Source organism: Pongo abelii, chromosome 21 (genome assembly GCF_028885655.2).
Source record: "Pongo abelii isolate AG06213 chromosome 21, NHGRI_mPonAbe1-v2.0_pri, whole genome shotgun sequence".
Classification (NCBI taxonomy): Eukaryota; Metazoa; Chordata; class Mammalia; order Primates; family Hominidae; genus Pongo; species Pongo abelii.
The window spans coordinates 41,165,421-41,413,684 of record NC_072006.2 but is presented as its reverse complement, the minus strand read 5'-3'; the positions used below and the strand labels follow the sequence as shown (position 1 = coordinate 41,413,684).

Sequence of the window (248,264 nt, the reverse complement as noted above, 5' to 3'; positions counted from 1 at the left end):
GAATATGTCAGATGTTGGCAAGTGCAAAGGATAAAGCTTTAAAGGGCTGGGGACTGCTGGGGGTATAATTTGATCTACGCTGTGTATATGTGAAGGCCTCACTGATGATGTGACATTTGAGTAAAGACCTGAGGAAGAGAGGGAGTTGGCTTTGTAAATATCACAGTAAAGAACATCCCAGGCAGAGTGAAAACTCAACAAAGGCTTAGAGGCAGGAGTGTGGAAGGAGGACTAGCAAGCATCAATGTGGCTACCTGGGCCAGAGCAAGGATGTCAGTGGAAAGAAAAGAGTCTTGGAGGAGCAGGAGGCCGGCTCGTGGGGACACTTGGAGGTGTTAAAAAAAAAAAAAAAAGTGACAAATTTACCTTATGTTTTTGTTTTTTTTTTGTTTTGTTTTGTTTTTTTGAGACGGAGTCTCACTCTCTTGCCCAGGCTGGAGTGCACTGGCATGATCTCGGCTCACTGCAACCTCCACCACCAGGGTTCAAGTGATTCTCCTGCCTCACCCTCCCGAGTAGCTGGGATTACAGGCATGTGCCACCATACCCAGCTAATTTTTGTATTTTTTTTAGTAGAGACAGGGTTACGCCAGGTTGGCCAGGCTGGTCTTGAACTCCTGACCTCAGGTGATCCACCCGCCTCAGACTCCCAAAGTGCTGGGATTACAGGCGTGAGCCACCACCCCCAACCCAAATAGAGTTTTAAAGATTGAATTGGCTTTTGTTAGCAGTTCATGAACTGGGCAGCATCCTGAGGGGGACTATGATAAGCTGAGTGGGAGTGGGCCTTACAGGCAAAAAGGGGCTGAAGAAGCAGAAACATGGCATGAAAAGCAGAATGGTCATTTCAAAGTTACCTTCCTTCTGGGGTTAAAGCAGAGGGGACTTCCTGATTATGCAAGCTAAGGTAGACTGGACCCCTTCCTTTTTTTTTTTTTTTTTTTGAGACGGAGTCTCGCTTTGTTGCCCAAGCTGGAGTGTGGTGGCATGATCTCAGCTCACTGCAAACTCTGCCTCCCGGGTTCAAGCGATTCTCCTGCCTCAGCCTCCCGAGTAGCTGGGATTACAGACACCTGCCACTATGCCAGGCTAATTTTTGTATTTTTAGTCGAGACAGGGTTTCACCATGTTGGCCAGCCTGGTCTCGTTCTCCTGACCTCAGGTGATCCACCCGCCTCAGCCTCCCAAAGTGCTGGGATTACAGGCATGAGCCACTGTGCCTGTCCCAACTGGACCCCTTCTGATTGGCTGCTGTGAATCTCATATTTTAGAGAGCTGGACCATTTTAAAGTTCTGTTTGATGATATGGCACTTAGTATGTCATGCGTGACTCTATTCTGGTTGGTTCTGGTTTGTTGGAGCCCACCTAGTGCAAGAGCTCAGTTCAAAACAGCGGCCTCCCATAAATGTTCTTTAACAAGGTCACAGTAAGGATTTGGATCCCACACTTGGTGAGATGAAAGCCATGGTGGAGTTTAAGCAGAAGAATGACATGCTGTGACCTGTGCTGAAAATCACTCTGAGAAATGGTCAAACTCTAGATACATTCTTAGGGCAGAAGCCACTTGCTGATAGACAGGGTGTAGGGATTGGAGAGAAGTCAAGACTGACTCCTGAGTTTTTGGCCTGAGGATGGAGGATGGGAGGATGGAGTTGCCACTTAGCAGCTTTGGGGGTTGGGGGAATATTAAGAGTTTAGGTTTGAATGTTGAGTGTGAGGTGCCTATGAAAGGTCCAAGTGAGGAAGTTGAGTAGGCACATGGCTGTACAGGTCCTAGTTCAGGAGAGAGTCCCCTGAGTTCAAGGGAGAGGTCTGGACAGCTGGTTTGGTTTGGTAGTTGTCACCATTTAGACGGTTGGTCTTTAAAGTCTAAAGACTAGTTAGATTTCTAAGGAAGAATATAGAAAGAGTAAAATCCAAGGACTGATCCCCCGGAAACCCTACATTTAAAGTTTAGAAGAGGGCTGGGTGCGGTGGCTCATGCCTGTAATCCCAGCACTTTGGGAGGCCAAGGCAAGTGGATCACTTGAGGCCAGGAGTTCAAGACCAGCCTGGCCAACATGGCGAAACCCTATCTCTACTAAAAATACAAAAATTAGCCGGGCATGGTGGCGCGTGCTTGTAATCCCAGCTAATCAGGAGGCTGAGGCAGGAGAATCACTTGAACCTGGGAGGCGGAGCTTGCAGTGAACCAAAATCGCACCACTGCACTCCAGCCTGGGCGACAGAGCAAGACTGTCTCAAAAAAAAAAAAAAAAAAAAAGTTTTGAGGAAAGATGAGGAACCAGCAAAGGAAGCTGAGAAGTAGCAGGCAGTGAAGTAACAGGAAAACCACTTCACAGAAGAATCCCAGAAGCCAAATGAAGAGTGTTTCTAGAAGAAAGGGGTGATCCGCTCTGCTAAATGCTGCTGATGGGACAAGTCAGTTGAGAACTGACCATGGAAGTGACCGTGGAAGCCACTGATGACCTTGGCAAAGAGAAATCGGGTGAAGAAGTGAAGGCCAAAGTCTGATTTGAGTGGGAGAAATGGAAGAAGAGGAATCAGAGCTGGTGAGTATAGACTTGGCTGTGCAATAGGGTGGCCCCTAGACATATGTGGCTAATGCCAACACTTGAAATGTAGCTGGTACAAACTGAGATGCACTTTAAGTATAAAATAAACACTGGATTTAGGCTGGGGCATGGTGGCTCATGCCTGCAATCCCAGCATTTTTGGGAAGCCAAGGAGGGAGGATCACTTTAGGATAAGAGTTCAAGACTAGCCTGGGCAACATAGCCAGACTCTGCCTCAACAATAAAAATTCAAAAAAAAAATTAGCCAGGCAGGGTGACACACACCTGCAGTCCCAGCTACCTGGGATGCTGAGGTGGGAGAATCGTTGAGCCCAGGAGTTTGAGGCTGCAGTGAACTATTATTGTAACACTGCACTCCAGCCTGGGCAACAGAGTGAGACTCTGTCTCTAAAAAAATAAATAAATAAAACAAAACACCCCACAGATTAAAGGTCCAAGTAAGGAATCACTCAGATTTAATACCAAAAAAAACAAAATGCCTCAGTATTTTTATACTGATCACGTATTAAACTGATATTTTAGATATACTGGGTTAAATAAAATATATTAAAATTAATTTCACTTGTTTCTTTTTAACTTTTTTATCTTGGGTTTCCAGAAAATGTAAAATCACCTATGTAGCTTGCTTTGTATTTCTATAGGACAGCACTGGTAGAGATGGTTTTTTTGAGAAATTTTGCTATAAAGGGAAGCAGAGAACTGCAGCCACTGACCCAAGGCCCCACATCAGTGATTACCCAACTTTTGCTATTCATGAGCCATTTTATCTGGGCCAAATATCCCCACACATCACCTACCCTCTACGTGCCTCTGATCAGAATCTGTGAACTTTCTGGGGTGACTGAAATGTTCTATATTTCGATTTGGGTGGTGGTTATACCAGTGTTGTTACATATAAAAATTCATTGAGTTGTTCACTTAGGATCTGTATATTTTGCTGTACGTAAATTAAACCTAAAAAAAACCTGACAACTGTGAAAAGTCTAGATGATGGGATGTCTGTTTTGATTTAAAAAGTGCAAAAAGAGGGGCCAGGTGCAGTGGCTCAAGTCTGTAATCCCAGCACTTTGGGAGGCCGAGGCGGGCGGATCATTTGAGGTCAGGAGTTCGAGAGAAGCCTGGGTAACATGGTGAAACCCCACCTCTACTAAAAATACAAACATTGGCTGGGTGTGGTGGCATGGGCCTGTAATCCCAGCTACTAGGGAGTCTGAGGCAAGAGAATCAACGTGAACCCAGGAGGTGGAGGTTGCAGTGAACCGAGATCACGCCACTGTACTCCAGCCTGGGTGACTGAGCAAGACTCTGTCTCAAAAAAAAAAAAAAAAAAAAAAAAAAAAAAGTGCAAAAATAATCACAGCATCTTAACATTGATGGGTGAACAATCCCACCTCTCCATTTTGTAGCCTAAGACAGTGTCGCCAGGGAAGGAATGACCCAAGCTCGAAGGGCCTAGCAGCCAGGTCTCCAGTCTCCCAGCACCAGAATTATACAACCAACGCGGTTCCTCCCAGGGTAAAGACCACCTGCTCTCCCTGGGCGCCCGAGAAAAAAAATGTGAAGCCTGGGAAACCGTCTGCAGGGGGCCACTGAGGCGGCTCCACTGAGAAGACAATCAGAACAATGGGAGACAAAAGCCCCCTCGGAGGAAAAGGCTGGCCTTTGAGGGCAGGCGGCCCACTTCAACCAAGAGAGGCAGGCACAAAGGAGGGGGCTGTGAATGGGAGGCGCGCCCGGCCTGCCCCAAGACCCCCTCCTTCCTCCCGGACCCACCTGCTCATCTCTTTCCTTGGCCTGTCCCGACAAAAGCAAAAGCCGAGGGCTCTTTCAACTTCCAATTAGTTTTTCAAATAAAATAATGACTGCTGGGACCTGCTGCTACTTGTGGTTTGGGAGGTGAATGCGATTATAGGGGAAAACCCACCACGGCAACATCTCCAGTGCTCCACCCCATTAACCACGGCACAAATGGCATCGGAGAGACTCCACTTGCCCCGCAGAGGAGCTGGGAGCTTCCCACTCCCGGGAGGGTCCTACTTAAGACAGAGTGCAATTTTTCTCCCTAAAGAAATGCTCTAATCAATGGGGGGACTTGTCGCTTTTAATGATAATCTCTTCTGTTTGTATTAACTTAAAAGTTCACAAAGAGGCTTCCCATCCATTACTTCATTTGTTCTCTACAACAGGCCCCTGAGGAAGGCAGGGCAGGGCACACTGGCCCAGCTGGATTCAACTAGAGGTCAGATTCAACTAGAGGTCAGATTCAACTAGAGTCGTTCCAGGTCGGCAGGACGGGACTGATGGGGCGGGGAGGGAAGGCAGCACTCTCTCGGAAAGGCTGCTTTAAGACTCCAGGCCCTCAGGAAATGCTGGGGAGGAAATGAGGGAGCTGGGGAGTCGAGTAACTTGAACTAACAGGTGAATGTACACCTGGTACAAACTGTTGACTGGGCTCCTGTTAACACCACCTGGGAAATGATAATGATGACAATATCTGCACTATTGAGAGCAAACACTGACTCAATGCTAAGTGTCAGGCACTGTGGTATGTGTTGTGGCTGTGGCCTCCTCTAATCCCTATAAAACCCTCAGAGGTATGATCCCCATTTTTACTGATGGGAAACCAAGGCCCAGAGAGGTAAAGGAAGGTACAAAAGGACACACAGCTAATGGGGGAACTCAAAGCAGCTCTGACTCTAAAGCTGACGTGTCTTGTACTCCTCAGAGAAGGCCAGGCCCAGGCACTACTGCAGTGAATCATTTCAGTGATGAATCCAGTGGATTTCATGAATTATAGGAGAGAGGCCTGCTGTCAGCTCTGGACTCCCAGACTGTCTTGGCTATAGCAACCAGGTTCTTCCCCTACAGCACTGCTCCAGCACTGACAGCCGAGTCCCTTTAAGAGGCTTCGAGGCCAGGTGCAGTGGCTCCTGCCTGTAATCCTAGCACCTTGGGAGGTCGGGCAGATTGCTTGTGCTCAGGAGTATGAGACCAGCCTGGGCAACATCGCAAAATCCCATCTCTACTAAAAATACAAAAATTAGCCCAGTGTGGTGGCACGTGCCTGTAGTCCCAGCTACTCCAGAGGCTGAGGTGGGGGGATCACCTGAGCCTGGGAGGTTGAGGCTGCAGTGAGTCGTGATTGCACCACTGCATTCTGGCCTGAGCGACAGAGCAAGACCCTGTCTCAAAAAAAAAAAAAAAAAGGCTTTGCCCAGTGGGTAGGGCCAGACAGACAACATCCGCCTCTGCTATACCCCAATATAAAACTCAGGCTGGCCAGGCGTGATGGTGCATGCTTGTAGTCCCAGCTACTCAGCAGGCCGAGGCAAGAGGATCCCTTGAGTTCAAGGTCAGCCTGGGCAACATAGCAAGACCCCATCTCTTGTTTTGTTTTGTTTTAAAAAAAGGTCCTAAGAGAAAAATCAATCCCCTTTACCACAGCCCCTAAAAGCCAAGTTTGTTCTGGCTTCTATCCCAGCGAGGATGCTATTCCTGCCAGTGACACCCTGGCTGCTTGGCCTGCTTCCAGTCAGAATGTGCCGTGCTCTTGTCCCAGAGCCTCCACGCTGGCTGATTCTCTGGCCGGAGTGCTCTTCCCCAGCTTGGCGTAGGCGCCTTCTCATTCTTCAGGTCTCAGCTGAGCCCTCCCAAGCCATCAAGGTAAGAACTGCTTCCTCTGAGGCCCTTCTCACATGTGTGATCACTGCTTCCTTTCTCCCTCAGCCGGCCTGCCCGTGGGCTGTACCTCGACCAAGGGCAGGGACTGGATCTGTCTTGCTCACTGTGGTAGCTCTGAACACAGAACACAGCCTGGCACATGGCAATGTTTACTGGGCTCTGTTATCCAGCTACCGTCTGAGTCTGCAGGTCAGCCCCAAACCAGCCCGGGAACCCCCTACTTAGCTGTGCCAGCCCTTTCTCCAAAAAGCTGTTTCCTGACTTCCTTCCCTCCAGCCACTGGCTGTCCTTTGTTCCCAGTGACCAGAACACCCGGCACCCTTTATACTTCCACCCTCAGGCCCTACTACCCCTGCTCCACACCACTGTCCACCAGCCCCGCACCCAGTCTGTCTTCCAGGCACGCACAGGTCTGGTGATAGGTGGGAAGTGACCCTGCTCTCATCCCACACGCTGCTGGGGCGCTCTTTCCTCTCCAGTCTGAGCGGCTGAGGTCCCAGCACACCTAAGTAGGAACACTAGGAGCCGCCCAAGAGCAACAGGAAGCCACCATCACCCCTTCCCCTCCGAGTGGGATAAGAAACTAAAAAGCGGAGGGTCCCAAAGGTATATGCCTATGGGAGCCAGGCAGGTATCAGAGAAGCGCAGTTGCCAGGTGGACTGGCACAAGTGTCCTGTATGTGGACACCTGTGCGGGGAGGGGCTGACAAGCTGGAGCTTGCAGGCTCCATCCAAAGGGAGGAGCTGCTATTCAGTGTCAGCTGACTGCCACCATTCAGGAATCAGGCCCGCCGTGGACAGCTCTAATCTTCTCTTTCAGGAGAATCCAGAATCCAAAACCAAGATTTTTATATAAAATCTGTCTTCAAATGTTGGCAACTTACTCAATTTAAAAAAAAAACACTACAGATCACAAGTTTGCAACCTCTGGGAAGGAGAAGCCTCCTCCCCATCTTAGAGGCATCCCTAATAACTGCCCACATCATCCTCTCACCTATAGGATCCCATTCAGAACCAGCATAGAGTTCTAGAATCTTCTTTCCCTTTTTCCCAATCAAAATCCCAATTTCTTCACTGTAGTAAGGTCCAGCTAGTTGGGAAGCAATCTGATTAAAATAAAACAACTTCCAGACCCCCAATTCAATAAATACTATGAGGATTACCATATTTCACAAGTTAACTAAACTTATTATGTTTCAATCAATATTAGGTTGGTGCAAAAGTAATTGCAGTTTTTGCCATTCTAGAACTAGAGGCAATGGGCCAAGGCACACAACTCTAGGTCAATCAGGAAAGATGCCAAGTGCTAAGCTGCATCAGCATTCAACTCCTTTAATCCTATGAGGTAGGTAGTTATCATCTCTCTTTTACAGAAACACAAAAGGAGCTTTACGGAGGTTAAACTACTTGCCCAAGGTCCCTCACCCTAGTAAGTGGCAACACTAGGTTTGCCTGGCACCAAAGTCTATGCAGTCAACCATGCTATGCAGTATTACTTTTCTCTGTGCTATTATATAACCTCATGTAATGGTGGCCCTAGGGCACAACTTCAGAGGGGGCATTCTTGAGATGTGGCCTTCTAGACTAAAGTCACTCAAGTGGTCAGTGCTGTGGTTTGAATTTGTGTCCCTTGAAAATTCACGTTGCAACAAATCCCCATGCAACAGTCTTTTTTTTTTGAGATGGAGTCTGGCTCTGTGGCCCAGGCTGGATTGCAATGGCTCATTGCAACCTCCGCTTCCCAGGTTCAAGCTAGTCTCCTGCCTCAGCCTCCCAAGTAGCTGGGATTACAGGCACGCACCACCATGGCCTGGCTAATTTTGGTTTTTTAGTAGAGACAGGGTTTCACCATGTTGGCCAGGCTGGTCTCAAAACTCCTGACCTCAAGTGATCTGCCCGCCTTGGCCTCCCAAAGTGCTGGGATTACAGACGTAAGCCACCGTGCCTGGCCCCAAGACAAGAGCCTTGAGCAGAGGTCCTAGCTGCGGTCCACCTGCACATTCCTGTTGTGTAGCTGTGTTCTTGCCAAGTCACACTCAGTATCTAACCTAACACAGAAAGACTCTCAAAAATGGAACTCAGCTCACAGAAAATGTTAAAAGGGATAAAAACCTATCCCCTTGGACCCCTAGAGGTCCAAATGGGGCCTTCAGATACCAACAAGGCTCCTATGCAGACAGCTGGTGCTCACTGCTGGAGAAGAAGAAAGGAAGCTGGCCTTTCCAGACAGTTCTCAGTTCTGTTAGGAGCAAGGGGCAAGAAGGACCAATGTATAAAGGCCTGGAGAAATATGCTGGCATCAACAGCATTTCCAATTAAGTCCTCATGTCATATACCCAAGGACCCCACCACCCAAAAGTACGAGAATAAGCTCTCAATCAGGACTTTGTTCCTATTACCCTCTTTATTCCAAAACAATTACACATTTCAACTTTTCAAATGCAACATCTGGATAAGTTAGGAATATTCACAGCATCTTGCACAGTGCCAGAGAAAGAGACTATCTGAGTTCACCAGGTATCTGCTGTGTGTTGGGGAAACTGAAAAACAACAAGCAAAAGTATAACTACAATCTGGACTTTTTTCTTTTTTAAATAAAGTTTTTTTTTTCCATTTTTCTTTTCACACTGTGAATTGTTCTTAACTCCTTTTCTTGACATTCAGTTTTCAGAATTTCCATCCTCTGGAACTAATGTGCTGTTCTGAAAGAAAATGGAGACAAACACAGAATTACTGAAGGTTTCAGTTCACGGTTACAGTTCCTAACTGGTGACAACAGAGAGACCAAGGTACTCTCCCGCTCTAAGATCCCATTTATAAGGGAATAATCATTTATCTACCAAGTCTATTTATGTATGCCCTATCTCATTTTACAAAAGAATGTGAGACAGCTAGTTCATAATTAAGCTGATGACAACTTAAATACAAACAACAAAACAAACTCAATAATAACTAAGAAAGTGGTATGTGACAACATAAGGAGATGAGGTAATTCCAGGCACACCTCTCACAGTGCAAGGCCAAAAACACAGTGTAAATTTCAATTAGATGAACAAAGAGGAAAGTTTAAATAATGCTCATCATCAATCTCCCAGACTCCAGCTCGGCCAACCAACACTTGGCCCTTCTGTAGCTTAGAAGATGACATCCTGACCATTCATTACAGAAACCTGCACATTCCTGCCACGTGGCCGTGTTCTTGCCAAGTCACACTCAGCATCTAACCTAACACAGAAAGATTCTCAAAAATGGTACTCAGCTCACAGAAAGTGTTAAAGGGAATAAAAACCTATCTCCTGTACTCTGTTTCCCCTCCGCTGCCTTTCCCTAGACTCTAAGGAGGGATAGGGAAGCACAATGAATGAAAATGACAATCTAGACAGACTGTGAAGCTGAGGAGGTGACCGCAGTGAGTAACTGATCCCAGCAGGCTCCAGCAAGCAGAGGCAGGGTTGCTGACACACACACACACACCATCCTTCAGTGGCAGCTCTTCCCAGGGGTGAGGACTCAGGTGATAATGATCCAGTCTTGCAGAATGGCAGGCTCCAAACCCATTAATAAAGCAGTTCCAAAAGACATGCACAGGCATGGAATTAATCTTGAGGGCTGGGGTGTGCACCCCTAATTCCTTGCCAGTATTCAGAGGTTCCTAGGTACACTAAAATGTGTGCATTCAGAAATCTTCATGCAGAAAGGATGGCATGAGTATGAAATAAGAACAGCTGAAGGGTAGTGGCCCACAACCCTCGACTGCAGCTAGAACTTACGTCCCACATTGTCTGCTCAAATCAATGTCTGCCCTCAAATCAAGAACACTTTGCTACCAGGGGGTTTCCTTTCAAATGCTAGGAAATGCCAAATGTCCAAATGATCAAGTGACTTTCCTCTTCCTCAAGCAATGATTTGGAGATAGCAGGGTGGGAACGGACTTTAAAAATCAAGAGACTGAGTAAGGTGGCTCATGCTTATAATCTCAGCACTTTTAGGGGCCAAAGCAGGAGGATTGCTTGAGCCCAGGAGCCTGAGACCAGCTTGGGCAATATAATGAGACCCCATCTCTATAAAAAAAGTTCTTTTTAATCAAGAAAAGAAATCGACTTATTTAAAGAATTAAAGAACTCAACATGTAGCAGAAAGGACAATTTCTGAAAGCAAATCTCAGAGTGATTATAATGTACGATAAAACCAAATGGGCATAGCCAGGGAATGGGGGTGGGAGAAGGGTCTGACTCTAAAAGGGGCACCGGGGAACTCTTTGGAGAGTGGCAATATCTATATCTTGACTGAGGTGGTGGTTACATGACTACATAGGTTTTTCAGGATTCACAGAATTGTACACTAAAAAGGGTACATTTTTCTGCAGATAAATTACAACTCCATTAAACCTGGAAAAAACAAACAAACAAACAAAAAAATGCAGTTCCCTTCTGTGTTGAGGACTAGGTGACCCAGCTTATGCTCACACATCCATGGAAAGGCTCCAAATACTATGCTTTTGTTGATCTCTCCTATTTTCAGAGGATTAGAAATTAGATGGTTTTGTGGCTTTGGCAGGGAAAGCCATTTCCAAGGCAAAGGATAAAAGAGAACATGACTTGAAAATTCAAATAACTCCCTCCCTTTGTTGGTCTAGGGCAGGGGTCAGCAAACTGTGCCACTCAGGCCAAATCCAGCCCACCACCTGTCTTGGTGAATAAAGTTTTGTTGGAACACAGCCACACCCATTTGTTTATACAGTCTATGGCTCCTTTCACATGACAGTGATAGAGTTGAGTAGTTGGTGCCAAGAGACCATATGGCCAGTTAAGCCTAAAATACTATCTGGCTCTTTACAGAAAACTTTTGCCAGCCCCTGGTCTAGCAGAGCAGATCAATGAAGCATCAGACTCTCCCTCTCCTTCCCTCCACTTCCCTCCCATCCTAGGACGGATATGCAGAAGGAGAATGAGTGGAATCTCACTTCACATTTTAGTCACATGGGGAGAAGCCCTTTTAACATACCCTGAGTGCTAGGAACCTGGATTCTGATGCTGGCTTTGATCTGTGGCCATCAGTCCTTCATAAATTACAGTCTCCCCAAACCACACTGTTTAGCCCAACTAGAGATTGGTGTTACAGAAAGTCTAGAAACAGTGACAAGGTGTGCCAGGATTTGCCATGGGACCATCATTTAATGAATTTTGGATTTGTCTTATCCTCATCTCAGCTGTCCCGGAAACAGAGAGGCTTGTCTATAAATAAGTAAGTACCCCACGGGATATAAGGGAGAATGAAGTCTTACACAGTCAAAGCCAGGCCAAAGCTGCTCACTGCAGTTATCCCATCAGCTGGGCTAACTCAGGAAGCTTTTGCCCTGGTCCAGTCACAACTTCATCTAGCAAGTTGAAAAGCAGCCTCAGAATTCAGCTGTGGCTTAGGGAGGGGTGGGAGGAGCAAGTGGGCTGAAAACTAGAGAGATAACTGACATGCATGAGGTGGGCAAGACGGGGAAGGGACCCTGCTTCTGGGATGAGTCCGCCCTTCATCTTTACCGTAGTGTCCTATATTTTGCCAATCTACTGCTCTGCTCTGCAGCGATCCTGCCAAAGGAAAGAGGGTTTGAGAATCAAGAAAGGACAGTGAGGGGAGAAATCAGCTGAGGAAAGAAATGACAAACACCCAACCAGAGCTTCCATTAGGGTCACGGATTTTTCCAGGGTACAGTTCATTCTAGGACTCAGAAGGAGGGCCACAGGAGACTGGGCTTGAAGCTTTCGAACGGAATACATGAGTAGGCGAGAGGGAGGAGTTACTGATCCTTCTGGGATTCTGATAAAAACCATAGTTTTATCTCTCCCCATAAAATGCATACAACTTTAGGATTCCAGATTAGGAACTCCTGCTAAGCAGAACATAAACCAAATGGTTTCTACTCAATTCTTGTCTTGATTTTGTTCTTAATCTTTATTAATTTTTTTAGAGACGAGGTCTCACTATGTTGCCCAGGCTGGTCTCGAACTCCTGAGCTCAAGCGATCCTCCTGCCTTAGCCTCCCAAAGTGCTGGGATTACAGGCATAAGCCACCATGGCCGGCAGATTTCATTCTTCTTGAGTGAGCGACTTCCAGAAAAGAGAGAACTTAGCAGAGCACAGTCTTTTGGCTCCCTGGGGGCCCAGGCAGGTGCTGCAAGGGAACACGGTTCTGCTTTGCAAAAAAGCAACTGAGTCCTGGCTCTTTCTCAGGTACAATGCAGAGCCACCAGGAAAAGGCTACTGGAGGGTGGCAAAATGAACCAGCTGCCACTGCTGGTGCTAAGGGAAGCTCTGGTGGGCCCTGGATTCCTACAGGAAAGCCAAGGAACACGTCTGTGCCGAGTCTCCACAGTGAAATGCTCAGAAAGCTCACAATGGAGACTCAGACGGAGATGAGACATCTTCTCCCACCCACTGATGGTCTCCCTGAAAAAGCCTCTCTCTGATCCCAGCACCCTAACTGGCAGCCACGTTGAGGGTACACTATTGAGTTACATTCTTCCAGCAAACGACCTGGAGAGAAGAAAGCGGCACATCTGAAAACGATTTCCAGAGGTGAAAGCAATTCTGATCTTTTCTTACTGGCCTTTGCGTGGCTGAAATCACTCAGGTTCTAATAAAGTCAAATCAATGAGAAACACCTTTGTGACATTTAAATTTGCCTCCAATTCTGTTTGGAAAGTCAAGCTGCCAGCAAGCTGCCCTCATGTCAAGGTCTGTCTGACCATCCGTGTGACTCTAAGGTTGTCCCGGGGAGATGGTGTAGGCTACTGAGGAGATACTCCTTGCTGGGAGCCTCTGCAAAACCGGCCGCAGCTTCTGTGGGAAATAACACAGACCTCGTGCTTCTGGGACAAGCTCCTGGAGCTGTGAGGGTTACAGAGGAGCAACTCTCGGGGACCTGTTGAGGGTGGGGAGGGCCAGGCAGGATTCTCTGTAGCAGCAGAGAATTTTTACACAGCTAACAAATTAATCTTCTGCCACATCTATGAATGCATTTTCATCTTCATAAAGCAATAATTTTCCTTTCTCATTCTACTGTATTGGGGCATAAATTACTATGGTTGTAATACATTCAAAGCTGACCACTAAGGCTCTTTTCTGACTTCAAAGTGCTTATGGCTTCTGTATTGGGCTAGGTTAAGGTGTCAGACTTGCCCCTAAGAACACAAATCATTTTGCCACCTACCCTTCAAAGAGCTAGGCTGGCAGAGTTGAGTATTTCTAACCCTACTCTAGATCCCTGGCCCATGTCCGGCCTTACCTCTTGACTGCCTGCTGGGCCAGCATCCGATTGCCAGCCAGAAACGTCACACTGCCCAAGATGGCCAGGTACTTCAAGGTCTGGAACATGTTGAGCTGAGTCCAGTAGACATACATGAGCCCCAGCATAGCTGCAAGAAGAGGTGTCATGACATCCAATTAAATGAAACATAATGATGCCCTGGGGTTGAGGAAAGTTAGGGGCAGCAACTGCTGGATCATGAAAAGGTCTGTAGTCCTATACCAGCTTGTTTCATTCCTTTACTCTGATGCCAAAAGTAGCTAACTCAATATATTCGCCTCTCAGCTGTGGCCAAGTGTGTGGCCAGGCACAGTGGCTCACATCTGTAATCCCAACGTTTTGGGAGGCTGAGGCAGGAGACTGCTCAGGAGTTCGAGACCACCCTGGGCAACACAGTGAGACCTCGTATCTATTAAAATTCAAAAAATTAGTCAGGTGTAATGGTCCATGTCTGTAGTCCTAGCTACTTAGGAGGCTGAGGTAGGAAGATCGCTTGAGCCTGGGAGGTCAAGGATGCAGTGAGCTTGATCACACCACTGTACTTCAGCCTGGGTGACAGTGATACCTCGTCTCAAAACACACACCCACACACACCCACAAACAGGGGTAACAATTGGACTTCAGCAACCTGTGCCATGTTCCTGCTTACACCTATTTCTCTGCTTTTGTTTAAAACTCCTCTGTCATGTTATATTTAGGATTCATTTCATTTTTCAAATTTTTAACAAAAATACACAGGATATAAATAGGCCGGGTGCGGGAGCTCATACCTGTAATCCCAGCACTTTGGGAGGCCGAGGCGGGAGGATCTCCTGAGGTCAGGAGTTCGAGACCACCCTGGCCAACATGGTGAAACCCTGTCTCTACTAAAAATACAAAATTAGCCGGGTGTGGTGGCGCAGGCCTATAATCCCAGCTACTTGGGAGGCTGAGGTGGGAGAATCGCCTGAACCCGGGAGGCGGAGGCGGAGGCTGCAGTGAGCTAAGATCGCACCGTTGCACTCCAGCCTGGGTGAGACAGAGCAAGACTCCATCTCAAAAAAATAAAAAATAAAAATAAAAAATAAACAGGATATAAATAAATGAATAATTCCCTTTTTTATGGGGGAGAAAGCAGTGGCATAATTTGCCACTGTGACCAGGAAGGGAGCCAGGAGGACTCAGGAAGAAGGCTGAGTGAAAAGGGCTCAGAGCTGGGAACGGAGAGCCCTGAGGTCTGGTCCAGGCCCTGCCCTTACGAGCCACTTAACTTCTCTGAGCCCAGATTCTCCCACCTTGTCAAAAGGGATCATAATTCCTGCCCCAGTCACCCTCATCAGGGCTATGATGAGAATCAAATGAGAAAACATGCACAAAAAGCACACTGGCAGGAAAAGCCACGGCTCTCAACAGATTTATATTCAGGTTTTCTTCTCGGTCTGACCCCAGAGGGCTATCATTCATATCCAGGAACTGAGCCAGAGACAAAGGTCATCCTGTCAGTTTTGCCCAGACAGATGACGGATGAACTACAGCGGGGCTCTTAACCACTTTTGAGCTCATGGACCACTGCACCATAATAATCTGATCAAAGTCACAACTCTCTCTTTCCCCAGAAAAATACAGACATTTGCCTAGAATTTCAAGGGACTTAACTATGCACCCCTACAGAATCTGTTTACTATGGGCGCACAGATAGTGACTCCTGAAAGAGGCAAAGAATTTTAAAAATATTAAGGTCAGGCCAGGCGTGGTGGCTCACGCCTATAATCCTAGCACTCTGAGAGGCCAAAGGCAGGAAGACTGCTTGAGCCTAGGAGTTCAAGAACAGCTCTGAACACAGCAAGACCCCGTCTCTACAAAAAATACAAATATTAGCCAAATGTGGTGACACAAGCCTGGAGTCCCAGCTACTCTGGAGGCTGAGGTGGGAGGATCACCTGAGTCTGGGAGGTCGAGGCTGCAGTGAGCCATGAGTGCACCACTGCACTCCAGCCTGGGTGACAGTGTAAGACCCTGTCTCAAAAAAAAAAAGAACAAAAAATACTAAAGTCACAGTGAAATGCAAGGCACCCCTGATCCAATAGCGTCAAAAGTCTCAGAAATGCTTAAGTGATTTGTGAATTTACAGTCTCATTATGTTTAGGCTGTTGAAGTCCTAAGGTCTCCAGAAAACGATGCAGAATAGCATGTCTGACTGTGGAAAGGACTGTTTTCTATTACTACACAGACAGAGCTGCCAGCAAATGTGAAGATCGATAGGGTGGGGAAAGATAACCTTTGGAAACTGCATTAATGCTCTTCATCCAGGAAGATTGCTCAATGTAAAGATACGATAAGTGAGTAATCTCTGGAAATAAACAGGGTTATTAACTGAGGGTAAATGGTCTGCCAACAGTGTCACAGTACAACGAAGCCCAATATAATGACAGCTGTTCTAAGTGATGGACCAAACAGGTTTATCATCATATTAACTGTCCTAAAAGGCCAGGAGGAAGAGGGAAATGTTATGCTATTAAGTCATTATAGTTAATAGGTTGTGGGTCTACTTAACAGGGCTTTTGCGTGGGCAGGCTAAATGTCAGAGGAGGTTAAATGGAATTAGCAGCCTGGGGCACTTACCAGCATGTCCCAGGTGAAATATAATCGTGCTAGGAGTGAAAGTGAAGTTGGAGACATTGGCACCAATCCGGATCCACTGAATGATGGGGAGAAATAAATTAAAAAGGCATTAGAACTTAAAAGGGAGGCAACACAAGCCATGCCAATGCTAATCCCATCAACAGCCCTAAGGCTTCAAAGTTCATGCATCCTAGAAGGACAGGGAATTCTTCCAAGTGACAACCACCCTATTATAAGCCCTCAGGAAAACTTGTTCCCTTTTTTCTTTAGAAAGGCATTCAGCACCTGCTCTCAAATGGGCTTGTGTAACTCAAACCTGAACATCATTTTTAATGATGGCAAACCCTACTATTTTAAAACAGGTGAGACCATGAAGCTGAAAGGTCAGAAACTGTATTTACAAGGTAACTGACACCCCCACTAAGTTCTCTAAGAATTGGTAAGATAAACCCACTGGCAGCTGGTGGCATTCACGCTCTTGCCGTGGGTTCCATGTCTTTTGAAATTCTCATCACTCAAATGTAAGAACAGGTGCCCATACTCTAGGTCTGGTTTCTGAAAACCTGTAGCAAGGCTTCTAGATTTATCTAGATTTAAACAGTAATTCTTTTATTAAAAGCAACAATTAGGAACACAGGCAACTTTCCAAAAGTAAGAGCTAATGAGTGTTTTCTCAAAATTCTCTGAGCTTTGTGGATATGCATTCATGTTTGTTTATAATTTGAAAAAAGAGAAAAACACAATTGGCTAAAAAAAAAAAAAAAAAAAAATCAAATGGTACTGAAAAGGAGAAAAGGTAAAAGTTACTTCCTCTACATTCTCCAGAATGTCCTCTCTTCACAGATGACCAACACTAACACATATCGCCTTTTAAAACTTATTTTTATTTTTTTTATTATTTTTTCTGTCACCCAGGTTAGAATGCAGGGCTCACTGCAGCCTTGACTTCCCGGGCTCTTGTGATCTTCCCACCTCAGCCCCTCAAGTAGCCAGGACTACAGGCATACATCACCATTAATTTTTTTTTTTCTAATTTTCTATTTTTAGTAGAGATGGGGTCTTGCTATGTTGCCCAGGCTGATCTCAAACACCTGAGCTCAAGCAATTCTCCCACCTCGGCCTCCCAAAGTGCTGGGATTACAGGCATGAGCCACCACACCCAGCCACCTTTTAAAACTTTACAGAGGATCATACTAAACACACTACCCTACCCCTTGCCTTTTTCACTCAGTAACACATCTTGGCAATCTTGTCCTATCAGCATATAAATCTATCCATTCTTTGAAAAGCTGCATATTATTCCATTGAATGGACTTTAGGTTGTTTCTGGTTTTCTGCCCCAAGCAGTGCTGAAATCCACAGCCTTTGTGCTGTTTTTTATAGCTACCAGCATCGGATCTCGCTCTGTTCACACTAGATCTCATCTGAACCCTCCTACGGCATCACAGTCCATCCACTTTTGTCATTCTTAGTGGCTGTTAGGTACTTTCTCATGCCCACTTGTTAATGGAGCAGTTTATTTGGCCACTCCTCCACAGTGGGAACTTTTGGTCATTCTAAAATGTCTTGAGCATCAATTCAGGTCACAGCTGCTGGACCCCTCTGGAGCTTTGCTGAGGCCAGACAACACAGCCTCCTTTGGAAGGAATGCATCTGCCGGGTCTGGCGCCAGACGCATGCTGCCCACGCTAATTACGGCCACTCACCAGAGCGAAGAGCAGAAGCAACGGCGAGAGGATCAGGGCAGTGAATGTATTGGACACCACGGTGGGGGGCCTCTTCTCAGGCTCGCGGAACAGGTGCTGCCGAAAGACACACCGAGAAGACTTAAGAACGTGCCCTTCCCAGCTGGGGCAGCCATGTATACCGGGGACCAAAGCATCAATGTCAGTCATGAAGAGGATATGCCGCCCAGAGGCTAAAACCTCTTGGCAACAAGTGGCCGTGGGGCCTTTTGCCCCTTCTCAATGCTGGCTTTTGATCCCAGAGGTCTCCCTTCCACAGAGACTATACCAACCCCAGCTCACTGCTTGGCCAACCCTTTATTCCCCTCAAAGACTCACTGCCATTTAGAGGCCAGAGAATGCAATCCATCAAGTGGCATTTGGCTAGTGCCCGAGAGGGTGCCCAGGTATATGGATGGCTTCAGTGACAGGACTGAGGCAGGACGCTGGACTCGCAATGTTTCTGGGTTCCTAGGGTGGCCCTGGCATATGCACTGCCCCACTTAATTGGCTAATGGTGGTAACACCATCCCTTTTTAAAAGGTAACAGAGCCTCACTACAGATCTTTCCAACCATAGTTCATCCCTCTCTCCCTGAGCCATGGCTCTAAGGAAGCCCTAAACGAACTTCCCGCTCTCATTTTTTTTTTTTTTTTTTAAAGAGACAGGACCTGTGTCACCCAGGCTGAAGTGCAGTAGCACCATCATAGCTTGCTGTAACCTCATACACCTGGGCTCAAAAGATCCTCCCGCCTTAGCCTCCTGAGTAGTTGGGACTACAGGTATGCGCCACCACACCCAGCTTAATTTTTAAATTCTTTGTAGAGACAGAGTCTCGCTAGATCTCGAGCTCCTGACCTCAAGTGATCCTCCCTCCTTGGCCCTGCAAAGTGGAATTGGCGTGAGCCACCATGCCTGGCCCAACTTTGATTTCCAGAGTTAAACCAGAAGGCTGGACAAGCATTCTGATTTTTTTTTGTTTGTTTTGTTTTGTTTTTCCTGAGCAATTCTACATGAATTCTCTTTACGAAGCTCACCTAGATAGTGTGACCTAGCAGAAGCAGCAATGGTGTGGGGACTCTGGAGACCTCCGTTTAGGCCCAAACTGAAACGTATGGCTGTGTGACCAGAAGGGAAGTCGCTTTCCCACTCTTCACCTCAGTTTCCAGCTGGAAAATTGGGGGTGGGGAGGGCCATGACCACCCTGCTAGGCTTGTAAAGATACTCTAAAGACCAAATGAAATAGTGTATTTGATTATGCTTTGTAAGCTGTAACTCATTATGCAAATAGAACTTTTTAAAAAAGATTTTTCCTCCCATGTATCAACTTGTGCCTGCCTTTTCTGCTTGCCAATGCCCAGCCAAACCAGCTCCATGAGACAGCCCCACTTGAGCCTCCTGTTCCTAAATTTTCACCTCTGCTCTTCTTTGCTGCCGCTGCCATTAAAGGATTTCTAACACTATAGCAGCTGCTGCCACCTACTTCAGCCAGCACCCTTCATCATCACAATTACACCTACCAGTTAGCTGCATTTTACATTCTTAAATAATGCTGTATCAATATGAAGAGGAGTTTTAAAAACAATTCTACTACTCTACTCTTCGGGCATTTGTTTTTTTTTAAAGTGGAATGACAGCAGGTAGTCTCTTTTTGACACTTCAACATTAATTCGTATGCAAGTTTCCAAGTACGATCATTTCTCAAGATTGCAAAATAGTCCACTGAGTGGATCCACCTCAGTTTCCTTAACCAGTACCCAAAACGTTTAACAATTATTGTGTTTATTTTGTAAAGGGCTTTAGAAACATTTCAAAGCCTTTCTTTACTCATCTGTTATCAACTTTGATTCTCCCAACAGTCCTGTGTGCAGGACAGGACCAGGCTTGCTTATCCAAGGACTTGCCTAAGGAGGTAGAGCTCTGTTCTCCCAGGTGAGTTTTCCCACCTGTCACCCCATCAGCCCTGATTTACGCAGGAGCAGGGAGGATAAACGCTAGAACCATCTGCGCTCATAGCTAACAAGCTGTGGTCTGAGGGTTGAACCTGCTGGATGTCAGGAAAACCAGACTCAGGTTCTGATTTCATCTTCAACTATCTGCTTTCTAGGGGTTAGTCACCGGACTCTTTAAACCTGTTTTCTCAGTTCAAGGATGGGGCTGCCATTTACCCTGCCTAATCCATAGGGTGTGAGGATCAAACTATAAAATATCACAAAACAAGTTAAAGGGAGCAGAGCCACAGTCCAGGGCTTTGCTGCCCTCTCTTCTCCCCCATGTTTAGTGGATAGGCCCTTTGGGATATACCTGAATTTCCTGTTTTGGAGTGAAAAGGTTCTGGGACAAGACAGTCGAGGGAGCTTCTTCCTCAGGGAACTTGATGACCACATCAGCCTAGAAAAATAAGGACAGTCTTTAAAAGCACAGGAGCAGAGAAGTGGGTGAAACTCAATAGATAATATTGTCTGACTCACGTCTAAGACCATAACTGAAAAAAGCTCCAGGCAGTCCCAATCACTTCTGATCCATTAGCTGACAAATTGAGGCAGTAAAAACTTCAAGAACAAAACAAGTATTTGTTGAAAATGCTTTTTAGAGCAAGACTTCTAATTTTCTGCTGGTATAGTAGCCCCATAGAGCTGCTTAATACAAAAATCCCAGCTGGTACACAGGCTGTTACAGTTGCAATCAGAAACTGCTTGGTGTCCCTGGGAAGTGTGATTCAGTCACATTTGAAAAAGAGAGAAAGAAATGCGTATGCGCTCTTGTACAAAAACAGCCTGAAGTCCAGGAGAAGTAAAGAAGTCTTGAATACCACACGAGAAAACGCAGCTGCCCCTTTGTCTTGCAAAGTGAGTCAACCACCATTCAAAGCCTGCAATTTGGCCTCTGCTACCTTTCCAAGCTCATCACCTCCTGCTTTTGACAGGATTCAGGTGCTCTGGCAAAACAGAACCGCTCCCATTGTGCTGAAAGCACCTTGAGCTTTTCTGCAGGCCCTTCCCCAACAATCACCCCACAGCCCCAGATCTGATAAATCCCTGACATTCTTCAACCCCTTGCTCAAATGCCCTGTCTTGCAAGACGTTTACTCTCATCACACCAATCCAAAGTGAGGCATGAAGGGAGGCACTATGTAAACGACAACATGCTACACAAATGTTGGTTATTAGTTAATTAGCATTTTGCACATTGTACAATTCACTTTTCTACATCATCCTGAACTGTTATCAGAATTCAGATCTCATCCCTTCCATGAGTTATGCCATATCTCAAAGGCCAGGGCCTTAACTTTCACATCTATGTAACCCTGATAGTGCCTTGCTATAATATGAAAACGGCCTTCCTGTATAACGTTTATAGAAATTCACAGCTACTAGCACTCACAAGGGTAAGTTTATACTTCCTTCACTCACTTAATATTTATTAAGCACGTACCATGTTGCCAAGCCCTGTGCATGACCCCAGGACTATTTATGGAGACTGCACACAGTGCCTCACCTCCCAAGCTTATTTATAGGAGGCACAGGCAAGGCGAAGGTGAAGAGCCCCATGCCCCTGAAAAGGAGCCACCACTGCCTGGGGCACAGCCACTCTTCACCTGGGTCGGGGTACATTCAGGCACATACCACATTCCAGAGGATTGGGTTCTTCAAAGTGGCATCTCCAATGATTAAGTAGAGAGTGTAGGTGCCAGAGGCAGAGTCAAATTCAATCTTTCTTTCAGAGGTATCCAGTTCAAACTTGTACACGTTCTTGCTGTCTGGCTCGGCAACAAACACCACCTCCTGGCCAGTCTTCTGGTTATGGAGTCGGACGAATGTCTAGATGGAAGAATAATACAACCTTTCATCTGATAATTTCAAAATTCTCCCTGGGCCTAATATTGAATCCACCGGGCAGCAGACGGTTATTAGCTTTTTGTCACAGTGAGAGCTCTGGGATCTGCCAGACCTGCCCCAGAGAGTAGAAGGAGTGGCCATGCCACACTAATTCGCAGCTCAGAGATAACTTTTTGCTGGTACAAGGAAGGAAATTTAACTTACTGGTCCAGCCAATTCTCAACTAGTTGGAGGCTGACTGCCCAGTTTGCAGATGATTTAAGCCCTTTGCTATTGCTGCAATTTCTTTTTCCCACCAGCCTTTTGGTCACTTTGCTGCCCAATTAACTGCTTCACCAGAGGGTGAAAAGAAAGGAAATGAGGTGGAACTGTAAGAGGCCCATTTTCAATTTCCTTGTGCCTCCAGCTAAAGATTTAGTAGAGGAGGCTTGGGTATTGATAGTAAGGCAGAGTTCTAATCAAGCACAGCAGCCCAGTGTCATGGAGAGAGCCTCGGCTTGGAAGACAGACAGATTTGCTTCTACTACTTATTAGCTGAGCAAGTTACTTAACTTCCTTGTGCTTTGATTTCTTCAACTTTGAGGCAGAAAAATTAACTTCCAGATGTGGCATATCTGTGTGAAGATTTGTAATACCATATGCTAAGCATGAGTGCAGGGAATGGTATATGCTAGCTAGTCAACAAATAGTAGTTAATAGCAATACGATGGTATTGAGTCTAATCACTTTATCTCCCCTAATGGCATAAGAAACCAAGGTGTCTGCACATTAGAACTGGACCAAAACTTGATAACTACCCAGAGCTTTTCTTTCAGGTGTTTCAAAATAAAGAATTCAACAAGGCAGGCAGGTTTACAGATCCAATTTACAGATCACAAGGCACAAGCATTAAATGAGTTGGCACGGTGACAGAGCCAGCACTGCATCTACAGAAAATCTACATCTCATTTGTTAATCTATACCTGAACAACAAAGAACCACCACCAAAGCACTCAGGGAAAGAGGCCCAGAGATATGAAGCATCCCAACTACAGCAATTAGTCTTGGCCAGGAATGGAATGGGGAGACCGGATGCCAGATCTCCTTCCTATCACAGTCAAGTGCAGGCAGCTGCCAAGTTCATCCGCAAAATGCCACCTCCACCTGGAAGGTCTCTAAGCCATGATTCTACAACAGAATTCTGGATGAGACAAGTATTCAGTGAAAGTTACACTTCCTCACTAACTCTCCTTGCTCTAATCCTAATCCTACTAGTTTAGTCTTCTAATTTCTTCTCTTTGTACTCTTCCTTCCCTTGTGCTATTTGGTTGGCAAATGTCATTCTCGGAAGAAGCTGGGAAATGCTAAGAGGCTGAAGTACTCAAAGGTCAGTTAGGCTTGGCTAAGGGCCCTAACCAAGCTGTCTGGAGTTTGGGAGTAGGGAGGAGAGAGGAGCAGAGGACTCCCAGGACTGTGGCCATAGAGGAATGTGCTCCTGGGGCACAAGTGCAACAGCTGCAGCTGCAAGAAACAGAAAGCAAGAAGGTTCTCAAGCAAATCCAGTTGCCTCTGAGTCTGCCCTGAAGCTGCCTCAAGGCAACAAGTCTGCTGGTCCTTGCTAAAGCATCGGTACAGGGTACCCCATACCAAACTAGGTCCCGCATTCTTGTCTTTCAGCATTCAAAGTATTTATCTGAATCTTCCTTCACGTAACACTAAAGGCAGGTTATTCTCCATCAAGGGGGATGACAGGCAGTGTGGGAGTGGGGGTATCTGAGTGGACATGGGGCCATATTAGGTTCTCAGGGGAAAGAGTATATGGTTTGAAAATCTTCTAAATAATAATTTTCATTACTCAATAAAAAAAAAAAAGCCTATTGCTTTCATAATACAAAGTAAGCACAAGTTAAAAGGGCTATTCTTCAGAGTCCCACAAATACAAAATCTGCTTTGGCTAGAATAAAAAAATGCTTTGGGTCTTCTTTCGAAATTATTTCAGTATATTCCTTTATTTATTTATTTATACATACATACATACACACAAATGAGGTGTCACCATATTGCCCAAGCTGGTCTCCAACTCCTGGGCTCAAGTGATCCTCCCACCTCAGCCTCCAAAGTGTTGGGATTACAGGTGTGAGCCACCATGCCTGGCCAGCACATTCCCTTTTTTAAATCAGAAAGAAAAAGCCTCGAGTCGAGTGCTCATGCTTATAATCCCACCACTTTGGGAGGCTGAGGCAGGCAGATCACCTGAGGTCAGGAGATGGAGAACAGCCTGGCCAACATGGTAAAACCCTGTCTCTGCTAAAAATATAAAAATTAGCTGGGCATGGTAATGCACGCCTGTATCCCAGCTACTTGGGAGGTTGAGGTAGGAGAATCGCTTGAACCTAGGAGGCAGAAGTTGCAGTGAGCTGAGATCACACCACTGCATTCCATCCTGGGTGACAGAGCAAGAGTTCATCTGAGGGAGGGAGGGAGGAAGGAATGACCTTAATTAAGTGCAAATCTGCCTTAAGTACCTCTCCTCAATACCAGCTAATTTTTTAGAAAGAAGCGTGTATCCCAGGTAAAGGATTACAACCAGTAGAAGGGTGACAGTGTCATGTGGGAGAACCTGATGGACTGTTAGGGTTCGGTCAAAACCTGAAAGCAGGAACGTGGAATTCTCTCTAGTCCATGTTATAGACCAGATTGTAAACTCTAGTATCCATTCACATTTCAGCTTAAGAGAACTGTCTAGGTGTCTTCCTGACCTGGTGAGGAGTGAGTTCAGCACCAGTGTTCACATCTACCAGCTGGAAGAACAAGGCGAAGTTCTGGTGGCTGTCTGCGATGAATGTGCCCTTGGCTTTGGCTGGGTATGTCACCCTGAAAGAAGCATATAGAGTCAGTCTTCAGAAAGGATCAGTATATCTCTGAGAACAGGCAGAAAATATACACTTCACTTCATTGCCTCATCCACCCTCTCCCATAGTAACACTTCTGTTGTGGACAGACAGATGTGGAGAACTGTCTGCAGCCTGGGGGCAAATTGGACTGATAAAGCCTGGACTGAGAAAAGTGCAGAATAAACTTCCAGCAGGATCTGGGGAAATGCTGTGTACAGATGCTTGTACCTCTGGGCTTTCACTTCAAGGACCTAAGGCTCTCAACTCCAACAAAGTCAGGCACCAGAGGAGCTCACGTGTGGCCTCTGCAGGCACACAGGAGAGCCGGACTGGCAGAACCGCAAGGAGAAATAATTACAGGATTGATGCCAGCAGCACACGTGAGCAAGATCGAGACAAGGCAGGTAGGAGACACAAAGGAAAGAAGGGTACTTTCAGCTTTGTCTTTTTTTAATGCTATATTTTTTTCCTGGACACTGTTTCAATTTAGTTTTCTGCCCTGAAACTGGGTTTTAAAAAGTCATTTTCCCAAAAGGCAGACTTGATGAGGAAAACTTCTGTTCACAGCTATCTCCTGGGATTTAGGGTAAGATGGCCAGGGGATAAACCAGCCAAATGGTTACAGAGCTCAGACCTGGCTTTATTTTATACTCACATTTTATATTTACTCGTAAGTAAGACCAACTCTTCATCTAGGCAGAGAATTAAACAGCAAAGCACTCGCACAGACATTACTTCAGTGGATTCTCAAACAGTGCTCTTATGTCCAATATCACTACAAAAATAGCCAAGCCAGAGACACAAAGGCCAACTCTATGTGATTTAAAAGGAGCAGCTGCTTGGCTTCCAGCCTCTGGCTAACATCCCATCTTCAAAGAGCCTTGAGGGTTCACCCTACTGTCTTCTGGCCTCTGTAGCTACCCTAGTTGAGTAAAGTTGGGGTCTGGACTATACCCCAGAGATCTAGATCCCCGCTGCACCAATAAGGATCTGGGGGAGGGCTGACGAGCAGGCTTCTTACAGCATTCTGGCCCAACTCTGATCAATTGTTAGTGTCTACTTAGAAGATTATGTTTAAAAAAAAGATTCTGAGGCTGTGTCTGAGTTCAGTGGGAGCAAATGCTCTATGACTTCTTAGTACTGCCTCCATGGACTTGGGAGGGGGAAATGGCAGCCCTAGTGCTGGGTATCTGCCATCTCAATTTTAAGCACCTATGAGGCTTCCAACTAATTTCAGACCCATCATAGGCCAGACAGACTTGCCATTAGGTCACTAAAAGCAAATTCAGGACTGTGATGATAAGGAGATCGCACCAGAATGTAAATTAGTACCTTGCTTCCTTCATTGAGAAGGTCTTATTATTTTAAAAATTATCATCTGAACTAAATAATATGCTTAGTGACATAGCTGACTGACTCAGACTAACATCCTGCAGTAAGCGCTTTACCTCGTTGAGGACTGGTAATAAACAGTTTGTGCATGGACTAAACACTGGTATATACAATCTCCAAATCCACTTAGATAATTCACAGAATCCCTGGTGCAGGACCAGTGGAACTACAGACTCTTTAATTTAGGGTGCAAGCTGGATGGCTGCTGATACAGAACTGATGCCTGAAGGGCTCAGTGCCTAGGCATACTCCTCTCAGCTATTGAGCCTCAGCTCCCTGAGGGATCAGGTGGCATCCCACCTACCGAGTAGTTTTGGGTGCAATGCTCTGATCCTTATCCACGGTGGAAAGATCAACATTTGTGATGCCAACTTCAGTGGAGATCTTGACTCTGAGCTAGAGGAAAATAGAGAAGACAGTTGCCAGGTCAATTGGTGGGTGTTCAGGAATTCACATGCAGATATAAAGTTTTCTATTCTTTAAGGTGAGTAAAGGCATGAAAAAAATCCTAGAACAAGAGTCTTCAAGGATGACAGTAACACTGACCCAGCCCAGTGCCTCCCATTCCGAGGCCTAAAATGTCTTTTTCTGGCTTTGCATGGATGGTATATATCAAAAAAAAAAAAAGAAGAAGAAGAAAAAGGAAAGGAAAAAAAGTAAATCTTTCATGTATCCTTTAAAATAAATAAGGGGAAAAATCCTTAAGCAGTACCTTTCATTCGAATCAGTAAGAATTCGGTTCTAATGATAGCTAGGATTTATTGAGTGCTTACCACGTGAAAGGCACTGGCTTTGTAAAGACTATCTCGCTTAATCCTCACAATTCTGTAAGGTACTGCTTTTCAGGTAAGGAATTAGAAGATGAGAGAGATGAAGCTGCTTTGCTCAAAATCAGACCGTGAGGAAGTGATCAGGCCAGTGTCAAGCTCAGGCACTCTGACTCAGAATCCATGCACTTCAGCTCCTTGTTAGACAGTCCTGGTAGTTATCTGTACTGTTCCCCAAGTACTTCTCATTCTCCTTCTGAGCATGTGGTAGAATTCTACTTCCCTGCTCCCATGGAGTCAAGTGTGGCCACATGATTTGCTTTGGCCAATGAAATGTGGGCAGAAGTGAAAGCTTTAAGAATCAATGTGTGATTCTCTCTTTTCCTCTGACATGGACACAATGAACAGATGCTTGCTCCTTCAGCCAGGATCCTGGAGCAAAGATATCATGAAGCAGAGCCTCCAGTTGACCACCTAAAGAATCTAGCATGGGCAAAAAATAAACCCTCATTGTTTTAAGCCACTGAAATTGGGAGTTTGTTATAAGCACAAACCAATCCATGTTGACTCTTAAAGTGTCTGAATTCTGTATGTCCCTTATAAACATCTTCACAAAGACAGGCTAATGCCAATAAATGAGAAATTTTAAAATTAGATTAAAATCAATGTAAATATCCAAAAGAGACAGAAAACATGTTAAATTTCTGAATTAAACCCCAAGTTTGAATGTGCACATTATGCAAACCCAAGGCGCTTTTATGTGCAAACAGATCTGTAAGCCTTCCAAATATTTGATAGGTTTGAATGTAACACTTAAGGAAATCTTTGCCAAATCCACTGGTTTACAGTCTAAGTCAGGATCAAGGAATAGAGATAAAGGGCTGGGCAAATAATTGAAGGATAGCTTTGGCGGTTTTCTGAAATACCATATCGAGGTGTGACAACCTCAAATCAAGGGCAAAGAAGAAAAATTAAAAAGAGATAAAGATACCTATCAAGTAATTCCTTCTAACGGCCTTCTTTCCTGCCTCTATAATAACTATTTTATGACAACAGCCTCAATTATCATGTTGAATAGGGGTGTTCTGTTTTGCTTTAAAAAAAAAAAAACTGTAAAGGTTTATTACCAGAAGCTGTAAGGATATTACCATCTACTTTTGAATTCACAGCCACCTATGAATTCATGGCTGAACTATATTTAGGATCATTGCCTGTCATTGAATCTAGGCAACTGGGTGAAATTATGGCAGTGGAGGAGGAGGGACAATGGCCCATCAGGTTGAATAGACACCCCCAAGAAGGGAGCTAGGAGCCTCTACTTTGGCTCTTTGGGCTCTCTGCTGAGTTAACAGCATTACAACTCACACAAGGCTCAGAACCAGAGCAAGCTTTCTTGCATAAAGCACAACCTGACAAGTACTGACATCATTTCCATTGGAAAACAAACTGGAATGGAAGGCTCAGGCAAAGAAGTAGCCAGAGAGCTTTGATTTGACACCTGCTGAGAGCACTTTCCCCATTCAGGGAATATACAGAGATGGCAAGAAATCCTTCCTGTCCCACACACAAACCATAATTATAATAAACCACGTTGCTGCTTTAATGGATGTACAAAGTGTTATGAAAGCACAGAAGGAACTGTGACCCAAGTCTGCCCATGGGTGGCCCTGACTGGTGAGTAGGAAACATTCCATAGCAAGAAGACTAAGGAGGAGGCTTGATGGGCTTAGCAGCCCTCCAATTTTGGGAGAGGTAGCAGGATCAGCAATAATACTCCATGCTATAAAAATGATCTGTCTTCACAGTTAACTACTCTGCAATCTTCATCAACATTAACTAGATAATTCCCTCATTATTTCTCTAACTCATTCTCTTAAGAACTCATTCATTTGATTTGTAAATGTGATCTTGAAATCATCATCCTACTGAAATGTCCATAAACAGGAAACTAGCTAAATAAAGAATGATACATGCATATTATTAATTACTATGGAATAATTAAAAAGAACAGACTAGGCCGGGCGTGGTGGCTCACGCCTGTAATCCCAACACTTTGGGAGGCCGAGGCAGGAGGATCATTTGAGGTCAGGAGTTTGAGACCAGCATGACCAACATGGCAAAACCCTGTCTCTACTAAAAATACAAAAAAATTAGCCAGACGTGGTGATGCACGCCTGTAGTCCCAGCTACTCAGGAGGCTGAGACAGGAAAATGGCTTGAACCCGGGAGACAGAGGTTGCAGTGAGCCAAGATCATGCCACTGCACTCCAGCCTGGGCGAGAGGGCAAGGCTCCCCCTTAAAAAAAAAAAAAGAAAAAAAAGAATTGTGTAAAGTCTTCAGTGTCTCCTAATGATAGTGATAAGGAAGCTATCAGCTTTTAGGTTTTCACTTAGAATCCTGGCTGTAAACTCTCAGCACTAACTGGCCACCAAGGCCTGCTAATCAGGATCCAGCTTCGTGTGTGTTCTAAAGACATCCTGAGCATCCCCAGACAATGCAGATACATGGAGTGAGCAAAGGGCAAACTGCAGTGAACTTGCATCATTCTTGGTTTGCTCTCAGCCCTAATTTTAAAAGGTTTCCTAAGTTACAGCTTTCACTGTTGCACATAAACACCCGTAGGGCTGTTCTTAAATAGGGAACAGTTTAAAACAAATCCTTCTGCTCCTAAAATCTCACTATAAATAGGTCTCTGGAAACACTCAAAAGAAAAGCATTTTTATGCTACTCTTTTAAAGCAAATTTAGAAATAAAAATCGTAACTTTTTCCAAAGCCCTCTTTTAAAGAGTTCATTGTAGGATCGCTGTTGATTAGCTGCTTCTTCCTTCCAACTAACACCGCAGGATTCGTTTTTATAATAGGAAAGGGACTTATTTCTCCACTTTAAATGCAGCTAAGCCTGCTTTACACTGGATCATGCTATTCCTTTCTTTGCCTGCACCACATGCCATATACATCTCAAAAAATGTTTTAACGCCAGGAAATGCAGTCTTTCTGCTGGGAGTAATAACACCCCTGTTTAGCTTATTACTGTCAAAAATGATGGTGTATTAGGGGCAATTAATGCTAATGAAAGCTTCCAAAACCGATGCTTCCCCTGAGAGCCAGTCCAATGTCAATGACGGCTATTACAGGACTTCCACACCAAACCACCGTTAATGCACTCTGACCAATGTCAAGCATCTCTTGGGAGGACAAACAGGACCCAATGACCTGCTCTGAGGCTCTAAGTGTGACTATTACTGAAATTACAAAGAAAAGTTGCATATACAGCAAAGGTCAAAGCCCGACACTCTCTCTCTCTCTCACTCTCACACACACACACACACACACACACACGCGCACACCTCTAATGTAATAAGGAGGAAGAGAGAAGATTTTGTAATGCTTACTCCATCACTAGGGAGGAAAAGGACAGCAAATGGCCTCAATGGGTGCTTATTATCATTGCATGAACAAGAGCTATTAGCCATTTCTGCTATTTTGTACTTAGATAATTTTTCCAACAATCACAGAAACACTTGGACAAACACCAGATTTGATGTTACAAAATGCCAAGCTGTTACAGTAATCAAGACAGCGTGGCACTGGCATAAGGACAATACAGATTAATGAAATAGAATTATGAGTCCAGAAATCAACCCTTACATTTACGGTCAAGTGATTCCTACAAGGATGTATGTGCCAAGGCAATTCGTTAGGGAAAGAACAGCCTTTTCAACAAATGGTTCTAAGACAACTGCAAAAGAAGACTGGACCCCTTACATCACACCATACACAAAAATTAACTCACAATGAATCAGAAACCTAAGGGTAAGAGCCAAAAGTATAAAATTCTTTTAAGAAAACATAGTAGTAAATCTTCTTAACTTTGGATTAGATAATGGTATCTTAGACATGACACCTAAAGCACAAACAACAACAAAACATTTTAAAACTGGACTTCATCAAGATTAAGATTTTTTATGCCTCAAAAAATAACATCATGAAAGTGAAAATACAACCTTCAGACTGTGAGAAAATATTTGCAAATCACGTATTTAATAAGGAACCTCTAACCAGAGAAACCCTTACAACTCAATAATATAAAAAGATAAATAAAAGGAAATAAGAGATATATAGATTGTAGAAGGAAGAAAAAAAAGACCAAAAACATTTTTTTCAATGGACAACGGATTTGAATAGACATTCTTCTAAAGAAGATATACAAGGGACCAATAAGCACATAAAGAGATACTCAACATTATTACCCATCGGAGAAATGGAAATCAAAACCATAATGAGACACCACTTTATACCCACTACGAAGGCAAAAATCAAAAAGTCAGATAATAACAAGTGTTGGGGAGGATGTAGTAAAATTGGAACCCTCATACATTGCTGGTAGAAATGTAAAATGGTGCATCTGCTTTGAAACCTTGTGAGTTTCTTGAAAAGTGAAACACCGAGTTACCATGACACAGGAATTCTATTCCTAAGCATACACCTGAAAGAACCAAAAACAAGTGTTCAAACAAAAAGTTACATACAAATGTTCACAGCAGCATTACTCATAAGATCCAAAAAAGAGAAATACCTCAAATGTCATTAACTGATAAGTAGGTAAACAAAATGTGATATATCCATACAATGGAATATTATTTTGCCATAAAAAGAAATAAAGTACTAACACATGCTACAACATGGATGAACCTTAAAAGTATTATGTTAAGTGAAAAAACAAAAAAGCCAGACACAAAAGGTAACACATTGTATGATTTCATTTACACAAAATGTCCCAAATAGGCAACCACAGAGACAGAAAGCAGAAAGGAGGAAGAGAGAATGAGGAGTGACCGCTAAAAGATATAGCGTTGCTCTCCAGGGTGATAAAAAATATTCTGGAATGGTATTGCGGCAAGGGTTGTACAAGTATGTGAAAATACTAAAAACACTGGATTGCATAGTTTTTTTTTTGTTTTTTGTTTTTTTTTTTAGCAGAGACGGGGTTTCACCATGCTAACCAGGCTGGTCTCGAACTCCTCATCTCAGGCGATCCACCTACCTCGGCCTCCCAAAGTGCTGGGATTATAGGTGTGAGCCACTGTGCCCAGCCTTTTCGTTTTTTTGAGACAAGGTCTCACTCTGTTGCCCAGGCTAGAGTGCAGTAGTGTGATCATAGTTCACTGCAGCCTCAAACTCCCAGGCTCAAGGGATCCGCTTGCCTCAGCCTCTCAAGTAGCTGGGACAGGTACATGCCACCATACCTGGCTAATTTATTTTTAAATTTTTGGTAGAGATGGGATCTCCCTGTGTTGCCCAAGCTTGTCTCCAACTCCTGGGCTCAAGCGATCCTCCCACCTCAGCCTCCCAAAGTGCTGGGATTACAAGCGTGGTGGCTCATGCCCAGCCTGAATTACATACTTTTAATTGGTAAATTTTATGGTATGAGAATTATACCTCAATAAAGCTGTTATTAAATCAATAAATAAAAGCTAAGTCTTGGCCGGGCCTAGTGGTTCACATCTGTAATCCCAGCACTTTGGGAGGCTAAGGCGAGGCAGATCACCTGAGGGTCAGGAGTTTGAGACCAGCCTGGCCAACATGGCAAAACCCCGTCTCTACTAAAAATACAAAAAAATTAGCCGGGCATGGTGGTGTGTAACTGTAATCCCAGCTACTCGGAAGGCTGAGACAGGAGAATCACTTGAACCCGGGAGGCGGAGGCGGAGGTTGCAGTGAGCCAAGATCGTGCCACTGCACTCCAGCCTGGGCGACAGCGAGATTCCATCTCAAAAAAAGAAAAAAGAAAAAAAAAAAGCTAAGTCTGGAAGATGAATTGCCAGAGTTCTGAAGGGCCTGCAATGTGGAAAAACATCTTTAGACCACTCCATCCTTTTCTTCCTCTAAGTGATGTTAAATGGAAACCAAGCACCGAAAAAATAAGATTTAGGCCGGGCATGGTGGCTCACGCCTGTAATCCCAGCATTTTGGGAGGCCGAGGCAGGCGGATCACAAGGTCAAGAGATCAAGACCATCCTGGCCAACATAATGAAACCCCGTCTCTACTAAACATACAAAAATTAGCCAGGCATGGTGGCACGTGCCTGTAGCCCCAGCTACTCGGGAGGCTAAGGCAGGAAAATCGCTTGAACCCGGGAGGCGGAGGTTCCAGTGAGCCGGGATTGCACCACTGCATTCCAGCCTGGTGACAGAGCGAGACTCTGTCTCAAAAAAAAAAAAAATAATGATAATAATAATAATAATAATAATAATATTTAGTTTTCACCCATAGGACTTCACAGCCCAGTGAAAAAGCAATGCAGGTGGTGGTTCACGCCTATAATCCCACTACTTTGGGAGGCAAAGGTAGGCAGATTGCTTGAGCCCAGGAGTTCGAGAGCAGCCTGGGCAACATGGCAAAACCCAGTCTCTAGAAAAAAATACAAAAATTAGCTGGGCATGGTGGTACATGCCTATAGTCCCAGCTACCTGGGAGGTTGAGGTGGGAGGATCACCTGAGCCTGGAAGGTCAAGGCTGTAGTGAGCCATGATCACGCCACTGCACTCCAGCCTGGGTGGTAGAATGAGACCTTGTCTCAAAAAAAAAAAAAAAAAAAGAAAGAAAAAGAAAAAGCAATGCATATAAACAAACAATGGTAATATAATGCAATAAGTACAATTATAGACAGGGTGTAAAATACTACAGCAACAAAAATGAACTTCAGATAGACCAAAGCCTTAAATATAAGGGGGGAAAACAACTTTAAAAATGTTCAAAAGACACTGGAGGGCCAGGTGCAGTGGCTCACGCCTGTAATCCCAACATTTCGGTGGGCCAAGGCAGGCGGATCATTTGAGGCCAAGAGTTGGAGACCAGCCTGGCTAATACGGTAAAACCCTGTATCTACTAAAAATGCAAAAATTAGCCAGGTATGGTGGCACGCACCTGTAGTCCCAGCTACTCAGGAGGCTGAGGAAGGAGAACTGCTTGAACCCTGGAGGCAGAGGTTGCAGTGAGCCAAGATGGCACCACTATACTCCAGCCTGAGTGACAGAGCGAGATTCTGTCTCAAAAACAAATAAAAATAAAAAAAGAAAACATTGGAGAATATCTTTTTGACTTTGGGGTAGCACAGGATTGTTTTAAAGAAGATACAAAAAATACAGTCTAGCAAAAAAACTTATATTTATTTATTTTTTTTTTTGAGACAGAGTCTCGCTGCATTGCCCAGGCTGGAGTGCAGTGGTGCAATCTCGGCTCACTGCAACCTCCACCTCCCAGGTTCAAGTGATTCTCCTGCTTCAGCCTCCCAAGTAGCTGGGATTACAGGCGTGTGCCACCACGCCTGGCTAATTTTTGTATTTTTAGTAGAGACAGGATTTTGCCATATTGGCCAGGCTGCTCTTGAACTCCTGGCCTCAAGTGATCCGCCTGCCTCGGCCTCCCAAAGTGCTGGGATTACAGGTGTGAGCCACCTCACCTGGCCCTAGGAAAAGACATTTAAATTAGGCTTCATTAAAATTAAATTTTGTGCTTCAAGAGACGCCATAAAGCAATCCTAGGGGAAGATATCTGATGCTCACAACTAAACATATATCACTCCTAAAAATCAGTAATAAGACTAACAAACCAAAAGAAAACCAGGCAAAGATATAAAACAATTCACTAGAAAGGAAACCTAATTGGCTAATAAATACAAAAAAAGATGTTTAACTTTACCAGTAACCAAGGAAAGACATTAAAACAAGATACCTTTTCATATGCATCAGATTACTAAAACCTAAAAATACCAAATATTGGTACAAATATGGAGAATAGAGCAATTTGGTGACTGTAACAGCAAAAGACTCATGGAAAAGACAATCAGAGGTGGAATCAATAGGACTTGGTAACTGACTAGAAGGTAGAAGTGAAAAGAAAGGAAGGGGTTAAGAACTGTGAGGTATAAGCCTGGCATTTAAGATGGACTGGAAGTACAGGGAAGAAGAGGTTTCAAGAAGAAAAAAAAAGAAAAAAAGAACTTTCCTTTTAATATGTTCAGTTGCAAATAAGTCCTCTTAACGTAGGAAACTAACATTAAAAGAATGTGGATTTGAAAGGATCAAGGCACACGCTACAATAGCTTCTATCCATAGTGAACGGACTAAGATCGGATGTCTCATGCTAAAAAGGTCAACACATGAGGTGGAGAGATTCAAGTGCCAGAAAACATCTTCCTTTCTGCCAAATTTTAAATGCAAGTGTTGAATCTACCTATGGGAAGTAATGCCCCATTTTTGAAAAGGTCAAACTTTCTAGCTGTTAATTCTGTCATTAAAAGAAAGCAAGTGTCACAGGAGCCAATTTGAGGAGCTCTCCAAAGGCCAAACCTAGGATAAAATGAGCAACAAGATAAATGAGTCATGGATCACAATGTATATAGTAAAATAAATGTCCATGATGCAATTATTGTAAACATATGAATTATAGAAAATAGATTACATTATAAACATGTTATGATAAAGAATTATGATAGTTATAAATAATTAAATAAATGGGATAAAAGACAGTTATTTTCTTACAGTAGAATTCCAATTTTAAAAATGTAGAAGGAATGAAAGAGAAAATCACCCTTTGGCAAACACCACAGTAATAACTATTACAGACAAGATCATTAGGATACTTACAGAGTCTCAAAGTATCACCCCACAAGACACTTAAATATAAGCAGAAAAACAGCAACTTTAGGGCAGAGAAACCTAGCATACAATCACCTTACTCAAGTGATCAAGGTAACATGACCTGTAATGAGACATATCAACATCATATACTTCTTGTTCTGAGTAGGGCAGAGCATTACTTTTGGGACAGAACTGCGGAAAATGCATGACCTGAATCTGATCATGAAGAAACATCAGACAAACACAAACTGAGAGACATTCTACAAATTGAGAGCCCGTCCTCTTCAAGTGTCAAGGTCGTGAAAGACAAAGAAACCATCTTAAATTGGAAGTAAGAAAGTAGGAAAATGTGTCACTCATCTTAAATAAACTTCTATCTAAAAAGATTACAATGAAAGCCACCGTGCCAGACGGGGTAAATTTCAATTAGCTGGGAAAAATACTAATGTGAACTACCTCATTCCCACAAAGCATCAGGTAAATAAGGCTTTCTATCCTTAAAGCACTTCGATCTTCAACCTAGCTAGAGTTAGCTAAACATCAACACAGTTCATTATGAAAGATTACTGATTTTCTTTTATCCTTGACCCAAATAGCTTCATTATAGTGTTACGTATGTGTCACTTGGTGCTTTTTGTCACCTATTTGGCATCAAGCACTTTTCTAAACCCACCAAAGCCTATCACACAAAACACTTTAAGAGTTTAAGCCTCAGTGGAATTATGGGTGATTTTTATTTTTTCTACTAATTAAATTTCATGTAAGACAGTAATGCTAAATTATAATGGAAAATGAAAAACTTACAAATAAAAGAAAATTCACTATGACCAAGTTCTTGATTTACTGCCTTAGCTACTAAGTCTGTCAAACAACAAAGACTGAATGCAGCCCTCGCTCCACATAAACGCTTTAGCTTGGTTGTAGAGAAAAGTCAGTGCACCAGACGATTAATACTGTGTCCATTTGGCCATATCCTTGGATATACTAACATGGCAATGGGAAGGAAAGAAAAACACCTACCTCCACGGTATTTGCAATATACCGGTTGTCACCTTCAACTTTGACAAGGAAGTCATAATAACCACTGGAAAATTTGACGTTCATGAAATTTAGTTCAAAAACATCCCTGTTAAGAATGACAACGGGCTTAGCAAGAACTCAGGTAGGAAAGTCATGGATATAACAAACAGGAGCTACAAAATGTCTCCTGGAGACTGTACAAGGCTAGCCAACTCCTTACCTTTTTGACTTCCCACCCCACTTGGGCAATCTCGTGCTTTTTATTTTTTTTTTATTTTGAGACAGGTTCTCACTGTCACCCAGGCTGGAGTACAGTGGCGCGATCACAGCTCACCACAGTCTCAAACTCGTAGGCTCAACTGATCCTCCCACCTCAGCCTCCCTGGTAGTTGGGACAGCAGGCATGCACCATCATGTCCAGATAATTTTGCAGTTTTTTGTAGAGACAGGGTCCTGAGATCAAGTGATCCACCCGCCTCAGCCTCCCAAAGTGCAGTCTGGGGCGTGAGTCACCATGCCCGACCCTCATGCTTAATCACAGATTGACATGTGGAGAAAAGTATCTAAAATGAACACCCCTAGGTTTCCAGCGTTTTCTTTTCCTCTGTTACTCCCACCACTCCTAAAATTCAAACTCCTGGTAGCCCACAGTGTAATGTAAAACTGAGAAGTTTACAATATGATCCCAGTTATGTTTCACAATGACAACAACATAAATGTAGACGAAAATACTCCAAAATGTACAAAGAGGTTGGTGTACGATAGTATAATTGTGGCTAATTTTTTGGTATGATTTCTACCTTTCTGTGTTTTGTGAATTTCTCAAAAAGGACATATCTTACTTTTATTAAAAAATATTTATTTTTATTTTAAAGGGAAAAAAAGGTAGAGAATTCCTAACTCTAACTAGATAGTAAAATCTCAATGTCTTTTACCACTCCACTGACACTCCTAAAAATCATTTTGCTTTTTAATTTCACGTATTGCCTATGTATCCTTATGATTAAGAAATGCATTTTCTCTCTAAAATTGAAAACTCCTGATCTCAATAACTTACTACCTAATTTAACACTTCAAAAAGTTCCATTTAAGGCCCGTGGCTCACACCTGTAATCCTGGCACTTTTGGAGGCCGAGGCAGGCGGGTCACTTTAGGTCAGGAGTTTGAAACCAGCCTGGCCAACATGGTGAAACCCCATCCCTACTAAAAATACAAAAAAAATTAGCTGGGCGTGGTGGCGGGTGCCTGTAATCCCAGCTACTTAGGAGGCTGACGCAGAATTCCCTGTACCCGGGAAGCAGAAGTTGCAGTGAACCAAGATCACGCCACTGCACTCCAGCCCAGGCAACAGAGCGAAACTGTCAAAAAAAAAAAAAGTTCTATACAATTAGCTGGGAAAAACACTAATTCATATAAAAATTGACCCTTAATTTTTTTCTTTTAGAAACAGGTCTTACTATGTTGCCCAGACTGGTCTTAAGCTCCTCGGTTCAAATGATCTTCCTGCCTCAACCTCCAAGTAGCTGGACTACAGGTACCTGCTATTGTGCCCAGCTTGACCCTTAATTTTTTGTTTTTGTTTTTGTTTTTGAGACAGAGTCTCCCTCTGTCACCCAGGCTGGAGTGATATGGTGTGATCACGGCTCACTACAGCCTAGACCTCCCAGCCTCAAGCGATCCTCCACCTCAGCCTCCCAAGTAGCTGGAACTATAGGCAAGCCACCATACCCAGTAAATTGGGCCTTAGTTTTTAAAAAATTACATAGCAATAATATGCAGCCGTTAAAAATCATTGTAAAGGCCGGCATGGCGACTCACGCCTGTAATCCCAGCACTTTGGAGGCTGAGGTGGGAGGATCACCTGACGTCACATGCCTGTAATCCCAGCCACTCGGGAGGTTGAGGCAGTTCGAGACCAGCCTGGCCAACATGGTAAAACCCCATCTCTACCGAAAATACAAAAATTAGCCGGGCATGGTGGCAGGGGCCTGTAATCCCAGCTACTTAGGAGGCTGAGGCAGGAGAATCATTTGAAGCTGGGAGGTGGAGACTGCAATGAGCCGAGATCACGCCACTGCACTGCACTCCAGCCTGGGCAACAAGAGTAAAACTCTGTCTCCAAAAAAAAAAAAAAAAAATTGTAAAAGAATATTTAATTCTATAAAAAAAAGTTTGTGGCACATTGTTACATATAAAGCATATCCTGATTTTTTTCTTTTAATAGAGATGGAGCCCCACTCTGTCACCCAGGCTGGAGTGCAATGGCGCGTTCTCAGCTCACTGCCAACCTCCGCCGCCCGGGTTCAAGTGATTCTCTTGCCTCAGCCTCCAGAGTAGCTGGGAATACAGGCGTGCGCCACCACGTCTGGCTAATTTTTTTGTATTTTTAGTAGAGATGGGGTTTCGCCATGTTGGCCAGGCTGTTCTCGAACTCCTGACCTCAAGTGATCCGTCCACCTCGGCCTCCCAAAGTGCTGGGATTACAGGCATGAGCCACCACACCTGGCCCCCATCTCTAATTTAAAAAAAGGCTGGGCACAGTGGCTCACGCCTGTAATCCCAGCACTTTGGGAGGCCGAGGTGGGTGGATCACTTGAGGTCAGGAGTTCAAGACCAGCCTGGCCAACATGGTGAAACCCTGCCTCTACCAAAAATACAAAAATTAGCCAGGCGTAGTGGCACGCATCTGTAAACCCAGCTACTTGGGAAGCTGAGGCAGGAGAATCGCTTGAAGCCGAGAGGTGGAGGTTGCAGTGAACCGAGATCACACCACTGCACTCCAGCCTGGGTGACAGAGGAAGACTCCATCTCAAAAAATAAATAGATAAATAAATAAAAATTACAGATTATAAATAAATAAAAATTGCTATGTTGCCCAGGCTGGTCTCAAACTCCTGGGCTCAAGCAATCCACCTGCCTCAGTCTCCTAAAGTGCTGGGGTTACAGGCGTGAGCCCCATGCCTGGCCCTTAATTGAATTTTTAAAATTTATTTACATACATAGAAAAAAGGCTGTCAAAAAAAAATTATAAAATGTTAGCAAGGCCAGGCACAGTGGCTCATGCCTGTAATCTCAGCACTTTAGGGAAGCCGAGGCAGGTGGATCACCTGAGGTCAGGAGTTCGAAACCAGCCTGGCCAACATGGGGAAACCCTGTCTCTACTAAAAATACAAAAAATTAGCCGGGTGTGGTAGCAGGCACCTGTAATCCCAGCTACTTGGGAGGTTGAGGCAGGAGAATCACTAGAATCCAGGAGGCAGAGGTTGCGGTGAGCTGAGATTGCACCATTGCACTCCAGCCTGGGCAACAAGAACAAAACTCCGCCTCAAAAAAAAAAAAAAGTTAGCATAAGTTATCTCTGAATGGTAGCATTATGGGTGAGTTATATTTTCTTTTTTTGTGCTTTTCTGTATTTTTCCTATAATAAACATTATTATTTATCAGAAAAAAAATCAATAAATATTAAATTTTAAAATAGCTACTTAGGTCACAATGATAAGACAGAGCCAACTAGAAATAGAGAATGAAACAGTAAAACCAAATAATCTTCATTTTAAAAATCATTTTCTTATATTTGACTACAGGCTTTTGATACCAGTAGATCAAATTTACCTAACTGGAACGTATTAATCTGTTACACTGGCTGCAGGCTAACTTTCCAAAACAAAGAGGTCAGCGCCCCGCCAAAATATGATCAGGACTTACCCTACAGGGGTGAAGGATGTCTTCTGGAGGACAGTGGCTCTGGAAGCAACGGATTTAGCATGTTCTAGTTTAACAGTGGCCTGAGTCAGAGGCTGAGACAGAACATTGGTGACTTGCAACTGGAAATAAATAAAAAATTATTTGTTACAACAAAAGGCTACAGGAGCAGAGAATTTTGTTTCTGGGGTGCTTTATCTATAGGTTGTAAGCTCTGCAGGAGAGCAAATCCCCTGCTTCGGGAAATCTTCGCTGACCTTGGGTCTGCTGCCTAATCCTAAAATGGATTATTACAGGTGTGAGTCACCACACCTGGCCAATATATTTCCTTCTTTCTGATTCCTTATTCTATCCACTCTACTATAGAATCTTTAAAAGAATTTATCAGACTGGGTATGATGGCTCATGCCTATAATTGCAGTGCTTTGGGAGGCTAAGTCAGGAGGATCACTTGATGCCAAAGAGTTCAAGAACAGCGTGGGCAACATGGCAAGACCCCATTTCTACCAAAAAAAAAAAAAAGTTTTTTAAATTAAAAAATTAGCTGGGCATGGTGGCATGTGCTTGTAGTCCCAGATACTCAGGAAGTTGAGGCAGGAGGATTGCTTGAGCCCAAGAGTTAGCATGAGCTATGACTGCGCCACTATACTCCAGCCTAGAAAACAGAGGGAAACCCTGTCTCTGAAAAAGAAAAAAAAAAAATGTCTCAGCTAGACTGGGTGCAGTGGCTCATGCCTGTAATTGCAGTACTTTGGGAGGCCGGGATGGGAGGATCACTTAAGGCCAGGAGTTTGGGACCAGCCTGGGCAATACAGTGAAACCCCGTCTCTACTAAAAAATTAATAAATAAATCAGCAGAAAAATACTTTAGGATGGTATCAGCAATGGGAAAATTAAAGAAATATGGACAAAATAACTATCATTTGTTGAAAGTCAACTATATGCATATACCAGGCTAGGCCCTTTACATATATTCTCCTATCAATTGTACGACACAGATAGAATAATCCTTATTGCACAGGTGAAGAAACAAGCCACAAGAGGTTAAGGGACTGCCAAAGGTCACATGGTCAGTTAAGCAGTTGAGCCAGGACTCAAACCATCTATTTAGCTTCAGAGTCAATTCTTTTTCCACTTTGTTCTCTTAGCCCCTCTTGACTCACAGGAAACTAGGCTACTCAGGTTACTTTCTACCCAAGTCTTTGTTGAGGGTGTATGAGTTGTATGTAGGGAGAAAATGGGCAATTTTGAAGAACAGGGTACTCGCTCAGGAGGATATCTGCAGTGGCCACCAAAGTAGAACTAACGAGACAGACAGCACTGTCCTAAGTGGAAACCCAACACTTAGACATAAATAAAATGCTAATTTCTCATGAAGATCTTAGCTTATCACTGGTTCCCAAACAACAGCAACAAAATGCCTCATTTGAGATAAAAGTTCTAAGCATATTCAAGATCTGTGCATGTGCTCTGTTCAAAGAGTTAACACAAAGGAGAAGTCTATGCCCACTGCTGAGTGAAAGGGAGGACTGTGCTATAAAGAGGCAAAAAGATACCCCATCAGGACCAGGGAAAAAGAGAACTGATCAACCATAAACACCAGAATTAACTGAGAACTAAAACAGCTGTCGTAAAATAACATATTTAGAAAATTTGGATACTGGAGGAAGTCTACGCTGCAGTGGGCCATGATCGCGCCACGGCACTCCAGCCTGCGCGACATAGCGAGACCCCATCTCAAAAAAAAAACAAAACAAAGCCAGAAAAATATGAAAAAGAAAGTTTGGTATTGGGAAGCGCATTTTAGATGCAAGACTTCTCTATACATCTGGAGTTATAGACCCAGAAATGCAATATTCCTGCACTTACTGAAGGCCTGTATTTTTTTTTTTTTTGAGACAGGGTCTTACTCTGTCACCAGGCTGGAGTGCAGTGGTGCACTCATGGCTCACTGCAGCCTCGACCTCCCAGGTTCAAGCGATTCTCCTGCCTCAGCCTCCTGAGTAGCTGGGACTACAGGTGCGCGCCACCACGCCCTGCTAACTTTTGTATTCTTAGTAGAGATTGGGTTTCACCATGTTGGCCAGGATAGTCTCAATCTCTTGACCTCATGATCTGCCTGCCTCAGTCTCCCAAAGTGCTAGGATTACAGGCATGAGCCACAGTACCCGACCAAGCCTGTACTATTTAAAATCCTCTAGGGAGAGGCCAGGCACAGTGGCTAATATCTGTAATCTCAGCACTTTGGGAGGCTAGGAGTTCAAGGCCAGCCTGGCCAACATGGCAAAACCCCATCTCTACTAAAAATACAAAAATTAGCTGGGCACGGTGGTGTGTGCCTATGATCCCAGCTACTTGGGAGACTGAGGCACAAGAATCACTTGAACCCAGGAGGTGGATGCAGCAGTGAACCAAAATCATGCCACTGCTCTCCAGCCTGGGCGACAGAGCAAGACTCTGTCTCAAAAAAAGAAACAAAAATTAAAATTAAAAATCCTCGAGGGGAAAAAAACTTTTTTAATAGATTTGAAGGGTTCTGTGGCTAGTTCACCCAGTGGTCATGTCTTCATTTCAAGGCTCAGGGAAATGAGCCTTGCCCTCCATTTAATGGGTATGTCCTTGTAGGGGCTATAATTGGCTATGACCATAGTCCAGATTTCTGAAAGCCCTCCACTAGGAATGACAATCAGAGGGGCACACTTTGGGCATGGATGTCTTACCCGCAAGATAGCCTGTTCATGAGTGTCAGAAGCAGAGCCCTCAGGCACAACCACAACTGGCACGTGGTAGCGATTATGGGAGAGCACAGCAGCCACAGAGGCCACGCTGAAGGCTTCGGAGAGGGACTCGAAGTTCTTCTTGCTGAAGATTGCGTTCATCAGCTGGATGACCTGATCCTGAAAGAAATGCGAAATGCAGCTGTTTCTCTTCCTCTGCTGGGAAGGCGGGAGGGCCACTGCTGTGGAGGAAAGTCACCCTTATCTGTTTCAGGTGTTCACATGGGAGGTCTTTTGGTCATTGATCCAAATTCGTAGATGGAGAAAACGCAAATATTCTGCATTTAAACTTAGAACTTGGATGTGGTTGTTTTTTTTCCATCTTCCTTTATAAACTGAAATTCATGATTTGTCAGTTATTTAATAAGTGCTTACTATACAGGCCAGGGGCGGTGGCTCACGCCTGTAATCCCAGCACTTTTGGAGACCAAGGCGGGTGGATCCCTTGAGGTCAGGAGTTTGAGACCAGCCTGACCAACACAGTGAAAAACCCCAACTCTACTAAAAATACAAAAATTAGCCAGGCATGGTGGCATGCGCCTGTAATCCCATCTACTCAGGAGGCTGAGGCACGAGAATTGCTTGAACTCAGGAGGTGGGGGTTGTAGTGAGCCAAGATCGCGCCACTGCACTCCAACCTGGGCCACAGAGAAAGACTCTGTCTGAAAAAAAAATCATAATAATGCTTACTACACAAATGCAGGGTACTTCCAGATAACTACTGAGATATGAAACTATATTATGAAATATATATAATAGTAATTATTTGTTAAATGTCTATATATGCCAGGCATCATGATAGGTGCTTTACATGCATTAACTCAAATTTTGACAAAAACTATAAAAGATTGCTATTATCAATGTTTCCCAAAAAATGAAACTGAGGCTAAAGGAGGCTAAATAACTTCTGCAAGTTACCACAACAACATTAGCAAGACCAACATTCAAATGTAGGACTGTTTGTCTCCAAAGTCCTTCTACAAGAAAATCTGTTCTTTCCTGATTCTCATTATCCTCTCAGCTAAGCTACCTTTCCTCCCAACCTACTTGTAAGTAGTACATTGAGGCAAAGTTTTTATTTATAAGACCAAACTTTATAGCTAAAATGTACATTAAAAAGAAACTAAAATAACTCTCCATTAAGAACTAATGGGCTGCTTAGAGGAGAAAACTAAAAGCAATTTTTTAAAAAAGTGGAACCTAAAAGGCATTATTAAAATTCTGGAGGTTATTTGCTTAGGAGGAAACATTTTCCCCTTCAATCAGTTTTGTTTTTTAAAATCTACCACCCAACAAAAGGGCTCTCTTGTTCCTGACAGTGTTATTCACAGTCAACATGAAAGAATTTTCTTTAATTGGACCAATTACAATTTTCCTTCACTACTCTGTTGACACGTTAAAATGGGTGACTGTTCACCAGAATTGTTGTGTCAAAAGCAGTGACAGCGAAATTACTCCAGCCAAGTACCTGGTTAGCAGCAGCTTGGAAATAAAGGAAGAAAATGTTTAAGTTGTATAAGTACAATATCATTAATTCATCTACTTTACTGTGTATAGGACAATCAGCAAACAATCTGTACCCTAAGACCCCACACTCTTGCACTTTCACCCATAACAGAAATTAAAAGGGAGTATATTTCTAGACCTCCTACACTTAGGACAAAGGAAGAGACACAAAAAGAATGCAAACACATGAATAACTTATTTGACCATATGGAGAAAATATGAAATTAATTCCAATTATCCAAGACAGATAACTATTTACTTAAAGAAACTTGGCACAAAACTCGTAATGCATAAAGAAATGAAAATTCTCACTTAAAACCCAAATCTCTCCTCCTAAAATTTAAATAAAAGCAGCTTGTATTTTAAGTACTTTAGATTAAGGGCTGGTAACTTCTCACAAACAAGGGGTACAAAGACGGTCCTACTCAAAAAGGCTTCCCACATGCATTCCAACTAAAGGTTCTTTCAGGTTAACAACCTCCTCTTGAGAAAAAGAATGAACTCTTGGAGGATGTGTGATAGACACACACGCCTCTCAGTGAACTATGTCCATCAGCAAAGATTAGCTAAGATTTAGCCGTTGCTGAGGATAAGGGGGAAGGGAGGAGAAGCAATTGTGAGCCCAGAGAAGGATTTGAATGGGCCACCAGAGTGGAAAGCATTCAGGCAACAAGCAGAAAGGGGTACTGGGAAGAAAGGGAGATGAAACAGGAGTAATACACTTGGCTTCCTTGAAACTATCTCGTGACATGTACATACCCCATTTAAAGCAAGTGTGGTTTACACGTCTACCTCACTAGCAACCCACTTCTTGAAGATAGGCATTACATCTTTCTATTTCTCGTTCTGAATCCCTAACCCAGGACACTGAGTGACAGCATCTCAAGGTACTGTCTGAACATTCCTCTCTGATAAAAGCCATCCTTAGCAGATACAGCTGATGATCCCTTTGGGTTTCATGCCTGAAAATTGTTAGATGGGTACCTCCTTAATGGATGGCTCAGTCCCCACATGATCCATGAGCTTGTAGGTGGCAGCCACAAATAACGCTGTTGTTTCCAGTCCTTCTTCAAACTGGAGATACACGCCCCCGAGTTCATCCAGGCGAGCAACAAGGTCCTGCCATAACAAAACAGAAACACGCTGGATGTCAAGTAACAGCAGAAATGAGATGCGCAAACCACTGTCAACCCCACTGCAGACAGCTTCGTGACATCTCTCACTCTAAATCTGAAGACCATCTCAGTCACTTAATACTTTCTCAAAAATGGTGCTTAGGCAGAGTAAAGTATATCAAACAGACATTTGAGGACAGCACTATCTTCTGCAGTTCTGGGAGGGCTCCTTCCTTGGCCCCTTGTATGCAGGCCCAAGCCCAGGAATCACGGCACAGAACGCGCCAGCTGCTTTGGGTGGAAAGCCGGTGGGCCAGGCTGCTGTGCACCCAGGAAGCATCATGACACAGATGGAGTCCGTGGCCATCCATTTGAATACAACCTACAAAGCACAGCATTTCCCAGAATTTCTTAATGCTCCAAAAGACAAAGAGAGACATACTGCTATCCTAGGCAACATGACTAGGCAACCAACGTGCCTGTGAAGCATCCAGTGAGAACACCATCAGGACTGCTTGTCACCCCTGCCAGGCAGTCCATGAAAGAGGTCCCAGAGGAGCATGATATTCCGGGCAAAGGCAAGGATAGAGCAATAAAAAAAAAACCACAGTCACCACATCCTGAGGACCTATTATGTAATAGGCACAAATATTCCTCAGGACACAATACCTTAATACAAAGAACACAAGTGTGCCATGGATATAAGAAGCAATGTAACTGGTCGTAACAGATCACACATGGCTATCTGCAAGATTCTTCTGCAGAGTGTCAAAGATAGGAGCTGGGAGGTGCATTTGGCAAAAGATTCACACCTCAATCTCCTCCACGATGCTCCTCAGGTCAGCCTGCTGGGACAGGTGGGATGCTGTCTGCAGAGCCTGGACCGTTCTGGAAGGGAAAGAGTAGAACCCCAATGAATGGCAAGTCTTCTTTCATCCACTCACCCCTTCCCGTACTTGGACACTTTCACAAATATCCCACTCTTGTTCTTTAGAAGTACAAGTTGGTCTCAGCCTTTAAGGAGTTTACTTATAATCCAGTTAGGACAGGTGTGACAAAACCTGGAAAAGATCATCACAGCTGAGAAGGCAACCCAGGCAACAGAACTGGCAAGAAGAACCGTGGGCACTGGGCTGGACGCAGTGGCTCACGCCTGTAATCCCAGCATTTTGGGAGTCTGAAGCAGGCAAATTCCTTGACCCCAGGAGTTCAAGACCAGCCTGGGTAACATGGTGAAACCCCATCTCTAATAAAAATACTAAAAATGAGCCAGGTATGGTGGCATGTGCTTGTAGTCCCAACTACTTGGGAGGCTGAGGCCCAGGATGCAGAGGTTGCAGTGAGCCACTGCACTCCAGCCTGAGCAATAGAGTGAGACCCTGTCTCAGAAAAAAAAAAAAAAAAAAGATTGAAGCAAAATTCACATAAAATTAACCATTTTAAAAAGCAAACAATTCAGGGGTGCTTACTACATTCACAATGTTGTGCAACTACCACTTGTCTAGTTCCCAAATATTTCCATCAGTCTAAAATAAAACCCATTGGTTGAGCACGGTGGCTCACACCTGTACTCCCAATACTTTGGGAGGCCGAGGCAGGAGGATCACTTAAGCCTGGGGGTTCGAAACCAGCCTGGGCAATATAGTGAGACCGCATCTTTACAAAAAATTTAAATATTAGCTGGGAATGGTGGCACATGCCTATAGTCCCAGGTACTCAGGAGGCTGAGGGAGGAGGATCACTTGAGCTAGGGAGGTTGAGGCTTCAGTGAGCTGTGACTGCACCACTGCACTCAGCCTAGGTGACAGAGTGAGACCCTGTCTCCAAAAAAAATAGATAAAACCCACTGAGCATTCTCCCCATTGTGTCTCCCCCTTAGCCCCCAGCAACCAGCAATCTATGTTCTATCTCTACGGATTTGCCTATTCTGCTATTTCATAGAAATGGAATCATACAATCTGTGTCCTTTTATGTCTGGCTTCTTTCGCTCAACAGAATGTTTTCAAGGCTCATCCATGTTGTAGCATGTATCTGCACTTCATTCTTTTTTATGGCTTATTCATATATTTTTATCTATAATTCTGGAAGATAAGCTTTTTAAGATGGAACATGATAGACGTACACATGTAAGACTTATTAGATTCTATTATCTTAATGCAGATAATTTGGAAAATATAAATGGTGCTTTTCTGGGTGAAACTGGGAGAGGAGAGGCCCCCTGGTGGTTAAACAGACTGCTGCTTCCACCCCGAATGGTTTCCTAATTCCCAAGAGATGACTGGGCCCTTGTGTAAAACCACCACTTATCAAGTCAATGTGTCAGGGAATGTAGAACAAGAATCTGTCTGCTTATGTCAAGATCATAACAATTTAGATTTTCTCCATGGGAAACTAATTCCATTACAATGACAAGTTGGAAAACAGCAGAGTCGCAATTTACAGAGAGACAAGCCCCAGAGTATTCAACGACACCTATGGGATGCTTGTTGTTATCATACACTTGAGAAAATGAAACCTGAATTTCCAAATGAGACAAAAATCACACATCTGCCCGTGATAAATGCTGTGCTCAGAAAAGGCAGTTAAGATAGCCTAGAAAGAACTTCTCAATTAAGATATCATTTTTTTCTCTTTGGAATGAGAGAGTGCCATGCTGGTAACAACCTCAGAAGTTTTAGAATGAAATTAATCCACTGAGTTTTAGAAAGTTTTGTCACTGGCTTTAATTACTTATTCCCCAGCCAGCAATTTCTTTTTCTCTGGAGCATAGTACTGTATCCAAACACTAAGAAAGCAGATCTTATCTTGCTAATACATAGCAGATGATTCAGAGAAATTGATTTATGACAGACTGCAATGAGATCTTCTCAGGTGGTTCATTCAAACCTACAAGTATTTTCTTTTTTTCCATTCAAGACAAGTTTACAAACATACACTTCCTAGAAAAAGTCCATTTAAATATAGAAGGCCCACTCAGAAGAGTTCTAATTTATATCAGATTGCCTTTAATAGGGCAAATTAGTAGTAATATAAGGCATCCTACCAGTTGGATTTCACAATGACCCTACGAGACATTCTCCAGGTTTGCATATGAAAACACTGGGGTTTAGGGGGGCTAAACAACACACTCATGGTCACGGAGGTTGAGTAGAAGAGTGGATTCGAACACAGTTCTTTCTGCTCCAAAGCATATGTTCTTCCTACCCATAAGCTTTCTATAAGACAGCAGAAACACAAAAGTATAGTTTCATCCTTTATTAACTCCATTGGGTACAGACCATGTGCCAGGCTCTCTAAGCACTGCAAATAAAGCTTATGGCTGGGTGTGGTGGCGTGTGATTACAGTCCCAGCTACTCAGAAGGCTAAGGTGGGAGGATCGCTCAAGCCCAGGAGTTTGAGGTTGTAGTGAGCTTTAAATATGATTGCATTGCACTGCAGCCTAGATGACACAGTGAGACCCTGTCTCCAAAAAAAAAGCTTATGCTCTAACATACAAATAACAACAATGAAAGAAGTAACAAACTCTCTAAGAAGGGGGACCTGTTTGTTAGGGACCTAACAAACAAATGGTCCAGAAAAGGAACTCCGTTTCCTACATGCCCACCAAGAACCAGGCACTGCGCTAGGTCTTCACACCTATTATCTCACTTAATCCTGTCAGTTGCTCTGATATAAGAATTATGGGTTTCATTTTAAAGGTGAGGCTCAGAGAAGTTAGAAATTTGGCCAAAGTCAGACAGCAAGGAATGAAATAGCTGGTGTTCAAACCTAAGTCTGTCTGACTCCAAAGTGGACGTACTTCCCTTGTACTTCTTCCTGGGGCTCTGGGGTTTTGAGGAAGGGGATTTGCTTTTCTGCTTGGAGGGAAATGGGAAGTTTTTTTGTAGAAGGTAGCATCAAAGTAAGGCACAGGCACTAACAGTGGCATCATGGCATGAGATGATGGTGACTGGAGAAGCATTCCCCATGAGGGATTATAAGCAGATATCAAAACATGTCACCTGAAATCAAAGGCCCAAAAGGGCCAAGCACTGGACAAAGTGCATACAAAATGTCAGCCCCAGAGTCACTGATGATTGACCACGTGAATATAGGGAGAGTGTGAGGAGGACAGAGAGGGAATGTCAATTGCCTGTGAACCCTGTCCTTAACAAAGCTTTAAGTTTAGAGAAAATCTGGTTGTTAGCAAAAAAACAAAAAACAAAAATATCTGGGAAACAATCTCACTGTTTTGAAAGGGGGAATTGGTATCACCAACCTCTGGCTAAACAACGAACAGGATTCCAGAAAGGTACTCCACACCCTCCTTCAGGGTTTGCAATTAAATGGTGAACACAAATAAAATAACAAAAAAAATTATTGTTTTAAATGAAGAGTTTAAGTGTTAAAAAAAAAAAAAAAAAATTACAACTGGCCTGGACAACACAGACAGGCCCCATCTCCACTAAAAACTAAAAAAATTAGCCAGGCAGCCGGACGCGGTGGCTCACGCCTGTAATCCCAGCACTTTGGGAGGCCGAGGCAGGTGGATTGCTTGAGGTCAGGAGTTCAAGAGCAGCGTGGCCAACATGGTGAAACCCTGTCTCTACTAAAAATACAAAAATTAGCCAGGCGTGGTGGCGCACCTGTAATCCCACCCACTGAAGATGCTGAGGCAGGAGAACTGCTTGAACCCGCGAGGCGGAGGTTGCAGTGAGCTGAGATCGCGTCACTGCACTCTAGCCTGGGTAACAGAGTAAGACCATGTCTCAAAAAAAAAAAAATTAGCCAGGCGTAGTAGTTTGCACCTGTAGTCCAGCTACTCGGGAGGCTGAGGTAGGAGGATCACTTGAGCCCAGAGTTCAAGGCTGCAGTGAGTTGTGATCATACCATTGCACTTCAGCCTGGGTGACAGAGTGAGATCCTGTCTCTAAATAAATACTTAAAACTACATATGTTATCACTTAAGAGCTTAGCAAAAAACACCCTGAAGTTATAATATTTCCATTTATAACAAACAGGAAAGGTGCTTCTCCTTCACCTAAGCCTTTTGCAGAGTAGTAGAGTCTGATTCCTAGAATACTCCACCCTCTGAGCAACCACCTCACCCACCAGATGCTGTCTTTCACTACTTCCAGGGATCCTGAGAGCCCCCACTTTGCAGAGCCTCCACTGCCAACATGTCATCCTGCCCTGGCCAAGCCTCAACAAGACACGCACATGGCCCCTTCTCAGTTATCTGCCCTTGCTCTAGCCCTCCAGCCTCACAAGGCAGCTGGATGGTGGTGTGTGCTCTAGGTGGTGGTGTGCTCATGCTCTGGCTCAGCGCTTGCTTTCTGTCTGCGAGGCTTGCAGAAGACTGTGTCCATGCGAGCTCCATGAGGACACGGACTTTACCTGACTTCATGCAATCACGTCTGTGGTAGCTTGCACGGCACCTGGCACACGGAAGTATTTACTGGAAGTACTTGCCCAGAAAGTATTTGCTGAACCAATGAATGAGCCCTCTTAGGATAGGACCCGAGACAAATGAAGCCTGAGAAATGCTTGAGATGACAACTCACGCCAGCACAGTCTCCTCCTTGCTGAGACGAGCAGTAAGGGCACTGAGTGCTTCTTGGGATGCCAAGGGAAGGCCAAAGCCACTTAGAGCTGCAACTGCATGGTAGATCTGGGTAACAGATGAGTCCTCACTGACAGCTGCCAGCAGCAGATCTTTGGTCTCATTTGAAATAGAGATCTAAGAAAGAATCGGCAGACACAGATTTTAGAACAGGTCTTGGCAATCTGTGGCAGGCATGGCAAAGACAGGATGCAGAGCAGCTGCCAAAGTCACCTCTGCCTCGCACATGCTCATCCTTCTCTAATCCCCAGACACCAGGATGAAATGTTTGCAAAACTTCGGCACAATACTCCCATCTGAAAAGATGCGGACAAGTTACCTTTCTACTTACACGGTTCTCCTATGTTCAATAAAATGACTTCCAGAAACCTCGTGTGGGGGTACACTTTGAACATTTTTACATGTTAAAGGGAGATGGAAAGGAAAAAATCAAGACCTCCCAGAAGAAAAGCAAAAACTGTACAAAAAGGTTATTTAAAACCCTTGAAAAGTAAAAACTTAGGAGAAACATAAACTGTACTTTCTTAAGGAAAAAAAAAAAATCACAGGAATGGAATTCCCACCTGCAATAATGGACTCTCATAGTTAAAAAAAGGATGTTTGACATGACCCCTCCCCTTTAAAAATGCACTTTAAATAGTTGAAGTCATTGTCGGCGTAGGAACCCGGACTTACCTCACATCCTGAGAGGGCCTGGCTGGCCTGGGCGGCATAAAAGAGGGAATCCACATTGCTGGGATCAAGGTTAGATCTGATGTAGGTACATGCTTTCTACACAGGGGGGAAAAGTCAATGTTAAGTGGTGACACATGTAGTGAACCAGGAAAAGCAAAGGCATTTTCTCAGCCATTATAGATGGCTTAAAGAATGAGCTACATGAATTTAATTAAGTAGTTACTTTCCATAGGACACGGTATTACCCAAAATTGCTCACTTCGTACAAAGAGCAATAAGCCTGAAGGCACTTGAGTCCTTCCGAACTTTAGAAAGGAAAGAAGGAAACCACTTCCCGGATCACCTGTCTGGCCATGGCCTGTGCTGGGTATTTAGGAAGCTCTTCCTTTTAACAACATGATTCTTTGGTAGAGATTATGACTATCCCCATTTACCTGAAAAAGAAACTGGGGCTTGAAATTGGCAAGTAATCTGATGAAGGTGGCAAAGCTACCAAGTGGCAGTCTCTTCTGATTCCAACTGTACTGGCATCTCCACTTAGATGTCACCAAGGCCAAGTCAGGCTCAACAAATCTAAAATGAGCTTAACGCTGGGTGCAGTGGCTCACATCTGTAATCCCAGGCCTTTGGGAGGCTGAGGCAGGAGGACTGCTTGAGCTCAGGAGTTGAGACCAGCCTGGGTAACATGGTAAGACCCCATCTTCACAAAAAATTCAAAAATTAGCAGAGCAGATGGCGCATGCCTGTGGTCCCAGCTACCTGGGAGGCTGAGGTAGGAGGACTGCTTGAAGTTGAGGCTGCAGTGAGCCATGTTCATGCCACTACACTCCAGCCTGGGAGACAGAGCGAGACCCAGTCCCCCCAAAAAATAAAAATAAAAAATAAAATGAGCTTAAAACCTTCTATTTCTTCACCAGGACTTCCCAGCTCATGCACAGGTAACACCATGCATCCAGCAACCCAAACCAGAAACGTTGGAACCATCCTTGACTTTTCCCTACCCCTCCAAGCCTATCAAGTCTACCTCTTTTTCATTTCTCAGGCCCAGTCCCGCCTCTGGTTTCTGTCACTGCCTTACAGCAGGCCCTTGCCATTTCTCACCTAGATTGTCCCAGTCATCTCCTAAGCGGTCTAAAGCCATGCAATCCATTCTGCACACTGCTTCAAGACTGATCTTCACAAAATACAAGTGTAACCGTGTTGCTTTACCTTTAAAACCCTTCAGTGGTCCCCTATTTTTCTCAGACAAGATCCAACTTCTGACACAGCATGAAATGCCCTGAAGACTGACCCTCCCTCTCTATGCTGCCTTCATCACCATAGCCCTAACTCAAACTCCAAAATCTTACCCTCTAGCCTCCTGCAGCTATACCATGCTCTCGCCATTTGACATGTTTGACCCCGCTACCCACCCTGCCCGGAGCACCTTTTCCTTGTCCTTCCTGCCTGCCAAACCAGGTCCTATCTTCAACTCTGCTCAGATGTTCACCTCTTCCTGACAGTCCTTCCAGGAGAGGCCAGGTATCCACCCTCTCAAGTGCTCCCCCAAAGCACGTACCACACCGCACTTACTAGTTCCCCCAGTGACTAGTGGCCCAAGATCAGGGACTTTGCCGAATGCCCATCACAGTGACTGGCACAGAGGAAGCACATCACAAAATCCCCAAGCCCCCGCTACTGCGACTCTCCTCAACTCCAAGAAACAGTATCAAATCAATAGACTGCCAATATTTTGGCTGAAGTAATATAAAATTCAGCTATTCAAAAAGATGTGGTAATAATAACAATTAAAAGTGGGTGCTGGCTGGGCACAGTGGCTCACGCCTGTAATCCTAACACTTTATGAAGGTGAGGCTGGAGAATCGTTTGAGGCCGCAGTGAGCTGTGATTACACCACTGCAGTCTGGCATGGGTGGCAGGGCAACATCCTGTCTCAAAAAAAAGAAAAAGGCTGGGCGCGGTGGCTCACGCCTGTAATCCCAGCACTTTGGGAGGCCGAGGCGAGCAGATCACGAGGTCAGGAGATCGAGACTATCCTGGCTAACACGGTGAAACCCCATCTCTACTAAAAACACAAAAACAAAATTAGCTGGGCATGGTGGTGGGCACCTGTAGTCCCAGCTACTCGGGAGGCTTGAGGTGGGAGACTGGCGTGAACCTAGGAGGCGGAGCTTGCAGTGAGGCAAGATCACGCCACTGCACTCCAGCCTGGGCGACAGAGCGAGACTCCGTCTCAAAAAAAAAAAGGTGGGGGGTACTGGGCGCGGTGGCGCTCACCTTTAGTTCCAGCTACTCAGGAGGCTGAGGCAGGAGAATCCCTTGAACCCGGGAGGCAGAGGTTGCAGTGAGCCGAGATCGTGCCACTGCACTCCAGCCTGGACAACAGAGTGAGACTCCTCTCCCGCCAAAAAAAAAAGTACGGGGTGCTCCTGGAGAGTAGGACAGGGAGGAGGGCAGGGGCAGCATGCCGCCCTTCACTAACAGCTATTTTGTATTGTCCAGTGTTTTACTGTATGTACATGCTACTCCAACCAAAGCATTTTTTTAAATGTTATGAATGAAATTTAAATAAGAGTCTCAAAACAAATGAGTTTCAACCAGAAGTTTTAAAGAAGCCAGAGGGAGAAAGGAAACAAACAAAATACTTCACTTTGCATCAATTAGGGATCTGAAGAGAATAAGTAAAGCTACTCAAGGAGTCCAAGCAGGGGAATGCAAGGAAGCTGAAAATGTGTGCTTTGTCGCCATCTGGTGCTTTAACAATGGAACGACAACACTGGAGACCCCAAAACAATGACTACCTCTACTTCTACCTCTATCATTACCTCTTTCTGAGCACTTAAAATGTGTCAAATGCTGTTCTAAGTGCTTTATGCGCATTTCTCATTTTATCCCCAATCTATCTCACGGATCAGGCACTCTTATTACCTTAAGTTTACAGGTAAGAAAACTGAGGCATTATAAAGGCAAAGTAACTTGTCCAAAGTCACTCAGCTTTTAACTAGGGGAACTAGAATTCCCTGGCTCTTCTCAAGAGCCCACTAAAAACAATCTATTCTGGAGTAAGACAAGCATCATTCCTACACTTTGCAAAGACAAATTAAGGTAAACCGGTCCAGCGTTCAGTGGCTTCAAAGCCCAAGATGTTGACAGCAGAGTTTACACAGCAGCAGAAGCAGGGACACCTCCCAGAACATGCTCAGCCTGCTCAGTGAGCCCACCCAGTGCTGAGGCTTCAGCCAGCTACTGTCGGGGGACTGAAAACTCTTGACACCAGCTGCCCTCCAATGTTCTAGACTCATCTTCCCAACTGAAGGCTGAAAACTGCCCCCTAAATGTCCACCCCCGATCTGCTTGCTTCCAACTTTCTGTGCTAATACCCCAATTAATCAAACACCCTCTTGAGCAAAGAACACCAGTGCTTTCTTCCATCATAGGCTTTTCCCTACAACTCCCTGAACCTAATCAAATACGGAGTCCTATAGAAAAGACAGCAAATCTCTCTCATCTGCCCTCCCCTCCCCTATTTCCTCCACAAACAGCTCCCCGCTACTCTGGTTGCCTCTCAGACTGTGCTTTGTCATCTCTTCAGACTTTGTTACTGTGATGTGCTGCCCAGGCACACACTGGCTGGGGCCCCATGCCAGACCCTTTCTAACCGAGCCCGCTTTTCCCCAGGTGCTTCTTACTGCACTTCCCCACCCACCTCTGCCCCAGTTGCACAAGCACCTCACTGCCCCAAAGCACAACAAGCACTTGGAAGCCTCCAGGCTTTGTACACCCTGTCTCTCTATCTGGAAGCCCATTACCTCGTCAATTCAACCTCTCCTATAATGTATTAACAAAACTCAAGACTTATTTTAAAATACAACTTCCTGGCCGGACGTGATGGCTCACGCCTGTGATCCCAGCACTTTGGGAGGCTGAGGTGGGTGGATCACCTGACGTCAGGAGTTCAAGACCAGCCTGACCAACATGGTGAAACTCCATCTCTACTAAAAATACAAAAATTAGCCAGGTGTGGGGGCGTGCACCTGTAGTCCCAGCTACTTGGGAGGCTGAGGCAGAAGAATCGCTTGAATCTGGGAGGCGGAGGTTGCAGTGAGCCGAGATCGAGCCACAGCACTCCAGCCTGGGCGACAAGAGCGAAACTTTCAAAAAACAACAACAATTTTCCTCAACCCTTCTCTCCCCTCCAGTGCCACCTTCTCTCTTCCCACACAGCCACACTGCTCCAGTCTTCATGTCCTCACCTCCACTCATTCCGATTTGGCTTCTGCCCCCAGCAGGCCAGTGGCAACCTCCAAATTGTCGAAGCAGAGGACATTTTCCAGTGCTCACTCCTCAACAATGGACAGACCGATCACGTCCTCACTGGGAAACATGCGCGCCCGTAGCCTTCTGGGATGCCACCGCACCCTCCTGGGTCTCCTACTTCTCTGGCAGCTCCTCCCTCAGTTTTGAGCTCTCCTGCTGTTTCTCAGCTCCTAGGCCCAGCTCTCATCCCACCACTCCCTGCCTCCCTAGGCCATCCCATCCATGCCCATAGCTTCATCCCAAAATTCTATGCAGATAATTCTCAGACCCGTACCTCCAGCCCAGACTTCTCTCAACAGCCACTTACATGACTCAAAGGTATTTCAAGCTCACCATGGTAAAGACCAAATTCGTGATCTTTCCCAGACAAACCTCATTGTCTTCCTGTGTTGCTATCTTATGGAATGCCCCGACTACCCATCCATGCAGCAGAAGCAGAAAGTCCAGGCATTATCTTTTGTACCCCTCCTGCATTCAATCTTGCCCTGTAGCCCCCTGCTATAGTCTGTCTTCCAAAAAGCAAGAGAGAAGTCTTTCCAAAATGCAAGTTGAATCACGATACTAGCTATTTAAAATCTATTGCTCATTGGAAACAGATCAGAACTCTTCCTATGTGGGCCAAGGCACTGTGGCTTGGCCCCAGCCTGCCTCGCTCCTCTCCCTCCCTCCCACTCTGTTGCACACACCTCCTCCTTTCAATCTCAAATGTAACCTGCTCTCTATCCTCCGCACAGGCTGTTCCCTCTGCCTGAAGTCCCTTCTCTCCTTCGTCTCACAGTTAACTCCTCCTCTCCCTTTAGAATTCAGATCAATCATATCTTCCTTCACTTCAGTGCCTACCACATGCCAGGTGCTGTTCTAGGAACTGGGGATACACAACAAATAAAATGGACAAAGTCCCTGCTCTTAAGGAGTAGAGTGAGATTAGGGTGATGCAGAGAGGTTTGAGTTTTGGGTTTGGGGTTTGTTTCGTTTTTGTTTGTTTTGAGACGGGGTCTTGCCCTCTCACACAGACTGGAGTGCAGTGGCATGATCATAGATCACTGCAGCCTCCAACTCCTGGGCTCCAGCGATCCTCCATCCTCAGCCTCCTGAGTAGTTGAGACTACAGGCACACACCACTACACCAGATAATTTTTTTTACTTTTTGTAGTGACAGGGTCTCATTTTGTTGCCCAGGCTAGTTTCAGACTCCTGGCTTCAGGCAATCCTCCCGCCTCAGCCTTCCAAAGTGCTAGGATTATAGGTGTGAGCCAACACACTCAGCCCACAATGAGATTTAAATTCGGAGATTTCCTCAGGAAAGCCTTTCCTGGCAAATCAAAGTCCCCTATTCTACCCCTATAAAATTCCCTATTTATAACAGCACATATCTCCCCTTCATAAAACTTACCATTGTTACAAATATTCGTGCATGTATTTGATTACATGATTAATGCCTGTCTCAGCTATTAGACAACATATTCTTAAGAGTGCAGGGGCCCTCTCCCTCTTTATGGCTCAAGAGTAAATCCCCAGTGCCTAGCACTATACCTAGTACATAGCAGAAACTCAGAAATATATTTGCTGAGTGACCAAATGAAGCCTGCAGCAGCCAGCGCAGATGGCAGCACCCCCGTGCAAGATTGTGGCTTTCTTGGCAGACAGGGTGAGTGCCAGCTCCCTCTGCTGGACTCCCATGGTACTTTCCACAAACAGCCTGTCTGCCTCTTGGCACTCAGCACTGTATTACAGTACTCTCAATGGATAATGAGCTCTCTTGTCTTCTCTGCACTTAGCACAATGTTTGGCACACAGCAGATGCTCCATAAATGATTACTGCGTGAAGGATTGCCTCATTCTCTGCTATCCCCAGGAATGAACTAGTGCCTGACCCACAAACAAATATACTTACTACTATATGCACTCCTCATGTGCCAGACACTACACTAAGCACTTTACACTTATTATCTCATTTAATGCTCACAACACTTTATAAGGGAGGCATTTTTTTAAGATAATTTGGTTTCTTTGAGACAGGGTCTTGCTTTGTTGCCCAGGCTGGACTGCAGTGGTGCCATCACAGCTAACTGCAGCCTTAAACTCCTGGGCTCAAGCGATATCCCTGCCTTTCTGCCTCAGCCAGCTAAATAGCTAGGACTAGAGGTGCATGCCACCATGCCCAGCTAATTTTATTTTTTGCAGAAATTGGGGGTGGGGGGCGGGTGTCTCACCATGTTGCCCAGGCTGGTCTCCAACTCCTGACCTTAAGTGATCCTCCCACACCTCCCAAAGTGCTGGAATTACAGGCATAAGCCACTGTGCCCAGCATGTTCTTAATCTTGTAAAAAGCTAAATAATGATATATCGGTAAAATCACCTTTCTGACATGCTTATGTTTTATATAAATATAACTCAAATGAAAAATGCTTACTCTGTCTTTTTTTTTGAGACAGAGTCTCAAAAAAAAAAAAAAAAGTAGCTGGGACTACAGGCACCCGCCACCACGCCCAGCTAATTTTTTTTGCATTTTTAGTAGAGACAGGGTTTCACTGTATTAACCAGGATGGTCTTGATTGCCTGACCTCGTGATCCGCCCGCCTCGGCATCCCCAAAGTACTGGGATTACACGTGTGAGCCACCTAGCCTGGCCTTTTTTTTTTTTGAGACAGGGTCTCGCTCTGTCACCCAGGCTGGAGTGTAGCAGCACAATCTCAGCTCACTGCAAAACCTCTGTCTCTGGGTTCAAGCAATTCTCCTGCCTCAGCCTCCCGAGTAGCTGGGATTACAGGCATGCCCACCACGCCCGGCTAACTTTTGTATTTTTAGCAAAGACAGGGTTTTGCCGTGTTGGCCAGGCTGGTCTCGAACTCCTGACCTCAAGGGATCCACTGACCTCAGCCTCCCAAAGTACTGAGATTACAGGCCTGAGACATTGCACCCAGCCGATGCTCACACTTTATAACACCTAAAATCAACTCTCATTCCACACTGCTGTCTCCATAGTTTCTATTCTCATTAAATCCCATTTCTCCCAGTTTTGCTGCTAAAACCTCTTACCAGATAATAACCAAAATCTCTCCAAATATATCGATCTGTGAAAATAGGCAACAGTGTATCTAGTGGAGCCCAGGGAGTTCTCTCTACTGAGCTGAAGGCAGCAACAGCTGAGCAGGACATGCACCACTACACGGAAGTGACAGTAATGACATAAATCTCTCAATGGATTTATGCAGTTTGCACATCTAATGAGGAAATTCAACAGCTCTGAAACATGCATACAACTCCCTTTCTTCCATTACTTATAATGCACACACCACCTAATCAACACAGCACATTTCATAAGTAATTAGAATGGAGTATGTGATTAACCTATTTATTTTCTGATTAGCAGGCACATTTAGAGAGCTCCCATTTTGATTGAGCTAAAGTTTAAAGTTCAAATATTTGTTAGACACCCATGTGTCGGATGTATGCTAAGCAGTGAGAATGACAGTCTGAAAAAAAAATGTCAATCAATGTGTACCAACTGCTACTACTATTTATATATAGTCATACTATTCATAAGGGTAATACTATGTATTACCACATGCCATCAACGTGCTAACTACCCTGCACACATTACCTGTGAGCTGAGTATTATTATCTCCATCTTACCAATGACAGAACAACAATTTTGAAAGGTTAAGTAAGCTGCACAGGTGACTCAGGTGTGAAGTTTTGAAGTTAACACCTTGAAGGCAGCCACTCTGACTTCAGTGTCTGTATTGTAAACATAAAGCCACAGCCAGCCCAATCATGTAATTATCCCAAGTCACACTGCATGGCAGCTGTCCGGGTGCCTCTCAATCTATATCTTCAGCCCCAACCAACATCCCGCAAACTTGTGATGATGGCAGAGAATAGCTTTGGGGGTATGTGCTCAACCTAAATCTCCTATAGAACTCCAAATCACGACACAGATCAAAAGACATGCTCTGGATGAAGTGGGAGCACCTCATTCCTCCGTGACCCCCTATATTGAATCCTGTGGTTCCACAAAAGTTTGAAACCCTTCAGGAGAAACTTTTCATCCTGCATTCAAATCCTGCCAGAGGTGAACATTACTATTCCAGTGCTATCTCCTACACCTCACAATACAAAACCTCTAGTCAATTTGCTCTTTCTCTCTCCCCAGGGCCTCTAAAGACGTCACCAAAAACCAGAGCAGAAGTATGAAGCATCACTAAAAAAGGCGCTGCGAATACAGTGTCTGTGCCAAGCATTGTCTGAACTCACCTAAACAAAGTATAAATAGAAGCAAACCTTTTCAATGTAAGAACGATAATAGCTACCATTTCCTTTGAGGGGCATACTGTAATTTCACTTTCTTCTTACAATGATTCAGTGAGGTAGGCTTCATAACTCCCTTTTCAGAGAGGTGGAGCCAGAATTAAAAGCTTGGGTTAACTGACTCTGATGGGTATACTCTTACTTTTGAGCAGAACTAATTTTATCGGAGGTACATTCACCTTTAGGGTTTACAAGAATGTAATCATGAGGAAACATCTTTTTTTTAATAGAGTCACACACAGGAAGAAAACATTGGGCAGAAACGGAGAGCTGGTTGTCAGGAAAAAATTTGAGTAAGCTGGATCTCATATAGCTGCGATTAGCAAACTTTTTCTGTAAAGGACCAGTTGGTAAATACTTTAGGCTTTCTGGCCAGTCTAGTAACTATTTAACTCTACAGTTAAACTGAAAACCAGTTGTACCCAACATGTAAATGAATGGATGTACACACACACACACACACACACACACACACAGTTTGGCCCATTGGCAAAATGGAACATTTTGAGCACCAAAAAGGATAACAATTGAAATGGATTGAAAGATATCAATTGCTGAGAGGGGTGGCTCATGCCTATAATTCCAGCACTTTGGGAGGCCAAGGCGGGTGGATCACCTGAGGTCAAGAGTTCGGGACCAGCCTGGCCAACATGGCAAAATCCTGTCACTACCAAAAAATACAAAAATTAGCCAGGCGTGGTAGAGAATGCCTGTAGTCCCAGCTACTTGGAAGGCTGAGGCTGGAGGATCACTTGAACCTAGGAGGCGGAGGTTGCAGTGAGCTAAGACTACAAAACTGCACTCCAGCCTGGATGACAGTAAGACTCCATGTCAAACAAACAACAAAAAAAGACATCAATTGGAGGCTGGGCACAGTGGTTCACGTCCATAATCCCAGCACTTTGGGAGGCAGAAGCGGGTGGATGGCTTGACCTGAGGAGTTTGAGACAAGCCTGGGCAACATGGCAATACCCTGACTCTACAAATATTAAAAAAAAAAAAAAAATTAGCTAGGCACGGTGACAGGTGACTGTAGTCCCAGCTACTCGAGGGGCAGAGGTGAAGGATCACCTGAGTCCAGAAGTTTGAGGCTGCAGTGAACCATGATTGCACCACTGCACTCCAGCCTGGGCAACAGAACGAGGCCTTGTCTCAGAAAAAAAAAAAAAAAAAAAAAAGACACCAACTGGGACTATCAATTCTGCCCTTGACAGAATTAAGCATATTGAATTTCCCTTCCTACCAAAAATAACTATAAAACTGCATGAAATATATGAAATTGAGACACTGACCAACACACAGCAAAGGCTGGGATCCTTGAAAGAAGGTTAAAAATTATGACAATGGGCCGGGCGCGGTGGCTTACACCTGTAATCCCAGCACTTTGGGAGGCCAAGACGGGCGGATCACAAGGTCAGGAGATCGAGACTATCCTGGCCAACATAGTGAAACCTCGTCTCTACTAAAACACAAAAAATTAGTTGGGTGTGGTGGCGTGCGCCTATAGGAGGCTGAGGCAGGGGAATCGCTTGAACCCAGCAGGCGGAGGTTGCAGTGGGCCAAGATCGCGCCACTGCACTCCAGCTTGGCGACAGAGTAAGCCTTCATCTCAAAAACAAAAACAAACAAACAAAAAGTATGACAATGATAGCAGAAATTATGTGAGTTTAAATGCAAATACAGTTATACAAATACAGGGTTCTTTTATTATTTGTGACATGGCAAAATAATAATTCAAGGTATACCGTGAGAAATTAAGGATGCATATTAAAATCTCTAAACAAAACTAGACAAACGCTAAAAAAAATTAGATCTAAACAGTCAATAGAAGATATAAAACAGAATATTTTAAAATAATCAAGGGGCTGGGCGCAGTGGCTCACGCCTGTAATCCCAGGATTTTGGGAGGCCGAGGAGGGCAGATCACTTGAGGTCAGGAGTTCAAGATCAGCCTGGCCAACATGGTGAAACCCCATCTCTACCAAAAAATACAAAAAATTAGCCAGGCATGGTGGTGTGCGCCTGTAGTCCCAGCTACTTAGGAGGCTGAGATGGGAGGATCACTTGAACCCGGGAGGAAGAGGTCGCAGTGAGCGGAGATCACACCACTGCACTCCAGCCTGGGCGACAAGAGTGAGACCCTGTCTCAAAAAAATAAAATAAAACAAAATAAAATATAAAAATAAAAGAAGACAGGAAAAGAGAAGGAAAAACAGATAAGCCAATAGGAAACAAATAACAAGATGATAGATGTAAACCCAACAATATAATTAAATATAAATGATTGATCTTAAACATAAAAAAAGAATTAAAATAAAATAAATAAATGGAATAAACTCCCCAATCAAAAGGTAGAAATTATCAGACTGGATGAAAAAACAAATCCCTATTATATACTGTTTGTAAGAGATAGATTAGTCTGACAACACCTTAATTTACAACTTCATCATCACTAAAAGTGAAATAACCAGATATTATGTATCTATTAATAGGAAGTCCACAGTACCACCTGTGAAATATTTTCACCAAGAAAACCAACCCTGAATATAATTTAGCCTTAAGAGCTAACTATCAGTTTACAGGGATACAAAGGATAGGGAAATATGTTCAAAAACATCATGAAGATACAATTAATCAAAGGCAGAATGTGGAAAATATTCCAGGACAAATGACCTGACTTATTCCACAAATAAATGGTATGGGGAGAAAAGAGCGAATGGGAACTATTATCGGTGAAAAGAGTCTTAAGAGATACCAGCAAAAAATGGAATGTGTAGACCTTCTTTAGATCCTGATTTAAGCCAACTAACTGTAAAAAACATTTTTGAGATAACTCAAGATAACTGAACATAGACTGAGAATTAAATGACATTAAAGAATTACTGTTGGTCAGGCACAATGGCTCATGCCTGTAATCCCAACACTTTGAGAGGCTGTGGCAGGAGGATTGCTTGAGGTCAGTTTGTGACACCAGCCTAGGCAACACAGCGAGACCTCATCTCTACAAAATAAATAAATAAATAGAATAAGAGATACAAGTACAACAATATGTCTGATATTTGCTTGAAGACACTCCATCCAGCAAGCCAGGTGCAGTAGTGTGTGCCTAAAGTCCCTACAGATTTGGAGTCATTTCCATGCTAATACAAGAAATGGTAGGCAGAATTCTAAAGACATTCATACTCCTCCCCCTGGATTTCCATCCACTGATTATTCATTTAAACACAAATTTAGGAACTGTTATAAAGTGATTTTGCAGGTATAATTAAAGCCCCAAGTCAGTTGACCTTACAATTCAGAGATTATCTAGGTGGGCTGACCCAGACAGGTGAACCCTTTAATAGCAGTTTCCTCTGGCTGGTGGCTGAAGAGGAAGTCAGAGAGAACTGAAGAGTAAGGACTCACCATGCCATTACTGGTTTAAAGGTGGAGGGGCCATGTGAGAAGAAATACCAATGGCCTTGAGGAACACAGAGCAACTCCTAGCAGACAGCTAGCAAGGAAATGGAGACCTCAGGCCCACAACCACAGGAACTGGATTTTGCTGACAACACGACAACATGAATGGGCCTGGAGGCAGATTCTTCTCCAGTGCTTCCAGGAGGAGCCCAGTTTGGCCAATGCCTTCACTTTGACCTCAGGAGACACTAAGCACAGGGCCCAGGCAAGCCTGTCTAGACTTCTGACCTGCAGGATTATCAGCTAACAGCTGGGTGTGGTGGGATGCACCCATAGTCCCAGGTACTCAGGAGGCTGAGACAGGAGGATCACTTGAGCCCAGGAGTTCGAGGTTATAGTGTGCTATAATCATGCCTGTGAATAGCCACTGCACTCCAGCCTGGGCAACATAGTGAGACCCTCTCTTAAATAAAATAAAATAAAGAACTATAAGCCATATAAGCCAATAAGTGGGTGGTATTTTAAGCCCCTACATTTATGGTAATTTGTTCTTCAGTCAAAGAAAACTAAGGCAGATATGAGAAACCTGGCAAAGGAAAATTGTTTAGTCTAGCTGTCCATACTACCATAATGAATAAAATGTAAATTCACTTTAAGACTGTTCCTGGTCAGGTGGTGGCTCACATCTGTAATCTCAACACTTTGGGAGGCTGAGGCAGATGGATCACTTGAGCCCAGGAGTTTAAGACCAGCATGGGCAACATGGCAAAACCCCATCTCTAACAAAAAAATACAAAAATTGCCAGGCATGGTGGTGTGCACCTGTAGTCCCAGCTACTAGGGAAGCTGAGGTGGATGGCTTGAGCCCGGGAGACAGAGATTGCAGTGAGCCATGATCATGCCACTGCACTCTAGCCTGGGTGAGCCAGACTCTGTCTCAAAACAAAACAAAACAAAAAGACTGTCGCAAATCCAGGAAAGGTTTTAATCATGATGCATTTTCCTCACCAGAAGTCCAAAAACATGTATCAAAATTGCCTGATGTAGTGACTACCATTATTTAATACATGTGAGTGCCTTCCACCTTGAATTCCCTTATTATTAGCCACACACATAGGGGGGCACTTAGTAAGTACATGTGGCATTGGACAGTCTCACTCCCAGAGCTGAAGTAAAAGTTTCTAGATGATCTATGCTTGCTCTTCTTGACATCCCACTAAAACTAACTGATCTGGTATGATCCTTAACATATATTAGGCAAAAAAACAAAAACAAAAACAGATCTGTCAAACTGAAATAAACTTTTTTTGAGACTGAGTCTCACACTGTTGCCTGGGCTGGAGCGCAACGGCACGATCTCAGCTCACTGCAACCTCTGCCTCCTGAGTAGCTGGGATTACAGGCGTGCACCACCACACCCAGCTAATTTTTTCTATTTTTAGTAGAGACAGGGTTTCACTGCATTGGCCAGGCTGGTCTGGAACTCTCGACCTCGTGATCCACCTGCCTAGACCTCCCAAAGTGCTGGCATTACAGGCGTGAGCCACCACACCCGGCCAAATATTTCTTATATTGGATTAACCTTGGTTATCCTCAAATGAGCAAGAGTTAGTTTTGAACTACCCCAAAGGAATATAGTTAGGGGACGAAGGTTCTCCTGAACCACTCTGACCACCAGGACAAAAGCAGCCTTACCTTTGCATCTGGCACCTGAGCACCAAGGCTGCTGAGTCCCATGATGGAGTAGAAGGCAGATTCCAAATTTGTGAAAGGGCGATCCAGCGAGGCTTTTAGTCTCTCCACGTCATGCTTGGTGAGGTAGTGAGTGGGCGTCAGAGCCCGGGTGCTGGCTATGATTGTCAGGGCCAACAGGAAGACAGTGCTTGAACCTTGGGGGGAAAGGACCATTCAGTACACTCTACACTCTTCCAAGGTGCTATACACAGTCCCGATGATGATAAGCACCAAGATCTGGGAACCAAATCACATGGGGAAGGGCGAGGGAATCCAGGGGTTTAACCTGAGGAGAAGCCTTGGGAAGGCAGGGAGCCTGCTCTTCAACTGGTGGAAGGACAGTCCTCCCAGCAGCCTCCAAGCATCTAAAGCACAGCCCTTATCCTACTATTCCCATCTGAAAGATGTCTGTTAAGTCCTCTGCCTCTAAGGACAAACCCAATCCTGAATCCTCACACCTTGCCAGCCTCTCAACCAGATCTCCTCCCTCGTGCTTCCCACTATCTGTTGCTCTCTGGCTTCTTCTCCGTCCTCTAAGAAGCCAGGTTCTTTCCTGCCCAGCATTTTTCCATGCTTTCCCCTACCTCAACTTTGCTTAATTTTTACTTTCAGAATTCAGCTCAAGCACCTCTTCCTTAAGAAGCTCTCCCTAGGATTAGTTCCCCAGTACAATAAAGTAAAGAAGAACCCAGACTCTGGGGCCAGGCTTAAATCACACCTCTGCCATTTACTAGCAATGTGCCCTTGACAGTTATTCAACCAGCTGGTGCCTCAGTTTCCTCAAGTGTAAAGTGGGATGATAATAGTATCTACCTCAGGAACGATTACACGAGTTAATACAGAAAGATCTGGCCAGGCCAGCACTTTGGGAGGCCGAGGCAGGTAGATCACCTGAGGTCAGGAATTTGAGGCCAGCCTGGCCAACACGGTGAAACCCCGTCTCTACTAAAAATACAAAAAAATTAGCTGGGCTTGGTGGCGGGTGCCTGTAATCCCAGCTACTCGGTAGGCTGAGGCAGGAGAATCGCTTGAACCTTGGAGACAAGAGGTTGCAGAGAGCTGAGAATGCGCCATTGTCGCCAACCTGGGCGACAAGAGCAAAACTCCGTCTCAAAAAAAAAAAAAAATCTTAGAATAATGACTGGCACATAACAAGTGCTAAATCAATGTTAGCTACTACTTCTACTACTATTATTATTGTTGTTCTTATATCCACTCATAGCAATCTGTACTTCTCTGTGGAATTTTCTACAATTTTAACAGTGTAATGTCTGATTTCTCTGCTAAACTGTAAGTTCCATGAGGATAAAGACTGCTTCTTTTGTTCATCCCAGTATTTCCAAGTCTTGCACACTGCCTGGCACATAGTTACTGAATAAATATTTGCTAAATAAATGGAAAGAAAAATTAATCCCCATCTATGATGCCCCAGGGGACAGGAAGCTGCAGGAGTGGTACATTTCTACTTCATTTATTTAAAAAACAAAACAAAAAACACTTTTGAATGGGCTGCGTCTTGATAAAGTGCATCGTCTGGCACCCAAGTAACAGCAGTAACAAATAATCACTAGGCTAACATGAGTGGCCCTAAATCCTTTGCCTTTAGTGTTAAATTAAGCTTGAACTAGAATCCTTGAAAAAAGGCACTATTGGCCAGCGGCACTGGCTCACTTCTGTAATCCTAACACTTCAGGAGGCTGAGGCGGGCGGATCACTTGAGCCCAGGAGTTCAAGACTAGACCAGGCAACATGGCGAAACCCTTTCTCTACAAAAAAGAAAATACAAAAATTAGCCAGGCATGGTGGCGTGTGCCTGTAGTCCCAGCTACTTGGGAGGCTGAGGCAGGCGGATCACTTGAGCCCAAGAGTTCAAGACTAGACCAGGCAACATGGCGAAACCCTTTCTCTACAAAAAAGAAAATACAAAAATTAGCCAGGCATGGTGGCATGTGCCTGTAGTCCCAGCTACTCGGGAGGCTGAGGTAGGAGGATCACCTGAGCCCAGGAGGTTGAGACTGCAGTGAGCTGTGATCGCACCGTGGCACTCCACCCCGGGTGAAAAAGAGAGACCCTGTCTCAAAAAAATAAAAGATGGCCGGGCGCAGTAGCTCACGCCTGTAATCCCAGCAGTTTGGGAGGCCGAGGTGGGCGGATCACTTGAGGTCAGGAGTTCAAGACCAGCCTGGCCAACATGGTGAAACCCTGTCTCTACTAAAAAGACAAAAATTAGCCAGGTGTGATGGTGGGTGCCTGTAATCCAAACTACTTGGGAGGCTGAGGCAGGAGAATCACTTAAACCCAGGAGGTGGAAGTTGCAGTGAGCCGAGATCGCACCACTGCACTCCAGCCTGGGCGACAGAGCGAGACTCCATGTCAAAAAAAATAAAAATAAATAAATAAATAAAAGAAAAGAAAAAAAAGAAAAAATCTATCACGTGGCATATTCATCAAATGTATACTGAGCTACTATGTGCCACACACTACTTTAGGTGTTAAGAATACAGCAGGAAACAAAAGAAACAAAACTCCCACCCTCAAAGAGCTTCTATTCTAGTGACAAAAGACATCACATGAAATAAGAACATTATTTATTCCATTAGAAAGTAAAAGTGCTATGGAAAAAAATAAAGTACAGAAGAGATATTTGGGAAGGGCTGCATTTTAAATACGGTAGTCTATGAAGCCCTAAGAAATAAACATATTGAGTATAGACCTGAAGGAGAAGCAAGTCATAAAGGTATCTGGTGGGAAACTATGCTAAGAAGAAAAATCCAATATGGCTGGGCACGGTGGCTCACACCTCTAACCCCAGCACTTTGGGAGGCCGAGACAGGAGGATCACCTGAGGTCAGGAGTTCAAGACCAACCTGGCCAAAATGGTGAAACCCCATGTCTACTAAAAATACAAAACATGAGCCAGACATGGTGACTTGGCCTGTAATCCCAGCTACTAGGGAGGCTGAGGCACGAGAATAACTTGATCCGGGAAGCAGAGTGGGCAGTGAGCTGAGATCACGCCACTGCACTCCAGCCTGGGGCTCTGTCTCAAAAAAAAAAGAGAAAAGAAAAACCAAAGGCAAAGATTCTGAATCAGGAGTGTGTACACATACAGTGTTTTTTAAGATCAGCAAGGACAGTACAGCTTGAGTGAAATAAGCAAAGAGTAAGAAGTAGATGAGGTAACAGAGGTAGCAGAGGACAAATCCAGAGGGCCTTGTATACCACTGTAGTGGAAGCCACTGGAAAGTTCTTTTTTTTTTTAGACAGAGTCTCACTCTGTTGCCAGGCTGGAGTGCAGTGGTGCGATCTCGGCTCACTGCAGCCTCCGCCTCCCGGGTTCAAGCGATTCTCCTGCCTCAGCCTCCCAAGTAGCTGGGACTACAGGCACGTGCCACCATGCCCAGCTAATTTTTGTCTTTTTAGTAGAGACGGGGTTTCACCATGTTGGCCAGGATGGTCTCGATCTCTTGACCTCGTGATCCGCCCACCTCAGCCTCCCTAAGTGCTGGGATTACAGGCGTGAGCTACGGCACCCGGCTGGAGGCCACTGGAAAGTTCTAAGCAGAGGAGTGATTTGACTTACACTCTAATGGTATTACTGGGTTGAGAATAAACACTACTGTGTGGTGAACAGACCATGCAGGTGCAAGGACAGAGCAGGGGACACCAGTTGGGAGACTACCGCCATAATCCAAGCCAGAAGATGATGGTGGCCCAAACCAGGGCAACAGCAGTGAACATGATAAGAAGTGATGAGAGTTAGTCTGGCTAGAATTCAAAGTCAAAGCCTATCAGAAACTGCTAATGGACAGAAAGACCTAAGAGAAAGCAGAGTCAAGACACTAATGCTGAATCCCCAATGCCTTGTGCACAGGCAGGTACCCAATATATGAAGATCTAGTGAATGGCTGTGACTAGCATTTTCCCACCTAGACCGTAAATTCCCCTAAAAGAGCACCTGTGTCAGAATCCTAATCTTCTCATCCATGTTAATGAGAGCAGTAACTTTTCTGACTAAAAGTTGAGCACCTAATATGTTAGGTATGCCCACGCTATGCTGTGCTTTGCACACACCAAATCATTAAATCCTCACAACATCTAAGTAAGGTGGCTATTTTCTGCATTTCACAGACCAGGAAAGTAAGCCTCAGAAGTAGTTACCTGCTCTAGGACACATCACTGAGAATCAAACTACAGGCAATTTGAATCCAAAGTCTGCTTTTAACCACTTTACTATCCTGAACTTCTCAAATAATGAAACGGTGAGCCACTGACTCATTCATGTGTCACCCTGGGCAAGTAAGTTCCCTTCCGTGGGATTCCAACTTCTCATCTGTCAAATGGTAGTAACAAGAGTACATGCTTCCAAAGTTACGATGAGGCTACATCAGATTCCACCCTGCACAGTGTCTACTCAGTAACTTCCAATGCAGTTAACTTAGTTCTTACCTAGGGCCATGCACTGTTCTAAACTAAGCACGAAGATTATTTCACTTAATAGAGCAACTCAACGAGGCAGATAACGTGACTAATTTGACTAACTTATTTTACAGATGAGAAACTGAGGTGCAGAAGGGTTAAGTAACCTGCTTTGGGTTACACAATGAACGCGTGGCCGACTGCAAGTTTGCACCCAGAGTGTCACTTGAGAACTTATGCTCCAGGCTCCCAGAGAGAAGTGAGGGGTTTTCTTTGCCCCTTTCACTGAAGGGGAAACTACAGCCCGAAGAAGGACAATCTGCCCAAAACCTCACACGGAGTAAGGGGCAGCGCCGGGACCAGAACCTTAGGCCGCCTGGCCCAGGATCCCGCGCGAGTGAAATGAATGAGTGAGGCCAGGCCTACGGCTAAGCGCGGCCGCGGTCCCCACGGCTGGGCCTCGGGGCGACCCGTAGCTCCGCGCTGCACCCCTCCCCCACGCACCAATCCCGCCAGGTCGCGGGCACTCCCACCAGCTCGCAGCCCTCCTTCGGACCCTCGACCCGAGAGTGCCCCAGCCAGAGCTTGTGCCCATGCCCCTGTCCCGCAGGGGAAGGGGATCCCGCCTGGCCGGCTCTCGAGCAGCGACTAGTAGCCTCCCGAGGGCGACAGCCCTCTCCCCAAAGAGTACCGGCCGCGGGGCCCTGTCGATAAGCCACGCGCAACTCCTCACCCAGCGGCGCCATTCCTCCGAGCAGGTCCCGCCGGCGTCCGAGCCGCAGGCTGACTTCCGCTCGGGAAAGTGGCTCCAAGAGCCCGCCACAGGGGACGCCAGGGACTCACGGCAGGCTCTGCGGGCCAGGATGAGTTCTAAGCACAGGTCAGTGTCCGCGGCCCCGCTGAGCTTCGACGCTTCCAGCAGCCAAGGCCGGGATCCCAGTCCTCCCGCGCACAGGGCCTTGCAGTTCCCGAGGACAGACCCGCCTCCCCCCCGCGCCCAGGCCCACTTGGAACCGACCGTCTCGCAACGCTTCTATTCCGGGAGCTACCGGGACGCGGTTGGGCCAGGCCTCGGGGTGGGCCCGAGACGGGGCCGCTTCTGATTGGCATGTCTGCTGTCACTCACTCGTCTTTCTGCTGCCCGGTCCATTTTAAAGGAACAGGAAGGGTCTCGTCGGGAGGGGATAGCTTAGAAGGGATTTTTTTTTTTCCTCTTTAGAAAATTGTAGTTTCTGGCCGGGCGCAGTGGCTCACGCCTGTAATCCCAGCACTTTGGGAGCCCAAGGCGGGCGGATTACTTGAGGTCAGGAGTTCGAAATCAGCCTGGGCAACACAGTGAAACCCCGTCTCTACTAAAAATACAAAATTAGCCGGGCGTGGTGACACATGCCTGTAGTCCCAGCTACTTGGGAGGCTGAGGCAGGAGAATCGCTTGAACCTGGGAGGCGGAGGATTCGGTGAGCCGAGATCGCGCCATTGCACTCCAGCCTGGGCAACAAGAGTAAATCTCCGTCTCACCAAAAAAAAAAAAAAGAAAAAAAAAAAACAAAGAAAATTATGTCAGTTTTTTCCAAAGATTATCACTGGGGTTGTTAATAACTGACCTACGAGTGACGTTTTATCTGATTTGCAGAGCAATGCAGTGACTCATAGAGAACATATTAGGCCAGTTTTACCGTCTCAACATGGAAGTAGCTCATCCAGGAACACTGCTCTAATAACTAGCGCCAATTACTGAATCTTTTCAGTATAACCCGACACTGCCGAACGCTCTACAGCATTATTTCTTTTCTTTCCTCTTTTATTGATACGGGATCTTGCTCTGTCGCCCAGGCTGGAGTGCAGTGGTACGATCACAGCTTACTGCAGCCTCGACATCCTGGGCTCAAGCAATCCTCCCTCCCGCCTCAGCCTCCCGAGTAGCTGGGACCGCTGCCACCAGCCACCACGCCCAGCTGATCTTTAAAATTATTTTTGGTAGACACCGCTTCTCGCTTTGTTGCCCAGGCTGGTCTGGAACTCGGGCTCAAACGATCCTCTGGCCTTAGCCTCCCAAAATGCTGAGATTACAGGCTAATCCCATTTTAAAGAGAAGGAAACAGATTTGAACCTAGGCAGTATGACTCCAGAATCGGTGCTTTTAACTACAGTTTTATGAACATATAGAGTATGCACAATATAACTCTTATTAACGTTATTATTGTCCCAAATGTTATCCCGCATGGGAGAGAGTCAGTTCTTTCTGTGTCTGTTATGATAGCCACTAGCCTTATGTGGATATTTAAATTTGAATTTAAATGGATTAAAATTAAGTAAAATTTAAAATTCAGTTTCTCATTTGTACTAGCCACATTTCAAGTGCTCAATAGCCACAGATAGCTAGTGGATATCAGATTGGACAGCTCAAAATTATAGGACATCTTCATTATCGCAGAAAGTTCCACTGGGCAGTGCTGATGTAGAATATATAAAGAATTCTCCCAAGTCAAGAATAAGACAACCAACCAGTAGTGTGCTGGAGCTGTCTCATACCATCTTGAGAGAGTCCATTGTTAAATTTTCAGTAATTTTGCAAATTGGTTAAATACAGCCATTTAGAAAATTATATCAACTTAGGATGAAATAAAGTATATTGAAAGCAAAACTCATTATTTCCTAATTATTTCACTACATTTTACGTTTTGTGTGCTTTTGTGGTTGCTTATATCTGTTGTAACTGTGTGGTGGAAATATATGACGGTATACCATTGCACATCTCTTCCCAGGGTAGTATTGGTAGCTTGATTTTGGCCACGATGGGAGTATTTACACCACAGACTCAGCATATGCAGCCAGGAACGGTGGCTCAGTCTGTGATCCCAGAGCTTTTGGGAGGCTGAGGTAGGAGGATCACTTGAGTCCAGGAGTTCGAGACCCACCTGGGCAACACAGCAAGACCTGCCTCTACAAAAAAAAAAAAATTAAATCAGCCAGGTGTGGTGGCTCGCATCTGTGGTCCTAGTGACTAGCTGTGGACCACAGATGGGAGCCACCACACCTGACTAATGAAAAAGAAAAAGACCAGCAATAGCAAATGTTCGCAAGCATGTGGAGCAACAGGATCTCTCATATCCTGCTGATGGAAATGTAAAGTGGTACGACCATTTTGGAAACAGATTGACAGCTTCTTCGTTGTTCGTTTGTTTTGTTTTGAGACAAAGTCTCCCTCTGTCACCCAGGCTGGAGTGCAATGGCACAATCTCAGTTCACTACAACTTCCATCTCCTGGGTTCAAGCGATTCTTGTGTCTCAGCCTCCTGAGTAGCTGGGATTACAGGCGCGCCACACTGCCCGGCTGAATTTTTTTGTATTTTTAGTAGAGACGGGGCTTCACCATGTTGGCCAGGCTGGTCTCAAACTCCTGACCTCAAGTGATGCACCCACCTCAGCCTCCCAAAGTGCTGGGATTACAGGCGTGAGCCACTGGTGGTGGTTGTTTTTTAAGAGGCAAGGTCTCCATCTGTCGCTCAGGCTGGAATACAGTGATGGAGTCATAGCTCACTGCCACCTTCAACTCCTGGACTCTAGGACCCTCTTGCCTTCGCTATCTGAGTAACTGGGACTACAGGCACATGCCACCACCCCCAGCTAATTTTTTGTAGAGATCGGATTTTGCTATGTTACCCAGGCTTGTCTCAAACTCCTGGTGTCAGGCAATCCTTTCGCCTTAGCCTCCCAAAGGCACTGGGAATACAGGCATGAGACACAGCACGTGGCCAGGCAGCATCTTAAGAAGTCAGTTACACAATCTACCACACAACCCAACCATTCTGCTCCTAGAGGGTTTCTTTGTTTTTAATGAACTCATTTTTTATTAAAGAAATATATGTATACAGGACAAAGTTCAAACTTTATTTGTTTGGGGTTTCCTTCCAAAATTGTTTTATTGGCTGGGCGCGGTGGCTCATGCCTGTAATCCCCACACTTCGGGAGGCCGAAGTGGGCAGATCACCTGAGGTCAGGAGTTTGAGACCAGCCTGGCCAACATGACGAAACCCTGTCTCTACTAAAAATATAAAAATTAGCGGGGCGTGGTGGCAGGCACCTGTAATCCCAGCTACTCAGAAGGCTGAGGCATGAGAATCACTTGAACCCAGGAGGCAGAGAGGTTGCAGTGAGCTGAGATTGCACCACTGCACTCCAGCCCGGGCGACAAAGTGAGACTCTGTGTCAAAAAAAAAAAAAAATTAAAAATAATAAATAATTTTAAAAAATGAATTCTGTAAGTTGTGTTTTTGTTTTTGTTTTTCTTCTAGAGACAGGTTCTCTCTGTCAGTCAAGCTGGAGTGCAGTGGTGCCATCATAGCTTAAACTCTGCAGTCTTAAACTCCTGGGCTCAAGGGATCATCTTGCCTCAGCCTCCTGAGTAGCTAGGACTACAGACACATGCCACCACACCTGGCTAATTTTTTACTTTTTTTTTTTCTTTTTTTTGAGATGGAGTCTCGCTCTGTTGCCCGGGATGGAGTACAGTGGTGCAACCTCGGCTCACCGCAAGCTCCACCTCTCGGGTTCACGCCGTTCTCCTGCCTCAGCCTCCCGAGTAGCTGGGACTACAGGCACCCACCACCGCGCCTGGCTAATTTTTTTGTATTTTTTTTTTAGTAGAGATGGGGTTTCACCCTGTTAGCCAGGATGGTCTCAATCTCCTGACCTCATGATCCGCCCACCTCAGCCTCCCAAAGTGCTGGCATTACAGGCATGAGCCACCGCGCCTGGCCAATTTTTTACTTTTTTGTAGAGATGAGGTCTCACTGTGTTGCCCAGGCTAGTCTCAAAGTCCTGAGCTCAAGCAGTCCTCCCACTTCAGCCTCCCAAAATGCTGAGATTACAGAGTGAGCCACCATGCCCAGCCTCCATAAGTTTTTTTTCATGTATGCCAACATTTGCGTGTGTGTGTGTTTCTGTGTGTATATACACATACTTATTACTTTTGTGAAAATATTGTTTTGTTTTAATGAAAAGTGTCATATCCATTGTTTGACAGCTTGCTTTTTCATTCATGAATCTATGCTAAACATTCAGTAAATAGAGACCTGCTCAATCATTCACTCTACCAACAATTGTTGAGCACTTCTGTATGTCACTGTTCTAGACTCCTGGGATATATTCATGAACAAAGCGGCCAAAGATTCTTGCCCTCATGAAGCTTACATTTTAGCAGGAGGAAATAAATAAATGACAAAAAATGAACATCATAAATAAGTGAAAGATATACTGGAAGGTGTTACGTGCTATGGTAAAAAGAAAAAGTAGGAAAGGGTAAGGAAGATAGAGGGAGTTTGGTGAGGTGTTCTACCTCAATCTGGTTTTTTTGGTGGGTTTGTTTGTTTTTGGAGATGGAATCTCACTATGTCACCCAGGCTGGAGTGCAATGGCGCAATCTCGGCTCACTACAACCTCCACCTCCCAGTTCAAGTGATTCTCCTGCCTCAGTCTTCCGAGTAGCTGGGATTACAGGCGTGTGCCACCACGCCCGGCTATTTTTTGTATTTTTAGTAGGAACCAGGTTTTGCCATGTTGGCCAGGCTGGGCTTGAACTCCTGATCTCAGGTGATCTGCCCGCCTCGGCCTCCCAAAGTGCTGGGGTTACAGGCATGAGCCACGTGCACCCAGCATTCTTTTTAACAGCAGCATAGTATTTCTTACCTATCCATTCACTCCTAATGAGACTGACAGCATGCTAGGTACTGGGGATACAACTGTGACCATGTAAACAAGGTTTCTCTCTAATGGAGTTTATAGTCTGATAGGAGACAGTCAAACAAGTAAACCAAATGAGCAAGGTAATTGTAGGTGGTGGTTAAGTACTGTGAAAAAAATAAGAAGGTAACTGTGGGGCCAGGATGGTGGGAGCTACTTAATCTAGATTGGTGATGAATAAATGCCTCTCTCAGATAGTGACATTTAGGCTTTCAAATAAATGATGAGACAGAAGCAGTCCTGGAAAACTAATTTTTCGCATCTCCTCTTTATTCCTAGGATCTGTAGTCAGGAAGAAGTGCAGGAAGAAGTAGTGATCCCCTGTGCCTATGACAGTGATTCACAAAGTGTGGATTTGGAGCTGAGCAACTTTGAGACTATTAAAAAAGGCTCAAGTAGCATTGAACTGACAGGTAAAAAGGAGAAAGGACTAGAAAGGGAAGGGGAGGGGAAAAGAGAATCTATTTTCAACTCAGGCCAAAAGGTATTGATTGAGTACTTGCTGGGTGACCAGCCCTTGAATAGACTTTGATGATGAATTTGGTCCCTGACTTTGAGATCTTGAAATACAGTTGGCAAAATAAGATGAGATACATGGTTCGTGATGTCCAGGAAACTAAGGTTGGTCCTGAGACAGTTCTGCAGAAGACTCTGAGTGCTTGAGGGATTCTGAGGAGGGAAAGGGCAGTGTGGGATGCCTTGGAGTGAGAGGACTTCATGCAGAAGGTAGGATCTGGATTGAGCTTCAGAATAACTTTCATTCTACAAAACATTTATTGAGTACCAGGAGCTGGGAATACAACAGTAGACATGACCAACATGGTCACTGCCCTTATAGAACTTACATTATCGTGCAGAAAAGAGACCAAAAAGAGTAAACAGACAGTCACTGAAGTAACTACAACTTGTAGTAAGCAGTATGGAAGAACAGGCTGAGACCAAAAATAAGGGCGATAGGAACCTACTTGAAACTCTGGTTGTCAGAGAACACCTGTATGAGACCGTGAGTGCTATTTACACCTAAAGGAGGCATGAAAGATATGAGAGTAACTCATGTGAGTATAGGGAGTACTACAGATAGATGGGGACAGCATGTGCATGACACAGGAAAGATCCTGGTGTGTTTGAAGCTACCTTCATTCATTCATACATTCATTCAGCAAATACTTAATGAAGCCCTCCTGTGCTCTAAGCTTAATTTAGCAGCTGGAGATATAGCATCGAACAGAACAGACACAGTATACCTATGGATGAACAGGCAAATGGAACTCAGTGCAATCAGTGTGATGGGGGTAGGAGAGCCAGAGTGGATACAGAGCGGTTTATTAGTGACTAGGGGATACTTAGCCAAAATAGGCAAAAAGGGCATACACGAAAGGCATCCTAGAGCTGAGACTTGAAGGATGAGTAGCAGTTAGCAAGGCAAAGATGGGTAAGGGAAGGTAGGGGAGAAGAAGGAGAAAAATGCAGGCAGAAGGAACAGCCTTTGCACAGATCAGAATGAGAACATGGCTTCAATTATTGCAATTAGTGGATGATAGGAATATGGCAGGAAGTGGGTAGAGTTTACAGAAGAGGCATTCAAGAAATCAAAAAGAATACAAAAGTAGAGTGGTGGCCGGGCGTGGTGGCTCACATCTGTAATCCCAGCACTTTGGGAGGCTGAGGCGGGTGGATCACCTGAGGTCAGGAGTTTGAGACCTTGCCTGGCCAACATAGCGAAACCCCGTCTCTACTAAAAATACGAAAATTACCGGGGGTGGTGGCGTGTGCCTGTAATCCCAGCTGCTTGGGAATCTGAGGCACAAGAATCGCTCTGCCAGGAGGCAGAGGTTGCAGTGAGCCAAGATTATGCCACTGTACTCCAGCCTGAGCGACAGAGTGAGACGCTGTCTCAAAAAAAAAAAAAAAAAAAAGAATGGTAAAAATCTTCAGATGAAAGATGTGTTAAGGGGGAAATACTTCTGGGATCAGTTCTTTGCATGTATTACCTCATTTAATTCTTATAATAACCCTGTTTTACAGATAAGGAAACTTAGGTTTCAGGAGGCAAACTAACTTGATAAAGGTCATACAAGTAGTAAGTGGTAGAGCCAAGATTGAAACTAGTCTCAAACTGAGATTTAAAGTCCATAGTCTTAACCATTCTGCTACAGTTCAGTCCCAAAGGTTTTTTGTTGCTTAGGAGGCCCTTAGAGAACATTGAATTTGTAATTGAGAAAACTGAGTCTAGGAGACAGGATGGGACTTGGTTAAGGTCATAGAGCAAGTAGTAAAGGTGAGAGCCAGAGGTACTCCCCACTAAACCTTATCACTTTACACAGTACGGAGGCATCATCCAGTGTCTTTCTTTCGATGTTAGACTTGGACATCGCTGACATCCCTGGACTCCATTGTGAGCCCCTGTCACATAGCCCCAGACACCTGACCCAACAGGACCCGCTCAGTGAGGCCATTGTTGAGAAACTGATCCAGTCCATCCAGAAGGTTTTCAATGGTGAGCTAAAGGTATGCACAAGCAATTTTTATGAGTTATCCAACCTATTCCTCCATTTTAGCAAATATTTTAAACATATTATTTCTTGATTATGCAAATAATTTTATAGGTTATAAAACATGTTTATGTTTTATATTTATAATACATATATTTACATATATTTATAAATTATACTTACATATATAATTAGGAAATTAATGTAAAAACAAAGAAAACCATAATAAAAATTAAAAGCTAATCTTCCCTAATTCCAATCTCAAATAACTACTGCTGACATTTTGGTTTATATTTTTTTAGACTTTTTTTTTTTTTTTTTCTGAGACAGTGTCTCACTTTGTCACCCAGGCTGGAGTGCAGTGGCATAATCTCAGCTCACTGCAACCTCTGCCTCCCGGGTTCAAGTGATTCTCCTGCCTCAGCCTCCTGAGTAGCTGGGATTATAGGCACGTGCCACCATTGCCCAGCTAATTTTTGTATTTTTAGTAGAGATGGGTTTTACCATGTTGACCAAGCAGGTCTTAAACTCTTGACCTCAAGCAATCCATATGGCTTGGCCTCCCAAAGTGCTGGGATTACAGGCATGAGCCACTGTGCCCAGTCCTCTATGGCTTTTAAATCCCATTCACCCAATCAACAAGTAGTGAATGAACAGCTACCATTTATAAGGCACTATGCTAGACGCAGGGAAGAAGTTGGAGTAGTAAGATTAAAGACTATTCACAGATAAACAAACTGGGCCGCAAACAGACCAAGACCCTGTCTCAAAAAATATACTATTCAGCAATTAAAGGAGGGAACTATTTGATACAACAGCAAAGATGAATCGCAGAGGCATTGTGTTGAGTGAAAGAAACCAATCAGAAAAGGTTACAGACTGCATGATTCCAGTTGTGTGACATTCTTGAAAAGACAAAACCATGGTGATGGAGAACAGATTAGTGATTCCTAGGAATTAGGGTGAGGAGAGGGTGTGACTAAGAAGGGATAGCAGGAGGGAAATTTAGGGGACAGTGGAACTGTTCATATCCTGATTGTGGTGATGGTTACACATGTGTATGTGTGTGTTATAACACATGGAACCACATGCTCCCTGCCAAAATCAGTTTTACTGTATGATACATTTTTAAAAATCATGTTATCACTTTGTACCGCATAAATATATACAACCATAATTTGTCAATTTACCAAAACACACACACACACACACACATACACACACACAAAACCACACAGAGCCTCCACTGGAAGGAGGATGAGGGAAACTTCAGGAATGCTGGTAATAATCTGTTGCTGGCTACAGGGTGTTTTTTGGTTTGTGAAAATCCACCAAGCTGTACGTTTTCTTTATGTAGAATACCAATGAAAAATAAAAATAAAACATTTAAAGCCAACATATTGGCCTTCACTTTTGACTTCAGCTAATCCTTATACTTCATATCAGCATGGTTTTCTTTCGATTTCTTTGTAGTTAATGAAGGGCTTGGATTGCTGCCGTGAATTGAAACAAAAAAGCCCATTCCCTGCCTTGAGCTGATTCCACAGTCAGTCAGGGAAATAGATTAATAAGAAGGTCATTATGCCAGAGTATTGCAAGTGCCATGATAGCAATTTATTCACGTGGTTTGTAGATACACTTAGAAAGGACACTGGACCAGCCAGGCACAGTGGCTCACACCTGTAATCCCAGCACTTTGGTAGGCCAAGGTGGGCGGATCACGAGGTCAGGAGTTCAACACCAGCCTGGCTAACATGGTGAAACCCCCATCTTTACTAAAGATACAAAAAATTAGCCGGGCATGGTGGCAGGTGCCTGTAATCCCAGCTACTTGGGAGACTGAGACAGGAGAATAGCTTGAACCTGGGAGGCGGAGATTGCAGTGAGCCAAGATCATGCCATTGCACTCCAGCCTGGGCAATGTCTCAAAAGAAAAAAAAAGAAAGGACACTGGACCCTGCTTCAGGAGCAAACGCTTTCTCCAAGTCTTAAGATATACAGAGATTTTTTTTTCTTTTTTGAGACAGGGTCTTGCTCTGTCACCCAAGCTATAGTGCAGTGGTGCGATTTTGGCTCATTGCAACCTCCGTCTTCCAGGTTCAAGCGCACCTATAGTCCCAACTACTCAGGAGGCTGAAGTACAAGGATCTCGTGAGCCCAGGAGATGTAGACTGCAGTGAGCAGTGATCACGTCACTGCACTGCAGCCTGGATGACAGAGTGAGACCCTGTCTTAAAAAAAAAAAAAAGTTCTATGATAAATAGGTATTTTATATATTATATATATATATATTTAGAAAAAGAGGCTGGGTGCAGTGGCTCACACCTGTAATCACAGCATTTTGGGAGGCCGAGGCAGGCAGATCATCTGAGGTCAGGAGTTCGAGACCAGCCTGGCCAAGATGATAAAACTCCATCTCTACTAAAAATACAAAAATTATCTTGGTGTGGTGGCGCATGCCTGTAATCCCAGCTACTTGGGAGGCTATGGCAGGAGAATCACTTGAACCCAGGCATACCACTGCACTCCAGCCTGGGTGACAAAGCAAGACTCCATCTCAAAAAGAAAAAGAAAAAGAGAGGCCAGGCGTGGTGGTTCGCACCTGTCATCCCAGCACTTTGGGAGGCCAAGGCAGGCGGATCACTTGAGCTCAGGAGTTTGAGACCAGCCTGGGCAACATAATACAAATAATTAGCTGGACGTGGTGGTGCATGCCTGTGGTCCCAGCTAGTTGGGAGGGTAAGGCGGGAGGATTGCTTGAGCCCAGGAGGTTGAGGTTGCAGTGAGCTGAGATCACACCACTGCACTCCAGCCTGGGTGACAGAGCGAGACTCCATGTCAAAAAAATAATAATAGTAATAATAATAATAATAAAATAAAAAATAAAAAGAGAATGTTAGTACTGAGAGATTTTATTCTTCCAATCAGAACTTGGATTTTAATAGGAAATTTTAAAGGCAAAATAATGAATTTTTAATGACATTGAAAGAACTAGAAGTAACAGAATCAGAGAGGTCACCTTTAAGAAGCTTTTTTTTTTTTTTTGAGATGGAGTCTCACTCTGTCACCCATGCTGGAGTGCAGTGGCGCCATCTCGGCTCACTGTAACCTCCGCTTCCTGGGTTCAAGTGATTCTTATGCCTCAGCCTCCCAAGTAGCTGGGACTACAGGCACAGGCACGCACCACCACGCCTGGCTACTTTTTTGTATTTTTAGTAGAGACGGGGTTTCACCATGTTGGCCATGCTGGTCTGGAACTCCTGACCTCAGGTGATCTGTCCACCTCGGCCTCCCAAAGTGTTGGGATTACAGGCATAAGCCACCACGCCCAGCCTAGGAAGCTTAATCAGGTAACACTACACAGGACAGGCAGGTAGAAAAGCAAAGACTAAGAGTGGGGAAAGCCAGGATAGAACATGGAGCTGAGAGGAGAGCCGAGGTCCCAAAGCAAGGCAGGGCCAGTGTACAAGGAATTTCACTGAAATCTTCCGTAATTTACTCATTCCTTGTAATAAAAGACTGATATTGGATTGAAAGAGATGTCAGATATTTAAAGCATTCCAAGAAACTTTTCAAAAACTCTCCACAGTTATTCAAATAAGATTATAACATATAATTGTATTTTTGTCATTTTCCCACAAATTCAGGGTGAACTTGAAAAGCTGAAATTCCTAGGAAATCTGTCTTCTCTTAGCCAAGCTTTACCTTATGATGAAACCGCGAAATCATTCATTCACAGCCACATAGCAGACATTGTGCATACCTTAAATGTAAGTATTATGACCTTATCACAAATGATTGGGATCACACAAATTTAGTGACTTGGCCAAAGCATTTTTTAGTGGCTTCACCTATGTTATCAATTCACTTGAACTCTTCTAGTATCAGTATCTCCACATGGAGGAGAAATACTCATGGCCACCCCACACATGTAATCACCCTTGAAAACCAATTAAAAGAAGAGTAGAAAGGACAGGAACAGCATTTGAATTTCTCAGCAAGGCCAGTGCTACAGTCTCATGAATCAAGCAGTAGTTCCCAGACAGTCCCCATAATCGAATGCCTAGGTTCAGGTGACAGCCCTGCCTTTTTATAGCTGTGAAACTGTAGGAAATTACTTCACTTCTCAATGCCTCAGTTTCCTCCCCTATAAAACAAGAATAGCTATATCTACTTCACAGAGCTATTGTGACCATTAAATTCAAAATAAATATAAGCCATGTACCGTGGTACCTAACACACATGATCCATTTTTGAGAAACATGACTGTATTATTGTTATCGTATTTTGTTCTATTTGTACTTACTCCAGCCACACTCTGCCACCAACTCATCCATTCGTTCCCTCATTAAGTGCCTGACAGTTCCAAGAACTGTCTTGGGAATTTGGGCTACAAAGACAAAGAAGACAAAATCTCTATTTATGCAGCCAAGCAAGGTATAATAAAATGTCACAGGAACGGTGACAAGTTTAAATAGGCATATATGGGGGGCAGAGAGGAGAGAGTGAGTGGTCAGTTCCATGTCAAAGGATCCAGCAGGGCTTTGCAAAGGAGCTGATGCGCTCATGCAAGTACTTCTTGGTGCTTTAGTTTTCTCATCTGTGAAATGTCTCCTTCAGTTTCTCTAAAGCTTTAAAATTCTGATGTTGAAATTTCTTACATACTGCAGGAATATGAGTAGTTCTTTCTCATATCACAGATCTATAAGGGTGATTAGACTTGATAGCTTTTATAATTCAAGGCTAACCAGCTAAGAGTTTTAAGTAATGGACAGTTACCAAGGATCTTCTATATGTAAACACACTGTGGTGCTTTGGTAAAGGTTATGCATTTCCTGGAAACCTCAATCCTTGCCCTTGAAGGGTTTAGGATCCATCTGTAAGTAGCCATACTTCGAAAAGTAAATAGGTTGAGAACTATTCCAAATAATACATTAAGAAGAACAGGATGATATAATACAGGTTTAACGACAAAACGTGTCGGCTCACGTGTGTAATTCCAGCACTCTGGGAGGCCGAGGTGGACGAATCACTTGCGGTCAGGAGATTGAGACCAGCCTGGCCAACATGGTGAAACCCCGTCTCTACTAAAAATACAAAAAATAGCCGGGCATGGTGGCAGGCGCCTGTAATCTCAGCTTCTCCTGAGGCAGGAGAATCTCTTGAACCCAGGAGGTAGAGGTTGCAGTGAGCTGAGAAGACACAACTGCACTCCAGCCTGGGCAACAGAGTGAGACTCTGTCTCAAAAAAGAAACAAACAAACAAACAAGCAAATAAAAAAACAGTTTGAGACCAGTTTGGGCAATGTGGTAAAACTCAAATCTCTTAAAAAAAAAAAAAAATTAGCCGGATGTGGTGGTGCATGTCTGTAGTCCCAGCTACTCGGGAGGCTAAGGTAGGAGGATCAGCTGAGTCCAGGAGACAGAGATTGCAGTGAGCCAAGATCATGCCACTCTACTCCAGCCTGGGTGACAGAGTGACACCCCATCTCAAAAAAAAAAGGAAACAGAAAACAAATGCAGCTTTCTACTTGGCTGTACTCCTTGGGAAAGGGATGAAGGCAACCGCAGGATCATAGGACCCAGCCAGAGTGGCATGTTTCTAGAGCTCTAGTTTCACCAAACTTGGCAACAATGGGTTGCCACATGGTTCAACCAGCCAGTCCATAAAATCCACAAATGCAGGTCTCAACAGCAACAATGTACTGAATTGCACACTGAATCTGCATTTGAATCTGTCCACCCAGTAATAAAATGCCCACATCAGATGTCAACCAAAGTATAGGCTGGCAAGGGATTCAGCCTAGAAGAGTTAAAGGTAGCTAGTATCCATGAGAAAATTGCATGGATCACCGCAGCATTGTGTAAGTCTACAAAGTCCCCGCAGGCCCACACATGGGGGCTGAAAAAGCACAGCTCCCAGCAACCAAAGGGAGACATGCCCAAGAGGAGAAGCAGTTCTGCTGAGGAACCGACAAGCAGGAAGAAGCCAGGGTCATTATAGAGAAAGGAAACTTTAAGGCATTTGCCAGTGCTTGTGACCCAAACCAGTGCATGGCTCCAAGTATCCAAATTAAAAAAGCCAAGGAAGCCAACAACAGAAAGTGGAAAGAAGGGGAAAAAAAAATGTTATGGCACTTCACCAAATATTTCTTTTTTTTTTTTTTTTTTCTGAGACGGAGTCTCATTCTGTCATGCAGGCTGGAGTGCAGTGGCGCAATCTCAGGTCACTGCAACCTCCGCATCCCGGGTTCAAGCGATTCTCCTGCCTCAGCCTCCCAAGTAGCTGGGATTACAGGCACTTGCTACTGTACCCAGCTAATTTTGTGCGGTTTTATTAGAGGCAGGATTTTACAGTAGAGACCAGCCCAGGCTGTTCTTGAACTCCTGCCCTCAGATGATCTGCCTCCCTCAGCCTATCAAAGTGCTGGGATGACGGGCATGAGTTCACCAAAAATTTCTCAATAAGCACATGAAAAGATGCTGATCATTGTGATTAGGGAAAAGCAAACTAAAACAACAGTAAGCTTCAACTATACACCTACTAAAATGGCTGAAATAAAAAAGAAAGGCAATACCAAACATTGGCAAGGATATGGAGCAACTAAAACTCTCATACAGTGCTGCCAGGAATGTGAAATGGCACAACCACTTTGGAAAACAATTTGGCAGTTTCTTAAAAAGTGAAACATACACTTACCATATGACCCAGCAGTTTCACTCCTAGGTAAAACGAAGCATATGTCCACACAAAGATGCATGCACAAATGTTCACAGCAGCTCTATATGTAAAAGCCAAACCCTAGAAGAAGCCCAAGTGTTCATTAGCAGGTGAATGGATAAACAACTTGTGGTATTGTATATCCATATGATGGAATACTACTTGAGAATGAAAAGGAACTATTGAAATATGCTACAACTTGGAACAATCAAAAATAGTTATGCTGAGTGAAAGAAGCCAGATAAAAAAGAGGATATCATGCATGATTCTATTTATATGAAATTTGAGAAAATGCCAACGAATCTATAGTGACAGCAGAGCAATGGTAACCTAGAGGTAGAGGTTGAGTGAGGAGGAGAAGGAGCGAGGAATCACAAAGTAGCGCAAAGAAACTTTTGGGAGTGATAGAAATGTTCATTCTCTTGAGGATGGTGATGGTTTCATGGCTATATACATGTATCAAAAATTTCAAACTGTATGCTTTAAATATGTACAGTTTATTGTATATTGTAAAAAATATACAATATATACAATAATATAAAAAATATACAATATATAATGTTGAGAACTTTAATGAAAAAGAAAAGAGGCTGGGTGTGGTAGCACCTGCCTGTAGTCCCAGCCACTCTGGAGGCTGGGGCAGGAGGAACACTTGAGCCCAGAAGTTGGAGGCTGTAGTGAGCTATGAATGTGCTTATGAATAGCTACTGCACTCCAGCCTCAGGAACATAGTGAGACCCCCATCTTTAAAGAAAGAGAGAGGGAGGGAGAGGGAGAGGGAGACAGAGAGAGGAAGAGAAGGAGGAGGGAGGGAGGGGAGGGAAGGGAAAGGGAGAAAGACGAGGGAGAGAGGGGAGGGAAGGGAAAGGGAGAAAGGAAGGAAGGGGAGAAGGAAGGAAGGAGAAAGGAAGGAAGGAGAGAAAGAAAGAAAAAGAAAGGAAAGAAAAAGAAAAAGGAAGGAAGGAGAGAAAGAAAAAGGAAAGGAAGGAGAGGAAAAGAAAGGAAAGACAAAGGAAAGAAGAAAAATGAAAGAAAAAGAAAGGAGAAGAGAAAAGAAAAGAAAGAAAAAGAAAGAGGAAGGAAGGAAGGAAAGGGAAGGGAGGCAGGCTGTGGCAACTGGGATATAGAATAAAGTGACAGCAGGATTAGGGTGAAATTAATCCAGGTGGATCTGACCTAATCTTTGAAAGATACGATGGATAGGGTTGAGAGAAGAGAGAAGGGACCACTGGGTAGGGACTTCAGATGGTAAGCTGAAGAATGCTACCTGGCTATGCCAAGGCTAGGGTTCTGCATCCTGCAATATGGCAGAGTAGCCAGGAGATGGTTTTTAGTGACCCAACAACAGACATGAGCACAAGACCTGCTGTAATAAAATTTTAATGTAACCAGATTTGTCTTTAATGCCTCTTAATTCTCCTCTGCCACCATGGGACTCCATCGGAATTCTATATCTGAGGTCCTCCACAAAACTCTCCCTACCTTGGACAAATCACTTAGCTTATCTAAACATCAGTAGCTCTACCAGTAAAATAAAGATATTCACATCTGCTCGGCTTTTGTTATGACCTTTGAGACAGGCCGGGCACAGTGGCTCATGCCTGTAATCCCAGCATTTTGGGAGGCTGAGGTGGGCAGATCACCTGATGTCAGGAGTTTGAGACCGGCCTTGCCAACATGATGAAACCCCGTCTCTACTAAAAATACAAAAATTAGCCAGGCATGGTGGTAGGCGCCTGTAGTCCCAGCTACTCCGGAGGCTGAGGCAGGAGAATCACTTGAACTTGGGAGGCAGAGGTTGCAGTGAGCCAAGATCACACCACTGCACTCCAGCCTGGGCGACAGAGCCAGACTCTGTCTCACAAAAAAAAAAGACCTTTGAGACAAAACGTCTAATTTTGTTTGGGTTAGTTAGGATTCTTCAGGCAAGAAACAAAAATCACCTCTGGCTCACGTAAGTTACCAAAAAAAAAAAAAAAAAAAAAGGATGCTGGGATATCTGTCTTAGACTCTAAGGATGAGGTTTAAACAAGCCTCCAGAAAAGTAAGTTTCAGAACAGCTCCAGAGGTCTCAGAGGCAGGGGCTTCGCTACTATCACCATGACTTAGCCCTCCAGCAACTCCCGCTTTGTGCCTGTCACTGTAAGATTCCCAGTTCTGCAAGAGAAAATCTGATGGCCCAAACTGGTCTGTTCCCCGCCCCTGCATCAATCAGGTTTGCCTGGGGGCAAGATCATATAGTAATGATATGACTTCTGGGTGTCCCACCCTGCATTTCGGAGGCGTTCCCAGGGAGAAAGGGTGATTGCTGTGATCTGGACAGTCACCCAGGAAGTTCCTGCTACACACATACTCTACTAACAAAAAATACCCTCTCACTTCTGAATTTCCTGTAGAGGCCAGCATAACTGTGAACAAATAATAAACCTTCAATACCCAACTGATGAAAAAAAGAAAAGATGATTCTGGCAGAAGTGGATCAAGTCAATTGAAGTCAGAGGGGATTGCAAGCCTGGGGCTTCAGCTAAGAGACGCTGCTTTCATCCATATGAAGGCGTATGGCTCCAGGAATGGAGAGTCACAGAAACCGTGCAGAGCAGGGGGTGGCTGATGCTATAACTGATGGGAGGTAGGGCTTGAACAAAAGAAAAAAATAATAAGTCACCTTTTTAGTGAGCCCTGGGAAAGGGAACAATTGACAGCTATTAAAGGTTAGAAAGCTGTGTTCTTCGCACGGGGACCACAGTGAACTGACTTTAATGCCAAAATTCTGGGGATGTTTGTGACTGTGCCCTGGAGATAACCGGATGCAGGCGAGTAGAGCCCTGGGAGAGCTGTCAGGGCTGAAGATAGAGTCTTAGGCTTTGTCCCTTCTGGACTATAAAGCCACAAGAATAAATGCGCTCCTTGAGGAAATAAGGAAGAAAGCAGCAGCCCACCAGCAAGATAGGAGTCAGACCAGAGCTGGAAAGTAAGAGGAGAAAAACTCAGAAAGGGGCAAGAAAGGGAGCCTTGTAGTGTTTATTGAGCACTTACTGCATCCTAAGTTTTTTTGTTGTTTTTGAGACGGAGTTTCGCTCTTGTTGGCTGGGCTGGAGTGCAATGGCATCATCTCAGCTCACTGCAACCTCCGCCTCCCGAGTTCAAGCGATTCTCCTGCCTCACCCTCCCAAGTAGCTGGGATTACAGGCGCCCACCACCATGCCTGGCTAATTTTTGTATTTTTAGTAGAGATGGGGTTTCACCATGTTGGCCAGGTTGGTCTCAAACTCCTGACCTCAGGTGATCTGCCCGCCTTAGCCTCCCAAAGTGCTGGGATTACAGGCATGAGCCACTGCGCCCAGCCTGCATCCTAAGTTCCTAGTGAGATATTTTTGGTTGCAGATAAGAGAAATCCTCTAGAAGCAGCTGAAACACAAAAGGTGAGATTTGTTCTAAGGATCACTAAGTGCTTCCCAGAACCCCTTGACAGGAGGAGCAGCCTGACCCAGGAAGGGAATGAATCTAGAAAATAAAAACCTTCCACATACTCAAGGAGAACTTTCCATCTCTTATTTTTGCTCCTTTGTATGAATTTCCATTTCTCCTCTCTGTCTCTTTCCCCCACCCCATCTCCCTCTCCCCCATCTTCTCTCCCCAAAATTGGCCCTCTCAGTTGCCTTATCCATAGGGACCAGTGCTTCCAAATTTTAAATTTTTTCCTTTAGAAGACCATCCAGACTGAGATTGAAGCTCTGTGTCCCAATTCCAGATTCCAGAGAAAATCTAAGAGACCTTGGTGTCTACTCTGGGACAGATGAGCTGTAGCCAGTGGGACAGAATGACCTAGCAGACACATAGCTTTGAGGTACCCATTTCTGTGGGTTGGGGACAGTTCCCAGAGGGGCCTGGTGGACAGTCCAGCAAGGCTTCTGCTACAGTCTTTTTTTTTTTTTTTTTTTTTTTTTTTTTGAGACAGTTTCACTCTTTCACCCAGGCTGGAGTGCAGTGGTGCAACCTTGGCTCACTGGAACCTCCACCTCCCGGGTTCCAGCGATTCTCCTATCTCAGCCTCCTGAGTAGCTGGGATTATAGGCACCCGCTTTCGAACTCCTGACCTCAGGTGATCCACCCGCCTTAGCCTCCCAAAGTGCTAGGATTACAGGCGTGAGCCACTGCGTCCGGCCAGCTACAGTCATTTACATCAGTTCATTTTCTCCGTACAGATAAGGCAACTCAGGCACAGGGAGTTAAATGACACATTCAGGCTCACACAGTGAGTGAGTGGCAGAGCCAGTGCGCAGCCCAGGGACTGTCCCACTCCAAAGCCCCTGCTTATCACTCCACAGGTTTTTCCAGCACAGCAAGGCAGCTTTCCCTCTGCAAGTTTGTAATTTGGAAAGTTATTCTTTTTCCGGGACAAGTAACTCAGAATAATATTAGACGTGATCGTAGAGAGATGGCTGGTTTAGTGGAGAGAGGAATTTGAATGCCTAAACTAGAAATAATCACTGGTGATAAAAAGAATGAATAACAGACACTAACAATTACACAGGGCTGCTGGGTGTCATGAATTTGCTCAGTGAGTACTCACAGCCACCCCATGAAGGTAAGTATTACTGTTTTCTGGTTTTACAGATGAGGAACTGAGGCACAAGGAGGTTAAATAATTTGTGTCAGCTCAAACAGCTGGTAAGAGGCAGAGCCAGGGTCTGGGGTCTGGCTCAAGAGAATAAACCCCTATCCCTGTCACTGTCCTGCTGCCAGGAGTCTGGGGCCTAAGAGCAGGGCTGGCTGAAGGACCTGTTTTGGTTCTTGCTGGCCACCCAGTCTCTGATCATCACTGGCCTAATGAATGGGTACTTTCTCAACTCTCAAGTTCTTTCCCTCTCATTGCAGGTACTGGTACAAGAGGAGCGCCCGCATTCTCTGTCCAGTCCCGTGCGCCAGGAGGTCTTTGTCACCATCGCTGATCTCAGGTGATGCCCACATGCCCCTTACACGGGCATCCTGGTTCCTCTCAGGGCCAATGCCAGGTCCAACTGACATGACTCTATTTTTTTTTTTTTTTTTTTTTTTTGAAATGGAGTCTCGCTCTGTCCCCCAGGCTGGAGTGCAGTGGCACCGTCTTGACTCACTGCAACCTCTGCCCCCTGGGTTCAAGCAATTCTCCTGCCTCACTCAGCCTCCTGAGTAGCTGGGATTACAGGCGTGCACTACCATGCCTGGCTAATTTTTGTGTTTTTAGTAGAGGCGGGTTTTGCCATGTTGGCCAGGCTTGTCTCAAATTCCTGACCTCAAGTGATCCGCCCACCTCAGCCTCCAAAAGTGCTAGGATTACAGGTGTGAGCCACTGCGCCATGATCCATATTTTTAACTTTTGAAAACTGTTTATACAGAAAAGAGGAAGCCAAATCCGTGTTTTTGAGTAAGCATTTTGATTTCATGTATGCTACTATCCAAATCTGAAAGACTTGGAATCTCTTTGGAGTTCAGTTTTGTCCAAAGTATATTTGGCAGGAAGTTACTCCCATATATGTCTCATGACATTAGAGTTCCAACTTCTAAGAAATTTGGAAGGGCTGCCTGTTGTTTACCTCTCAGAGATTTATATTGTAGTGATTAAGCTGATCAAAGGCCCTGAGAAGTCTTGTGGTTAAAAAGTTTTTTAACTAGATTCAACCCATGATTCCCCAAATGAACATTCAGCAGCATATGCTTTGGAAAATTGTGGCTTACCACATTAGACTGTAGCAGGCTTCCCTCTGTGGCTGAACTGAAGGGAAGCCTGGAAGGATATTACTCCCGTAGCTTCTTGGGGGAAAACTCTTCCTCTAACCTTTTGTGAGATTTATCTGAACAGACTGACAAGCTATGCCATTTATCTCTCACATCAGAACAGTACACTAGCCTGTCTACCCTTTCCTTTTTAGTTGATCTCTTCTTATCAATATCAAATCAAACCATATTCCCAGCTTGCTGTTCCCAAACTGTCTTTTCTTAGTTACCAAGATGTCCATTTGCTGTTTGGCTCTGAAGATCGAGCTGAGTTGTTCAGTCTTATCATCAAGAGTATAATCACTCTGCCCTCTGTAAGGACCCTTACCCAGATACAGGAAATCATGCCCAATGGGACCTGCAACACAGAGGTAACTCATGCTTTGCTTTAGTAACTTTCCATCCACAGGGTCAGCTGATCTTGGCCTTTGGAGAGTGCATTTGATTTTTTGAAACTAGCCAAAAACCATAAGCCAAGTCTGGTAAATAAAATAGGTGGTTAAATTAGAAGATAGCTTCTTTCAACCCTTCATTTTGTCTTCTTTCCTTTTCCCTTTATTCTTTCCTTCCTTTTGGCTTTAAAATAAGGTGGGAGCACTCGCTTTTATGCTTAACATTTATTTAAGCACACAATATGCCATATGTCATCATATGCCAAAAATGATGATAGGCAGTAGGAATACAGCAGTCCAGTCCCACTCACGGAGCTTACATTCTAGTGCAGACAGACAAACTGTTGATACATAAATATAATATGTCAGCTGATAATAAGTGTTATGAAAATGTAAAGCAGGGAAAGAGCAGGATAAAGAGCCCTGTGGTTGGGAGGCACATGGGTGGTCAGGCAGAGCCTTCATGATGGGATGATAATTGAAAGAAAAGAGGTGTGGGTATGTCTGGAGAGAAAGCTTTCAAGCAGAGGGAAGGGTACGTGCAGACCTTGATCTCTTCTTCAGTGGCGAATAAACTGGTTGGTAAAGCAGTTACCCAAGAGGACTTTATTCCCCTCTGTTTGAAGATATCAGAAAGAGTCACAAGCCAACTTAAAAGAATCTTGATGACCTTTAAGCAGTTCCCCAGATGTAGTAAGACTCAGTCAGCTGTGATCCCCCTAATGCCGAGGCATCTGTTTGAAATGAAGATGTATTCGTTTTTACCTCATGCCACAATCTACTAGTACCTTTACACTGATTCTGCAACTTTGAGTAAAGTCTTAGGGTCACATGAAGAGCCTCCAAAGTGTCCCATGCTAGGGGAACTTCACGTGGGGCCGGGGAGTGTCGCTGATCCTGCGCCTTTTCAGTGTCTTTACAGGCAGACGTTTCAGGCGTTCTCTGAGATGCTCCAGAGTTTGGTGGTAAAAGACCCACATTTGGAAAATCTTGACACCATTATTAAGGTAAACAAGATATCAAGGGAGAGTGGGAAATGATTCCTATTAACTGGTGAAAGTGGAAAATGAAAATGTGGAAGGATTCAGTGGTAAGAGGCGACATAGTAAAGAGTATCAGCTATCAACTTTGAGTCAGAGACTTGGGTTCAAATGCTGACTCTGCCATTCATTGGTTACACGTCCTCCCGCTAGAAATTCTGCAAGGAATTTGCTCTCTCAATGTTGCATTTCTTCACGTTTACATGGAGATAATAATTACTGTGAATATTGAATAAGTGGCCTTCAATAAATTATTTGTTTATTTATTTTCAGAGACAGGGTCTTGCTCTGTGGCCCAGGCCAGAGTGAAGTGGCACCATTATAGCTCCCTGCAGCCTCAAATTCTTGGCCTCAAGTTATCCTCTCACCTCAGCCTCCCAAAGTCCTGGGATTATAGGCATGAGCTACTGCACCCTGTCACAATAAATTGTTTAAATGGTTGCTATAATTATTCCTTAAATTATTCCTGGGGGCAGGGTGCAGTGTTTCACTCCTGTAATCCCAGCACTTTCGGAGGCCAAGGCAGGTGGATTATTTGAGGCCAGGAGTTCGAGACCAGCCTCACCAACATGGCGAAACCCTGACTCTACTAAAAAATAAATAAATAAATAAATACAAAAATTAGCCAGGCATGGTGGTGCACACCTGTAATCCCAGCTACTCAGGAAGCTGAGGCATGAGAATCACTTGAACCCAGGAGGAGGAGGTTGCAGTGAGCAGAGATCGTACCACTGCACTCCAACCTGTGTGACCGAGAGAGACTGTTTCAAAAAAAAAAAATTATTATTCCTCGCTAGTATAGAAGGGTTTTATTCAGTGATGAGGGAAGCGTCAGCCTCAAGAGTTAGTAAGGCCAGGCATGGTGGCTAATGCCTGTAATCCCAGCACTTTGGGAGGCCAAGGTGGGCAAATCAATCATTTGAGGTCAGGAGTTCGAGACCAGCCTGGCTAACATGGTGAAAACCTGTCCCTACTAAAAATGCAAAATTAGCCAGGTGTGGTGGCGCATGCCTATATATGAGTAGCCTCAGCCTACTCAGGAGGCTGAGGCGGGAGAATTGCTTGAACCCAGGGGCGGAGGTTGCAGTGAGCCAAGATTGCCCCACTGTACTCCAGCCTAGGCGATAGAGCGAGACTTCTTCTCAAAAACAAAACAAAACAAAAAAAGAGTTAGTAAATAAGCACCTTCCTACCAGATGGTACTCAAAGGTTGTAATAACCAACTGCTTTGACCCGCACCTGTTCCTGTATATGCTGTTCCATCACTAGAGATTGATTCATTGGAATTCATTCACTGCATTCAGGTATCTTGCTCTCCTACCCTTTTTCTATTGTTGTTATTTTATTTTTATTTTTCTTACCCTTTTTTTAAGATGCAACTATCCCAGAAAGGGATAACACTTTAAGCTATTATTAATCGTTTGCACCCAAATGATGCATTTATTGTTGTCCTAACTGACAAGCAAGGCACAAAAACCTAGGCAGTCAAGTGGTTTGGCTGCTACAGGAGCTTATTTTCTTAAATGCTCTGATGGGCATTTATTCTCATCCTAACTGACCTTAATACTATTTCTCATTCCTCTTCTATTTGTACATTGGCATACCAGCCAGATTGGGTTTCTTCTCTTTACCCAGTTGTACTTTGTACTTTCCTGCCTTGGCAGCTTAATTCAAGCCTTTCTTTTTTTCTTTTTTTGAGACAGGATCTCGCTCTGTCACTTAGGCTGGTGTACAGTGGCGCGATTTCAGCTCACTGCAGTCTCCACCTCCCGGGCTCAAGCAGTCGTCCCACCTCAGCCTCTCGAGCAGCTGGGACTACAGGCGCATGCCACCATGCCCAGCTAATTTTTGTATTTTTTTGTAAAGATGGGGTTTCACCATGTTGCCCAGGCTGGTCTCCAACTCCTGGGTTCAAGCAGTCTATATAATCCCTCCTGCAGTGCTAGGATTATAGGCATGAGCAACCACACCTGGCTGTCCTCAGAGTTAAACTTTAATATTAGTAGCATGTTGTTAACTTTATTTCTTTCCAAAGCAGATTTGAAAGGGCTAAAAGCATTCAGAAGTACAGAATAATTAATTGAAGAATTGGGCTGAAGAGAAAATAAGTCTAGAAAATAAGCTCTGACCAGGCACAGTGGCTCACACCTGTAATCCCAGCACTTTGGGAGGCCAAGGCGGGCAGATCACCCGAGGTCAGGAGTTTGAGATCAGCCCGGCCAACATGGTGAAACCCTGTCTCTATAAAAATACAGAAATTAGCCAGGCATGGTGGCGAGTGCCTGTAGTCCCAGCTACTTGAGAGGCTAAGGCAAGAGAATCACTTGAATTCGGGAGGCGGAGGTTGCAGTGAGCCAAGATCACACCATTGCACTCCAGCCTGGGCAACAGATCGAGACTCCATCTCAAAAAAAAAGAAAAAAAAGAAAAGAAGCTCCTAAGCTCCTATATAACAACCAAACCACCCACCACCCATATCTTTTATGCCTTGCTTGTCATTCCACCACTTTTATTTCCAACCCGAGCTATAATAGCATTTAGCAAAGTATTTTGAGATCTGGTAGCAACATGGAACTTGTTGCTCCACATTTCTTTCTAAACACAATAAGGATGGTATCCCAAATCTTCCTGATACACCATTTAGCCTCCCTTTATTTCTCACAGCACTTGGACCCCTGGTTACAGTCAGTCAAAGACCATGAGCGGGAACGGGTCACGGCCAGCATAGCCCAAGTTCTGAAGTGCCTATCCAGACATCTCATCTTGAAGGTGAGAAGCCCTTCAGTTGCAGAGGAGGAAAGATCCAAAGCCATTCCCTCACTGCCTATTTCCCCTCCTCTTTATAACTCCCCAGGCTGGTTCTGTGTCCCTTTCGTGCTCATGTACTATCATAGCACTTAGCATTGTCTTCATATCTGCTCTTCTCCTGAGCAGCTTGGGGCCAGTTGCTGTGTTGATAAATCTTTGCATCGCCATTGCTTAACACAACAGCTGGAACATAATGATATAGTAACTATAACCTGAAAATACCTGAGGCCCGCAGTGGCCTAGTCTCTGTATAGTATTATATTTGAGTGCAGCAGGCAAATTTAAATAAATCAACTTCAACATCTCCCAGCAACTCAAAGAGAGTGGTACTATGGCACCTCTTCAGATCCTCACATTTCTCTTTCTCTCTCTCACTTCTCAGTTCTGAATCATCTCCTCTATGGCATCTCATTATTATTTTGATCATTATTCAAGGCAGGGTCTTGATCCATCGCTCAGGCTGGAGTGCAGTGGGGCCATCATAGCTCACTGCAGCCTTGAACTCCTGACCTCAGACAATCTTCCTGCCTCAGCCTTCCAAGTAGCTGGGACTACAGTCACATGCCACCACGCCTGGCTAATTTTTAAAATTTTTTGTAGGCCAGGCACAGTGGCTCACGCCTGTAATCCCAGCACTTTGAGAGGCCAAGGCAGGCGGATCACGAGGTCAGGAGATCGAGATCCTCCTGGCTAACATGGTGAAACTCCGTCTCTACTAAAAATACAGAAACAATTAGCCGGGCATGGTGGCGGGCGCCTGTAGTCCCAGCTACTCGGGAGGCTGAGGCAGGAGAATGGTGTGAACCCGGGAGGCGGAACTTGCAGTGAGCCGAGATCGCGCTGCTGCATTCCAGCCTCCGTCTCAAAAAAATAAGACTCCGTCTCAAAAAAAAAAAATTTTTTTTTGTAGAGACAGGGGTCTCACTTTGTTGCCCAGGTTGGTCTTGAACTCCTGGCTTCAAGTAATCCTCCTGCCTCAGCCTCCCAAAGCACTGGGAATACAGGCATGAGCCACTGCACCCAGCCTTATCTCTTTTAAAAAAATCTTCTCCTTGAATTACTCGAACCCGGGAGGCAGAGGTTGCAGTGAGCCAAGATCATGCCACTGCACTCCCGCCTGGGCAACAAAGAGTGAAACTCCATCTAAAAAGAAAAAAATCTCCTTTATTTTTCACTCACTCTCTCACTTCTTGGTTGAGAATCTTCTCCATAACTTCTAACAAGAATTCCTCAAAACTTAGTTCCTCCTTCCTGGGTCTACTCCTTTTTCCACCTGATAATCTCTTTGCCCTTCCCTGAGCAGGTTTTCTAGCCATTGGAGCGTCTCCTGTCCCCATCCATCATTTCTCCAACCTGCATAATAAGGCCTGGGAATTGGAAGAGAGATTGGTAGGGTGGGAATGCTAGGTCCTTATACCAAAATTTTCCTCAGATAATTTGGTTTTTTTTTCTTTTCTTTCTTTTTTACTTTTCTTTTCCTGCCCAAAGCACAAGAGGGAAAATAATTTTTTTGTTCCTGATACAGATGTTCTAACAGTCACATTTAAAAGGACTGCATTCCGGTCAGTCCTTTATTTCTCACATTGAAACGATATCCAAACTTATTAAAGTAAGTGCAGCCCCTCCAAATATGCTACTTCCTTTTTTCTCTTTAGTGAATAAAAGCAAGTAACTTCTGGCCATCACTGACTACCCTGTTATTCTATACCAACAATGCATTGTTGTTTCTTCCACAACCCTCGACCTCTAATTTTGGCGACAGATTAAAGAAGAGAGTTTCAGATGATTCCCTCCTGTACGTTAATCTCTCTCCAGGTCCTGGAGATCTTTCTTAGCGTATTATTGTCCTACAGAGAGTTGCAAATATGGGGCCGGGAGCAGTGGCTCACGCCTGTAATCCCAGCACTTAAGAAGGCCGAGGCGGGTGGATCACTTGAGCTCAGGAGTTTGAGACCATCCTGGCCAACATGGTGAAACCCCGTCTCTATTAAAAATACAAAAATTAGCCAGGAGTGGTGGCGGGCACCTATAATCCCAGCTATCCAGGAGGCTGAGGCAGGAGAATCGCTTGAAGCTGGGAGACGGAGGCTGTGGGGAGCCAAGATCACACCACTGCACTCTCCAGCCTGGGCTACAGAACAAGACTCCATCTCAAAAAAAACAAAACAAACAAACAAAAAAAACAAAGAGAGAGAGTTGCAAAATATGAGAGTGGTTAACCTGGATGCCACTGGGGTCTATGAACATCCACAAGTTGTATGCAGAATGCGCAGTATGTGGTGTGGTGCAGTCTTCTGGATTTTCCTTTTTTTTTTTTTTTTTGAGCCAGGATCTCATTCTGTCACCCAGGCTGGAGTGCAGTGGCATGATCATGGCTCACTGCAGCCTTAACCTCCCAGGCCCGAGCAATCCTCCTGTCTCAGCCTCTCTAGTAGCTGGGACTACAGGCACACACCACCACGCCTGGCTAATTTTTATTTATTTATTGTTTTTTTGGTAGAGATGGGATTTCACCATGTTGCCCTGGCTGGTCTCAAATTCCCGGGCTCAAGTGGTCCTCCTTCCTTGGCTTTCCAAAGTGCTGGGATTACAGACATGAGCTACCACGCCTGTCCTCTTCTCGATTTTTCTGAGGAAGGTCCATAGTTTTTTTTAAAATCAGTTTTATTGAGGTATAATTTGTATACAATGAATTTATCCAATTTAAGTATACAGTTCAATGAGTTTTGACAGATATATATTATCTGGGTCTCTAACTTTTCTCATATTCTCAAAGAAATCTAAGAATAAAGAATAAAATTAAACAAGCATTTAGTAATCAAACTAGGAGCATAATTCTTCAGTGGCCTTTTTTGTCTTGATAAAGTTTGGGGGTTCTTAATATTATGATTATAAAACTTAGGGCTGGGTGCGGTGGCTCACGCCTGTAATCCCAGCACTTTGGGAGGCCGAGGCAGGTGGATCACGAGGTCAGGAGATGGAGACCATCCTGGCTAACACAATGAAACCCCGTCTCTAATAAAAATACAAAAAATTAGCCGGGCGTGGTGACAGGTGCCTGTAGTCCCAGCTACTCGGGACACTGAGGCAGGAGAATGGCGTGAACCCGGGAGGCAGAGCTTGCAGTGAGCCGAGATCACGCAACTGCACTCCAACCTGGGCGACAGAGCGAGACTCCATCTCAAAAAAAAAAAAAGTTATTAGCTGTTTGTCATTCAGCGACAGGTGCAGGCCACCACGCCTGGCTAATTTTTGTAGTTTTAGTAGAGACGAAGTTTCACCATGTTGGCCAGGCTGGTCTCAAATCCCTGGCCTCAAGTGATCTGCTTGCCTCGGCCTCCCAAAGTGCTGGGATTACAGGCAGAGCCACCACGCCTGGCACCTTCCAAGTTCTTTTTTGTGCGTGAGTGTGTAGGGGTGGGGGCTTCCACTTCCAATTTGTTCTCTACATATAGCCAGAGTCATCCTCTTCAGACCCATGTCATTCTTGCTTTTGATTTGTTTCTTTGTTTTCTGCCCTGTGTTTTATTTTTCTTCATTTTCTTTTTTTGCCCCATGTCACTTCTTTGATCCAGTGATTTCCAAACTGATCTTAGAATACGGGGTCGTGTCTGATGTAGGTCTGTCTGCCTCTCTACACCTAAGTCCCCTGACTTACCACACGGCAGCCACCTTTACATTCCTTCTTCCCACATAAGGCTCATCTTGCCTCATGGCCTTTGCACTTGCTCCCTTCTCTGCTTGGAATGACCTTCCCTAGCTCTGCACAGAGCCAGCCCCTCCTGGTTCTTCAGCACTGTGTTCAGATGTCTCGACCTCAAAAGGGCCTCTGCTCACCACAGACAGACCTACGCTTGCTCTCTGTCTCATCACTCTCTCCTTCCTAGGGCTGTCTAGAATCAGAGGTTATCTGGCTTGATTCTTTCTTTACTGCTGTGTTATCTGTTTCCCACTAATAGAATGTAAATTCTACCAGTGATTATGCTTTTTTTTTTTTTTTTTTTTTTATGTGAGACAGGGTCTTGCTCTGTCACCCAAGTTGGAGTACAGTAGCGCAATCACAGCTCACTGCAGCCTCAACCTCCTGGCCTTAAGCAATGCTCCTGCCTTAGCCTCCCGAGTAGCTGGGACTACAGGCATGTGCCACCATGCCTGGTTAATTGTTTTATGTTTTATACAGATGGGGGTTGCACTATATTGCCCAAGCTGGTCCAAACTCTTGAGCTCAAACAATCCTCCCACCTCTGCCTCCCAAAATGCTGGGATTACAAACATGAGCCACTGTGCCTTGCAATTATACTTGTCTTGTTCACCACAGTAGCCCCAGTGTCTGCCTAGCACAGAATCTGCCATGTGGTTGATGCTGAATTCAATATTGATTGAGTAAATGTAAGTCAACCCATGTCCCTTCTCTGCTCAAGACCCTCTGATGGCCAAAGTCCTCGCACTGTTCTACAGGTTGCGACACCTTCTGGCCCATTCTTCATCTACTTCCTATTTCTTTCCCTCTCGTTAACATCGCTGCAGCCAACCTAACCTACTTATGGTTCCTCAGAAACACCAAACACACCGTCTCAGTCCTTGGCGCTTGCCATTCTCTCTGCCCAGAATACTCTTCTCCCAGGTATCAATCTCTCATTTCAATATTAGTGAGGCCTTCCCTGACCATCCTAAAATAACAATTATTATCCCTTTCCCGTGAATTTTTGTTAATCATGACATTTATCATCATTTGATACATAATACATTTTACATATTTATTTTGTTTACTTTGTGTTTCCCCAACTAGATCATCACCTCCACAAGCAGGGATATTCTCTTTTGTTGACTGCTTATATCCCCAGTGCCAGTCATAGTTCCTGGCACATAACAGACACTGTATTTATTGGTTGATTGAATGAGTGAAGGTTATATCAGTGAATTAAAGATGTTACATAGCTTTGCGTGTTGCTGTGTTTACTGTAAATAGATTGTAAACGCTGTTCACAATATTTCTGTGTCTTATTTCTGTAGAGCCATGGAAGAAATTTCTTTCCATCTCAACCCTAGGAAAAGCTATGCTTCCTCTGTGTGGCTAGTTGCTTCTTATCTTAAGGACAGCGTGAATCATGTTATATGGATCATTGTGTGCACCTCTACATTAGCCATGAGGGAGTTCAGAGCCTTGCTCCGTGGCCTGCCTCAAGCAAATGATGATTATGCATTCTGCATGCCAACCAAATTCTTAACTTCATTTATCTTTTCTACTTTAATGTTTTATTTTTATTATTTTTAATTTTTATTTATTTATTTATTTTGAAATGGAGTCTCATTCTGTTGCCCCGGCTGGAGTACAGTGGTGCAATCTCGGCTGACTGCAACCGCCGCCTACCAGGTTCAAGCAATTCTCCTGCCTCAGCCTCCCGAGTAGCTGGGATTACAGGCATGCGCCACCACGCAGCTAATTTTTTTGTATTTTTAGTACAGACGGGGTTTCACCATGTTGGCCAGGCTGGTCTTGAACTCCTGACCTCAAATGATATGTCCGCCTTGGCCTCCCAAAGTGCTGGGGTTGTAGGCATGAACCACCGTGCCCAGCCAATATTTTAATTTATCCAGTTTTCTCCAGTATTTATTTAAAGTTATATTTCTTTTTCTGGTATGATTTTTCCAGCTACATTACATGGGTTTTTTTCCATAATCAAGCGGGATATTAAAAAATGAATTTTATAAATAGAATTAAGTGCTATATCTCAACTTTGCGTTCAGCTTTTTATTTTTATTTTTTATTTTATATATGTATGTATGTACGTATTTATGTATTTATTTATTTATTTTGAGATGGAGTCTCACTCTTGTCGCCCAGGCTGGAATGCAGTGGCGCGATCTCGGCTTACTACAACCTGCACCTCCCAGGTTCAAGCGATTCTCCTTCCTCAGCCTCCTGAGTAGCTGGGATTACAGGTGCCCGCCACCACACCTGGCTGATTTTCATACTTTTAGCAGAGATGGGGTTTCGCCATGTTGGCCAGGCAGGCTGGTCTCGAATCCCTGACCTCAGGTGATCCACACGCCTCGGCCTCCCAAATTGCTGGAATTACTGGCATGAGCTGCTGCTCCTGGCCGCATTCAGCTTTTTTACTTAGCAGAATAGCACATTATAAATTCCTTAGATACTCGATTTTTAATGGTTGTACTCGTAGACTGGCTGTAAGATAATTCCCTTTACTACTGTCATGCAATTATTTCCAAAGTGCGGTCTTTAGACCACCGCTGGGTCTATACCCCAAAGAAAGGAGATCAGTATATGGAAGCGATATCTGCACTCCCTTGTTTGTTGCGACACTCTTCACAATAGCCAAAGTTTGGAAGCAGCCTAAGTGTCCATCAACAGATGAATGGATAAAGAAAATGTGGTTCTTATACACAATGAAGTACTATTCAGCCATAAAAGGAATGAGATCCTGTCATTTGCAACAACATGGATGGTACTGGAGGTCATTATGCTAAGTGAAATATGCCAGGCATAGAAAGACAAACATCACATGTTCTCACATATTGTGGGACCTGAAAATGAAAACAGTTTAACTCATGGAGATAGAGAATGGAAGGATAGTTATCAGAGGCTGGGAAGGGTCGTGGCAGGATTGGGGAGAGGTGGGCATAGTTAATAGGTACCAAAAACATTGTTAGAATGAATAAGACCTAATATTTTATAGCACAACAGGGTGACTATTGTGCATTAGTAATTTTTTAATAATATTAAAAATTTAATACATTTTTATTTAGTAACATTAAATGTACGTTTATTGGCCAGCTGCAGTGGCTCAGGCCTGTAATTTGGGAAGCTGAGGTGGGTGGATCACTTGAGGTCAGGAGTTTGAGACCAGCCTGGCCAACACAACAAAACCCCATCTCTACTAAAAATACAAAAATCAGCTGGGTGCGGTGGCTCACACCTGTAATTCCAGCTACTCGGGAGGCTGAGGCAGGAGAATCGCTTGAACCGGGGAGGCGGAGGTTGCAGTGAGCTGAGATCGTGCCATTGCACTCCAGCCTGAGTGAAAAGGGCAAAACTCTGTTTCAAAAAAAAAAAATTTATTAAAATAACTAAAAGAATATAATTAGACTGTTTATAACACAAAGGATAAATGCTTGAGGGGGTGGATACTCCATTTTACATGATGTGATTACTATGCGTTGCATGCCTGTATCAAAACATCTGTATATCCCACAAATATATAGACCTACTATGTACTCCCAAAAATTAAAATTAAAAAATAAAAATAAAAACAGTTCTGGAATTAACATCTTTATGCACAAAGCTTTTTCATTTTTCAGATTGTTTACTTAGGTTAGAATTTCCCTATTTCTTAATAACACCATCTACTGGCTATACCGTGTCTACCTGTGTTAAATATGAACCCTGCAGAGATCTACAGGCTGATTGTGACCCTTACACTTCCCTTGAGTTGAGAGTAGAATTGGGATTACTTCTCAACAACTCAAATCGAAGGCACTAAATGCACGTGTATTCTGATGTCATTTTTCTTTTTCTTTCTCAAGCTTCCACTGCGATTCCAAAGACTTGGACACCTAGTGGCTCTGATGGCACTACTCTGTGGGGACCCACAGGAAAAGGTGGCCGAGGAGGCTGCAGAGGGCATTCACTCCCTGCTGCATATCACCCTGAGGCTGAAGTGTAAGGCACTGCTGAAGGCCGCGAGGTCCTGAGTGAAGTCTCCAGCACAACATAAGCACCAGCCCTCCTTACGCATTCAGTCCCCATGTTCTGGAAAGGCCTTTTACAGTAGTTCATAAAGAGAAAGATACATGGTCCGTAGGCAGAGATGAAGCAACACTAACTTAATAATTAGAATCCTAACACTAGATCAGACCCATCATTGTCATCCATCTGCATAGCCAGGGAGTGGCTAACATGTGGCCCTGTGGACAAACTAGAGTGATTAGTTTGGTCAGAAGTAGGAGTGAGGCTGGGCGCAGTGGCTCACTCCTATATTCATAGCATTTTGCCAAGCGAAGCCGGGAGGACTGCGTGGGCCCAGGAGTTCAAGACCAGCCTGGGCAACATGGAAAACCCCTTCTCTATAGAAGATTTTAAAAATTAGCTGGCATGGTGGAATATGCCTATAATCTCAACTACTCAGGAGGCGAAGGTGGGAGAATCGCTTGAGCCCAGGAGGTCAAGGCTGCAGGAAAATTAATGTCCTTATGTAGGGAAATTACAGGGGCCATGAGTAAGAATCAAATCTAGTTGCTGGGTTCAGGAAAAGTAATCCAGAGAATAAAGAGCAGTTTGCCACCTGAAGAGGTAAGAAGAGTGTATTAGGCAGAAGGAATGGCTAAGGAAAGGAACCTGGGTAGGCAGGAGCTTGAGGAGTTTGAAAAATAGAGAGAGGGCCAGTGTGGTCAAGGAATGAATCACTGACTTCCATGGTTAGAAGGGACTTTAGAGGATATCTAACCCAGCATTCCCCCAGTGTTTGAATCTCAGTCTACTCCATCCCTACCAAGTACAGTCATGCACCATATAATGACATTTCAGTCAACAACTGATCATGTATGGGTCACGGAAGATTAGAATGGAGCTGACATTTTTCTTTTTATTTGATTTGATTTTATTTTGAGATGGAGTCTCACTCTGTCGCCCAGGCTGGAGTGAAGTGGTGTGATGTCAGCTCACTGCAACCTCCACCTCCCAGGTTCAAGCAGTTCTCATGCCTCAGTCTCCCGAGTAGCTGGGATTACAGGCAGCCGCCACCACACCCAGCCAATTTTTGTATTTTTAGTAGAGACGGGGTTTCACCATCTCTACTAAATGTTACTTAATGTTGGCCAGGCTGGTCTCGAACTCCTGATCTCAAGTGATCTGCCCGCCTCAGCATCCCAAAATGCTAGGATTACAGGTGTGAACCACCACACCCAGCCTTATTATTATTATTTTGTGTGTGTGTGTGTGTGTTTTTTTTTTTAATTATTATACTTTAGGTTTTATGGTACATGTGCGCAATGTGCAGGTTAGTTACATGTGTATACATGTGCCATGCTGGTGCGCTGCACCCACTAACTCGTCATCTAGCATTAGGTATATCTCCCAATGCTATCCCTCCCCCCTCCCCCCACCCCACAAGGAAGTCTCGACTTGGCACGGTGGCTCACACCTGTAATCCCAGCACTTTGGGAGGCCGAGGCGGGTGGATCACGAGGTCAAGAGATCGAGACCATCCTGGCCAACCTGGTGAAACCCCGTCTCTACTAAAAATACAAAAATTAGCTGAGCGTGGCGACAAGCCTGTAGTCCCAGCTACTTGGGAGGCTGAGGCAGGAGAATCGCTTGAACCTGGGAGGTGGAGGTTGCAGTGAGCCGAGATCACACCACTGTACTCCAGCCTGGTGACAGAACAAGACTCCATCTCAAAAAGAAAAAAAAAAAGAAAGAAAAAAGAATAAAAAGAAACAAAGTCTCACTATGTTGCCCAGGCTGGTCTCCAACTCCTGAGCTCAAGCAGTCCTCCTACCTCAGCCTCCTAAAGTGCAGGGACTACAGGTGTCCACCACCGTACCCAGCTGAGCTGAAAGTTTTCTATCATCTAGTGACATTGTAGCCATCATAACATTACAGTACAATGCATTACTCAAGTTTGTGGTGATACTGGTGTAAACAAACCTACTGCACTGCCAGTCATATAAAAGTATAGCACCTACAATTAGGTACAGTATATATCCTTGGTAATGATAATAACTATGTTACTGGTTCATTTATTTACTATACAGTTTATCATTATTTTAGCATGACTCCTTCTACTTATTAAAAAAACAGTTAGCTGTGAAACATCCCCAGGCAGGCCCTTCAGAGGTATTCCTGAAGAAGGCATTGTTATCATAGGAGATGACAGTTCCATGCGTGTTATTGCCCTGAATACCTTCCAGTGGGGCAGGATGTGGAGATGGAAGACAGTGGTATTGATTATCCTGATCTTGTGTAGGCCTAGGCTAGCATGTGTTTTTGTCTTAGTTTTTAACAAAAACACTTTAGAATGTAAAAAAAAAAAAAAAAAAATTAGGCCAGGCGCAGTGGCTCATGCCTATAATCCCAGCACTTTGGGAGGCCGAGGAGGGTCCATCACCTGAGGTCAGGAATTCAAGACCAGCCTGGCCAACAGGGCAAAACCCCATCTCTACTAAAAATACAAAAATTAGCCTGGCGTGGTGGTGCGGGCTTATAGTCCCAGCTACTCAGGAGGCTGAGGCAGGAGAATCGCTTAACCGTGGGAGGTGGAGGTTGCAGTGAGCCGAGATCGCACCACTGCACTCCAGCCTGGGTGACAGAGTGAGAGACTCTGTCTTAAAAAAAAAAAGTATAGTCTGTGTGATGTTCATGCAGTGACGCAATAGCCTAACAGTGCATTTCTCAAAACGTATCCCTGTTGTTAAGCTACACACAACCGTAGTTCCTCTGCCTCGGTCTGCGCTTCACATGGATGAGGAAGCTCCATGCTTCCCAAAGCAACTGTCCTGTCGTTGGGCACCTCTGAGTATGAGCAATCTCTACCAGGTATACAGCCAAAGAAATACAGTTGATTATTGATTCAGCAAATAGTTATGAAGCATTTATTGTTCTAGTGATGCATCAGTAAACAAGACAAACAAGATACCTTCCCCCAGGGAACTTATTTTCTGGTTGGAGAGAAAGTATCCTCAGCCAAGGGCTCAAAGATAAATTTTCCATCTACGAATTTCCAGCAAATATTAGGTCACAATAAAACATGAGAAAAACAAGACACCACAAGGAGCATTGGCATACTTGACACATGATGAAGAGTTCTGATATCAGAATTATCATACACAGTATAAAGTTGGGCAATTTTTTCTGGGAACCTAAGCTTCGTAGGGAGACCCCTCACAATTCCTCACCAGTGGGGAAATAAGGTAGCATGCTTTGGTTGTACTCACAAATCACTCAAATGCTCTGGTCTTACAAAAAGCTCTTTGCTTTTGCTTTTTTTTTTTCTTCTTCTTTTTAAAGACAGGGTTGGCTGGGCATGGTGGCTCATGCCTGTAATCCCAGCACTTGGGGAGGCTGAGGTGGGTGGATCACCTGAGGTCAGGAGTTCGAGACCAGTCTGAACCAAAATGGAGAAATCCCGTCTCTACTAAAAATACAAAATTAGCTGGGTGTGGTGGCGCATGCCTGTAATCCCAGCTACTCAGGAGGCTGAGGCAGGAGAATCACCTCCAGGAGGCAGAGGTTGCAGTGAGCTGAGATCGCACCATTGCACTCCAGCCTGGGCGATAAGAGTGAAACTCTGCCTCAAAAAAAAAAAAAAAAAGACAGGGTCTTAACTCTGTTACCCAGGCTGGAGTGTAGTGGTGTGATCTCATTTCACTGCAAGCTCCACCTCTTGGGTTCAAGTGAACCTCCCACCTCAGCCTCCCATGTAGTTGGGACTACAGGAGAGCGCCACCATGCTTGGCTAATTTTTTTATTTTTTGGTAGAGTCAAGGTTTCACCATGTTGGCCAGGGTTGTCTCGAACTCTTGACTTAAAGTGATCCATCTGCCTCGACCTCCTCTTTGTTTTCTGTTTTGGCTCTTTTTATGTATTGTTCTAGAAGAAAAGAGAAATAAATCAGCCTTCAGATGAACACACACTCCCTCCCCCAGGCATTTTTGTTCAAGTGAAAAAGAAGAGTGAGCTCTTGGGATCCACTTTAAACTGAATATCAACCAGACCTGTAAAATCAAGAAAAAAAAAAGAAGCCAGAAAGTATTAATATTTTATATTTTCTTTTCAGATATCACTCATGACAAGAAAAATCAGCAAAGCTTGAAAAGAGCATTGACAAAATGTCGAGAATTCCTGGAGCTCTACAGCTCTGCCGCTAAATGCTTCTACAGCTGTCCCTTCAGAATTGCCCAGGTAATAAGAATGGCTAAAATTATAACCACAGCCAGAAGTGTTGGCAAGGGTGGGGAACAACCAGAAGTCTCCTGCATTTATTCATGGAAACGTAAAATAGTAAAAACCACTTTGGAAAAAGTTCTGGTCGTTTCTTATAAAACAAAACCATACACAATTGCCCAGGGAATGTGGTCTCTAAACGTTCCGTAGTTTGGAGACAAGGCACCATCTTCCTGGCCCATATACACCTTGCCTTCTTAGTTTGGGGGTTAAGGTCAACCTGCCGTTGAGGCCAGTATCCCTGGATTTCACTTCATACCAGCTCTGCTCCTACTATTAATAATTGCCAGTCTCTTGCAGACGTAAATGCTGGTCACAAAAAGGAGCTGCAAGAGAGTATGGTTGATCCAACAAGCCAGACATTTTTAAATTAATGTAGTTATTCATTATTCAATAAATACTTATACATCTGCCAGGTACCAGGTATGCTAGGGGATAGGGGAAAATAAAGAAAACCCACAGATCTTACTCATGTGGGGTGAAAGGTACCAAGTAATTTCATCTCTCTGCACATCAGTTTTCTCATCTGTGCGATGGAGATCTGTAAAAATTGGGACAGTTTTTATAATTTCTTTTTTACAATTTACACTGTTTACAATTCAGTCGTTGTTAAATGAGATATCGTATGGAAAATGCTTTGCTAAATGCTTGTCACATAGTAAGTGCCCAGTAGATTGTACCTATTATAATCATGTGAAGGACTTTATCTACTACCAAATGCAATGAGAAACAGAATGACACATTCTTTTAGTATGTTGTCTCCTAACAAGGCATTTTAATTATGCCTGGAAACCTGTTAGCTGTGTAACATTAGGGCCTTTTTTTTTAAGTCCTGTCCTATAAAAGTATGACTCTTTCTGAAGATCTCATAATAAAGTTTCTTTCTTTTTCTGTTCTTTTCTTTTTGTTTTGTTTTGTTTTGTTGGTGGGGGGCTGTTTCTTTGAGACAGAGTTTCGCTCTTGTTGCCCAGGCTGGAGTGCAATGGCGCAATCTTGGCTCACTGTAACCTCCGCCTCCTGGGTTCAAGCGATTCTCCTGCCTCAGCCTCTTGAGTAGCTGGGATTATAGGCATGTGCCATCACACCCGGCTAATTTTGTATCTTTAGTAGAGATGGGGTTTCTCCATGTTGGTCAGGCTGATTTTGAACTCTGACCTCAGGTGATCTGCCTGCCTTGGCCTCCCAAAGTGGTGGGATTACAGACGTGAGCCACCGTGCCAGGCTTTTTTTTTTTTTTTTTTTTTTTTTTTTTGAGACGGAGTCTTGCTCTGTCGCCCAGGCTGGAGTGCAGTGGCACGATCTCATCTCACGGCAACCTCCGCCTCCCAGATTCAAGTGATTCTCCTCCTTCAGCCTCCCAAGTAGCTGGGATTACAGGCATGCACCACCACGCCTGGCTAATTTTTGTATTTTTATTAGAGACAAGGTTTTTCCATGTTGGCCAAGTGGCTAGTCTCAAGTCATGGGCTCAAGTGTTTCTCCCGCTTTAGGGTCCCAAACAACTGGGATTACAGGCATGAGCCACTGCACCTGGTCAATAAAGCTTCTTTCTAAATGTCAGCAGCAGGCTGGATGCGGTGGCTCACCCTTGTCATTCCAGCACTTTGGGAGGCCAAGGCGGAAAGATCACTTGAGCCCAGGATTCGAGATCATCCTGGGCAACATAATGAGACCTCATCTCTACAAATAAAAAGATTAGCTGGGTGTGGTGGTGCACGCCTGTAGTCCTAGCTACTCAGGAAGCTGAAGTGGGAGGATGACTTCAGCCTGGGAGGTCCAGGCTGCAGTGAGCTGTGATTGCACCACTGCACTCCAGCCTCAGTGTCAGAGCAGCAAAAGGCCATGCACAGATGCTAGCAGTGGACATTTGGATTGCTTCTACCTTTTTACCATGGTAAACAAGACTGGGCTGGGTGCATGGCTCACACCTATAATCCCGACACTTTGGGAGGCTGAGGTGGGAGGATCGCTTGAGCCAAGAGTTCATGGCCAGCCTGGGCAACATAGTGAGACCCCTGTCTTTACAAAAAAATTTAAAAATTATCAGAGTGTGGTAGCAGGTGCCTGTAGCCTCAGCTACTCAGAAGGCTGAGGCAGGAGGATCACTTGAGCCCAAGAGGTTGAGGCTACAGTAAGCCATGATTGTGCCCTTGCCTGGGTGACAGAGTAAGATGCTATCTCCAAAAACGAAACAAAACCACAAGACTCAAATAAAACAGCCTTGTACATCTTTGTCCAATTCTCTGATTGTTAACTTAGACTCAAGTCCTTGTTCAGGGCACTTTCTATCATACCATATTTCCCTATTTCTTGGAAGTTCATTTTCCTACATCATTTCAGGTCTTTGAAGGTTTTCTCGATTCAGATGAGCTCTGCCAGTTTATAATGACTACATTTGATACCCTGAAAAACCTGAAACATCCCTGCATCCAGCGATCAGCAGGAGAATTACTGCTAACTTTGGCGAAAAATGCAGAGTCCCAATTTGAGAAGGTAAACTTTCACTGGCCGTTTCCTGGGTTCAAAAAGCCAGTAGAACCTCTTCATCCCTGCAGCTACTGAAGTCTCTGCTTGTCCTGTTCAGCTGAGGATGACTACTCATGAGTACAGGGTCAAAGCCTTAGTCTATTTAGTCACAAATATCCATTCTGTAAACATACACCAAACAACCACTGTGTATGTAACTAGGGAGGGAGATTTTTTTTTAATCTAAGATGTGGTCCATGGCCGGGCGCAGTGGCTCACGCCTGTAATCCCAGCACTTTGGCAGGCTGAGGTGGGTGGATCATGAGGTCAAGAAATCAAGACCATCCTAGCCAACATGATGAAACCCCGTTTCTACTAAAAATGCAAAAATTAGCTGGGCGTGGTGGCACGTGCCTGTAGTCCTAGCTACTCGGGAGGCTGAGGGAGGAGAATCGCTTGAACCCGGGAGGTGGAGGTTGCAGTGAGCCAAGATCGCACCACTGCACTCCAGCCTGGGCGACAGAGCGAGACCCCATCTCAAAAAAAAAAAAAAAAGATGCGGTCCATATTTTCTAGAAGAGTAGAGTTTTTTTGGGGAGATATAACTAACACATATGAGAATAACTTTAATTTAGATACTCATCCCGATGGGTTAAAGGTATCAAGATTTAAAAAGCTGTAAGTGGTCAGGCGTAGTGGCTCACGCCTGTAATCCCAACACTTTGGGAGGCCGAGGCAGGCAGATGGCTTGAGCTCAAGAGTTCGAGACCAGCCTCGGCAACATAGCAAAACCCTGTCTCTACTTAAAATACAAAAATTAGCCAGGCATGGTGGTGCACACCTGCATTGCCAGCTATTTGGATGGCTGAGGCAGGAGAATTGCGTGAACCCAGGAGGCGGAGGCTGCAGTGAGCTGAGATCGCACCACTGCCCTCCAGCTTGGGCGACAGAGTGAGACCCTGCCTCAAAATAAATAAATAAATAAAAGTAAATAAAAAGCCATAAGTGACCCTAGAAGGAGGCAGACTTAGAAATCAAAATTAAGAGAATTTATCTAAATGTATCTAAAATTAATACATCAAGAAATAACTATATAGTTATGTTATTTAGAAATAGAGAAGGACATGCTGGAGGAGACAAAAGGGATAAAAGTAGTTCTCTCTGGAGAACAGACCTGGGGAATAGGGAGGAAAGAAGCTTGAAATACCACTGGACATTTTAAATTATGTGCATATTGTACTTAGGTACAAATAAAAAATAATTTAAGAATGATGAGAACTGGCCGGGTATGGTGGCTCACACTTATAATCCCAGCACTTTGGGAGGTCGCGGCAGGCAAATTGCTTGGGCCCAGGAGTTCAAGACCAGCCTGGGCAACATAGTGAGACCCCATCTCTACAAAAAAATTTTTTTTAATTAGCCAGGCATAGTGGCACATATCTGTGTTCCCAGCTACTTGGGAAGCTAAGGCAGGAGAATTGCTTGAGCCCAGTAAGACAAGGCTGCAGGGAGCCATGATCATGCCTTTACATTCCAGCCTGGGCGACAGAGGGAGATCTTGTCTCAAAAAACAGCAACAAATAAAACAAATTAAAAAAAACAACAACAAATGAGCACCCTTTTTTTTAACCTATTAAAATAACAAAGATGCAAAAAGAATAACATGATAAGAGCATGGTGAGATGGGCATTTGTATCAGCTGGGTGCTTTTAGCAGCAAAAAAAGCCCAGCAGGTAGAAGTTTAACCAAAGGATTTATTCTCTCACATAATAACAAGTCTGGACATAGAGTATTTTCCAAGATCGATTCAGTGATTCAATGGTGTTACCAAAGACCCAGGGGTTTCTTCATCCTTCTGCCTTGTCTGTTCATGTGGTCATAAGGTAGTCAGAACAATTTTGGACTTTCTGAGCAGAGTAGACTATGTCCAAGAAGAAGAAAGATGTTGCCTTCCTTTGTATGTCTTTATTCAGGGAAGAAAATCTTTCCCCAAAACCCCAGTAAATTTACCCTTGTGTTTGTTAGCCAGAATTATTATTATTATTATTATTATTATTATTATTATTATTTATTTATTTATTTTTGGAGACAGCATTTTGCTCTGTTGCTCAGGCTTGAGTGCAGTAGTGGTGCAGTCTCGGCTCCCTGCAACCTCCGCTTCCCAGGTTGCTGTGATTCTTCCACCTCAGCCTCCCAAGTAGCTGGGATTAGAGGCACCTGCCATGACGCCCAGCTAATTTTTTGTATTTTTAGCAGAGATGGGGTTTCACCGTGTTGGCAAGGCCGGTCTTGAACTCCTGACCTCAAGTGATCCACCTGCCGCAGCCTCCCAAAGTGCTGGGATTACTGCCATGAGCCACCATGCCCAGCCTACTGGTGCTGATGATGACCATTTTATATTAAGTGGTTGAGGTGTGCCTCTCTGAGAAGTTGACATTTCCACAGAGACAGGAGCCCATGCGTCTGTGGGTGGGAAGAGTGGTCCAAGCAGAGAAATGGACCAAAGCCCAGTGGCTCCTGTTTCCCTTACCTGAGCCTGATGGACATCTCTGGGAAGAAGATAGGTAAGGACTCCACTGCCATTCTCGGAGTCACAGTGGAAAAAAGCCCAGCTTCCTTGCAACGCTTTTATTAGTTTGTCTTGTTATAAAATCAATACATCAATTATTGAGGAAAAATTAGAAAAAATATAGAAGCAAAAAAATCTAATATTCTATCCCTCAAAAACACAGTATTGACAGCTTTGATTATAGATCTTTCCAAATCCTTCATATGTGTATACACACATACAGATATATTTTAAGTAGTTTTAATCATAAACTTTAAAAAATAATAAACAGTTTGTTTAAAAGTCACCCCTAGGGGTCAGGCGCAGTGGCTCATACCTGTAATTCCAGCAGTTTGGGAGGCCAAGGCAGGAGGATCGCTTGAGCCCAGGAATTCAAGACCAGCCTGAGCAACATAGAGAGATCTTGTCTCTACAAAAAAATACAACAATGACCTGGGTGTGGTGGTGTGTGCCTGTAGTCCCAGCTACTCGGGAGGCTGAGGTGGGAGGATCACTTGAGGCCAGGGGTTCAAGGCTGCAGTGAGCTGTGTTTGCACCGCTGCATTCCAGCCTGGGCAACAGAGCAAGACCCTGTCTTTAAAAAAAAGTCACCCCCCCAGGACCTTTCAGAAATGGCCACAATATCCTCAGTAACCATCAGTGTCCTATAGGATTACAGTCTTAGTAATTTCTTTTTCCTCTTCAGGTGCCAGAAATTATGGGAGTTATCTGTGCCCAGTTATCCATAATCAGCCAGCCTAGAGTCCGCCAACAAATCATAAATACCGTGAGTTTATTTATATCGAGACCCAAGTACACAGATATAGTGCTCAGCTTCCTTCTGTGTCATCCAGTGCCATATAACAGGTAACAGAACCCCGTACAGCCTCTGGATTAAATTGGAATATGTGACACAGCTCTGGGTATTGTGAAACATGGTTGCCCTCAAAAATCTAATGATTGTCTTGTGGAGAAAACACGGTATACATAAAGCTGGTGATATAAATCAGAACATAATGCATAATCATCAGAAAAGAATCCCACAAACCCCAAATGAAAAACATTCTGTAAGATAATTGAACTGGACTCTTCAAAAAAGTTAACATCATGGAAGTAAAACTGGTGGTGAGGGAACTGTCCTAGATAAAAAGATATTCAAAAACATACCCAAATGCACTGCGTGACCTTGATTGGATCCTGGTTCAAAAACAAAAGCTATAAAAGAAAGCTTGGAGAAAATTTAAATATGGACTCTATACTAGAATATTAAATTGGTGTAATTTTCTGGCCAGGCACAGTGCCTGACGCCTGTAATCCCAGCACTTTGGGAGGCAGAAGTGGGCAGATCACTTAAGGCCAGGAGTTCAAAACCAGCCTGGCCAACATGGTGAAACCTCGTCTCTACTAAAAATACAAAATTTACCCAGGCATGGTGGCAGATACCTCTAATCCCAGCTACTTGGGAGGCTAAGGCAGGAGAATCTCTTGAACCCAGGAGGAGGAGGTTACAATGAGCCAAGATCACACCACTGCACTCCAGCCTGGGCGACAGAGTGAGACTTTGTCTCAGACAAACAAACAAAAAAAATTAGTGTAATTTTCTTAGGTGTGAAATACTGTGGTTGTGCAGAAGGATGTCCTTATTCTTAAGAGATAAGATACTAAAGTTATTTAGAGGTAAAGTGTCATAATGTCTGCAACTCACTTGAGAATGATTTTGCCTAAAAATAAGGCAATAAATATATACATTTAAAAAGTAAATACGCATACATGAAGAAGAATGGAATCAGAGAGAGGATCAAACAGGATGGGTTTTTTGTTTATTTTTGTGGGTACATAGTAGGTGTAAAGATGGTTTTTTCGATTAGTGTTTTTCACATTTGGAGGCACCCTGGAAAGTTCCACAAAGATGCCTATGGATGGGGCAGGAAGGCTTCAGAATAAAGTTCCATGCCCCCACCCCACTTTAACCAGAGCAGCGCTTCTTTTTATCTGCTTTCTCTATTGTGATTCTGGGCAACTATTTTATTTAAGAAGAGATTTCCCTGCTTTAAACTATTTGAAAATATTATTTTAAGTGAATGGCTCTCACATAATATCTTGGTGTAGTGCTTATTATGTTCTCTAAACTGAACTAAATCAAATAATGGAAGACTTTTACCCATTCAGAGAAAAAAAAGAATGCGGATTTTTTTTAAAGCTGGGTATGGTGGCACACGCCTGTAGTCCCAGCTACTCAGGAGGCTGAGGCAGGAGAATCACTCGAACCCAGGAGTTTGGGGCTATAGTATATGATGATTGGACTTGTGAATAGTCACTGCACTCCAGCCTGGAGTAACAGTCTTACTTTTTTTTTTTTTAAAGACAGTATCTCAATCATGGCTCACTGCAGCCTTGAACTCCTGGGCTCAAGTGATCTTCCCACCTCAGCTGCCTGAGTAGCTGAGACTACAGGTGTGTACCACCACACTCAAGCTTTTTAAATTTTAAAAAATTTTTTGAGCTTGCTTTTGCATATTTCTCTAACAAATTGTTCTTAAATGTTTGGTACTTGCTACAGCTTATCTGTACTCAACTCTTATATAAAAATAAATCTTTCAGAGGCCGAAGGGGGTGGATCACCCAAGGTCAGGAGTTCCAGACCAGCCTGGCCAACATGGTGAAACCCCATCTCTACTAAAAAAATACGAAAATTAGCCTGGCGTGGTGGTGCGCACCTGTAATCACAGCTACTTGGGAGGCTGAGGCAGGAGAATCTCTTGAACCCGGGAGGCAGAGGTTGCAGTGAGCCGAGATCACGCCACTGCACTCCAGCCTGGGAGACAAAGCAAGACTCTGTCTCAAAATAAATAAATCTAAGTACAAAATATTAAATATATTTAGTTTTATTTTTTGTGGGGTTTTTTAAGACAGGGTCTTTCTCTGTCACCCTGGCTGCAGTGTAGTGACACAGTCATAGTTCACTGCAGCCTGGACCTTCCAGGCTCAAGCAATCTTCCCACCTCAGCCACCGGAGCAACTGGGACTACAGGCCCACACCACCTGGCCCAGCTAAATTTTTTATTTTTTGTGGTTTCTCAGTGTTACCCAGGCTGGTCTCGAACTTCTGGGCTCAAGTGATCTACCTGCCTCAGCTTCCCAAAGTGCTAGGATGACAGACATGAGCCACCGTGTGCTGCCCTATTTAATTATTTTAAGTATGCTTTTAGCATTATTCTCTTGTTTGTATTTGTTCTACCTCTGGGAGGACTTTGAGAACTGCTGTAGATCATATGCAAACTATGGAATCTTTTAGAAATTTAACTGACTTATTCAGGAAATGTTATTATTATTATTATTATTTTTTTTTTTTTTTTGAGACAGAGTCTTGCTCTGTCACCCAGGCTGGAGTGCAGTGGCGCGAACTCGGCTCACTGCAAGCTCTGCCTCCCGGGTTCACGCCATTCTCCTGGCTTAGCCTCCCAAGTAGCTGGGACTACAGGCACCCGCCACCGCCTGGCTAATTTTTTGTATTTTTAGTAGAGATGGGGTTTCACCGTGGTCTCGATCTCCTGACCTCGTGATCCGCCCACTTCGGCCTCCCAGAGTGCTGAGATTACAGTATTTTTAGTAGAGACAGGGTTTCACCATGGTCTCGATCTCCTGACCTCGTGATCCGCCCACCTCGGCCTCCCAAAGTGCTGGGATTACAGGCATGAGCCACCGCACCCGGCCAGGAAATGTTATTCTGATTATATTTTTGTCATTTACCTGAAGTTCACTATGTCACAGGGGAGCAGTGACTGGGCCGGTGGTGCTGGGGTAAAAGAATTTACCAAGACAGTTATGGGTAGAGGAAGGCAGATTTATTAGAGAAAGTAGGAAAATAATGGTGCCAGAGAGACAACAGACAGCCTGCAAAAGAGAAGCCGACTGCCAGGAGACAAAGGCTTGCTGGAGATTTTACAGCATAGTGTTCGTGCTGCATGTTGAAGAGGGCCTTGTGCAGTATAGATAATGCCAAGTTGCAATGAGCTAATTTGCAGGTGTCTGGTGATAGTTGGGCGTAGGAAGATGGTGAGTTAATTGCACAGAAGGGCCGTGTCCTGGACCATGAAGAAAGGCGGACTTACAGCTTATCTGCTTTTTCTTTCTGCTTTCCCTTGCTCTCGCCAGCCTGGCTTCCTTTCCCTACTTAGGACTCCACACGTTAGTGGGTTTACATGTAGATTGGGGTAGTTGTTCTTAGGAGGCTGCCTAAAGCATCAACTATGTGCAAGGTGCTATTAGGCCCTATAAGTAATGGACAGGACATGCACCCCGCCCTTAAGCAGCACAGTCTGGTAGCCCCATAGATGCATAAGTATTCTAAAGCTAAGTAGGGAGTTCGTGGAAGGCCCCTACCTAGGTCGAGGCTTAATTAAATGAAGGGTCAGGAAGTGATTTCTGAAAGCAGAGCTGCCTCCAAGCTGATGAATGCTAAGAGCCAGATGCAGATCAAAGTGGCTGGAGAGGAAAGTAGATGGTAAGAAGGGCTCAGATACCAGGGATCTTTTTGCAGTAATGGAAATGTTCTAAAATTGGATCGTCGTCATGGTTGCACAACTTTGTAAATTTACTAAAAGTCAGTGAGTTGTATACTTAAGACAGTATTCACTAATTATTTTTTCATTTTCTATAGTAATAGAATCCCTGAACTTCAGTTGGTTATTTGAAATACTCATTTCCCAGACTTTTTGCATATAGGTGCGACTATTTGTCTAAATTCTGGATGCAAATTGAAGTAGTACATGCAACCTATGACAAATAATCTTAAAGGGAGAGAGTAGGCTCATCATCTTTCTTCTTCCTGCCACCTGGAAAGTGATCTGATGGCTAGAGCTGAAGCATGTTGGCCAGGATGGTCTCAATCTCCTGACCTCATGATCTGCCCGCTTTGGCCTCCCAAAGTGCTGGGATTTCAGGCATGAGCTACCATGCCTAGCCACTAAAGCTGCTTTTAAAAAGTGGTCAGAAGTTAGCGGCGATAGATTGGGACCAACTAAGAACTAGGATAGTGGACTTTATACTATGGGAGTTGGGAAGCCATCGAACAACCTTAGTTAAGGGACTTACATAATCAGATGCGGATTTTTAGTGTGACTCTGATGGAGATGGATTAGAGGCTGTTCTGCCAGACAGGAAGAAGGACAGGCAGTTAAGCAGTTGCACCTTTTCAGGCAAAAGATGATGATGCCCTGATTAGGGCAGTGGCTTCAGAGATGGAGAGGAGGAGGGAGTAAAGAAACAGGAGCCTTGGCCAGACACGGTGGCTCACGCCTGTAATCCTAGGACTTTGGGAGGCCAAGGCAGGTGGATCACCTGAGGTCAGGAGTTCAAGACCATTCTGGCTAACATGGCGAACCCCATCTCTACTAAAAATACAAAAATTAGCCGGGCTTGGTGGCATATGCCTATAATCCCAGCCACTCTGCAGGCTGAGGCAGGAGAATTGCTCGAACCTGGGAGGCAGGAGAATTGGCTTGAACAGTGAGCCAAGATTGCACCACTTCACTCCAGCCTGGGCAACAGAGTGAAACTCCATTTCAAAAAAAGAAAAAGAAAAAGAAAAAAAGAAATAGGAGCATCTGTAGCCAGACCTTGATTGAATTGGAAAAGAACGGCAGGGAGGAAGAAGGCATTCAGGCTAACTCCCCATTCCTCAGTTTTTGGCTTTGGAGGCCAAGTTAATGGTGATATCATTTACTGACACAGGAATTACACTACATTCTCACCACTGACTGTTTCTCTATGGGACATGAAATACTTTAAGAAACTCAGTTCACTAATGCAGGACCAAACAAAGAAGTCATAGAGTACATATGTGACATGTGTCCCTCATACTACCCTGGTGCGGTGCTCTGTCCCAGTCCTCCACCAGAAAAGACAAGAGGCTGTTTCCCTTTCTATTCTGTAAGGATGCTACAGCAAGATATTTGTTCTTAAAGATGTAGGCTTCTTCAGTCTCCTAGCGCAGTGTTTGTTAAAGTGTCTGAAACACAGAATCCCCTATGAAGCTTGTTTAAAAAAAAAAAATGCATCTTCTGGCGAGGTGTGGTGGCTCATACCTGTAATCCTAGCACTTTAGGAGGTTGAGATGGGTGGATGGCTTGAGCCCAATAGTTCAAGACCAGCCTGAGCAATATGGTGAAACTCTGTCTCTACAGAAAGTGCAAAATTTGCCAGTTGTGGTGGCACATGCCTATAGTTCCAAATACTCAGGAGGCTGAGGTGGGAGAATTACCTGAGCCCAGGAAATTGAGACTGCAGTGAGCTGTGATCACACCACTGCACTCCAGCCTGAGCATCAGACTAAAACCCTGTCTCAAAGAAAAAAAGCATTTTCCAAGACCCTACGTCACACCTACTATATTAGTCAGGACTCTTGGTTGGAAGTAGCAGAAACTGAGCTCACGCTACCTTAAGAAATTGTATAGGCTTATATTACAGCAAAGTCCAAGGGTCTGTCATCAGGATTGAATCCCGAGACTCAGTTTATTTCATCAGGGCTCCAGAGTTCATCTCTCAGATGGACTTGCACTAAAGGTGGCAAAGGTGGTTACCATCAGCTCAAAACAGCAGTGGAAAGGGTGTGTCATTTCCTTTTTAGCTTTTTAGTCCTGGGCAGGACTCTGATTAGCCTGGCTTGGAGTCAGCTCCCACCAAACTACACGAACCAAACAGGATTATTAAGGATCTTGAAAAGGTGGTTTCCCAAAGGGATGATGGGCAAACAAAACCCATGTCCAACTACAGAATCAGAATCACTGGAGGTGGGAAGATTTTTTCCATATTTTAAACAAACTCTCCAGATGTTTCTCACACTGAAATTCGTGAACCATTGGCTTAAAGGCTGTGCGCTTTCTAAATTCACATGCATTTTCAGCACACTTAAAATGTGCGGCAAACCAAAAGCATTTTGCAACACTTCTCTCACAATAAACAGCTTCTCAAAGTACTTCCTTTACTCCCTCAGGAACTCAAAGAAAATAACCAAGGGTAAGTAAATATGAGAATTTCTTTATGTCATCCCAGATGAATGTTTGTATTCTGCCGTCTCATCATTCTGCAGCTGTGAGTTTTTTCAGCATCCTATATTGCCTTTCTGGCCTTTTCTTTAGGAGTTCTTTAGGACCTTCTTACTTTGTTTTATTCACAAATTAGAATCACTGAGGTGAGGAGTGAAATGTTGGGATAGTCTTTAAGCCTCTCAAGTTTTAGGATGATTCTCACAGTTGAAAGACCGCACTTTTTTTCTTTCTTTTTCTTTTCTTTTTTCGTTTTTTCCCCCCCGAGACAGTCTCACCCTGCCACCCAGGCTGGAGTACAGTGGTATGATTTTGGCTCACCTCAGTCTCTGCCTTCTCGGTTCAAATGATCCTTCCACCTCAGCCTCCTGAGTAGCTGGGACTACAAGCACACACCACCACACCTGGCTAATTTTGCGTTTTTGTAGAGACAGGGTTTCGCCATGTTTCCCAGGCTGGTCTTGAACTCCTGGGCTCAAGCAGTCCTCCCATCTCAGCCTCCCAAAGTGCTGGGATTACAGGCGCTAGGATTACAAGCTACTGGGATTGCAGGTGCTGGAATTACAAAGTGTTAGGATTACAAAGTGCTGGGATTACAGGATTATAGGCCACCACATCTGGCCTGGAAGATCACACTTTAAAAACTTACTCTAGCATACCAAGATGCCTAAATAGATTCTGAAAATAAAAGAATGGATTAAAAGCACGAGTAACTCCCAATTTTCTTCCCACTGTAATGTTCTTCCACAATGTTTATGTAACTCTCAGGCCCTACATTTGAATCAATGACAGAGAAGTTATTACATATTATTTTTCTTTAGAAGGTATCTCTTCTAGGCAGGATCAAAGCTTTATTTCAAGGATTAACTTTAGCCAAAATTTGAGGACCACAGACCAGATCGAATACATGTGTCTATAATTTAGCCTTCTATGAACTTGGCATTGTGCAAGCCCCTGAGGAATTCCTAGAAGAAGAGCCAGAAAGAATCCTTTCCTTCAGAGGGAACAGATACACACATAAAGAACTGATGATAGCACATGTAAGATTGAAGCGACCTCTAAGAAGAAGAAATTTTTTAAGTGCTATGAGAACTCTTATGAAAGACATGGTGAAGAAGCAACCAAGGCTTCCTAGGAGACATGACACTGGAGCTGGACCTTGAAGGATTTTGATGGGCAGAGAAGAGTTTTGGAAAGGGCCTTCCAGTTTAAGAAAGTGACATAAGGGTCGGGTACAGTGGCTCATGCCTGTAATCCTAGCACTTTGGGAGGCCGAGGTGGGTGGATCGCTTGAGCCCAGGAGTTCAAGACCAGCCTGGGCAACATGGCGAGACCACATCTCTACAAAAACAAATTTAAAAATTAGCCAGATGTGGTGGCACATGCTTGTGGTCCCAGCTATTCGGGTGGCTGAGGCAGGAGGATTGCTTGAGCTCAGGAGTTCAAGGCTGCAGTGAGCTGTGTATGGCACCTCTGCACTCCAGCCTGGGTGACGGAGTGAGACCCTGTCTAAAAAAAAGGACAGTGACATAAGCAAAGGTATAGGGTTTTCAAAGTCTGTGTTTTATTGGGTAAAGGTGAATGGTCTGAATGGTCTGGATGGTTTGAGCACAGAGTGTGTGATGGGGAAGTGATGAGGCTGAAAAGTTAAGTCAGGACCAGGTTATGAATAGCCTTGAAGTCCATGCTGAGGCAATGGGAAGTTGATTCAATAAAACCTGGGGACTTCGGGGGTGGGGGACAAGGGGAAGGAGACCAACAGGACAAATACCTAATGTGTGTGGGCTTAAAACCTAGATGACGGGTTGAGAGGTGCAACAAACCACCATGGCACATGGATACCTATGTAACAAGCCTGCACATTCTGCACATGTATCCCGGAACTTAAAGTAAAATTTTAAAAATCGGCTGGGTGCAGTGGCTCACGCCTGTAATCCCAGCACTTTGTGAGGCCAGGGCGGGCAGATCACTTGAGGTCAGGAGTTTGAGACCAGCCTGGCCAACATGGTGACACCCCGGCTCTACTAAAAATACAAAAATTAGCCGGGCGTGATGGCGGGCACCTGTAATCCCAGCTACTCGGGAGACTGAAGCAAGGGAATTGATTGAACCCAGGAGACAGAGGTTGCAATGAGCCAAGATCGTGCCACTGACTCCAGCCTGAGTGACAGAGCAAGACACCATGTCAGAATAATAATAATAATAATAAAATTAAAAAAATAAATAAAAGAAAATATGGCGCAATAGGAATCCTACTCTGCTTGTTGACAAATAAATGGATACAACCACTTATTTATTTTATTTTTTTTTTGAGACGAGATCTCACAAGAAGGAAAAAAAAAACCCGGGGAGTTACTGTTATGAAATCAAAGTCAGTCTTTTGACACCCTGAAGAACTGAGTAGAGAGGAGAACCTCTTGTAGATTGCATTGGAATCAGCCATTCTCCTGAACCCTCTTGCTCTTTGGGATTTCCAGGCACCTGGCTGAGGTGTGGAGAATGCTGGCGGTGGAGCTTCCCAGCACAACCTGGATTCTGTGGAGGCTCCTGAGGAAGCTGCAGAAATGCCATAATGAGCCCGCACAGGAGAAGATGGCATATGTGGCTGTGGCTGTAAGCCCTTGAGCTCTGCCCCTCTAATGTCAGCCCCTCCCAGGATGACTGACCCCACACCCCATTGGAGAGTGTTCCTTTTGGTCCCTCTCAAAGCCTGCATCTGTCATCCATTTATAAGTCTACAGTGTTTCTGCCAAGGGATTGACGTGGAGGGAGCTGGGGAGAGTGAAGGAGTCAGAATGCTTTAATACAAACTCATCCAACCTGCCTTTTTTTGTTTTTGTTGTTCTGTTCTGTCTTGTTTTAGGCTTTTAGCAGCCTGAAGCCATGGTGTTTAGTTTCTGTCTCTAGTGATAAGCGGAAAAGAGGGATGAGGAAGGGGCTTTATTGGCCCAACCAGAAACAGAAATCAAGAACCCATGACTGTCTTCTGTCCCTTGGAAACATCCCTGGTTTAATATGTTTAAAACATTCCTTCCCTCATCCTCTAAAAAATATGTATCATCATAGTTAAAGAGAAATGCAAACTTGTGGGAAAAAAACCTCAAATATCGTAGAACTGTAGAAAACAAAGTGCAGACTAGATGCGGTGGCTCACGCCTGTAATCCCAGCACTTTGGGAGGCCAAGGCGGGTAGATCACCTGAAGTCAGGAGTTCAAGACCAGCCTGGCCAATATGGTGAAACCCCGTCTCTACTAAAATACAAAAATTAGCCAGGTGTAGTGGCGCCCACCTGTAATCCCAGCTACTCAAGAGGCTGAGGCAGGAGACTTGCTTGAACCCAGGAGGCAGGGGTTGCAGTGAGCCGAGATCACGCTGCTGCACTCCAGCCTGGGCAACAGAGTGAGACTCTATCTCAAAAAAAAAAAAAAAAAAAAAGGCCAAGCACGGTAGCTCTCACCTGTAATTCCAGCACTTTGGGAGGCCGAGGCAGGCCAATCACTTGAGGTCAGGAGTTCAAGACCAGCCTGGCCAATATGGTGAAACCCCATCTCTACTAAAATACAAAAATTAGCCAGGTGTAGTGGCGCCCACCTGTAATCCCAGCTACTCAAGAGGCTGAGGCAGGAGACTTGCTTGAACCCGGGAGGCAGAGGTTGCAGTGAGCCGAGATCATGCTACTGCACTCCAGCCTGGGCAACAGAGTGAGACTCCATCTCAGAAAAAAAAAAAAAAAAAAAAAGGCCAGGCACGGTGGCTCTCGCCTGTAATTCCAGCACTTTGGGAGGCCGAGGCAGGCCAATCACTTGAGGTCAGGAGTTTGAGACCAGCCTAGCCAACATGATGCAACCCCGTCTCTACTTAAAATACAAAAATTAGCCAGGCATGGTGGCGGCCGCCTGTAATCCCAGCTACTCAGGAGGCTAAGGCAGGAGAATTACTTAAACCAGGGAGGCAGAGGTTGCAGTGAGCCGAGATCACGCCACTGCACTCCAGCCTGGGTGACAGAGCAAGACTCTGTCTCAAAAAAAAAAAAGAAAGTGCAGATCTCCCTAAGCAGAGGTTGGCCAACTTTCTATAAAAGACCAGATGGTAAATATATAGTCTCTGTCACATATTCTTTGGATTTTTTTTAAACAATGTTTGGATTTTGGATTTTTTTTAAACAATCCTTTTATTTAAGAATGTAAAAACCATTCTTAGCTCATGTCTGTAACAATCTCCCTAAAAATGAATTTTCCAGAAGTCTTTATACATATATAAACTTTTGGTGTATCTATTTGGTGTACTTTTTTCATTTTTTCCTTTTAAATACTTTATTTTTTAGAGCAGTTTTAAGTTCACAGAAAAATTGAACAGAAAGTACAGCGTTCCCATAAACCTGCCTCCACACACACACAGCCTGCCCTACTATCAACATTTACTTTTTACTTTATTTTCTCCCCTGCCAGTTTATGGTTCAGCTTTCTGTGGTCTAAATTATTGTGATTTTTCTTTTTGAGACAGAGTCTCACTCTATTGCCCAGGCTGGACTGCAGTGGCATGATCTCAGCTCACTGCAACCTCTTCCTCCTGGGCTGAAGCGATCCTCCCACATCAGCCTCCTGAGTAGCTGGGAATACAGGAGAGTGCCACCATGCCTGGCTAATTTTTGTATTTTTTAGTAGAGACGGGGATTCCCCATGTTGCCCAGTCTGGTCTCGAACTCCTGGGCTCAAACAATCCTCCCGCCTTAGCCTCCCAAAATGCTGAGATTACAGACGTGAGCCACCACACCCAGCCTTGTATATGTTTTTAATTGGCCGTTTATATTTCTTTTATGACTTGTTTGTTCATGTCCTGTACACTAGTCCTTCTCAGATTTAATATGCACACAAACCACAATCACTTGGGGATATTATTAAAATGCAGGTTCTCGGCTGGGCGCAGTGGCTCACGCCTGTAATCCCAGCACTTTGGGAGGCCAAGGCGGGTGGATCACAAGGTCAGGAGATCGAGACCATCTTGGCTAACACGGTGAAACCCGATCTCTACTAAAAATACGAAAAATTAGCTGGGCGTGGTGGCGGGCACCTGTAGTCCCAGCTACTCAGAGGCTGAGGCGGTAGAATGGCGTGAACCCAGGAGGCGGAGCTTCCAGTGAGCAGAGATTTCGCCACTGCACTCCAGCCTGGGTGACAGGGCGAGACTCTGTCTCAAAAACAAAAAAATAAAAAATAATAATAAAATGCAGGTTCTGATATGGAAGGTCTGGGATGGGGCTTGAAATTCTCCCTGTTTAACCAGCTCCCAGGTGATGACAATGCCACTGGTGTGTGGCCTACCCTTCGAGTACTTTTTTTACTGCTACGTAAGAGCATTTTATATAGTAAGAACAATATATTGATACAAATACTTCTCCAGGTTGTTGTCATCTAACTCTTTTTTTTGAGATGGAGTCTCGCTCTGTCACTCAAGCTGGAGTGCAATGGCACGATCTTGGCTCACTGCAACCTCCACCTCTCAGGTTCAAGCGATTCTCCTGCCTCTGCCTTCCAAGTAGCTGGGATTACAGGCGTGAGCCACCACACCTGGCTAATTTTTTTGTATTTTTAGTAGGGATGGGGTTTCACTCTGTTGACCAAGCTGGTCTCAAACTCCTGACCTAAGGTGATCCACCCGCCTTGGCCTCCCAAAGTGCTGGGATTGCAGACATGAGCCACTGCACCTGGCCTGTTGTCATCTAACTTTATGATAAATGTTGCCCTGGCTTTATATTTGTATGTAGTCAAATATGTTAATAGTTTCCTTCATGACTTCCGTATTTCAAAATGGCAGGTGCTTAGTTCCTCTCTGTGTCTTTTCCACCACAGGCAACAGATGCCCTTTATGAGGTGTTTTTGGGAAACAGGCTTCGAGCAGCTACGTTCCGACTCTTTCCTCAGCTTCTCATGACACTGCTTATCCAGATTCATCACAGCATCGGCCTCACCATGTCTGATGTCGACATCCCAAGTGGCCTGTACACAGAACAGGAAGTGCCTTCAGAGGTCACCCCTTTGTGGTACTGCCCATCATTATTTCATTGACATTAAGTAACACGTACTAAGCACTGGGCACTGTGGTGAACACAGGGATAGCCAAGATGTAGTCCCAACTGGAGGGGAGCTTACAACCTTCAACCTTCATGAGCCATCAAGATGAAATGCCCAGGAATCATTCTGAGCTTTCATTGGTTATCTTTGGTTTTATTAGTAACAAGGTAAATTTGGCTATCTGGATTATATCTGGGTTAGCCAAATGTGATATCGTGTTAGCCCTTTCCTAATAAATCAAGTAGAGACGGAAACCAAACAGCCTAAACCTACCTCCAAAACTGTACTGATCCACCATGCAGTGATTTCTGCTTTCTGTTTTATTGCATGGAGGGATATTTTTAAGTCCCATTAGAGTCTCAGTAGAAATTTCTTAGTGTTGTTGGTCGGGCACGGTGGCTCATGCCTGTAGTCCCAGCACTTTGGGAGGCCGAGGCAGGTGGATCACCTAAGGTCAAGAGTTTGAGACCAGCCTAGCCAACATGGTGAAACCCTGTCTCTACTAAAAATACAAAAATTAGCTGGGCGTAGTGGCACTTGCCTATAATTCCAGCTACTCAGGAGGCTGAGTCACGAGAATCACTTGAACCCGGGAGGCAGAGATTGCAGTGAGCCGAGATCCTGCGGTTGCACTCCAGCCTGGGCAACAGAGCGAGACTCTGTCTCAAAAAGTAATAATAATAATAAAGACGTTTCTTAGTGTTGCTATGGTACATGGATTTCTTTCAGAGAAAGTACTATAATGTGACATATTTAAGAACACCAGACTAAGTCAGTAGACCTGAGTTCTAGTGCAGTTCTCATTCATCCATTCAACTAGTTCTATACCCTGGGCAAATCTATTGTTCTGTGCCTCAGTTTCCTTATCTATAAATGAAAAGGTCAGGCAAGGTGATCTCAAAGGACCGTTCCAGCTTTATTTATTATTTTGTTTTGTTTTTTGAGACAGGGTCTCCATCTGTCACCCAGGCTGGAGTGCAGTGGCATGATCATGGCTCACTGCAGCCTCAACATCCTGGGCTCACGTGATCCTCCCACCTCAGCCTCCTGCGTAGCTGAACCACAGTTGCCTGCCACCATGCCCAGCTAATTATTTTTATTTTTTGTAGAGAGGGGGTCTCACTGTGTTGCTCAGGCTCCTTCCAGCTTTAAGATTCTCTGATGCTAGGTCCAGGATAACAGTTCAGTAAGTAGCTTTTAAAGGCAGTGGAGGGCCAGGCACAATGGCTCATTCCTGTAATTCCAGCACTTTGGGAGGCCAAGGCAGGAGGATCATTTGAAGCTAGGAGTTGAAGAACAGCCTAGGCAACAGGGCAAGATCCTGTCTCTACAAAAAATTTTTAGGCTGGGTGCAGTGGCCCACATGTGTAATGCCAACACTTTCGGAGGCCGAGGCAGGAGGACTACTTGAGCTCAGGAGTTCAAGACCAGCCTGGGCAAAATGGTGAAACCCTGTCTCTGTAAAAATTAGCCAGGTGTGTTGGCACGCACTTGTGGTCCCAACTACTCAGGAGGCTGAGGTGGGAAGATTGCTTGAGCCTAGGAGATTGAGACTGCAGTGAGCAGAAATCGCGCCACCGCGCTCCAGCCTAGGAGACAGAGCCAGACCCTATCTCAAAAAAAAATTTTTTTTTCTTAAATTATCAGAGCCTGATGGCACATGCCTGTAATCCCAGCTGCTCTGGATGCTGAGGCAGGAGGATCACTTGAGCCCAGGAGCTCAAGGCTGCAGTAAGCCATGATGGCACCCTTGCCCTCCAGCTTGGGTGACAGAACAAGACCCTGTCTCAATAAATAAATAAATAATAAAAGCAGTGGAGATAAATCATGTGGGGTAAACTGTATCTCAGTAAGGCTTTAAAAAAAGCAGTGTGTGTCTGTTTAGCATCCCAGATCATTTCTTTTATCATAGATTTCCTTCTAAACTCCTGGGGAAATGAGACCTAGTTAGATTTCTTTATGCTGAGATCTTGTGTAAAGGGCCTTACAAGTTATTAGAGCATTAAGACTCTTCTGGTCTCACTACTGCACTTGACTAGTCTTGAAAGTAGGCCGGGCATGGTAGTTCACGCCTGTAATTCCAACACTTTGGGAGGCTGAGACAGGCATATCATCTGAGGTCAGGAGTTTGAGACCAGCCTGACCAACATGGTGAAACCCAGTCTCTACTAAAAATAGAAAAATTAGCCAGGTGTGGTGGCATGCCCCTGTAATCCCAGCTACTCAGGAAGCTGAGGCAGGAGAATCGCTTGAACCAGGGAGGCGGAGGTTGCAGCGAGCCAAGATCTCACCACTGCACTCTGGCCTGGGCGACAGAGCAAGCCTCCATCTCAAAAAAAAAAAAAAAAAAAAAAAAGGGAAGAAGAAAGTAAAAGAAAAAAGAGAAGAGTCTTTTGGGCAATCTGGAAAGGAGAGAATTACAGTCCAGCAGTTGTCAATGCATGACCCTCCTCAGTGAGAATAGGGTGATTGTGTGCTGGTAAGTTGGAGGGACCTGTTCAAATCACCCACACTGTTTTCGTTTGATTTAGCTTTGCCATGCAGGCTACAAAGACTCTCCTTCTCAGAACATGCTGCTTGCAGGAATTCAACATCATGGAAAAGAATAAAGGATGGGCTCTCCTGGGAGGGAAAGATCACCATCTTCAGGGAGTATTTCTCCTTGCCAAGTAAGGCTTCCTTGTCATGCATACACCCACTTGTTCTAAATCGGCATTGTTTTGGGTATTTATTTCCCTTCTAGTTATCACAGCAACTAAGGTTGAATAACCTCCTTATAAGAGAGTGGGCAAATATCCATAATGCTAGGCAAATTTTTCAGAGGTCCTGGCCCTACCATATACTATCCTGTAGCTGGGCAAGAACTTCTAGAGGGTCCCCAGCCCTGAGACAATGCCCCCTGGATGGGAGCATTCCTGAGAGTCATTCTGTTGGTGTTGTGTTTTACAGCGCATTGCTGGAAAGAAATCGGCTCCTTGCACAGAAGGTCATGTACTTATTAGTCCCTCTTCTTAACCGAGGGAATGATAAACATAAACTCACATCTGCAGGCTTTTTTGTGGAGGTAAGACTCATTCTTTAGAAGCTGGATTCAGGAAGCCTATGAAGCAGCAATCCCTGCCTTCCTAGGCTACATCAAGTTAGTGGCATGTTGGGATCTGTTTCAAGAGTGAGATAGAAATAATTTTCAGATTCAAGGCCGGGCGCAGTGGCTCACACCTGTAATCCCAGCACTTTGGGAGGTTGAAGCGGGCGGATCACCTGAGTTCAGGAGTTCAAAACTAGCCTGGCCAACATGGTGAAACCCCGTCTCTACTAAAAATACAAAATAATTAGCTGGGCATGGTGGCGGGCGCCTGTAATCTCAGCTACTCGAGATGAGGCATGATAATCGCTTGAACCCGGGAGGCAGAGGTTGCAGTGAGCCAAGATCGCACCACTGCACTCCAGCCTGGGCAACAGAGTGAGACTCCATCTCAAAAAAACAAAACAAAACAAAACAAACACACAAAAAAGAAAGAATTTTCAGATTCAAGCCTCTCGAAAATCTTCTTTCCACACATGCATAATTCAGTATTCCTTGTGTACCTATAGGGTAAATAAACATCATCCTGTATGTTCTGTATTACAGCGATTTAAAAGGAAAATATGTACTTTAGCATTGGTGGGAAGGTAGTTCCCCACATGAAAAAGGGCTTAAAGGTCATTTTTTTGGCTGATCTCTGGGTTCTTTCAGCTTCTCCGGAGTCCAGTGGCCAAGAGACTGCCCAGCATATACTCTGTTGCCCGCTTTAAAGACTGGCTACAAGATGGAAATCATCTCTTTAGAATTCTCGGCCTGAGGGGACTGTACAATCTTGTTGGACACCAGGAGATGGTAGGAGGGGCCCCCAGACCATGGATTCTTTTCTTTTCTTTTCTTTTCTTTTCTTTTCTTTCTCTTTCTTTCTTTCTTTCTCTTCCTTCCTTTCTTTCCCTTCTTTCTTTCCTTTTGCTTTCTTTCCTTCCTTTCTTCCTTTCCTTCTCTTTCTTTTCTTTCTTTTCTCTCCTTCCTTCCTTCTTTCTTTCTTTTCTTCTTTTTTTTTTCTTTTTAAGATAGGGTCTTGCTTTGTTACCCAGGCTGGAGTTCAGTGACACCATCACTGTGCGCTGCAGCTTCAACCTCCTGGGCTTGAGTGATCCCACCTCAGCCTCCTGAGTAGCAGGGACCACAGGCGCATGCCACTGTGCCCAGCTGATTTTTAAAATTTTTGTAGAGACAGAGTCTCACTGTGTTGCCAGGGCTGCTCTCGAACTCCTGGGCTCAGGTGATCTGTCCACCTCGGCCTCCCAAAATACTGGGATTACAGGTGTGAGCCACAGCGCCTGGCCCAGACCACTGATTCCTAAGACACAAATTAATCACCCCAAAACGATACCTAAGAAACTGAAAACAGCTGAGGACAATTGGGTAGCCTGGGGACAGGAGTAGGTGGGAGGGGGTCTTTTTTCCTGTACATCCTTTTGTATCATTTAAAGTTTTATGCCTAAGAAATAGGCAAGTACTGACTATTTAAAAATTAATGAAATTGGCCAGGCGTGATGGCTCACGCCTGTAATCACAGCACTTTGGGAGGCCGAGGCGAGTGGATCACGAGGTCAGGAGTTTGAGACCAGCTGGACCAACATGGTGAAACCCCGCCTCTACTAAAAATACAAAAATTAGCCGGGCATGATGGCACATGCCTGTAATCCCAGCTACTCAGTAGGCTGAGGCAGGAGAATTGCATGAACCCGGGAGGCAGAGGTTGCAGTGAGCCAAGATGGCACCACTGCACTCTAGCCTGGGCAACAGAGCAAGACTCCGTCTCGGGAAAATAAAAAATAAAAAAAAAAGTTAGGCTAGGCACGGTATCTCACGCTTATAATCCCAGCACTTTGGGAGCCGAGGCGGGTGAATCACCTGAGGTCGAGAGTTCGAGACCAGCCTAACCAACATGGAGAAACCCTGTCTCTACTAAAAATACAAAAAAAATAGCCAGGCGTGGTGGCACATGCCTGTAATCCCAGCTACTCAGGAGGCTGAGGCAGGAGAATCGTCTGAACCCGGGAAGCGGAGGTTGCAGTGAGCCAAGATCGCACTATTGCACTCCAACCTGGGCAACAAGAGCAAAACTCTGTCTCACAAAAAAAAAGAAAAAAAAGTTAATGGAATTAAATGAAATAAATAAAAAGTCCAAATTATATATATTCATAATAGTTGATAGCTGCAATTTGCAGGGGAGATATACTCATTATCACGACCTGGACAGCATTTAGGTATTGTTTTATGCCTTGTACCATATTGCCCCATGGAGTAGATTGAAAAGACCATTGATATGCTCCCAAGATGCTTGTCATCTAAAAAAAGATCACTGACATTCATGTTGGACGAAAGCTCATCTTCCATAGGCTTGGTGAGAAAACTAAGCCTAAGCCAGAAGACATGAGGAATTTCTGAAACTTCAGTTTTGTCACTGGAGTTCCATTCTTTTTTTTTTTTTTTTTTGAGACAGGGACTCTCTTTGTCACCCAGGCTAGAGTGCAGTGGCACAATCTCGGCTCACCGCAACCTCTGCCTCCTGACTTCAAGTGATTCTCCAAGTCTCCAAGTCCCAGCTTTCCAAATACCTGGGACTACAGGCATCTGCCACTACACCTGGCTAATTTTTGTATGTTTTAGTAGGGACAGTGTTTCACCACATTGGCCAGGCTGGTCTCAAACTCCTGACCTCAAGCGATCTGCCTGCCTCACCCTTCCAAAATGCTGGGATTGCAGGTGTGAGCCACCACAGGTGGCCTGGAGTTCTATTTTATTTATTTATTTATTTTTACTTTTTTTTTTTTTCTGAGACAGAGTCTTGCTCTGTCACCCAGGCTGAAGTGCAGTGGCACAATCTCAGCTCACTGCAAGCTCCGCCTCCCGGGTTCATGCCATTCCCCTGCCTAATTTTTTGTATTTTTAGTAGAGACGGGGTTTCATGTGTTAGCCAGGATGGTCTCGATCTCCTGACCTCATGATCCACCCGCCTCGGCCTCCCAAAGTGCTGGGATTACAGGTGTGAGCCACCACACCCAGCCTATTTTTACTTTTTAAATTGTTTTAGAGACAGGGTCTTGCTCTGTTGCCCAGGCTACAGAACAGTGGCATGATCATGGCTCACTGCAGCCTTGAACTCCTGGCCTTAAGCAGTCCTCTTACCTCAGCCTGCAGAGTAGCTGGGATTACAGGCGTGAGCCACTTCACCAAATATTTTATTTAAAAATATTTGGGGCCAGGCACAGTGGCTCGTGCCTGTAACCCCAGCACTTCAGGAGGCCAAGGCGAGCAGATCACATGAAGTCAGGAGTTTGAGACCAACCTGGCCAACGTAGTGAAACCCCATCTCTACTAAAAATGCAAAAATTAGCCATGGTGGCATGTGCTTGTAGTCCCAGCTACTTGGGAGGCTGAGGCAGGAGAATTGCTTAAACCCGTGAGGCAGAGGTTGTAGTGAGCTGAGATTGCGCCACTGCACTCCAGCCTGAATGACAGAGTGACATACTGTCTCAAAAAAAGAAAAAAAAGTGTTTCTGAAGCAAAAATGACAAATGTCAGTGTATGTTAATTCCGGTTGATTGGATACATTAATATTTATTGCTTTATTCTACTTACTTTTTCTTTTTTTTAAAACTGGCTTCCTAACTTGTGTTTATATTCTACTTACTTTTTCATGTGTATGTTTAAACTTTACAACCCTGAGACTGCTTCCTTTCAGCAGTTTCAGAAGAGCAGAATCCCCATTCAGAATGAGAACAACCCTTAAGTCCTCGGTCAAATTCTGCTTGAATTCCTGCCAGGGGATCCATTTTCACACTGCTATAAAGATACTCCCTGAGCCTGGGTAATTTATAAACAAAGGAGGTTTACTAGACTCACAATTCTGCATGGCTAGGGAGGCCTCAGGAAACTTACAATCATGGTGGAAGGCAAAGGGGAAGCAGGTACATCTTCACAATGGCAGAGCAGGAGAGAGACAGAAAGCAGGGGAAACTGCCACTTTTATTTTATTTTTTATTTTTTTTTTTTTTGAGATTGAGTCTCGCTGTGTCACCTAGGGTAGGGTGCAGTGGTGTGATCTCAGCTCACTGCAACCTCGGCCATCTGAGTTCAAGCTATAGCAATTCTCCTGCCTCAGCCTCCTGAGTAGCTGGGACTACAGGCAGGCACCATCACGCCAGGCTTTTTTTTTTTTTTTTTTCGAGACAGAGTTTTGCTCTTGTTACCCAGGCTGGAGTACAATGGTGCGATCTCGGCTCACTGCAACCTCCGCCTCCCTGGTTCAAGCGAGTCTCCTGCCTCAGCCTCCCAGGTAGCTGGGATTACAGGTATGTGCCACCATGCCTGGCTAATTTTTGTATTTTTAGTAGAGACAGGGTTTTGCCATGTTGGCCAGGGTGGGCTCGAACTCCTGACCGCAGGTGATCCGCCCACCTCGCCCTCCCAAAGTGCTGGAATTACAGGCGTGAGCCACTGTGCCCAGCCTAATTTTTGTATTTTTAGTAGAGGTGGGGTTTCGCCATATTGGCCAGGCTGATCTCGAACTCCTGACCTCGAGTGATTCACCTGCCTCAGCCTCCCAAAGTGCTGGGATTACAGGCATGAGCCACAACACCCAGCCAAAACTGCCATTTTGAAACCATCAGATCTCCTGAGAACTCCCTCACTATCATGAGAACAACATGGGGGAAACCACCCTCATGATCCAATCACTTCCCACCAAGTCTCTCCCTCTACAAGTGGGAATTACAGTTCGAGATGAGATTTAGGTGGGGACACAGAGCCAAACCATATCAGGATCTTTGAGCCTCTGTTTGGATATCTTGTGTGTTTGGGAGCTCACCATGACCTGAGCTACCTGTTCCACTTTCCCTTGTTAGCAGAGCTCTTCCTTACAGTGAGCCCAAGCCCATAGCCCTAGACCTTCCCTGCCTGGTCCCACTTTTGCCCTTGAGGCAACTCAAAGCAGCTCTGCCCCTCTTCTATGTATCAGACCTGCCAGTACTGAGAGAGGGCCATCATATCCCCTTCTTCTCCCTTCTGGATCTGCCAGCCCTATCAAAAATCAGTGAGCACTAGGTACTGAGTAAAGATGGGGAGCACTCCCTTTGGTACCAGGTGACATGCAATTTGGAGAAAAGGTGATGTGCTCCCTTTGGCCACGCAGAGAGAAGACATCAAGAGCCTGTTGCCAAACATTGTAGACAGCTTGCGTGAAACCGATGAGAAGATCGTTCTGTCAGCCATCCAGATACTCCTGCAACTTGTTAGAACAATGGATTTCACTACCCTGGCTGCCATGATGAGGACCCTGTTCTCCTTATTTGGTGATGTAAGACAATCAGAGAGGAAAGACTTTCCTAGGAGGAGGGTAATGGACACAACAGCAAACAGAAGTTGGTATAGTAATAAATACACTCTACTTGGTATAGGACTTTTACTTTCAGAGCATTTCAAACCTCGTCTCTTAAGACCCTTCTAGGTAACCTGTGATGTTGATAGGGCAGATGTTATTGTATTTCAGGTTTCACCAAAAAAAAAAAACAAAAAAACAAAAAAAAAACTGAACATAGAAACTTGCTAAGATACTACCCTGTTTTGTGATGGGGAAGGGGAAAACATTGTCTTTCCCTTCAAGAACTATCAGAACTGGGTCAAGATGGTGGATGCTACTTATGTCCCTGTCCCAAATCCCATATATTTCTCAAGAGGAAATGCATGGAGTACAATGACCAGCATCCTTGGAAGAGTAAAACATACCAAGGCTGGGATTTCGAATTTCAGCAAAGCAGCCTGTGTGAATGGTTCCTGCCTGTACCAGGCACGAGGTTTGCCGACTACAGGTGAGACTATGTGCATCTCTCACTTGTAGAGTAAGAAAACAAGTAGTGCCAAAGCAGCAAGTCTTACTGTGTCCATATATATAGAGAGAGGGGGAGGGAGACAGAGTCTTGCTCTGTCACCCAGGCTGGAGTGCAGTGGAGTGATCTTGGCCCACTGCAACCTCCACCTCCTGGGTTCAAGCGATTCTCCTGCCTCAGCCTCCTGAGTAGCTGGGACTACATGCATGCGCCACCACACCCGGCTAATTTTTGTATTTTTAGTGGAGATGGGGTTTCCCCATATTGGCCAGGCTGGTCTTGAACTCCTGACCTCAAGTGATCTGCCTGCCTCAGCCTCCCAAAGTGCTGAGATTACAGGCATGAGCCACTGCGCCTGGCCTGTGTCCACGTATATTTTATTTCTTACCCTCAGCTACATACAGCTAAATAGCCTCATTGTCAGGACTGGCTTTTCAACCCGTCCCAAGTTCTTACAAGCTAAGCATGCACACGTTCAGTGAATTGCTTCCCTTTGGCTACTCCCTTCCTAGGTGAGATCTGATGTTCATCGTTTCTCCGTGACTCTCTTTGGAGCCGCCATAAAGTCTGTAAAAAACCCAGATAAGAAGAGTATAGAGAACCAAGTCCTGGACAGCTTGGTCCCACTACTTCTGTATTCTCAGGATGAAAATGATGCAGTAGCTGAGGTAAGGCCTACTGTCGGCATCTCTCATCCCTCAAACTTCAAATCCAGAGCCAACTCTGCAAAGAAAAGAAGCATTCATATACTCATATAGATAGATAGATAGATAGATAGATAGATAGATAGATAGATAGATAGATAGAGAGACACACAGACAGACAGACACAGACAGACAGATAGATAGATATACATATATATTTTTGAGACAGGGTCTCTGTCGCCCAGGCTGGAGTGCAGTGATGCGATCTCAGCTCACTGCAACCTCCACCTCCTGGGTTCAAGCAGTTCTTCTGCCTCAGCCTCCCGAGTAGCTGGGATTACAGCTGCCCACTACCATGTCTGGCTAATTTTTGTGTTTTTAGTAGAGATGGGGTTTCGCCATGTTGGCCAGGCTGGTCTCGAACTCCTAACCTCAAGTGATCCACCTGCTCGGCCTCCCAAAGAGCTGGGATTACAGGCATGAGCCACCGTGCCTGGACTGACATTTCAATTTTTCATGATTACAGTGCTGCAATTATTTTACCTATTTCCTTGTGCACGCATATGAGAGTTTCTTGAGGGCATAAACCCTGAAGTGGAAATATCTAGGTATCTCTAACTTTTTATTAGATATTTATAAATCACTAAACATAGTGGCTGAAGTAATTTATATGCCCATCAGTAGCCAAAGGAATTCTTATGGCCCAAACATCTAGTGGAGCTGAGATAAAATACTGGCTTGGAGATTCATCAGAGGTGTTGCATGGTGTATGGGTGGCATTCTGAGAACAATGAACTAGAAAAGAGACTCACTTGCTAAATTTTGCTGAAGGATGTGGATCAGGAAGAGATCAGTCCTCTAGAGTTCCTTCTTTCCAACCCAGAGATGCCACAAGGACAGAAGTCAGGGGCTACACTTCCTTTGTAGAGGGACAGAAAAATGGCATAGGAACAGTAAGTGGAGGTGGGAGCGTCATCTCTAGGGCACAGGGTAATGGGAATTCCTGCCCAAACCTCTGGTCTAGGGATTACATCTGCAAGCTGTCACTTTTGCCCAACACCAGTGGTTTCTACATCCTCCCCAGAACCCTAGGGTTTTTGTGGATTCCACGTAAGGACTACTTGGAGAAGTTGGAGGAGGAGGGCAGGATTCTAGTTCCTTTCCGCTCTTCTGCTCTATCAGTTTTTCATATTGCACTTTAGTACTAGTTTTATTGAAGAAAGATTACCTCTGTTTAAAAATGAGGCTGGGCACGGTGGTTCACGCCTGCAATCCCAGCACTTTGGGAGGCCAGGGTGGGTGGATCACCCGAAGCCAGGAGTTCAAGACCAGCCCGGCCAACATGGCAAAACCCTGTCTCTACTAAAAATACAAAAATTAACTGGGCGTGGTGGTGGGCGCCTGTAATCCCAGCTACTCAGGAGGCTGAGGGAAGAGAATTGCTTGAACCCGGGAGGTGGAGGTCGCAGTGAGCCAAGATGGCACCGCTGTAGTCCAGCCTGAGCGACAGCGTGAGATTCCATCTCAAAAAAAATAAAAATGTTTGAAAATGCTGATCTATAATCATCTTTTTCACAGGAGAGCAGGCGAGTCCTAACTATATGTGCCCAGTTCCTGAAGTGGAAGCTGCCCCAAGAAGTGTACTCCAAAGATCCCTGGCACATCAAACCTACTGAAGCAGGAACAATCTGCAGATTCTTTGTATGTGAGCAATAATGGCTTTGTTAACTCTTTAACATACTGAGAGACCTATTTTCTTCTGACACACTATTTAATGACAGAACATGGCATACAAGAAACATTTCCCATTTCTTTTCACATCAGCAGTTGATATCTATGACCTGTTTTTTATTGTGGATTTATGTTTCTATAGTTCCCTCCCAGCTGAGTCACAAATTTAGTTTCGATTGCCACTCTTAGTCATGAAAAGACTGGTGGACTCTTAGGAGCCCTTCTAACATGGGTCAGAGGCTACAAGGTCAGGTTGATGCTGAAAAAGTCACTTATGGACTGAATTGAAATGGAGTTATATATTGCTTTTATAACTATCTTGAATCCTTTCCTTGACTAGAACGGATTGTTTTACTGTCCATCAGAGCATTTCCAGGGAGTCCCAAGCAAGGGCTGCCATGCTGTGTGGCCATGCAGCATGATGGCAGCATGCCACTGGTTCTGCCAGGACCCAGATGGTGTCATTTCTCTTCACAGACTCCACAGAGGCTACTGTGGTTGATCTCAGGGTCAAGCTTGAGCCTGGGCTGCCTCAGGAAGCCCATCCATGGTTTTCTAGAAGCTGACCCTAGAACCCCCTAGCAGACCATAGGACTGACTGTTCCCAGGAGTCTTCCATATGTATCACCTCTTTAGGACCCACAGAAGCTTTCTGTGATCAGCCTTGCAGTGCCCTTGTGTCGGGGTTTCCATTAGGGATTATCTGTCTGATCTGCACCCAAATCTATAGCTGATACACTGATGACAGTATTTACAGAAGGAAATTTGGTGCTGTCAACTACAAGTTGTCCATGTTAATTAAGCCATAAGTTCTATCAAAATAAATTCCTATTTTCCCCCTCCTATTTTTTTTTTTTTTTTTTTTTTGAGACAAAGTCTCAGTTGCCCAGGCCTCGGCCTCCCAAGTAGCTGGGATTACAGGCTCACACCACCATGTCTGGCTAAGTTTTGTATTTTTTAGCAGAGCTGGGGTTTTGCCATGTTGGTCAGGCTGGTCTGGAACTCCTGACCTCAGGTGATCCACTCAGCTCAACCTCCCAAAGTGTTGGGATTACAAGCATGAGCCACCACGCCCAGCCTCCCCGTCCTATTCTTGAGGTGCCTGTCCTTATAAAAGATCCACTGAGAGGTGCCTTCCTTCACCCAAAAGCCATAACAGACCATAGAGAACCCAAGGATTAAAACTTCCTGAGGGGGCTGGGCGTGGTGGCTCACACCTGTAATCCTAGCACTTTGGGAGGCCGAGGCGGGTGGATCACAAGGTCAGGAGTTCGAGACCAGCCTAGCCAATATGGTGAAACCCCGTCTCTACCAAAAACACAAAAAAAAATTAGCCGGGCTTGGGGGCAGGAACCTACAGTCCCAGCTACTTGGGAGGCTGAGGCAGGAGAATTGCTTGAACCCAGGAGGTGAGGGTTGTGGTAAGCCAAGACCGCACCACTGCTCTCCAGCCTGGGCGACAGAGCAAGGCTCCTTCTGAAAAAACAAAAACAAAAACAAACTTCCTGAGGGGAGCCTGCAAGCTAGCAAAGGAGATAAAACCTCGATGTAAAAAAGTGCGTGCCAGGAGAGGAGTACCTGCGAAATGCTCAGAGCAGGGTTAGGTCAGGCAGGCAAGCAGTCAGGGACAAGCTCATAGGGAGGCAGAACTCAAGGTGGAGCTTAAAGAACAAAGACTTAGATACAGAGAAGCCAAGATGGCTTTAGAAACATTACAGGCACAATATATAGCATGAGTGGGTGCAAGCAAGGGGCATTCACAGGATTTAGAATAACTTGGTCTAGGGGCTTGTTATTCTGGTATAATACTCATTCAGCAACTGTAGTTATTTCAAACACTGCTGTACTCTCTCTGATAGAGTCTCTGACCCCAGAAACTATGGTAAGGCTGATCAAAAGAGTGCTGTTGCTTCACTGCTTTACACTTACTTTTTTCCCCACTTAGGAAAAAAAGTGCAAGGGGAAAATTAACATCCTAGAACAAACACTGATGTACTCCAAGAACCCAAAACTTCCCATCAGAAGATCAGCAGTCTTGTTTGTAGGTACAAAGAAAGTCCTTTCATTCCTACAGTCACTTTTGTCCTGTACTTTCCCAAATTGTGTTGTCAAGCATCCCTTCTTTTTTTCTTTTTTGAGACGGAGTCTCGCTCTGTCACCCAGGCTGGAGTACAGTGGCGCCATCTCGGCTCACTGCAAGCTCCGCCTCCCGGGTTCATGCCATTTTCCTGCCTCAGCCTCCCGAGTAGCTGGGACTACAGGTGCTCGCCATCACACCCGGCTAAATTTTTTTGTATTTTTAGTAGAGACAGGGTTTCACCGTGTTAGCCAGGATGGTCTCGATCTCCTGACCTCGTGATCTGCCCGCCTCGGCCTCCCAAAGTGCTGGGATTACAGGCGTGAGCCATGGTGCCTGGCCCTCTGTCTTTTTTTTTTTTTTTTTTTGAAACCGAGTTTCACTCTTGCTGCCCAGGCTGGAGTGCAGTGGCACGATCTCGGCTCACTGCCGCCTCCACCTTCTGGGTTCAAGTGATTGTCCTGCCTCAGCCTCCTGAGTTGCTGGGATTACAGGCGCCTGCCACCACACCTGGCTAATTTTTCTTTCTTTCTTTTTTTTTTTTTTTTATTGAGAGAAGTCTCGCTCTTGTCCCCCAGGTTTGAATGCAATGGCTTGATCTCAGCTCACTGCAACCTCTGCCTCCCGGGTTCAGAATCTCCTGCCTCTGCCTACCAAGTAGCTGGGATTAAGTCGCCTGCCACCACGCCCTGCTAATTTTTGTATTTTTTGGTAGAGATGGGGTTTCACCATGTTGGCCAGGGTGGTCTTGAACTCCTGACCTCAGGTGATCCGCCCGCCTTGGCCTCCCAAAGTGCTGGGATTACAGGCATGAGCCACCGCGCCCGGCCTAATTTTTGTATTTTTAGTAATGATGGGGTTTCACCATGTCGGCCAGGCTAGTCTTGAACTCCTGACCTCAGATGATCCACCCGCCTCAGCCTCCAAAAGTGCTGGGATTACAAGCATAAGCCACCGCGCCCAGTCAGTATCCCCATTTTTATGTATGTATGGTGTGGGGGTTTTATGTGTGTGGACGGGGGTGGTGGTTTGAGACAAGGTCTCACTTTGTTGCCCAAGTTGAAGCACAGTGGCACCATCATGGCTTGCTGCAGCCTCAACATCCTGGGCTCAAGCGATCCTCCTACCTCCCTCTGCCTCTTGAGTAGCTGCGACTATAGGCATGTGCCACCATGCCCAGCTAATTTTTTTTTTTTTTTAAGAGACAAGGTCTTGCTACGTTGCCCAGGCTGGTCTTAAACTCCTGGGCTCAAGCAGTCTTACTGCCTCAGCCTCCCAAAGTGCTGGGATTACAGGCATTAGTCACCGTACCCGGCTGTGAGTCACTGCACCCGGCCAAGTATCCCCATTCTTTATGAAGATGACCTTGGAAAAAGGGGCTCTGTTACCTATAGGTAACTACCAGGCACCTGGAAGCCCAGTTTTTGGAATCTGCCTAATTATCAGAAGGCCGATTCTGCCAGCTGCTTAGATGTCTTAATGATAAAAAACTTTTAGATATTCATTTCCAAGAGCAAAAGCCAGATCACAGACTCACTGACTTTATCCTGCCTTTAGGCCTTTTATCGAAGTACGTGGATCACAATGAGCTCAGGAGGATGGGTACTGACTGGATAGAGGATGGTAAGTGATAACAGTCCTTGAATTTGGGGTGTACCCATATTTTGGAAGGTATCTGAGGCAGCCACTGTGGGAAGGCTTTATAGCAGAGCTGAGACCCTGAGCTCTAGAAAACCTGGTTTTTGTAGCAGGAATCCTGTTGGTGATTTCAGCTGAATGACAGTCCCATCCCAGTCCAGTTTCCCCTTTAGGAAAGGACATGACCCTATTTGTCTGGAAACTAGCTTTGATGAGTCTCGGAGACAGTTCCTGAGCCTTGTCTGTCAGCAAATAAGACATTACCTAGAAATACTATCTTAGTAAATTATGATGATTACTCACAAGTACCACAGAGATGACTGCAGTACTATTTTCTATAAGCCGTTGTCCTGTAACTTAGGTAGGACTTGGTAATAGAGATGTTTTATAGTCACATTTTTCTTTAATTTTTTTTTCGTTAATGTTTTTCTTTCAAATCTCCTATTCTGAGAAACAGGCATTCTTTTTTTTTTTTTTTCTTTCGAGATGGAGTCTTGCTCTGTCGCACAGTCTGGAGTGCAGTGGCCTGATATCGGGTCACTGCAACCTCCACCTCCCGGGTTCAAGTGATTCTCCTGCCTCAGCCTCCCGAGTATCTGGGATTACAGGCATGCACCACCACGCCCTGCTAATTTTTGTATTTTTAGTAGAGACAGGGTTTCACCATATTGGTCAGGCTGGTCTCGAACTCTTGGCCTCAGGTGATCCACCCACCTCGGCCTCCCAAAGTGCTGGGATTACAGGCATGAGCCACCATGCCCGGCCAAAATAGGCATTCTTTATTCCCACTAAGAAGTAGTCCTACCATTAGAAAATGCCATATGATGCTGTCTTACAGTCCAAAATTGTTACTTGCAGAATCTAATCAAAATCCTAGTAATTCATTACTTATAAAATAAAAACATAACTGGTGAAACAGCTAGGAGCTAAAGCTTATTTAAGAAAGATCATGCCACTTTTCTCTAAGGTCTCCCACTTCCTCACAGATATCAGAAGCAAAAGAAAGGAGGCTGGGTGCAATGGCTCACACCTGTAATTCCTGCACTTAGGGAGGCCGAGGTGGGAGGATTACTTGAGCCTGGGAATTCAAGACCAGCTTGGGCAACACAGTGAGAGACATCGTCTCTCCATATATATGTGTGTGTATATATATATATATATATATATATTTTTTTTTTTTTTTTTTTGAGATGGAGTCTTGCTCTGTCGCCCAGGCTGGAATGCAGTGGTGCGATCTCAGCTCACTGCAGCCTCCACCTCCTGGTTTCAAGCGATTCTCGTGCCTCGGTCTCCCAAGTAGCTGGGATTACAGGTGCCCGCCACCACGCCTGGCTAATTTTTGTATTTTTAGTAGAGATGGGTGTCACCATGCTGGCCAGGCTGTTCTCGAACTCCTTACCTCAGGTGATCTGCCCGCCTCAGCCTCCCAAAGTGCCAGGATTACAGGCATGAGCCACCGCACCTGGCCTCTATTAAAAAAAAAAAAAATTAGTCGGTATGGTGGTGTGCGCCTGTGGTTCCAGCTACTCAGGAGGCCAAGGTGGGAACATCGTTTGAGCCCAGGAGGTCAAGGCTTCAGTGAGCCGAGGTTGCACCACTGCACTCCAGCCTGGGTGACAGAGTAAGACTCCATCAAAAAAAAAAAAAGAAAAGAAAAGGAAGGAAGGAAAGAAGGAAAGAAGAAAAGAAAAGAAAGTAAGAAAGAAGCCATGTAGATTATTCCAAGGGATAGGATTCTACATGGCTGATTCTGTTCAAATAAAAGGGAATTATTTTCTAATCTAAATGGGGGACGAAACTTCCTTTTCCATTCAAAAGTTATCTATATGAAAGATCTAGAAAATATATATAATTATGTGCATATAGATTAGAATGAACCATATGTGACTGACATTTCATGTTCTGTGGAACATGGCCAGGTGCGGTGGCTCACGCCTGTAATCCCAGCACTTTGGGAGGCAGAGGCAGGTGGATCACCTTAGGTCAGAAGTTCAAGGCCAGCCTGGCTAACATGGTGAAATTCTGTCTCTACTAAAAATACAAAATTAGCCAGGTGTGATGGTGCATGCCTGTAGTCCCAGCTACTTGGGAGGCAGAAGCAGGAGAATCACATGAACCTGGGAGGCGGAGGTTGCAGTGAGCAGAGATGCGACAGGGCGAGCCTTCATCTCAAAAAGTAATAAATAAATAAATAAATAAATAAATATTCTGTGGAACATGTAGACAGACCTCAATGCAAGAAGTGAAAGAAACTACAAACTAGTGAAGTGTTACATTTTGGAAGCAAACAAGATGAATTTAAAGGCAAAACACTGCTTAATAAATATAAAGCTCCAAATTATGAAGAGTTCTTGAGTGTTTTTGAGACCTTGGAGAATTATACATTAAAAAGAGAACCTGGCCTGGCACAGTGGCTCATGTCTGTACTCCCAGCACTTTGGGAGGCTGAGAGGGTAGATCACCTGAGACCAGGAGTTCAAGACCAGCCTGGCTAACATGGCGAAACCCTGTATCTACTAAAAATACAAATCTTAGCTGGGCATATTGGCACGCACCTGTAATGCCAGCTACTCAGGAGGCTGAGACATGAGAATTGCTTGAACCCAGGAGGCAGAGGTTGCAGTGAGCCAAGAACGTGACACTACACTCCAGCCTGAGCAACAGAGCAAGACTCTGTCTCAAAAAAATAAATTAATTAATAAAATAAAATAAAAAAGAGAACCTTTTCTAAGTACGATACCAAAGGCATATCCATAAAATAAAAGAATGGTAGATTTGTCTACATAAAAATTTTAAAAACCAACCTTGAAAAAGAGAGAAATAGTTAAAAGTGAAATGCAAACAATAATATGAAGGGAAATATTTTCAACATGATAAAGGGTTAATACCCTTAAATCAAATTAGAAATCCTCAAAAGAAAAGTGGCAAACAATATGAATAAGCAGTTCATAGAATAATTACAAATGGCCAATAAATAGATGAAAGATATTTGATATTACTAGTAATCAGAGTTTTGCAAAATAAATCATGATGAGATGACAGTATGTGTTTTTCTGTCGACATGGCAAAGATTACCAATTAATAAACTTTGGGCTGGGCACAATGGCTTATGCCTGTAATCCCAGCAGTTTGGGAGGCCAAGGTGGGTGGATTACCTGAGGTCAGGAGTTTGAGACCAACCTGGCCAACATGGTGAAACCCCGTCTCTACTAAAAATACAAAAATTAGCCAGGTATGATTCAAGGAGAATTGCTTGAATGCAGGAGGCAGAGGTTGCAGTGAGCCGAGATTGTGCCACTGCACTCCAGCCTGGCTGGGTGACAGAGTGAGACTTCGTCTCAAAAAGAAAAAAAAAAAAGAAATTCTCCTGCCTCCGCCTCCTGAGTAGCTGGGATTACAGGCACCATGTCCAGCTATTTTTTGTATTTTTAGTAGAGGCGGGGTTTCACCGTGTTGGTCAAGCTGGTCTTGAACTCCTGACCTTGTGATCTGCCCGCCTCGGCCTCCCAAAGTCCTGGGATTACAGGCGTAAGCCACCGTGCCCAGCATGACTTATCAATTCTTATTTAGGTATTTAATCTATGAAAATAAGCAGAAATAGTTACAGGAATGTCCATTTATTGTTATTTAGAATAACAAAAGTGGGAAATAATCTAGATTGGAAACAATAGATAATTAAAGAAATTATAGCATATTCATATTGAGAATTATATACAGGTTGAGCATCCCTAATCAAAAAATCCAAAATCTGAAACGTTCTCCAACCCAAAACTTCTTGAGTGTTAACGTGACACCACAATGGGAAAGTTCCATACCTGACCTACCTCATAAGACAAAACACAATCAAGACAGTTGTGGTGGCTCACGCCTGTAATACTAGCACTTTGGGAGGCCAAGGCAGGCGGATCACCTGAGGTCAGGAATTCAAGACCAGCCTGGCCAACATGGTGAAGCCCTGTCTCTACTAAAAATACAAAAATTAGCCAGGCGTAGTGGCATGCACCTGTAATCCCAGCTACTCAGGGGCCTGAGGCAGGAGAATCGCTTGAACCCGGGAGACAGAGGTTGCAGTGAGCCAAGATCTGTCACTCTGGGTGACAGAATGAGACTATGTTTAAAACACGCGCACACACACACACACACACACACACACACACACACACACACACACACAGTCAAAACTTTGTTTCATGCACAAAACTATTTAAAATATTGTATAAAATTACCTTCAGGCTATATGTACAAGGTATATATGAAACATAAATGAATTTTGTGTTTAGACTTCAGTCCCATCCCCCAAATATCTCATTATGTATATGCAAGTCTTCCAAAATCCAAAACGGTCTAATTTCCAAAACACTTCTGCTCCCAAACATTTTGGATACGGGATCCTCAACCTGAATAGCCATGAAACATATTATAGAATAATTTTTATTTTATTTATTTATTTTGAAACAGGATCTCACTCTGTTGCCCAGGCTGGAATGCAGTGGCACGATCTCAGTTCATTGCAACCTCCACCTTCTAGGCTGAAGAGATCCTCCCACCTCAGTCTCCCAAGTAGCTGGGACTACAGGCATAAGCCACCACGCCTGGCTAATGTTTTATTTTTTGATATTTTGTAGGCATAGGGTTTTGCCATGTTGCCCAGGCTGGTTTTGAACTCCTAGGCTCAAGTGACCCACCTCCCTAGGCTTCCCAAAGTGCTGCAACTACAGGCATGAGCTACTGCGCCTGGCCTAGAATAATTTTTAAATGACTTAGATAAATGATGATGTGGTATCATTAAATAAAACCAGCATTTGCAATTCCTCGGTCATATGGTTCCATTTGGACAAAAAGTAAAAGCATATATATGTAAATATAAATGTATGGAAAAAAGACCAGAAAGATATATATTGAAAATAACAGGCTGGGCGCGGTGGCTCACGCCTGTAATCCCAGCACTTTGGGAGGCCGAGGCAGGCGGATCACGAGGTCAGGAGATCAAGACCATCCTGGCTAACACGGTGAAACCCCGTCTCTACTAAAAATACAAAAAATTAGCCGGGCGCAGTGGCGGGGGCCTGTAGTCTCAGCTACTCGGGAGGCTGAGGCAGGAGAATGGTGTGAACCCAGGAGGCGGAGCTTGCAGTGAGCCGAGATAGCGCCACTGCACTCCAGCCTGGGCGAAAGAGCGAGACTCCGTCTCAAAAAGAAAAAAAAAGAAAAGAAAATAACAGTAGTTATCACTAGATGGTAGGATTATGGGTGACTTTTCTTCTTGTGCTTACATGTAATGTCTAAATTTTCTGCACACTGAACATGTATTTCTTTTGCAATAAGAAAACATAAAAACTGCTAGGCACAGTGACTCACACCTGTAATCCCAGCACTTTGGGAGGCCAAGGTGGGTGGATCACTTGAGGTCAGGAGTTTGAGACCAGCCTGGCCAACATGGTGACACTCCATTTCTATTAAAAATACAAAAATTAGCCGAGCATGGTGGTGGGCACCTTTAATCCCAGCGACTCCGAAGGCTGAGGCAGGAGAATCACTTGAACCTGGGAGGCGGAGGTTGCAGTGAGCCGAGATCGCATCACTGCACTCCAGCCTGGGCGACAGGAGACTTCATCTCAAAAAAAAAAAACAAAAGAAAGAAAAAGAAAAAGAAAAGAAAGAAAACATGAAAAACTGAAAGTTTTTTTTTTTTAATTAAAAGAGGATAATGATGTAAGAGTTACTTCTAGGACCAACACAGGAACTTAGATATTAACATTAGACATGGCTTGGGAGGTCCAGATCATTTGACTTTAGAAAGACTACTTGGAATGTGATTATTGCAGAGGAGTGACATGTTTGGCAACTCAGAAACCAGTAGGTTTTGTAGATCAAAATTGGAATCAATTCACTGATATATAAACTTTTAGGCAGTTGGACCTGTAATCTAAGCTGCTAGGGGCACGTAAGCTTTTTGCTATCTAGACCTTCATTCATTTCCATAGATCTCAGGGGCTTTTACCTCCAACCTGTGTTTGCCTACCGCTAGATCTGAGAGACCTGCTGTGTGACCCTGAGCCCTCGCTGTGCATCATCGCTTCCCAGACTCTGTTACTAGTCCAGATGGCGAGGGCCAAACCAAAACCTAAGCAGAGAGTGAACTGGTTGCAGAAGCTCATGGGCAGGTCCTCTGCCTAGAAACACAAGGCAAGCAACATCAGGTAAAAACCAATCCTTTCAGAAACCACAGAAGCCACTGATGCCAGCCCCCCTTTTTTCAGACTTAAAACAATGCCAGCATGAAGCCACCTCTACCCATTTAATTACCTCCAACATGTCTTTTGCTTTCAAAACCTTAGAGAAGATATAGAGGAGGGCAGTTCTTAGTTTAAAATTGCAGATATAATTTAAAAATCTACAGAGTTTTTGGCCAGGCATGGTGCCTCACGCCTATAATCCCAGCATTTTGGGGCGCCGAGGCAGGCAGATCACTTGAGGTCAGGAGTTCAAGACCAGCCTGGCCAACATGATGAAACCCCGTCTCTACTTAAAATACAAAAATTAGCCAGGCATGGTGGCAGGCATCTGTAATCCCAGGTACTTGGGAGGCTGAGGCAGGAGAATTGCTTGAACCTGGGAGGCAGAGGTTGCAATGAGCCAAGGTCGCGCCACTGCATTCCAGCCTGGGCGACAGAGTAAGACTCTGTCTCAAAAAAAAAAAAAAAAAAAAAAGGTTCACATCTTTTTTGTTTGTTTGTTTTATTTCTTTTAGAGATAGGGTCTCCCTTTGTCACCCAGGTTCGAGTGCAGTGGCATGATCATAACTCACTAACCTCGAAGTCCTGGCCTCCTGCCTCAGCCTACTAAGTAGCTGGAACTACAGGTACACACAACCATACCTGCTAATGGTATGCCCTTCATGCTGTTCTCTCCATCTCAGAAAATAAGATAGCCCTTAACTGCTACAAACAGTTCTTTGTCAAATGGGAAAGGCAAAACAGAAACAAAACCTAACATAGGTGATGTTAGGATTTGCCTATATCTACATCTTCTGCCTCCATTTAAATCATAAACTGGATTTTATATTGCACATGTTATCTCACCAAATACAGCACAATTATTCACTCTGTAAATAGAGCTATATTTGGAATAGGCAAAATAATACAGTGGAAATATTATGAAGTTTGGAGTGTGCACGTCTGGGATCAAATGCCAGCATTATAGCTGACTTTCTGGAAACATTAAAAAAATAATTAATTTCTCATCTGTAGGTTCATGTAAAAAATAGAGATAGCGTTTTCTAACTAAAGGCTTGTTGGAAGGAGTAAATGAAAGAGTGTATGTAAGAGGTATTACACAGATTGAGCACAGAGTACATATTTAGTGATTGTTAATTCCCCTTCCTCCCCCTTGTACTGGACTCACACCAGGGACTGACAGCTAGAGATGAATAAGCTAATTTTTTTTTTTTTTTTTTTTTTTTTTTGTAGAGACAGAATCTTGCTATGTTGTGCGGCAAGCTAGTCTTGAACTCACGGCCTCAAGTCATCCTCCTGTGTCAGCCTCCCAAAGTGCTGGGATTACAAGCATGTACCACCACACCCAGCAGAATTCCAGTCTTGAGAAACAGGTCAAGGACAGCTTCAAAAGAGATTCTAAATAAATGTTAATGTTACAATGTTAGTATGTCTGCTTAATTGCCAACACTATTAAGAATAAAATAACTTTTTTTTTTTTTGAGATAGGGTCTCACTCATTCACCCAGGCTGGAGTGCAGTGGCACGATGATGGCTCACTGCAACCTCGGCCTCCTGGGCTTAAGTGATCCTCCCCACTGAGCCTCCCAAGTAGCTGGGACTACAGGTGTGCGCCACCATGCCCGGCTAATTTTTTGTATTTTTGGTAGAGATGGGATTTTGCCATGTTGCCGAGGATAGTCTCAAACTCCTGAGTTTAAGTAATCTGCCCACTTTGGCCTCCCAAGTGCTGGGATTGCAGACGTGAGCTACCATGCCTGGCCAAAAATCCATTCTTATAGTTTCATATTTAATGATGTATTTTTGTGAAATCCTTTATGGCCCTGTCTTCTTCCTTTTCCTTTCCCTTAAAAACCTCCAAGCAGCCAGGTGCATGGCTCATGCCTATAATCCCAACACTTTGAGAGGCTGAGGCAGGCAGATCATGAGGTCAGGAGTTTGAGACCAACCTGACCAATATAGTGAAACCCTGTCTCTACTAAAAATGCAAATACCCAGGCATGGTGTCATGTGCCTGTAGTCTCACCTACTCAGGAGGCTGAGACAGAATAATCACTTGAACCCAGGAGGCAGAGGTTGCAGTGACCCGAGATCACACCACTGCACTCCAGCCTGGGCAACAGTGCGAGACTCCGTCTGAAAAAAAAAAAAAAAAAAACCTCCAAGCAAGAAAAAAACTTCTGAATTTGTGTAATGGTAAATCTATCCCAAAATATCCAAGTTTTCCACTCCTTCTCCTTTTTTTCCATTTTCATGATTCCCTCTCCTATAACTGATGTCAGATCTTCAAATGGCTCCAGGATAGGAACTATTATTTGTTGAGTACCCACTGTCTGCTTTAAGCATAAATGGAGAAAAATTTCTTATAAGCAGAAATTTTCTGGGAAAACAGATTAGTTTGTGTTGGGTGACCACTTTTATAAGTTGCGTGTGGAATTGTGGGAGGCCCCCAAGAGGCATACTGGACTAATTAGAAATAGTCACCATCAATCTGATTCTCAGGCTCTTGTTTGGTTGAAGAATATACACAGAGAGCCAGAGCTGAGCTATCTAGGGCAATGGAGGGACATCTTGGAGGTGATATGGGAAAAAAGAAAGGAAATGGAACAACTGGCAGGTGAAGAATGGAAATATCTAATGGTTAATTGCATTAAGTTTTTTGTGTTTTTTTTTTTTTTTTTGAGACAGTCTTGCTCCGTTGCCCAGGCTGGAGTACAGTGGCGCAATCTTGGCTTACTGCAGCCTCTGCCTCCCCGGTTCAAGCGATTCTCCTCCTGCCTCAGCCTCCCAAGTAGCTGGGACTACAGGTGAGCATCATCACGCCCAACTAATTTTTGTATTTTTAGTAGAGATGGGGTTTTGCCATTTTGGCCAGGCTGGCCTCGAACTCCTGGCCTCAAGTGATCTGTCCACCTCAGATCACAAAGTGCTGGGATTACAGGCATGAGCCACCATGCCCGGCCCCCATTTCCCCCAATTCTTTGATATCTGGTTCAGGTATTCTTAGCTATTATCTTTTAGTTAGTAATTTGGATGAAATGCTTTACTTTTTTTTAAACATTGGGGTTACAACTACATAAAAAACTGAGTTTGCATTTTTCCAAATTAAAGGAAAAAAAGGTAGCCAAAAGGAATCACAAGTATGACTAGGGTAGGGTGAGAAAGGAGAGAGTAGCAAATGAAGGCAGAGTTAGACAGGGGACCACCAGACCCTTAGTGCCTTGTAGGCCAGGACAAGGAGCTTGGCTTAACCCTGAAAGAAATGGGGAGTCGCTAGAACATTTTCAAACTTTTGGATTTTTGACAATTGAATAGATTAAAATATGGTTTTATACCGGTTTAAACTTGTATATATATTTTTCCTATTAGAAAGGTTGGGGCCGGGCACAGTGGTTCACGCCTGTAATCCCAGCACTTTGGGAGGCTGAGGCGGGCAGATCACGAGGTCAAGAGATCGAGACCATCCTGCCAACATGGTGAAACCCCGTCTCTACTAAAAAGTACAAAAATTACCCTGGTGTTGTGGCGCTTGCCTATAGTCCCAGCTACTCAGGAGGCTGAGGCAGGAGAATTGCTTGAACCCAGGAGACGGAGGTTGCAGTGAGCCGAGATGTCTCCATTGCACTCCAGCCTGGGCGACAAGAGTGAGACTCCATCTCAATAAATAAATAAATAAATAAATAAATAGAAAGAAAGAAAGTTGGGCATCTTTTCACATCTAAAAGCCATTTACATTTGCTTTTCTAAGACTGTATGCAAATCCTTTCCCCCTTCTGTGGGTAGAGAGGCTTTGTTAATCTTCGTAATGCACTACTTCCACAGTGCAGACCCAGCTTAAAGATCACCACTTTAGTTTTTCCTCCAAGGAAAAAGAACATTAAGAATGGTGAGGTCCAGCTGGGCATGGTGGCTCACGCCTATAATCCCAGCATTTTGGGAGGCTGAGGCAGGTGGATCACCTGAGGTCAGGAGTTCAAGACCAGCCTGGCCATCATGGTGAAACCCTGTCTGTACTAAAAATGCAAAAAAAAAAAAGTTAGCCGGGCGTGGTGGTGTGCGCCTGTAGTCCCAGGTACTCGAGGGGCTGAGGAAGGAGAATTGCTTGAACCCAGGAGGCAGAGGTTGCAGTGAGCTGAGATCTTGCCACTGCACTCCAGCCTGGGCGACAGAGTGAGACTGTGTCTCAAAAAAAAAAAAAGAATGGTGAGGTCAGGTCTTGCCCCTCCCTCACAAATATCAACTGCTTTTTTTTTTTTTTTTTTAAATAGAAGGTTAGACAAGCAGTTTGTCCTGAGAGGGGCAAGTGCCGACTGATTTTCTGCTTAGGGCATAGCAAAACTGGAGGACAAAAAAAGAAAAAAATTTAAGAATTTCAAAATGATTCAAAATGAGACATCTTGGGAAAATTAATTAGAACTTTCTTACACTTATTTTGTGATTTAGAATTGCATATATTTTGAATTACATTTGGAAAGGTGCACACTATAATCTTTTTAGTCTTGGAATCCCTAAAGGTCATAATCAGGCTCCAACCACATGCTTTGGGAGAACTCTGAAATATTAAACCACAACAGGGAGGCTAATCATAGAGGCTGTCACACAATGGGATCAAAATAGAAACAACCTTCATGTGTATCTGGATCAAAAATGAAGGGCAGAGTAAATCTATTTCACTACCTATACTTCATTTTCTTTTCTTTTTTTTTTTTTTGAGACGGAGTCTCGCTCTATCACTAGGCTGGAGTGCAGTGGCACGATCTTGGCTCACTGCAACCTCCGCCTCCTGGGTTCAAGCGATTCTTCTACCTCAGCCTGCCAAGTAGCTGGGATTACAAGCGCCCGCCACCATGCCCAGCTAATTTTTGTATTTTTAGTAGAGACGGGGTTTCACCATGTTGGCCAGGATGATCTCGATCTCCTGACCTGGTGACCCGTCGGCCTCAGCTTCCCAAAGTGCTGGGATTACAGGTGTGAGCCACAGCAACCGGCCTTCCATACTTCATTTTCTATTCAGAAAAGCTCAATTTTGGGTTAAATGGGCATGCCCTGGGATAATAAGAAAAAATAAAACCAATATAAGGAAGAACATATTGATTTTTGGTTTTTTTAAATGCATGTAGGTGAGGCTGGGTTTGACAGATGTGTCCTCAGTTGGTTGTTTGTTTTTGAGACAGAGTCTCACTCTGTTACCCAGACTGGAGTGCAGTGGTGCAGTCTTGGCTTACTACAGCCTCTGCTTTCCCGGTTCAAGCGATTCTTGATTCTCATGTCTCAGTCGCCCAGGTTGCTAGGATTACACAGGTGCACCCACACGCCCAGCTAATTTTTATATTTTTAGTAGTGACGGGGTTTTGCCTTGTTGGCCTGGCTGGTCTCAAACTCCTGGCCTCAAGTGATCCACCTGCCTCGGCCTCCCAAAGTACTGGGATTACAGGCAAAGCAAATAATGAAACAACAAAAGAACGAAGACGGGGATTTATTGAAAACAAAAGTACACCCCATAGTGGGGAAGCGAACCCACGCAGCAGCTCAAGGGCCCAGATACAGAATCTTCTGGGGTCCAAATACCCCCTAGAAGTTTCCCACTGGCCACTTTATGCTCACTTGATGTAACTGAAGTGGTAGCCCACAATCAGTCTGAGTGGTTGCAGAAAGCAACCAATCAGAGGCCAGGGTGAAGTTACAAAATTATACTTCTATGCAAACGAAGACTCTCCCGCCATCAGTGTGATTGGTTGTGGACAGCAACCGTTCAGAGGCTGGAGTGAAGTTACAAAGTTGCAAACGAAGACTGGAAGTCGCTCAGTGTGATTTGTTGCGGACAGCCAATTTCCCATCTGCCATGCAGAAAAGGTCCAAGGGAACAGCCTCTGGTTCTTTTGTTACTTAGGCGTGGAAAGTTGAGGTTTTCCTTTCAATTTAGTTCTAAGAAGTCACGTGAAACAGCCATAGGTTCCCTGCCTGCAGACCCTATTCTCCTGCCTCATTTACTGCCGTCCTCCCTGCCCGCCTCTTTTAGCGACTGGCATGAGATGAGGATTCGTCTTCTAATATCCCTCACCAGTCCTTCCCCTCTGTCATTTAGCGAACTGCTCACTGGGCACTAGGACTTTGGGGAGAGTCCCAAGAGAGCCCTCTTCGTCCAGGGGCTACTTTTTTCTCTTCCAGCCTCCATCTCCTAACTCAAGGGGTACAGCTCAGTCAGATTATGTTTGGCGCCCCGGGACAGTACAAATCCAGGGCCCGTGGATAGAGGAGGCATCTCACTACGCTGCACGAGGCCACCTCGCAGTAGGCAGCCCAGCCCTGCCCCAAAACCCAAGAGCCTAACCAGGAAGACAGGAGGAGGCCGCGGGCTTCATCTCCCAAGAGATGGACTACACCTCCCAGCAGGCTCTGCGCGCAGGCTGAGGATCCCTCCGCTCTTTTTCTGTCCCGCCAGCTGGGCCCCCCGCGACCAGCCAAGGGCCAAGGCCAGGTCTTTCAGAGTCTGAGGTCCGTCTTCTTATCACATTTCCGGGGAGGGACGGCTAGGAGCTCCGGAGGAAAAACGGACTTTTTTTGAGGAGAAAAGCGGAGGCAGACGGTGGATGATAAGACGCCCCGCAACTGCAGATTTTCGCGCGCTTTGGCGCAGGTGGTTGTGGGTAGCGCGCCTGGGAGGGAGACAGAAGTCGGGGGCCGTGGCGCGCAGCCCGCGGGGCCTGAAATGATGTTCGAGGACGAGCCCCACGCTGAGGGGGCGGCGGTGGTTGCCGCAGCCGGGGAGGCGCTACAGGCCCTGTGCCAGGAGCTGAACCTGGACGAGGGGAGCGCGGCCGAAGCACTGGAGGACTTTACTGCCATCCGAGGCAACTACAGCCTAGAGGTGAGCGGCAGCAGGTGGGGCAGCCGGACCCTACCCTCGCCAGGCCCCACCCCTGCCCCGCCCCTTCCCCGGCCTATGGGGTGGTGGGAGTTCCCCACCTAGGAGGGTCGCTGCGCAGCCAGGCGCCGAGGGGCGGGAAGGGTGGGTGTAGCTCAGCCAATCCACCCATCATTTTGAGGCGGGAAACTGAAGCCCAGGAAAGGAGCGGCCTAAGTCCCGCGCCACTCAGACCCCAGACTTCCTGACCACACTTCCCTCTACCCCGCCAAGCGCCACAAACGTCATGGTGCTGCCCTTCAATTAGTAAGAACAAATATAATGGTAAAGTGAAAATGAACTGCATGCCAAGACACCACTGCCCAGAGCTTTAAATGGACCCTCAGTTCCGTCTGAACCCCTTCTGTGATCCCCATTTCACGCATGAGGAAGCGGAGCCCTAGACGGGTTAAGCTACAGGCCCAAGGTCACACGGTTAGAGATGGAGCCAGACCCAGGGTCTGAGCCGTTTAACCCCCACCCTCTGCTTCACCAGGGTGGAGCTGCCGGTCGTTGTGCAGCAGTTTGATCAAAGCCAATGTGCACACGAAGCTGATTTCAGCCCTACGTTTCCTCCTCCGTCAGAGCATCGTCCTGATGCTTTGCATCAGTGTCTGGCTCTGAATAAAACAAATGTCAGTTATAATTACTTGATTTTTTTCCCCATCATTCTTGCATTTTATCCTCACAACAGCCCTGTGAACATGGAATGGCAATGAGTATTAGACTGCTTTCCAGGTGATAATGGCAAGGCTCAGAAGGTTGTCTTGCCTAGGGTTATTCTAATATAGAAACCCAGGCTGGGCGTGGCGGCTCACGCCTGTAATCCCAGCACTTTGGGAGGCCAAGGCGGGGGGATCACTTGAGGCCAGGAGTTCGAGACCAACCTGGGCAGCATGGCGAAACCCCATCTCTACTAAAAAAATACAAAAACTAGCTCGGTGTGGTGGCGCCTGCCTGTAATCCTAGCTACTCGGGAGGCTGAGGCAGGAGAATTGCTTAAACCCAGGAGGCATAGGCTGCAGTGAGCGGAGATCACACCACTGCACTCCTGCCTGGGTGACAGAGCAAGACTCTATCTAAAAACAGAGAAAGCAAGCCAGACGAGCATAAGCCCAGGGTAGACGGAATTGTGATGGAGTGTATTTCATGTAGCACCAACTGGCCTCATGTTCAAAGGCTTTCATGTGTCAAGGGCGCTGGACCCACTCCCAGGGTGCACCACTGACTCACCACCCAGTGAAATAATTGCTGGGTTCAAAGGCATAGAGTTGGAAAAGTGTTGATTGTATGTGTGTCTATATATGAAGGAAAAGTACCTGAAAAAAGTGTCTTCAGGACTGGATAGACTGGGTAAAGGACAATGGTCCACATCCGTGGGTGGCATGACTGGAGAGCTGTGGGAAGAATAAGAAAGTAAGGGAGATTAGAATGAATGGCCTCTCAATTGAAAATAGGTTGATTTTTGAAAGCCTGAGAAAGCATTTCTGACATCCTAGGTCTGATTTGGTCTCTCTTGCCCAAGGTCACACCATCTGTCATTGAATAAGCATTTACTGTGTCAAACTATGGTCAAGGCGTGCACCTGTTTCAGATTCTTGAATATGACAAATTTGTTCCCAGTTTTGTGGTATATCCATGCCATTCCCTCTGCCTGGAATCTTTCCCCTCACCCCCAACACCAGCAAAGGTTGAGAGCTAAATCTCTAGTTAGGCAGAGTTGAATAGGACATCTTCAATGTTTGCTCTACTTATTTATTTTTTCTTTCTTTTTTTCTTCCTTAGAAACAGGGTCTTGGCCGGGTGCACAGTGGCTCACACCTGTAATCCCACCACTTTGGGAGGCCGAGGTGGGCAGATCACCTGAGGTCAGGGGTCCAAGACCAGCCTGGCCAGCATGGTGAAACCCCGTCTCTACTAAAAATATAAAATTAGCTGGGCATGGTGACGTGCACTTGTAATCCCAGCTACTCGGGAGGCTGAGGCAGGAGAATCTCTTGAAACCAGGAGGTAGAGGTTGCAGTGAGCCAAGATCGCGCCATTGCACTCCACCCTGCACAACAAGAGTGAAACTCCATCTCAAAAAAAAAAAGAAAAGAAAAGAAATAGGGTCTTGCTCTTTTGACCAGGCCTGGAATGTAGTGGTGCAATTATAGCTCACTGTAAACTCAAACTTCTGGGCTCAAGTGATGTTCCTGCTTCAGCCTCCCCAGTAGCTGGGACTATAGGCATGCACCACCGTGCTCAGCTAATTTTTCAATTTTTTGTGGAGATAGTATCTGACTATGTTGCCCAAGCAGGTCTTGAACTGGCCTCAAGTGATTTTTCTGCCACAGCCTCCCAGAGCATTGGGATTACAAGCATGAGCCACCGTGCCCAGCCCAATGCTTGCTTTAGAAAGCACAAATGTATGAACTGAAATTTTGTGTTTATTCTATCCAGTGTTTTATTTTCCTCTTTTTTTAAAATCAATTTTTGTTGAAGGCATTTGGAGTAGTCATTTTCATATATCTCATGCTTCCTAAGAAGTCTTTCTCCAATCCCTACCCCTCTCTAGTCTACCTGACAAACTCCTGCTTACATTTTTAGTGATTTACGAATTTTGTCTCCTTTTGTGAGGCCTTCCCTAAACTGTAGTCAAAATCAGTTATTCACTACACTATATTCTCCTACAACACTTTATCTTCAATTCTTACAGCTTCTATATCTCATCAATTATAAATAATAGTATCTGTTCCTCTTCTTAGCTCCAGATGTGAAGTTCTGTGAGATCAGAAACCATTTTTTGTATTTCTAAAGCTTGGCAAGTAGGCCTTAGAAATGCAAAAAATGGTTTCTGATATCATAGAATTCATAGAATTTTTATGAAATAGAATTTTATCAAATAGAATTGTATTCTATTTTATTCTCATGGAAGAAAATAGTTGACTTTTTTAAGGAAAGAAAGTCAGGCCGGGCACAGTGGCTCACGCCTATAATCCCAGCACTTTGGGAGGCTGAGGCAGGAGGATCACTTGAGCCCAGGAGTTCAAGACCAGCCTGGGCAACATAGTGAAACCCTATCTCTACAAAAAATAAAATAGGCTGGGCATGGTGGCTCACACCGTTATCCCGACATTTTGGGAGGCTGAGGCAGGCGGATCACTTGAGCCCAGGAGTTTGAGACTAGCTTGGGCAATATGGCGAAACCCCATCTCTACAAAAACTAGCTGGGTGTGGTGGCATGTGCCTTTAGTCCCAGCTACTCCAGAGGCTAAGGTGGGGGGATTGCTTGAGCCTGGGAGGTCGAGGCTGCAGTGGCCCTCATTCCTGGAAGTCAAGGCTGCAGTGGCCCTGATTGCACCACTGCACTCCAGCCTGGGGCAACAGAGTGAGACCCTGTTTTAAAAAGTAAAATAAAAATCAGTGTATTCTTTAATGTCTTAAAAAAATTGAAACAATAGTTTTAGGACTTAATATTTTCACCATCTTGCTAGAATTTTCATTTAGTAGCCTGTGTCAAAGGCTCTATAATACTTGGATGCTAATCCCAAACAACTCTTTCTCTTTTTCTTTTTTGAGACAAAAAAAGTGCCTCAAGCACTTCTCCCATCTCAGTCTCCAGAGTAGCTGGGACTACAGGCACATACCACCACATACTGCTAATTTTTTTGTATTTTGTAGAGATAGGGTTTTGCCGTGTTACCCAAGCTAGTCTCGAACCCCTGAACTCGAGCAGTCCACCCACATCAGCTTCCCAAAGTGCTGGAACTACATGCGTAAGCCACCATGACCAGACCCTATTCCCAAGCAATTCATTAATCAAAGCTTGTAAAAATATTCATCTTTAAGCTTATCTGCCTCATTTAGTGCTTTGAGAAAAGACTTCTCATTCCTTCAGGGTAGGAACATTGGGTTTATTGATGGCCACCCATTTCTACCCACCCCTTTTAGATTATTGCAAGAAATCTTTTTATCAATCTTTTTATCCTTCTAGGGTTTGGTCTTAAAGACAGTCTGTGGAACAGTGTATAAGAACACTATTGTGTTGTGCTATGAGATTTACATCTGTAATTCTTTTTTTTTTTTTTTTTTTTTTTTTGAGATAGAGTCTTGTTCTTTCACCCTTGCTGGAGTCCAATGGGTCAGTCACAGCTCACTGCAGCCTTAACCTTCTGGGCTCAAATGATCCTCCCATCTCAGTTCCCCAAGTAGCTGTAGCTGTAGACATGTGCCACATGCCCGGCTAATTTTTTCCTTTTTTGTACAGATGGGGGTCTCACTATGTTTCCTAGGCTGATCTTGAACTCCTGAGCTCAAGCAGTCCTCTGCCTCAGCCTCCCAAAGTGCTGGGATTATGAGCATGAGCCACTGTGTCTGGCCTTTATCTGTAATTCTTTTTTTTTTTTTTTTTTTTTTTTTTTTTGAGATAGAGTCTCACTCCCATCGCGCAGGCTGGAGTGCAGTGGCGTGATCTTGGCTCACTGCATCCCCCACCTCCCAGGTTCAAGTGATTCTCCTTCCTCAGCCTCCCAAGTAGCTGGGATTACAGGCGTGCACCACCACACCTGGCTAATTTTTGTATTTTTTTAGTAGAGACGAGGTTTCGCCACGTTGGCCAGGCTGCTCTGTAACTCCTGGCCTCAGGTGATCCACCCTCCTCAGCCTCCCAAAGTGCTAGGATTATAGGCGTGAGCCACCGCACCGGCCTATCCGTAATTCTTAATCCTTAAACTTCAGCTATTGTATTTCAGCAATGAAGTCATGAAGTGATTCTAGCTTGGAGATGTCTGAAGTCTAATGCAGAAAATTGTTGAATTCCCAAAGGTCACCTTTTTGTGGCATTGTAAATTGAGATATCTGCTAATATGGAGAGCCATGCTTACTACAGTCACGTGCTGCAGAACATTTCAGTCAGTGATGGACCACACATACTTTATTTTTACTATATGTTTTCTGTGTTTAGATACACAAATAATTACTATTGTGTTACATTTGCCAACAGTATTTAGTATAGTAACATGCTCCACAGGTTTGTAGCCTAGAAACAATAAACATACCATGTAGCCTAGGTTTAGTAGGCTATGCTATGTTTGCACAACAAAATTGCCTAATGTTGCATTTCTCAGAATATATCCCTGTCATTAAGCAGTGCATATGACTGTATTTTAAAGATGACATGTTTTGGGGTAAATAATTCCCCAAATGTTTACCTCACAAAAATGACAGTCTCCTTCATGTTGCATAAGATTAGTATTAATTTTTTATGTGTGACTCCCTTGCCAGTTTTTTACTCTGTTCTTGCCTTTCCCTGCCAGACTAGTTAAAGAGAAACATAAAGCAAAAATGGTAGAAAGAAACTTCAGGATCATCAAGGCCATTTCTTAAAATCAAGAAACTCATGCTGACAAATTTTAAGAGAACTCTTCTGGTAATTCAGACATGCTTCACTCAATGACAGAGACATGGTCTAAGAAATGCAACACTAGGTGATTTTGTTGTGTGAACTTCACAGAGTATACTTACGCAAACCTAGATAGTGTAGTCTACTACACACCTAGGCTGTTTAATATAGCCTGTTGCTCCTGGGCTGCAAACTTGTTCAGCATGTTTCTGTACTGAATATTATAGGCAACTATAATGGTGAGTATGTGTGTATCTAAACATAAAAGGGGTACAGTAAATTATAATTTTTTAAATATATAGAACAGTTAGAACATACAGTATTACAATCCTTTTCTTTTTTTTTTTTTTTTTTGTGACAGAGTGTCCCTGTGTTGCCCAGGCTAGACTGCAGTGGCACGATCTCTGCTCACTGCAACTTCTGCCTCCCGGGTTTAAGCTATTCTCCTGCCTCAGCCTCCAGAGTAGGTGGGATTACAGGTGCGTGCCACCACACCCAGCTAATTTTTTGCATTTTTAGTAGAGACGGAGTTTTGCCATGTTGGCCAGGCTGGTCTTGAACTCCTGGCCTCAAGTGATTCACCCACTCCAGCCTCCCAGGCATGAGCCACCGCGCCTGGCTAGTATTATAATCTTAAGTGACCACCATTGTATATGTGGTCCAGTGTTGACCAACGTTGTTATGTGGCATATGCCTGTATTAGATTTGGAGTGTAGGTGAAAGACTTTTTTTTTTCTTTTTTTTTTTTAAGAGACAGGATCTCGCTCAGTTGTCTGTGTTGGAATGTAGTGTCACAAACATAGCTCACTGCAGTCTTGAACTCCTGAACTTAAGCGATCTTCTTGCCTCAGCCACCCAAGTAGCTGGGACTGCAGGCAAGCACCACCATGCCTGGCTAATTTTTTTATTTTCATTTTTAGAGTCTACGTTGGCCTGGCTAGTCTTAAACTCCTGGCCTCAAGTGATACTCGCACCTCAGCCTCCCGAGTTACTGGGATTACAAACATGAGCCACCAAGCCACGCTTTTATCTTTAGATTAATATTAATTTAGCATGTTTTAGTTGTAAAAACACAGAACTAAGAGTAAGGAGTTTTATACCCATTACTGCAACTAACAGCTTTGTGACCTTGGGCAAATATCTTCACTTCTCTGGCCCTTTATCTACATAAGGAAAATTGAGACCAGATAATTCTATATCTCTTGTTTCTAGAATTAAAGCATTTTAACATAATATTATATCTGTTTTGCTGTTTGTCTTTTGCTTGTCAGGGAGAAGTTACACACTGGTTGGCATGTTCATTATATGTTGCATGCCGCAAAAGCATTATTCCCACGGTTGGAAAGGGTATCATGGAAGGCAACTGTGTTTCACTTACCAGAATACTACGTTCAGCTAAATTAAGGTAAACCTCTTTGATGTTTTTAAATGTTATATAAGCTCTAAATTTTAGAATCAGTTTTCTCTTGTTTTGAAATCATTTGACTTCATTTAATTTTTATTTTATTTATTTATTTATTTATTTTTGAGACGGAGTCTCACTGTGCCAGCCAGGCTGGAGTGCAGTGGTACAGTCTTGGCTTACTGCAATCTCTGCCTCCTGGGTTCAAGTGATTCTCATGCCTCAGCCTCCCGAGTATCTGGGATTACAGACACACACCACCAAGCCCGGCTAATTTTTTGTATTTTTTTTTTAGTAGAGATGGGGTTTCACCATGTTGGTCAGGCTGTTCTCGAACTCCTGACCTCAAATGGTCTGCCCACCTCAGCCTCCCAAAGTGCTATAGGATTATAGACGTGAGCCACTGTGTGACTTCATTTAATTCTGAGTTTGTTATAGATAATCCTTTCCCAATTTTCATATTCTTTCTCTGCCTTTCTCAAATTCTACTAGAAACCTCTGTGTTAAATCTGTAGCTATACTTTTTAAAAGTAATTTTTTAAAATTTGGAAATAATTTTAGGCTTACAGAAAGTTACAAAAATAAGAAAAGGACAATACCCATATACCCTTGACTCAGAGTCACCTGTTATTGACATTTTATCCCATTTGCTTTCTCATTTGATTTTTCTTTCTTCAATATATAGATCTTTCTCTCTCTCTCTCTTTTTTTTTTTTTTGAGATGGAGTTTCGCTCTTATTGCCCAGGCCAGAGTGCAATGGTGCGATCTTGGCTCACTGCAACCTCTGCCTCCCGGGTTCAAGCGATTCCTCTGCTTCAGCCTCCTGAGTAGCTGGGATTACAGGCATGTGCCACCACGCCTGGCTAATTTTGTATTTTTAGTAGAGATGGGGTTTCTCCATGTTGGTCAGGCTGGTCTCAAACTCCCGACCTCAGGTGATCCACCCGCCTCAGCCTCCCTAAGGGCTGGGATTACAGGCGTTAGCCAGCGCTCCCAGCCAGATCTTTCTCTCTTTTTATCCTCAACCATTTCAATCTAAGTAGCATACATTTATAGCCTTTTACCCCAAAATACTTCACTGTGTATTTCTTTAAATAACTACAGTACAGCTACCAACTTCAGCAAAATTAACACTGATAAAATAATTTTACTTAACTTGCCATCTCTATTCTAGTTTTGATTCAATAATGTTCTTTATAGCATTTTTTTCTCTGGAAGTACAATTTCTAATTAAGGATCAGGTATTGCATTTGCTTATCATGTCTATTTATTCTTCTTTAATTAGGAACATTTCCATAGCCTTTCTTTTTCTTTTATGACATTACCATTTTTGAGGAATATAATCCACAATCACTTTGTCCCTTTCTTTAATTAAAAAAAATTTTTTTAGAGACCGGGTCTTGCTCTATTGCCCAGGCCTTGAGTGCAGTGGCACCTTTTTAGCTCACTGCAGCCTCAAACTCCTCAGCTCAAATAATCCTCCTGCTTCAGCCTCCCAAGTAGCTGAGACTACAATCATGTGCCACCATGCCTGACTGATATTTTAAAATCTTTTTATAGAGACAGGGTCTCACTATGTTGCTCAAGCTTGTCTCAAAGTCCTGACCTTAAGTGATCCTCTTGCCTCAGCCTCTTTATTTTTTTATTTATTTATTTTTTTTTGGGACAGAGTCTCACTCTGTTGCCCAGGCTGGAGTGTAGTGGTGCAATCTTGGCTCGTTGCAGCCTCCGCCTCCCGGATTCAAGCGATTCTCCTGCCTCAGCCTCCTGAGTAGCTGGGACTACAGGCATGTGCCACCACGCCCAGCTGATTTTTGTATTTTTGGTAGAGACGTGGATTCACCATATTGGCCAGGCTGGTCTCAAACTCCTGACCTTGTGATCCGCCCACCTCAGCCTCCCAAAGTGCTGGGATTACAGGCGTGAGCCACTGTGCCCACCCTCATCCCCTCTTTTAGTAGATGGTTCCCAATTTCGGATTTGTCTCCTATTAACTTTTGATTAGATGCAGGTTAGTCATTCCCTAATGGAAAACTGTATAAGTGATTTTGTGTCCTCAGGATATCACAGCTGATGATGGCATGTGTTATCTATCTGCATTGCATTGGTGATGTTAATTTTTGTCATCTGGTTAAGATGTTGTCCTATTTCTCTACTGTATATTAATTTTTTTGACCTTGCAGCTACTCTATGGGTCTCAGATACATCTTTTACTTTCTCTAGTATCAAGCATATAGAATTATTTGGCTGGATAGGAAACAAAACAAATTTAGCTATCCAGTTTGGATTCATGCTAATATTATTTGTTTCTGGGACAAAACTATTTGTGGTCATTGTCTATTTGCTATTCCTGGGTTTCCAGAATAGAAGAGGAGCAAAGTTTAAAGCCCTATCCAGAAATGGCAAATAGGTTTTAGTTGATGCTAAATTTAAATTTTTTTTTTTTTTTGAGACGGAGTTTCACTCTTGTTGCCCCGGCTGGAGTGCAATGGCCTGATCTCGGCTCACCGCAGCCTCTGCCTCCCGGATTCAAGTGATTCTCCTGCCTCAGCCTCCCCAGTAGCTGGGATTACAGGCGCCCGCCACCACACCTGGCTAATTTTTTTGTATTTTTAATAGAAACAGGGTTTCACCATGTTGGCCAGGATGGTTTCAAACTCCTGACCTCAGGTGATCCACCCGCCTCGGCCTCCCAAAATGCTGGGACTATAGAGGTAAGCCACCGTGTCCAGCCTAAAAAAAATGTTTTTAAACAATTTTGGTTCTAAAAATAAAATAAGATGATAAAAATTAAATGAAGATCAATGGGGTTAATTTTTTAATTGAGCAAGACATTATCATTGTTAGTATAAAACAATCTGATCTTTTTTTGTCAATGTTTGTCATCATTGTTCATATAATTTCAAAAATCTTTGTAATAGATTCTGGGGGAACTGAACAAAAAAGAATTATAACATAACAAATGTAGAGCAGTACATGGCAGGAGAATCACTTGAACCTTGGAGGCGGAGGTTGCAGTGATCTGAGATAGCACCACTGCACTCCAGCCTGGGCGACAGAGCAGGACTCCATCTCAAATAAAAAAAAAAAGACTGGGCGCGGTGGCTCACGCCTGTAATCCCAGCACTTTGGGAGACTGAGCTGGGTGGATCACAAGGTCAGGAGATCGAGACCATCCTGGCTAACACAGTGAAACCTCATCTCTACTAAAAATACAAAAACAAAATTAGCCAGGGGGGTGCCTGTAGTCCCAGCTACTTGGGAGGCTGAGGCAGGAGAATGGCGTGAACCCAGGAGGCGGAGCTTACAGTGAGCCGAGATTGCGCCATTGCACTCCAGCCTAGGTGACAGAGTGAGATTCTGTCTCAAAAAAAAAAAAAAAAAAAAATCAAATTTCAAATAATGAAACAAACTCTGGAGATGGACGGTGGTGTTGGTTGCACAATGTGAATGTACTTAATGCTACTGAACTATAGACTTAACAATGGTTACAACGGTAAAGGTTGTTGTGTATGTTTTACCACACACACACACACACACACACAAATGTATTTTCAAAAATTTTAAATTATACAGAAGGCTTATAAGTAGAAAGGAGTCTCCTTGGCCACGCACAGTGGCTCACACCTGTAATCCCAGCACTTGGGAGGCTGAGGCAGGTGGATCATCTGAGGTCAGGAGTTTGAGACCAGCCTGGCCAACATGATGAAACACCGTCTTTACTAAAAATACAAAAAAATTAGCTGGGCTTGGTGGCGGGCGCCTGTAATCCCAGCTACTGGGGAGGCTGAGGCAGGAGAATCGCTTGAACCCAGGGAGGTGAAGGTTGCAGTGAGCAGAGATAGTGCCATTGTACTCCAGTGTGGGTGACAAGAGTGAAACTCCGTCTCAAAAAAAAAAAAAAAAAGAAAAGAAAAACGTCTCCTTTTGGCACTCTCCATAATTAACTATTATTAATAATTTCTTCTGGCCAGGCACAGTAGCTTATGCCCGGAATCCCAGCACTTTGGAAGGCTTAGACGGGCGGATCACCTGGGGTCAGGAGTTCAAGATCAGCCTGGCTAACATGGTGAAACCTCATTTCTATAAAAATACAAAAAATTAGTCGGGCATGGTGGGGCACACCTGTAATCCCAGCTACTCGGGAGGCTAAGGCAGGAGAATTTCTTGAACCCAGGAGGTGGAGGTTGCAGTGAGCCGAGATTGTGCTATTGCACTCTAGCTTGGGCAACAAGAGCAAAACTCTGTCCCAAAAAAAAAAAAAATTATTCTTATGTACAAACATATAAACTTGTTTTTTGGTATTTTTTCTTTTTATTTTATTTTCTCTTTATTTTTTTGAGACAGAGTCTTGCTCTATCACTCAGGATGGAGTGTAGTGGTGTGATCACAGCTCACTACAGCCTAGACCTCACAGGCTCAAGCAATCCCTCACTTTCATCTCCCGAGTAGCTGGGACCACAGGTGTGCACCACCATGCTTGGCAAATTTTATATTTTTTGTAGAGACAATGGTCTCACCATGTTGCCCAGGCTGGTGTTTTTTCTTTTTAAAACATAAATTATACTATATGTGTTGCTCTACAGTTATTTTTCTTTATATTTTGGAAATTCTTCCATATCAGCATATGTAGTTCTACCTCATTAATTTTTTTAACAATGCTAGGATATTTTAGGATATAAGGATCTTTCATCTATTTAGCCATGCCTTATGGCCATTTCGATTGTATCCAGTCCTTTGTAGTTGCAGACAAATAAACATCATTGTAAAGATGATATTTCTGATCAATTCCAAAAATATGTATGATTCCTAAAAATAGGTCAAAAGATATATCTTTTTTGGTCAGGCCCAGTGGCACACACCTGTAATCCCAGCACTTTGGGAGGCCAAGGCGGGCAGATCTCTTGAACCCAAGAGTTCAAGACCAGCCTGGGCAACAGGGTGATACCCTGTTTCTACAAAAATTAGCCAGGCGTGGTGGTGCATGCCTGTAATCCCAGCTACTCGGGAGGCTGAGGTGGGAAAATCACTTGAACCCGGGAGGTGGAGGCTGCAGTGAGTTATGATGATGCAACTGTACTCCAGCCAGGCTGGTAAAGCAAGACCCACTCTCAAAAAAAAAAAAAAAAATTCCATTAAAGATAGTTACAAACTTATGAAAAAAAAAAAAAAAAACTAAGTCTTTTTAAAATGTAGGTTGATATTCTCAAAGTCCCTTTCCCCCAAAATGTTTTTATCTTTTATTTATTTTTTTTGAGCTAGAATCTTGCTCTGTTGCCCAGGCTGGAGTGCTATGGCACGGTCTCTGCTCACTGCAGCCTCTGCCTCCTGGGTTCAAGTGATTCTCCTGCCTCAGCCTCCCCAGTAGCTGGGGCTACAGGTGCATGCCACCACACCCGCCTGTATTTTTTTTTTTTTTTTTTTTTTGTATTTTTAGTAGAGACAGGGTTTCACTATTTTGGCCAGGCTGATCTTGAACTCCTAACCTTGTGATCCGCCCACCTCGGCCTCCCAAAGTGCTAGGATTACAGGTGTGAGCCACCACGCCCAGCCTGTTTTTATCTTTTTTATTTTTTATTTGTGTTTTTTGAGACAGGGTCTCACTTTGTCACCCAGGCTGGAGTGCAGTGTCACGATCTCGGCTCACTTGCAACCTCTGCCTTCTGGGCTCAAGCGATCCTCCCACCACAGCCTCCTGAGTAGCTGGGACTACAGGCACATTTCACCACGCTCAGGTAATTTTTGTATTTTTAGTTGAGACAGGATTTCACCATGTTGGCCAGGCTGGTCTCAAACTCTTGGCCTCAAGTGATCCACCCGCCTCAGTCTCCCGAAGTGCTAAGATTACAGGCATGAGCCACCATGCCCAGCCTCCCGCAAAACGTTTTTAAGTGTCAAATTTTTAATGCTAAAAGAGCAGTTACCCAGCATCAATGTGTTCATTCAGAGAAATAAACAAAAATTTCAAATGATTTTATTTGCTTTGACTTATAATAATTTGGGCTGTTTTCAAAATTTCAACTTAAATATAATTTTTTTTAACTTTTATTATTATTATTTGAGTCAGGGTCTTACTCTGTTGCCCAGGCTAGAGCACAGTAACATGATCTCAGCTCACTGCAACCTCTGCCTCCCAGATTCAAGCAATCCTCCCACCTCATCCTCCCGAGTAGCTGGGACTACGGGTGTGTGCCACTATGCCCAGATAATTTTTGTAGCTCTTTCTTTTAGAGATGGGGTTTCACCATGTTCCCCAAGCTGGTCTTGAGCTCAAGTGATCCACCCGTCTTCGCCTGCCAAAATGCGGGGATTACAGGAGTGAGCCACCACACCTGGTCCCATCTCTAGATTATTTATACCTAATACAATGTAAATACTATGTAAGTAGTTGTTACAGTGTATACTTCAGGGAATAATCACAAGAAATGAAGTTGGTACTTGTTCAATACGGACACAACCATCCTTTTTTTCCAAATATTTTTGATGTGTGGTTGGTTGAATCCATGGATGTGGAACTCACAGATATGGAGGGTAAACTCTAGAGAGAGAGAGTGTGTGTATGTGTGTGTGTTTGTGTGTGTATGGTGTTGGTGGTGGAGTAAAATATATATAACATAAAATTCATAAAATTGACAATTTTTAAGTTCAGTGACATTATGTACCTTCACCTTCACATTGTTCAACCAACACCAACACCATTTCCCGAACTTTCTTATCTTCCCAAACTATACACATTAAATGGTAACTCAGCTGTTTAGCTGTTAGTCCAGCCCAGCTCTGCCTCAGTGAACTGTGCTGTGCTCTGCTCCACTGAGGTGCAGGGCTGACTGTATCAGCACCAGCAGGGGGGATGGCTGGCCCCAACCTGAGGAGGAGGAAAAGAAGGAGGTACACAGGTCCCTGGGGTTTCTGGTTGTATTCTTGTCCCTGGGCCCCTGCGTTGTCCCTTAGTGAGGCAGAAACCTTATGATCCTGGCCCAGCCTTGCAGGCTCCCCGGGCATAGAGACACGTGCTCTGTGCTGTCTTCTAGGGGCTGCTGCTGCCCTATGTCTCCTGGCCAGTTGACATTTTGGCAACCATGAGGTGACCTGAAGTGAGCCTCCATTTACTGATATTATAATTGGAACCTTGGTACCATTCACCCAATCTCGCTGAGCCAGCAGGGGTCTCTGGTGAGTCTCCTCTCAGATTTCGAATTTTCCTAATTTTGGTTTGAGATCCATACTTTGTTCAAGCAACCAATTCCACACTTGTTGGAGCTGGAATTAAAGTTCTGCTTTTAAGGACACAATCATAGACACTGATTATTTTACCTAGGCTTTGATTGGAATGGCATATTTTCAGATATGATCAGACTGCTTTAAAACATTGAGGTTGTTTTTGTTTTGTTTTTGTTTTTTTGGAGATAGGCTTTTACTCTGTTGCTCAGGCTGGAGTGCAACGGCATGATCATAGCTCACTGCAGCCTCAAACTCTGGGGGTCAAGCTGTCCTCTTGCCTCAGTGACCTAAGTAGCTGGGGCTATAGGTGCACTCCACCATGCCTAGCTAAATTTTTGTTTTGTTTTGTTTTTTGTTTTTTCTTAGAGACTGGGTCTGGCTTTGTTGCCCAGGTTGGTCTTGAACTTCTGGCTTGAGAAGATCCTCCTGCCTTTGCCTCCCAGAGCACTAAAGCACTGGGATTACAGGTGTGAGCCACTGCACCAGCCAAAGTTTACTTTATAGAGCTGATAAAAAAGATTGGGAAGATTGACTCGCCATTGCAGAACAATCATGTATTTGGGTCATGTTTAGGTCAATATCTCACACCATTAGGAAGGTTCATTCCTAAGAAGTTGAGTCCCATGGAGGGGGGAATATTACAAAGGACGAAAGCTGAATTTTAAACGAGAGAAGTGGTCCTGGAACCTGTTTCAGTCTACATGACTGTCCCTTTGATCAAAGCAATTCCTTGAGCAATCATTATTGTTCAAAGGTTCCCTAACAAGGTCCCTGACCTTGCAGTAAGTAAAAAATGTCACTTTCTGACAAGCCCAGGAACCTCAAGATATTTTGGGGGGCTTCAGGAAGAGAGGATTTCACCCAATGCATACAGGTATTATGGGAACAGTCTGATGATGGATCCTTGGCTTGACTTCTTAGCCTTAAGGCTTTTAAAAGTCTAATCCAAAATTCCTTATGAATGTTCCAACAAAACCAACTTAAAAGAGCCTAGGTGACCACTCACTATTCTTATTGCCCCCTATGCAAATAATCAGGCCAAATATATTACTAAAACTTATTTTGAAAGTAAATTGCGAGCCAGGCGTGGTGGCTCACACCTATAATCCCAGCACTTTGAGAGGCCTAGGCGGGTGGATCACTTGAGGTCAGGAGTTTCAGACCGGCCTGGCCAACGTGGTGAAACCCTGTCTCTACTAAAATTATAAAAATTTGCTGGGCGCAGTGGTGGGTGCCTGTAATCCCAGCTACTTGGGAGGCTTAGAAACGAGAATCGCCTGAACCCAGGAGGTGGAGGTTGCAGTGAGCTGAGATCGCACCACTGCACTCCAGCCTGGGCCACAAAGTGAGATTCCATCTCAAAAAAAAAAAAAAGAGAGAGAGTAAATTGTGGTGGGACCGGGCACGGACAGCATTTTGGGAGGCCAAGATGGGCAGATCACTTGAGGCCAGGAGTTAGAGACCAGCACAGTAAAGCCCCATCTTTACTAAAAATACAAAAAATAGCCGAGCATGGTGGTGCTTGCCTGTAATCTCAGCTACTTGGGAGGCCAAGGCAGGAAAATTGCTTGAACCCAGTGGACAGAGGTGGCAGTGAGCCCAGATTGCCACTGCACTCCAGCCTGGGCAACAGAGCAAGACTCTGTCTCAAAAAATAAAATTAAATAAATAAATAAAATAAATATTTTTAAAAAGAAAGTAAGTTGGTCCCACTAAGATTAATCTTTGGTAAAAATGGGGAATTGAAGAGAAAAAAAAAGTACATTTTATCAAAATTATAGCATACCTATTATTAAATTCCAGCCTTGACTGTTTTTTTTAGTTTATTATTTGCATAGAATTTGGACTAAGTCCTGAATTCTTTCCTGTCTGCAAGTCTTGAAATTGATGTTTCCAAATTTTTCTCCCACTTTTCTGACTTGAAATCACTAAAATTGAAACTACTTTTTCCTGAAGCCTGGCAAACTGAAACTGGACAATTTTATATAAACTTCAGAAAAGTCACCACAGTAGCTTACATATAGAAACCTTTGTGGGCTGGGCGTGGTGGCTCATGCCTGTAATCTCAACACTTTGGGAAGCTGAGGTGGGAGGATCACTTGGGAGGGAGCACAGGAGTTCAGGACCAGCCTGGACAACATAGTAAGAGACTACTTTTTAGTCTCTACAAAAAAATTTTACAAAGAATGTTAGTGAAGTGTGGTGATATGCACCTGTAGTCCCAGCTATCTTGGGAGGCTGAGGTAGGAGGATCACTTGAGCCCAGGAGTTCCAGACTATAGTGAGCTATGATCATGCCACTGCACTCCAGCCTACGTGACAGAGCCAGACCCTTCTCAAAAAAAAAAAAAAAAAAAAATGCTTTAAGCCCAGCATCTAAAAATCTCAACTGGCTGCCCCCTATTCTCAAAAACTAAGTATCTATATCCCAGATAAATCAGATGACGTCACTAAGTTAATGGCCGATATAAAGACCCAAATAAAAGATTGGCTAAACAGCTGGTTTAGATCTTGGGAAACTTGATAACAAAAAAAGTTTCTTTTTCCAAAAATTATACTCATTTGTTATTTTTTGTCTACACTGCTGTTATGGCATTTGAGGGTTTTTTTGGTTTTCTTTTTTTTTGGCTGAGACAGGGTCTTACTCTGTGGCATCAGCTGGAGTGCAGTGGTGCCACCTCAGCTCACTGCAGTCTCTACCTCCTGGGCTCAATTAATCCTCCCACCTCACCCGCCCAAGTAGCTGGGACTTACAGGTACACACCATCATGCCAGGCTTATCTTTGTAGTTTTTGTTTTGTAGAGATGGGGTTTGCCATGTTGCCAAGGCTGGTCTTGAACTCCTGAGCTCCAAGGGTCTGCCTGCCTCGGCCTCCTAACGTGCTAGGAACCCATGACAGTTACATCTTCAGTGTGAAATGTTAAATATACCTCCGCCCCGCCCCCCCAAACAAAAGACCACCTTGACTAATCAGATCATTGTAACTATACATTAAGCCTTACATAGGAAAATATTAGTGTTAAACTTCAAATAAAACCAAAATAAAAACTCCCCATTTCACCCTTACCCCCAGCCTCAGCAACCACCATTCTACTTTCTCTTCCTCTATGAATTTGATTACTCTGAGCATCTCTTAGAAGTGTCATCCTACAATATTTGTTCTTTTGTGACATGCTTATTTCACTTAGCGTAATGTCCTCAAGGAAATGGCTGATTCCAGTGCTTAGCAGACTTGTTTTCTCTGATGCATCTGGAACAGCTTCTTATGCCAGAAAGTAAGGAGTGCTCAACAAAATGGTGGAGCTGTGTCAAGGAACTTAGAAGCTAGGTTGAAAAGACTCCCATTAGTAGACTCCCATCATTAGAAAGGAATGCTGCTTACATTAGAATGCCAGCTAATAAATGTAGAAAAAGTGGTAGAATTAGAAAATAGTCACCATTTTGCAACCTCATAGTAATAATTGATACAGTCAAAGATCATCAATGGATATTAAAACTAGTGAATAAAAGTTTGATGAAGAACAGAATATTCACATAATTGCAAAGTATCTCCTATGAATCACTAATTACAAAGGAAAAAATAGAAACTTTGAAATGGAAAACATGGCACATACCACCTAAATCAAGTACAAAGCTATCAGTAATGGGACTAATGGATATGATCATCTGACAAGGATATGACATCACTTAGGTAGTACTCTTGTCAAAAATACATAGCCTAAATCTAATAATGAGAGAAGCATGAGATACTACAAATAACTGACCAATTGTCTTCTAAAATGTTCGTGTTACAAAGAAGTCTGAGGAACTGGTTCCAGGCTGAAAGAAACAGAAATTAAATGACAGCTAAATGCACTACGTGCTACTAGATTAGGATGTTTAAAATTGCTCCGAAGGAACATTTGGACAATTGGTAAATTTTAAATTTAAGTTGAAATATGGACTAATATTTTATCAATGTAAAATTTTCTGATTTTGATAATTGTACTTTGGTTATGTAAGAGAATATTCTTTTTTTCAGAAAATAGAAACTGAAGTATTTTTGGGTAAAGGGCATGAAAGCTAAACGTGACTCTCAAATGGTTCAGAAAAAAATTATATGTATGTTGCAGTAACTAGGATTATCCAGAGAAACAGAGCCAACAAGCTATATATAGAGAAAAATTTATTTTAAGGAATTGGCTCACACGATGGTGGAGGCTTGGAGAGTCAAAAGTCTGATGGGTAGGCCCCATGTTGGAGACTGCACTGTGAGTCTTCATCTTGAGGGAAGAGCTGCAGTTTGAGTCTTGAGGCAGTCTTGTGGCAGAATTTATTCTTATTCAGGGGAGGTCAGTCTTTTTTCTATTAAGACCTTCAGCTGATTGGATGAGTTCCACCTACATTATGAAGAGTAATCTGCTTTACTAAAAGTCCACCAATCTAAATGTTGATTTCATCTAATAAACACCTTCACAAAAAGATCCAGAATATTTGAGAAAATATCTGGGCATCATGGCCCAGCCAAGCTGACACATAAAATTTACTACCATATATGCATATGTATATACAGTATACATGTATATATAGATGGCTGGGCATGGTGGCTCACGCCTGTAATCCCAGCACTTTGGGAGGCCGAGGTGGGCAGATCATCGAGGTCAGGCGTTTGAGACCAGCCTGACCAATGTGGTGAAACCCCGTCTCTACTAAAAATACAAAAAATTAGCTGGGCTTGGTGGCAGGCGCCTGTAGTCCCAGCTACTTAGGAGGCTGGGACAGGAGCATTGCCTGAACCCAGGAGGCGGAGATTGCAGTGAGCTGCGATTGTGCCACTGCACTCCAGCCTGGATGACAGAGCAAGACTCTGCCTCAAAAAAAAAAAAAAAAAAAAGAGATGATAAAGCAAGTATGCAAAATGTTAATATTTGGTAAAGGGTATAAAGGACTTCTTATGCTCTCCTTGCAAGTGTAGGTTTGATGGTATTTTAAAGTAAAAAGTTTAAGGGATAAAAGGAATGGTATACAATGGAATAAATTCCAGCTCTTAAAATGATAGAAGGGGTTTTACTGATTTAAAAACATGTCCAAGATAAATTAGAGGAAAAAGCAAGGTGCAGAATGTTGTAGGTACATTAATCCTTCTTTATCCTTGGTTTCACTTTCCATGGTTTCAGTAGCCCATCAGCCATGGTTTGAAAATATTAAATGGAAAATTCGAGAAATAAACAATTTTAAGTTTTAAATTGTGTATGGTTTTGAGTAGCATAATGAAATCTTGTGCTATCCACTCCATCCTGCTTGGGACGTGAATCATCTCTTTGTTTACTGTATCCATGCTGTGTATGCTACCTGCCTGTTAGCCACTTAGTGGCCCTCTCGGTTATCAGATTGACAGATCACAAGAAGGGTGAGTACAGTACAATAAGATATTTTGAGAAAGAGAGACAACATTCACATAACTTTTATTATAGTAAATTGTTATAATTGTTCTATTTTATTATTGTTAAACTCTTACTGTGCCTAATTTGTAAATGAAACTTTATCATAGGTATATGCGTATAGGAAAATATTACTGTATATATGGTTCTGTACTATCTGCAGTTTCAGGCATCTCTGAGTCTTGCAATATATTCCCTGAGGATAAATGGGGGGACTACTGTTGTAGTATGACATCATTTGAGTGGAAAAAATTAATGTATGCTGGTATATGTTTATAAATTCCCAAAATACCTCTGCAAAGATAAACAAAAAACTGGTGACAGTCTATTAGTCCCTAAGGCAACCATGATTGCCTTAGTGGAGAAAAACTGGGAGGCAGGTGATGAGAGAGAGAATTTTCATTATACATCCTTTAGTAACTTTTAGAATTTTGTGCTTGTGCATATTACTTATTAAAAAACAAAACCTTCACACAAAGTATCATGATATGCATCTTTGTATTTTTGCCTGTATTTTTTACTTTCTCCTTAGGTTAGAGTCTTTAAAAAGTAATTTCTGGATGAAAGGATTTGAGCATTTTTAAGGCTTTTTATTCATGTTGCCAAATTGCCTCTAGAAAAGTGAACAAATTAGGCCGGTGCGGTGGCTCACACCTGTAATCCCAGCACTTTGGGAGGCCGAGGTGGGTGGATCATCTGAGATCAGGAGTTTGAGACCACCCTGGCCAACATGGCAAAACCCCGTCTCTACCAAAAATACAAAAATTAGCCAGGTGTGGTGGCATGTGCCTATAATCCCAGCTACTCAGGAGGCTGAGGGAGAAGAATCACTTGAACCCAGGAGGTGGAGGTTGCAGTGAGCCAAGATCGTGCCACTGCACTCCAGCCTGGGAGACAGACTGAGACTCCATCTCAAAAAAAAAAAGGTGAACAAATTAATATTTCTAACATATTTACATGTATTTACTTAACCTTTTTGGAGTAGTGTTGTGGGGAGGTATTTTTTAATAGCCTATTGAGATATTATCACATACCATATAATTCATCCTTTTAAACTGTACAGTTCCATGGTTTTTTGTATTTTCCCAGAGTTGTGTAACCACCACCACAATCCATTTTAGGACATTTTCATCACCCCAGAAAGAAACCCCTGTTAGCATTCACTTCCTATTCCAACCCCCACACCCAGCTCTTGGCAGCCACTGATCTAACTTCTGTCTCTATAGAGTTTTCTATTCTGGACATTTCATATAAATGGAATCGTATAATATGTGGTCTTCTGTGTTGGCTTCTTTCATTTAGGATAATGGTGTCAAGGTTCATCCATGATGTAGCATGTAGCAGCAGTTCTTTTTATGGTTGAATAATTTTCCATTGCATAGATATACCACATTTTGTTTATCCATTTATCAGTTAATGAGTTATTTCTACCTTTTGGCTATTGATTAGTGTTGCTATGAACATTTGTATACAACTTTTTATGTGGACATATATTTTTTCTTTTGGATATATATGGAGAGGAGTGGAATTGCTGAGTCATATGGTGATTCTATGTTTAACTTTTCTTTGAGACAGAGTCTCACTCTGTCACCCAGGCTGGAGTGCAGTGGCATGATCTCGGCTCACTGCAACCTGCGCCTCCCAGGTTTCAACGATTCTTGTGCCTCAGCCTCCTGAGTGGCTGGGATTACAGGCGTGAACCACCGCTCCCAGCCCTGTGTTTAACCTTTTTAGGAACCGTCAGGCTGTTTTCCAAGGGACTGTACCAGTTTACATCCCCACCAGGAGTTTACAAGGGTTCCAGTTTCTCCACATTCTTGCCAATTCTTGTTGTTATCCATCTTTTTTATTGTAGCCATCCCAGTTTTGATTTGCATTTCCCTGATGGCTAATGATGTTGAGCACCTTTTCGTGTACTTGCTGGGATAGTGTATTCTCTTCTCTCTCTCTTAAATTTTTTTTTTTTTTTTTTCTGAGACAGGGTCTTTCTCTGTCACCCAGGCTGGAGTGCAATGGCGCAATCATGGCTCACTGCACTCTCAACCTCCCAGGCTCAAGCGATCTGCCTACCTCAGCCCCTCGAGTAGCTAAGATCACAGGTGCATGCCACCATGCCAAGTTAATTTTTAAACTTTATATAGAGACAGGGTCTCTCTATGTTGCCCAGGCTGGTCTCAAACTCCTGGACTCAAAGCTGTCTTCCTGCCTCAGCCTCCCAAAGTGCTGGCATTACAGGTGTAAGCTACCATGCCAGCCTTAAAATTTATTTGTTTGTTTGTTTGTTTATTTATTTATTTTGAGACAGTGTCTCACTCTGTCGCCCAGGCTGGAGTGCAGCGGCGCGATCTCAGCTCACTGCAAGCTCTGCCTCGCGGGTTCACACCATTCTCCTGCCTCAGCCTCCCATGTAGCTGGGACTACAGGTGCCCGCCACCACGCCTGGCTAATTTTTTTTTGTATTTTTAGTAGAGATGGGGTTTCACTGTGTTAGCCAGGATGGTCTCGATCTCCTGACCTTGTGATCCGCCCGCCTCGGCCCTTTAATTTTTTTTATAAGATGAGATCACACTATGTTGCCCAGACTCATCTCGAATTCCTCAGCTCAAGCAGTCCTCCTGCCTAAGACTCCTGAGTAGCTGGACCTACAGGTACATGCTGCCACACCCAACTTGAGTAGTGTATTCTTTTTTTTTTTTTTCTTTTTCTTTTTTTGAGACAGGATCTCGCTCTGTCACCCAGACTGGAGTTCAGTGATATGGTCACAGCTCACTGCAGCCTTGACCTCCTGGGCTCAAGCAATCTTCCCACCTCAGCCTCTTGAGTAGCTGGGACTATAGGTGCACACTACGAAGTCTAGCTAATTTTTAAGTTTTTTGTAGAGATGAGGTCCCACTATGTTGCTCAGGCTGGTCTCAAACTCCTGGGCTCAAGCAATCCTCCCACCTCAGTCACCCAAAGTGCTGGGATTACAGGTATGAGCCACCACACCCAGCAGTAGCATATTCTTTGTAACAGAATCCCAATGAATTGAAAGCTGTGAAGTTTACTTTGCTTATTTTAGTTTTAAAAACTGTAATCATGGTTTAAGTTATAACAGTGCTATAAGGTTTTTTTGTTTTCAAACACTCTGATGCATTTTGTTCCAGGTTAGGAAAGCCATTCTTGGGAGAGCAGTATGTACAATGGATTATATGATGATGTAGTAGTCAAGGCTCTTGTTTATAAAAAGCAGGTATCAGCCTAGGCAACAAAAAGTGAGACCCCTGTCTCTAAAAAGCATTTAAAAATTAGCTGGGTGTGGAGGCATATACCTGTGGTCGCAGCTACTTGGGAGGCTGGAGCGGTTGGATCGATTGCTTGAGCCCAGGAAGTCAAACCTGCAGTGAGCCACAATCACGCCACTGTACTCCAGCCTGAGTGACAGAGCGGGACCCTATCTCAAAAAAATAAGAGATAACACTTACCATCTTTGGCTGACCTAAAAGAAGTATTGGATAGGTGATAAAATCTTTAGGATGACTAAAGAAAACTAGGCTTAGAAAAGGCCAGGAACAAAAGGAGGCTGGCCACACAGCCAAAGAGCATATCACAGAATCCATCTAGCAAGGACACAGTTTGCATGGCTAGCAATGCTGTCCCTGGACATTGCCACTTTATTTGCCCCAGGAGATTGATCCCGCTGTAAGAATTCACCACTTCTTCACTTCTCTGCACCAGCAGCTTCAGATTCAAAATCTCAAGCAGATGTATCTGATAAAGGGTATCAGATTGTACACCTTCATCCTAGCTTCCAGTAAAGCTGATCTGTTTAGTGGTAGACAAGGCTCAAAAGTGGAAATGTCCTCAAAGCAGAGGGTTTCACATGCAAAATGTGATCATCCAAAAATAAAAACAATTTTTTTTTTTTTAAGACGGAGTTTCGCTCTCGTTTCCCAGGCTGGAGTGCAATGGTGCGATTTCAGCTCACCACAACTTCCACCTCCCCGCAACTTCCACCTCCCGGGTTTAAGCAATTCTCCTGCCTCAGCCTCCCAAGTAGCTGGGACTACAGGCATGCACCACCACGCCCAGCTAATTTTGTATTTTTAGTAGAGACAGGGTTTCTCCATGTTGGTCAGGCTGGTCTCGAGCTCCTGACCTCAGGTTGTCCACCTGCCTCGGCCTCCCAAGGTGCTTGGGATTAGAGGCGTGAGCCACTGCACCCAGCCAAAAAACAAAATTTTTAAAGTCCTCTGTAAGGGAGCATAATTTTTTGTAAGCTAACAAATATTTAGTAATCTGACAAATTTTTTGCTGCTATTGGTAAGAATCTTTTAATGAGGTCCTTAAGAGTCTCAGATTATAATCAGCATGTCCAGAGTTTGAATGCTGTATTAGGACGTTTTATGTTGCTATGAAGAAATACCTGAGTTTGGGTGACTTATTTAAAAAAGGAGATTTAATTGGCCCAGGGTTCTGCAGGCTGTATAGGAAGCATGGGGCTGGCATCTGCTCCTGGTGAGGGCCTCAGGATGTTTACCAGTCATGGTAGGTGAAGGTGGAGGACGCACATCACATGATGAGAGCAGGAGCAATTGAGGGTGGGAAGTGCCACACTTTTAAACAGCCAGATCTCAGGTGAGTGACAACTAAACTCATTACCATGAAGACAGCACCAAGCCATTCATGAGGGATCTGCTCCCATGACCCAAACACCTCCCACTAGGCCCACCTCCAACATTGGAGGTCACATTTCTTTTTTATTTTTTTGAGATGGGCTTTCACTCTCTTGCCCAGGCAGTAGCATGTTCATGACTCACTGCAGCTTCAACCCCTCAGGCTCAAGTGATCCTCCTGCCTCAGCTTCCTGAGTAGCTGGGGCCACAGGCACACACCACCATGCTTTGCTAACTTTTAAATTTTTGTAGAGATGAGGTATCACTGTGTTGCCCAAGCTGGTCTCAAACTGGTGGGCTCAGGTAATCCTCCAGCCTCACCCTCACAAAGTGTTGGGATTACAGGCATGAGCTACCATGCCCAGCCAAGGAAATTACATTGCAACATGAGATTTGGAGGAGACAAAACATCCAAACCATATTAAATAGCTTTGGATGATTTGCTGTTAATGTCTTCTGTCACCTTAAGAAGAAATTATAAGTATTGACCAGGCGAAATGGACTTAAGTAAGCCTTTCCAATCTACATGAAATAATCAGAACATAGGGCCGGGTGCGGTGGTTCATGCCTGTAATCCCATCACTTTGGGAGCCCGAGGCAGGTGGATCATCTGAGGTCAGAAGTTCAAGACCATCCTGGCAAACATGGTGAAACCTCGTCTCTACTAAAAATACAAAAATTAGCCAGGCATGGTGGTGTGCACCTGTAGTCCCAGCTATCAGGAGGTGGAGGCAGGAAAATTGCTTGAAGCTGGGAGGCAGAGGTTGCAGTGAGCCAAGATCATGCCATTGCACTCCAGCCTGGGCGACAGAGTGAGACTCCATCTCAAAAAAAAAAAAAAAAAAAAAATTACAAGTATTATTCTGTGTATATTGCTAGACCTTTAAGTGAGCTTTGACATGACAAGTTTTCTATCTAAAACCATGTTAACATAGGGACATAAAAAAGTGTACCCAGAATTGGGCTGGGCACGGTGGCTTGCTTGAACACAGGAGGTGGAAGTTGCAGTGAACCAAGGTGGTGCCACTGTACTCCAGGCTGGGCAGCAGAGCTATTAAATTTTTTTCTGAGTATGTGCTACCTTCTTTACTTTTGGTGGTGGAACCACACATTGGAACTCAAACTCTTGAATTTTACTCCTAACCTGTAACAATCTGGTACTTTGTAATCAAATTCCCATTTGGAAAATGGAATTGTCTTTCCATTTGGGAGACTTCTGTTTTTCCTCAAACTAATTTTATAACCTATCAATCTGTTAACTAACATTAACTTTGTAAATTTTATGCAAAATATTGTGTAGGTAATATAGAGAATAAAGGAAGTAGATAGGTGCTCTCGCTCCCTCCATAGAAGTAACGCTATATGTGATGACCACTGATTAATAACCTGTATTCCCCTGGTGATCCTGGGAACGAAAGTGATTTCATAGTGAGGATTTTTTTTTTTTTTAATTAAATTTAGGCTTGAGGGTTGGTGTTTGTTCTTTGTTCATGTAAGACAGTGTCTTGCTTTGTCATCCGGGCTGGAGTGCATGATTGAGGCTCACTGCAGTCTCGACATCCTGGGCTCAAGCAATTCTCCCACCTCAGCCTCCCAAGTACCTGGGGCTACAGGCACATGCCACCACACCCAGCTAATTTTTTAAATTTTTGTAGAGATGGGGTCTTACTATGTTGCCTGGGAGGTCTGGCTTTTTAATAAAGAATCTTAGTCATGAATAGAATATTTCCTTTCAATCCATTATATAAATGAATTTTAAAGGTGACTTTTTTCTCCTTTTTTTTTTTAGTTTAATACAGTTTTTTAGTAAAATGAAGAAATGGATGGACATGTCAAATCTACCACAAGAATTTCGTGAACGTATAGAAAGGCTAGAGAGAAATTTTGAGGTGTCTACTGTAATATTCAAAAAATATGAGCCAATTTTTTTAGATATATTTCAAAATCCATACGAAGAACCACCAAAGTTACCACGAAGCCGGAAGCAGAGGTGAGCCCTTAATCCTTATATAATTGACATAAAGATTATGATACAAACTAAGAGAATGTACTTTTTTGAAAGTCTGTTTTTTATGAAAAGTATTCCTGCAAAGAACTTATTTTCTTTTTAAATCCATGTACAATTATCCATATTTGGAAATTCAGGATAATACTTTTACTTATTTTTCTTTTTTTTTTCTTTTTTTTCTTTTTTGAGATGGAGTCTCATTATGTTGCCCAGGCTGGAGTGCAGTGTCGTGATCTTGGCTCACTGCAACCTCTGTCTCCCAGGTTCAAGCAATTTTCCTACCTCAGCCTCCTGAGTAGCTGGGATCACAGGTGTGCACCACCCCATCTGGCTAATTTTTTGTATTTTTAGTAGAGACGGGGTTTCACCGTGTTGGCCAAGGTGGTCTCGAACTCCTAACCTCAGGTGATCTACCCACCTCGGCCTCCCAAAGTGCTGGGATTACAGACGTGAGCCACTGCACCCCGCCCTATGTTCTGATTATTTTATGCAGATTGGAAAGGCTTACTTAAGTGCATTTCATAAATAATAGATTACTTTTCTTCATGAATGGAATTTCATGTGTAATTTGATCTATTTGATATTTATATTTACTATTTCAGTTTACATGATATTTAGCAAGCTAGTCAGACAAAAAGTAATTTTTTTCCCTTTTTAGGAGGATTCCTTGCAGTGTTAAGGATCTGTTTAATTTCTGTTGGACACTTTTTGTTTATACTAAGGGTAAGATGACACTTTCAGTGGTCTTACATTTCTACTGTGGGAACTTGGTGCTATTTGACATGAGAGGTTTCTGGTTTTTGTGTCTTTTTTTTTTTTTCCCTTATAAAGGTAATTTTCGGATGATTGGGGATGACTTAGTAAACTCTTATCATTTACTTCTATGCTGCTTGGATCTGATTTTTGCCAATGCGATTATGTGCCCAAATAGACAAGACTTGCTAAATCCATCATTTAAAGGTAAGACCTTTTATTTATTTTTGAAAACTGATTATCAGTTTTTGGAAAAAGATTTTTAAAAGTTGACTATTTTTTTTTTCCCTCTGCTCTTCCTACACTGTCAAACTAGGTTTACCATCTGATTTTCATACTGCTGACTTTAGGGCTTCTGAAGAGCCACCCTGCATCATTGCTGTACTGTGTGAACTGCATGATGGACTTCTAGTAGAAGCAAAAGGAATAAAGGAGCACTACTTTAAGCCATATATTTCAAAACTCTTTGACAGGAAGGTACTGTACTTATAATTAGATGACTGAGATGTTTACAGATCAGCAGTAATGTGAAAAGAAAAAAATGTTTTAAGCAAGTTCTCAGTATTATAGAACTTAGGGTCAGGATTCCCAGGCTTTAGCCTCTACTGTGATTTGGAATTTCCTTATGATCTTGTGTGATGTGAGAAACAGAGCTGTTGAAAAATGTGACCCATTATATGTACTGTTGGGTAAACGTACTGTCAGAGGCAACTGTAGGAGGTACTGATAAAGAATTGTAAAGAACAGAACATCAGAGTAGGGCTGACAAAGAATTAGGAAAAACAGGAGGTCAGAATAAACTGACTAATTTACTGCCACAGTTTGAATAACTGCCGACTGTTGACTAAAAGTAGGACGATGTATAACAACCACAGTTTTAATTCCAAGTAAATCGAGCAGAAAATCCATGATAGTTTTGTAGCCACTTGTAGGCTATCTGTGTGCATTCTGGACATTCTCTCCTTAGTAATTAACTTAGCTATTTCTACATTTATGAATTGGCTTGTTCCTTTGGGTTTCAATTTCTTATTTCCCCGACGTCGAGCCATTAAATGTAGTTAAGCCTCAAGATTTCTCTTTGGTAAAAGGAAGGGTTTGGATTATGGATCCCACTTTTCAAATATTATGACATTTTTCTTTAAGCATAAATTCTTCCCTTACTGGTTTCTTCTTCTTTTATACAAACTTTTGTATTCAGTCTTGTGTTCCTCAGATATCTATATTATGGCCCATTGTCTGTATGCTAAACATCTCTAGCAAAGTAAACTTTTTTTAAAGGATCCCAGGGACTGGGCGCGGTGGCTCACGCCTATAATCTCAACACTTTGGGAGGCCAAGGCAGGTGGATTGCTTGAGCCCAAGAGTTCCAGACGAGCCTGGGCAACATGGCAAAACCTTGTCTCTACAAACAATACAAAAATTAGTTGGGCATGGTGGTGCACACCTGTACTCCCAGCTACTTGGCAGGCTGAGGCTGCAGTGAGCCATGATTGTACCACTGCACTCCAGCCCTGGTGACAGAACAAAACCCTGTTTCAAAAAAAAGTAAAAAAAAATGTTATTTGCATGCTAAATAGTTTATCCTAGTCTGAAAGAAATATTTAATAATTCTGTTTTGTGTGTGTGTTATAACAATATGGAAATTTAGATAAATTTCATGTTTGTGTGTGTATTAATATGCTTAATTATATGGTGTCCCAAAATAATTTTTTCTTCACAGATATTAAAAGGAGAATGCCTCCTGGACCTTTCAAGTTTTACTGATAATAGGTAAATTTCTAGTACTAATGGTGCCTGGCTTATCACAAGCTGTCGTATTTGTTGATTTGTTGAAATTTGTTAAGCATAACAGTATATCAAAGTAAGACCTCCAAATTCAAGTTCTCTCTGCTTTAGTGGCATTGAATGGGTATTATCACTAAGACTTGTTGGCTTTAAATACATTTATTTTAAGAAATCAAGGCCAGGCACGGTGGCCCACACCTGCAAACCCAGCACTTTGGAAGGCCAAGGCAGGCAGATTGCTTGAGCTCAGAAGGTTGGAGACCAGCCTGGGCAACATGGTGAAACCCTGTCTCTACAAAAAATACAAAAATCAGCCGGACGTAGTGGTGTGAGCCTGTAGTCCCAGCTACTTGGGAGGCCGAGGTGGGAGGATCGTTTGAATCTGGAAGGTTGTGGTTGCAGTGAGCCATGATTGCACCACTGCACTTCAGTCTGGGTGACAGAGTGAGACCCTATTTCCAGAAAAAAAAAAAGAAAAAAAAAAGAGGCCGGGCATAGTGGCTCACGCCTGTAATCCCAACACTTTGGGAGGCCGAGGAGGGCCGATCACTTGAGGTCAGGAGTTTGAGACCAGCCTGGCCAACATGGTGAAACCCCATCTCTACTAAAAATACAAAAATTATCTGAGTGTAGTGGCGCACACCTGTAATCCCAGCTGCTTGGAAGACTGAGGCAGGAGAATCACTTGAACCGAGGAGGCGGAGGTTGCAGTGAGCCCAGATCACACCATTGCACTCCAGCCCAGGCGACAGAGCGAGATTCCATCTCAATTAAAAAAAAAAAAAATCATTGACACTTACGTATTTATTTTTATTTTTTTAGAGATGGGATCTCACTGTGTTGCCCAGGCCGGTCTCGAATTCCTGGCCTCAAGCAATCCTCTCACCATAGCCTCCCAAAGTGCTAGGATTACAGGCATGACCCACCACACGCAGCCAATTGGCATTTAAAAGAGCTACTCAGCCAGGCTCGCAGTGACTCACACCTATAATCCTAGTACTTTGGGAGGCCACGGCGGGCCAACATGGTGAAACCCCGTCTCTACTGAAAGTACAAAAACTATCTGGGCATGGTGGCATAAGCCTGTAGTCCCAGCTACCCAGGAGGCTAAGGCAGGAGAATTGCTTAAACCTGGGAGGTAGAGGCTGTAGTGAGCCAAGATTGCACCACTGCATTCCAGCCTGGGTGACAGAGTGAGACTCTGTCTTAAAAACAAACAAAAAACAGCTACTCTCTTGAGAAACTCATAAACGGACCCAATGACTCTGTATCTGATTTTACATTCTTTCATTAATCACATGTTGGCAGTGCCCCTATTTTTTTTTTTTGAGGCGGAGTCTTGCTCTGTCGCCCAGGCTGGAGTGCAGTGGCACGATCTCAGCTCACTGCAAGCTCCGCCTCCCGGGTTCTCGCCATTCTCCTGCCTCAGCCTCCCAAGTAGCTGGGACTACAGGTGCCCACCACCATGCCCGGCTAATTTTTTGTATTTTTAGTAGAGATGGGGTTTATCCATCTGTTATCCTGTTAGCCAGGATAGTCTTGATCTCCTGACCTCATGATCTGCCCGCTTTGGCCTCCCAAAGTGCTGGGATTACAGGCGTGAGCCACCGCGCCTGGCCCTTTATTTTATTTATTTATTATTTTTTTTTTTTGAGACGGAGTCTTGCTCTGTTGCCAGGCTGGAGTGCAGTGGTGTAATCTTGGCTCACTGCAACCTGCACCTGCCATATTTCAAAGCCACTATTGTTTCCTTAGTGATCAGAAACCATTTTCATAATTAGATTCAACTAGTTTTCAGATTAAGTATATAAATCACTTTTCAAAGTAATTTATTGGTTATGTATATGAATGTGAAGAATGTCCATAATCAGGTAGGACCCTCTGATATTGTTAGATGGGCAGAGTTAATAAAAATTAGAAAGTTGTCAAGTTTTCTAAGCTGTAAACACTAAATCTATCTTCAAGTCAAAATAAATCCATTGTGTAACTTAGTATTACAGCTTATAATCTCTTTGCAGCAAAGCAGTGAATAAGGAGTATGAAGAGTATGTTCTAACTGTTGGTGATTTTGATGAGAGGATCTTTTTGGGAGCAGACGCAGAAGAGGAAATTGGAACACCTCGAAAGTTCACTCGTGACACCCCATTAGGGAAACTGACAGCACAGGCTAATGTGGAGTATAACCTTCAACAACACTTTGAAAAAGTAATATAACCTAGCCTGGCCTCAATCTTGAATGATCTTTTTCTCTCTGTGTGTGATTCTACTAACAGCAGAAGCATCTTTCAAGTTAAATCTTGAGCTTCTTCTACTAATTCATATTTCTCATGAAAGCCTTAAAAGGTAATTTTTAAAACTGGCATTTAGTATTTTTACCTCATTTCTTATTATTCATATTTTATATCCATTTTCCCAGCATGACTGGGTTTATTAGTAGAGTATATGTCTTTTGACATGAAGAGGAAGTTTTGCTTTCTTACCGTTCTTTCTTTGCTTCAACTTAGCCTCTGTTACGTTGCTTTAAATTTTGGTTTGCTTTCCTACCCATGACACAAACTATGTGTTTTTCTGTAACTTCAGCCGTAAAACTCTGGACTTGATTGTTGATGGCCAAGGCTTAACTCTGTATTTATGTGTAAAATGGGTTGGAGGAAGAGATCTAATGGAAAATTCACTTGTCTAGAACATAGTAAAACCTAAGTTTTAGTCCAAGCTTTACCATTCACTTTGTCAACTGAAATAAGTTTTTTAATTTCTCTGTTCCTATTTCCTCATATATAAAATTCAAGTATGTATACATTGTCTTTCAAATCAATGGTGTGAAGATTAAATGAAATTATACGTAGAAAGTGCTTTAAAAAAGTGTTATTCAAATATAAGGATGTTATTAGCATAGTATTGCTAAAAATTTCATGGATATTATAGACATGAATAGAGAAGATGGTATATGCACTGAATTAAACACATAATAAAGAAGATGGTAACTTTTAAAAACTCACGGATTTTTCTTTTCTGACAGAAAAGGTCATTTGCACCTTCTACCCCACTGACCGGACGGAGATATTTACGAGAAAAAGAAGCAGTCATTACTCCTGTTGCATCAGCCACCCAAAGTGTGAGCCGGTTACAGAGTATTGTGGCTGGTCTGAAAAATTCACCAAGTGACCAACTTATAAATATTTTTGAGTATGTACAATACTGTTATTTTTCCAAATGTCTTTTTAAAATTAGATTTCTTATTCCATTCTATTTTTAGTATATTCAGAATTCTCAAGATAGTGGATGTTCATCTGGCAAGTTTTACTATACCATTTCAATCACAAAATATATTGACCTAAAACCATATTGAAGTACCTATTAAAAATTATGTATAACAGTCAGGCACAGTGGCAAACACCTGTAGTCCCAGCTACTTGGGAAGCTAGTTTGGCCAACATAGTGAGACTAATTCCAGCTTGGCCAAGATAGGGAGACCTTATCTCTCCCTTTTTTCTTTTTTTTTTTCAGACAGAGTCTCGCTATGTCTCCCAGGCTGGAGTGCAGTGCCGCAATCACAGCTCACTGCAGCCTCCACCTCCTGGGCTCAAGCAACTCTCCCACCTCAGTCCCCCAAGTAGCTGGAACTACAGGTGCAAGCCACCATGTCTAATTTTTTATATTTTTTGTAGAGACAGGGTTTTGCCATGTTGCTCAGGCTGGTCTTGAACTTCTGAGCTCAAGTGATCCAACTGCCTTGGCCTCCCAAAATGCTGGGATTACAGGCATGAGCGACCATGCCAGGCCAACCTTGTCTCTTAAAAAAATTATATATAATGTTATTTCATGGGAGTATAGACTTTTAGAGATAAGTGTACCTTAAAGATTATTTAACACTGATATTTCACTCTTGTAACTACCCCTGAGTTATGCATGTTTTGATTTTACATTGACTTTAATTTATTTTTATTTTCGTTTGTTTCTAAAGATCACCTGTATAAGGACATACATTAACTTTAAATGGGGCCATTCTAAGTGTCCATTAGATAGGGGACTAATTGCATATTGGTGGTACAGCCATAAAAATGGATTTATTTATTTATTTTGAGGCAGAATTTCGCTCTTGTTGCCCAGGCTGGAGTGCAATGGCATGATCTCGGCTCACTGCAACCTCCACCTCCCGGGTCCAAGTGATTCTCCTGCCTCAGCCTCCCGAGTAGCTGGGATTACAGGCATGTGCCATCACACCCGGCTAATTTTGTATTTTTAGTAGAGACAGGGTTTCTCTGTGTTGGTCAGGCTGGTCTCAAACTCCCGACCTCAGATGATCCGCCCACCTCGGCCTCCCAAAGTGCTGGGATTACAGGCGTGAGCCACCGCGCCCAGCCCATAAAATGGAATTTTATACAGTTTTTTTTTTCTTTTTTAAGGAAGCATGATTCCTGGTAAAGATGGTAGAATGAAGCCAGATCAGGAACCTTCTTTCCTAATACCTAATAAAATAAGAGAATAGTAAAAACCAGCAAAATATTTGTCAGTGGCAACCAAATGAGGAGAGAGAGATGATTTCATGACATAAATTTCCAAAGTAGAGATCAAAAAGAAAATTGATGATTCTGGTATTCCCATCCCTAAGCAGTGTTGGAGAAAGAGGGTATAGTGATAGATCTTGAGAATTCTCATCAATACTTCAGATTTGGAGAGAAACAAATGGGGGAGTAGGCAGACAGATAAAAAGTCATATAAACCTTCCCAATTGAAAGTCTGTATGTACCACCAGCAGGATCCCAGCAGAACAACTCCCAAGGGCTGCCATTTTCCAACATTCCATGATGATTTGGGGAGAGATCCTCATATACCTAGACGTCCCTGACTAGGAATAGTGAACCCTGGAATAGACGTATTTAACTAAATCTCAGAAGACAAAGTGAAGCCCTGGTCCTCCAAGAAAAGCAGAACATAGCTGAGCTCTCCCCCATTCCTCAAACCTTCAGCATACAAGAAAGTAGACAGAACAATCTCCAGCCTCAGAAATAGCTCAGAAGAAAAGCATACTGCCAGTAAAGTAGGAAGACTGTCACGGATCTACCTTCCATATCATTTGAGTAAATAGATCTGGATCGAACTACTGTTCAAACATGAATAAGTTGAAAAGCAGTGACAAAGCAACTATACAAATACGTCAATAAGGAAAAAGAGGGAAGTATAGAATGCAAAAGAAACAAAATCTAGACACAAATAAATGGAAACGCTGGGTGTTGTGGCCTATGCCTGTAATTGTAGCACTTTGGGAGGCTGAGGCGAGAGGTTCAGTTGAGCCCAGGAGTTTAAGACCAGCCTGAGCAACATGATGAGACCCTGTCTCTACAGAAAAAAATTTAAAAATTAGTCATGGTGATATGCATTCCAGCTACTTGGGAGTCTGAGATGGGAGAATCGCTTGAGCTCAGCCATGATCACACCATTGTACTCTAGCCTGGGCAACAGAGCGAGACCCTATCTCAAAAAAAAAAAAAAAAGGAAAGACATCTGTGTTTGTGGACTGGAAGACTTAATATTGTTAAGATATCCATATTAGAGGCCAGGTGCAATGGCACGTATCTGTAATCCCAGGACTTTGAGAGGCCAGGGTGGGTGTATTGCTTGAGCTCAGGAGTTTGAGACTAGCCCGGGCAACATAGTGACACCTCATCTCTACAAAAAACAAAAAAAACAAAACAAATGAAACCTGGTCATTGTTTCTTTCTTTCTTTCTTTCTTTTTTTTGTTTTTTTTTTTTTGAGACGGAGTCTTGCTCTATCACCAGGCTGGACTGCAATGACGTGATCTCAGCTCACTGCAACCTCCGCCTCCCAGGTTCAAGCAGTTCTCCTGCCTCAGCCTCCAAGTAGCTGGGACTACAGGCGCCTGCCACCATGCCCAGCTAATTTTTGTATTTTTAGTAGAGATAGGGTTTCACCATGTTGGCCAGGATGGTCTCGATCTCCTGACCTCATGAGCCACCTGCTTCAGCCTCCCAAAGTGTTGGGATTACAGGCATGAGCCAAGGGCTGCCATTTTCCAACATTCCATGATGATTTGGGGAGAGATCCTCATATAAATAGACGTCCCTGACTAGGAATAGTGAACCCTGGAATAGGCTTTTTTTTTTTTTTTTTTTTTTTTTTTTTTTTGAGACAGAGTTTCGCCCTTGTTGCCCAGGCTGGAGTACAATGGCCCGATCTGCAACCTCCGCCTCCCAGGTTCAATCGATTCTCCTGCCTCAGCCTCCCGAGTAGCTGGGATGACAGGCATGCACCACCACGCCCAGCTAATTTTTTGTATTTAGTAGAGACGGGGTTTTACCATATTGGTCAGGCTGGTCTTGAACTCCTGACCTCAGGTGATCCACCCACCTTGGCCTCCCAAAGTGCTGGGATTACAACAGGCGTTAGCCACCAGGCCTGGCCAATTTTTGTATTTTTAGTAGAGAAAGGTTTCACCATGTTGGCCAGGCCGGTCTCCAACTCCTGGCCTCAAGTGATCCACCCACCTTGGCCTCCCGAAGTGCTGGGAATATAGGTGTGAGCCACCACGCCCGGCCTCAAACCTAAAAGCTTTAATATAGCAAAGAAAACAATCAACAGAGTAAAAAACAACCTATAGAATGGGAAAAGTAATTGTAAACCATATATTAGATAAGGGGTTCATACTCAGAATATGTAAAGAACTCCTGAAACTCAAGAACAACAAATAACTCAATTTAAAAATGTATAAAGGATTGAGCAGATATTTCTCCAAAGAATATATGCAACTGACCAAAAGCATATGAAAAAATATTTGGTATCACTAATCAGGGAGTTGCAAATCAAAATCACAATGAGATAATACCTCACATATCAGCATAGCCACTTCCCACTCATCACCCCAAAAAACCCAAAATAGCAGGTGTTGGTAAGGATGTGGAGAAATTGGGACCCTTACACACTGTTGGTAGAATTGTAAAGTGGTGCAGCCACTATGGAAAACAGTACGGAGGTTCCTCAAAAAATTAAAAATAGAACTACCATATGACTCAGCAATACCACTTCTGGTTATACATCCAAAAGAATTAAAAACAGCATCTCAAAGGGATATTTGCACATCATGTTAACTGCAGCATTATTCCCAATAGCCAAGATGTGGAAACACCTTAAGTGTCCATCGATAGAGAAAGAAAATGCTGTGGGTGTATGTGTGTGTGTGTAGATAGATAGATAGATAGATAGACAGAGATATAGATATGAGATGGAATATTATTCAGCCTTATAAAAGAAGGAAATCCTGCTATTTGCTACAACATGGACGAACCTTTAGTACATTATGTTAAGTGAAGTTAGTCAATCACAAAAAGACAAAATACTGCATGATTCCACTCATATAAGGTACATAGTATAGTCAAACTTACAGCAGCAAAGTTTTATTACATGTGTATACAATCTGTATTTTTATTATGTAATTTTACGTGTTAAAATATTTTATCATATAAAGCTTTGTTTATATATGTAGATTTCCAACTGAGAATACAATTTTGGCTACTAAAAACCAATTCTTGAAAGAAGGCATGTTGGCCGGGCATGGTGGCTCATGCCTGTAATCCCAGCATTTTGGGACGCTGAGGTGGGTGGATCACAAAGTTAAGAGATCTAGACCAGCTTGGGCAACATGGTAAAACCCCATCTCTACTAAAACTACAAAAATTAGCCAGGTGTTGTGGTGCGCGCCTATAATCCCAGCTGCTTGGGAGGTTGAGACGGGAGAATTGCTTGAACCCTGGAGGAAGAGGTTGCAGTGAGCTGAGATCGCACCACTGCACTCCAGCCTGGGTGACAGAGCAAGACTCTGTCTCAAAAAAAAAAGGAAGAAGAAGGCATGTTAGTATTCTGGTGTGGAGTCTTTTTTGTTTGTTTGTTTTTGTTTTTGTTTTGTTTGGTTTGGTAATTAGGTTCCTCTTGTATTTTGTAGATCTTGTGTGCGTAATCCTATGGAAAACATTATGAAAATACTAAAAGGAATAGGAGAGACTTTCTGTCAACACTATACTCAATCAACAGATGAACAGCCAGGATCTCACATAGGTAAGAAAAGAAAACTAAAGTTGGCATAGCATTGAAAATAAGTAATCCCCCAAAATTAGAAATTCACGGTTTTTCCTCTCCCATTATTCTTATTTCTTTTTTTTTTTTTTTTTTTTGAGACCCAGTTGCCCAGGCTGGAGTGCAGTGGCACGATCTCGACTCACTGTAACCTCCTCCTCCCAGGTTCAAACGATTCTCCTGCCTCAGCCTCCCAAGTAGCTGCTATTACAGGGACCCACCACCACACCGGCTAATTTTGTATTTTTAGTAGAGACGGAGTTTCACCGAGTTGGTCAGGCTGGTCTCAGACTCCGGACCTCAGGTGATCTGTTTGCCTAGGCCTCCCAAAGTGCTAGGATTACAGGCGTGAACCACCGTTCCGGCCTGCCCTGCTATTCTTAATGTATCAGATTTAAGTTTATATATAATTTTTGCTTTTCAGTCCTTAACAACTAAAATTCATTAACACATGTTTTCTCTGTATTTCCCTGATAGACTTTGCTGTAAACAGACTAAAGCTGGCAGAAATTTTGTATTATAAAATACTAGAGACTGTAATGGTTCAGGAAACACGAAGACTTCATGGAATGGACATGTCAGTAAGTAAATCCACTCTCTGAGCTACTGGCAAGGTCCAAAAGTCATAGCCTGGAAGCAGTGTTTTGAGAGGCTCTATAAGGCATTGTGAGGGTCACCAATCTATGACACACTTGGCCAGGATGACATTTAGTTGACTTTAGCACATGCAAGGCTAATCAATCTAGACAGAAATGTGAAATAACATAAAGTTCATCTTTGGTACACATCAGTGTTTTTTAAGTTTTTTTTTTTTTTTTGTCCTTCATTCCCAGCTAGTGATCCCTCCACCTGTTAAAGCAACTGTTAATTAAGACATTTGTCCATACCTTCCAAGGATTTTGGATTATAAAATGGTATGGGGGTTTTCTTGTTTTGTTTTGTTTCTTTAACTATTTGACCAAGTCAGACCACTCTCTCCAATAAGCTGTGTAAAATAATTTTTCTACAAATTCAAACCTATCATATGATCTTTGTCTCCTCCTCCTTCATTATTTCCCTCTGCAGTCACTCTTGGAGTCTTCTAACTTTCTGTCCCAATAGGAACAGGTTGATGTCTTAAGGATGCTGCGTAACTATTGTAATAGAATTTCTCTTTGTGTTTACCTGGAAATTTTTTTCATGTCTTTTCTGTGTTGGTTTCTCTTTTTCCTGGATTCTGTGTCTTTCTTTTTCATAGTTTACGCTAATATCTTGATGGTTCATACACTCCCATGGCTTCCTGAGAAAGAAGTAAATTTTTTTTTTTTTTAAGACTGAGGCTTGCTCTGTCGCCCAGGCTGGAGTGCAGTGGCACGATCTCGGCTCACTGCAACCTCCATCTCCTGGGTTCAAGCAATTCTTATGCCTCGGCCTCCTGAGTAGCTGGGGTTACAGGCGCCCGCCACTATGCCTGGCTAATTTTTGTATTTTTAGTAAAGACAGGGTTTCACCATGTTAGCCAGGCTGGTCTCGAACTCCTGACCTCAAGTGATCTGCCCACCTCAGCCTCCCAAAGTGCTAAGATTACAGCCATGAGCCACCTTACCTAGCTGAAAGAAGTAAATTTTTTAACTTTTTATTTATTTTAATTTTTTTAATTTTATTTATTTTTTTTTAGATGTAGTCTTGCTCTGTCGCCCAGGCTGGAGTGCAGTGGCACGATCTTGGCTCACTGCAACCTCAGCCTCCCGAGTTCAAGCAATTCTCTGCCTCAGCCTCCCGGCTAGTTGGGATTACAGGCGCCCGCCACCACACCCAAGCTAATTTTTTCGTATTTTTAGTAGAGACGGAGTTTCACCGTCGTGGCCAGGCTGGTCTTGAACTCCTGACCTCGTGATCCACCTGCCTTAGCCTCCAAAAGTGCTGGGATTACAGGTGTGAGCCACTGCGCCTGGCCAACTTTTTATTTCGAAATAATTGTAGATTCACAGAAAGTTGCAAAAGTAGTGCAGAGAAGTCCCACACATCCTTTATCCAGTTTCCCTAATGGTTACAATTTTATATGCTGCAGTATCAGAACTGGGGAATTGACATTAAAACAATATATGTGTATGTGTGTGTGTGTGTGTGTGTGTGTGTGTGTATAAAACTGTATCATATGCATAGATTATGTAACCATAACCAAAATAAAAATACTGAACTGTTAAAGATCTCCTTCCTGCTACCCCTTTATCGTTAGTTACACTTACTCCTCTCAGCCATTACTGTTTTCCACTTCTACATACTCTGTATGAATTTAGTTCTTTTCAATTTGTTTTAGTTATTTTGTAGCCCAGGATATGGTTTATCATGGTGAATGTTCTGTGGCCACTTGAAAAGAATGTATACAGTAAATCCTCACATTTAACCTTGTTAGTAGGTTCTTGGAAACAGTGACTTTAAGCAAAAACAACATACAAGAAACCAATTTTACCATAGGCTAACAGATATAAACAAGAGTTTAAGTTCCTTTAGCATATGTCTAGTCACAAAAACGTCACCAAACTTCTAAATAAAGACAAAACACTTATAATGTTAAACATTGAAATAAATAAGAGAAAGTAATAAAAATAAGGAAGATTATTACTTATCCAGTTATTCCTGTTCAGGGTCATGAGTGGCTAGAGCCTACCTCAGCAGCTCAAGATGAAAGGTGGGACCCAACCCTAGTCAGGACACCATTTCATCATAGGACACACACCCACCCACACTTACACTGTCACAATTTAGATGTGCCAGTTAAGCTAATGTACATATCTTTGGAATGTAAGAAGAAACCAGAGTACCCAGAGAGAACTCATGCAGACATAGGAGAATGTGTAAATTTCATACAGTGGCCCCAGCTGGGAATCCATTATTTTTCATTGTTATAACAAAATGATGTTGAGTGAAATGATGTTATTCAAGGATCTGCTGTATTCTGCTATTGTTGGATGGAATGTTCTGTAAATGTCAATTTTATCTTGTTGGTTGATGTTGTTATTTTATATTCATGCTGATTTCCAGTCTAGTTGTTACATCAGTTGTTGACAGAGGATGTTGAAGTGTCCATGTATGATTGTAGATTTGTCTGTTTCTTTCAAGTCTGTCAGCTTTTTTCCACGTATTTTGAAGCTCTGCTGTTTGATGCTTACATATTTAGGATTGCTGTCTGCCTTCTTGATGAATTGACTCTGTAATCATTATAAAATGCTCCTCCCTGGCCAGGCGCAGTGGCTCATGCCTGTAATCCCAGCACTTTGGTAGACTGAGGCAGGTGGATCACCTGAGGTCAGGAGTTCAAGACCAGCCTGGCCAACATGGCGAAACACTGTCTCTACTGAAAATATAAAAGGCCGGGCATGGTAGCTCACATCTCTAATCCCAGCACTTTAGGAGACCAAGGCAAGTGGATCACCTGAGGTCAGGAGTTCGAGACCAGCCTGACCAACATGGCAAAATCCCGTCTCAACTAAAAATACAAAAATTAGCGAGGCGTGGTGGCGCGTGCCCGTAGTCCCAGCTACTCAGGAGTCTGAGACAGGAGACTCGCTTGAACCCAGGAGGCGGCAGTTGCAGTGAGCCAAGATCGCACCACTGCACTCCACCCTGTGCAACAGAGTGAGACTCCATCTCAAAAAAATAAATAAATGAAAATACAAAAATTAGCCGGGTGTGGTGGCAGGCGCCTGCAATCCCAGCTACTCGGGAGGCTGAAGCAGGAGAATCACTTGAGCCCGGGAGGAAGAGGTTGCAGTGAGCCAAGATCATACCACTGCACTCCCACCTGGAAGACAGAGCGAGACTGCATCTCAAAATAAATAAATAAATAAGGCTGGGCACGGCGGCTCACACCTGTAATCCCAGCACTTTGGGAGGCCAAGCCGGGCAGATCACAAGGTCAGGAGTTCGAGACCAGCCTGGCCAACAAAGTGAAACCCCGTCTCTACTAAAAATACAAAAATTGGCCAGGCATAGTGGCGTGCACCTGTAATCTCAGCTACTCGGGAGGCTGAGACAGGAGAATCGCTTGAACCTGGGAGGCGGAGGTTGTTGTGAGCCAAGATTGCGCCACTGCACCCCAGCCTGGGCAAGAGAGCGAGACTCCATCTCAAAAAAAAACTTAAAAATAAAATAAATAAATAAAACGTTCCTCTCTGTCCCTGGTAATTTTCTTTGCATCTACCTGATGTTTATGTATAACCACTCCTGCCTTCTTTTCATTAATGTTTGCATGGCATATCTTTTTCCATCCTTTTTCAAGTGACCTTTGAAGTGAATTTCTTATAGTCAGTATGTAGTTGGGTCATTTTTTTTTTTTCCTAATCTGTGCTAATCTCTGTCATTTAATTAGTAAATTTAGGTAACTTAAAATTAGTAATTGTTATGTTAGCGCTTAAGTCTGCCATTTTATTTTTGTTTTCTGTTTGTTCTCACTCTTTTTTTAAATTTTGTTTTCTTTTTCCTCCCTTCCTGTGGGTTACTTGAACATTTTTTAGAGCCTTGTAAAGATTTTTTTTGTATAGATGTTTTGTATAGCCATTTAACCAATGTAAGTAAAGTATAGAAACCTTACCTCACTTAAAGTCCCTTTTTAAAGATTTTGCATAAGTAACTTTATTTTAGACTCATAATTGATTGATAGTTGTCTATGTACAGAATTCAAGATTGGTAGGAGAGGCCAGGTGCCGTGGCTCACCCCTGTAATCCCAACACTTTGGGAGGCCAGGGTAGGTGGATCACCTCAGGTCAGGAGTTCTAGACCAGCCTGACCAACATGATGAAACCCCGTCTCTACTAAAAAATACAAAATTATCCAGGCGTGGTGGCACATGCCTATAATCCCAGCTACTTGGGAGAGGCTGAGGCAGGATCGTGTTAACCCAGGAGGCAGAGGTTGCAGTGAGCCGAGATCACGCCATTGCACTCCAGCCTGGGCAACAAGAGCGAAACTCCATCTCAGAAAAAAAAGAAAAAAAGATTGGTGGGAGGCTGAGGCAAGAGGATTGCTTGAGCCCAGGAGTTTAAGATTGTAATATACTGTGTATTGTATGTACACTGTGTAGTATGATTGCACTGTGAATAGCTACTGTCCTCCAACCTAGGCAACATAGCAAGACCCCATCCCTAAAAACAAAAAATTAACTTAAAAAAAGAATTCCAGATTGACAATCATTTCCCTTTATGAGTTTGAAGGTACTGTTGCATTATTTTCTAATATAGATTCCACTGTTAATAATGAGAAGTCCAGTGACATTCTCATTCCCACTTAGTAGTATGTGACCTGTTTTTTTTTCTGAAATCTTTGAGTATCTTTTATCACTGATGTTCTTAAATTTATAAAAATGTATCTTATTGTGTTTTTTTTCGTTCATGTATTTGTCATTCCCACAGAGTTGCCCGTTTAGTCTAGAAATTCATGCCCTGCAGTTCTTGGTCATTTTATTTTGTTATTTCTTAGATGATATATTGCCCACTGATTTATCTTTCTGGAACTTTTATTTTTCAGATGATGGACCTTCTGAATTGACCTTCTTAATTTCTTTATACCTTTTATTGTACTTTTTTTTTTTTTTTTTTTTTGAGACGGAGTCTTGCTCTGCCGCCCAGGCTGGAGTGCAGTGGTGCAATCTCGGCTCACTGCAAGTTCCACCTCCCAGGTTCACGCCATTCTCCTGCCTCAGCCTCCCGAGTAGCTGGGACTACAGGCACCCACCACCATGCCCAGCTAATTTTTTTGTATTTTTCGTAGAGATGGGGTTTCACCACATTAGCCAGGATGGTCTCGATTTCCTGACCTCGTGATCTGCCCGTCTCAGCCTCCCAAATTGCTGGGATTACAGGCGTGAGCCACCGCACCCGGCCTTATTCTACTTTTAAAGATATTTACTCAACTTTTCATCTAGTCCCAATGAACTTTTAATTTCAACTATATTTTCATTTCTCTTTCATGTTCTCTAAAGTTACTAATTTAGATTTATTTGAAATTTTCTTGACTGCTTCATCTCTGTTTCTCCTGAATTTTTCTCCATTTCTCTCTCTCTCTCTTTTTTTTTTTTTTTGAGACAGAGTTTCGCTCTTGTTGCCCAGGCTGGAGTGCAATGGTGTGATCTTGGCTCACCACAACCTCTGCCTCCCGGGTTCCAGCGATTCTCCTGCCTCAGCCTCCCAAGTAGCTGGGATTACAGGGATGCGCCACCACACCTGGCTAATTTTGTATTTTCAGTAGAGATGGGGTTTCTCCATGTTAGTCAGGCTGGTCTCCAACTCCTGACCTCAGGTGATCCACCCACCTCGGCCTCCCAAAGTGCTGGGATTACAGGGTGAGCCACCATGCCTGGCCTTTTTTCTCTCTCTTTAAAAAATATTTTTAATTTTTTAAAATGTTAGTTTGTGTCTTTTATTAACTCATACACAGTTACTTATCTTCTGGTTTGTTGAAGCAGTAAGTCAGACACTTGCCACAATAACGTCTGTCAAAGTGGCTTGCCATAAACACTCCAACACCACATTCATCAGAAGGGCACTCTAAACGAAAGCAACTAATTTTGCCGTTCTCATCTACCTTATAATATTTCAGGATAGCCAGCTTAACCTTCTTTCTCTTGTGCTTACTCTTCTTGGGAGTGGTGTAAGACTTCTTCCTTTTCTTAGCACCACCACAAAGTCTCAACACAAGATGAAGAGTAGACTCCTTTTGAATGTCGTAGTCAGACATCTTCCAGTTGCTTGCCAGCAAAGATTAGTCTTTGCTGATCAGGAGGAATTCCTTCCTTATCCTGTATCTTGGTCTTCACATTTTCTGTCATATCCGAGGGTTCAACCTCGAGGGTGATGGTTTTCCCTGTAAGGGTTTTCACGAAAATCTGCATTTGCAGATGGCAGATCTTTAAATTTTTTTTTTTGGGGGGGACAGAGTCTCACTCTGTCACCCTGGCTGGAGTGCAGTAGCATGATCTTGGCCCACTGCACCTCCATCTCCCAGGTTCAAACAATTCTCCTGCCTCAGCCTCTTGAGTAGCTGGGACTATAGGCATATGCCACCATTCCCAGCTAATTTTTGTATTTTTTGGTAGAGATGGGGTTTCACCATGTTGGCCAAGCTGGTCTCGAACTCCTGATCTCAGGTAATCCGCCCGCCTCGGCCTCCCAAAGTGCTGGGATTACAGGCGTGAGCCACCGCACCTGGCTTTTTTTTTTTTTTTTTTTTTTTTTTTAATACGATGGTGTCTCGCTATGTTGCTCAGGCTAGTGTCAAAACTCCTGGGTTCAAGTGATACTCCTGCCCCAGCTTCCCAAGTACCTGGGACTACAGGTGCATGCTGCTGCACCTCGCTTTTCTGTTTGTTTTGACCTATGTTTTCCAGGTAAGAGGTTTTCCTCAAATGTCAGATAATTTTTAGTGGTCCACTTAAATTTGAATGAGACACTAAAAACGTGTTCAAAGCTCTGTGAATGAGGCAGTAAAAGTTTGTTTCAAAGCTCTTTTATTTCAAGAGTGGAAGTAAAAAATCCATTGACCTCAGGTGATCACATAGTATTAGAGACTCTCATCTGCTGGTACCCGTAAGACTTTTCTAGAATATCTCAGTTTCTCCAGAGACATATCTGTAAATCTCTTGCCTGGCTGTTGGTGTTGTGGATCAGAAGAAGGAAGGGAAATTTGGTCTTACGGTTCAGTCTGCAGAGTTTCACCTAAAACCCTAGTCTTTTCTGTGCCTAATGTTTACCTCTGAGTCTCCAGTTCAATTTCTCTAGAGAATAATCCTGTAGATTCCTGTGGAGAAGAATAGAGGTCTGTCATCTGATCCCACAGAGTGGGGGTTGTGTGGGGACCTGAGGATCCTAAGACTTTCAGATCACCCACCCAATGCTTCACCCCCGCTTCCCATTCTGACTGTGTCCTCAGTTGCTGTGTATTTTAGATCAGATTCATTTGTTTTAAGTGTCTCACTGCAGGTCCTTATGCTTGACCATCGTCCCTTTGCTGAGTAATTTGTCATCCTTCATATATTGTGGTTTACAGTTACAAATGACTGCTAGTTTTACTGATGATGGAGTTTCTGTTTTTTATCCTCTCTTGATTTGGGGTGATATTTGTTTTTTTTGTTTTAGTTTTCTGTTTTTTTCTGAGACTGAGTCTCGCTGTGTCACCCACTGTGGAGTGCGGTGGAGTGACCTCAGCTCACTGCAACCTCTGCCTCCCAGGTTTAAGTGATTCCTCTGCCTCAACCTCTGGAGTAACTGGGATCACAGGCATGCGCCACCACACCCAGCTAATTTTTGTATTTTTAGTAGAGACGGGGTTTCACCATCATGGCCAAGCTGGTCTTGAACTCCGGACCTCAAGCAATCCACCTGCCTCGGCCTCCCAAAGTGCTGAGATTACAGGGGTGAGCCACCATGCTTAGCCAATCTAGGGTGATATTTGAAAGAAAGAAGGCAACAAACACCATTTTTAAAACTGAAAACTTATATTAAAATTAATGGTAAAGTAGGACTTTTACTTTCTCAGTGAAATATTTCTTTTTCTGAACATTTTTGTCTAAACTGTGACATATTTCCTTTCATTTCTGTGTTTTGATAAATAAACCCTTAAGTTGACAAAACAATTAACTGTCATTAAGAAAAAGAACCAATTCTAATGCTTTTCTGTTGATGGGAATACTGACTTTTATTATTTGTTCAGATTTCAAAGCAGATTGTTATGTACACCTTATTTAAATTTATTCCTTACCCACTGAGCAAGATTAGGTATTATAGGAAAACTACCAATTTGAGAACTCAAATTTTTATCTCCAGTAATCTAGTGTAATATAATTTGCACGTTATTTTTTCTTGTTTCTATAGTTTTCTTTATAGAATGGCAAAGACTGAAATTGCTGAAAAATATTAAACTGTGGTCTTTCTCTTCCCCCAGGTTCTTTTAGAGCAAGATATATTTCATCGTTCCTTGATGGCTTGTTGTTTGGAAATTGTGCTCTTTGCCTATAGCTCACCTCGTACTTTTCCTTGGATTATTGAAGTTCTGAACTTGCAACCATTTTACTTTTATAAGGTGAGATGAAAACAGAATTCTGTTATGAGATGAAAACAGTGTTTCTCACAGAAACATTGTATTTATCTTAGTGCTGAAGAAAAACACTGTTGTGATATCTGGAAAGTGTTTCCAGATGTGTTCTGAAAATATATATTCCTGGCTGGGCATGGTGGCTCACTCCTGTAATCCCAGCACTTTGAAAGGCCAAGGTGGGAGGATCATCTGAGGTCAGGAGCTCAAGACCAGCCTGACCAACATGGTGAAACTCCGTCTCTACTAAAAATACCAAAAAAAAATTAGCCAGGCATGGTGTCAAGCACCTGTAATCTCAGCTGCTCGAGAGGCTGAGGCAGGAGAATTGCTTTAACCTGGGAGGTGGAGGTTTGCAGTGAGCGGAGATCATACAATTGCACTCCAGCCTAGACGACAAGAGCAAAATTCTGTCTCAAAAAAAAAAAAAAAAGATAATATATATTCCTTTTGGGTGAAACCAAGAACACAAGAGAGAGTTGAGCATACAGTGGCTCACACCTATAATCCCAGCACTTAGGAAAACTGAGGCTGGAGGATGGCTTGAGTCCAGGAGTTTGAGGTTACAGTGAGCTATGATTATGCCACCACACCCCAGCCTGGGCACCTAAGCAAGACCCTGTTTCAAACAAAAAAAAGAGAGCGAGAGAAGGTGAGAGTATCAGTAAATTAAGTCAATCTTATAGCTTCAGTTCCTTTGTTATCACGGACTTGAAAATGTGACCTGGAACTAGTACTTAACTTCAAATTTTCCATATTTATGAATGAAAATTATAATCCTGTTAAACAAATGCGTGATGAAGAACAAAAAATGCTTTCTACCAAGAGGAAAAAAGACCTAAAATTGATTTTGGTAATGGTCTAACTAATAAAGCATAGATTATGTTTCTTCCCCAAGTTTGAGCTAATTCAGTGTGAATGAATCTTACTTACCTTACCTTTATTTTTCTTGCTAGAACTATTTTTATTAATCTTTTCAAAATAAAACAGAGGTCATAGCTATTGAACCACATCATCACCCTCAATAACATTTAGTCATCACAGTCAATAACATTTAATGTTACATAGTATCGAACTTTAAGACTAATGCTTGAAATTATGCTTCTTGGCATGATTTAGTTAATATTTAGTCATCTAGGTACTTTTCTACTGGTGATAGAAAAATTGGTTTGAAGAGTTAAATTTTTATACCTAAAGTATGCCTGAATTAAAGTTGTAGAAAATGCAGATCATTGGAAAGCTTATCTGTGTGAATTACTGAGTGTGATTAAAGTATGTTTAGGTTTCTTAGGGAGAAGTGATTCTACTATATACACTTACTTTAATGTTAATGTGTGTATTCAACTTTTGCCATTAGGAAAAAGTTTAGTTTTGTCAACAACCTCATAGTAATTTGTTTTTATTTATAACATCCTTATTTTATTCAAGAAGCTAAATGCCTTTGTTTTTTTATAGAGACTCGGTTTCACTATGTTGCCCAGGCTGGTCTCGAACTCCTGGTCTCAAGCAATCCTCTCACTGTGGCCTCCCAAAGTGCTGGGATTACAGGCATGAGCCACTATGTCGGCCTCTTTTGTTTTTTTAAACGACATAAATGATATGTGCTCATTGAAGAAAATCATAAACATAAATGTGGGCTGGGCATCGTGGCTCACACCTGTAATCTCAGCACTTTGGGAGGCCAAGGCGGGCGGATCATGAGGTCAGGAGATTGAGACCATCCTGGCTAATATAGTAAAACCCCATCTCTACTAAAAATACAAAAAATTAGCCAGGCATGGTGGCACGTGTCTGTAGACCCAGCTACCCGGAAGGCTGAGGCAGGAGAATCCCTTGAACCCAGGAGGCGGAGATTGCAGTGAGCCGAGATGGTGCCGCTGCACTCCAGCCTGGGTGACAGAGCGAGACTCCGTCTCAAAATTAATTAATTAAAGTCATACATCATAATCTAATTATTAATGATATTAATATTTTGTATATATAAACTTTATTCTAGATACTTCCCTTATAAAATGGAATTATAGTGTATATAAGCAAAGTCACTTTAAATAATTTATTCATTCTGTTATTTTGAGTTAGTGGAAAAAATAGTCTGGAAAGGAGCAATACATTCGAAATAGAACTAGACTTGGAACCCAAGACCTGACTTCTCCCACTGTTGGGCTGTTGACCAGTTTTCACCTATCATTGCCTCAAGTTGTCATTTATAAAATAAAACGTGAAAAACAGAAATATATGTGAACGTATTTTAAAGAACTTAAAAACTCCTTTATAAATTAGAAGATGTTAGTAAGCCACAGAATTATGGTTCAAAGATGACTTTGGTTCTGTGCCACAGAATAAGGCCACAGTGGCCAGGCGCAGTGGCTCACAACTGTAATCCCAACACTTTGGGAGGCCTAGGCGGGCAGATCACCTGAGGTCAGGAGTTCTAGATCAGCCTGGCCAACATGGTGAAACCTCGGCTCTACTAAAAACTACAGAAATTAGCCAGTGTGGTGGCGGGTGCCTGTAATCCCAGCTACTCGGGAGGCTAAGGCAGGAGAATCACTTGAACCCAGGAGGCAGAGGTTGCAGTGAGCCAAGATCACACTGCTGTACTCCAGCCTGGGCAACAGAGGGAAACTCCGTCTCAAAAAAAAGAAGAAGAAGAAGAAAGCCACAGCTAGTACTACGTGCAAGTCCAGACTAGAACTAACTGCTTGAAACTACATTGCCTTCTCACCTTTCTCCTCTGCAGGTTATTGAGGTGGTGATCCGCTCAGAAGAGGGGCTCTCAAGGGACATGGTGAAACACCTAAACAGCATTGAAGAACAGATTTTGGAGAGTTTAGCATGGAGTCACGATTCTGCACTGTGGGAGGCTCTCCAGGTTTCTGCAAACAAAGTTCCTACCTGTGAAGAAGTGAGTCTGGGCAAGGCTGATAATCCTATCATTTAAAAAAAAAAAAAACAGCTTTATTGAGAGATAATTCCTATACCATACAGTTCACCCATTTTAAGTGTACAATTCAGTGGTTTTAGTATATAAATAGATATGTGCAGCCATAACCACAATTTTAGAATATATTCATCACTTCAAAAAGAAACCTACATCCTTTAGCTATCACTTCCCTACCCCCGAATCTTCTCCCTAGCTGTAAGTAACCACTAATCTACTTTCTATCTCCATAAATTTGCCTATTCTAGACATTTCATATAAATGGAATCATAAAAATGTAGTCCCTTTTGACTGGGCGTCTGTCACTTAGCATAATGTTTTTAAGGTTCATCCATGTTGTAGAATGTATCAGTATTTCATTTCCTCTTTTTTTAAGGCGGGGTTTCACTCTGTTGTGCAGTGGCACAAACGTGGCGCACTGACTGCACCCTCAACTTCCTCGGCCCAAACCGTCCTTCTGCCTCTCAAGTAGCTGAGACCACAGGCACATACCACCACACCCACACCTGGCTAATTTTTTTTTCTTTCTGTTTTTCTTTTTTTGAGACGGAGTCTTGCTCTGTCACCCAGGCTGGAGTGCAGTGGCGCAATCTCAGCTCACTGCAACGTCTGCCTCCCAGTTCAAGCAATTCTCTGCCTCAGCCTCCCGTGTAGCTGGGATTATAGGCACCCACCACCACGCCCGGCGAATTTTTTTTGTACTTTTTTTTAGTAGAGACGGGGTTTCACCATCTTGTCCAGACTGTTCTTGAACTCCTGACCTCGTGCTCCACCTGCCTCAGCCTCCCAAAGTGCTGGGATTAGAGGCTAGAGGCTTGAGCCACCGTGCCTGGCCACACCCGGCTAATTGTGTATGTGTGTGTATGCGTGCGTGCATGTGTGTGTAGAGACAGGATCTTGCCATGTTGCACAGGCTGATCTCAAACTCCTGAGCTCAAGCAGTCCTCCCATCTCAGCCTCCCAAAGTGCTAGAATTGCAAGTGTGAGCCACCACATCTGGCTCATTTCCTTTTATTGCCAAGTAATATTCCATTGTATGGATGCTACATTTTATTTATCCATTCATCAGTTGATAAATATTTGAGTTGTTTCCACCTTTTGACTTTTTTTTTTTTTTTTTTTTTGGGACAAGGTCTCACTCTGTCACCCAGGCTGGAGTGCAGTGGCGCCATCATGGCTCACTGCAGCCTCGACCTCCCAGGCACAAATGATCTCCCCACAGCCTCCTGAGTAGCTGAGACTACAGGCACACACACCACACCTGGCTAATTTTTGTGGTTTTTGTAGAGATGGGATCTCCCTATGTTGCCCAGGCTAGTCTTGAATTCCTGGGCTCAAGCGATCCTCCCGCCTCGCTTTCCCAAAGTGCTGGGATTACAGGCATGAGCCACCACAACTAACCCCTTTTGGCTATTATGAATGATGCTGCTGTGAACATTCAGGCACAAGTTTTTGTGTGAACGTATGTACATATGTTTTCATTTTTCTTGGAGTGGAATTGCAGGTTCATATGGTAACTCTGTTTAAGCTTTTGGGAAACTGTCAGACTGCTTTCTAAAATGGCTGCACCATTTTATTGTTCCCACCATCAATGTAGAAAGATTCCAGTTTCTTCATATCCTTGCTAATGCTTGTTATTATCTGCCTTTTTAATCCTGCCATTCTAGTAGGAGTGAAGTAATATCTCATTGTGGTTTTGATTTGCATTTCCCTGGTGGCTAATGATGATCAACATCCTTTTTATGTGCTTGTAAACTGTTTGCATGTCTTCTTTGGAGAAATGTCCAGATCTTTTGCCCATTTTGTAATTGGGTTGTCTTTTTATTATTGAATTATAGGAGTTCTTCATATATTCTAGATACAAATCCCTTATCAGATAAATGATTTGCAAAATGTTTCTCCCATTTTCTAGGTTGTCTTTTCACTTTCTTTTTTTTTTTTTCTTTTTTTTTGAGACAAAGTCCTGCTCTATTGCCCAGGCTGGAGTGTGGTGGCGCCATCTCGGCTCACTGCAAGCTCCACCTCCTGGGTTCACGCCATTCTCCAGCCTCAGCCTCCTGAGTAGCTGGGACTACAAGCACCCACCACCACGCCCAGCTAATTTCTTTGTATTTTTAGTACAGACAGGGTTTCACCATGTTAGCCAGGATGGTCTTCCAAAGTGCTGGGATTACAGGCATGAGCCACTGCGCCTGGCCTGTTGTTTCACTTTCTTGATGGTGTCTTTGAAATGCAAAAATTTTTAATTTTGATGGTGTCCGATTCAGATATTTTTTCTTTTGTTTGTGCTTTTTGGTATCGTGTCTAGGAAACCATTAAACTTATTTAAAGTTTTTCAAATGTCTGTATAAAGATTGAACATTTTTCATTAGTGGTATTTAGAATTAAAAAATAAAAAACAGAGGCTGGGCGCGGTGGCTCATGACTGTAATCCCAGCACTTTGGGAGGCCAAGGCAAGTGGATTGCCTGAGGTCAAGAGTTCAAGACCAGGCTGGCCAATATGGTGAAACCCTGTCTCTACTAAAAATACAAAAAATTAGCTGGGCATAGTGGCACACACCCATAATCCCAGCTACTTGGGAGGCTGAGGCAGGAGAATTGCTTGAACCCAGGAGGCGGAGGTTGCACTGAGCTGAGATCGTGCCATTGCACTCCAGCCTGGACAACAGAGTGAGACTGTGTCTCAAAAAAAAATTAAATGAATAAATAAAATAAAAATTAAAAATGTGTGCCCAGAGTTGTGCACAAATTACATTTTTAATAGTAGTATCATGAGAAATTGTGGGGTTTTTTTGTCTACTTCTGTTATTCTTTTGTAACTCTTGTCTTTTGGTTCATCTTTGTTTTGTCTCCTTATGTACTTCATTAATCTTCTTGAATTTTTCCCTAATCCCAAACTACTAGAACTGTCCAAGGCCAGAAGGAATTGAAAAGAAGATGGTTTCTTGAAATCTCTCTTCCATACTTCTTTGGTCTTTTGCAGCAGACAGTAACTTATTGGGCCACTCTTCAGTTTCATCAGTTTATTTCCATCGAAGAACTTCAAACTCCTTCAAGTTCAAAAAAGCTGTGAACTTGAAGAAGGATTAGTATTGAAGCCGCTGAAGCCGTTGCTCTTGTAACTTACTAGTTGTGTGACCTTGGGCAAATTTCACATTCAGATCTTCAATTTTCTCATCCCTGAATGAAGAATGATACTGCCTACCTCATAGGTTTAATTCTTGTGGTTGGTAACTTACCTATATAAATTATAAGGTTAAATGAAATGAACTCTTTCCATACGTTTGTTAACATTAAGAATTGAGCACTTTATCCAAGTTATATTTTGTGAAGAAGTGAGAAAGAGAAATAAAATAGTAAAAAAAAAGTTAAGAAAACACTTTTTCGGCCAGGCACAGTGGCTCACGCCTGTAATCCCAGCACTTTGGGAGGCTGAGGTGGGTGAATCATCTGAGGTTAGGAATTCGAGATCAGCCTGGCCAACATAGTGAACCTCGTCTCTACTAAAAATACAAAAATTAGCCAGGCATGATGGCACACACCTGTAGTCCCAGCTACTCAGGAGGCTGAGGCAGGAGAATTACTTGAACCCGGGCGGTGGAGGTTGCAGTGAGCCGAAATCGTGCCACTGCACTCCAGCCTGGGCAACAGAATGAGACTTTATCTCAAACAAAAAGAAAAACATTTTTAGTAAGTTTTAATCAGCAAGTTTATCTATATGTAAATCAAAGGGTTTTTGTTTTCTATAGGTTATATTCCCAAATAACTTTGAAACAGGAAATGGAGGAAATGTACAGGGACATCTTCCCATGATGCCAATGTCTCCTCTAATGCACCCAAGAGTCAAGGAAGTTCGAACTGACAGTGGGAGTCTTCGAAGAGGTAAGTAACAAAGGGCATTTGGTTTTTTTTTTTCAGAGAAAATTTTAAGTCTTGTGAGTATATTATTAAGAAATCTAATTTTTTCAGCAGGATTCGAAAAGGAGCTTGATGCTTGTGCCAGCACCCCTGTGTAGCTCATTGTACACTATATTATATACTATAGTGTATTCTATATTAATAGAATTTTAAATGTAATTTATTTAATAAATGTATGTAATCTTTCCTGAATGCTAATGGAGAACTGTTTAAATAAGCTAAAGTCAGGCATGATGGCATCTTTCTGTAGTCCTAGCTACTCAGGAGGCTGAGGCAGGAGGATTGAGGATTGTGTTCGAACCCAGCCTGGGCAAAATAGTGAGACCCCCCTCATGTCCCAGAAAAAAAAGAAAAAGAAGAAAGAAAAAAAAAAGATAAGTGTATTAGTCTGTTCTCACACTGCTAATAAAGACGTACCCAAAGTTGGGTAATTTATAAAGGAAAGAGGTTTGATTTACTCACAGTTCCACATGGCTGGGGAGGCCTCACAATCATGGTGGAAGGCAAAGGAAGAGCAAAGGCACATCTTACATGGCAGCAGGCAAGAGAGCTTGTGCAGGAGAACTCCTCTGGATAAAACCATCAGATCTCATGAGACTTACTCACTATCAGGAGAACAGCATGGGAAAGACCCACCCCCATGATTCAGTGACCTCCCACCTGGTCCCTCCCATGACACGTGGGAATTATGGGAACTACAGTCAAGATGAGATTTGGGTGGGGACACAGCCAAACCATACCACTAAGCTAAATACCTACTTTTCCAAATTTCCCAAATTTATATTCTTCCTTTGCCTGTGCATGTCTCTGTAGAAAAACATTTAAAGCAAAATAAAATTTGTATTCTTTTGGGAATGCTTAAGTTCATCTAATAAACTAGTTATTTATACTCTTAAAAAATAGTTCATTTTGAGACTTACCAATGGAAAGATTTTAGTTCATTCTTCCTTATTTTCTCTTGTGACATAGCAAGCTGATGTGTGTATCTTGTGGGTTATATAGCTCTTGGATTTTAAAAAATCAGTTAAAATCTCCTGACCACATAGTATCCCTTAACAAATCTTAGATGAACAAGTATTCAGGTTATATAGTACGGTACATCCATTTTTGGACTCTGTGTGATTGTGTATGTGTGTTTGTCTGTCTGTTTGTGTCTGCAATCTTTGCTTTACATGCAATGCAGGATCATAAAAATGACTGCAGGCCAGGCGCGGTGGCTCACACCTGTAATCCCAGCACTTTGGGAGGCCGAGGCAGGTGGATCAGCTGAGGTCAAGAGTTTGAGACGAGCCTGGCCAACATGGTGAAACCCCGTCTCTACCAAAAACACAAAAATTAGCTAGGTGTGGTGGCGGGTGCCTGTAATCCCAGCTACTCAGGAGGTTGAGGCAGGAGAATCACTCCCGGGAGGCAGAGGTTGCTGTGAGCCAAGATCACACCACTGGACCCCAGCCTGGGGGACAGAGCGAGACTCTGTCTCAAAAAAAAAAAAAAGGCTGGGCGCAGTGGCTCACACCTGTAATCCCAGCACTTTGGGAGGCTGAGGCAGGTTGATCATGAGGTCAGGAGTTCAAGACCAGCCTGGCCAAGATGGAGAAACCCCATCTCTACTAAAAATACAAAAATTAGCCAGGCGTGGTGGTGGGTGCTTGTAATCCCAGCTACTCAGGAGGCTGAGGCAGGGAATCACTTGAACCTGGGAGGCAGAGGTTGCAGTGAGCCAAGATTGCGCCATTGCCCTCCAGCCTGGGCGAAAGAGCGAGACTCCGACCCAAAAAAAAAAAAAAAAAAAATTGCATGTTGCATAAGGTCAGGCACAGTGGCTCACGCCTGTAATCCCAGCACTTTGGGAGGCCGAGGCAGGTGGATCATCTGAGGTCAAGAGTTCAAGACCAGCCTGGCCAACATGGTGAAACCCTGTCTCTACTAAAAATACAAAAATTAGCCAGGCATGGTGGTGCACACCTGTAATCCCAGCTGCTCAGGCAGCTAAGGTAGGAGAATTGCTTGAACCCAGGGGATGGAATTTGCAGTGAGTGGAGATCGCACCACTGTACTCCAGTCTGGGGACAGAGCAAGACTCCATCTCAAAAAAAAAAAAAAAAAAAAAAATGGCCAGGCGCAGTGGCTTACACCCGTAATCCTAGCACTTTGGGAGGCCAAGGCAGGCGGATTGCCTGAGCTCAGGAGTTCAAGACCAGCCCAGGCAACACAGTGAACACCGGTCCCTACTAAAATAAAAAAAATTAGCCAAGCATGGCAGCGTGCGTCTGTAGTCCCAGCTACTTGGGAGGCTGAGGCAAGAGTGAGGCAAGAGAAATTGCTTGAACCCGGGAGGTGAAGGTTGCAGTGAGCCGAGATTGTGCCACTATGCTCCAGCCTGGGCAACAGAGCGAGACTCCGTCTCCAAAAAAAAAAAAGCAAACAAGATTGCATAACATGTGAATACTCAGTAATTTTAATCAGTGGAAATAATTATTATAATTGTTTTTTGACCTTTACAAATCATGTCAAAATGTTAAAAAAAAAAAAAGGCTTTTCTTACTGTCAGTTATTAATGTTTAGAGAAATGAAAAAATAGTAAAAATATTTAGTATACTATAATTTAAAACTTTCGAAATATTGAGAATTATTTTCTTTTTTAAAAACTTACCAAGAATAGTTTAAACTGTGCTTGCCACCTTCCTCTCATATAATTTATAACTAAGTGAGTATCTTTTCTGTACCTTGACAGATTGTCATGTTTCTTTCTAAATTTAGATCCGCTTTACATTTGTATATTCATTACATTCTTATTGAGTATCCACCATAGTTCCAGTACTGTGCTAAGAAAAGATCATTTCAATGGATTTGCAGCTAACTTTATGGCTTCAACTTGAGTCTTGCCTTGAAATGTCACCTTTAAACTTGCCTAGTCAGATTCAAGGGCTTGCGTGGATTTCTTAGATATAAGGCATTCACATGGACTCTTGTAAAGGAGTAATGGAAACAACTATAGAAATTTGCACTTGTTTACTGAAGACAGGGGAAGTAAAAGCTACTTTCATAAGCCCAAGAATTACGGAGATTTTTATTAAACTCTAACTATTTTCTCAGTCACCTCACTAATACAGAGAGCTTCTAAATCATTGCCAGGGGTCATTTTAATACCTTTTGAGCATGTTTTGAAAATAGATTACAGGGCCAGGCGCAGTGGCTCACACCTGTAATCCCAGCACTTTGGGAGGCCAAGGTGGGCGGATCACGAGGTCAGGAGATTGAGACCATCCTGGCTAACATGGTGAAACCCCATCTCTACTAAAAATACAAAAAATTAGCCGGGCATGGTGGCGGCTGCCTGTAGTCCCAGCTACTTGGGAGGCTGAGGCAGGAGAATGGCGTGAACCCGGGAGGCGGAGCTTGCAGTGAGCCGAGATCATACCATTGCACTCCAGCCTGGGCAACAGAGCAAGACTCTATCTCAAAAAAAAAAAAAAAGAGAAGAAAATAGATTACATGACTATCTAATTATCTAGTGAATGTAAAAATAAATAATGAAGGCTGGGCACAGTGGCTCAAGCTTGTAATCCCAACTGAGGCAGGTGGATCACCTGAGGTCAGGAGTTCAAGACCAGCCTGGCCAACATGGTGTAACCCCATCTCTACTAAAAATAGAAAAATTAGCCAGGCATGGTGGCACATGCCTGTAGTCCCAGCTACTTGGGAGGCTGAGGCAGGAGAATCGCTTGAACCCAAGAGGCAGAGGTCACAGTAGGCCAAGATCGCACCACTGCACTCCAGCCTGGGTGACAGAGTGAGACTCCATCTCATAAATAAATAAATACTTTTGTTTTAAAAGCGTATTATTGAACTACCTGTAAGGAATAATTGGTTGAGGGAAGAATTGTGGAAAAAGATGTAGAAAAGATGTAGAGTTGTAAGGGGCTAGAAAAACCCGTGCAGCTGGTAGAGAGGGAATGGAAAGCAGATGCTGTGAAAGAATAGCACAGGAAGAGAGGCAAAATCCATAATCCTTACTTTATTTTTGATCAACACGGTACTGCCAACCCTCAGATTAAGGCAAGGTAAGCAGATTTATATCATCTTTATTCATATCTTCTGATAGATTTACTAAAGATGATTCCATATCTACTAAATTAGAAAGCCAGAGCTACTGCCTTAAACTGCTTGGAGTGCAAATATGCACAAAGAGGCAAAACCGTGACCCAAATTCCTGATTTTTGCTTTTGCTTCCCTTCTTCTCAGGTGCTCTCTACTAGGTAAGACTGGGAGATATTGGACTACTACTAAAATTTAGTGCTCACTTCATTCTACCTCTCAACCTCTACTTTGTCCTTAATGTTTTGCCCCTTTAACGTAGGCAGAGGTTCAAGAAACCAGGAAGATGAGTGATCATAATTTTCACGTTTTATTGTAGTGACTTATTTCATGCCTCTTTCTCCCAGTAGACTACATATCCATGAGGGCAAAGGCCATGTTATTCATATCTAGCTAGTGCCCAGCATAAGTAACTCACTATCTGTTGAGTGAATGAGTAAACCTAATTTATTATTTTGGAATACATTTCTGTTTTAAATTTATTATTTTTTTTTTAGATATGCAACCATTGTCTCCAATTTCTGTCCATGAACGCTACAGTTCTCCTACCGCAGGGAGTGCTAAGAGAAGACTCTTTGGAGAGGAACCCCCAAAGGAAATGCTTATGGACAAGATCATAACAGAAGGAACAAAATTGAAAATCGCTCCTTCTTCAAGCATTACTGCTGAAAATATATCAGTTTTACCTGGTCAAGCTCTTCTAACAATGGCCACAGCCCCAGTAACAGGAACAACAGGACATAAAGTTACAATTCCATTACATGGTAACATTATAGTGCATTTGTTTTGTATTTTTTCTGAGATAAAAATTTAAGAAATGTCTTAGTGGATTAGATCACATGGTTTTTGTAACTCATTATTTTTTCTTGAACCTATACTTTTTTTAAAAAAATAGATTTGATTTTTTTAGAGCAGTTGTAGATTCACAGCAAAATTCAGAGGAAGGTACAGACATTTCTCATATTCCCCCTTTCCACACCAGAATGCTACATTTGTTACAGTTGATGAACCTACATTATTGACACATTACCCAATGCCCATAGTTTACATTAGGGTTCACTCTTGGTGAATAGTTTATTGATTTTGAGAATGTATAATGACATGTATCTGTCACTATAGCTCCATACAGAGTAGTTTCACTGCCCTATAAATCCTCTGTGCCCCACCTTTTCATTTTGAACCTATAGTGGTTTTTTTTTTTAATTTTCAAATTTTATAAATTTACTATCCTCTTTGTTTGTTTAGACTTATTTTTCTTTTCTTCTTTTTTTATTTTTTGAGACAGGATCTCACTCTGTCACCCATGCTGGAGTACAGCAGCATGATCTCATCTCACTGCAACCTCCGCTTCCAGGCTCAAGTGATCGTCCCACCTCAGCCTCCTGAGTAGCTGGGACCACAGGCAAGTGCCACCACTCCCAGCTAATTTTTTGTATTTGTGGTACAGATGGGGTTTTACCATGTTGCCCAGGTCTCAAATTCCTGAGCTACTTTTAAAATGTTCTTATCTGAGCTTTCCAATATGTATGTATTGAGCGAAAATTCTGTTTTTTGACTAACAGCTCAAGTGCTCCAAATGTTAAAAAAAAAAAATTGCTTTTGTTTCCAATAAATTTAAACTATAAATGCATCCCAGGCACACACAAAATAGAGAACAAAGTTTGCTTTTTTTCCAATAAATTTAAAGTATAAAAACAAAACCAAATATTCTTGTTTCTAGAAAATAAGGATTTATGTGGGGCATGGTAGCTTTTACAGGTAATCCCAGCACTTTGGGAGACCGAGGCAACAGGATCACTTTAGCCCAGGAGTTTGAGACCCAGACTGGGCAACATAGCAATATCCTATCTCTACAAAAAATTAAATTAGCTGGGCATGGTGATGTGTGCCTGTGGTCCCAGCTACTTAGGAGGCTGAGGCAGGAAAAATCACTTGAGCCCAGGAATTTGAGGCTACAGTGAGCCGTGATCACGCTACTGTACTCCAGCCAGGACAACAGAGCAAGACGTTGTCAAAAAAAAAAAAAAGAAAAGAAAAAAAAAGGGGGGGCCGGGGGGGGGCCGGGCACAGTGGCTCACACCTATAATCCCAGCACTTTGGGAGGCTGAGGCAGGTGGATCACTTGAGTTCAGGAGTTTGAGACCAGCCTGGCCAATGTGATAAAACCCCATCTCTACTAAAAATACAGAAAAAACATTAGCCGGGTGTGGTGGCGCATGCCTGTAGTCCCAGCTACTCAGGAGGCTGAGGCAGGAGAATTGCTTGAACCTGGGAGGCAGAGGTCTCAGTGAGCCAAGATCAGGCCACTGCACTCCCACCTGGGTGACAGAGTGAGCCTGTCTCAAAAGAAAAAAAAGGCCAGCTGCAGTGGCTCATGCTTGTAATCCTAGCATTTTGGGAGGCCGAGGCAGGCAGATGACTTGAGCTGACAAGTTCGAGACTAACCTGGGCAACATGGCAAAACTCCCATCTCTTAAAAAAAAAAATACAGGCTGGGCACAGTAGCTCACGCCTGTAATCCCAGCACTTTGGGAGGCCAAGGAGGGCAGATCATGAGGTCAGGAGATCAAGACCATCCTGGCTAACATGGTGAAACCCCGTCTCTACTAAAAATATTTTTAAAATTAGCCGGGTGTGGTAGCATGCGCCTGTAGTTCCAGCTACTCAGGAGGCTAAGGCAGGATAATTGAACCCGGGAGGCAGAGGTTTCAGTGAGCCCACATCACGCCACTGCACTCCAGCCTGGGCGACAGAGCAAGACTCCCTCTCAAAAAAAAAAAAAAAAATTTACCAGGCATGGTGGCTTGCACCTGTAGTCTCAGCTATTTGCAGGGCTTGAGGTGGGAGGATCACTTGAGCCCAGGAGTTTGAGGCCACAGTGAGCTGAGATGGTGCCACTGCACTCCAACCTGAGTGACCAAGTGAGACCCTGTCTCAAAAAAAAAAATAAAATTTAGTCATAACCTAGAATTACTATTTTCTAGCCTTCTTATACACACAGATATATGTATATATAATTGTCAAAATATATATAGTTGACAACTTTCCTAGAACATATGCAGATTATTTCTAATAATGCTTATACATTCAGGTGTTGCAAATGATGCTGGAGAGATCACGCTGATACCTATTTCCATGAATACAAATCAAGAGTCCAAAGTCAAGAGTCCTGTATCACTTACTGCTCATTCATTAATTGGTGCTTCTCCAAAACAGACCAATCTGACTAAAGCACAAGAGGTACATTCAACTGGAATAAACAGGCCAAAGAGAACTGGGTCCTTAGCACTATTTTACAGAAAGGTATGTGTTTTTATAGCACTTAAAAAGAATTTATGTAATCAATGGAAGAAAGATTGAGTAACAGAGACAGACTTTGGTCTTTTTTTTTTTCTAATATACATAACAAAATTTACCATTTTAAACATTTTTAAGTGTACAGTTCAATGGTATTAAATACATTCACGTTGTTGTGCAGCTTTATTACTACAGTCTATCTCCAGAACTTTTTCATCTTCCCATTCTGAAATTATGTATCCATTTCTCCCTTTCCCCAGCTTCTGGCAACTACTATTCTACTTTCTGTTTCTGTGAATTTGACTACTCTAGGTTCTTCGTATGAGTGAAATCATATGATATTTGTTGTTTTTGTGACTGGCTTAGCATAATGTCTTCTAGGTTCATTCATATTATAGCTTGTGCCAGAATTTCCTTCGTTTTCAAGGCTGAATAATATTCCATTGTATGAAGAAGAGAAAAAAAGAACAAAAAATATTCCATCGTATGAATATACTTTTTTTTTAATACCACATTTTGTTTATTCATTCATCTGTTGATGGGCATTTGGGTTGCTTCTACCTTTTGGCTGTTGTGAGTTATGCTGCTATGAACATTTGTGTACAGATGTCTGTTCAAACCAGGTGTGGTTGCTCATGCCTGTAAACCCAGCGCTTTGTGAGGCTGAGGCAGGAGGATCACTTGAACCCAGGGGTTTGAGACCACCCTGGGCAACACAGTGAGACCCTATCTCTATTTAAAAAAAAAAAAAAAAAAATCCAGGTGTGGTGACAGATGCCTATAGTCCTGGCTATTTTGGAGGCTGAGGTGGGAGGATCACTTGAGCCCAGGAGGTTGAGGCTACAGTGAGTCAGTCGAGATCACACCACTGTACTCCAGCCTGGGCAACAGAACGAGGCCCTGTCTTAAGAAGAAAAAAAAATAACAACAAGTATCTATTCAAGTCTCTGCTTTCAATTCCTTTGGGTATATTCCCAGAAATGGGAGAGTAATTTAGTATTTCATTTTCTGAGGAACCACCGTACCATTTTCCACAGTGGCTGGACCATTTTACATTCCCACCAGCAAGGCACAAGTGTTCCAAGTTCTTCACATCCTTGCCAATGTTTCGTGTTTTCTGGTTTGTTTGTTTTTTTGATAATGGCCATCCAATGGGTGTAAAGGGACATCTTATTATAGTTTCAATTTTCATTTCCCTAATGATTAGTAATATTGAGTATCTTTTCATGTGCTTTTGCCCATCTGTATATCTTCATTGTAGAAATGTCTATTCAAGTCTTTTGCCCATTTTTTTAATTATGGGTTTTGGGTTTTGTTTTTGTTAAATTGTAGGAGTTCTTTATTTATTCTAGATATTAATCCCCTATAAAATATACTATTTACAAGTATTTTCTCCCATTCTGTGGGTTGCCTTTTCATTCCGTTGATAGTGTTCTTGACACATGAAAGTTTTTAATCTTTATAAAGTCAATTTATTCTTTTCATTTTTTTGTCTGTGCTTTTGGTGTCATACACAAGAAATCATTGCCAAATCCAGTATTATAAAACTTTTCCCCTATGTTTTCGTCTAAGAGTTTAATAGTTTTTAGCTCTTATATTTATTATGTCTATTTTTTTTGAGACAGAGTCTGACTTTATCACCCAGGCTGGAGTGCAGTCGTGTAGTCACAGCTCACTGCAGCCTCCGCCTCCTGGGTTCAAATGATCCTCCCACCTCGACCCCCCGAGCAGCTAGGACTACAGGCATGTGCCACCCCGCCCAGCTAATTTTTGTTTTTTGTGGGGTTTTTTTGTTTTTTTTGAGACAGAGTCTCACTCTGTTGCCCAGGCTGGAGTGCAGTGGCATAATCTCGGCTCACTGCAACCTCTGCCTCCCGGGTTCAAGCAATTCTCCTGTCTCAGCCTCCTGAGTAGCTGGGACTACAGGAATATGCCACCATGCCTGGCTAATTTTTGTATTTTTAGTAGAGACGGGGTTTTATCATACTGGTTAGGCTGGTTTCAAACTACTGACCTCAGGTGATCCACCCACCATGGCCTCCCAAAGTGCTGAGATTACAGGCATGAGCCACCGCGCCGGGCCTGTTTTTGAATTTTCTTTATAGAGACAGGGTTTCACCACGTTGCCCAGGCTGGTCTCGAACTCGTGAGCTTAAGTGATCTGCCCGCCTCAGCCTCCCAAAGTGCTGGGATTACAGCCATGAGCCACCACGCCCAGCCCATTTTAATTTTTGTATATGGTGTTAGATAAGGGTCTAAAGTCATTCTTTTGCACATGGATATCCATTTTTCCCAGCATGATTTGTTGAAAGACTGTCCTTTTCCATTGAATGAGCTTAGAATCCTTGTTGAAAAGTCACTTGAGCATAGATATGGGGGTTTAATTCTGGGCTCTCTATTCTATTCATTGGACTATATGTCTATCTGTATTCAGTACCACACTGTTTTGATAACCATAGCTTTGTGTCATAAGTTTTAAAATCAGGAGTTGTGAGACCTCCAACTTTGTTTTTCTTCCTTAAGATTGTTTTGGCTATTTAAGATTTCTTGAGCGTCTATATGAGTTTTAGGATGGATTTTTCTCTTTCTGCAAAAACATTGTTGGAATTTTGACAGAGATTGCATTGAATATGGAGATCGCATTGGCTAGTGTTGACATCTTAAGAATATCAAGTCTTCCAGCCCATGATCATAGGATGTCTTTTCATTTGCGTCTTCTTTAATTTCTTTCAGCAACACTTTGCAGTTTTCTGTATATGTCTTTTGCAAGACAAGTCCTTGCTTAAGATCATTCCTAAGTATTGTATTCTTTTTGCTGCTATTGTAAGTAATAAGTAAGTGGAATTGTTGTCTTAATTTCATTTTTTAGATTGTTCATTAATGTAAAGGAACACAAGAAATGTTGTATTGATTTTCTTGCAGCTTTGCTGATTTATTTATTAATTCTGTCAGTTTTTATGGATTCTTTAGGTTTTTTGAGTTTTCCATACATAAGATTATGTCATCTGTGAACAAAGATAATTTTACTTCTTTCTTTGCAATTTAGATTTCTTTTTCCTGCCTTATTGCTCTGGCTAGGAATTCCAGTTCTATGTTGAATAAAAGTGGTGAAAGCAAACATCCTTGTCTTACTCCTGATCTTAGAGGAACACCTTTCAGGTTTTCAATTTGAGTATGATGTCAGCTGTGGGTTTTTTATATACAGTTGACCCTTGAACAACATGTTTTTGCACTGTACAAGTCCACTTATATACAGATGTTTTTCAGCCAACACAGAATGAAAATACAGTATTTGAGGGATGTGAAACCTGTGTATATAGAGGGCCATCTTTGTGTACATGGGGATTCTACAGGGCCAAATGCAGGACTTGAGTATGCATAGATTCAGGTATATGCAGGGGCTCCTGGAAGAAATCTCCTGTGTATACGAAGGGATTACTGTATATCCTTTATAATGTTTAGGTAGTTTCCTTCTCTTCCTAGCTTTTTGAGTATTTTTATCATGAAAGGGTGTTAAATTTTGTCAAATGCTTTCCTGTATCGCTTGAAATGATTATATGGCCATTTTCCCTTTGTCCTTTTAATATGGTGTGTTATACAGAATGATTTCCTTATTTTAAATTATCCTTACCTTCTAAGAATAAGTTCTGTTTGGTCATGGTGTATAACTCTCTTCATATGCTGTTGAATTTGTTTTACTAGTATTTAGTTGAGGATTTTTGCACCAATATTCATAAGAGATAGTGGTCTGTATTTTTTCTTATGCTTTCTTTGTCTGGCTTTGCTATCAAGTAATGTACCTTTAGCCACTTAAAAAATACATTTGACCTTTCAAGAGAACATTATGATCCTGGTGAGCTGTAAGTTTAGACTCAGGCTCACAGGGTTTGATTCTGTTTTCAGATCTAACTTAAGTTTTTTGCCACCTTGTATTCTTTTGTAACTTTGAGTAAGTAGTTGGCCAGCCTCTGGAATTTGCTGAAACTCCGTTGTGTTATGTTGCTGTAGAATGGAGTTCACTGTGGGACAAATACATGTTGGATCTCATGGGTGAATTTTAATTAGCGAAGAATCATTCTAAAGATTGATGGGATACTGTGAGAAGGCTATATTTTTATTTATTTATTTTTTTTTTTAGAGACAAGGTCTTGCTCTGTTACTCAAGCTACAGTGCAGTGGCATGATCATGGCTCACTGTAGCCTTGAACTCCTGGGCTCAAGTGATCCTCCCTCTTTGACCTCCCAAAGCATTGGGATTACTGTGTGAGTCACCACCCAAGCCATTATTTATTTATTTATTTTTGAGACAGAGTCTTACTCTGTCTCCCAAGCTGGAATGCAGTAGCGTGATCTCGGCTCACTACAGCTTCTGTCTCCCAGGTTCAAGCGATTCACCTGCCTCACCCTCCCAAGTAGCTGGGGCTACAGGTGTCCACCACCACACCTGGCTAATTTTTGTATTTTTAGTAGAGACGGGGTTTCACCATATTGGCCAGCCTGGTCTCAAACTCCTGACCTCAGGTGATCTGCCCACCACAGCCTCCCAAAGTGCTAGGATTACAGGCATGCACCACCATGCCCAGTTGTTACTCATAATTTTTATTATAAATCTAGGCCAGGCATGGTGGCTCATGCCTGTAATCTCAGTATTTTCAGAGGCCGAGGCAGGAGGGTTACTTGAGTCTTGCAGTTCAAGACCAGCCTGGGCAACATAGCGAGACCCAGTCTCTACCAAAAAATTAAAAAATTAGCCAGCATAGTGACACATGCCTGTAGTCCCAGCTACTCAGGAGGCTGAAGTGGGAGGATAACATGAGCCCATGATTTCGAGGCTGCAGTGAGCTAAGAAGGTGCTACTACACTCCAGCCCAAGCAACAGAGTAAGACCCCGTCTCCAAAACTCAAAAATAAATAAAATAAATCTAGTGTGTTACCTTTTAAATTAGCATATGACCAGTTCTTATTATAATGCCTAAATTATTTTAATATTAATGGAAAAGGACTAAAAACTGTTGACCTTAGACATAACTCGAATTTGTCCTATCTCTTACAAGCACATTTTGAATCATCAGCTTCTGATAAGATAGACATGTTAATCAGATATTTATAACCAAACATGACTGCAGTGCATCCCACAACTATTTGGTTGGCTAGCGCATTCTATTGCCCAGGTTGGAGTACAGTGACTATTCACAAGCACAGTTATAGCACGCTAGAGCCCAGACTCCTAGGCTCAAGTGACCCTCCTTCATTACCCTCCAAGTACCTGGGTCTACAGGCAAATTTAAATGTATTTCTCTACTAATCGTCCTTTTTTTATTATTATTTTGAGACAGGGTCTTGCTCTGTTGCCCAGACTAGAGTGCAGAGGCACGATCATGTCTCACTGCAGTCTACCTCTCAGGGTCAAGAGATCCTCCTGCCTCCTGACTAGTAGGACCACAGGCATGCACCACCCCACCCAGCTAAATTTTTTTTTTTTTTTTTTGTAGAAATGGAGTCTCGCTGTGTTTCCCAGGCTCGTCTCAAACCCCTGGGCTCAAGCGATCCTCCCACCTCAGCCTCCCAAAGTGCTGGGATTACAACAGGTGTGAGCCACCATGCCCAATCAATTGTTCTTGTAATAATTTTTTTTTTTTTTTAAAGATGGAGTCTCGCTCTGTCACCAGGCTGGAGTGCAGTGGTGCGATCTCAGCTGACTGCAACCTCCGACTCCCTAGTTCAAGCGATTCTCTGTCTCAGCCTCCCGAGTAGCTGGGATTACAGGGACACACCACCATGCCCACATAATTTTTTTATTTTTAGTAGAGACAGGGTTTCACCACGTTGGCCAGGACGGTCTCAATCTCCTGACCTCGTGATCCACCACCTCAGCCTCCCAAAGTACTAGTATTACAGGTGTGAGCCACTGCGCCCGGCCTAATAATTATTTTTTATTTTTTTATTTTTTTGAGACGGAGTCTTGCTCTATCACCCAGGCTGGAGTGCAGCAGCACGATCTTGGCTCACTGCAACCTCTGCCACCCGGGTTCAAGCGATTCTCCTGCCTCACCTTCCTGAGTAGCTGGGATTATATGTGTGTGCCACCACGCCCGGCTAATTTTTGTATTTTTAGTAGAGACGGGATTTCAGCATCTTGGCCAGGCTGATCTTGAACTTCTGACCTCGTGATCTACCCGTCTCGGCCTCTCAAAGTGCTGGGATTACAGGCGTGAGCCACTGCGCCCGGCAATAATTTTTTTATATGTCCTTTTTTCTCTATGCTAAATAAATCTTCCTTAATTTATACTCTTCCTCAATCATGTTTTTCTCCATTCTTTTGTCACTTGCTGTCATGGAAGGTCTCAGCCCACACTCTGAATTAGATAGTTTTATATTAAGATAAAACATGAGGATTATTTTTTACATTTTTATATCAAATCCTATTTCTTTCACAGTACCTCTAATGTGTTTTCTGACCTCGGGCATAGTGATTATCTATTTATTTCTTAGATTTCGGTTTAGCTGTTTGAAAATAATAGTAGCTTAAACAAGAGAAGAATTTATCTTTCACGTAAAGTCTGTGTAAGTAGTATGGGACTGCTGTGGTTACCACGACCATTAAGAACCCAGGTCCTGGCCAGGTCTGTGGCTCACGCCTGTAATCCTAGCACTTTGGGAGGCCGAGACGGGCGGATCATGAGGTCAGGGGTTCGAGACCATCCTGGCTAACATGGTGAAACCCCATCTCTACTAAAAATACAAAAAAATTACCCGGGCATGGTAGCAGGCACCTGTAGTCCCAGCTACTCGGGAGGCTGAAGCAGGAGAATGGCGTGAACCTGGGAGGTGGAGGTTGCAGTGAGCCGAGATCACGCCACTGCACTCCAGCCTGGGCGACAGAGCAAGACTCCATCTCAAAAAAAAAAAAAAAAAAACCCAGGTCCCTTCAAGGTTTTTTTGGCCATTCTCAACACAGGTTTCTAACTCAGTCCATGATGACTGCTTCCCTTCCAGATATCTTATCTGCATTCTAGCCAGCAGGAAGAAAAAGAGCATGCCTCCTCACCTTCAGAACCTGTCCTAGAACTTACATACACCAGTGCTGTTTATTTCCCACTTAAGTCATGTAGCCATTTGTAGAATTTTTTTTTTCTTTTTGGAGACAAGGTCTTGCTCAGTCACCCATGCTGGGGTGCAGTGGCAAGATCATGGCTCACTGCAGCCTCAACCTCCCGGGCTCAAGTGATCCTGTCACCTCAGCCTCCTGAGTAGCTGGGACTATAGGCACAGGCTACCACACTCAGCTTATTTTTTAATTTTTTGTAGAGAGGGGGTTTCGCTATGTTGCTTAGGATGGTTTCAAACTCCTGGACTCAACCAGTCTGTCCACCTCACCCTCCCAAGTGTGCTGGGATTACAGATGTGAGCCACCGTGCCCAGGCAGAATTTTCAAAGGGGCAAATATAGTCTTTATTATAGGAAGGTGGGTGTAAATGTTAAGGGTTCTGTTATTGCAGAAGAGGAGACAGACACTGGAAAACAACTCATTTATAGCTTCTACAACCATTCTTTGTCTTCTGTTCCTTTCAATTATAGCTCATTTATTTTCATTACATTGTGGGTTTTGGAGCAACTGATTCTCCAAGGAATTTCATCTTTTAGGGAAGCCCCTTCTTTGAATGAAATAGTCTTCAGAAGTATAAACAAAATATATGAAAGCAGGGCTGCTTTGGTTGGCAGTTAGGATGGTTGAGGGAGAGTCTTGCTCTTTTCACCACCTTTACTGGCTTCTCTCCTCTGTCCCTTCACCCCCACCTATGCCTAAGGACTGTTTTAACAACAGAGCTTGAAAATATAGCGGTTTCCCCATTTACTTACCATTTTTAATTTTCAAAATGGCAAATTATTTCCTTTGATAATTAACCTAAGTTGGACAGAAATAAGACTTTTTTTGGATTCTTTATTTTGAATGTTGTTTTAGAATCTAACATCCTTTTCCTTTCATTTAATTATAACCTACTCAATATAGATTAGAAGCTAGAAAATATAAAAGGAACTGAAATGTCTGAATCTATAATAAATTCAAAATAACCATTCATTGAGTAAATTATAACAATTATCTATGCTGAACTCAGTGTGATGCTGGTGTTCTATGCCTAAATAGAATTTACTGTAAATGTTAGAATCAAAAGCCTTCCAGCGTATGTGTATCCTGTAAGCATTGGATCAGCTCTGTAAAAGATACTTTACCAAGTATTACTTACATATTATTTTTAATTATTCTAGCTAGGACTATATCTCTTATCTTCTCCTTTCATGAATATAAAGTTCTAGCATCTTTCTCTCTGCTCTGACCCTACTGTTTCCTCAGCATGGCTGGACCAGAAACAAGGGGAGAGGATGCAGAAAATTTGTTTGCTGTAAAATAAATCACTGGTGGCTTTGGAGTCAACTGTTTGTCTTTCTTTATATTAGATTACTGAGTAGCTTAAATTAGTTTTTAAGCTCAGTTTGTAGGTATTTTTCTGCCAAAGATAATTTTCTGTAAGGGGTAACTTACTTTTTTTTTCCATCTGGAAATTTGAAGACATAGTTTGGGCCAGGCGCGGTGACTCACGCCTGTAATCCCAGCACTTTGGGAGGCTGAGGCCAGCAGATCACCTGAGCTCAAGAGTTCGAGACCACCCTGGGCAACATGGTGAAACCCCATCTCTACTCAAATACAAAAAAAAAAAAAAAAATTAGCCAGGCGTGGTGGCGCTTGTCTGTAGTCCCAGCTACTCCGGAGGCTGAGACACAAGAATCACTTGAGCCAGGAGTTGGAGGTTGCAGTGAGCCAAGATCGTGCCACTGCACTCCAACTTAGGCTACAGAGTGGGACTCCGTCTCAAAAAAAAAAAAAAATAGTTTGAATAGAATAGTCTGGTTTAGGAATACCACATCAGGGTTATCAAGTCTTAAAAAAACAGTCTTGCAGGATCTAGGGCCAGGGAATTGAACTGAATTTATTTTCACATGCTTTAAAAAAAAAAAACTTTGTATCTTATTTATTTTAACATTCCTGTTTTGTTCCCATTGTGCTCATAAAAAGTGTAGAATATAGGAGCAATTTTTTAAATGGTTTTGCTTTCTGACTCATTTTTGGAGTCAAACATTTATTATTTGGCATGTTAGGCCCCCTAGCAATTTTACCTGAACCCAAAGAGAATAGACAGAGACTTCTGAGCTTTGAAAAATTATGCGTTCGGGCCAGGCACAGGGGCTCACACCTGTAATCCCAGTACTTTGGGAGGCTGCAGTGCATGGATTACTTGAGGTCAAGAGTTAAAGACCAGCCTGGCCAACATGATGAAACCCCATCTCTACTAAAAATACAAAAATTAGCTAGGTGTGGTGGCATGCACCTGTAAGCCCAGTTACTCGGGAGGCTGAGGCAGGAGAATTGCTTGAATGCAGAAGGCAGAGGTTGCAGTGAGCCAAGATTGTGCCACTGCACTCCAGCCTAGGTGACAGAGCGAGAATCCACCTAAGAAAAAAAAAAGAAAGGAAAAATTTTGTGTTCATAATTGTCATGATGCAGGTAAATCCTATATTTCAGTTTTTCTTACTTTACATAGTTGGCAGCATAGAGTAATAGATGACATCTTTAAAAAAATTTTCAAGTAGTTTTGCTTTAATCTATATCCTCCTGCCATATCAGTGAACTAGTGCGATAGAACAGAAATTGTATTTAGTTTAGTATATCAACAGCCTATGTTTTTTAATCTTGGTCTTGGTAAGACATAAAAATTTGAGAAATGATTTACTTGGTGTTTTGCGTCAATGTGTTACCTTCTATTTTAGGTCTATCATTTGGCAAGTGTACGCTTACGTGATCTATGTCTAAAACTGGATGTTTCAAATGAGTTACGAAGGAAGATATGGACGTGTTTTGAATTCACTTTAGTTCACTGCCCTGATCTAATGAAAGACAGGCATTTGGATCAGCTCCTCCTTTGTGCCTTTTATATCATGGCAAAGGTAATGTATAAATCGGGAGAAGAGGCTGGGCATGGTGGCTCACATGTATAATCCTAGCACTTTGGGAGGTCAAGGCGAGCAGATCGCTTGAGCCCAGGATTTCGAGACCAGCTTGGGCAACATGGTGAAACCTCGTCTCTATAAAAAATATAAAAATCAGCTGGGCATTGTGGCTTGCATGTATAGGCCCAGCTACTTGGGAGACTGAGGTGGGAGGATCTCTTGAGCCCAGGAGGCCAAGGCTGCAGTGAGCCGAGATCATGACACTGCACCTCAGCCTGGGCAATAGAGCAAGACCCTGTCTCAAGGAAAATAAAAGTTTCTGTATCATATTGCGTATTGCTTTCTCGTGATTTATTGTGCTGCCTCAGAAGAGCATTTTACTTTCTAGTTGCTACAACGTGTTTTAAGTCATAGAATAACATATCTTGCTTGTTGTTTAAAATTCTCATATATCTGATACAATCATTTGTCTTGACCGTACTGGCCACACTGGCAGTCCTAGCAGATGTATACAGTTAAGACTTGATTTTTCAGCTTTTTGAGACAGCATATGTTTTTAAACTCCTTTGTGACCTCTCCTCCCACAATGCCTCTTTGAAATCTCTGTAAAAAATAGATCTTAATAATTGTTACCGCAGCACTACGGTGGTTGACGAGAACATGCACCATACAAAACGCAACAGAAAGGGAGCCAAGAAGAAAATAGTTGATTCATTTTTTAAGAAAGATTGGTTTGATGTAAAAAAGCACCAACTATGTTCAATACAAGAAATACTGGAAGGACAGTAGATACCAGGACTCAAGGAACCAAATTGCATCTGATAGCCTCAAGAGTATGTGTTTAAAGTGAATCTTGCTGATTTGCAGAATGATGAAGTTGCAGTTAGAAAACTCAATCTGAAGGGCCGGGCGCGGGCTCACACCTGTAATCCCAGCACTTTGGGAGGCCAAGGCAGGCAGATCATGAGGTCAGGAGATTGAGACCATCCTGGCTAACACAGTGAAACCCTACCTCTACTAAAAATACAAAAATTAGCTGGGCATGGTGGCACGCGCCTGTAGTCCTAGCTACTCGGGAGGCTGAGGCAGGAGAATCACTTGAACCCGGGAGGCAGAGGTTGCAGTGAGCCAAGATCATGCCATTGCACTCCAGCCTGGATGACAGAGCGAGACTCTATCTCAAAAAAAAAAAAAAAAAAAAAAAAAAAAGAATTAAAAAATTAAAAGATAAATGTTACTAACTAATCGTGTGTTTCCCAGAAGACTTAAGAGTTCAGGCTTTGCCATTTCTAGCTCATCATTATAGAGGACAGGTTTAGCACCAATAGACAGTGAAGCAGGGGAAAAGAGTGACTTAAGTGAAGTTTATGATCACAGAGATCCCAGAAGGAATTCCTTTTTGGATCGCTAATCCATTTTCTTCCTTTTGGCCACCACTGTGACTTCCGTCTAAGCATTAGAAACCCTACAGTCTGTCCTGAAATGTTAAAACCTAATCCTGTAATAGCCACTCAGGTTGATTGAGAATCATCACTGTAAGATATTTTTAATCCTTTGTATGTGGTTAATTTACTTTTAAGTAAGTACTTAAAAATTAATAAAACTGGAGACTGCAGGGAATTAAACAGATCTGAGTTTTCTTATATCTTTTTTTATATAAAGAAATGGATTTTCAGTAGAGTCACACCATAGCAGTTTCACTGCTTTTTGATTAATGAAACTATTAAGTGAGTCCCCACAGGCCACAAAGCCTGAACTTTAAAGGTAGAAAAAATCATAAATGTTAGTGGTTTTTAGTCATGGACTGGCCTGGGGTTAATGGTTTTCTGCAAGGTTGCTCTCAGTGCCAACTTATAATTGAAGTTTTGTTCAGAGCCATTTTTCTTTCAAAAAGCAGTTGATAAATGCAGTTTTTATTTTCCTTAGGTAACAAAAGAAGAAAGAACTTTTCAAGAAATTATGAAAAGTTACAGGAATCAGCCCCAAGCTAATAGTCACGTGAGTTACATATTTTTCCTGCTGTCCAAAAATAGATTTACTCTTTTCCACTGACAAGTTATATAAAAGGTAAACTTATTTTATAGTTTTAATATACTTCAGATTTTCTGTTTTAATGGATAACATTAAACTCAAGAGATAATTTCATTGAAGGACAGTTTCAATAGAAGCCAGGAAGTCTGACTGTTTCCGACTCATCCATATACTTTCATATAGTTCTCATAAGTTCTGCCATTCCATTTGTTCATTTAATGAAAGATATGTATAATGGCTGGGTGTGGTGTCTCACACCTGTAATCCCAGCACTTTGGGAGGTGGAGGCAGGTGGATTACCTGAGGTCAGGAGTTCGAGACCAGCCTGGCCAACATGGTAAAACCCTGTCTCTATTAAAAATACAAAAATTAGCCAGGCGTGGTGTCACACGCCTGTAATCCCTGCTACTCGGGAGGCTGAGGCAGGAGAATTGCTTGAGCCCAGGAGGCGGAGGTTGCGGTGAGCCAAGATCGTTCCACTGCACTCCAGCCTGGCCGACAGAGCGAGACTCTGTCTCAAAAAAAAAAAAGATATGTATAATAATAATATTCTTTAATTATATGAGACTTTATTTTTTTAATGATATTTAAACCCAGTGAAATTTGAGGATTCGTTAACCTAACTACAGCTTCTTTTGCCATCTGCTAAGCATCCTAACATTTGCATCTTTGAATAGATGTTAAACATTTCTGATTATATTGTTCTGGCTGTGGTGAAAATTCCATGAAACCTTTCAGTCATGGTAGCAGAGTGGACTGGCACACAATAAGCATTTAATGAATGTTAATGTCATATTGTTGTTATTATTGTACCTGAAGAACACAAGTAAATTATCTTAAGGGTTTGATCATTCAAGAACCTAGTTGCTCTGCTCTTAGGAAGCATAATGGCCTCTTCTCTGGCCCTGGAAATTGTAGACAGAAAGAGAGAGGTAGTGGCCTAGACTGCAGACCAAAATAGAGATGTGGCCTCAGTATTAGTAGTTATATCCTCTTCTAAGAGAGCTTTGTTTAAGCCCTAAAATACATTATAGCAAGCAATATAGAGACACTTGAAGAACCAAGTACAGGTATTTTTTATATCCTGTGAGAAGCTAAGAGTTTCTGGGCTTCTTCAGGAAAATCCCTCAGGAACAGAGCCTAGAAAGCTCTAGATTGTCGTTGAAGATCATTAAGGTGAGGTTAGTGTGAGTCAAGAATGGGCCAAGCCATGGCTCCCTGAATATCCTCTTAATACCAGTAACCTATAATACAGTACAAGGGGGAATGGATCATGCCTTTCCAGCAATCTCAGAGGTGAGAAATAGTTTAGGGGCAGGGAAGGGAAAAGATTTTCATGTGGCCATCTGAAAGGAGATGGGAATGGGCTGGGGGCAGAAAAACAAGCTGCATTAAGAACAAATGACTCTTGTCCAGGCACAGTGGCTCACGCCTGTAATCCCACCAGTTAAGGAGGCCAAGGCAGGCAGATCGCCTGAGCCCAGGAGGTCAAGGCTACAGTGAGCCATGATTGTGCCACTGCACTCCAGTCTGAGCCATGGAGTGAGACCCTGTCTCTAAAAAAAAAAGAAAAGAAAAAAGAGACCAATTGATTGTTGTGTAAGGAATTAAAAAGGAGGAGGAATTAATTCAGGTCTTTTGTTTTTTGTTTGTTTGTTTGTTTTATTTTGTTTTGTATTTGAGACAGAGTCTTGCTCTGTTGTCCAGGCTGGAGTGCAGTGGTGCGATCTCAGCTCAATGCAACCTCCACCCACTGAGTTCAAGCAGTTCTCCTGCCTCAGCCTCCCTAGTAGCTGGAATTACAAGTGTGCGCTATCACGCCCAGATAATTTTTGTATTTTTAGTAGCAACAGGCTTTCACCATGTTGGCCAGGCTGGTCTTGAACGCCTGGCCTCAAGTGATCCGCCCGCCTCAGCCTCCCAAAGTGCTAGGATTACAGGTGTGAGCCACCGCACCTGACTAAATTCAGGTCTTTAAAGTTGCTTTTTTTTTAGTAAAACCTGATCATCAGTCTTTAGTTGCTATTTCTTCTATTTTATAAACTAAGCCCATCTTAGATGGTAGGCTCTTCTCCAGTATCCCCTCTTTTATGGTGTGTGTTATAATCTATACTTAGTAGAGCTAATAACATTTTACCCTTGAGTATCACTTATACAGACAAATAGTTTTTAATTGGTTTGATATTTTGCTCTTCTCACTTTGATTTTGTTTAACCTGTACCTCTGTGACTGAGCAGTCCTTTTTTTCCCCTCTGGCGTGTAGGTATATAGAAGTGTTCTGCTGAAAAGTATTCCAAGAGAAGTTGTGGCATATAATAAAAATATAAATGATGACTTTGAAATGATAGATTGTGGTAAGTTATCCTATTTAACATACTATATGTAAAACACCTTGGATCACACTGTACATAATACAGTGGGTGTCAGACAACGTGGAAATGTGAATCATAAGGAGGTGAGGTGGACAATGCACACGTTTTGAAAACAAATAAGTTTGAGATTAGAATGTGCTGGTATAGTTTATTGAAACCATTAATTTGTCCCCTGTTAATTGTGTTTTGGAAGAAGTTTTCTAGTCTACTTATACATGTTAAACACGTAAAAGAGACTTAATAAAATTCTAAAATCTGAATGACAGGGAAAAACAAGGTAGCTGACAGTAATCTTCCCAAGGAGTCTGTTAAGAAAATGTCCTGGCTGGGCACGGTGGCTCACGCCTGTAATTCCAGTACTTTGGGAGGCCAAGGTGGGTGGATCACGAGGTCAAGAGATAGAAGCCATCCTGGCCAACATGGTGAAACCCCATCTCTACTTAAAAAAAAATACAAAAATTAGCTAGGCGTGGTGGTATGCGCCTGTAGTCCCAGCCACTCAGGAGCCTGAGGCAGGAGAATCATTTGAACCCGGGAGGCGGAGGTTGCAGTGAGCTGAGATCACGCCACTGCACTCCAGCCTGGTGGCAAAGTGAGACTCTGACAGACACACACACACACACACACACGAACATGTCCTGTTCATATAAGTATTATTTATAGGTAATTCTGCTACCACAGGCAAGACTGCACCCTCTTGCCACCATCATGCTAAGACTTCAGGCACTAGTAATCTTTTTTTTTTCAAAGAAAGGAAAATCAAATGGTTAGTATTCATACACCTCTTCTGCCTACCTCCTTTCCCTTGTCTCATCTTTCCATGTATTTAAGGTGTATGTAATATATACATGTGTATATACTATGATTTTTTTTTTTTTTTTTGACATAGGGTTTTGTTCTGTCATCTACACTGAAGTGCAGTGGTATGATCATGACTCACTGCAGCATGGACATTCCAGGCTCAAGCAATCCTTCCACCTCAGCCTCCTGAGTAGCTGGAACTACAGGCATGCACCATCACCCTGGCTAATTTTTATATTTTTTGTAGAGACGGGATTTTGCCATGTTTGCTCAGGCTGGTCTTGAAATCGTGAGCTCAAGTGATCCGCCCACCTTGGCCTCCCAAAGTACTAGGATTACAGGCATGAGCCACTGTGCTAAGCCTAGGTACTGTGATTTCTTTAATGCCACAGTGTGAGACATTTAGGTCATTTCTCCTTTTCTTGTCTTGTCTTGTCTTGTCTCGTCTCGTCTTCTCCTCTCCTTTCCTCTCCTCTCCCCTCTCCTCTCCTCTCTTCTTCCCATCCCCATCCCCCTCCCTCCCCTCCCCTGCCCTGCTTTCTCTTTTATTTTTTCTTTTCTTTTCTTTTCTGACACAGGATCTTACTCTGTTACCCAGACAGGAATGCAGTGGCACAATCATGGCTCACTGCAGCCCTGACCTCCGGTGTTCCTTCCATCTCAGTCTTGCTGCCACACTCAACTAATTTTTTGTAGAGGTGGGATTTTGCCATGTTGCCCAGGCTGGTCTCCAACTCCTGGGCTCAAGCAGTCTCCCTACCATGGCCTCCCAAAGTGCTGGGATGACAGGTGTAAGCCACCATGCCTGGTCAGATTGCTTCTAATTATGCACAGCTCTGTGATGAGCATCATTTGTAGCTTAATCTTCAGGCCGCATCCTTAGGATAAATTCTTAAGAGAAAATCTGATGAATTAAAACAAATTTTTAAATTATAAAAATATCCATAATCATTATGGTGTCCACTGGAATATAAACTTTTAAGATTTCATTCACCAAAAAGATCTTTTAATAATGTCCTAGAATCTGACTCCATTTGAGGATAATAGGCCAAACTCAATTCTTTTTACATAAGTGTATTATTCTGGAGCCTTTTCAAGGCAATGAGGAGTATATAAGACAGTAACCCTGGCCGGGTGCGGTGGCTCACACCTGTAATCCCAGCACTTTGGGAGGCCAAGGTGGATGGATCATCTGAGGTCAGGAGTTCGAGACCAGCCTGGCCAACATGGCAAAAACTTGTCTCTACTAAAAATACAAAAATTAGCTGGGCATGGTGGTGAGCACCTGTAATCCCAGCTGCTTAGGAGGCTGAGGCACAAGAATTGTTTGAACCCAGGAGGCGGAGGTTGCAGTGAGCCAAGATCACACCACTGCACTCCAGCCTGGGTGACAGGGTGAGACTCCATCTCAAGAAAAAAAAAAAAAAAAAAAAAAAACGCCAGGCACAGTGGCTCACGCCTGTAATCCTAGTACTTTGGGAGGCCGAGGCAGGTGGATCACAAGGTCAGGAGTTCAAGACCAGCCTGGCCAAGATGGTGAAACCCGTCTCTACTAAAACTACAAAAATTAGCCAGGCGCAGTGGCAGACACCTGTAATCCCAGCTACTCAGGAGGCTGAGGCAGGAGAATCGCTGGAACTCAGGCAGCAGAGGTTGCAGTGAGCCAAGACCCCGCCACTGCACTCCAGTCTGGGCAACAGAGCGAGACTCTATCTCAAAAAAAGAAACAAGGCCGGGCGCGGTGGCTCACGCCTGTAATCCCAGCGCTTTGGGAGGCCGAGGCGGGTGGATCATGGAGTCAGGAGATCGAGACCATCCTGGCTAACACGGTGAAACCCCGTCTCCACTAAAAATACAAAAAATTCTCCGGGCGTGGTGGTGGGCGCCTGTAGTCCCAGCTACTCCGGAGGCTGAGGCAGGAGAATGGCGTGAGCCCGGTGGGTGGAGCTTGCAGTGAGCGGAGATCACGCCGCTGCACTCCAGCCTGGGCAACAGAGCAAGACTCCGTCTGAAAAAAAACAACAACAACAAAAAAAGCCATTTTCTATATTTGTTGTACATGTTGTTTACCTATCCAGGGTGGTTTTTCTGTTCCTACAAAACCAGACATCAGAGGTTAGCTAGAAAGCTGTGGATCCCTTGTCTGTTTTGTGTTTTTTCTATGAGAAACTGTTAGCAAGTATCTGAGCTACAAGAGCAGTGAAGTTCTAGAGAGTAGAAGTAAGCAAAAGATAATAGATGATATCGTTTTCTGTTTTGTTTTCTTTTTGATAAGTATCTGCCAAAGAAACTTGAGGTGACTGAGAGTTCGCCACTTCCTGTATATATCGGTTTCAGATCAAATTCTGCTACACAATATCTTTCCTTCTTTTTTTTTTTTTGAGATACAGTCTCACTCTTGTCACCCAGGCTGGAGTGCAATGGTGCGATCTCGGCTCACTGCAACCTCCGCCTCCCAGGTTCAAGTGATTCTCCTGCCTCAGCCTCCCAAGTAGCTGGGATTACAGGCACCTGCCACCACGCCCAGCTAATGTTTGTATTTTTAGTAGAGACGGGGTTTTGCCATGTTGGCCAGGCTGGTCTTGAACTCCTGATCTCAGGGTGTTCCGCCCGCCTTGGCCTCCCAAAGTGCTGAGATTACAGGTGTCAGCCACTGCACCTGACCTTTTGTTTGTTTGTTTGTTTTGAGACCATGTCTTGCTCTGTCACCCAGGCTGGAGTACAGTGGCACAGTCACAGCTCTGCAGGCTTGACCTCCCAGGCCCAAGTGATTCTCGGCTCAGCCACGGCCTGGCTAATTTTTATATTGTTTTGTAGAGATGGGGTTTCACCATGTTGCCAAGGCCAGTCTTGAACTCCTGGGTTCAAGTGATCCATCTGCCTTGGCCTCCCAAAGTGCTGGGATTACAGGCATGAGTCACCGCACTCTGCCTTACATATGGTTATTAACTAGATATGTTTATTAGCAAGTAAGCAAACAACCATTGTTACAGATCCTGTACAGTGTTGGTGGCACAGGGCAGGGAGAATATCCAGTGATAATGAACTCAGGAATTCTGGCACTCAAAAAGAGAGAGTACAGTGGCTTACGTCTATAATCCCAGCATTTTAGGAGGCCAAGCCAGGAGGGTGGCTTGAACCCAGGAGTTCAAGACCATTGTGGGTAACATAGTGAGAGCCTATTGCTACAAGAAATTTTTAAAAATAGCCACACATGGTGGTGGGCTTCTGTAGTCCAAGCTACTTAGGAGGCTGAATTGGGAGGTTGGCTTGAGCCCAGGATGTCAAGGCTGCAATGAGCCATGATCTTGCCATTGTACTCCAGATAGAGCAAGACCCTGTCTCAAAAAAAAAAAGAGAGAGAGAGAGAGAGAGAAAATTATGTAGGAGGATATGCAATCAGACAAGTCTATATTCAGATAAGTCACCTTCCAGTTCTTAGAGCTATGGCTAGATGCTATGACCCAGATTTGGACACACCAAAGAACACCGACTTGGGAAGAACAGTTCTGGTTCTATAAACAAATTCACTATGGGTTGTAAAATAATTACTGTTTAAAAAGCACACACACAATTTATATATCCTATGCAGTAAGTTCATATATCTCAGTTCTATGTCTGACTACCACCCGTAGAAAAGATTTGCTCAAGAACAGGTGCCAAGATTTCAGATGCAGGATTCAGTCAACCTGAAGGCTAGCATCAAGCAAATACCGTGGATCAGAATTCAGGGCTGGACACAGGACTTCTCAGAGCTTTTAGCTTTAACGTTATTATCCCTTGGAGTAAAGTCGAGAGACTTCACTGGATCTTTCATCCCTTTCATGGCTATTGAGGGTAGTGTCTCAAATATTTTAACCAATCTGCTTATCTTAAATACTTTCTATTTCCTGAACATGAGCTCATTTTTAGCATTAGTAACACTTAATAAACATCCACTATTTTCATCAGTAAAAACCCATTTCTGGCTGTACATGGTGGCTCACACCTGTAATCCCAGCACTTTGGGAGACCGAGGCAGGCAGATCACTTGAGGTCAGTAGTTTGAGACCAGTCTTGCCGACATGGTGAAACCCCATCTTTACTAAAAATACAAAAATTAGCCAGACATGGTGGTGAGCACTTGTAATCCCTGCCACTTCGGAGGCTGAGGCAGGAGAATTGCTTGAACCCTAGGGGCTGAGGTTGCAGTGAGCTGAGATTGTGCCACTGCACTCCAGCCTAGGCAACAGAGCAAGACTCTTTCTCAAAAAAAAAAAAAATTCTGACCTTGAGTATGTTAATGAGCAAAGCATTAGTCATTGATTGAGATATGCCTAACAGAAACTGTTGGAGTGGAGAATGAATTTCCTGATTAAAACACCAGCTCACTCCTCATGGGCTATGAATTCTTCAATGTCATGTTAGCAGACCACTCCAGAGTGGCAGTCTTGATTAGAATACTAGTGAGACCCAGGTTATAGCTTAACCTAAGTAACACAAACATACTTGTACTCAATACAAGTATGTATTGAGTATGTATACATTGAGTATGTATTAACTACAAGTATGTATTAACTACAATACACTTGTACTCAAGTGTATTGTAGTTAATTGAAAACTTTACATTACTTCCTTAGAAACTTGTTTTAAGGATTAAAAAGAATTATATTTAGGCTGGGTGTTGTGGCTCATGCCTGTAATCCCAGCACTTTGGAAGGCTGAGGCAGGAGGATCCCTTGAGCCCAGGAATTAAAAGACCAGCATGAGCAACACAGCAAGACCCCCGTCTGCAAAAAATGAAAATAAAAAATTAGCTGGGCATGGTGGCTCACACCTGTAGTCCCAACTACTTGGGAGGCTGAGGCAGGAAGATCACTTGAATCCAGGAATTTGAGATTGTAGTGCACTGTGATTGCAGCACTGCACTTCAGCCTGGGTGATAGAGCAAGATCTTGTCTCTAAAAATAAAAAAGATAACTATGTGTATATGTATGTATGTGTGGGCATATACACACACACACAGTCATATGCCATATAATGATGTTTGAGTCAGTGATGGCCCACACATACAACAGTGGTCCTATAAGATTATAGTGCTGTATTTTTACTATACCTTTTCTATGTTTAGATATATTTAGATGCACAAATACTTGCCATTGTGATACAATCGCCTGTGGTATTCAGTACAGTAACATGCTGTACAGGTTTGTAACTTAGGAGCAATATACTATACCATCCAGCCTAGATGTTTAGTTGGCCATACAATCTAGGTTTGTGTAAGTATATTCTATAGTATTCTCATGACAAAATCATTTCAACGATGCATTTCTGAGAAGATAACCCATCATTATGCAATACACAACTATGTATACATATACGCATATATATAATATTTAATACAAGGCTTGTTCATAGTAAGACCTTAGTAATAGCTATTATTTATAAGCAGTATCAAATTTATTGTATTAATGAGTATGGCTTTAGCATTAGTCACACTTAATAAACGTTCACTATTTTCATCAGTAAAAACCCATTTCTGGCCGGACATGGTGGCTCACACCTGTAATCCCAGCACTTTGGGAGACCAAGATGGGGTCTCACTGTGTTGCGCAGACTGGTCTCGAACTCTTGGGCTCAAGTGATCCTCCCACCTCAGCCTCCCAAAGCTCACAGGTGTGAGCCGCCACACCCGGCCGAGTATGTTTTTTTAAATGTCTTTTTTTTCTTTAGTTTTTTTTTAATTTTAGAGATGAGATCTTGCTCTGTTGCCCAGGCTGGAATGTAATGGGGCAATCATAGCTCACTGCAACCTTGATTTCCTGGGTTCAAGCAATCCTCTCATCTCAGCCTCCCAAGTAGCTAGGGCTAAAGGTGCATGCCACCACACCTAGTTTTTAAATTTCTTTAATTTTTAAAAAAATTTTTTATAAAGACAGGGTTTCACCACACCCAGCCTCCCAAAATTTTAAATGTTTGGTTCATTCAAGTAAAGTATAGCTCCTTACCTTATGTAAATATTAACAGCTGGAACTGGAATGATGCAGAAATATAGAGACATTATAGTCTCTGTCTCAAGAAATTTCTAATCCAAGGAGGACATTAAATAATTTTAGGCCAGGCGTGGTCGCTCATGTCTGTAATCCCAGCACTTTGGGAGGCCAAGGTGGGAGGATCACTTGAGCCCAAGAGTTAGAGGCCAGCCTAGAAAACATAGGGAGACCCTGTCTCTACAAAAAGTAAAAAAAAAATTAGCTCGGTGTGGCAGCATGCACCTGTAGTCCCAGCTGCTCAGGAGGCTGAGGCAAGAGGATCAAGAACCTTTCATAAAAACAAAACAAAAAGAAATAATTTTAATTGATCCATATAATGAGAATAACCTAGAAGAGCTGTTAACAAGCCAGTATCCTTTGAAACAGTGTTTCCCAGAGTGGTAGTATAAGTGTTTTGGGGGGTCCAGGTGCAGTGGCTCACGCCTGTAATGCCAGCACTTTGGGAGGCCAAGGCGGGTGGATCACCTGAGGTCAGGAGTTCGAGACCAGCCTGTCCAGCATGGCGAAACCCCATCTCTACTGAAAATACAAAAATTAGCCAGAAGTGGTGGCATGCTCCTGTAATCCCAGCTACCCAGGAGGCTGAGGCAGAAGAATCGCTGGATCCCAGCGGGCAGAGACTGCAGTGAGCCAAGATTGCGCCACTGCACTCCAGGCTGGGTGACAGAGCAAGACTCCATCTCAAAAAAAAAAAAAAAAGTGTTTTGGGGGAAGAGACACTATACATAAAAAATTAGGGAAGTATGGAATTAAAGTGAACATGAGAGTTATTTTTTTTCCCCAACTGCAGTACTTCTCAGAGCCTTATACTAACATGCATTTCTGAATTTCCAATATAATATACAGCATTTCCTCAACTTTATTTAACCGCATAGCTCCCCTCCCCTCCCACCCTAGTCAAGATCCTTTAGAAATAGCAGAAGTGAAAAAGACATCCAAATTAAGACTGAGATCCCCTGGGGCTGTTTGGTCTTTGAACCATGTTTGTGTTTTCTGGTTTTCCTAAGGTGAAGGCATTGCTTCTACCCATGTTCTCAATGTTTGTAGGCCAGTGTATTGAGAATGAGAGCTTTTTTCATATATATGCTAAATTCTTTTTAATTGGTAGTGGTTTTCTTAGCTCTTCTAAACACATGGTTCTTGTGTGTACAAGTAAATGATAGTTTGTAATACTCTTCCTTCCCAAAAAAATAGTAGGACAAAGTTCTGCCTGGTTTCACAAGCTATCACAGAGTTGCACCATTAAGTAGGAAACTATGTTGGGGTAAGCTGTTATTTTACAATTGAGGGTGCTCAGTAGAACCTGAACACTGGTTCCTGATCAGGGTTCCTGTTATATGTGGTACAATAAGGCTCTTAGAACACCTGTCACCTGCCATGTATTTGCAGAGAAATAAATGTAATTCATTTTGCTTCTTCCTTAACCTCTTAGGATATGCTTTACCTTTTAGAATCTTTCCACCTTTCTCAAAGACACAAGAAGAATATCTGCAGGCCTTTTAGTTATCTGAAGCTGAGGTTTGCCACTGCCTCCCATACTGTAGAACTTAGCTAAACACCAGCCCAGGGCTGTTGCCCCTCTAAGAGCCACTAGTGACAGTGAGCTCAACAGCTATGGTTGTGAAAACATTCTTAAGTGGAATCTAGAGAAAAGAGCACCACCTTCAGTTCATATGTTTGCATTTCTCTAGATTTCAATTTGACTTACAAGTAATACAGATGGGTTTCTGAACCTTCTCTGAAAATATTAATTTCTCTGCATAAAGATTTGTGGGTTTTTTTTAATATTGTAGAAAGGTAATTTAAATCACCAACTTGTATATTAAAGTATGCTTTGTGGCTGGGCATGGTGGCTTACGCCTGTAATCCCAGCACTTTGAGAGGCTGAGGCTGGCGGATCACTTGAGCCCAGGAGTTGGAAACCATCCTGGGCAACATGGCAAAACCCCGTCTCTACTAAAAATAAAAAATGGCCAAGCATGGTGGCACGTGCCTGTAGTCCCAGCTACTCAGGAGGCTGAGGTGGGAGGATCACTTGAATCCAGGAGGTCAGGGCTGCAGTGAGCCAAGATTGCACTACTGCACTCTACCCTGGGTGACAAAGTGAGACCCTGTCTCAAAAAATAAAAAATAAAAAGTATGCTTTGTATCACAACATTGCATTCTTTTTAACAGACTTGGAAGATGCTACAAAAACACCTGACTGTTCCAGTGGACCAGTGAAAGAGGAAAGAGGTGATCTTATAAAATTTTACAATACAATATATGTAGGAAGAGTGAAGTCATTTGCACTGAAATATGACTTGTCGAATCAGGACCATATGGTATGTTTTATGTTTTACTACTTTATTATTATTTGCTGTCATAGTTGGATTACTATAAGTTTATTTTGCTAGATAAATGTGTCAAAGTAAAATTACTAGCAATCAGAGCATGACTAGTAACTTAATCAGTGATTAAGGCTATGGTACAACAGAGACCAGAGGAAATCATGGGATCTGTTGCCCAGGCTAGAGTGCAGTGGCGAGATCTTGGCTCACTGCAACCTTTGCTTCCAGGCCTCAAGTGATCCTCCCACCCCAGCCTCCCGAATAGCTGGTACGACAGCCGCGTGCCACCACGCCTGGCTAATTTTTTTGTATTTTTAGTAGATATGGGGTTTCACCATGTTGGCCAGGCTGGTCTTGAACTCCTGTACTCAAGCAATCTACCCACCTCAGCCTCCTAAAGTGATGGGATTGCAGGTGTGAACCATCACACCTGGCATGAATTTTATCTATACCATGATTATGTTGCTAGAAATTCCGTATACATATGGATAAGAACTTGATGGGAACATGAATATTAAAACAACTAATTTGTGGGTTTTTTTCTTTTTTTTTTTGAGACAGAGTCTCACCCTGTCACCCAGGCTGGAGTGCAATGGTGCGATCTCAGCCCAACTGCAACCTCTGCCTCCCAGGTTCAAGTGATTCTCCTGCCTCAGCCTCCCTAGTAGCTAGGATTACAGGAGCGTGTCACCACACCTGGCTGATTTTTTGTATCTTTAGTAGAGACAGGGTTTCACCATGTTGGCCAGGCTGGTCTCGAACTCCTGACCTTGTGATCCGCCCACCTCAGCCTCCCAGAGTGCTGGGATTACAGGCATGAGCCACTGCACCCAGCAAATTTGGTAAATTTTTCTGTTGTTATATTGTGAGATTAATGTTTTTCTCAAGTTAAAGACAAAAGGGGCCAGGTGTGGTGGCTCATGCCTGTAATCTCAGCACTTTGGGAGGCCAAGGCAGGTGGATCACCAGAGGTCAGGCGTTTGAGACCAGCCTGGCCAACATGGTGAAATCCCATCTCTACCAAAAATTAGCTGGGCATGGTGGCAGGTGCCTGTAATCCCAGCTACTCAGGAGGCTGAGGCAGGAGAATCACTTGAACCCAGAAAGCGGAGGTTGCAGTGAGCAGAGATCGCGCCACTGCACTCCAGCCTGGGCGACAAGAGGGAAACTCTGTCTCAAAAAAAAAGACAAAAGAGGTCAGGCGCTGCGGCTCATGCCTGTAATCCCAGCACTTTGGGAGGCTGAGGCAGGTGGATCACCTGAGGTCAGGAGTTCGAGACCAGCCTGGCCAATGTGGTGAAACCCCATCTCTACTAAAAATACAAAAATTAGCCAGGCATGGTGGTGGGCACCCATAATCCCAGCTACTTGAGAGGCTGAGACAGGAGAATTGCTTGAACCTGAGAGGCAGAGTTGCAGTGAGCCAAGATTGAACCATTGCACTCCAGCCTGGACAACAGAGCAAGACTCCATCTCAAAAAAAAAAAAAAAAAAAAAAAGACAAAAGAAAGTAGATAGGCCTGGATCATTAATAGAGGCACCACTAAGAAATTTTTATGCAGACCCTAGTTTTGGCAGTCGCAGCAGGCCTGAGAAAGTGTTGCCAGTGTGTAAGCTGAGGTTGCTTCCCTGAAGACAAGACTTTAGCTCTAAGAGAGACCAGCCAGGCGCCTACCAAGCCTGTAATCCCAGCGCTTTGGGAAGCTAAGCCTGGAGGATTGCTTGAGCCCAGGAATTTAAGACCAGCCTAGAAACACAGGAAGACCCTGTCTCTTAAAAAAAAAAAACTAAAAATTAGCCGTGTAGTGGCTGGTACACACCTTTAGTCCCAACTACTCAGCAAGCTAAGGTAGGAGGATCGCTTGGGCCCAGGAGGTCAAGGCTGCAATGAGCCACAATCGCACCACCACACTCCAGTCTGGGCAACAGAGCAAGACCCTGCCTCAAAAAAAAAAAAGAAAAAGAAAAGAAGGCCCTAGCAGAAGCTGCAGCCAGACAGCCAATAGCTGTTTCTATGTATCTGTGTGCATCTGTAGATTTCTGTTCTTCCTCTTTTCATGGAATATGGTCTATGACTATCCTCAGAGGTCATAACTGTTCATCCTGCTCCAGTTTCACTTCCCCTCTGTCATGTGCTATACTCTGAATATCTCTACCATCTTAATTTATTTCCATTATACAGGATATTAAAGAAAAATGAAATCCTTGCTTATCCAACTTATTTCTAAATCTTTTCCATTTCCATATGAAGTCTTTCCCATTTCGTTAACAGATTTTTTTCATGTTGGAATCATCCTGCTGGCTTATAGAATTCTCTGCCTCTTTTATTCTCTCTGCTACTGCTTTGATTGTGAGGAGGTATGTGTGTAGAGAGAGATTGTTACAGCAAGTGTTAGATTGGTTACAGCAAGTGTTAGAAGATTGTCCCTACTTTTTTTTTTTTTTTTTTTTTTTTTTGAGAAGGAGTCTCGCTCTGTTGCCCAGGCTGGAGTGCAGTGGCACAATCTCGGCTCACTGCAGCCTCTGCCTCCTGGGTTCAGGTAATTCTGTGCCTCAGCCTCCTGAGTAGCTGGCATTACGGGTGCCTGCCACCATGCCCAGCTGATTTTCGTATTTTTAGTAGAGATGGAGTTTCACCATCTTGGCCAGGCTGGTCTTGAACTCCTGACCTTATGATCCACCTGCCTCGGCCTCCCAAAGTGTTGGGATTACAGGCGTGAGCCACCGCGCCTGGCCTGTCCTTACTTTTTAAGCATGAATATGAGGTTCTTATGCTCGTGGCTTAACTCCTGGTGTCTTGTCCAGAATTTTTTCTTTTCTTTTGAGACAGAGTCTCACTCTGTCACCCAGGGAGGAGTGCAGTGACATAATCTCGGCTCACTGCAACCTCTGCCCCCTGGGTTCAAACAACTGTCATGCTCAGCCTCCCGAGTGGCTGGGACTACAGGTGCACACCACCACACCTGGCTAATTTTTATATTTTTAGGAGCTACTCAGGAGGCTGAAGTGGGGTTTCGCCACATTGGCCAGGCTGGTCTCCAATTCCTGGCCTCGAGTGATCCGAGCACCTTGGCCTCCCAAAGCGCTGGGATTATAGGAGTGAGCCACTGTACCCGGCCCCAGAATTCTTTTTTTTTTTTTTTTTTTGAGGCAGAGTCTTGCTCTGTCACCCAGGATAGAGTGCAGTGGCACAATCTGGGCTCACAGCAACACCTCTGCCTCCTGGGTTCAAGCAATTCTAGTGCCTCAGCCTCCCAAATAGCTCGGATTACAGGCATGTGCCACCACGCCCAGCTAATTTTTGCATTTTTAGTGGAGACGGAGTTTCATCATGTTGGCCAAGCTGGTCTCAAACTCCTGACCTCAGGTGATCCGCCCATCTCAGCCTCCCAAAGTGCTGGCATTACAGGTGTGAGCCGCTGTGCCTGGCCAGAAATCTTAATACTAATTATAGGACTTCCTGAAAGATCCAGGAAAATAGGCCAGGCATAGTGGCTCACACCTGTAATCCCAGCACTTTGGGAGGCCAAGGTGGGTGGATCACCTGAGGTCAGGAGTTCGAGACCAGTCTGGCCAACATGGTCATCTCTATTAAAAATACAAAATTAGTTGGGCATGGTGGCACATGCCTGTAATCCCAGCTACTTGGGAGACTGAGGGAGGAGAATTGCTTGAACCTGGGAGGCAGAGGTTGCGGTGAGCCTAGATCGTGCCATCGCACTCCAGCCTGGGCAACAAAAGCAAGAGATCATCCCAAAAAAAAAAAAAAAGATCCAGGAAAATAAATTCTAGTTTATCTATTGTTGTTAAAAAAAAAAAAAGAAGTAATGGATCATTTTTTTTTTTGCTTTTCTCAACCATAAATGAGCTTTTACAGTATAACTGATTTCTAACTAGAAGATACCATAAGAATAAAAATATGGGATTCAAAAACAAAGAAAAACTTTTATCTAAAAAATTTGACTTTTGGGTTATTTTAGATGGATGCTCCGCCACTCTCTCCTTTTCCACATATTAAACAACAGCCAGGCTCACCACGCCGCATTTCCCAGCAGCACTCCATTTATATTTCCCCGCACAAGAATGGGTCAGGCCTTACACCAAGAAGCGCTCTGCTGTACAAGTTCAATGGCAGCCCTTCTAAGGTAAGGTGAATAGGCTAAAAGTTGGATTTCAGATTAACAGTCAGTAACTGTTAATCATGCCTCTTTTTTCTTTGGCCAAGTTACTACTATACTAATAAAATATGAAATGTTAACTATGGCATGTCTCCTCTCATCAAGAGCAGTATATTCAGTTTGAGGTAGTTTAATCCATTATTATTGACATGGTATTTGTGGAGTTCACTTTGAAAGTCCAGCATGTTTTCCTGTTCAAGCAAGATCTTGAGAAGGGACCAGTAAGGCAACACCTGCAAGTGGTCAGACGTGGGGGATGTCAAGTTGAAAGAAAGGCATTGGAAGTGAAAGTGCATTTGGTAGATGGCACCCAGGATAGGAAGATGTCTGAAAACACAAGCCTCCTCTTATGTACATAGACAACTCTGTGATCATCTCCATCCTTATCCTTGTTCAGTGGTGAAGATATTGTATGGACATGATTGCTGTTTTCAGATACTTCATGGACTATGAAGCAGATATGTTCAGTATGTCTCCAGAAATCAGAATCAGTACAAACTGAAAGAAATTGTAGTGGGGCAGATTATAACTCAGTCCAGATTCAGTGGCTCCTTCTTATTACTTTCCTATTCAGTTATACAGATAACTACAGAGTTCCTACTATACTTGACAAAGTTGGCTAAGATAATATACCTGACTGGACACAGTGGCTCAAGCCTGTAATCCTAGCACTTTGGGAGGCCAAGGCAGGCAGATTGCCTGAGCTCAGGAGTTCAAGACCAGCCTGGGCAACATGGCGAAACCCCGTCTCTACTAAAAATACAAAAAATTAGCCAGGCATGATGGTGCGCACCTGTAATCGCAGCTACTCTGCTCTGAAGGCTGAGGCAGGAGAATCACTTGAACCCAGGAGGCAGAGGTTGCAGTGAGCCGAGATCACCCCTTTGCATTCCAGCCTGGGCGACAGAACGAGACTCTGTCTCAAAAAAAAAAAAAAAATGTTGAAAATCATTACTCTAAGGAAGAGGATCTCAAACTGTAGGGAGCTTTAAAATCACTGGGAGGGCTTGTTAAAACAGATTAGGGCCAGGTGCGGTGGCTCACGCCTGTAATCCCAGCACTTTGGGAGGCCGAGGCAGGCAGATCACGAGATCAGGATTTCAAGACCAGCCTGGCCAACATGACGAAACCCCATCTCTAAAAATACAAAAATTAGCCAGGCATGGTGGTGGGCACCTGTAATCCCAGCTACTCAGGAGGCTGAGGCAGGAGAATCACTTGAACCCAGGAGGCAGAGTTTGCAGTGAGCCGAGATCGTGCCATTGCACTCCAGCCTAGGTGACAAGAGCAAGACTTCGTCTCAAAAAAAAAAAAAAAACAAAAAACAAGAAAACAGATAAGGCCAGGCACGGTGGCGCACACCTGTAATTCTAGCACTTTGGGAGGCCGAGGTGGGGGGATCACTTGAGGCCAGGGGTTCAAGACCAGCCTGGCCAACATGGCAAAACCCTGTCTCTACTAAAAAGACAAAAAAATAGCCAGGCATGGTGGCAAGTGCGTGTAGTCCCAGCTAGGGAGGCTGAGGCAGGAGAATAGCTTGAGCCCAGGAGGCAGAGCTGGCAGTGAGCCAAGATCATGCCCTGTACTCCAGCCTGGGCAACAGAGAGAGATCCTGTCTCAAAAAATAAAAAATTCTAGATGCTTCTGCTTCTGGTCTGGGTACTACACATCGAGAGCTACTGTTATACAGTAAATTCAGTTGTTTTGGTTTGGTTTGGTTTGGTTTTTGAGGCAGGGTCTCACTCTGTTTCCCAGGCACGATCACTGCTCACTGCAGCCTCAACCTCCCCAGGCTCAGGTGATGCTCCTTAACCTCCCGAGTAGCTGAGCCTACAGGCACAAGCCACCACACCTGGCTAATTTTTGTATTTTTTGTAGAGACCAGTTTTGCCATGTTGCCCAGACTGGTCTGAAACTCCTGGGCTCAAGAGATTGAACCATCTTGGCCTCCCAAAGTGCTGGTATTACAGGCCACCACACCTGGCCTTAAATCTAATTTTTAAACCACCTGAAAAGATTAGTTTAAGCCATCCCTTATTAGGTTGTTCTAAGTTTTAAAAAGAATCCTTATCCCAGTGTTAAGATATGGATAGAGGATAGAGCACAGGAAAAAACAATTAGCTTGGTTGTTTGCTGCCATTTCCCCTCTCTCTCTTTTACTCACACACGTTCTCTATTTCTGCACAGAGTTTGAAAGATATCAACAACATGATAAGGCAAGGTGAGCAGAGAACCAAGAAGCGAGTAATAGCCATCGATAGTGATGCAGAATCCCCTGCCAAACGCATCTGTCAAGAAAATGATGATGTTTTACTGAAACGACTACAGGATGTTGTCAGTGAAAGAGCAAATCATTAATGTTGTTCTTGTTTCTATGATAAAAGCACTTTCAGATTGTTCTGCAGAAAGTTGGAGCTCTGTCCTTCAAACCTTTTAGACCTATAGATGATAAATATCACTGGGTTATAAGAAAAAATTGCACAAAAATTATGTGCTTTTTAAAATATTTATCCAAAATGTAGTTGACAGAGATGTGTTTTGAGTTGGATTGGAAAGGAATATTTTAAGTGCCTTTTAAAAATAGTAATAGTCCGGCCAGGCGCAGTGGCTCATGCCTGTAATCCCAGGACTTTGGGAGGCCAAGGTGGGCAGATCACCGGAGGTCAGGAGTTCGAGACCAGCCTGACCAACATGGAGAAACCCCATCTCTACTAAAAATACAAAATTAGCCGTGTGTGGTGGCGCATGCCTGTAATCCCAGCTACTTGGGAGGCTGAGGCAGAATTGCTTGAACCCAGGAAGCGGAGGTTGTGGTGAGCCGAGGTTGCGCCACTGCACTCCAGCCTGGGCAACAAGAGTAAAACTCCATCTCAAAAAAATATATATATTAATAGGGATTTTTTTTTTTTAATGTTTGCTCCTTGAGTTAGTTTTCAAGATGAAATAAGGAGAAACCCCATAACTTTTTAGCTCTCTTTTAAAAATAAATGTCTCCTTATGTGTTTTGTAATATGAGGATAAATAATCTACTTTTGGTAAGCATGCTTTGAGATATTTGTATTCTCAATTTAATATTGAAAGAAGGGGTTGGTTCCCATAGTACCTGGCCAGAGGGTTATGTACCAGCCTGTCTCTGGCCCACTGTGGTAATTCCACATCCAGGTGCCACCGCCATTCAGAGTTGTCTCACCCCTTCTCATGCCTTTTCTCTCCTTGAGCTTTATAAACAGATTTGTACCTGAGCCCCAGTGCCACACTCATCCTTGCTTTCCAGCCCTAAGCCATCTCAGCCTGATGTCACAACCCAATAAATGGGGCACTTTCTTCTTTTGTAAACTATTATCATTTTGGTTTCTGTGACATTAACTTAATTATATATGATCGTATTAACTCATGTAGTTCTCAAAATAGGCAGCTGCTTCTCAAGCCAGTAAAATAAAATTCAGTTAGTTATTAAAAACTAAATTCCTATTAGTAAGGTAACACCATGATTATGTGTGATATACTGTTTTTGAGATCATAGTATCAGTCATTCTCAATTTCTAATTGAGTCCCTAAGAATATTTTAAACCTTTTAAAAACCACATAAATATCATCTCATGCCTCATAATTCTAATATATTTAATACATCAGTAAAATAGCTGCTTATTACTTCCCCCACTTTGTTCTCAGTATTGTTAGTGCATCATGAGTTTCCTGCTAGTGTTTGACCACTGGGTACTCCTGAAGATGTTTTTCAGTATTAGGGATGCTTTTCAGTACTAGGGATGCTTTTTTCAGTGCTAGGGATGCTTTCCAAAATATCACCTCTTTAACATTTGCTTTTTCTAGTGTGTGTCTGGAATCCAAAGGACATGAATAAGCCACTCATAATTAATTTTGAGAAGTTTTATCAAATGTTTATGTTTCTAACTGCAAACCTTAATTTTGGAAAGGCACAATGTTTAACTCACCTATGTTTAACCATGGCTAATTTAAAATAGTCTAAGATTTGGCTGTCACTAATTAGTATTCTCAAGAATTTCATTTTTCAGTTTTAAGAAGAAAAGGGATTTTGGTTACATTTTGCTTGTAAATGAAAATTACATCCTCATTCTTTGTGTAGTATCTACACATTGTTATAAGCCAAAAAACAAAGTCTGTCTGGAATCCTTGTACATATTTGTATGTTGCTATAATTGTTATTTTTATCTTCATTATTGTACAAAATATAAATGAGCATTTGTATATTGACTGTATAAGAAACCATGGGCCAGGTGCTGTGGCTCATGCCTGTAATCCCAACACTTTGGGAGGCCGAGGCAGGAGGATTGCTTCAGTCCAGGAGTTCAAGACTAACCTGGGCAACATAGCCCTCATCTCTACAAAAAATAAAAAAATTAGTTGGGTGTGATGGCATGTGCCTGTAGTCCCAGCTACTCAGGAGACCGACATGAGAGGATCACTTGAGGCTGGGGGATTCTGAGGCTGCAGTGAGCTGTGATTGTATCAATACACTCCATCCTAGGTGAGAGGGCAAGACCCTTTCTCAGAAAGAGAAAAAAGGAAATTCTGGACATGTTTTTATCAGTTTTCAGGACTTGGTGTCAATGTACATAAAATGGCTAATAAAAATTGGAATTGAGATTATTGAAAAAAACTCTTCTCTGTATGACTGGAAGCAGTTGCACAGCCATCTAAAATCTGTCTGTTTTAATATCTACTTTATGTCTTTAAAATTCCTAAAACTTAAAAGTTAATGTTCCTGTGGTTTCCAGGGTCTAGGGGAAAAATGAAAAATAACTGCTTAATGGATACAGAGTTTTTTTGGGGGGAGTGATGAAACTATTTTGGAACTTGATAGAGGTGGTGTAGTTGCATAACATTGTGAATTTACTAAATGCCACTGTATTGTACATTTTAAAATGGTTAATTTTGTGTTATGTAGATTTCACCTTAAATTTTTTTTTAAGTCTTAGATACTGTATTAGTCCATTTTCACACTGCTGATAAAGAAATGCCCGACCGAGACTGGGAAGAAAAAGAGGTTTAATGGACTTACAGTTCCACATGGCTGGGGAGGCCTCACAATCATGGCGAAAGGCAAGGAGGAGCAAGTCACATCTTACGTGGATGGTGGCAGGCAAAGAGAGAGCTTGTGCAGGGAAACTCTTGTTTTTTGTTTGCTTGTTTGTTTTTGAGACAGAGTCTCGCACTGTCACCAGGCTGGAGTGCAGTGGTGGGATCTTGGCTCACTGCAACCTCTGCCTCCCGGGTTCAAGTGATTCTCCTGCCTCAGCCTCCCAGGTAGCTGGGACTCAGGCACGTGCCACCACGCCCAGCTAATTTTTGTATTTTTGTAGAGATGGCGTTTCACCATGTTGGCCAGGATGGTCTTGATCTCTTGACCTCATGATCTGCCTGCCTCAGCTTCCCAAAGTGCTGGGATTACAGGCGTGAGCCACCATGCCCAGTGGAAACTCCCGTTTTTAAAAGAATCAGATCTCGTGAGACACATTCACTATCATGAGAAGAGCCCAGGAAAGACCTGACCCCATAATTCAATCACCTCCCACTGGGTTTCTCTCACAACATGTGGGAATTGTGGGAGTTACAATTCACAATGAGATTTGGGTGGGGACACAGCCAAAACATATCATTCTGCCCCTGGCCCCTCCCAAATCTCATGTCCTCAGATTTCAAAACCAATCATGCCTTCCTAACAGTCCCCCAAAGTCTTATTTTGGCATTAACTCAAACCTCCACAGTTCAACATCTCATCTGAGATAAGGCAAGTCACTTCCATCTATGAGTCTGTAAAATCAAAAGCAAGTAAGTTACTTCCTAGCTACAATAGGGGCATGGGCACTGGGTAAATACAGCCATTTCAAATGAAAAAAATTGGCCAAAACAAAGGGGCTACAGGCCCCATGCAAGTCTGAAATTGAGTGGGGCAGTCAAATCTTAAAGCTCCAAAATGACCTCTTTTGACTCCATGTTTCACATCCAGGTCACGCTGATGCAAGAGGTGGGTTCCCATGGTCTTGGGCAGCTCCACCCCTGTGGCTTTACCTCCCAGCCTCCCTCCCGGCTGCTTTCACAGGATGGTGTTGAGTGCAATTTTTCCAGGCACATGGTGCAAGCTGTCAGTGGATCTACCATTCTGGGGTCTGGAGGACAGTGGCCCTCTTCTCTCAGCTCCACTAGGCAGTGCCCCAGTAGGGACTCTTTGTGGGGACTCCAACCCCACATTTCTTTTCCACACTGCCCTAGCAGAGGTTCTCCATGAGAGCCCCGTCCCTGCAACAAACTTCTGCCTGGACATCCAGGCATTTTCATGCATCCTCTGAAGTCTAGGCAGAGGTTCCCAAACCTCAATTTTGACTTCTGTGCACACCATGTGAAAGCTGCCAAGGCTTGAGGCATACATGCTCTGAAGCCATGGCCCAAGCTCTAAATTGACCCCCTTCAGTCATGGCTGGAACGGCTGGGACGTAGGGCACCAAGTCCCTAGGCTGCAACCAACATGGGGACTCTGGGCCCAGCCCACAAAACCACTTTTTCCTCTTAAGCCTCCAGGCCTGTGAATGTGGGGGGGATATGATGAAGACCTCTGACATGCCCTGAAGACATTTTCCCCATTGTCTTGGTGATTAACATTCAGCTCCTCATTGCTTATGCAAATTTCTGCAGCCAGCTTGAATTTCTCCTCAGAAAATGGGATTTTCTTTTTTTGTTTGTGTTTTGTTTTGAGATGGAGTTTTGCTCTTGTTGCCCAGGCTGGAGTACAGTGGCACAAACTCAGCTCACCGCAACCTCCACCTCCCAGGTTCAAGTGATTCTCCTGCCTCAGCCTCCCAAGTGGCTGGGACTAGAGGCATGCACCACCAAGCCCGGCTAATTTTCTGTTTTTAGTAGAGATGGGGTTTCTCCATTTTAGTCAGGCTGGTCTTGAACTCCCAACCTCAGGTAATCCACCTGCCTTGGCCTCCCAAAGTGCTGGGATTACAGGCATGAACCACCATGCCTGGCCAGGATTTTCTTTTCTATCACATTGTCAGTCTGCAAATTTTCCAAACTTTTATGCTCTGCTTCCCTTATAAAACTGAATGCCAGCTGGGCACAGTGGATCACACCTGTAATCCCAGCACTTTGGGAGGCCAAGGTGGGCAGATCACAAGATCAGGAGATCGAGACCATCCTGGCCAACATGGTGAAACCCTGTCTCCACTAAAAAATACAAAAATTAGCTGGGTGTGGTGGTGCACTCATGTAATCCCAGCTACTCAGGAGGCTGAGGCAGGAGAAATGCTTGAACCCGGC

At 43.5% G+C, this 248,264-nt stretch overlaps 3 protein-coding genes and 1 pseudogene across 8 annotated transcripts; 2 read left to right on the top strand and 2 right to left on the bottom strand.

The window, feature by feature from the left end:
* Positions 1-8,643: 8,643 nt before the first annotated feature.
* RPN2 (ribophorin II) lies at positions 8,644-70,847 on the bottom strand. 2 transcript variants are annotated; one of them, XM_009233559.3, is made up of 18 exons: positions 70,711-70,847; positions 65,520-65,713; positions 51,798-51,893; positions 51,064-51,239; positions 46,332-46,407; positions 45,389-45,523; positions 42,842-43,018; positions 40,125-40,243; positions 36,420-36,525; positions 26,292-26,383; positions 24,461-24,575; positions 21,510-21,704; positions 20,188-20,274; positions 17,866-17,961; positions 16,160-16,235; positions 13,538-13,667; positions 11,793-11,840; positions 8,644-8,960 (listed from the first exon to the last, which is right to left on the bottom strand). In XM_009233559.3, the coding sequence occupies exons 1-18, from the start codon at positions 70,721-70,723 to the stop codon at positions 8,948-8,950; spliced, it is 1,944 nt and encodes a 647-aa protein (XP_009231834.2). In that variant the 5' UTR covers positions 70,724-70,847; the 3' UTR covers positions 8,644-8,947.
* Positions 70,482-147,694, top strand: MROH8 (maestro heat like repeat family member 8). Of its 5 annotated transcripts, XM_024239109.2 has the most exons (24): positions 70,482-70,857; positions 75,999-76,132; positions 78,082-78,227; positions 81,859-81,981; positions 89,811-89,890; positions 90,916-91,060; positions 91,993-92,088; positions 94,786-94,890; positions 102,475-102,610; positions 106,725-106,849; positions 109,232-109,384; positions 112,612-112,772; positions 121,429-121,564; positions 124,802-124,992; positions 127,555-127,692; positions 127,973-128,087; positions 128,760-128,900; positions 133,249-133,413; positions 134,455-134,610; positions 136,165-136,287; positions 138,263-138,362; positions 139,952-140,017; positions 146,061-146,232; positions 147,502-147,694. In XM_024239109.2, exons 1-23 carry the CDS (start codon positions 70,571-70,573, stop codon positions 146,207-146,209), a joined length of 3,171 nt encoding a protein of 1,056 aa, XP_024094877.2. In that variant the 5' UTR covers positions 70,482-70,570; the 3' UTR covers positions 146,210-146,232; positions 147,502-147,694. The 5 variants fall into 5 exon arrangements, with proteins under 5 accessions (XP_024094877.2, XP_009231837.3, XP_054398224.1 ...); XM_054542249.1 differs by lacking the exon at positions 147,502-147,694 and having other exon boundaries at positions 70,484-70,857; positions 138,263-138,358; XM_054542248.1 differs by lacking the exon at positions 94,786-94,890 and having other exon boundaries at positions 70,485-70,857.
* Positions 147,695-152,708: 5,014 nt separating this feature from the next.
* Positions 152,709-245,601, top strand: RBL1 (RB transcriptional corepressor like 1). The gene is made up of 22 exons (XM_002830276.6): positions 152,709-153,136; positions 159,827-159,960; positions 179,045-179,245; positions 179,922-179,986; positions 180,095-180,223; positions 180,333-180,493; positions 181,737-181,786; positions 183,820-184,006; positions 184,821-184,987; positions 189,761-189,873; positions 190,369-190,472; positions 198,809-198,946; positions 201,699-201,863; positions 205,650-205,782; positions 210,414-210,680; positions 213,008-213,219; positions 223,039-223,215; positions 225,145-225,216; positions 227,513-227,603; positions 236,630-236,778; positions 240,765-240,929; positions 243,150-245,601. Exons 1-22 carry the CDS (start codon positions 152,978-152,980, stop codon positions 243,318-243,320), a joined length of 3,210 nt encoding a protein of 1,069 aa, XP_002830322.2. The 5' UTR covers positions 152,709-152,977; the 3' UTR covers positions 243,321-245,601.
* LOC100435379 (ubiquitin-ribosomal protein eS31 fusion protein-like) lies at positions 196,307-196,760 on the bottom strand (annotated as a pseudogene).
* Positions 245,602-248,264: the final 2,663 nt, after the last annotated feature.

Bases quoted from the DNA above. Each gene is read 5' to 3' on its own strand.
- MROH8 (XM_024239109.2), top strand. From the start codon at position 70,571: ATGCCCCTGTCCCGCAGGGGAAGGGGATCCCGCCTGGCCGGCTCTCGA. The intron at 76,133-78,081 runs GTAAAAAGGAGA...TTTCGATGTTAG, and splicing joins AAGTAGCATTGAACTGACAG to ACTTGGACATCGCTGACATC. The intron at 106,850-109,231 runs GTAATAAGAATG...ACATCATTTCAG, and splicing joins GTCCCTTCAGAATTGCCCAG to GTCTTTGAAGGTTTTCTCGA.
- RPN2 (XM_009233559.3), bottom strand. The intron at 45,524-46,331 runs GTGTGAATCTTT...TTGTTATGGCAG, and splicing joins GCATCGTGGAGGAGATTGAG to GACCTTGTTGCTCGCCTGGA. The intron at 26,384-36,419 runs GTAGGTGTTTTT...ATTTTCCTCTAG, and splicing joins ATATTGCAAATACCGTGGAG to CTCAGAGTCAAGATCTCCAC.
- RBL1 (XM_002830276.6), top strand. From the start codon at position 152,978: ATGATGTTCGAGGACGAGCCCCACGCTGAGGGGGCGGCGGTGGTTGCC. The intron at 205,783-210,413 runs GTAAGTAACAAA...TTTTTTTTTTAG, and splicing joins CAGTGGGAGTCTTCGAAGAG to ATATGCAACCATTGTCTCCA. The intron at 225,217-227,512 runs GTGAGTTACATA...TCTGGCGTGTAG, and splicing joins AGCCCCAAGCTAATAGTCAC to GTATATAGAAGTGTTCTGCT.